At 41.7% G+C, this 274,009-nt stretch overlaps 3 protein-coding genes across 7 annotated transcripts; 2 read left to right on the forward strand and 1 right to left on the reverse strand.

Moving 5' to 3' along the window:
- Nucleotides 1-1,295: 1,295 nt before the first annotated feature.
- Nucleotides 1,296-175,284, forward strand: ADAMTS2 (ADAM metallopeptidase with thrombospondin type 1 motif 2). Its single transcript, XM_014886901.2, has 22 exons — nt 1,296-1,401; nt 2,364-2,725; nt 63,972-64,131; nt 115,718-115,920; nt 126,820-126,903; nt 137,406-137,562; nt 138,405-138,510; nt 140,141-140,284; nt 141,980-142,112; nt 143,576-143,689; nt 150,632-150,777; nt 152,174-152,349; nt 156,152-156,285; nt 157,087-157,210; nt 157,824-157,904; nt 159,381-159,544; nt 160,706-160,865; nt 162,036-162,168; nt 164,414-164,621; nt 164,977-165,106; nt 166,121-166,210; nt 170,515-175,284. Exons 1-22 carry the CDS (start codon nt 1,314-1,316, stop codon nt 170,973-170,975), a joined length of 3,558 nt encoding a protein of 1,185 aa, XP_014742387.2. The 5' UTR covers nt 1,296-1,313; the 3' UTR covers nt 170,976-175,284.
- Nucleotides 175,285-180,883: 5,599 nt separating this feature from the next.
- LOC106859602 (uncharacterized) lies at nt 180,884-185,686 on the forward strand. 2 transcript variants are annotated; one of them, XM_088173666.1, is made up of 2 exons: nt 180,884-181,301; nt 182,725-185,686. In XM_088173666.1, exon 2 carries the CDS (start codon nt 182,727-182,729, stop codon nt 183,711-183,713), a length of 987 nt encoding a protein of 328 aa, XP_088029792.1. In that variant the 5' UTR covers nt 180,884-181,301; nt 182,725-182,726; the 3' UTR covers nt 183,714-185,686. The 2 variants fall into 2 exon arrangements, with proteins under 2 accessions (XP_088029792.1, XP_014742486.2); XM_014887000.2 differs by having other exon boundaries at nt 180,907-181,055.
- Nucleotides 185,687-196,450: 10,764 nt separating this feature from the next.
- Nucleotides 196,451-229,232, reverse strand: CNOT6 (CCR4-NOT transcription complex subunit 6). 4 transcript variants are annotated; one of them, XM_014886916.2, is made up of 12 exons: nt 229,098-229,232; nt 214,616-214,729; nt 211,938-212,124; nt 208,461-208,546; nt 207,415-207,519; nt 207,255-207,323; nt 205,687-205,844; nt 205,026-205,180; nt 203,898-204,052; nt 202,684-202,914; nt 201,199-201,401; nt 196,451-200,543 (listed from the first exon to the last, which is right to left on the reverse strand). In XM_014886916.2, the coding sequence occupies exons 2-12, from the start codon at nt 214,725-214,727 to the stop codon at nt 200,331-200,333; spliced, it is 1,674 nt and encodes a 557-aa protein (XP_014742402.1). In that variant the 5' UTR covers nt 214,728-214,729; nt 229,098-229,232; the 3' UTR covers nt 196,451-200,330. The 4 variants fall into 4 exon arrangements, with proteins under 4 accessions (XP_014742402.1, XP_014742404.1, XP_088029793.1 ...); XM_014886918.2 differs by having other exon boundaries at nt 207,430-207,519; nt 229,098-229,124; XM_088173667.1 differs by lacking the exon at nt 229,098-229,232 and adding an exon at nt 226,857-227,241.
- Between the last annotated feature and the right edge of the window lie 44,777 nt (nt 229,233-274,009).

Consider the following 274,009-nt stretch of genomic DNA (forward strand, 5'->3'; position numbering starts at 1 on the left):
CTATACCTTTCATTTGTATCCATAATACAGGGGTGGAAGGTAATAGCTGGACCCTTAGTCATAAAGAAGCAAGAATAATCAAGGATACCCAGGAAAATTCCTTGGCAGAAGACCAGCTTCCTGCAGGAAGCCATTGCCTGCAGCTTTCCAGAGAGGTCTAACACATGCAGAAACAGTGAGAATCAGCCTGGGGTAGGTAGGGCTGTAGGCTGGCAGGGCCACTGGGAGCACAAGAAGGGCTAATAGGATTCTGCAAGGTTAAAGAGTAAAGTGGTGAAAACAGCAGATGATCCCAGTAATGTAAAAGCTGAGTAAATATATACATTATTTGAAGGGAATAAGCAGTATGGCATATATCCTGGCCATATGGAAACAAATATAACTTGTTTTCTACCATAAAGGCCACTCTTGATTATTTAATTATTTAAAAATCCTTCTTCAATATTGTATTTATAGTATTCCTAAAGACTTTCAGGGTCTATCTCTCCAACTGCAGACATTTAATATAAGATTGCAAGAAGTAATTTCAGTCTTATTAGCAAATAGTCCAAACAACTTTTCCTGTGAAATGGCTGCTTAGAGTAATTTATTGGATCAGATTAAGATCTCTGACCGTGATTTGCCTCTGCCGGTGGCAATTTTTCCATTTGGGTCCCTGCTGTCAACTGGAAACCAAGACTGCAACACAACTCATGCCGAGGTGCCTTAAGTTTGTCAGCCTCGTTTGTCTGTGCTCGTTTCCTTACGGATGCGCAGCCGGGACGGCGCGGCCCGCAGACCCCGCTATGAGGACGCTGCCACAGCTCCCGGGAGCTCCCGAGCCGGACGCGGGGCGTTTCTTTTCTCCTCCACACGCGTTCTGCCAACTCCCGTCCCCGCCAGCGGGCCCGTCCCGGAGCGGGGCGCGGCGCGGGGCGGGCGCTGCCGGCCGGGGCTGCCCGGAGCGCGGCGGGGGCGGCGCGGGGGCTCCCGGCGGGGCGGGCGGTCCCGTCCCCGCTGCCCGCGGCCCGTCCCCGCTCCCCGCGGCCCGGCTGCGCCGTGTGGCAGCGCCTCTGTCAATCAGCCTGACTTCACTCCGCACGCCCTGTGCTTCCAGTACTATACCCCCGCCGCCTCCTGGTGTCTCTGCTTCGCTGCGAGCCGGGAGCGCGGCCGCCACTGCCGCTGCGGCTGCGGCTGGGCGAATGCGCGGGCGGCGGGGCGCGGGGCAGCGCTGAGCGGCGCGGAGCAGCGCGGAGCGGGGCTGCCGCCTGGCCCGCCCCGGCTGCGGGCAGCCCGGGCGCCGGCCCCCGCGTCGGGCCGGGACCGCCGCGATGGACCCTCCCGCGGGCATCGCCTGCGTCCTGCTCTGCTGCGCGCTCACCCTGCCCGCCGGCGCCCTGCGGCGCCCCGGGGACAGAGGTAGGTCTCCGCCGGGACGCCTTCGGGGCTGCTCGCCCTGCCCCGCCGCCGCCGGCCGGTGTCCGCAGCCCGCCCGTCCCAAGTAGCGGCTCGTCGCCCCGCGGCTTTCGGCTCCCCTTGAACTTCTTCTACGGCTACTTTTGCCAGGTTTCCAGTTGTTTCCTGCAAGCGGCAGGCGGGGACGGGGACCGGGCTGCCGAGCGGCCGGCGGGGAAGGGACGCGGGAGCCCCCGGCAGTGACAGCGCTGCGCCGCTGCCCGCAGCCCCGCGCCGCCCGCTGCCTGCCCCGAGGAGCGGGCGAGCCCCGGCGGGCAGGGAGCGGTGCCTGGGATTCCCCGTGCGGGCTGAAACACATGGCAGCTCGTTTGCCTCCTCCTCCTCCTGCCCGGGCCATCGCCTCCGTCCAAAACTCCCGGGCTCCTCACTGAGACCGCTCCCGATCGCTGCCCGCGGCGTCCCCATCACCGCTCGACTCAAACCCGCCGCACCGGGGGTAGTTTGAGGGACGTGCCTTTGCCGTGCAGGCTTACCACCTGCAAACCCAACCTCTGCCCTGCCCCTGCGAGCAGTCCCGAAGTGAATCAACGCCCTCTCTTCAACGCTCGCCATGCGGGAAAGCCCCAGAGTCCCCGAGGGTGTGTGACCTGGTCACTGACTGGGTGTGCAGGGGTGCGGGGTCCGGGCTGGATGGGCAAAGGGGAGCGGGACCTCACTGCAGGAGTACGGGGTTCTGGCAGGAGGGTGGGCTCACGCTGCCGTCTGCTTTTTTGGGGAAGAAAAGGCAAGTTTGAGTGAACTCAGCACACTTCATGCAGGTGAACCAAGTGCCTGCAAAGAGTGCAGTGTCCATCTGACTTATGTAAGTGTCTGCTGTGCTAATGAATAATGGAATAAAAATCCCGCGGCATCAGGATATGTTTAGTTCTAGTATCTCTGTCCTCTCTTGCTTTCTCCCTGTAAAGATTCAATCCTGAGGAATATAGAGGAGTACAGCCTTGTCATCCCCACAAGCACCGATTCAGAGGGCAGGTTCCTATCCCACTTGGTGTCTGGACCGCCAAAAGCACGCTTCAGGAGAGCTGCGGAGGACTTGCAACATGAAGCAGCAAATGAGCAGATATTTTACAATGTCACTGTTTTTGGAAGAGAGTTTCACTTCAGGTTACGGCCAAACTCCAGGCTCGTGGCCCCTGGAGCAACAGTTGAGTGGCAGGAGGACTCTGAGGAGACTCATATTGAACCTCTCTATGGGAATTGCCTCTATGTTGGGGATATCACTGATCTGCCAAATGCTTCTGTTGCTATCAGCAATTGTGATGGACTGGTAAGTTACTTTTGTTACTATATCAAAGATAATGATATTAATTTCTTACAGTCTTCAAATATAAAATGTGTGGACTGTCAGAAACTCACACCTCATATGGTAACTGTGAATGCAAATTAACTAATGTTCCCTTGTGTGGGAATAGCTGTGCTGCACCAGGAGCTGCTTTACAGACAGTGGCACTAGAAGTTTGAGTACATGCTCTGAGGTAGCTACTCTGGAGCAAAACAGCTGAAACCAGTGTTTATGTTGATTTGTGGTGAAGTTACTTGAGGGATCTGATGCTCTAAACCAGAAAGTTAAATGGCAAGTTCTCAGCATTTTCTTCCACTTCTCACTTCCAGCCTCCAAGGGTAACTGTTAGAAAGAGTTAATCCCAAATAATGGGCTGGACTACCCTGGAAACAAATTTGATAGGTAAAAGATTTGGTTTGTCCTGGAAAATTTTAATTTATTCAGAGTCTGTTTTCTTGGATATTTCACTTGGTGAGTTTCATTGCCTAATCAAGTGATTGATGAAAAGTTGCAGAAGACTTTGAGTTTTATGAGCAAAACAGCCCCCTGTGATACATTTGTCAAAGCTGTGTGTTTTAAAACTGGTTGCAGCTTTCTGTTCTGGAGTGCATGTTCAGCACTCAGATTGTCACTGTTTGTCCCTGACATCCTAAACTGTCACACTGTCAGTTGAGCAGTAATTACTGCACAGGGATTTGTTTAGTGAGAAAAGGGCTATATTTTTTATCATAATGACCAATTTATCCAGCCTATATTTCTTTGCTATAGCCTTTAGAGTTTGCAGTCTGAGATTGCTTAATTATAATGCATTCTGGCTCTGCATAAAGAGCCAGTAGGAGTCAGTTGTATTTCTATTTATTTAATCATAGGAAGTTGTTCATTTGCTGTGCCAGGAAGATGACATGTATGGAGATAGTATGTTGGCTATCTGAGAATGGAAGGGAATCAAATTCTTTTCCCCTTAGTCTTTCCTTTCCTGTGGTTTCTTCTAGCCATGTGCATTCCTGTTTTGAGAAGCAGGTTTTAATGTTGCAGTTGTTTGATGTGGACAGCTGGCTGAGGGTAAGAGAAGCACCAGGACTGAGCAAGAAGAGCCATTCAGAGAGCAGAGTGTGAGCCTGCAGTTCTGCCTCGGGGGGGAAGCAAAAGTTCTGTGCTCTCCCTGTATCTAGCACAGATCATTTTGTGTAAGGCAAATTTACTTGCTCAAGATTTACTTGCTCTTTGCTTTTAGAACTGGGGCAGAGCCAAAGCTCTTCTTCTTTGTTCATCTGTGCTAAAAGGTGGAGGAAGATCCTGTTCATGGATACTCTTTGCCTTGTGCTCTTCTCCTCAGCACATGTGTTGAATGTAAGGGCAGGGGGGAGCTTGTTCCTGCTTCCTTCCAGTGTTTGGCTGAGTGTGGGCTCCTAATATTTAGAAAAAAGGGTTATGATAAAATAGGAGTTAAACCCAAACTTTGGAAGAGACTCTAAAGGTCAAAGGCCTCATGTTGCATGTAAACATGACAAAGAATGAGAATGGTTTATAAAATGAAGTGAAAATATAAATGAAAAGGCTTTATAAATTACCACTTTTTTCACATTTATAAATGCACTCATAAATGACTGGAATCCAGACAGCTACCAAAGGAATTGCAATTTTCAACTTGTATGCCCAACCCCTGTGCCTGCCTTTTCCAGTGTTCTTGTTTTCATTAGAAGAAGCTGGAGAGTTGGTCTGGGCTGGGAGGTGCCACATTCTAATCTGGGTGACTTTCATATGGAATTGCAATTTCTCTGGTTCTGCTAATACATTTGGAAATGGGTTACTGCTTCCTCCAGACTGTATCTACATGGTAGATGTTGCAGGGCAGAGATGTATTTTTTTTTGCCCAGGTCATTGAGGCCTTCCTGCAGGAAGCATTGCCTCAATACCTTTAGGCTGTAAAGATTTCCCTGAGACTGTGCAGTAAATCTGTTTTGGAAGAACAAATTGAACGCCAGTCCCTTGGGTACCATGTTCCATCTCTACCCTTTCCCTCCATCTCAGTTTCTTTCTTTCTTGTGGGGTGAATGTATGAAACAGATTATCAATAGAATTACACAAACTCAAAGGAATTATACCAATTTTTCTTCAAAAGCCATTGCTCTGTGGACAGAAATAATAAGCAAGTAGCCACAGAAGTTAATACTGCTTGTAATTGTCTCTCCTTTTACCTTTTATTTCTTGTTTTTTTGCAAGGAGTATTGAAGAGTCCTTGGAACAATGTGTTGCCAGCAAGACATACTTAGAGACCACTGGGCTATATGCTTTTCTTGGGTTTGTTGACTTTTGGATGTGAATAAAGACATGGACAAGGCTATTCTCAACTGCTTTTCTATGTCCGTTTTTTACTTCACACCTAGTTTTCTTCAGTGGACCCAAGTATTTCCACCTTTTCTTGGTTATTCTGGAGAAAGGAATGGTGGACCTCTCTTACAACTGAGTTTTTAACTGACAAGTGTTAGAATTTTACATTATAAACTTGATTAATTTAATTCCTGGTATTTATTTTTGAAGTGTTTGCTTTTGAAGGTGGTTTGACATCTGTCTATGCTTCTCGTGGTCTCCTGTCTTTTGCATCAGCCATCAGGGCTGAAACAATACTGGACTTGAAGTGTCCCACTTCGATTTTTACATTGCAAACTTTTGTTGATTGAATCTGGTTTAAGCCAGCAAATGCATCTGCCACCTTGCCAACTTCTGATGTTATTTCCTTTGAACATCCCTTTTAGTTTACACTTCACTGCCAACTATGTCTTATTTTCCAGTTATTGTCTTAGAAGAGTCTGGCTGGTGGATTTGGTATTGCCAAATGAAAAGTTGTTGGAAGGAACTTACATGAAAATAGTAGATCTGTGAAGGGATTTTTGGACTATACTATAAATGATGAAGATCTGCTGCCCTGACCAAGGAGATAAGCATTTGTTAGGCTACTCACAGTTTTCTGTATCAGAAGTCAAGAAAACATTTATTGACCTAAAAATCAAATCTGAGGCAGATGAAGAGAACTTCAGAAGTATGTAATCTAGGTGTGTTGTCACCTGATTGCAAGGAGAGGGTCATTAAAAATTGTGGGTGAAGAACCAAAGTTAAAGCTAATCAGTAGATTTTTAACAGCTGTCTGAATTATGAATGTAATTTTTACCATATTAAAAAAAAAAGTACCGTGAAAGCTTTCCCACTTAAGATAAAACCACTTTGGACAACTCATTATCATCTTGGTTGGCCTGATAGCATTGAAACTAATTCTCCATTGAGTGGGCAGAACAAGCATGGTCAGTTCTCCATGGCCTTCAGGCTGTGGTGGAAGGTGTTGTGCTTTGAGTATGTTCTTGGTCCTTGGCCAGATTCTTACTTGTGGTGCCGCTGGAGGATGAGAGAGCTGGCTGTCCTCTCCAAGGGTTGTCAAGGAGAAGTGGTTGGAGGCTGTAAAAAAATGCTATAAAACAACAAAAAGCTAGGATTATATGAATTCTTCCAGATTATTGCCAAACTATGGGAACTGTCCTTCTTCACCTCAGCAGATGAACCTGCCATTGTAGAAGAACTCTTTACACATCTAGATTTTTGATAAATACTTCTGCAGTGCTTGAGGCAGATGTGCCAAAAATGCCTTCTTGAGGTCGACAGGATGGCACTGTTTGGTTGTAGAAATTCAGAGGCATAGACTCCCTCCGAGTCTCCTCATGATATTTGTAATTTGTGAGCTAGAATGTGTACTCAGACAGGAAAAACACAATATGAACACCACATCTAAAGTGGATAATGAACAAATGATTAACTTAGGCTGCAGTGCAGAGTCAGATGTACTGACAGGACTGAGAAGACTGAGGATCACTACTCCATGATGAACAATCAATGTGATCTGATTGCACCCACTGAAGCAAAAGAAGGAGCTTCAGTTTCAGTAGCACACCACGATGTCCTAGTTAACCTCTTCCTTTTTTAAAGCTAGAAGATCATCTGTCCAAAAATTTCACAATATTGTCATTAAAATAGAAAGTTATTAGAAGAAGATGTATAGAAATTGAGCTTTTCAAGCCATCTCTTGGCTGCTTGTTTTCTAAATGAGCTGTGAGCATTATGAGAGTACCAAGACAGGCACCTTACAAGTGCAATGGACTTGTTTCTTCTTGTGATGAACCTGGCAGGGTTTGCTCTACAACATTTCAGTCTTTCCTGTGCTCTGTGCTAACCCTCCCAAACTGTTAGCGAGCAGCCTGCTGGCTGGGCTGGCTGCTTGCCCAGACTCTGTTTCTTCTAGAAATGCTTGGAACACCAGCAGTGCTTTTTCGACTCATGCCCAATGCGACATTATCTGTAGCCCTGGGTTCGCCTGGGTGGGTTTGTGGTGATCCATTTCCCTTTCCTAACCAGTCATGGATTCTCAGGAACTGGCTGGTGCTTTGGTTGCTGTCAATACAAGTGCACATCTGTCAGTTGTCCCAAGATGATGTTAGGTATTTATATTATGAGTATTTTCTTTCCTTGTTTTAAATGAGATAACAAAATTGGTTTTCCTCAATTTTTATTTTACAGGGTTGTATTAATGTAATCTAATTTCTGAAGTGTAAATGTAGAATCTCTTGTTCAGATCCAGTCAATGGTGTTTCCTAAGAGCAATTCCAGCTACCCATGTGAAATGCCCACCTTTCTCCCCTTCCTCTTGCTACCTTCCCTGCATTCCTAAAGGCATTTAGATTCCTTGTGAAGTCTAGCCTTGTTTAGTATAGTTCTTCTCCACTTTGAGCATGAGCGTGATCTCTTTGAAATCAGTGAATTTTAAGGTTATGTTGTTATATACTGCCCTGACAAAGGTGCTTTCTTGGAACTGCCCACAGAGTTGAAGGTGAATCTAACTCACCTTAGGTGGAACATGTAATTTACCTGAATAAGGGGGTGAAGGAGCTGCTCACAATGAATATACCAGAAGACAGACATGCTTATGTAACTGTGTTACTTTTCCTTTTAGACATCCATCTCCTGCTTTCATATGGATTTACAATTTAGTAGTGTTTCTTTTTGATCTGGTTTTTGGATTACACGGGTTTGTGATGTAGCAAAAAAGCAGAGCTCAAGGTAGCACAATATTATCTTCAAAGTCTGGTCAGGTCTAGTGCCTGACAGTTAAAACAGATGCCTGCTACAAATAATTCCAGTAATTCCTTTTCTGTATGCTAAATTCTTAGCATTTACATTATGGTGGGGTTGTTTCCATTTTAAGGGGATCAAAACTGGGCATATATGATCTTTTCATTTGGGAGCATTTTCTGATTAAATTAATCCAAAATCAAACCAAAATTGCCATCTGTGCTTCTTTTTTTCTTTCTCCATTTTTTAGTGTAATGGCAAAATTCACTGTGGGCTTTTTTGATAAGTAGAACTGTAATACAGTGGCAAAAGCGCAAATAATTTCTGTGACACAGTACAGAACAAAATGTAAAAGCCATTCTCATTAAGGAAACAGCAGCCCTTCCTCTGCAGATGATCAATGGGATCACCATTAACCCTTTATCAAGGAAGGGCATTTTGAATTCAGCTGGGGTTTCCACATAGGTAAGCCAAGCATGTATGTGAATTCTAGCACAATCAGAGCCTGACTGCACATCCCCATCTACACACAGCATTTAAAAGACCTGTGTTGCCTGGCAAAGCAATGGAGCTGTTTTGATGCCTAACACTCCAGCATGTCCATGTTTTCACAGGATAGAGACTTTGCTTTGTAGCCCATTCTCTGGGCTTCTGCTGTTCATTTCCCTGGCCAACACAAGCCTAGTTGGACAGTCCCTTCTGCTGTGTGAATTGCACAGGCTTTCCCTTTTAAAAGTTATGGTGTGAAAGACAGAGTGTAAACACTATGATTCAGCCTCCGACTGGAGTAAATTATCCTCTGCTATCCTTAAAAGAGACTTTGTCATCAGTAAATACTATTTTTTTTTTCTTTGCATCTTCTGTGCATGGTTTATCTCACCTACATTTTATCTGAGAGCAAAGCAAGTAATTTCCTACATCATACAGGTGGACACCATCTGGACAGAGTATCCTCAGGCAGTCAAAACTGGTATCTTTGTGGTATGTTATAGGCCTCTGGATAAAATAGAAGTATTTATTTGTGTCCTGTTTGACCTTGTGTTGCATTGTCTTCATTGTAGTAGTGTCTCTGCTGTACTGTACCCTTTGACCCTACAAAAACTAATTTTCCAACTAGAATATTAAACTCTGTACATCCAAGGAAAGGTGCCTAGTGTCTCTCGCTTCCCATCTTGAAAGACCCAAATATAGGAACTAATTTTGATAAGGTCGTAATTAATTTCTGGGGTAAGCAGAACATCTATTTTGGGAAGTCTGTCCCTCCTTATCTTCCGAAGGTGTGTCCCTCAAAAAGTGCTGTTAGCTCACTTACCTGCCAGCTCACTACTCCTTCCTGGTGTGGTGAGGCTGTTTCCTGAGAATTCAAGACTCCTGCAAATGGCAAGACATTACCACGTTTCAGGTTAGTTACATGTTTACTTTTTGCTACAGAAAGTTAAAAATTTTTTTTGGATCAACCAGAATTCCAGCTCTTGCATGGAGCAGGACCTTTTCTCCAGAGATCACACTAGTGTTTTATTCGACCTACTTCTGAGTACTTTTTATTTATGGTGACTGTTGCTTTGTAAGCAGGTCATACCATTACTTAATGGCACACTAGGACATTTCTGATACCGGCTCTGATTAAAACAGGTACAGGGAGCAGGTCTTGAGTGTCTTGCAGGGGGTTGCACAACCTTGCTCTGATGTGCACACCCTCCTTTTTGGATCACTTTATCCCTTTATTGCTTTCTTTCTTGCAAAGTTTCAGTAAGTTCTCTAACACATCACATCTGGTTCCTTTAGCCCCTTTATCTGAGTGTGTTTTAAATTCATCTTTGTTTGCAGAGTCTTGACACAGCGGGTTCCCAGTTTTAATAGTCTGCAAATGAAAGGCCCACATTTCACACGCTATTTTCAGCACTGCTCTATTAAACTGTAACATTGAAAAGAAGAGTGTCCTCTTCAAGTGCAGAAGAGCACATTGCTTCCTCATATCTAAATCCCAGCTTCACTTATAGATCTCAGTTATTCCCAGGTCTCAAAACGTCTGGTACTTTCTTCAGATCTGGAGTTCTTGGAGTCATAAGTGTGCATCTCAGCATTAATGTTTCTGCTTTTTCTTCTGAGTAACTGTTTTTTGTTTAAAGAAAGAGTTTTAAAGTAAGTGTTTCCCTCAAGGAAAAGACAGAGATGCCAGTTCTCCTTCTTGAAGTCTCAAAAATCACCAGGCCAGTGAAAATCATCCCAAGTATGTTGTTTTGAAGGTGTCATTTTACAGTACAGATGAGTTTCTCTTTACATCTTGTTTTGTCTTGTGTGTGCTGAAAGACTTTGTGCACTGGTGTGGGTTCCGTGGGCTGGCTGCCCCCCAAGTGGGGAAGGTTCATTTACTGAACATGGTGACTTCAGTATCATTTTGTCCTCTCTAATGCCACAGAGAGAACCTGCCCTCAAAGCTAATTCCTATACTTGTTTTTTCCCCTGTTTGTTTTCCAAATCTTTGCCTTGCTGAAATGGAAGTCTCATATGTACAATTTGCTGTTACTTTTTGGTCTTGGCATCTCAAGTGTGTTCAAGTTTTTCAGTGTTAACCATCAAGTTTATATTTTTTATTTTATTCCTTTTAAATTGGTTTATGTAAAATTTAGTATTTTGCCCCTTTATTGCTGCATTTGTGACCTTTATCTTCAAAACAGAGACAATATTAATTCTTCATTTATGCAGCTCTCTGTGGAGAATTCAGAGCTTGGAATTGCCCCGTGTCCCTGGCACTTTCTTACTCTTCCACCTGCAAAGTACAATTTTACCACTTTTCTTTTTGATGTGGTGAGCTATAAATACAGCTACTCTAACTTCTTTCCTCCTGTCATTCCCTTTAAATTTTCCTGTAGTTGCCACCTCTGTGTTTGAATATCATTATATGGTCAGACTGCTTTTTCCCAGCATTTAACCTCTAGCCTAGTGGACCTCAGGGGACAAATTACAATCTATTTTCCACTGAAATTAAGTGTGAAGCCTATTAATCCTGTAATGAGAAAGTCAGTGGACATCACTGGTATCTGTGGATAAGAAGAGCTTCTTCTACCTGTAACTAGATACAGCTGATTTATGCATTTAAGTTATTTCTCTTCACTAAATGTGTGGGGTATAGGTTGCTGTTATTGCCCTGTAAGGAGAGTGAATGATCTTTAGAGTTTTTTGAGGCAAGAAAACTGGAAAGGAATACCTGGCATATGGTGAACATTTAAGCTGTTATTTGAAAAACATGAAATCAAAATATCTACCTGAGGTTTAGGGTAGCACAGAGCCACACCTTGATGTAGGCCCTGAGTCTTTAAGCCTTTATTAATGTGTTTTCTGATTTTCTGTCACTGTGAGAATAATGAAGTGGATGTGTGGAGAAGAACCTGCCTGGCTAATGAGAAGGCTGGCTAATGAACAGGCTGGCCAGCAGCTCTTTTCTTTTACCCCATCACTTACCATCCTGACAAGAAGCAGCCCATGAAATGGCAGGGGGCATTGAATTTTGTGAATGATACAGCAAATTTCTACAGGTGCTCTGAGTGCAGCTCTCTCAGCCTGCTGCTGTGCCTGCTTCCCAAGGCTGTGGGCAGTCCCTCTTTCACCCCTCTGTGCCCTGGGTGCTGCTGGGCTGCTCCTGGGAGAGCCCTGGACATGCACCAGCCCACTCAGGCAAACCCATCCAAAGGCACCTTCACATCACACAGCCAGGATGGGCTCTGCAGACTCAGGGCTACTCTTGCACAATTTGGTCTGTGGGAGGGATTTCTCTTTCAAGTTTTGTTTCTGAACATGTGCTTTTTTGGCATGATTTAATGAATATTGTAGAGTATAGAATGGAGAAAGTCAAAATAATACATCGAGTCCAACAGGAAAGAAAGGCTTACTTTCTTGGGAGTAAAACTATTTCAAGAGCTAAGCATAGTAATGCACCACATACATTTTAATTCAAATACAGTAAAATAATAGAATTTAGAAAGGAACAGTGGAAAGCACAGATTTTACTCCAAGCACTTGCTGAATTTTTTGATTAGATGTTAGGAAAAACTTCTTCACCAAAAGGGCTGTCAAACCTTGGAACAGGCTGCTCAGGGAAGTACAGATGTGGCACCTGGGGCCATGGTTTAGCGTGGACTTGACAGTCCTGTGTTAATGGCTGTTTTTAAAGATCTTCCAAGTCTCTTCCAACCTAAATGATTCCATGGCTCTGTGATTCTAATTTCTCTGCTCTTTCTCCCATATGCAAAAGGCAGAACTAACATCCAGTATTTGCCCATAGCAGCTGCATCTTGCATTTCTCCCATGGTAAAGTGTGTGACTCCAAGGCTGGTACAAGGGCTGGTGCCCATGGCCATCACATCACCTGCAGGGCATTCCCACTCCCATGACAGAGCCCATGCTTTGGAAAAAGAGGTTACAGAAAACACAGAGATTAACCAAGGGTAGGTGGCAGCACAGGCTGTGGTTACTGTTTTAATAGTGGGTTTATTTGTTTTAAATCATGTTTTTTGGGTAAATCATGTTTATCCAACTCACATGCAGAAGAATATACTTCTTCCTTTTTCAGAGTGCTAAAATTGCAAGGCTTTTCTCTTTCTCCAAGCAGAGGAGCTGTGAAAGGAATGTGAGGGATGTTGTTCAGAAAGCATTCTGCAAACCAGAATGTATTTAAGAAACAGTCTTTGAGAAGTAAATCACTACCTGATGATGAAGACAGCTGAGCTGGGCCAAGAGTCTTTCACGTGCCAACGCTCTCATGTGACAGGAGTTATATTGGAAGATGACAGGCTTTGAAGCTTGCAAGGCTGAAAACGTCTAAAAATTTTTTTATACCTAAAGTAATAGCTGTATAAAATGGTGTCTTTCAGACTTCAAAACACTCTCTGTAGAGCACCATGAGTGTACCATACATAAGGTCACGATATTTCACCTATTGAGCAACAAAAAAATCCCCACCCTAAAACCCAGAAGCAAAAATTTTACGCCACTTCTGTTCAATACAACTTAGGACCTCATGGATAAAGAAGTTTTAGAAGTTAATTTGGATTGATTTCAGATTTATAACCAAGCTTGAAATCAGAGTTTTCTAATAGTTTTAGGTTTCATTGTAAAAATGGTAAATCCACCATTCATCAGTAAACAAAAATATTTAATTCCCAAATAAGTGCTAAGAGGTGTCTGTCAATATTAAATTTGTTTGCAAAGTTACAGCACATTAAGGCTGACATAAGCAGCAAGTGTAAAAATGGGATTAATCAAAGGATGATTTAGTACTCTGAAAGAAGAATATGAAACTCAGTCTGGATAAGTAATAGACAAGCAAAGAAAGACAAGACCATTTACAAGATGTTTTGAATTAATTTAAGCTTCTCAGTAGGAGAGTGTAATGAATTTCTGTGAAAATAAAGTGCTTAGTTCACTGCAGTCAAATTAAGCCCAACAATAATCATACACATCTTATTAAATAGAATAAAGATGCTGAACCTATGAAAATACAGTGTAATCTTGCATTTTTCTAAACAGAAAATCACACAGGAAAAAACTCAGATCTCTGTCAATGTTTGTGTCATGATCCAGCATCATTTTTACATAGGGGCCAGGGAGGTCTCATGGTAAGTATCTGATTTTTGGATCTGTTCCAAAGCTGCTGAAGTGAATGTGTTTAGTTTCACTGGCTCTGTTTGGCTTTGTGTGGACAGGTTGATTAGCAGAGTATTTGGGACAAAAAGCAGGTGATGGAGTATTCACATCATGACCTTGTCTTTCACCTTGTTCTCTGTCCCCTGATGCAGTGGTGGTGGGGAGGGAGGTGAGTATGAGAAGCTCAAGTGCAGCTTTTCCCATGGCTGTTTATATCCCGTGTGCTGGATGGAACAGGACAGAACTGTGTGCCTCTAAACCTGAAATAGCTCTGCTAAACCTTCTTCCCCTTCTGCCTCACACCACATCCCTACCACAGAAGAGGTGATGCATTAAGTGAGGGGGAGGGATTAGGAGAAACCCTCCAGTCCATGCCAGGAGGATGAGGCAATTCCAGCTGCCTTGAATTTGCAGGCTCATTCTCTTTTCAATCTCCATCTTCCTATGAAGATGAGGCCAGAAAGGAGAAAGATTTTCCTGCTGAGACTGCCTGTCTTTGCTTCTGCACTGCTGAAGGCGTGGTGGTGGGAAGAGCCTTCTCTGCCCGTCTAAGATGTTAGCTTTGACCTCAATAAAGCTAGCATCATTTGCAAAAAACCCCACCCAAACGCCAAATACAATCCTCCAACAGAAAAACCCCAAGTCACAAGAGAGAACAACATGAGAAAAACTCTAATTGCACATCTGTTCAACAGACTTTTGTGATAACTCAGCAACAGCTAATTGAAACTCCTGGATCATAAATATGCTTTCAGCCAAACTGGAGTTTACTTTCCCTGATGCTATCTCCTTTCAACTCCCCATTGCACTCTGAGGTTCTAGTGGTCAGGATTCCAACAATCTGTCACTAGATGGGAAAATTAGAAGTTGGGTCCATTCAATTATAATGAGCCAAACCTCTGCTAATCTGTATCATCGTGTCTCCCTGGATTTCTGGGAGCTGTGTCACTTTGCATTAGTTGAGGACCTGGCATTATGTAATGAGATGTTTTCACACTGGTGTGGAGATATGCCCTCCTCTGACAGTCTGGATTTCAGGCTCCCATGGTTTGAAAAGAGATACACTCCTTCTTGGGAGGCATCAGGACACACCAGATCTGTGTATATGTTTTCATGAGATTTCGCTAATTAACATATTTAGGGTTTGGTTTTTGGAAATGGCAAAGTGCACTGGAAAGGGAGACCAGGAGTCCCAGGATCTTGGAATGGGCCTTGGTCTCGAATGGGCGGATGGGTTAAAGACACAGCTCCAGGCGCTGCTTCTTGTCACACAAAGCTCACTGAGGGCCTTGTGGCTCCCTGCCTCTGGATTGCCATTCTGATGTGATTTTTGTGACATTTTCATGTTATTATGCAAGCCTGTAGAAATCATGACAAGACTAGGGAAATTGTTTAATAAATGCGATGCTAGTATAATGTGAAATTCATCCGTGATGGATATACTTAGGTCTTTGAAGGATTTAGCTGCTTCTGGCAGTTTTGTGTTCCTTTTGGGTGATTTGAAGAGGTGTTTGCTTTCACTGGTGGGTTTAAGAAATATTTGTGCTTAGGTAACACTTTTAGAGTGCACTTCCAGAATGAACTCCATGCAGTCTTTAACCCAAGGATATAATTTTTTGAGTAATGAATCACTGCTTGCAAGTTCTACAGTAGATTTTAGCTATTCCACTGTGGGAAAGCACTGTTTTTTTGCTCTTTTCATTTTATATTTGTTTATATTAAGACCACTTTTCACTGACGTCAGAGACCTATCAGGTCAAATCTAATCCTCTATATCTCACGGTGTGCTGGCTAGATTAGCCCTAATACTTGTGCTATCTAGTCTGTGTGGAGGCAGCTTTCACCTTGTAATGATGTCCTCCCTGGAGCTGGTTCTAGGGGATGATTGAGCCTGTAGATTCTCACTCCTTCACAGAGCCAGGGACCTTGTCAGCATCCCTCCTTTGCTGAGGAATGTGGAGCAAATGGCCATCTTTGAAATTGCCAAGACCTGGTGAATTTGCTCCACCACAGCGAATGGGTTTGGATTCCAAAGCTGCACAGATTGTGTGGAAGTCTACCTCCCTCCCCTCTGGCTGCTGCTGGGCTGCTGGGTAGTTCTGCTCTCCTTTTCATGAGCTGGGAAGACTTTGTTCACTGTGGAAAAATGCACTGTGGTTCCTGTGGAGAAGTGTAGTGCTCAGAGCAGTGAGATGACTGTCTCTGTGTGGGATTTGGGGGAGAGGAAGGGATGTGTCAGAAAGAAGGCCAAAAGCAAGAGCAGTTGGGGACATCTGATCAGTGTCAGCAGGGCAAGATGCTGAGCACTGGCACTGGAGTGCTGAGGTGTGAGAATAGCTTGTGAGTGGCCCATGCAGCAGGAAGGAGCAGAAAACACTATTTCCTGTCAATCCACAACAGAATCCTTGCTCAGTGAATATTCTCCTTTAATGACGAGCTCTAGAAGGGAGAATGAAGCAAGAAGTGATGTCCCCATTAATCCTCAGTGCGAGTTTGCAGGGCAGGGCTGGAATCTGACTCCATGGGAGAGCCGATGGAGGTTCCTGCACCTCCCAACCTGACAAGGTGAGTCACGGCTGCCCAGAGGCACTGGGCAGATGGGAGCAGGGAGCTGGAGACACGTGCCTACATCACCAACGTGTCCTGGTGTGCTGCAGGACTGTCCCCTCCAGAGCTGCTGTGATTGATTCCACGGGAAGGGTCACAGCTCTAGCCCAGAAGGGACTGAAGCACCTCTCATCCTTGCCCTGAATTTTCTTCTTTCTCTATTAACATTCTGCCAAAGCTGTTTTCAAGGAAATTTGTCCCCCAGCCTACAGTGCTGCCAAGTTGGAGTAGTGTGAAATGAAAAAAACACATTGAAACCAACAGCACATGTTTGGTTTTTTTGTTTCGGCTTTTGAGAATTTAAAAAATGGATCCCGTGGCTTTGCCGCTGAGTCAGCACTGGTTGGATGTGATTTCTGAACGTGATTTCTGTGGTCAAGCTTTACACAGATCTTTGATGTTTAATGTGCTAGTCAATTAAAGCATGCTGCTATGCTAGAAATGATGTGGTGGCTTGCTTGGTATTGCCAAAATGGGTCAAAAGTATCAGGAGAAGGTTTAATCTCCCTGTTTACATAGTGTCATTTTGCTTGCTCTGTGGTTCATTGCTTTCTGCAGTGACTGGGGTATAGTCTAAGAGCAGGAAGCCTCCTCTCTCCTCTCTGTGACAAAAATAACTGGTGCTCTCTCCTGCTGGTTTGATTAAAGTGGTCATGGATGTTCAGCTGTGCTGCACTAGAACTGCCTGCTCTGCTGAACAGAGCTCCCATCAGCTGGGCACTGGCTGTCCTGGTGCCACCTGGTCAGGTGTGGATGTCTCTGGCCAAGCAGCCTTAGTGGGTGAATCACACGGGTGAAGTTTTCAGAGCAGCCCAACAGACCCAGTGTTGTCACAACTGTGGTGGTGCCAGAGAAAGTACAAGTGTGTGGGGCAGGACCTATCAAACAGTTCTGTTGCCAGGTCTGTCCTCCCAGGGTGAACCCTCCTGTCCTTGCACAGCACAGGAGCCCCAGGAAAAGCTTCAGGAAGGCGTCACCTTCTGCTTTGGGAAGGTTTTTCACAGCGAAGCTGTGCACACATTTAGATGCCTTCTCAAACTTTAATCAGACTGGCAAAAAAAGAGCTGAAGAGCTGTCCAGCTGTTTTCGTGAGATGTTCAATAATGAGATTTACTTTAAAGCGGGTAAAAACCTTAGGAAGGTTTTAAGATTGTACTTTAAAGTGTAAGCTTGATATATCTGTTCTTTTCCTAGGGGTGTTTTATTTGATTCTGGTTCTAAACCAGGAGTTGGTCCAAAGCCCGTTAATATAAATGAAAAGAGTTTTATTGACTTTGATGGGATTTGGATCATGCTGCACTAATTAAATAGTAAAGTATCCATTAGTAGTGAAGAAAACAGAAGAGAGGAGAGCCAAATACTGTTGTGAAGTTGAGTGAACTGCAGCCAAAGTCTCAGCATCTTTACAGATGAGCTTTTCCATATTTCTCTGCCTCTGTCCCTCTGACACAGATACATGGTGGATTTTTAAGAGAACTGAATTTATGAAGATCCTTACATTTATCCTACCTATTTCCAAGTTTTCAGAGATGCATTTAGTCAATAAATATTACCTTATTCAAGAAAAAAATGGGAAGTGAGGTGTGACAAAAGAAAAGGTTATGCTTTAAACAACATTGAAATTGGGTACTAATAATTTGCACTTACTTTGCCTGAGTATTCTTGTAAGATTCTTAAGGAGCACAGATTTACTAGATTCCAAAGAAAAGAGAAACAAAAGAGAAACAAAAGAGAAACAAAGCTTTTCTCTGTTATTGATGCTGTAAGTAGAAGGTAAAGTAAAAGTTAATATCTTATGTGTCTGGAAGATCTGCATAAAAAGTGGGTTTTATTTAAAAAATAAAATTAAAGAAGGCTGTTCTGGAACTGGCTAAAACCCAACCATGTACAGACAGCTTAAAAATACAGTAATAAACGAATTTATATGGGATACTGGATGGATGTTAAAAAGATCTGGCATTTAAAACCCAGAAAGGCTGTTCCTCATTCCTCTTGCTGTGACCCACTTTGCCTGGATAGCAGCATGGCCTCTGAATTCAGTAGCCTACAGCCCTGCTGAGACAAGAGGTCTGCACTCCCAAAAAGCATTTATGGGAATTTCCCTATGACAGAGGGATGGTTGGAAAACACCCTCATTTGAAACAAGTTGGATGTGTTGGGATTCAACTGTAACCATGTGAGCTGAGGCTTTGAGGACATGAGGAGCCCATCTGTGTTTGGCTGTCAGTTCTCCTTAGGCATCTTTGACAACACAACCCTAAATGAGATGTTTCATAAAAACAACTTGCTGGTATTGTTTGCCTGCTGCTGCATTTACTGAAGGACAGTGCTCTCATGCCAGTTCACAAGGTTTTTTCCATTTCAGATATTGTCATCTATGTTTCCTAGCACCCTCTCTCTTAAACTTAGCAAAAAAGAGGTTTTCCCAACTTCACTGGTCAGATATTTATGAAGAAATGAAGTCTGCAATTTGGTTTAGATTTTTACCAAAGTTATCAGGCAAAAATGTTGATCATACCATGCCAATACCATGACCCCATCTTCTGTGTTTATTAGTGTATCTTGGCCTTCTACTTGCAAAAATCATGAGGTCTTGTCAGCAGCAGCTGCAGATTGGAGAGTAATTTAAGCTGAATTGTACATTAGTACATTTTTCAATTCTGTGATGCCCCAAACTCCCAAACAAATAAATGTTCTAGTAGACTGAAATTTTCTAGAATACTCAAAATAGGAAAAGATTAAAGGAAAGAGTCAGTCTGAGGCCCAGCAGCTCAAATGGTCTTTTGTGCTTCCAAAAATAAAATGTCAAAAGTAGAACCCTGTGTCCCCTTTTTATAAATCTTCGCTTTCAAATCCAGTGGATAACTAATAGAAAGTTTTCAGAAGAAGAAACAAGAGGCTTTATGCTTTATATAAGAAAGATTAAGTGGAGAGAGGTTTTTCCCCCTTGAGTACATGGGTGTGTAGGAATTGTGTTTTAGAATCAGGCCTTTCATGAGGCCTGCAGAGTAAAACTGTTATTTGGAGAATTCAAAATTGTTCTTGTGCTTGTTGGGAGGGCAGGGAATGAAGCAGAAGAGATTGGCATTGAAAGATGCCACTGCACAGTAATACCCCAGAAGGGCAGGTGTCACCTGCAATGGTGACAGGTTGCAAACAGGGTTATAAAACAGGGCTCAGGAAGCGACTGAGAACTGCCAGACTGCCCAAGAGTGTAATTCTGCTCTTTTCTGGTCAGTTCTGTATTTGTTCTGTTGGCTAATGTGGGTACACAGGCAAATACGGTTATATAAGAGTTAAAGGTTTAACCCTTCAAAAACATAACCATTCGTTAAAGTAATTTCATAAATTATAAAAAGAAAATTAGATAGCAACTCCAGCACATGGGAATATAGAAATAGATTGGCTTCAAAAGAAACTTTTTCAATATAAAATTACTTTTTGCTCTGAGACAAGGAAAATAATCCAAAATATAAGGGAAATGCTTTCGTTACATTTAGCTTTATTGTTTCTAAACAGAAATATTTCTATCTGAGAACAAATGACAAACTAATTTTTCCCCATCCTAAACCTAATTTGGCAACCAACTAATTTGTTGGTCCAAGGTTGGTTTTTAAAAAAATTCCTACTGTAAAATGTTGCCTTATGTTCCAGGCAATACTGCATGTGTTTCCATAGCAACCTCTTCTCATGTCTTGAACTTGTCAGCATCAACATACGACATTTTAAACTATAAAGTATTTGCATGTACTGCCACCTCTTTGGACATGAGTGAGATTTGCCAAAAACTGGGTTCTTGCAGACAGTTGAAGTTGGGGAAAGGTGATGGACTCAGATGTTCTTTGTACCTCCTGCTTGTTTACAAAAAATAAGGAAGTTCTTTGGGTTCTCACTGAACTCAGGCAATGGGACACAGATTCCTGCTCCCAGCTCCAAGGTCAACAACCAACTCCAAGTCTGGTTTTTCCCCCCAGGACTGTTTGTCAGTGGGTTCTGTGTCTGATTCTCTGCACTGTGTGTTTTTGGGCTGTCTGACTTTTCTCAGGTGCACCTGTTTCTCTGTTCTGTGTTCAGCAGTTGTTTTTGACCCTGGGCACGCACAGGCTTTGGACAGTGATATACACCAGATCTCCCTCTGTTGCTCTGATGCTTTTCATTTTAAACCCAGGGAATGGTGAACCATTTTCAGGTTAAGTGCAGCCTAATCCAAGTGACAGTGTATTTGTTAAACATTTGTGAAATAAAAGAACTGAAGAAGGGGAACAGAAAAGCCCTAGTCATCTTGGGGGAAATAGAAGAAATGCTGTTCCAGTGAGCAGTAAAGAGAAATTGGTTTGACTAGCCGGGCATAATTGTAAAACATTCTCTGGGAGGGAGCACTAATACAATTATATGATATGTGCTTTTACTGTCTTCCTTTTTCTGTCTGTAGCATGGGTTGGCTGTTGATTTGGTCTTCTAAAATATGTATTTGCAGATATGGACAAGCTGCCAAAAATGTGACTAATACAAAAAATGCCCATTGATCTCTTTTTAAAGCCTGTATTAACACTGCTCTCTGGAAGAGAACAATCACTTCTCAATCTTTTTAGTATTTATACAGACACCTTCCTAAAGGATAGCTCTACTTTTCCAAGCAGAGAGGAACATTTGTGTAAGTTTTGTGAGGCCAGGTTTTGATGTTTTGTATGTAGGGACTAGAGGGGTGGCTTCTGTGAGCAGCTGCTGAAATCTGCCCCCATGTCCTCCAGTACCACTGGCTCCAAAAGAGACTCACTGCAGGGCAAGGCTGAGCCCATCAGTGATGGTGGTGGTGCCTCTGGGATTACATATTTTAGAGGAAGGGAAAGTGGTCAGAGCAGTGAGAATATGTGAGAGCAGCACTCGCTGGCCCCAAGGTCAGTGCAGATGAAAAGGAGAAGGTGCTGCAGGTGCTGGAGCAGAGATTTCCCAGGGTGAGGCTGGGTGTCTCCATGCAGACCATGGAGGAACACAGAGGAGCAGAGATCCACCTGCAGCCCAAGGAGGGCCCCACCCTGGAGCTGGGCAAGAGTGTGAGGAGTCCTCCCCCCGAGGAGGAAGGAGCAGCACAGACAACGTGTGATGGACTGACCACAGCCTCCAGTCCCCATCCCACTGCACCATTGTGGGGAAGGAGGAGTGGATTCAGGAGTGAAATTGAACTTGGGAAGAACAAAGGGATAAGGTGAAAGGTGTTTTTAAGATTTGCTTTTATTTCTCCTTACTGTACTGTGATTTGATTGGTAATAAATTAAATTAATTTTCCCCAAGTCAAGTTTTTCAGGTGGCAGTAGTTGGTGAGTGATGCCTCCCTGTCCTTACCTCGAACTAGAGTATTTTGCTATATTTTATCTCCTCTGTCCATCTGAGAAGGGGAGTGATGGACTGGCTCTGGTGGGCATCTGGCATCCAGCCAGTGGTCCCCCACCACAATACCACTCTCCTGTTTTGGCTGTCAGTGTGTATTTGGATTTATCCTTCACACCATTACATAGGAGAGAGCTGATTTATGCAGCAGGACTTGTCATGGCTTTAAACCCTCACTGCAGTGGTGCATCTCCACATAAGAATACAAACAGGTCAATGGCTTGTTTTGCTTTGATTTATGACTTTATAGCTTGGAGCAGGAGACTCCTTTTATTGATGACTCTGTGCATTCAAAAGATGTGGGTGTAGATTCTTCTGTCTTCACTGAAAATAGATATCACAGTGATGTTTAACTCCTAGGAACTGTGCTGAAGCATCCCCCCATGCACTGCTCCTTACAGGGTGTCCCTGTGCCATTCACTGGCCCACAGGCACTCACAATTCCTGGGGGAGCTGTGGCTCTCTGGTATTCATCAGAAGGAATGTTTTTTCCAGGTATGGAATAAACCTCTGTGAGACCTGGCAAGAGAAGTGATGGTGGAATGAACTTTAGTGATTTGTCTAGGACTGGGCATGAACTCTGCTCCCAAAGCAGAGCAGATACTCTTTGTGCTGAAGTAATAACTGCAACAAAATCCAGTTATAAAACTATCTGGGCATGTATCTGTCAGTATAGGGCATGAAGAACCCATGTTTATATTCTGAGGTGATAACTTTATCAGGAGAGATGAGAAGTAGATGCTTGATTTTCTTGTGGACTTTCTTCATAACTAATCTGGTACAGTATGTTCTTGGGCCAGTGCTTTGATCTAGCTGGGATATAGCCAGAGGGAAAACAATTTCATAGTTTTCCTTTGCTAATCAGGAAATGAGATAATTCATAATAAAAAAATCTCTTTTTGGGAAAAAAAAATGAAGCCTTCTGGTCACTTTGGAGGCATTAATTTTCAGATAAAGAATTTCTGTTTTGCTTCTGAACCGACCAAATCTTTAATACAAATAACATAAAGCTCAGTGTTTTCTGTGTTCCTTAAATCCAGTTTCAGAGAAGAAAGTGACCTTTCCTTCCTTTCAAAAAACAGCTGCTCCTCTTGAAATTCTAACTGTGTAAATACTTGTTGCTCTCTTCTGTTAGTTTTCTGCATCTTTTGCTCACTGAAGTGTAAAACAATAAATGCCATCTTCAAATCCTCTTTGGAAGACTGGGAAAGTTCCATTCTGTTGCTGCTGAGGGAATTACTGAGTTTCAGTACTGCCTTTTTTGCCCCTGGTTTGTAAGGAATGCTACCATTTTCCAGAGTTCTTACATGAACAGTTCTAAAGAGTTTGTCCCTTCCTTGATACGTCCTCTGATTTCATTCTCTTCTGCATGTTGAGGCCCGAATTGAACACTGCTTCTGAGAGAAGGAAATCTGGGACTTCAGTGTCCCAGCATTTGTGTCTGTTGGCCTTCTCCCTTGCTGGAGCTGCTGATGAGCTGCAGCTCCCTGGGTTCCTTCTGCCTGGCAGCTCCTTGAAGGGTGCTGGTTCAGCCTCCCCACATAAGGAGAGGGTAAAGTTGGGGGTGGTTGGAGACACAATTTTTGGATCATAAAGAGAAAGTGGACCAAATGTGGCAGTGACACTGCCTCAGTGACAGTTTGATCTCCCTCTTTTAATCTTCCCCAGGACATAGACATGAGCCATGTTAGGAAGAGGTAGTAAAACATTCCTCTCTTTCCCATTTGTAGGAAATCAGTGGAAGTGGCAATGCTGTGGTGGCTTGAGAGAGCTCAGCTCAGCTGAGTCCAGCAAAAAGTGACTGTAGTATTACTTTACTTTCACACTGAACTGGTTGCACCAATTTTGAAATTGAGAATTATTCAATTATTTGGGCCAGTAAAATTAAAAGCCAACAGATGAAAGTTAACAATAATAATTTTCTTTTTATCAGGCATTGGAGTAATATTTTTATTTTAAAACAACCTTTATTTTAATCTTCTGCATAGACCTTACCAAGTACATATTGCTCTTTCCTTTAGAAAAAAAATCTTCTCAGTTTCTGGGTTAAGATTTATGGAAAATACTGGAAAAGAGAGGTTTCTTGGAGTAGTCTGTGTATATCATTATATTTCAGTGTGCTTGAAGCATTATATTGCACATTGGTCCCAGTACCACCTTTTGCAAAAGAGAATTGATTCTTTTTGTAGAACTCATAGAAAACGAACATAAAACACTGATGAAATGAAATTTGGGCTGAATAGTTTAGACTATTGTACATTCAAAATCCCTTAAATACTTATAAAATGGAATAAATTGGCAAATGATGCTACTGCACCTCTAGAACATATGGGAAAAATGGGTAAAAGAAGCAAATCTCTGTTACTTTCAGTACTTACAGGGAGCATAATGTCATTAAGAAAGGAAAATGCAAAACATGTGATAGCAGATGCCAGACAAACCACAGTGCTACAGCTCTCATAAGAAGCCCCCTTTTCAAGCTGTACATGGCCCTGGCCAAAGCATTCTTTTTGGACTGAGTTTTTCATTCCTGGTTTTAGGCCAAAGGTAAATTCTCCTCTGTGTGGAAACTTTGAATAAAACCAATTCAATCATTTTTCGGATTCTCCCTCTCATCAGGGTTCCTGCCTCTTTCCCATTGCTGTGCCAATGCTGCTGCAGCTGTGAGGGCTCTGCTTTAGCTTCTTTTGGAGTGTTTTTGCACATGTCCACAAAAATATTGTTATGATCCTTTGCCTTTTATTTCTAATATCACCAAGAATGTTTATGATGCTGGTGGTTGATCTCTGGACAACACAAACCACAAAATCACCTGAAGTTGTGCTGCAGTCAGCCTAAGAAAGAAGCTGAGACCCAAATCAACCATCTCAGAAAAGCAGGAAGTTGAAACTTCCACTGATACCAAAGGTTATGGTGGATTTTGAGTTTTTGTAGAGTTATATAGGGAACTAAAAACGATATGTGGTACCTAGTGACACTTCCACATTCACCTGAGCTATGGTCTTAATTTTCTTGAACTCAAGGAGTTTAAGTATCTAACTCACTGGGGCTGGGGCTTTGCAGATCCCACCTGCCTCTTTGCTGGGTGAATACCTTTGGCTATGTAACCCCACACAGCTGGGTTTCTGCCCTCTGCAATAGCAGTGGTAAACATTATTTTACTTAGTAAAGAAGGAAAAGTGGAATCGAGGACTTTCAAGTTGCTAGAGCTCTTGAATGAGGCAATGTGAACAGGTCAAGCAAGAGAAAGAGGAGCTAAAGCACATTTCTACTGTTACTTGAAGGTAATTTTCAGTTTCATTTGGTCTGGCTGGTGGAAAGACATCCACTCATGAGCTTGTTTGATTTTAGAGATTTCAGAGTTCTTTTCATTTGAGTGACTTCATACCTTGGTGTCGTCATTCTGTTATATGGCCCTTCCCCTGCTCACTGCTGGCTTTGTGCACTTGGATTTTTCTAATCAGGTAAGAATGGTGGATGCAGAATGGGTCAGTTTGGGATCCTTGATAGGCTTAAGTGTGTATGAAGTTGAATCTAAATAGCCAATTACTTGCTGTGGCTTATTTAATTTCACTCATTCTTTTCCTGATGGTTTATAAAGTACTCATACCACGTTTTCACTAATTGACTTAACTTAGCTCTTCCTTTTCCAAAAGGAAATATGCCAAACTAAAAGGTTTCAAATGAAGACTGTGGTCACATTGTCATTTTTTTGTCATCTTGACTACAATATTTAGTAGTGGAAAAAACTGCTGATAAAATTATATGGTAAAGTGCTATCAGACATTTAAGGAAGACAAAAGCCAAATGGAACTGTCAGGAGACAAATCTGGCCACTACAGCAGTTGTAGCTCATGCAAGTCTCAGCTGTCATCTGGGTTTCCATTCACTGAATAGCAGATAAGGAATAATCTCTTCTTAATGTAGTAATGTGGGCATTTGTATTTTTTTGAGAATTAAGACTCGTGTCAAATGCTTTATTTCAGTTTGGCTGGATATTTTGAAGCTTTTAATTAGGAAAAAAGGAGACCCTTTTAATCTAAAGAAATAAATGTTGAGTTTCTGCTTGAATGCAGAGAGAGAAATTTACTGTTGCTTTACTTTGTTTAGTTTAAGTTTGGTTGTTTTTTTTTTTTTTTTAGTGATTGTGCGTTGAAGGCTGTAATTGGCTCTGAAGAAGGCCTTTTACTTGTGTTTCCCAGTCATGGATGTCTGCACTTATCTCATTCTTGGCATCCTCCCATTTCAAAGTAAGACGTGGCAGTAAAGAATTCTGAGGCAGTGCCAAAGAGCAGATTGTTGTAGGGAAAAAAGTTGTTCCTTACATGTTATGCTGAACTCTTAAGCTTTTAAGGAATTGAACTTACTCGTTTTCCCTATAGCAGTACAGGAGAGGTTAGTTGCCACCCAGATAACAAGTTGCTCAGGGTGCTTTTGTGTACAGCTCATCTATTGGGGTGGGGAATGACTTTGGTCTGTGTCCCTTTACCTGTTCCTCTCCGGAGCGTGGCTCGGCTGAGCTGGATGCAGTCCTGCAGGAAGCAGGGAGGTGTCTGGCATCACCCACGTGTGGTCTGCTCTGCTCAGACTCCAAGGCAGCTGCTGGGCTGAGGAAGGTGGTCATGATGTAAGAAACCCCGTGCAAGTCAGACTTGCTTTGTTTTTATTAATCTGATATTTTTGGGTTTCTTGCAAGTGATTTTTATGAGGTGGAAGTGAAAATGAATGAGAGTTAATAAAGGAGGAAAAGCTGCTGATTTTAAACATGTGGTAAGTGTAGATCAGCCTTCCTTATAGCAGAGTTTTGCAGAAAATAAATCCTCTGCTAGTTTCCTGTGGGATGGATTAAGGCATTAATTAATGATTTTGGATATAACTCTATTCCAGTGTAGATCATGTACCTGAGAATATGGAGTGTGGTTACAGAAAGGGAGGAACTTCTCATGTTAAACCTCCCCTGTGTTGATTCATAAATCCATGTCTATTAATCTGTGGGAATCAACCTTGGAAATGGAAGGGATCACCCCATATTTTGGTGAAGTGGTGAATCGGGGTTGAGAAAGTGGTGGAAAATCTGTAGCTGGGAAGAGGTGATTGCTTTGCTTCAGTGTCATGTGGACCATCAGCAGTGCTGGGTGAAATGGTGCAAGAGGGCAAAGTGGGACTGTCTACAAAGAATTGAAACAGGAGATGAAGGAGAACAGTATTTTTAATTATGTTTCATTTGAGGCACATGTTCATTGTCTCAAGGCGGATTTTGAGATTTTGTCCATATTTGAACTGGAACAAGAGAACAGTTTTTCTCCAGTTTGGCAGCTGACTTGCATCCAAAGTAGATTTGGATGGGTGCCCCACCTGAATTGTTAAAGACTTGGAAGAAATCTTTTAGTCTTGGCCTATTTCTGGTTAAAATACATTCTTCTGCAATGGAACAAAAGTATTTTTTTAAATAAATGAAACAGACAGGAGGCGGATGTAATCTCAAGTGATGAGGTTAAGATTTCAAACATCTTTTAAACTGATCTATTTTTGATAGGCAGATTACTAAGATTTGACTGTTGGGCAGGTTTATTTAAACTCTCAGTAGTGTGTGGTATTGAGAAAACTGCACTATCAATGCAGGGAAATGTGAGTTTGGGCACAGCATTTACCTTATTTACTTGAAGAATCTCACAGTGCACCCGCTACACAAAACGGTTCTCCTGCTGATTATGTGTTTCCTGTTCTGTTAATTAGGATGTCACTGCTCTTCCATATCTCATTTCTTGCAGTAATTTCTTAATGAGTCAGTTGAAGTTTTTTGGGCATGGGAAATCTGGTGAACTGGCTAACGTTTTCCTCTGATATCTGTTTTGATATCAATTATGCTTCAGCTTCCAATTAAGCAGGTCAGGGTGCATTAGCAAGTCTCCAGTTCATGGCAAAATACTGCATGGAGAGATGGCATAAGACTAAATTCAAGATTATCCAAAGTAATTGGGACAGAAAATTACTTAGTTTGCCTTGCTGGAATTAGTGTGACTTATTGTTGAAATGCTGCCTGCCTTAGTTCAGTTCTTTCTGTAGTTCCAGGCAGAAGAAAGCCATTTGCAGCAGACTGTAATCTTTAATAAGGTTGTATTATGCAACTAAGTAAACCAGGGTGAGGAAAGACTGGAGCTGAACTCCCTGAGAAAGTATGGACTGAAAATGCAAAAGAGATGAACTTAAAATTAAAAGGCAAAAATTGCACATGATCTGTTGGACAGTAGGCTCTGATATTAAAGAATGGTGACTGAGAATATAATTTGGGAGAAGAAAAATAGACAAGTCCTATACCACTGAGTTATTCTTGTCCATGTTTTGTACCTTCTTTTCTAAATGTTTCTAATAGGATCATAGGCAACATTCATCCTTGCCATATTGACTTACAGGACAAATGAAAATGATAAGCTTTATTAGAATATTTTAATTTGGCCAGGCTGTGTAGGATGTGCTTGGAATGTAGCAATTTGTACACTAAGGAAAATGAGAATTTTTTCAAATTAAGTGATTAAAATTTGGCAGCATTTCTTAACACAAAATGTATGTTGAGTTGTATCTAGAATGAAAACATGACTTTTAATTTGAAAAAATTGCTTTGCACTTATCAGAGATTCTTCATACATCTGGTCATGATCAGAAGTGATCAAGGAAAATAGTCTGAAAAGCAGTATATACCTTATACTGCAAAGTTCCAGAGTCTCCACTGTTTGGTTTTTTTTACTTATTTTTTGTGATGAAATCTAGACTAGAATTCTGCAGGATCAATCAAGTGCATTAGTGTAACTCTTAATAATAGTATATATCTTTGGCTCAGATTCTTCCAAAGTGAGAGAGCTCTTTGCCCTCCTCCCATATGAGCAATGAGATTTAAATCTATGTATATGAAAGATTATTCTATGCAGAGTTCCTGTTCTTCTCTCACTATAGTGCAGCTCTTCAGACCTCGATCACTGATGTTGGGTGAGGCATTCCACAGTTGTCTCCAGGCTATGGACTGGATCCAAGAACAAGGCATTGCATTTTTAAATGGCTTATAAAGAAGTTTAATATGTATTGATATCTTTTCTTGTGCGTTTTTGAAACCTGCCTTTTAAAACCTTATTATGCCCTAGGAAATTACTGGATGCTGTTCTACCAGATGTGCATGCACAAATTTCTCCTCTTTAGGATTCTGCCTTCCTGCACATCTGACAAAAAAATCTCTGGATCACAGCTGTTATTTAGCACTTTGAAATCGAGCTGTCTTTCATTACGATTGGTATTTCTGACCTTCAAGACTGAAATTCTGAATGTGCCCCCTTGTTGGCATTGGGTTTTATGCTGTGCTCTAGGCAGTAATTTGCTGAACCACTCCTGTGCCTTCCAAAAGCCATTTTGTAATTAAAAAAGTCTTCAACAGAGATAGCTGCAAGGAAAGTAGAGTATACAGAAGACTCCTAAGGCTTCTAGCTTTTTTTCTGTATCAGGGAAAGGTTTTGGAAAAACTTTGATTCCTAAAGGCTTAAACAAGAGCAATAAAAAGTGAGATCAAATTTGATGAAAAACTGATATAACTCATAAGAGCCAGGTGTTAACTTCCATAAAGGGAGCACTTCCTATAGATACCACAACTTAATGCTGTATGTAAAGTCCTGGTTACATTATATAAGCTGTGTCACAAAGCTGCTTCATTTTCTTAAATGATGATGGGATAAACTCTTCCATATGTTCCTACTTAGTAGATACACCTGTGCATGGCATTCTGATAACTGGTTTTGCTTGGTGTATCCTTTCTGTGTGAGACTGGTTGGTGTTATTTTACTCGGGGATAAAATACCTAAGGTGTTCTTAATCCCTTCTTTAATTGTCTTTGAATTAGAAGTGCTGCTTCAGGTGTAATGTCAGGGCTGTAGTTTCCTTGGGTTGATGATACTGGCAGCTGCAGTCAACATTATGGCTAGTCCAGCTCCATAATTTAAATGGAATGGAAGGAAGTTGAGTGTTTAAAATTAGGCCATTTAAAAGTGTTTAATTAAGGATTTGAAGAGCCAAACTTACACACAGAGCTCAGTGTTCCAGTTTTAGTTTAACTGGTAGTGATGGTGTTTCTTTTCATTTGTTTTCCTCACAAGATGCAAGAGGATTTTAAACTACTGCTACTTTTGTGAAGAGAGGAAAAAGGGGTTCTCAGGACAGCAGCATGGGGGCAGAAAAGAGAGCAGGGATGCGTACAAGAGTAAAAGATATTGTTCTTTTCTTTAAGGATGAGCCCTTCTGAACTGAAAAAGCTTCTTTTCATAAGGCAGACCTTTGCTCAGATGGCAGTGTTAAATTTCTTCTGCTGATCTAAATCTTCTATGTGGCTTCTTTTCCCTGGACTTTTTATGGCCTATTAACTAAAAGGAGAAATTAAAAAGCATCTACTTGTTTACTCTGGTCCTGTCAGCTGAAATAAATGTCCCAATTTTTCCCAAGCCCTGCTTACACTAAGGAAGTTCAGTTAGCTTATAGTAAATAGACCTGGGTCATCGTTCATTAGTCTCTGTAGCTGGACAGAGTGTTCTGTGTTCTGCTCTACCTTTTCCCCTCCTCATACTTTTATATTTAAATGCTCTTGTTCAGGATGGGTGTTTTTACTCTGTCCCCTGAGGCCCCTTATGAAAATGAGATGATGCATTTTAGCTTATTCTGTTAAGAAAAACTGTCTGAATAAAATACAGATCCATGTCTTAGGACAATAGCTGACTGCCATGGTGGGGAGCACAGGTCCTTCAGGATTCACACTCCTTTACATTCTCCTTTGATCTTGTTGAAACAGATGAAAACTTCTTTTTATTTTTAATTACCCATCCCTTGCTCTGCTGTAGTTTGGAAGGAGATTTCAGAAAGGCTTTAAGTGATACTAAAAAGACCACCACGAGGCACTGCCAAATCTCTGTGTCCCTCCCCTTGCCAGGGGCCACGTGGAGCATCTTTGGCAGTAGCAGAAGGAGCTGGAGAGTCCCAGCTCGGAGACCTGCACGGAGGCTCCGGCAGCACAGCGTCACTGGAGATCGATGCTGGAATTTCTTCTCCTCTCTCCTCATGGCATATTTTGCTGTTTGGCTCCCAGAGGCAAGGTCTACCTCTTCTGTGATGATGATGCTTCCCATTATGTTAAGACTAATTTATGGCCAAGGCAGGGACCTGTGGTAGCAGGCTTAGGCAGTGGGCTTGCTGTCCCAGCTAATGCATTTATGCCTAGAGCTGTTTTGATATATTCTATTGCTTCCATTGTGATTACAAATGCCCCATCTCTTTTGTCACTGCTCCCAGCCTACAATTTAAGATGAATTCTGCCTGAACCTTCAGAGAAGATGATGAAAGAGGGAGGGATTCTTTTCTCTCCAGTTATCCATTTGTTTCTTGGCTTTGTGTGAGGTTTATCTTCTTTCTTTCTTTCCTGTTGTACTGAGATTTGCAGGCAGTTTCTCATCCTAGTCCTCCTCCTTTGATCCTCCTCCAAACTAAAAAAATAATAAGCCCTCTTCCCCTCAAAGACATGCTTTTTAAATGATTATTTGTAATCCAGTTGTAAGAACTTAATCTATTAGTAAGAGTCACAAACTGAGATTTCACAATCCATTTTATCTATTTTATTGTACCTACCAAGATTTTAATCTCAAGATATTTTCCTTTGCTCCTGAATTTTGAAATAACTGCTGTCATGACCAAATCACATATCCCAGTGCTGACATCCACTCTGTCAGATTACTTGCCCTGCACAGAATATACTCTCGTGTTTGGTGTCATCCTCCAGCGTGACGTTGCTCTGTGCAATGGAAATTTCCTTGTAAACTGCAACAGCTTCTGGAACTGGTTTGACCAAAGCTGAAGATGAGCCTGGCTTTTATAGGTGAGCAGCTGAAGGATAGTATTTACCACTTTCCTTAAATTGTAACTTCTTTGTGTAGCTCAGCTTACTGTGATGGAATTTCAGTGGAAGCTATTGATGTCAGGAAAGGCTTGTGAACAGGTTGGAAGTGATCTCTGGGCTAATGGTAAGCTGCAGATACAGATAGATCCATCTCGGATTTGGGGTTTGATTTGTTTTTAGAACTTAAGTTACAGTTTCTTTTGTATGCCTACACTTTTCCACTGCAATAGAATACAATGGAATACACTGCAAGCTTTTATTGGTCTGCTTTGAACTAGGTAAATCTGGATGAAGTTAAAATAGTAAGAATGTTTGTTGGTCAGATTATATCCCTAGTATTTCCAAAAATTATTTCATTCACTGTTATGCCCCATAGGGAATTTATGCAAGGTGCCCTATGAAAAGAGCCTCAATTATTTAAGGACCTGAAAGAACTTTATGTAAATTAAGGATTTTTAAGAGCATGGAGTGGAAGAAAGCTCCTGAGCTGCCATGTGCCTTCTGCCACTGGTGCGGGTGCCGCACACGTGCGAGGTTGTCCCTTTCTCATCTCCATTTCACAAACCAGCAATCTGTGGCAATTACACAGATGGGTCAGTGGCAGGGCTAGGACAAAGCCAGGGTTTTGTCTTGCAGTTACACTACGCTGCCCTCTAAACAGAATATTCACTAAGTGTAGAAGTCTCCATAGCAGTTCTGCCAGTTTCTATCATCGCTGTGTGTTATGTTTGTGAAGATTACAAATAGCATGGGACAAGGCCAATGATTATTTTTTGCTGTAGATTTCTGAAGCAAATGGAATAATTCAGCTAAAATTCATTCTGTGATACACATATTAAACAATTTTATTCTGAAAATGGTCTTTGGTGTTTTACGATGGAGATATTGGAAGGTACCACTCCCTGCCATGCACTGATGGGAGCAGGCACTAACTGTTGTGATCAGTGCAATTGTTACATGAACACAAGGAGCCTAAGGGCCCATTTAATGATCTGGTGTCTGTTTAGGAAGCTGGTTGAGCTAGAGGGTAGAGTTCTGTCTCACAGATGTGTAGCCACAAGTCATTATGAGCTTCCTGCTAATTCAGAAACTGCAGAAACTGAATTGCACTGCTCCCAGTGCTGTGTTGATTTTGCAGCCACTGTGTGTTGCAGGAATCTAAGAGAAAGAGAAGTTTCCCTACATGTAGCTCATTGTTAGGAAAATAGCAAAGAATAAATATCCAGAGGCAAAGGAATTGCTGACCAACATCATGGAAAGTTGGAGGTAATGAAAGTGAACATGCAATAATAGTTACTGACTGGTGGCCTTTCCAGACAAGAATGTACTTCTTAGTTAGGAGGCTGCTTCATGGGCTGAGAGTTATTAGTAAGTTCAAGTGCAAAAGAAGGAGGAGATGAGAATTTTTTGTTCGTTACTAGAGCTTTTGGAAAACAGCTGAAAATGGTAATACATTTTTGCAAAGCATTTAGTAAGTAATTTTTCTGATCAACTTTTTTTGCAGCTAGTTTACCAGAAAATGCTCTTTTAACACCAATTCAAACTATTGTTAGAGTTTCTGAAGGGCTCTCACCCTAATTTGTGGCTTCAAGTAGATTTCTAACCTCTCAGCACACCACTTGAGTAGCATGGATCAGGCCACAGAAATTTCCTTGGTCTCCAAAGGTATGAATGTTGACATTGGAACTGATTTTAGGAAGTGTGAAGCACTCCAAAATCCCAAAGATATTAATAGAAAAAATATGGAAAAAAATTCTCTTTCTGGTAGAGGTGTTTGGAGCTGATTGGCAATGGGACTGGGAAGCAGAGGGCAGGATTTTCAGTTCAGGTCTTAGAATATCTTTGAATAAGATGGAAGTGGTACTGAGGAATGAAAATATCTGGTGTAGTCAGTAGGTAGAAAGATATGAGGAGAATTCAACACTTTGCAGGTGTCTGCCCTTTTCTTTGTGGAAGGGTTACACAGCTAATTTTACAGAGTGGTTTGAAACTGTTTTGATTTAATTCATCTGTACTAGAGATGATGTGGGGAAAAGGAGTCAAATTTGTTGGCCCTTAAAAACAAAGGAAAAAATGTCTTCTCAATATAAAGATGTTTATTGATATAAAAGTGTTTGTGAAGTGCATGTGTCAGAATCTTGATGTCTAGTGTAACTGCTAATGCATATATATAAATACTACACAGAGCAAGTGGCATTATAAATTCTAGGGCACATAACAATGAATTATCCCAGTGACCTAAATAATTTTCTGTCAGAATGTTTTTTCCCTTTTACATTTTCAAATTGTCTGTAGTAAATCTTCCATGTGTTTCACTGAGATTTATTCTTAAATCCTCACACTATTTACCCCTTAAGGTTGAAAGCTTGAATTTAAGATAAGCAGCCATAGAAAACTGCATGTTTCCCTTCCAGACAAGCAAACTACTTCTAACACTCACCTGATTTTACAGGGAAGGATGATGGAGACATGAGGCTTTGCCATTTAGGCTCCATTACACATATACACTTAGTGCTAAAAACAGGATGTTTAATATCGTTCTCACTGCTTGCAGTTGTTGTGGCTTGTCAGGTGTATTTGATGGAGTCCTTGGAGCTGCAGCCTTGCCACCAAGCATGTGTGAAAAATAACTGATTGGAATTGCAATATAAATGGGGATTGTGAAATAAACTCGTGGTATGCTGGAATTACTGGCCTATAATTAAATATTCTATTAAAATATGCATTTTACATGGGGTAGCAAGGGTCACAGGCAGGACAAATTTCATGTGCACAAAATATTTCATTACTCAAGCAAAGCATAAAGGAATAAGAACTATTCTTAAACAGTCATTATTTGGTTGCAAAACAAAGAGGAATATTAAGATTTATCTGCTTTTCTGTCAAGCGTGAAATTCACTAATCCGTTTGAAGAACTCCAAACCCTGCCATAGCACTGCCTTGTGAGCACAGTTGATAGATATCATTACTGCTAGCAGTTATTTTGCAGGGAATTTGGGCAGAATCTGCTCTAGAAGAGGTCCTACATGTCAAAGTACAAATGCTTATGTGGTTTTATGATTTCTTCTGTAACCTTTGATCCAGACAGCTCCTGGGCTGAACACCAAGGCTTCTGCTCTAATTTTCTGGGTTTAAATCCTCCTGGGGATGTGTTGCAGTAAAGCCAATTTAAAGCATTCCAGCTCAATCTTGCTATTCTACCTCCAAGTACAGAATAACGCAAAAAAATAATAAAAAAATATTTTTTTTCAGTTATTCGCATTTTTTTGCCTCTTGATGCTGAGCATACCCTTTTGGTTGTACTAAGTTGTTGCTTACAAGTTGTGATTACTTTTTTATTTACTTTTTTTTAAAAAGCCCACTGTATGAATGTGAACATATAAGTTTAAAGAGAGGAACTGAAAATCGATCCTGTGGGGCTTTGGATAAAACCAGGAGAGTGCATTTAGAGTTGCTTACACTTAAAAAAGCAACAGATTTCAAAAACTTCAGTAATTGATTTTAGGTCTGTGAGTCTATTAGATTCCTTCTGTACCATATCCTGTTCCCTCTGGGAACTGGAGGAGCAAGCACTCTGGTTGGTTCCCAGTTCCTCAAAGTGCTGCTGTAATTTGAATAATCAGTAAGGGCTGTAGAAATCCTTCAGTGTGATCTCCAGGGTCTGCTCCCACCATGGCTCTGTGCTCCACCCTGCAGGCAGAGTCCTTCCCCTGGGAGTTTATCCCTGACACAGTGATCGGTCAAATGTCCCAGAGCTCTGATTTTTCAAGGGCCCATCAATGGACAGTGGCACTTCTCAGCCTGCCAGCAAATATTTAGGAAGTGTCAGGATTTTCCCCTGAGTTCTCGTTTGTTTGCTGTGGATGGACAAGGCACACAACATCCCACCATAATATGTGGTTTAAATATTTAATGAGGTAGAGAAAACCATCTGCTTTTGAGTAAGTGTTTCAGTTCCCATTGTGAGCTTGAGGTGAGAATCCAGTCTGACAGGATTTTGGTTGCTTTCAGGATCTAGAATTTGGGGATTTGTGATTCTGATCTGTCCTGTTTTAAGCCTAAGATTTCCCTGTAAAATTTTGAGAAGCAGTGGTCTGTTGATCAGCAAAACCTGGCTTAAGAGTGGGAGAATGGAATGGCTTCATGCTTGGATATATCCCATAAAAGACCACTAAGTTAGGCTCTGTGTCTAGGATTGTGTGGTTTTGTGAATGCACTGGAAGTGTCTTTTTCTCTCTGCAGTCCATCATCCATTGGGATCTGCAATATATTTTGAAGAAGGTCACAATAGCACTAAACCCACCAAACCTATAAGTAGAAAAATAATTTCTGCCTCATCTAGTGCCCTGTTTCCCTGGAAATTGTTAGATGTATGCATTGGAAAATATATTGATAATGATGGCAAAACAAAAATTAATAACCACCTCAGCTTTCACCAAATAATAAAATAAGTATTCTGTGCTTTCCACAGTCTTTGCTCATTGGAATTGATTTTCTGCTGGAGTGTGCCTGCTGTGCAGCACTGGAATGAATTCCTGTAGTTTTACAAATTGGCTAGATTAGAAGGTCCAGCTTTACATGTCAGGAGTGGTTGTCAGATTCTCCAGATAAATGGGGTACTGCTTGTCTCAGGATTTTGGCTGGCTCTTAAGGCCTAAGTGTATGGGGTTTTGGGACTTTTTTCTACCTTTCTTTTACTTTTAGACTTTCATGGAAATGACTAGAAACTGTCAGGGGTCACAAGTGGTAGCTGAACACTCAGAGGCCTGGACTGCTTTGGCTGCAGCTTGTGCAGCTACCAAGAGCTTCCAGGTGATGAGATGCTGAGACTTAAAGCAAAGCAGGAACTCGTAGGAGTGTCAATTCTGGCTTTTGTGGAAGATGGATGGGAGAACTCTTCCTCTTGTACCATCAGAACTACACACCACAAGGTCTTCATGAAACAGCATTCCCATCCTTATCCTCTTCTACCCAGTAACCCCATGAATATGACATCTGCCTTCAGAAGGACCAGACAAGCTTAAAAGTGGTAAAATTGTAGAGTAGACTTCCCTTTCCAAATACCAATTTCCCCTTGCCATCCCATGGAAACACTCCCATGTGAACTCTGGGTTTTGGGAATGAATGGAGATGGTTTGTAGCCTTTGGTTCCGTCATGGATTTCTGGAGCCTGAGCTGCCTGGCCTTAAAGAGGGCACTGATGTGCCTTTAAACACAATGTTTAAAGTGAGGGGGGGAAAAAAGCACCTTTTTTTTTTAGAGGAATATATGGAATATAAAATCCTGGTGTGAGAATAGGAACTGGGCAGAGTTGTCTTCTGCCAGTTCAGTGTAAGCTACAAAAGGGAGACAACAAAAATAAGCAATGTGGCAGCAACTTAATGTGGTCTGCATTAAAAAAATTGAAAGAGGAAAACAGAAAAGAAATAATTTGCCATCTCACAGCTGGAATAGTTCCTCAGAGAGCTACCTGGAAACTTGTTAGGGGATTTCCCAGTAGTGTCTGGGGCTGTGTTCAGACATGGTTGGAAATGAGAGGCTTGAATGTAGGGCTGAAGGAAGCACATTAGTGCTCTTGGAAGTATTGACAGGCTCAGAGTTGACCAAGGCCACAAACAAATCAAACAGGATGGGTAAGATCAGTTCCCAGAGCTGGGCACAAAATGTAGCTAGTAAGCCTCTACTGATCGTGCCTAGAACAATTGTAGAACAGTTTATGATGTTCAGTGTTTGAAGCTTTCTATCTTCAAACTCCCCATTTTTCTCATTTGCTGTAAATAAGTTTTGTACATGCCAAGATTGTCAAATAAATGCTTGCTTGTTTCAGCCAAACATGTATTTAGCTGACTTCTAAGCCATTTTGTTCAAATGAGGACACATTCATGGAATGAATCATAGAATGGTTTGGGTTGGAAGGGACCTTAGAGATCATCTAGTTCCAACCCCCTGCCATGGCAAGGACAATTGCCATTTATATTTATACTTATAAACATTGCCATTTATATTCTCAAATTGAGAAGATGAATGTGAAATCTGATTCCAGTTTAACTTAGTTCATGATTATGTTTTCAGGACAGAGAATGTTCTTTATATTATGTATAAAATGTATGTTTTCAATGTTGTATATAAGCTGCTAATAATAATTCAGAGAAAAGAAGTTCTGAATCGAGTGTAAACAAACTGTAAGTGAATACCAATTTCCTGGAGCAGCTTTTACCATTTTTAGGTTCCTATCTTATGCAAAGACTTAAAATATGCAATGATTTCATATAAACAGACATAAATACATGGAAGTTGGATACAAACTGCAACATGAATTTTGAGTATGTGAGTATTATTTTGTAACTTAGTGTGTTGTGCAGAATGAAAAAGATTGTACTCTGAAGTGTGGAAAGCAGCAGAGTGAAGCTCTGAGCGGTTAAATCCAACCTGGAGTCCTTCTGAACTCAATTTAGGTCTGTGGCCCTTGGGTCAAAGGTGTGATTGCAGCTTGTGTAGACCACATGCAGCTGCTGAGACACCAAGGGCTTGAAGGAGAGGCTACAACCCCTCCAAAACAACCTGTAACTGCAGCCTCCCTCATGCCAAAAAGACTGATGAGCCTGAGCTGAACTTCATGGTGAAATGAATACCCAAGGAACCTGTTTTAAACTTGCATGAGCTGCAGGCATGGCATTAGGAAACAGATGGATAATCCGTAGAGTGTAGAGGGAGGTTCATGCACTAAATCCAATTGCTCAGAAAATGAGATTTGGTGAAAAATCCTCAGATTTGTTGTTTAATTTCTCATCATGTTTGGGTTTATATCTGCCACCTCCCCTGAGCTTTTAAGATTGTGTTAAAGTTCAGACGTTTCCTTGCAACCACAAACAGCCCAAGCTGTTTTGTTTTAAATGCAGGGAGGTATGCTCCTGCCAGAGCAGGCTTTAAAAGAAACCCCTGCTGCTATCATAACAACAGTGATAAAATTGTGAAATGAGTTCTTTCCTCTAAGCATGGATTGCTTGAACTTTACAGTGGTAGAAAACAGACTTCACTGGGATAGCAGAAGCTGTGGGTGTGTAAGGATAAACCACTAAATTTGCTGCCTATCACTTTTCATCAACAATAGTGTTCTGTCACCTTGAATTATAACTTGCAAATCTTATATTCAGATTGCAGCTTAACCTTGAATTGAGACTAAACCTTTAGATGGGACCTCCGTGACCAGTTTGCAGGAGCTTTGATGTATAATACCAAAATAATATGAAACAAAGTATAGACTATGGTAGTATTATAGAACTGAGGATGTAGAGAAGAACAGCCAGTGAATTGCAGTGGTAATATGTAGCATTTCCACAAAACTCTTCCTCATCTGTCTGGAAAACCAGACTGTTTGTATGGCAGTGTGGAAACCAAACAGAAACTGTTCTTGGGCCCTGAGAGTGGAAAGGGGACTGTGATGGACCAGTCTCCAAGAGCAGTTTAAAGAGTGTTGCAAAGGACAGAACAGTTCCAGGGAAGGGGAGATGGAAAGTGATACTGAGATCGAGATCTGTAAAATCATGAGTGATCAGGAGAAGGTCCCATGTCTCTTCCTATGCAACAACTAAGAGACATCAAGCAACAGTTAGAGAAAGCAGTTTCAGACAAGCACAAGGAAGCTAGCTCAGCACAATAAAACCATGGAACCATTTGCTGAGTGATACTGTGGATGGTGAAGTGCTGCAAGAGTTCAAAAAATCATCAGAGATTCACAGAAGGAAACTTGATTAAGGTCTGAGAAGTATCCATTCACCAGCACTACTGCCGGAAATCCCAGTCTAGCATTATGCTGGAAGTAGGAGGTATATTCTGGAGAAAATCACTGCTTGCTTGCAAGTTTGCAGGAGGTATGATGTTTAGATGTTTAATACCACTTAGTCTTACATAGTTTCTTAGGAAGGAGTTACAGGACACCTTTGGAAACAGGATATTGAACTTTTATTTGGGAGTCTCAAAGTACTGAGAATATTTGTTCTTATTGCAACGGGGGAGCCTTGGGGCTTCACAAGCTATCAGTAGGCTCACAAACACTGCTGTCATATCTTTCTCTATCATCCTCTATTTAGACAGAAAAACTCTGTGTCTGTCTTGGCCCAGTGAAGACAGCCATTTGCTCTTATGTATCATATATTATGAAAAACTCCCATATTTCTCCACAATCCCATCAACACGTTTCATTATTGCAGTTAGGAGTGACTTGAAGCTTTGCTGTTAATGCAGTTCTCATAGCTTTCCTATATTATATTGTCCAAATATCCCATCACTCTCCATGTAATAAAATCTCCACTTCTTATTATGATACTTCTCCTATCATCTATTAGTTGGCATCAAAGCTTTTCAGACACTGGAGAAAATGTTTTATTTTTCTAACTCACCATTTACTTTAGCAGTATGGTGTTTGTGTTCGTTGTGATATTTTTAAGATATTTTCTTGGCATAATGACTGATTTGCAAGAAGTTGAGAAGATTCAAAAAAGCCTAAGATAGGAAATTAAATTTGATTTAATTTCTTGGCAATGTGAAAATTCATTTCCCCAGCCTTTCCACTTAATAGGGCAAAATTTCAGCTTATTCCCAAGCTATCAACATTCTTGGGTCTTTCAGTGGCTGCAAATCTATTTCTCACGATCTATGTTATTGGGACAGGGCGAGAAGTGACCACGTAGGCTGCTCCATCCCATGCTTTTATTGCTGCTCTGACTAATGGGCGTTCAGAGACCCCTTGCTAATGGGATGCTTTGCTTATTCATAAAATCTCATCAATGCCAATTTCTGAAGGAATGTCTTGCTTTATGTGCAGCGTTGAACCCAGAGGCAAGAATTTGGCAGGCCTCATAATAAGTCTGAGTGTTGAGAATTGTTATGTCTTCCTCACCAATATGTCTAAATAATGGTTCATAATTAACTCTGGCAATCTCTCTTGTCCAAGCAAAATTCATCATTTTGTAATTCTCTGGGGCTCTTGCCAGCTTTCCCGCGAGGAGTGTTTGGGCTGTGTGTGAAGAGGTTGCAAGGCCAGCTGAAACAGGCAGCAGATGATTCTTCCAATTAGTGTGGAGCGAGTGTGATGCCCATCCTTGCTGGGAGCGTGCCTTTCCCACCCTGGCAGTGGGGTAATCATCATTCCTCTTTGTACCAGATAGCACTTGGTCTCAGTGGAAAACGAAGCCAGCAGGCTTTTCAGTTTACTTGTTTATTGTGGCACTCATGGGGCTCGAAAACGCAGTGGAGGTGGATTTGAATATTTCCCTTGATGAAGACAGATGCAATTTGAATTTGCTTTCCATCTTTCTTGCCATCTTGTGGTCACTCTGTAGACTATTTGAGATTTGTAGAGGACTTTCATTCTAACCCTTATGCTGGGAATGAAGTGGGTAAGATCATTCACCATTCTTCAGGAGAAATACCAGGATAACATTGGCCTCAGACTGAGAAGATAGCGTGTGTTCCTTTGGACCGCTCACAATAGCCATGTATGTCCATCTGGTCTGCATTTTTACCAGGCTTGCTCTGGAAAAACAACATTACCACTTGTCTTTAGAAGGATGGACTGAGAAAAAGATTTTAGAGTTTCTATCTCCATTTCCAGATATCACCATTACAGGAAAATGCTGGACTCAAGTGCTGACTCGGGATGGAAAATCCTATTTGCACTTGGGCCATATGCAAAGGATTTGTGAGTCACATGGAATTTACATGTCACTTGCTGAACTCAAAGCTTGGAAAAGACTAATCTTCTATTAATTTATGTAAACAGGAAGCTGTGTTTGGCCATTTAGATGTTCTTAAGCTGCACGCTTTCCCCTTTTGAAATGTTAGATTTCCCAACAGAATTGCAATGTCCTGTCAGCATGCCAGTCCTGCTTTGTATTTCATACCTGTACATTGACTCTGCCTGCATGCCTAATTCCTCTGCCTAGGTTTGCATTATTTCATATTTCAATTGGAAAACTATGTACATCTGTAAAAACAGAGTATAATATATGGCAGTGGTCTGCTATTGTATTCATTTGAATTAATGTCTCTTAAAGTGCAAAGGCTGCAGAATTCATGCATTGCGGGAGGGCAGTGCTCTGTGCATTTAAAGGCAACAAATCCTGTTTTTATAAAGGCGAATTTATAACTTGTTCCAGGTTCATTTAACTTTGGTGGTGCAAAGAGGAAAAGTGGTGGCAAAAACTTAGATTATTAGTCTGAATTCACAGACTGTACAATCTTCTTTTTGTTGCCTCTCTACCAACAGGAATTCTCCATGTTCGCATTCTTGATTCTTTTCTTCTTCCTTGAGGAAACACAGCTGTGGAGCAGGACCCATGATTGCATTGCACTTCTGAGGAGGGCAGGGGGAATTGGGTTGCACTAGATGTACATGTGACTCCATTGTTTCTGCTTGTCAGGAATAAATGTTTTATCATATCAATTACCATCTGTTTTCCCATTAATCAGGTTTTTCTGCCATGAAAATGGTCAAAGACAAAGGTCCCAGCCACAGGTACATGAAGATTAACAGCAGGTGTAAAGTCATCCCACTCTGAAGCTGTGAGTGGTTGCTTTTTTCCCTGAAATATGATGACTTATTTATTTGGTCTAATAGCCTTAGGAGTTCTTTAACAATGCTTGAGGATGGTTTATTTGAAGAACACAAGAATTTGGTCAAAACTCCCTAAAATTGTGAAATTACTGGAACTTAGCTAGAGCATCTCAAGCCTCTGCCAGAATGGTCTTGTCTGGCAGTGAAGTGAGTGTAGTTGCTGAATGTTCATCTGGGTAGGATTATGTTATGACAAACAAATTCCTCTTTGAGATGAGCATAATCCCCAGCACTTAGTGAGCTTTAATTTATGTGCATCAACTTTGTGGAATTAGTTGATTCATTTGCTTCTGCTTTTTCTGCTCATCTTTCTGGCTTTGGAGTGTGATGCCTCTTTATCTAGTAGGAAGCCTGCAAAGCTAGGATTTCTTTCCAAACTGCTTCAAGCACCTTAAACATGTCTCAAATGCAGATCTCATCATCCACATTTTCCCCTTTCATATATTTTGAGATCTGCTTTCCTGGTTGGTGCCTACAATCCTGTATTTAAATCAGTTGCAGCAACATCTACATGGTGGAGTGTCCTCTTTCTAAATAATCTGGTCTACAAAATGTGCTGCCATAGATGTGGTTGATGGCTGAGAATGGGGTCCCCTCTGCCCCTCACCTCTCTCCTCCTTGATCACAAGTGAGAGGCTCCTCTGGGTTCAAAGCCTTCCCCACCTGCTCCTTCAGGTAGTGCAAAACTCATTGCCAGAGAGGACATCAGAACTTTGATCTGTGAAGCTCCCCACAGAAACTCATTTTCTAATAATGATGTAAGTTGACTGTTAGTTAGAGATGGTCTTTCCCTTTATCTCTACACAAACAATAATAAGCCACAAAGTGTGTTAATGCTCAGAGTAGGTGTGTTTTAGAGAGAGAACAGTGACAATGGAGAGTATTGACCTGAAACTGTGAGTTGCAGGGCTGAGACACACCATGAGCAGAAGTATGGGATACAATATGGGACCCAGTATGTGGTTTCCATTTACATGGTAATTTTCTTCTTTTCAGCTCTATGTTTTTCTCCCCTCCCTTGCTTTCTCTCACTAACTTTTAAAGTTCTTGGAAGAAAGGACAAACCATTTTCTTTGGAGCCAACAGCAACACCATGGGGTTTTTCTTTTGGTTTTGGCAGTCTGCTAACACTTTGGATTTTGATTTCCTTTACCTACTAGATATGTTTAAATATGTAGATATTAAAATAGCACAAAATGTATTTTGTCTGTTTCTGTTCATCTTTAAAACAATGTGCAGCTGTTGAACTGCACATGACTGTTCCCTTAATGTGGGTCATTCTTGATGGATATATTGTATTGCTGTGCCAGGCAGTGATCCCTGAGAACAGTGAGATTGGCTTGGTTCTCTTTCCTTTAAAAGATATAAGATTAATAAGAAATAATTTCAGGTATGTATATAGTGAGAAAGAAACTTTGAATTATGCTCTTGGCATAATCAGTTTTCATCACCTTATATTTCTTGTGATATAAATTTCTCATTTCTAAAAATTCTCTGGTGGCAGCTGTGTAAAAAAACACTTGTGACATTTCAGTTGAAACCCTGTTCTCCTCCTCGCCACTCCATCCTTTTCTGTTGGACCTTTATGCCATTTACTGCAGGTTCTGCTTTCTCTCCCATTCTGCCTTTGTCATATCTTACTCCTTTCTTTCCTTTGGAGTTTTAAGTTGTGGGTCATCCCATTCCATCTTCCTTCCTGCTCTCAGCAAGTAGAGGATTTATCTTAAGTGTTTTTCATCCAGAGGTCATCTGACACTCCAAGGAAAATGCTTTCTGGGGTTTTAGGCCGGTACAGAGTAGATATGAGAGGTCACTGTCCAGCATTTTGAGTTATCAGACTACTCCTCCAGTATGTTAGTCATGTTTCTTGGATGCAAAGAGGAGGCTGTGGCTGCATAGGATCAGGGTGGTGATGTAGCAGAGGGAACACAGCTGTAGATCCATTAGGGTTAGTTGGAAATTTTTAGTCTGTTTTCCCTCTGAAAAGAACATTTACCCTCACCCTCCCAAGCCCTAAATTTGCTCAGAAATATCTATGTAAGATTTAGATTTTCCTTCAAAACTGAGAAGCAGCAACTTCATTGGGACTTGTAGAGAACTCAAACACTGCAAATGAGAACAGAGTTAATTTAATGCTGACTTATTTCTCAGGGAATGGGGACGTCCTTTATAGCTTTTCAAAGGGCCACCCTGCCTCTGCTGTCCTCTGTTTCTCCATCCCCTGTGCTTAGCAGCACCAAGCACAGCAATGCCACAAAACCCTCCTCGGTGAGCACAGGCTTCCCCCTCTGTCACAGTAACCTGGAGGGACAGAAGTTGCTCTGAGATGCATCACTACCTGTCCTGCCTGCTCTTGTGAATTGTGTTTCTTTTCCTGCTTTTGCATACTTCCATACTTACTTGAGCTGCGAACAAACCATTGACAATCCGGCTAAGATTCTGGGAGAGAATGTAAATATTAGATTTGCATTGTGACTTTCCTTGTTTCAGTGCTGCCTGGCATTGGGGATCCCTGTGTGCTCAGAGCAGCCTGTGCTCAGCTTCCCAGCAGAGCAGGGGCCCCTCTGCTGACACGTGGTCTTGTCCTCTGGTGTGGTGCTGCATTTTGCTCTCAGGGCTGGGACTACAGCAGTGCTCTGTAATGTGCTGGTTTGCAATTCCCTGACATATGCTGGTTACAATGATACATCAGGTTTCGGGAAAACAGCCCTCCTAATGTACATGAGAGATAACACAGCAGATGACTGTTATGAGAGAGATCTGAGACGTCTTATTTAACGTAATAACAAACCAAATGGAGAAACCTTGCAGCAATAACTGCCAGATTATCCTCTGTGGACCACAGCCTGGCTATTTGGCTGATGATAAAACTGCATATTTTTGTATTTACTAATACGGGAGAAGTGAACTCTCCATGGTGAGTAATGCAGACAGCAGCAGTTCCAGTTCTCTTCATTCATCACTGCACTGTGTTCCCCAACAAAGGTCAATGAGTGTGTTTCATTTGCGTGCCTCTGTTGTAGGATTTAAGGTCATGAGTCACTAGAGGGTCTGTGGTTGCATCCTGGCAGTGTGGACCAAGGGATCTGCTGTTTCAGGAGCCTGTACCCCTCTCCTGCTCTTGGACAGACCCAAGTGATGATTTAGTGCGAGGGGAAGCTTAGGATGTGGAAAGTTTACTCTTAGCCCGTGACTCACCTGACCTTAAGCATGTTCTTTCACATGGCAAGGGAACAGTCTGTGACTGGGGCTTCATCCTGAGTTTGATGACATCCAACCACTATCAGAGAGGCAACATCTTCTAAGTCTGCCCGTGATTGTCTAAGAAGTAGGTCAGTAGGTCATGCCCAAATATCTTTAGTTTCTTTTTAAGGATAGCGCCTGTATTCCAGGTGTTGATGTGTCTTTTAAACTGCAGGTAAGAGAAGACATTCTGTATTTGTGTAAAACAGGAATTTCAGATGCAGAACAGTTGGTTGTAATGACCAATCTGTGTGTGCTTTCCTTCAGGGTTCAGTTAAGTTTATTTTAATGAATATGGTATTGAGCTTTTCACAGTAGGGTTTAGTGAACAGATTGGAAAGTCTGAAAAAGATATTAGAACTGGGTGAATAATTCATAAAGAGTAATTTATTTTATGAATGTCACCTCTTTCTATTTTGAATTGCCTGGGAATAAAGCATGGCTTTCCTGAATTTAGTTGTTAATTAAAATTATACACCAAATAATTTCTGTCAGTAATCCTTACTTTGTAACTCATTTACAAGAGTTTTGTTGTGAGCAGTTGATGTTTAGAAGCTGATGTGTTGCACTGGACACAGAAATTCCAGGATTTATTTTTCTATTTTTTAAATTAGGTTATCAGAACTTGTTATGTTTTGCTTTGTTGAAAGAACTGACTAAAATTCCAGAGTATTCTGATTCATAAGTTTATGGGAATATTGTAGTATTTGCCAGAATTTCATGTTTCAGCTAGCTATTCTGCCAAAAATTATTTAATTATAGGACAGATGAAGCAATTGCATTATTAAAAATGGACTGTCACATTTGTTTCTGTCTTCTACTTACTTTGAAATTGAACTTCTGACTTTGGGAGTAACCAATGCAAAGGCTGTCTCCATCATGGCAATATTATCAGATTCTAGTGTTGACTTTTTCAGGGCTAAGCTTGAAGAATAAAGAAGAATGCTGACTTTTTGTGTGTTATTCTGCTCCTAAAAATGAGTTGGAACAAGTCAGGCTCAGAGAGTATGAGAGTATAAAATTGTCTGTAAGTAAATTGGTTTGTGGTTTTTCTTTTGTTTGGGTTTGTTTTTGCCTTTTTTTTATTTGTATTCTTATTTTTTATTTTTATTTGTTTTAAAAACATGGAGTTAGTTGCACAGTAGCAAGAATTAGTTCCCTTCAACTATCTTCCTCATAATTTTTACAAATCTTGTCAGCTAATGAAAACTATGTATCTTTACACTTTTTCTAAATCGTAACCTAATGTAATGCTGATACGCAGAAATTGCTCCATACTTTCTTGTGCCCATTATGACAGCCTTTATTAATGCACCAGATTCCAATATACAGAATTAAAGGCATTAGACATGTACACTGCTGCTTATTTGACAAGGTGCTGTGTATTCCCTGTGCCAGGTTTGCTGGCTGCCCTTTATTGCACTGGGCTGGGAAGTGAAGCTGACCTTCTCAAACACCCTGTTTTTCTGCCTCTCTTTCTAGTCTGTCTTGGTGATTGAGTTATCACTATAAATGCAACTTAAAATCCTGTAAGAACTTGAAGAAATGTGTGTAATTTTTCCCAACTGTCTGTTGTTGGAGGAGTCCTGAAAGTTCAACTTCAGGAAAGCACAGGCTGGCTGCCCACGCTCCTGGAGTCAGCTGCTCCCCTGGTAGTGCCAGGTAGACACTTCTTGAAATGGGATTGCCCACAGGGATCCTTTGTCGCATTTGAATTGATAACTCTGGCAATCTGTTGTAACCTGTGTTGCTTTTTCATCATTTCTTGCATGGTTTTATGCCCTCAGCCTGACATGTGCCTCCCATATGGAGTCAGCCCCTGGGGCTGTGTGCTTTGGATACTGTGTTTTATGGCTGGACTCGATGATCTTAAAGGTATTTTCCAACCTAGATGGTTCTGTGATTTCATGTGCCAACAGCAGCGCTGCACTTGGCTTGGGCACACCCAAGCTCTCCAGCTGCTGTGTATTGGCAGATCGTAATTCTTTCTGATTACCTTGTGTTTACCCCACTCTTGGTTTGTTTTTTGTATCTAATCCTTGTGTGCAGGGCTGTAGTTTGATCATCAGCAATTTGTGTGTTGTATATTTACACAATGCCTCTTTACTCCTGAGCGACTTCAGCTGAAATAAATGGTAATACTGCATGTTCAATATTTGTTCTCCCTTTTCCACAGAGTCAGGGCAATATTATAGGATCTATTTAGCTTTTGTTCATTTGCTTTGCAGAATTCTTCTTTCTTTTCCTCTGATTCTGTAGGTGTCTACTATTTCTCTTAGCTGTAGATTGTACTGTGTAGGTTTTCACAGAGTAAACATATACTGAAATCTGTACAGAAGATTCTTGGATAATAATAGATGAGATGAACATAACCTGTTTAGATTTGACATTACACATCCCTAAAAGGGATGTAGGGGAGGCACAATGTGCTGTTTGAAATGCACACAAAGACAATCCTCCCAAAAGTTCATTTTTTTTCAGTGTGCAGCTCGTTACACTTGGGCCAAAGGAAAGAGGAAAATGAAATCCCAGTAAACCTATGTGTATTATTAATGAGCATTAACTCACTCAATAGGACGTAGTGCTTAACTAAAAAGATGCAGAACAGACCAGTGGAGAACAAACAAACAAAAAAATCAGCCCATTAACTCACCCATTGCCCTCTATAGAACAGTAGATCCCCATAGGTATGCACTGCATGGAGGGATGTGCTGTTTTAAGCACAGCGTCTAAGGTCTTTGCTACAGCCATGAACACTGATATCAAGAGTGGCAACTATTCCAGGTTAGGCATTTCCAGTTAGTATTTAGAGTATGGTTAGTAGTATGGTTAGTCCCTTCCTTGCTGAGAAGAGTTGCAGGCCTAGCCTGACTATTCAGTGAGACAGAACTTATGGGAGGGAAAGGTGACAGATGGAGGAGCTTCTTTCAAGGCTTCTCTAGCCACGTGTTTTCCATATGAATCCAATGCTTTTGAAAAACGTTGTAGTCACATTAGATAATGCAATCACACAGCCTGTGCTGTACTTACATCCTAATATAATGATCTTTTTCCCTGTAAAATTCCCAGAGGCCTCCCAGTATCAGGTCCTGGCTATTGTTTTAGACATACATGCCAGGTACCTGGCTGGTCTTTGCCTGTGTGCTACACTGAAGAAAGATTAGGTTCAGGTTTGAAAAGCAAGTTACTTTTTTATGCATACAAATATCCGATTGTATTTCAGCTCTTTTTAAAGTAGTATTAGTAAGTAGTTAAGAATACCTTCATGTTAATTTTAGCCCTCTATAAAATTTGTACAAGTACTGATCTATAAAGAAATCTATAAATGCCCAAGTTTGCCTTTGCAGAGAGCAAAAAGGAAGTTGAAAGTCAGTGGGTCTTTCAGCAATTTCTCCCCTCTGAATTACCTGTAAAATAGGAAACCCCTCTGCCCACATCTTTCACATGTGCCAAGTGTCTTGGTTGCTGCAGAGTCCTGGAGAAGAACAGAGTTCCAAAGCCCAGTTTCTGCTACCTGAATTTTGTAGTTTTTGAGGATTTGCTTTTATAGCCCCAGGAGTTGAGCATAGAGAGCTCTGGCCATAGTGAGTGGCATTGCTTTTTGAAAGGAAATGTTATGGAGTATTTTCAAGGTGTGATTTAGTTTACCCTATGAGATAGAAGCAATTAAAAAAAGGTGCAGAAGTTCTATTAATGTTTGATTTTTAGTTTATTCCTTTCCAAGGAAGTTTAAAAGTACAGGAATTTGAATAGCTGCTGAAAGGAGAGCTCAGTTATCTACTTCTGTAACTCGAACTTTCCAAGGTTTGGCCAGTATTTATACATCTCTCTGCTGAGCTGTATTTTTGGCACGAAAATCTTGGTTGTGGTTTGCATAATCATGTGTTACACTAGCTGCCTGCAAGAAAGATGAAGTTACTCTTATTTTAAAAATGCAATTAATTTTAAAGCACTATGCTAATTTAAAAAAAATCTCTACAAGATGTGGAAAAAAGCAAACTTTTGTTCAGTCTTCAGGGATACATAAAGAGGTTTGAAAAGAGTCAAATAAAAAATAAGTAGTTTTCAGTTCCTCTGAGACAGAATGAAAATTACTTTCTTTTCTTTCAATAAACTATAAAAAAAATCAGCATAAACTCTATAAGAGAAACCTTAAAATTTTATAGAAAAATGTTGGCCTTTAGTACTCTGCTCTCATTTCTGCCTCCTCTTTGCCCCAAGTAGGAAGTAGATCCCAAAGACTGTTTCTGTCAGAGCTATTGTGAAGTGTCACTACCTGTCGTGACCAGTTACAAATACAACACACCTTTTGAATGAATACAGGAGTTAGTGAGTGGATGAAAAAGTTGGTTCATGCTAAAATCATTTGGTTCCCATGAACACAGTGATGTGTTTATAACCAAGGATGTATTAATTAATTTAAGGTTTTGTCTGTATTAATATTGGCTGATAAAGCAAAGACATCCCCAATGTATTGCTTTGAGGATCACAAGTCCAATGTAAATCCAGGAGGAGTCTGAGCTCTGGGAGCACATCGGTGTTTTATTAATCTCTTTCTTCTACACAGGTGTTTTTCCCAGAGCAGGACCTCAGAGCTCATTACTTCCTTATGCTTCCTCTCTTCCTCCTCTAAGATTATCTCCATGGGTTGAAAAATGACATCTCCCTCTCCATGGTAATTTATCATGTTTCTAATGGGTATTATCCCAAATGGAAACCAAAAATGTGTATCTGAAAATTCCTTACTGAATTGAAGTGGCCTGAAATATTTCCCTGTTGTTGCTCTCAAATGGGATGGTGAGTTTGTGGAAGAGGAGGAAAGGCTCCTTCAAACACACCTCTGGTTGCTGATGTCATCAGCTGGAAGTGTGAACTCATCATCTTCGAGGCAGTTGTGCCCAGAAGAAATCTGGACCACTAACCTGGGGTTGCTACTGTGGGCCCTTTGTGCACATGAGAGCCCACCTGAGGAAGGACTTACAGCAGGACATGACCTGGCCACAGCAGGGTATTTAAAGACTGTTTCGTGCATCACCAGGCACAACTTTCATGGCTTCCTCCATGTGTCTGCACAGCAAAATGCTTGGCAGGCCAAGGGTTAATTGTCACTGCTTGGCTCTGTTCAGAAGCTGTGTGATCCCAGTCTGCTGTCACGAGGCTACATGGCCTCTGGCTTTCCAAGATGGAACAAGTTCCTTCTACAAACTGTAATTCTGACTGATGGGAGGCTGCTTAAGAAGTTGAAATATGGTTAAAAATGACAGTACTTATCCTCAGGCTCTTCTGGGAGAGTCAGCATATCTTGTTCTTTTGTTCTTCTAGTACTCGCTGTCTCCCCTTGCACTTTAATGCTTTCCCAAGGTTCTTTATTCTTGAGGACCTGGGAGGAAGGTGCCTGTTGGTGTTTGATCCTTGTGCTGCCAGCTGGGAGATGTGCTTATCCATGCTGCCCACGGGACAGTTTGGGTCCAGGGGATCTGGAGAGTGCCTGGTCCTGCCCACTGCCAGCTGATGGCCACAGCATCCCTGTCCTTGGCTTGCAGAGGTTCAGCTCACCAAGCAGCTGTGAGTAGAGCAGAACAAAGTGATTGCATTTGTGCAGTTACTAAAGCAAATCTGAGTGTTGTGCCATCTGTTCTGCAGAGACAAAACCCAGTGAGCTCTTTGGAAAAGGCTGACAATATTTCAGGATCTGTGGAAAAGATGGATGTGAAAATAAGATGCTGAGAATTGGTAGGAGTCTGGATAACACCAAAACAGACCAAATACAACAAAACAAACACTTGCAGGAGCAAACACAAGAAAGAAAACTGCCTTCAAGGGCAAGAAAACACAACATTGATTGGATTTTTCATCTTGTATCTCCCCTGCTGCCTTTCATGCATGTGGTAATTTTTTCCCAGTTATTCTATTCAGAAGAGCAGATGCAGAGGGTATTTCACAGCTCAGAAATGCTGTGAGTGCAGGAGCCCAAAACACTTCACCCTGCCCTGCCAGTGAGGGGGACTGGTCCCTCCTGGCTGAGGAGAAGCCCCAGATAGCTCAGGGTGACACTGGCTACCCCAGCCTAGCATTGGGCCTCCTCTGCCTGCTGCCAGAAGTCACAGCTGTGATCCAAAGCACAGCTGTGGGTCATTTTTCAAAAGCCAGGAAGGAGAATTGCAGACTGTGTGAAAAATGATAAAATCTGCAAACTTTTTAAAACAACCGTAATAGTTTTGTGAAATTCCTGTTTCCCCAGAGTTCAGATGAATCCCATGGAAGTCTATTTATGTGAAGCTCCTTGTTACAGTGCCATGGCCAGACAGGGCTGGGTAACTATGGCAGAGAGGGTCATCCCTTGACCAACTCCTTGCAGCAGAGTAGAACAGGAACAGCAGGTCATGAGATATCCCACACCTCTCCTGCTTTTTAAACTGAGAGCCACGGTCGGGTTGGAAGTAGCTCTGATGCTGAGAGCCACCTGGAGTGAGAGGTTTTGCTGGTAGGAGTGAAAAGGGCACCTTGTGGATCATGCTCTGGACTTGCTCTTCAAGACATTTGGTTCCCCATCTCTGCCATAGAGTTCCTACATGTCCTTGGGCAAGTCATCCAGATTACCCTCCTCTCATTTCCCCAGTGAGGAACGGGGGATGGCTTTCCTCCAGCACGGTGCTGTGAGGCTCCGTGGAGTTGACAGTTACCATAGAGATGAGGGACCTAAATAGAATTTGAAACCTGTTGAAGGAGAGCTGGAAAGCTGGCAGTGTCACCAAAAGAGCAGCTTGGCTTTGACCATGTTGTGTGGGGCAGCTACAACAGGTTGTAAAACTGTCACAGTAGGTGTAAGTCTTGTGAAACCTGGGTCATCTGGAACACTGACTTGTAAAAACAAAAAGCTACTAGCACAAACTCAGCCCGTAAATATGAAGCAATATCACTAGTTAAACAAATAAATTAAAAGAGATTTTCTCTTTAGGATCCTCTGGACATTTTCATTTAATAAAGTCTCTTGGTCTGGCAGGAGTCCAAAACCAAGAAGTCCAGACCTGCTTTGGTTCTTTCTGGGGCACCCGGGAGCTTCTGAGGCTCCTCACTGTTTGTATTAAAGGTCTTTAATTTGCTATAAAATGTCAGCTGGAGAATAAAAATTGTAGAGTTACTCTGTGATTTGTTTTAGGCAGAAGGAGGCCGGGGAAAGAATATTTAAACTAATTGATACTCTCTTTATCGTGAAATGAAGAGATTACTTTCAGGTGGTTCTTATCACACCATTAATTGTGTTTCTCTGTCCTGCTCATTCATGTTAAAACAAATATTTAGTGTTTTTAGTCTCCCTGCTGAAATGAGGATGGGTTTGAGATCCTGGTCATTCCCATTCAACTTCTTTGGAAACATTTCAGTTTGGTTGTATTTGCATGCATCCTGCATCCAGTGTTTTCAGTGCAGCTATAGGACTGACTTGTGTAACAACAAAACAATGCCATCTGTCTTGTCTTTTTTTATCCTGTATTTAAACACTTTTTGTTCTGTTTTGGTACTGATTGAGTTTGTAGACTGAAGTGAAAGGAAATATTTATTGAACTTGTTGCAATAGTTGTCCATCCTTCACCCGAGTTGGAAGTAGCTAATTTAGAACTTGGTGAGATGCATAGGTTGGTTAAATGTTTCTAACAAAGCACTTTAGTTTTTTGTCAGTGTTATCTTCCATTTGACAGGTTCCTGTGTATTCATTCCTTGATCTTCCTGAGTTCTGTCTCTTGGGCTCCTGATACTGCTGTCTCTAATCTAAATTGTGCAGCTGGCAGCAAATTCAAAGTGGAAGTGCAAGGATTATGTTGACTTCCTTTTTTTCAAAAACTTGGAAATTTGTTGTGAAGCTCAGTGGCTCACTGGTCATGTGGCCACAACTCACCACTGGTGTGTAAGTTCACCTGGCTGGTCTGGCATAGGCACGAGTTGGTTGGAACCTCTGTTTTCTGGATGAGGGATGTTTCTGTCAGGCCCTGGATGTCCCCATGTCACTGCTGGGTACCCTCAGAAGCATCCTTAGTGCCTTCAGCTGTTTTGTCCTGTGCTGGATATTTGGTCCTCCTCTAGACAGGGCTTAGAGACACAACTGAAATAATTGACTTTAGAGTGAGTGGAGGGGTAGATGCAGATTATCTGATAATTTCTTTCGAAAACTAATTTTTGCATTTATAGAAGTAGATAACTGGCTCCCCTACTAGAATATTCCCTCTGACCTATATTCCCTGCTTGCAGTTCTTATAACTGTACTTGGACAACTGTCTTTGAGTTTTTAAGCATTGTTGTTGGCTCAAGAACTACAAATGTTTATTTTGTTTCTCTCTGCCTAGTAATCTAAATTAAAAATGACTGTTTTGTTATAAAACAATCCCATGAGATTTTAAAGGCAACTTTAAGTAAGAAAGCCCTGTCATTTTATAGTAGACATGTAAATTATGGAAACCACCCCACCTCTTGAAGAACTTGCTTAATATCTTCTATAATAATAGTATTGTCCAAATAAACACACACCAGTTGTAAACTTACCAGAATGTGTGGTGGTGCTAACCCAGCTTTACTGGTGTTAATACCTTAGCCCACTGACATATGGTGTGTAATTTGATTTCTAGTAGTTCTGAAAGATTTACGGGCTGACTTATGTTTCTTGCTTTGCCTTTATTTTCCATACTCTCTTATGTTCCTTTACAAGCTCCATTTGACTCAGTGTGTTGTGTCCAACTTCCAACTACCTGAGTGCTGCTGGATATTAATTTCTATTAATTTTGGGAAAACAGTTTTTTTCTTTTAACTTTTGCCCAAGAATATAGGTGCTTTTCCAAAATAAAACATTACTACCAGTCTACCTTCTACTGCAACACTTGCTATTTTTTCAGCTTTCTACAGTTATTATCTAACTGTGGTTTTGTCCTTTAGAGTTTTGTGTGTGATATTTAAATCCTTTTGTGCTTCCTGGAGTATGGGGAAAAGTTTATGGTTGCTGGAGCCATAGTCAAAGCAACAGAGGGAACATTCTTATTCTTCAATTTGCACAATATTGAATTGTTTTATTAGTAGCTGCCACCTTGGAGAAAAATATCTGGAAAAACACAAACAGAGAAAACCATAAAAAATGGTGGTCAAAAAGAGGAAAAGAAAATGGCATGAGCCACACTGTGTTTGACCAGGTGTCCATGTGAGGCTTACCTTGTCTTCAAAACCAGCCAGTAGCAGGTGCTTGTCTTTGGTGGCTGAACCTAGCTCTTGTTTGATTTTGCTTTTTGGACATAGATCACTGGCTACTGCCGAGCTCCCTGAGCCTGTTTTGGACTCAGCTGATGTTCTTTATTTTTTCCTCTGCAGAAATCTGCTAAAATGTCTTTGTTATTGTGCAATGCCTAAATCTTTGTCCTTGAACTGTAGGTACTAGCGCAGTGTAAACCATAAGGTTTTTAAAGATTTTTAAGGATAAGTTTTGAGCTGGTTTTGCATAAGACAGCCTATAATATTGCAGGCTAAAATTTCTTGTCAGAGTTCATTTTTTTTGTTTGTTTCCTGGTATGTCCAAGCTTTTCTCATCAGCAATTCTTATTCTTTCTATGCTTTCAGATCTTGGAGAGTTATCATATGCCTCCCTTCGTCTTTGTCATACAGACAAATAGTGCACATTAATTCTTTGATTTAATCCTTCTTAATAAGCCTGTTCCTCCAGGGATTAATTATTTTAGTTTTTGTACTGTATCTTGCACTTTGTTGACATCTTGTACTGGGAGCCTACAGCTGAGTGCAGTATAAAACTGAAAGCTCATCTCTCATTAGGTTTTCATGCTCTCATTTGAAAAACTGCTTTCCAGGTTCATTTCTCCAATACAGGGTAAGAGAAAGAAGGTTAAAGTAAGCCTGGCTATAGGACATGAAAAGAAAAACAAGCCCCAGCTGCAGCAACCTTTTGTTACTTTTGTTTTCCTGCACCCTTGTGGGCATCCTGTTAGAGTAAAGGTGACATTTAGCAGAGAAGGACCCTGCCTGCTTTCCAAGCCATGAATCCAGACCTGTGGCTGGCTTTAGGTTATGAGCTGTTGCATGGAACAGTATGAAGTGTGTGTAAGATGCTCTCTCCCAGGTGGGAATTCTTACCTGTTTTCCCTGTGGTAGCAAATGTCAGAGGCTGCAGACTGGGGGCACCAGGTTCTGCCAAGGGGCACAGCTTCCTAGGATGGGGATTTTGGGGTGAGCTCCCTGAACCTGCCCATGGGGTGGCTGTGTGGGCACTGGGGCTGCTGTGCCACAGCAGGTGGGGTGGCACTGGGAAGAGCAGGAGATGGGAATGGTCAGGGCTAGCTCCTGCTGCTTGTGATCTGCAGTTCACACACTCCTCTGGAATGAAAGGCTGCTGCAGAACATCTTTCTAAGGGAAGATACAGGAGTTTTATGAGATACTTTGAAATTATTTTAAATAATGCTGAGTTTCCACTCAGTTGAATTTAATATAGTAAACTTTTTTGTATAGTAAACCATTTTCTGCAGTTTTCTGTGGTCTGGATCTTTTTATCTTATTTACCATAGCAAAGACCTGGACTCTGTTTCCTACCCATTAATGGATCTGTTCCAGCCTTGCTGCAGACAGCTTTTGGGAGGCTGCAGTGGTGCTTTGGTAAAAAGTCTTTGGCCTGTCTTATATAGGATATCAGGCTAAACTGCTTTAGTATTTATGAATCCATTTATAAATTCTGGCCTTGAGACTTATGAATGTGACACCCGTTGACTTAAGTGGTTGGTGATTTGTGCCTTAAGCAAATATATTTTTGAAAAGAAACTTGTGTAGCAACTGTCCCATTTTATGAGAGTTTGAGCTGAAGAGCTTTCCAGTTGGACTTGTTTTGTTTTCATGCAGAATGTCAATTAAGTTTTATTGCTGAGGGTAGGACTCAACTATGTGTTTTGTCAAAGTGTCCTCAGAAATGCTTTATTTCAAATGGTTCTGTGTGTCAAAATTGGGAAAGTTAATCTTTTTGGATCTTGCTGTTAGCAAATTCATGGACTTGATATTCATGCTTTTCCTCTCTGAAAGATTAAAGTTGAGAAACTCTGTTTCAGGGCACTGCAATTACTATTCCCTGCTTGCAACAACAGCAATCAAGTTTACAATCCCCTGAGTCTGCAAGATCTGCCACATTTATCATTTTCATTCTTAACAGCTATTTAATAACTCACCTCTTTCTCACTTGGAATTCTACATACCTGTGGGCATCAAGCCTAGAGAATTTCCAAAATGTTCTTGCTTATGCATTATTTTAGCTAAAGGAGCTGCTTGTCTCTGAAAAGCGACACAATTGTAGCACTTTCGCAGCTGAGCTCATTGGCGATGAGGTTCCTACTGCTGGTGGTGGAGGTACCTGAAAGGTGGAAGCCAACCTGGCAAAGGTGCCAGGCTATTCCCTGTACAGCAGCTGCAGGGAGATCTGCTCTGAATTTGCTGCTTCAGAGCCTCTTTGTACTTTTGCAGGCTGTGCTCTGCAAGAGGAGTATCTGTGGCAAATACAGAAAGTTCTGGGTTTGTATATTATCTAAATTGTTGAAAATGAGATTTGTCTCTCGGCATATATGAGGGTTCATAGGTGCATGGCTGCTAGGACAGGGCAGGCTGTGGGGGACAGAGGCAGGAGATTTACTGGAGGGAGTTCTTGGGGTTGTGCCCTGGTCTGCTGCTGCTGCTGGCCCTGGGCAGGCGCTGAGTGACAGAGGTGAGAATTTGGTAATTTTCTTGTAAAGGCAGAGAAGTTGAAAGCAATGTTTTTAGCATTGCTCACTGGTGAAAGCCAGGCCCTTTGGCCAGCACCCTGTTCTTGAAAGCTGCTGGCATTGCTCTGTGAAATCACTTTGTGTCTGTTTTCTCGATGGTTCTCTGAGAATGAGACACAGTCTGTCTCACTATTGTGTCTCTTAAAAACCACAGAAAACCCTTTTGAGTTTCTAAAATGAATTATACCATAAAACTGCAAGATTTGGGTCCAGATTCCCATCTGCTATAAACTAATGCAGCTCTCTTAACTTCAGGTTATATTGGCTCAGATTTGTCCCCCTGCTGTTATCAATCACACCTGCAATTGTGTAGTGACTAAGCTGGGCTCTGGGGACAAAATTTTATTTTTGGTAGCAGTGGATGTCTGTAGATGCATGAATGGATGGATACCCATCCTCCCTTGAGCAACAAGGACTGTAGAAAGCAGCCTGTCATGAAAGAGCTCTTAGTAGCAATAATTCCTGTATGGTGCTATTCATTAGTAGATCTCAAAGTGCAGTAAAAATGTGACCTTACCCCCATGCAGAGGATAAATAGGAGCCCTAAGGGACACACAGCTTCCATAGGGTGACCCAGAAGGCTCTGCCTCTCTGTCAGTCTGGCTGTGTAATTCTTATGTGTATCCATAATTATTCGCCCACTTAATTTTTTTGAGGATATGTGAAAATAACATGACTTAACTGCAAACTTGAAAAAAAAGCTGAAAAATGCTAACAGTAACAAAAATATGTATGATCAGTTGGAAATTTCCTTCCCCATGCAGTCTGGGCCTGAATAGATCAGTGTGGATAAGGGCAGCAGCAGCATGAAGCACAGTAAGTGCCAGTATGTTCCAAATATTTGCCACAATTTCTTCAGTACCTCACTTACCTTCCTATAAAGGAAGATGAATTTGCAGCACTGCACAATTCTTCCTCTGCAATGCTTCAGTAGTTGGAGGCAAATTCTCAAAGAATCAAATGCAAATATGACATAAGAAGGTTTTGGTGGTTTTTTTTCCCACATTATCTACATGAATTAAGCAGAATGGAAGTAAAATTTCAAACTCATGTGTTCCTGAATCAATGTACTGTGTGATTGGGAATGAACACATTACACAGGGGAGAATACTGAGAGATCCCACATGGGCAGGGATGAGTTTGGAAGGTTTGTGCCAAATCCATAGCTCTGCCACAGACTTCCTGGGTGAACTTGCACCAGTAACTGGAGCTCCTGGTGCATCAGGATCATTCCATTGTAATTGAGCAAAGAGTATTTCTGTACTTGTCTTTTGTATTGGGAGGACACATCTGTTGTTGTCTGGAAAAAGGATGTTCCTGTGGCTCTAAGACCTAGAGAAGGATCATGAAAGTTATGTTTGGGATTTGCTTGCAAATTCTCTTCTCTGCTAGTGCCACGTTGGTCAAATGTAGAGCAGTTGCGTATTTAGGTAAAAGCACGTTGATATAAACATGCAATAAGACTTTGTCCAATATTTCATTCTGAAAATAGAAATATTTTCCCTTTCAAGTAATCTACTCAGTATTTTTGGCAACTCTATGTTTAAATGCAAGTCTTTCTCAGATTCTCTGTGGATTGATTGTTGGGAGAATCCCACATTGCCAGTTCCCATCTGGAGTGTTCACTGGCATTGCAGGGAGTGCAAGCTTGTAACCCAGGCACTGAGGTGAATATCAGATAGCTTCTACATTGCTTTTGTGTCAAGAAAATAGTCTGTGTTTCAAGACTGGATCTAGGATTTCTTCATGCACAGGTATGTAATTTTGCTAGTTACCTCTTTCAGAATCAAATACTCAAAAAATTAGATCTTTCTCTATTTAGAGAAATGCTATTTCTAAGAGTTTCTGAAACACTGTTTTTCTAGGTTACTGATTTAGTTAATTAACCAGTTACACGGAGTTTTAAAAAATACTAATTTCAAGTTTGTTCACATTTAATTTTATCTTCCTATCTGTATTGTGCTCAGAGATTGTAAATCTGCCGTTATATGGCAATGAGAAACTTGGAAAATCTCTACTAATGAGGAAGAAAATGAACATTAATTAAACTTGCGGCTGCAGGATGGGCTGAGGCTCTGGAGTCCTGCAGCAGCCCCTGGATGGGTTACTTCATTACAGCCCAGAACAAGGAGCTGTGATGTGAATGCAATGAGGAGACAATTAAGTCGCTCACCAAGTGCTGAGCCAGAGAGACATTTAATTATCCAGAGGAGCCAATGCTCCAATACCTGGAGTTTTCTGTAGATATAAATATGCCAGGCAGTTTTTCTGTCAAATTAGGCTTCTGAAAAATGTCTTTGGAAATGCAGGAGGGGCTGGGGATGTTGAGACAGAAGAAACCTGCTGTTCAGCTGAGCTCTGTGCTGTGGTAGCAAAACTCTGGCAGGTCTCCTGGGCTGGAGAGGAGATCTCCACCATGTGGGATGGTGTGATAGGGATTAGTGTCATTAGCCTGGGCAGAAAGCCCACGTGGCTGTGGCCATTGCCAGTATATGTAGATCTTGTGGTCCTTGGGAGGAGTTCTCCAGGAATGCACAGGATCTGTTATCCTCAAAAGAGATTAGTGGAACTCTAGACCCCAACTCATGTGATCCACAAATGGACTGAATTGTGGCTTATCAGTGTAATTCATGTCATAATTAGACAGAACAGTCACTCTCAGTCTTCCCTGTGAATTTTTTTCTGTGTGGCTTTCGCTTCTAAATAACTGCCTTGCTAACCTTAGCAGAGATTTTGATTCTCTGAACTGCCGCTTCCTTTTGATTAAGTGTTTTCTGCTCTAGTCTTTAATGCATATTAATGAGTGCCAAGCAGTGCTTGACTTGAGTAATTTGCAGCTGGGATCTAAAAGCCCTTGGAAGGAAGGCCTGGGGATGTCCTGCTTTGGGAAGTAGTGGGTTATTGTAGGCTCTTTGCTACAATTTAGTGCATCTCAAAGGCAATCACTTTTTCTATTAATTTATATTTTCATTAGTCACAGGACACAATCGCAGCTGCCATCATCAATATTCCCATATTCAGCTTAGTTTCAGGTTAAAAGTCCCAGAAGAGAAGAGGAAGAGGTAAGAGCTAGGCATTTTTTCCAGAATGAGACTTCCTTTCCATGGAGATGCACGATCCCATGCCTGGTTATGGATTGCACAGTGTGTATGTGGCTGCAGGGTGATCACTGCTAATCCATAATGCCTGGAAGTACAACATTCTTGGGATGGGTGGTGAGCAGTATAGGATAGAAAACCCTATGGATAGCAGATACTTTTAAGCTCTTAGTTTGTGAAAGCACCTGCTGTGATTCTGTTCAGAACTTTTGGGAGAATGGGTAATTGAAAGGCTGAAATCTGTTTTCACATCTTGTGGAGTGAATGTCCAGTGATGATGGTCCAAGGGTTCTCTGAAGCCCTTCCAGTTGAAGGGAAAGCTGTGCTCAAACAATACAGCATTTCTGTTTTAGTCATCCAGAGGCATTCTCCAGGAAATTGCAGGAACTTTAATGCTCTCTGTTGTCATCACAAACTTGGTGGTTGTCTGACAGTGGTCTTGGCATGGCAGGCTGGCACAGGGGTGATGGCAGCTGTGGATAAGAACAGGACTGATGGAAGGTGAAGGATGTGGGCAAACCCCTGCTGCCTTGTTTGCTGCCCCATTGGTTTGCTTGGCTGTGCACAAAACCAGTGTTGAGTTGATGACTAAAAGCAATCTCCTTTTCATGGTGGCTATTTGAGGGTGTTCTGAGTAGTATCAGGACAAAATGCATTAGGTTATTCATCTTGAGCTTTTCATGTTCAAAGCATTTGACCAAAAAAAAACCCCAAATCAGGCCTTGTAATTATCCTGCAAGATTGTTGTTATGCTGGTTCAGAGGTGGAGAAATGGAAGTAAAGAGGTTAAATGTCTTGCTCAAAGCAGTAAGGAAATCTGTGGTGGAGACTTTCAGGAGCCCCACATATTTCTTAATGAATCATTTATAGCTGTGGTTTTATTATTAGGTAGATGACTTGAACTGTGGATTGCTGTAGGAACTCTGCCTTGCCATCGAAATGAATTTTCTTCTTAAAGTCTGAAACAGCCATTCTTTCTTATTTCATTTGATTTCATGGCAGTATGTTGGCTAAATCAAAGACTGTGTAGGACATGCAATATATAAAGATATAAAATTCTTTTACAGTTCAAACACACATTCTTTCCTAATAATTCTGATCAAAAATAATTGATGTGTTTCTCAGCACTAAAAGAAAAGAGAAATTCCAGTGTAGCCCAAGATTGAAATGAGAAAAAGAATATTCAGCTGTACAGGGCCAGGAGTTGGGCTTTGATGATCCTTGGAGGCCCTTCCAACTCAGGAGATTCTATGATTCTGTGTATGAAGGTAAAATTCCTTCCTTTCTACACCCCTACAGAAGTAGGGGGATGCTGCCATGGGGATGTACAGAGTGGTGTCATGTCCATCCAAGAAGCAGAGCGTGGAATCAGAGCACCTGATGTTGTCCTGCTCTCTGGCAGCTTCCAATGACACATGAATCACCCTGCACAAAAAAGGGCCAATAGCAGGCACAGTGATCTGCAGGAAATATCAGGGTTTAAGCACTGTTTTATGTCTTGGGATCCAGCATTCAAATATCTCTTTCTGTTTAGTCTTACAGCCTGTCCCAGGGTGTCACTGTCATCTTCTCAGAGAGGAGAATTCACTCTGACTGTTTTCACTTCCAAAAGGCCACCATACCCTGAAAGCTGAAGTTCACCTATAAGAGTTGTCCAATCAGTTCAACCACTGATTGCAGAAGTTGCTTCTCTGTTAATTTTCTTAGAAGATCTAAATTCCTCCAAACTCCCATCAGTACTTCCTGCTGCACACAGTGTACAGCAGCATTTCCCCCTGTATCCTGAATTATGGTCTGCATTCCAAACTAAGATCTGGCATTAGCTGCTTAGTTAATATTATTAGGCTTAATGTATCCAAAAATACATAGGAACATGTGCACAACCATGACACTTTTTTCACTTGCAAAAACTAAAATAATGTATTTTTCACATGACAGTGAAGCTCTCAGTGTCTTTCTCCTGGGTGTACGTATGGCGTGTTCATTGTACCCTGTGCTGTTGAACTTGAAAATGCTTGTTCCTTCTTGATGTCTAGTTATGCATTTATTATAAAAAGATTTCCAAATTTCTCGATATAATATTTAATATCCAGAAGAAATGTGTGTGTAATGCAATTAGAATAACATTAAAAGGAGAGTAACATCAAGTCTGAATTTTTCAAGTATTCCACTTTACAGTAAAAGATCAGTTGCTGTCTCTTTGGGTTCAGCACTAATTTTCTTGGTTGTCTTGACTTCCTTGAGCTGCTGGGCTGGTCTCACCTTTTCTGTGTCTGATGTAGAATTTAAATTAGTTAAGAAGAAACAGGACATGATTTCAAATTCAGTTTCCTCTATACAGGCAGGATGGCATCAGCTTAAATTGCTTTGATATAATTTTGCTTCTTTAATTCTTCCTCTCCAATCTGTTTTTGTATACATTATCTATATGAATTCTGGGACTGGAAATCTTGCCTAATGTAAGTTAAGACATGACAAATGAACCTGACATTTTTCCAAGGAGAGAACCAGTGAACATACTGTATTTATAGCAGTAGGAATGTAGTTTGCTGCTTGTAGAAGAAAAATATGTGCTGTGTGAGAACTTTAGTGCTGGAATATGGTAAGTGTGTTTAGATGTACTTGTTTCAAGTGAGGATACTGGGTTCAAGGGAGCCAAACTGGTTCCCTTGGAAGCTTGAGGTAAGGCTTCACTGAGCAGGTGATTTAGGCTCCCAGAAGCTCAGATAGCAAGATGGAGAGTGTCACAGTGCAAGTTTGAAACTGCAGTGTCTCCAGGATCATCTGTGGGCAGAGTGGGAAAGAATGTGATGAAGGAGCTTCTGAAGGTTGAATCTGCAACAATTTAATTCGTATTAATAGTAAGACTTTCTCTGCAGGCTGAGAGTTCACTAGCTGAAGTTCTCAAACACAGATGTGCAAACATGCAGAAAAAATTGATTAAGGCCAACCATCTCTGCAAGCAGCTCTTGGCTGCTGTGACCTCCTGTAGTTGGGCAGGACTGCAAGAGGAGACAAGCCCAGGTGATCCACGTGCCCAAGTTGTTTCACCTGCATAAAGATGATGAAAAGTCCTTTTCTTCTTTAAAGTTTTCAATCTTTGTGAGGGTTTCCCCTGAACATAATGAGAATTGCTTGGATGATGTTCCTTTGAGGTACTTTGTAGAAGTGCAAATTTCTATTTTCATACCAGGGTATCTGGTGAAGTCTGAATAAGTTGGTTTTTTTTTTTTCAACAATGCACTGCTGACACTCAAACTAGTTGTGGCTAATTCTTGAAAGATTATTTTGTTGGCTGAGCTCTTTGTGTCATGGGGGAAATAATCACAAAGCTTAGCTGCCTGAATGTAAGATGCAGTATTTTTCTATCTTGCTTCTGAACAGAAAGCTGACTCTACAAATTTTGACTGCTGAACTGCACATCAGCTTATGGCACTGATCCTTTATTTAGCAGTAATAGTAAACACTGGAGAAGTCTGGGCCTGATGGATAGCTAAGGTCATAGTAACTTTCATTGTAGCTGTTTTTTTAATGGAGGGGGTGATTTCCTAGACAGTTTCTTAGACCTATACTTGGCTTGTGTGGGTCAAGGAGAAGTCCTTTTGGTTCAGAGTTGTACCTTTTGCCTTTTCTTGTCAAGTTGGGAAAATGATGCTTTGTTTTGCTCTAATAAAGAATTCACCTGGTTTCCTCTCTGCATCCTAATTGCTCTCTAGAGAGCACTAAAGTGTGCTTAAGCATATTGTAACTGTTTACTTGCAGCTCCTGCTCTATGTGCAGTAATGCAAAGTGTTCAATCTCTGCCCTGTGCTGCAGGCTGGCATGATCCGCACAGACAAGGACGAGTTCTTCATCGAACCCCTGGAGAAGGGAGCCCAGGAGGAGGAAGAGGGAGGAGGCAGAACACACGTGGTGTATCGCAGGGCAGCTGCCAGGAGGAAGCTTCCTATTGAGAACGTGGATGCTGTGTACACAGGTAAGGCAGGCTGTGGGTTAAAGTGTAGCTGGAGACAGGTAGCCCATGGGATCTGCTACCTCCAGCTTTTCTGTCCTTCAAAGTGGAAATGTGTTCTCCCTCCAAGGAGGGAAAAGCAGGAACGAGTTGAACACTTTGTATGGGCTAAGCAAACATTGCAGCCACCAAAACCATCTCCAGGATGGTGGCACTGTCTTTGCCTTGAAGAGTTTCCCTGGTTCCAGAGGTGTCTAAGATAAAGTCGTGTGTCTCTCCTGAGCCCTGGGTCAGAGCAGAGGAGGTGGGTGGTGGGTGACAGTGGTGGGTGACACAGCAGTGCTGAGGTGGGCTGTGGGGACAGGTGGCAGTGCTGGCTTGGCAAAGGCTGTGTTGGAAGGCTGCAACCAGAACACTGAGGCTGACATGGTACGTGGGCTTCACTGGGCTGCATTAGTCCCAAAATGAAAACAAGGGTATCTCCAGTATAAACACAAACTCTCTTGATTTATTTATGTGTTGCCAAGTGTGGAATATAATGTACGAAGTATGTGATAGACAGTGATGGAATAACACGAATTAAACATAAACACCCATTCTGTGTTGTGTTTTCTGTTTCTCTGATAACTGCTTGGTTATCGCACCTTTTTTTCTGAATAAATAAGGGATGCAAATCTGCTAAGTGGATGTTTTGACAGCTGATGTTAACACTGAAATTAACTGGGTCATTTGAGTGGAAACAACAAAATAGCTACATTTTTGTTCCCAAATGTGTGTACCAAACTGCAGAGTTATTTGTCTAGTATTATCTTATTTCGGTATAATCGGGTTGCAAGTATAGGAAGGAAGGAATAGAGAACCACAGGGTGAGGCACTGAAATTAGGGCCACGTGAACAATATCAATTTCTCACTGTTCCGGTTGGAACAAGGATTAAAAAGAAAGCAAGCAATAGCATTCAACCAACTTTTTTTCTCCACTTTGGAAATGACCTGTGAACTTTGTGACTGACCCAGTGCATTGCTGAGTTCTTCTTGTTGCCTTTGTACTCACTGTGGAGCAGATCTGGGTAATGCAGGAATCTTGAGTGCCACAATCCCAGAAGGATTGGATGCTAGGTATGGTGGAAGTTGCTCTATTAGTGAATGTTTATAAAATTATTGCATGTTGGAAAACACCAGGTGCTGACTGTGTTTCCTCTTAAACAAAAGAGACTTGATGTTGTTCACACCTTATGGCAGTATTTTTGGTTTTGGATGGTAAATATTCCTCAGGAGTAGGAGTCTGGTACACAGAAAAGCACAAACTGTAATCAGCTCCAGTTACTGGCACCTGGTACCTGCTCAAGGAGGCTCTGACAGCAGTGGCTGAGATGCAGCCTGTACCTGGCAGCAAAGCCACACGCCGTGTCTGATGCCACCAGACTTGGTGTCTGTCACCTCACCTGTGCCAGGGCTGGAGTTTGTAAACTGTGGTAAAAAGGCACAAAGTAATCACAGCCACCAGCCAGCACTGTGGGATTGAAAAGCAAAAGGGAGGCTGAACTCGTGCAGGCTGGGCTGAGAAGTAGCAGTGACCTTGTCTGGTACAGCAGGGGTTGGGGACAAATAGGAATAGTTGTGATATTTCGAATTTTTAAACTAAGGAAAAAATGCTAAGGGTAGTAATCTTCTTCTCTTCCACCCTATCACCTTTTGATTTGTGAACTTGATTAAAAATTGGTTTTTACTTTGGAAAAAAAACCCAACAGTGTTACCAAAAATCAGTAAAATTAAAAACTGTACTGCAAAGGGGATTTTCTCCATGAAATTGTCTTTGCCTTTAACAAAAAAAGTGAACAACCATTCAAAAATGGTTTGTTCTCTACTTTTTATTAAACCTGGCTTCCCACCTCTGATTGCTCTAGGCAAAAGGCATGGACAGGATGTGCTTTCAGAAATTGTAGATTTATTTTCCGCTTGGTATTTTTCCAGAATGCATTGAGTTTTGGTTAACAAACTCAGAAGTATTTAGTGATTGGGCATTGATAAGCACACTTTGCTGTGTGTTTTCATAGTGTTCTAAACTGACTGATGGGCTGAGTTAGGAAACACTTAGTAGGGCACTTTCAGCATGCTGTATCTATTAAAAAAAAAAAAAAGGTTAACAAAGAGCACTCCATCTCTTTCCAACATCCCTGGAGACAACTGCATTGTTGCCAAATCCCATAAATTTACATGTGATGAATTGTTACAGTTGGACTATTTTTAAAGGTCCAGCCTCCAGGAATCTTATGAATATGTGATGATTTTTTTTCCCTAGGTGAGCTTCTGGTTCTTTCAGCTGTTGATAAAAATTTGTAGTTTCTGGCTGTGTAAATATTTTAAGGTGATGCGTGACAAACAAAGTTTATGTATTCCATAATTTTTAAAACAGCATCTTTTAAAATCCCATGATATGTTAATTTAATCCCATGATTTGGGAGGGGATTGTGAGTCATGATTTTTGAATGTTTTGGTTTGGATAGATAGATAAAAATTCCTTATAAATATTCCTATCTTTGGCACTCTTTTCACGAGAAATAGGACAAGCTGTTCTCTCCTCAGCGGAACAGGAGGTGAAGGAATTGAGAACTCCATGAACTTGGAGTTGAGAGGGTCAGTCACCATTTCAAGATCTTGGGTCTGCAGAGGGCAGTGGCCACGCTGGACCTCACAAGGCACAAGGTTTTGGGATTTACTACTAAATGCAGTCTTTTTGAAGGGTGGTTTTTTGAAGAACTCAATGCCCCAGGTCAATGTGCAACCCCCACAGGGAGAGAGCTCCAACATGGGGCTGCAAGGCAGTGGAACAAAGGTCCCTGGGGCTGGGGGCAGCTGAACTCCCCAACAGACAGCCAGGACTAATGGAAGATCCTTTGACTGCTTGGGAGTGCAGATTAAAAGGAAAACTAAAATAAAAATAAATTGCATTTTCCACACCATGGAAATAAATTCTAAATTATGTCAACAGATGTGGTGAGATGGACGGGACAGCAGGGTTCTTCTAGCATTTTCCATGTACCTTTATCTATCTTTCATATTATAATAAGAAAAAATTGAGATTCCATCTGTCTAAAAATTGTAAACAAACAAGCCCCACAACTCCTAAGCCCTGCAGAGATCAAGGTGTGCATGTTGTGTTATGAAGGCTCTGCTGACGTGCTGGGCTTTGAAAAGTGGAATGTGCTGGGAGAGATCTGCCCTGCCCTGATTCCAGACTGTGCCAGATTTGCTTCTGCGTTTACGTAAAGCGTTATCAGAAGATTGGGAAATGTAACTTCTTGTTTTGGCAACCTGAATCATTTGTTTTGACTGGTGTGGGATTATCTGGGGTTTGGGAGAATTGCAGACTATGGGGTGTAATATTTCTGCCTGGTCTTTCCCCCTCAAACAATGCTATTTGTTAGCATTGATAGCACTGGAAAAAACTTAAGCATTATATTTTAGGTAAGTAATAATCTTCAGCAGAGTAGTACTGTGAAAGTTTGTGTGAGCTCACAACAAATTAAGCCAATTGTTTCAGAAAGAGAAATATTTTCATGTAGTGGCTGAAATATTGCAGGTGTGATGAGAATAAATCCTAACTGCTTTTAGTGCTTGCATACATATAATAATTTATCTTCCTCTAGATAAAAATAAGCAGCATGTTGAACGTATTTTAATATTTAATATTAATATTTTAATATTTTCAGTTGAATTCCTTCTTTCAAACATGAGAAATGCTCCTTGATAGCACTAAAACTACCTACATAATTGAACTGGAATTAAATAGATAAGGTAGAGTGGATTTTTCTTGAAACTACTGGGTTTTTGCTTAAATGTTCTTTGGAAGTTAACTGAAGTGATGGTAAGTATTTAATTAATGGTTATGATGAGGCCTGGAAAGCTAGCTTGAATTTTGCCTCTAAAGGCAATCTGATTATCAGGCTTGTATGCTTTACTATCACATTTCCCCAGCTAAATTACTGTGTCTGTTATGTTGATCAGCTGAGAGGAAATGATTATACTAAAACTTCCTTAAGGTTTGCCTTTTCTCTAAAAATTGTTGTTTAAGTACTGTGCTCTGAGTTTTATTGTATTACTTGATTGATGAGAAACAGAAACTCAGCTTTAGTGACAGTTTTATTTACTGTGTAGATGAAAGATGACCTTAGCCAAGAACAGTTTATTACTGATGAAGACAGTAAGGTAACTCCCCAAATGTGCTTAAACCAGAAAGTTGTTGTTTCTGTAAGTACCAGTTAAATCCCTTGGAATGGCCAAATGCAGTCTGACACAAGTTCCATCATGAATAGCTCTGGGCTGGCAGGGTAGACAAACCCACAGCCTCTGCTGGAGCCTGTGACCCCTTCCCATGGCAATACTTGGGATTGCTGGAGGTTAGACCTGCAGAGGGGTCGTGCCTTGGTGCTGAATGATGTGAACTACTTCCTGGGGTAAAAGCCCATAAATTTTTTTGTAAAAGTTTCAAATTTTCAACTGTTTCCTTTTTTTTTTTTTTTTTTTTTTTTTTACATCGAGGAGTTCCAACATACCCCCGGCCATATAAGTACATACCAGTCAGATAAAAAGACACAAATAATTTGCTGCTTTACTCAACAGTGGTAGCCAGCTTCTTTCTGACAGACCCAAACCTCATCAGAGCAGAGCTGGTCCTCAGTCCTCTCACTGGCATCTCCTGGCCCTCCACAATGCAAAAGGACAACACTCTGTGACATTCAGGAACCCTAAAAAGTTAGGGGCCAGTTCAGCAGGAGAGAAATCCACGTAAATTTAAGGGGGGTTTAAACAGACTCACTTTAGAAGTTTTTTGAAAGATGAAACTTAAAAATATTATCAGTTGTAACAGCTCAGTTGCCAGAGCTTTGCAGGTTTTGGAGATGATATTTCAGAGGAAGACTCCTCCATCATAGTCCATCAAACTGTCAATGCCATTGATTTACTAATGTATTTAAATTACTCTTTAGAAACCAACGTGCATCTGGTGTATGTGTTTCTGGATTGCCTGAAATGGCTCACATTGGCTGCTGGCTGGCCAGTTGCCATTTTAATTTACACAAACTTTCTTGGTTACCTTTGCAGGGGAACATTTTCTTCAGGAAACTGAAGTTTCCCCAAATCCAATCAATATTTCCTCTCAGCCTGCACTCTTGCTGATTAATTACTGCTCCCTTATTTTGCAGTCAGTAAGACTCTGATGACAATATTTTTTGTCTCCTTCCTACATCATCTGTGCATGATAAATACATCTGTCTTTCTCCCCTGTCTTGGGTTTTCTCTGAATTCCATATTGCAGATTCATGGGGATTTCTGAGAAGAGAAAGATTGAGAATTCAGTTGCAAATCAGCTTTTGATTCAGAAGCAAGGTTATACACTCATGGGAAAAACAAGTCTCCAGAGAAAGTTGTCTTAGGCCATGGGATGTCACCCTTCCCATCCATCTGCATTACAGCTGATGAGGCAGTTCTTTGCTAGCAAAGGCAAATGAGATCCTTGCAATAATTTTGGGGAAAAATCTAAAGGTTTGTACTTTTACAATAGTGCAGTAAATCACGTGAATGATCAGGTGAAGGCTAATGAACAATGCTCTTTAATGTACTTGATGGGAAATGCAAGGAATAGCCTCTTTTTCTCCAGAGCTGATGGAATTTTCTGCCATCGACTTCCTCAGTGGGTGGCCGTAGCTGGGCCACAGAATGGTGTCAGGTAGAAAGCCAACCCTCCTAGTGCTTCTGGGGTCATCAGTTTCATTTTGCTTGGAAATAAAATTATTATGAAATGAATTTAATTAATTTTTTCTAATACCAGTAATTTTGCTCAGTTTTTTGATGGGGATGTGCTCATGTAACTAATGATGCGTGGTGAGGCATATGCATATCAGGACCACAGCAAAGCTGTGTGGGCTACCTTTGCAGTGTGCTTTTTTGAATTTTTGTGTGCTTTGGGAAGTACATTGCATCTTCAAAGGATTTTTCTTTTAATTAAACATCTCCTTTTTCCAGGTGCTCTAAATTGCTTCCAGAATTATTGAACACTCCTTAAATAGTTTCTCATTATTATTTCTTCATGATGTCAAATCTGTAGTTGCTGCAGCATCACTTTGTTTCACCAGGAAGACAAATCCTCTTGTACAGAGGCAAAAATTGGTGGGAGCTGCCTGGAGCTGGAGCAGAGCTGCCACTTGGGCCAGATCCACTACAGGTTCCTGGCACTGAGCTGTCATCTCCCTCTCCCACACACCCCACCAAACTGCAATAAACTGTTGCCAAACTATTATTATCTTCCTGGAATACAGGAACATAATAATAGTATGTGAAGAAGCTCCGTTTCTGTATTTGTCCCTACCTTTCTCATTAGGCAGCTTGGGATCTGTGTAGACTTTGAGGAAACACTTCAGTGCAGGCTCAGCTTTGAGCAGGTACTTAAATCAAATTGATTTCTGTGGGATTCAGGTACATACCACCTTAGGCTAAATGGTTTTTTTATTCTCAATGGGTTTCTGTTGTGGTTATGAGGCAAGTTACTGGAACAAGTTACTTCCATTCAGATATATATCGATTAAAGGTGAAGAACTTAATTATTTGTACTTGTTTAAATATCACTGAATTGCCTGTATTGACAGCTATTATAAAAATTAATTTAATTCTCCACTGATGAGTTCATTTTAGCTTCTGTGCTAAATTCAAGCTCTATAAGGCTCTCCAAAATGATTGCTGTGAACAGCTTACAGCTGGAGTTGAATATTACCAAATGTTGCTAAATATATCAAAATTATAATAAAGCTGATATTGGTCTATAAAACAAGTTTCCAGTTCTCATATGAATACTCCTGGAAAATTTTTGTGATCAGCTCTGATGAAAGTATTGAGAAAGCACTCATTTTATTTTTCACATCCTTCTATCAATTCATTCAACTTTGGGGGTGAGTGAAACTGAGGTTGATTAATCACATCTTTGTGTTTACATTTAGTGTACACTTGCTTATAAAGACAAAACATTTTCAGCAGATTTCATTAAAGTGCATTTTTTTTCTTCCTTCTAATATCCATTGATCTCACAACCCTTAATGGATTTAGCCTCTCAGCCTCCTGGGACCAAAGAGAGAACAAAATATTTGCTTTTAGGACAAGGGTAACACAAACCTTGTTTTCACTGCAAGCTGACCCTGTGTCTTGCTGTAAGAGCCCTGTGGAAGGGCACAGGTCACTGGAGCAGCAGCTGGGAAATCAGACTTTGCCTCCAGAGCCCCAGCCAGAGCTCTCACGTGTGAGGGTGTGCAGCCGCCCACAGGCGTGTGGGGAGGTTTGCCTTATGAAAATGTATGTGCACACCCACAAGATTTTTGCAGTTTCACATTTACTGGTGTGTTTTTCTGTGAAGTGTCATCCTGTTGGGGTTTGTTTATTTACAAGCTGTGTTCGTGCTGTCCAACCTGCTGAGAAAAACAGAGGATGGCGAGGATCCAGCGGGTCCTGCCAGGCTCAAAGAGGGAGAAACTTGTTCACAGGAAGACCTTAATATTCTGTCCTGACAAACTGAAATTGTTCTGCAACCTGTATCTGTGTTTAAGAAATGGATTCTGAAAGTGAGAATTCAAAAATATGGGTAGCATGTAGTGTTTGCTGTTTGGTACCATGGGATTCAAACTCTGTGTTTAATAACAATACACAAAATAGCATCTGGTAGGCACCACTAAAATAAGCTCTAGTTGAAAAAGCCAGTAAGTATTTTCAGTTTATAATGTTTTCTGACAAAAAGTGACATACATTTTGTCTGCTGTCCATAACGATGATGCAGCAGTGGTTTGATGAGGCTGAAAGACATCATCAAGTGAAAGCAATGGATAAGCCCAGAGCTGCATGAGAGATGCATATCCATCAAACATCTACATTTCTATAATTTCTTGCAACAGGAGAGCCACATGTGAAGTGGTCTGAGGATTAAAAATGTATTCCATCTGGTTCTGACTGTTCTCACCTGTGTGAGATGCTCCTCGTGGGCTGGCCAGAGCAGCAGTGCTGTGTGATGCTGTTATCTTGCAGCTTGCAGAAGGGGCACTGGAAGGGTCTCTGCATTTATGGTGGTGTGAGCCCAGCTGGAGAATGAGAAACAAATGGCTTGGTCCTTCTCTGCACTGGTTTTCGTGGTTGCCACCAAACACTTCCCTACACCCGTGTTGCTCATGAGCTCAGTGCTGATCTAAAGGAGAACCTTTCAGTGCCCCAGAGCTGGTGCTGCTGCCACTCATCACTGGGCACCCTCAAAGCAAAAGCCACTGCCTGAGCTAAAGGGCTGTTTCTTTAGCTGACTCTGTACGTGGTGAGTTCTATATTGTATCATGTATCTAATCACTGCATTATGCTCTGTTCCCTTTAAAAGCTCCTCTTCCTCCTGCCCTAAAGCCAGAGCCAGGACTCCTGCTTGTCCTGCCTCCCCCTTGCAGCCACAGGTGCTGTGTGGTCAGTGAGACACCAGCAGTGCTGGGGGAGCTGGCAGGGCAGAGGACACAGACACAGAGCACTTTTCCTGCCTTTTGCAGACAGGGTGAGAGGAGGATGCAGCTTTCTGGAGCAGGTTCTGCCCCTGGTGTGTGCCAGTGCAGGGATGAGCAGGGAAGCTCGTGCTTCTTGGATGTTTATGCTTTAGCCAAGCATGTGTTACAGTCTGCAGGAGGTGGGCAGTGCACCTGTGGTAAGCTGGTGGTTGGTATGAATGAGGTGCCTGGTCTGCCCAGCCTTGGTTTATAGCTAAATCTGTGCTGGGTAATAACTTTCTATAACCATTTTGTGACTTTTTTTTTTTTAAGGTAAAAATAATTTTATTTGAAGAACAAACAACAGCAGTGTTAGCTTTCCTTTCAGCTAGTGCAAGACTCTTTTCCCCTGTGCTTTCCTGAAATTCTAAAATGCAGGAATGTCTTAGCCCAGGAGGAAACAGCAAAGTTTTTTGTTATAGTTGCTCTGAATCTGCAGTTTGGTAACAGTAGTGAATGAATTTCTTCTTGAAAATTTGTGGTTTTCCATGGAGCAGAAACACTGTTTTGAAACAGTGGGTAAGTGGGGTAAAGCAGTAACAGAAACTGTTACTGCAAACTATGAATGCAAACTCTGCTTTTTCTAAATGATCATGCTACAAATGATTTATAATTATTTTTCTAAATATTTTGTCCCAAACTGTGTGGATCATAAAGTCCCACATACATGCTTGCTGCTAATAGTTTGAATTTAAAAGTCATTTTTCAGTTGAATGTAAAGATCGGGAGTTGTTTTACAGTTGTAAACAGTTGTAAATAGATGTTTTCATTTGCATATCAGATTACAAGTGGTCTGTCAGCAGGACTGGTTTGGACCATAATGTGTTTTCAAGCCAAACAATGGCTATTTGTTAATGTAGAGGTGTTTTCTTGATCCATGCAACACTGCCTGCACACACTTGCATCCTGATACTCCATTATTAAAACTTTACTATTGTAATAAGAGCAAAGGCATGGTCTGGTAATCGGTTTAAAAGCAGTGTAACACCATGTTAATGAGAGATCAGTCCCCTCTCTTAGTGGCCACAGTCTCTTGCCAGCTGTTGCTATCTGAGCCTCATTGCTGGAAGGGATGCAGCCACCAGCTGGAAGCTGTTGGATGTTCCAACAGAGCCAAGGCAGGCAATTGAGTCAGTGCATTGCTTTCCTCAATGCCCTGGGAGACCCTGTGCTCCATTGGCTGCATTTCTTGAAAGAGACCCTCAGAGTGGCAGCTGGTTCTGGTGTCCACTTGTGCCATCCCCATGCAAAAGGTGAAGTCTCTTTCAGACCAACAGGTTCTTAATTTTTCAATATGGTATTGTTGCTCAGCTCATGGAACCGCAGTGCTTGTAAATGGGTTAAATACCATGTATGTCATTTGTCAGCAGGTTCTTTGATTAAAAGCCTGAGATGCATCTTTGCTCTTCCTTTTATCTCTGAGTTTTTGTGCAGTCGCATCCTTGTTCCAGCTCTCTGTGTGTGCTTGGACCATCTGGCACAGCTCGGCTGCCCGTCAACGTGTGCTGCTTTCAAGGGGAAGAATTATTAATCACAATCTGGATGGTGAGGGGGTTAGGGATGGGTTTTATTTCCACTTCTGAGCTGACAGTTCCACAGGTAGGCAGCTCTTTAGGGAAGGTTTCTCAGCAGCCTTCTGCAGCGTTGCCTGATGGGTGTGTGGGGAAGGGAGGCCAGAATCCCTCAGGACCAGGTGCAGGGCAGGAGCTGGGAGCAGCGGTCCTTGGCGGCTCAGCCCTGCACTCCCTCGCTGCTGTCCTGCTGCAGGAGCCTCCTGGTGCTGAGGATCACCTTCTTTAGCACTGCTGGCCTTCAGACAGTTGTCCTTGGATCAAAATTCATTTCCCTGGGCTCTGCTCCACTTTGCAGGGTTTGGTCATTACAGTCTGTCAATTTTAAGAGACATGAGTTGTTTTTTTTTCCTGGTAACACTAATATTTTTGCATTGCTTCAACAATCACAGCTTTGTAAACATTGGAGTGATTATTTACAGAGCATTTGAGGAAGGATTCTTTTACCCAAAGAGTGAGTTGCACATAAGACGTGCTCAGTCTAAAAGTAAGCTGAAAAGACAAGCCTAATGGTGGTTTCTATGAACTGCCACCTGTGGGAATTTTTAAAACTTGTAATCTCATCAGGTATCTGCACTTTGTGACCATGTCTGTTTGCCTGTCAAGGAGATCTTTTTTCCTGTGGTACATGTGGAGGCATATTGCAGTTGTTGAAGGTGTTTGCAGATTTTGAATGGTGAGAGACGCTAAAAAATGTTTTGTGCCTGAAGCAGCTGCCTCCAAAACACTCATCCCTGCACCTCCTGCAAAAACCACCTTGCATGCCTAGCAGGGAAAATTTACCTTGCTGCTGCAGGGATTTTTTTTTTTTTTTTAACTTTTAAGTAAATATGAACCCTATTTTTTCTTTTCTCTCTCTTTCTCTCCCTCTCTTTGTGAAGTATTTTAGGAATAAATGAATGGTGTGCTTTTAAGCGATGCAGGTTTTGGAACGGGTCTATGGATGTGGGGAGTCATGACATTTTGGAAACGTCATTCTTTCACAGACGAGCAAACCCAGGTCACTTAATGGGAAAGCATCTGGTGTGACTGGTAGCAACAGTATCTAAATAGTGAAGTGAGAAGCTGCCCTTGCCTGACGATTAAAATGCATGAAATTAGCAAGCACTGACAATTACCTCTTGTGAGCTGTGTTTTGTTGTTGCTGAGTGGGCAGCAATCCTGTTTGTCTAATTGAGCTTCACTAGATCATAGTGTTCAGAGTTCATTCATCATACTAGGTTTCTTTCTAGGGTTTTCCATTTTTAGAGAGACCCTGTTATATATAGTAATGAACACATTGCAGTCATGCATGCCTTTTTCCCTGTGGAGCAGGGCAGAAGTTTGGATCTCATTTTACAGAGCTCTCGTTTACATTTTATTCACAATGAAACTGGGAATGCCAAACCCTAGATATTTGGGGATTGTATCTATTTGTTATGTGGCTTTTAAAGCAGATTTTTTTTCTTCAATACATCAAAAAAATTATTTCTTGAGGTTGGGAAATCAGACCTTTCAGGGGCCTGAGCTTAAAATGATATATTTTCTAAAGCCATAGATTAAATCTCTGCATGAGTCCTTGTTCACAGACTTGCTGGCTGTTCTTTTTGCCAGTTCAATGTAGCCTTTTCCCAGTCCCTTCTAAAAAAGTGTTGACTAAAGAGCAGGCTGAAAATCATACATGTTAACTTTATATTATACTTGCAAGCTGAGGTATTTTTTGCTTTGTTTTTCTTTAAGCAGAGCCTATCGAGACTTGTTAAATTATGAAATGGTTACAAAAAAGCAGCCCAAAGGCTCCAGCTAAGGGTATTAAATGTCTTGGGAAGCCCAAAAAAGCTGCTCCAACTTCAATAGAGTAAAATATAAGACAAGGGGAAAATCTGATTTTGAGTCACTGTAAGATGCATATAATTACTAAATTTCCAGGTATTTTTCTAGGATATCCCAATTAAATGTGTGCAGAGAAATGAATGGTATTGACATTTCCATGGCAACCCATTGTAGCATTTCAGATATTAACCTGCAGGTCATATATTACTGAAGCAGAGTATTTTTGGAAGACTGGCAAAATCTATCAGTCTACTGCAAAATGTGCAGGCAACAGCATAGCAACAAAATGCAGATGAGAAAACACAGGCTTTGGAATAAAATCTTGGCTTGAAAGTTAAGTGGAAGTTTTCAAGACTCCACTAGTGGTGAGTAACATCACATTCCAGCCCCCAGGGGTTAATTGCTGCCATTTTTTGGCTGTGGGTCTGTATTTGTGGCTGGGTGTGAAACAGAGGCAGGGTGATTGCAAAAATGTTGTAGCAGCTCATATTATCCTTTAATTCCAGGTGCTAACAGACTTTGGGGAGCCTGAGCTGGCCCTCTGTGCTTCTGCTCCATGGGTCATTGGTGATGGTGCTGGGATATGGGTGGGAAGGGCACATGGCCAGAACTGGTTAAGCCTTAGATCTCTGTGGAGGTGTTTACTGGTCCATAATGATGGATTGCCCTCTGTTGCACATGGGAGCTTCTTACCAGACGTCCTGAAGAGAATTAGATGTTCTTTTGTGCTGCTGAAGCCCTGGAGGAAAGTGCTGGCAAAGGGCAGAACATTCCTTGCAAGGAAACTGGTGTGTCTGCTCTCTGGAGATTTGCAGCAGGTCAGATTGATTGCACTGGTCGGATTTACAGACCTAGTGGGTCTCAGGTCAGACAGCTGGCAAGCCTGGTTGCCTCTGAGGTGATGGCAGAGGCATTTCCCAGAATCTTTGCAAGAAAGAATCCCCTTTGCTAGGAGGCCACATTTCTTCCTTAAGATTATTTCAGATTTTTTAAGTTTTTAAAAGGAGAACTCAGAGTCTTTGCAACATGAGATGGAACTGTGCTCCCACCAAATAAATTACTGTGTCTCTTTCAAAGTCCCCGTAGGCAAGGCATGCTATGTGATAGCTAATTCTCACAGACCTTATATGAATGCCTTTTCTGGGAACTGCCTTTGTAATAATAAATTACTGGTTGGCAAGTGTATAGGGTTCAACCAAGCCATGCACTTGATCCTGTTCACACTGATTTTAATGGAAAAATTCCCAGTGAGTTTAGTGGGGGCAGACCCAGTACAAGGCTGTGGGAAACTGGATGTCTGAATTTTCCTGAACTGCAAAGTGTCTTTGCTTCTGTTTAGATTAGTTTTGTACCTTCTGGTTTCATGATTTACTTTGAGATTTTGTAACTTGAAGTTACGTTAAGAACTGAGCAATGAAAACATGACTCATGTATTGCTAATGATTGAGTGTATGTATGGACATTATGGAATGGACCCAGGCATTCCTAATGAAGCTACACTGCACAGGTGCTTGCTCTCTAACATTCCTTTTATGTCTGTTGAGAGACAGCAGAATCTTTCATTGTTCATGAAAAATTATCAGAGCCCCTTTGAAAATATATTTATTTTTCCCTGGTTTCCCACTGTACCGCTTGCAGAAGCTGTGTGCTTTGTGCCGCTTTCCAGTTGCAGTGCTTTCACAATTTAGGACACAGACAAAGACTTGTGACAATGTCATACACATTCATCTCATTTGCTCAGTATTCAGGCAGAGTCTTTTCCTGCCTTTAACATCTCAGCCACCAGGAGATGGGTTTTTTCCTCCCCCCTTATGCTTTGTTGATACCTTCCCTTATATCAAGAAACACATCATTAGTTTCAACCAGTTCAGCCAATTTGTCATTAATGAACTAGATAGGAAGCTCCCAGATCATAAGTGACCAGGTTATTTGTCATGGGATTTCAGTGCTGCTCCTTTTTGTTTTAATGAGCACTGTCTTCCCTCACCTGGTCAGGTGCACCTTCCTGTAGTCTTTGTTAGATGCATTCAGAGGTGGGGTCTAATTTTGTTAAACTCTGTCTGTAACAATTGCACCTCCATTCCTCCTTGTGCTTCCCAATTAAATAATTTTCTGAATTTCTTTGTACAGCTCTCTCCTTAGATATGTACTTCACTCTGCTCAATCTCATTATTCCTTTCATATTCTGTTTTTAATCCAATTTTCAGGAAATACATCGTGCCTTCTTTTCCTATAGTACTTTCCAAAAATCACTGCTTTTTGTGCATGTGGAAGTATCTTTTCATCCTTCTGCTGCAATTTTCTGAAAACTTCTCAACTGATTTCAATAATTGATTGAATTCACATTGGGCTGTGCTTCTGTATGTTTCTTCAATTCATCAAAAATATTTCAGCTCTACAGTGTAGCTGCAAGTAGTCTAAAATTTTGACTCATCAACTCTGTTGTTACTGGTTGTCCTTCTACTTCCTTTCTGTCTTGTCCAGGTGAGCCACTTTTTTTTAAATTTATTTTTTTAATAACAATTGGTCTAATTTAGGGTTCCAGGTGATGTCTAGGTGATTTCCCTGTTTCCCAGATACCTTACTATCTTTCAGGCTTCTCATTCACATTTTCCAAGGTATCCATCATGCCAATACAAAAAAGTATTTTGACCACTTTATGCCAAGATGTCATGTTGCATGAGGCCTTTTAGTGCACGCATTTTTTGTTGTCCCCATTTATAATGAAATTGTTGGAAGAATTTGATATTGTATTAGCATTAGAAGAATTTCTCATTCGTGGGCAAATTTGGCTTGAAACACAAAACCTTGCTCCCCAAATCCCAAAATATCGATTAAATCCAAGCAAAGCCCCTCTTAATTCTGATGTAGCTAAAAAGGATAGAAACACATTTCCTGGGCACCAACACCAAAAACATCCTGCAGTATTGGTTTCTCCACATTCTTCCAGAAGTCACTGTCATGTGCAAATACCTTTCTCACTTCCTTCATAATAAAGGTAAATAGTTCAAGTTTTTAAAAACAAACTTCGAGTTCTTCAGATACCCAGGAGAAATCACTTCAGCCTTTATAGAAAGGAACTCAAGAAGATAATTTTATTGTTTTCAGGATCTGAAGGGAGAATCAATAAGGCATCTACAGATTTTGAAGTTCCTGGTTTGACCTCTGTATTCCCGTTAGCTGCTCTCCTCTTGTTTCTCCGTCTCACAGTCACCTTAATGACAGTGTAAACCCTTGGACTTCATTTCATTTCACGTTTTGCTCTTAAAAAACACGCACAAAGTGCTTAACAGGATGTTTCAGAAACACGGCCAAGAGCCCAGGGTGAACTTCCTTTCCTTGGAAGTGCTGACCTCAGGCTGGAAGAGGAGGCTGCTGTAGAAATCCAGCTGGGATCTGCTCTCCCTTTGCAGAGGGGTCTAAAGACACTCCACAGCTGCAGGTGCTTCCTTTGCTCCAGGCTCTTGCCCTTTGCAGTGGGGAAACTCTTGTGCTTAGAGCGTGGCCATCTGGTGCCCTGTCCCTGCCAGCCCAGTTGGCTCCTGGACAGGCTGGATAAACAGCCCAGCTCCCCTGATCCCTGGGGAAGAGCAGCTCTGGTGCATGCCCTGTGCAGTGCTTCCCTGCCAGCAAGGTGGAATGGCACGGAGAGGAGTGAGGAAGCAAGGCAGGAGTGCCATTTAGTGTCTGGTTATACAGAGAAATGTATGCTTGCAATATGTTTTACCTTCTGCTGGCAGTTCTGGTGTGAAAAGCAGCATAGCTTAATTAGGCAGTGTCAGATACTCAAATCTTCCAATCTGCCTTCCAATCTGAAGTGTTGTTCTTTGCTGATTTAGCTGTATCTTGCAAGAAGTCTATATACTTAAGGCTAAATGATTGAGTTGCATGAAAAATTTCAGTGTCACCTGATTTTTGATGGATTTTTTAATAGGACTTGGACAAATCTGTCAGGCTCTGTGGATCATCATTCTGTCAGGATTTTCCAAAAAGGGATCTGTGTGTGCTTTGACCAGAGTGAATCTGCAGTATCCAAGTTATGTGGGATTTAATGGGACTCGGTGTGCTGCATGTTTTGCAGCAGAGGCCCACCTGTATTAAAATCCCAGTACATGCCAGTGATATCCTGCTTGCTGTATGTGCTCAGGAGATTTCAGAGCATGCTCTTAACATGTGAGACAATGCTGAAAGATGTCCCAAATTTACTGGGTACGTGTGTGTCTCACTTGTTTCAGTACCTTGCAGCTGTACCAGATTTATTTGGCTTCTAGAGCTGGTTTCCTTGTGGCCAGTGCTTTTCCTTGGAGGAGTGGTGCAAAACATCAGTAGCTTAGTCAGGCACCTGGACATTTAGAAATGTGTGGCAGCCAGTGTTCTTTAGTTCCACCTGGGCGAAATTTCTGGGAATATAAAGAGCAGAAGAAGGAGAAAACCCAGATGAACAAAATAATGCCAAAACCTTGGTCTCAAGGATGTACTGCTCACACGGGCTTTGTTAGCATTGTGCTCGATAAGAATCAAGTTTCAGTGGGTTTTGGATTGTATTGTTGAATGAGATGAAGCTTTCTTTGCTAAACTTAGAATGAAGAAGACAAAAGGAAGTTGTTATTGGGTAAAGAATTTTTTTCTTACTAGAACCATCTTCCCCTGAAATATGAAAGATCCTTTCCAAATGCAAAAGTTATGCAAACATGTCTGAATATAGAAGTGAAACTGGAAAGCAGTGGGTTTCTTCTGCCAGCTTTGCAGGAGGCCACCCACAAAGGTATATCTTATTTTTTTTCTCTTTCTAGTTTTGTTATTTTCCCTTCTGGAAAAATACAGAAAAATTTTGGCCAAAATCAGAGCCTATTTTGATTTTTCTTATCAAAGCAGGATTGAAATGTAGCTTGAATTTTCCAAGTAGTGTATAATTAGTTGAAGGAAAAAAAAATTAAAAAATAAAATTATAGATTTGGTGCAAATGGTTTATCATCAAGGCTCTAAGTTCTTGCTTAGACAAATTCATACATATTAGCCTTTGAAATGGAGAAAGCATTTAGTCAGACAGTTTGATGTAAGCTATTTGCCTTGCTATTAGTTGGTGCTGACTGTATTTTTGTCCTTGCTTTGAGTGTTTGATAATGGTTTGCTGTATTAAAATCAAAGTCCTGTTTTGATTTGGTATTTCCAATCTATTTCTTGACTGCAGTATTCTCAAATTTTATTCGTCTTTAAGAGGTTGTTACTTTTTATTCTGCATATCCACTCCCTCTGGCCAAACGGGCAGGAAATGTACTTAATTTCTATGTAAGCCACAGAAATGCAGGATTCCCTGTGGAGGGACACTGCAGTGCTTACAGCCCACCCCGCTCTCCTCACATCTGTCTCTCCCCGTGCTGCTCTGCCTTCCATTGATGGATGATTTCCCAGCACAAGCAAAACCATAGAAATGCAGTTAGTTAGAATGTGAGTTGTTTATTGTTCATTAGATCCAGAAGCCGGATACTCCAGATCTCTGCAGTCACTTGTACATCAGTGTCAGTGTCCTCTGTCTGCTACGGAAATGATCTCCTTGGTCCTTTGGTGCACCCTGAGCCCCTGTCCCACCACTCCCTCCTGTGCATTGTTCAAACTCATTTAGCAGAATTCCAGAAGAAGAAATTCAACAATTTTCACTTGGAGTCTACATTGTAGTCTAAATGATCTCACTGCTTAAAAATGTTTCCTTGGGTCTAAGTTTAATAATTTTTCACAATCTATCCTTTGTAGCTAACCCTCCCCCACTTTCTTCTTTAAAAAATTCCTTCCCTTCCATGTGCCAGTGTTTTGTAGACATATAATCTGTTATCAGGTTGTCTCAGCCATCTTTCAATCAAGATGTACTTTTTAGTTCCTGTAGATCATTATTTTTTTTCTTCATCTTTATGTAAATACAGAAATTGTACTAATGTAACCTCCTGTAGTTAAAATGATGCAACCTTGCTGGTGTTGTTGTGTAACGTGGTTCAGTGGGAAGACAAACTTTGTTTGGGATAAGCCACCTTTATCCCAGTACCCACACTGTTGCTTGTACTGATAATTATCACTCAGAAGGTAAGTGATCTAGGACAATAAACCAGAAGGATGCCTTTAAATGAAAAAAGATTTCCACACCCTTAAAACAAGAAAAATATAGCAATGGGTAGGCAGCTTGGCAGCAGAGTCCTCAGCTGAGTAAAAGTGTGTCCTTGAGCAGAGTTCATGTTCTGCTGTGGTTTGGTGGTGTTGGATGGAGGAATGACTCTTATTCATACGTTTGTATTCCCAAATAAGTCCCAGTGATTAAAACATCCTGACTGAGCAGAGTTGTTTTTTATGGATTCAAAACTGGGATAAAGTAATGTTCAAATGTGGAGGCCGCTGTTAATCCTGCAGTGTTGTTTTGACACTGGGTGTAGTTATTTTCTGTAAGGGATGCTTTTCCAGAAGTGTTGTGGCTGTGTGTTGTTGGAATGGCATCACATCCTGACTTTGAATTAGAAAAAGGTTTCAGAGTTAATCAAATGCAATGACGACCAAAACCCCTAATAATGTGAGTGTTGGATTCCTAGGTCTGTGTCATATGGAGGCTTTTTAAGAGTTGGAGTCATTAACTTCTTTCAATTACACAGGTGATGGTCCAGAACTCTTCAAGGACATTGAGTTTATTGAGATTGCACTAAATATCTACCAGCACTGCGAGCTGACTCTAGTCCCACCATTTTCTTTTCCATGTGCTAGATTAGCTCAAAAAATGGAGACAATGTGGTTCTCTGCAAAGGGAAAAGTAGCTCATTGAATGTCTGTGCTGTGGTGTATACTAACTAAAACAGGAACTGGAGTCAGGAAATTCTTAGCTGATATAGCCAACCTATTTCTTGAAATGGTTTACTCATCAGTTCACCACAGTCTTTGATTTTTAAAATAATGATTTATTAAATAATACATGTCAATAAACTTTAAATGATAGGTATTATCTAAAAAATGTTTAATCCAAAATAATAAATCCTTTTTTGTTTCTAGAAATGGCACAGTAAAAGTCTGTGTTCAGTGCTACTCATGCATTAAGTTTCAGGTGTTTAGATACCAGATTCTTCTGCTTATCTGTGATTACCCTGTAAGTGGCTCTGTTGCAGTGACACTGAGAACCAGACATTTCTGCATAGAGTATGGCCTCAATCCCTCTGAGGGTATTCCCTGTATGAATATGTTTTGGTTTTATCAATAATAAAAAAGATGCACATGCAGTAGTTCTGTTAGTGCTACATCTGCATTGCCTCCTCTTTAAACATTTGCACCAAGAAGTTTTTGCCCAAGGGCAGGGCAGGCTGGCCAGGACAGGCCCAGTGGCACTGACTTGGGCAGCTGCCATCCGTGTAATCCTGGAGAAGTCTACCTAGATCCTCCAAATCAGAATTTCATGCTCCCTGTATGAAGCTGGGTGTGAAATTTTAATTTGCACTTGTCAGTCTGAAGTAAGGGGAAAAGGGAAAGCAAAAAATAAAAGGCATATGATAAATTTCACACTTTCCCCCGAACAAAGCAGCGCGGCTCTTCCTGCGGGCGCCTCAATGAATGTCGGTGTGGGCAGCTGGGAGCTGGCGGTTTATCTGCAGAGATGGCAGAGTTGTAAGCAGAGTGGGTAGTGTCAGCTAGCGCTGAGTTTACATGATGCTTCCTATGATTGAACCCGGATTTAATTTTGCTAAAAATTTGCCAAACCTTCCCGGTTTGGGCTGAAGGTTTTTGTGTCAGGTGTCTGCCAGGGCTGAGTTGCAGCACTGGCTTTTGGCAGTGCTGTTCAGGCCGTGCTTGATGAACGGACTAAAAAAGGCTCCCCAGGGAGAAGCTACTTTGGGTTTTGTTTTCTGTTTACTCTCCAGATTTTCCCTTTATCCGTTCTCTGATGACTGAACTTTCTCCAGGGTTTTTCTCTGATGCTCTAAGTGGATGTTTCACAGCCAATAATGCATCTGTTTTTACAGCCCTCCACAAGAAGAGAGTGTTTTTTCCACATCTTACAGAGGAGAGAACCAAGTAACCAGTGGTTGGAGCTGGAACTTCCCTTGTGTCCTGACTGGCCCATTTGAGGCACCTTTTCTGAGTGCTTTAAACAGTCAGGACACACTGAGCAACTGTAATGCCCAGCTGCAGATTGTGGAACTTGAGGCTTTTGAAAATCCGAGGCTGATGTTTCAAGCCAGATGGCCACGGTACCTGCACAGGAAAATCTTTGTGGTGCGTGTGATAGAGCAGAGTTTGCTTCCCCAACACATCACTTTGTATCCCTTCCTCAGACACTTTTCAACATGCTTCCATCTTTTGCAACATGTGATAAAAGATATTCCATGAAAAATTATTCACTGTCCTCTCCTGAACCATGTCTATGCATGTTTATTGTTTGCAAGGTCAAGGGTTCAATGGAAAAAAAAATTATGTGAAGATCTAGAAATCTGCATCATAATACATAAGGGCTGGGGTTCAGGGTTAGGGTAACACAAGCATTATTAAAGCATTTTCAGTAAGCAACCTTTGTAGCTGAAAAAACCTTTGACCCTGTAGCTTTAAAAATACTATTTAAACATGGGATTTATATTTTTTGGTATTAGAAAGCTGAAAGGATCATCTGTAATTTTTGTTTCCCATTGCTATGATTCAAAGTGTTTTCTGATGGATTGCTGGGCAGTGATTGATTCTTGAAGTGCTTCCAGTGAGAGTTCATCCACAGCTCAGTGAAATCATTGGTCTTCTCTAGCACCAGACTGCTGGAGAAGGCCTGAATAATCTATAGTTATGCTATGGATAAGTGGTATTGCAAATGTCATATTATAAACGTCTGGGCTTCTTTGACTGATTTTCCTAATTTCAAAAAATGTTGCTCTTCAAAATGCAATATCAAAGGATGTGCATTAAAATATTTAGTCACAGAGTTTTTCCTTTGCCCTCATAATTTTCTAGAAATCTGGGTGACAACCACTGCTTTCTTCTGGAAAAGGACTCGGAGCATTTTGTTGGTGTCTTTTTCTGAATCACTGTCAGGAGATGCCTTTTTATCTTTGTTGACTGTTTAGAGGATCTCAGGTGAGCAGATTCCTGAACAGCCAGCTGCATCAGATGCTGCAGCTGGGCACGATGAGTCCCCCCATGGACAGTGACCTAGTTTGAGCCGTCTGCAGGGGAAGGTGTGTGAGACATTCAGGGGTGTTGTAAGGATAACAACAGCCATGGAGCTGGGTGTGTCAGGGAAATTCCACTACATCTGTGTAGTGTTTTTATAGGACAGACCTCTGGTACAGCAGATTCCAGGATGGAAAGGAGTTCGTGAGAAACTAAGCTTTCCTGAACTGTACACAACTGACTCGACCTTCCTACTGCAGGTACTGAGTGGATGGTTCTTAAGGATGTGCAACAAAGACACAAACATGGAAATACATAAAAGGTTTCTCACCGGGGTGGGTGCATGAAGTTTGTGCAGGATTTCAACTCAAAGACCAGTTTCCTGGAGCTACTGAGCAAAGGCTGTGGATGTAGCAGAAAGACAGAGAAGTCTAGAAGAAATTATTACTCTCCTGAAAGGAATAAGGGCAAACCACCCCATCTCATTTGCTGAGTTAAAAAGTTTCAGCTTTTTTCTTAATTCACAGAGCTAATATTGAGGAATTCTTAGAGCTTATGTGGGCAAGAAGGTACCTTTCCAAATGTTTCTTGTATTTACCTGTAAAGATGCCAGTGATAGAAGGATGTTTGGCAGGATGGGAGAGTAGTACAGCTATGCTTCATGTGGATATGGGAAAACAAAATTTAATAAATAACTTTTTTTTTGTTCATTGCAAGAAATTCTATTTTATTTTAAAATCTTATCTATATTCCATCATATAAATTTACCAACCTGCTCTCATGGTCGTTTTTCTAAAGTTAATCTAGATTTTTCAGTTAAAAAATATTTTCAAGTAAAGCAACATATGTCTAAGAAATGAAAAGACAGTTAAATTGCCTCTATATTCCACAGTTTAATTAGTGAAAATAGTGTGTGTTTTATGCAGAGCAAAGAGATATGTTGGCTTTTGTGACTCTTTGTGGGATGCAAGATTTGACAGTTTGAATGTAGGTTACAGAGATACAGTTCATTAGTGATACTAAGAAAGCAATTACAGTTTCTGGGAGACAGGTAAAGTCTACAGTGACAGATTTTTAGGTTGTTGGCATTTGTTGCTCTGGATATATGAAAGACTCCTGTTTATCTATCTATCTATCTATCTATCTATCTATCTATCTATCTATCTATCTATCTATCTATCTATCTATCTTCAGGGAGAGCTAAATGCAAAACTGATGACCAAGAGTAGTAGTAAATAACTGCTATGGTTTCTTCATTATGTTCACTTTTGAGTGCTAATTCTTAGTGTGACAGTTGCTATTCAAGGACTAAATCTGAATCCTAGTTTTTCTCCACCTCCCCCACTACAGAGTACAACTAAGATTCTTTTTTCCTGTTCTACATTACTTTAAAATGTGTTTGATGAGAATCAAAACTTTCTTATGCCTCGATAGAAAAAGAGATTTCCTAGCTGGCCTTTTAGGCCCTGATAGAGGCAGGACTTATTTTTCACAAACGTGTTTTCCCTCTTTTTCTCCCTTCAGCCCCTGAAATCATGTTGAAGCTCTTTCACAGCACTTCCCATGAAGGGCCCTGCCCTGCGTGTATTTGTGGTTGAGTCCCCTTAGGTATTCTTAGGACATCATCTTTCCACATAAAAACAACATCAAAACTGAGCATCTCTTACACAGACAGTTGACTTTGGCAATCTATAGAAGGGAAATCAAATTTCATGGCCAGTTTGGGTAGTTTGAAGAGAATGAGCATCCTGATTATTTTTCCACTTACAGGTGGAAACAAGCGACCTACATTTTTGAAGGTACCTGCTAAGTTACAATTTTAATACTTTTGCAAAGGCCTTGTTTTCAAAAATTGCTGATTCACACTTGCTTGAAAAGTCAGGCTTACTGAAGACATTTTAGGCACCAGAAAGCATTTGTAGCCTGAGAACATCCCAATTACTGAGATTGTGTTTGGATTTTGATGGATAAAACTACTTCACCAGACAGTGTAAAGCACCAACAATGCCTTAAAACTATAATTGGTTTAAGACTAAATTCTAACATAATGATGAAGTAAATTATACTTTACTGCAAGAAAATGAATTTTCATTTCTGTTGCTAATCATACCGAAATCAATCTTGGGTCACTGGAAGGTCATTAGGTTTCCATTTAGATGTTTTCTTAACGAGTTTCAAAGTACTGCAACTTTATACTATTCTTAACTCTCTGAATTAAAAGAAGACATAAATCAAGTCTGAATGGGCCCTAAATACACGCTAAAAATAGTCTGGGATGCATCTGACCTTTTCACAGTGGGTGGAAATCTGCCTGCTGCCAGCTGTTTATTTAAGCCAGTGATACTGGTTTTCTAGCAAAAGCTACCAGTGGTGGTAAGAAGGGAGAGCTGGCAGGAGTTCAGCCCTAAAGTATTAAACTGTCATGTGACAGGACACAGAAAAATAAATAGCAGCACCTTTCAATGATGAAAATTCTGATCCCTGAAGAAAATGACAGTGTTTTCACTTGCTTTCAATTCAGATGCGTGTACCAACTCCAGGTTGTGGTCCAAAAGCCCTTCCCCTTGCACTGAGCTGAGTTATCCAGAGCCAAATGGGAGAAACCTCCTGTCTCTCCACCCCCTATTAGTAGGAGAGCTGGGATGTGATGACTTTAGGCCTTCCAGTGGTGTAACCTCTTCTGCATTTGCAGGAAACCTTATTGTTTTGGCCTATATTTGAAGGCCTGACCCATTTCCCAGTGGAATCAATGGAATTCTGCTGGCTTTAGTAAGAGCCAGATTGATTTTTAAAATGTAATAAATAAATATGCTGCTTTACTAACTGAGTGTTCAATTTCAAAAATAGAGGTGATATTTTTTCTCCCTGTTTAGCAAACAATAATAGTAAATTATGTTGAAGAAATGATGAGGGTAAAAACTTATATGAAAATGAGATGAACTGCCTTTGACATTTTCCATAGTGCCTTGCAGTTCTGAAATTTTATTTGCTCATGAATAATGACATCCGAGCCTCTGACCCTATAAACTTTTAAATATAAAAGCATCATAGCAAGTTTTCTGGAACTCCATATGTGCCTGCAGATAAGGATGTTAGTGAGCACTGTGTAGTTTGAAACCATAATATGGGAAGAAATCCATTTTAGGATTAAATTTCTTCTGTGGAGCAAATTCTGTGCTCCACAGAGCTTCACTTCAGCCTTTTTGAGGTCTTTGATATGGCTCAGAGTGGGTAGCTCCCATCACAAATATATATTGCACATATTGTATGTTGGATATTGTATCCATGTGCATTAGAGAAAACATCATGCAGACACACATGATATCAGCCCTGTTGTACCCAGGAGAATCTGTACAACTATCCATGATGGAAAAGCTTTGCAACTTTAAAAATGTGCTAATTTAATGTGATGAGCATTAGTATGATATGGTTTATCACCACTCAGGTTTATATTAGCAAACTGAAATTGCTGAAATGAAGAATCAAGAATAAAGCTGACTTCAGTTTGCTGGAAATAGGGCTGATCCATGGCTGTGTTTGCTGAAGTTGGGTAAATACTTTGTGTCTTAGAATTGACTTCAGAGTAAACAAAATGTTTGTTCCTTCTGGAAAACTTTGTTGGCCTAAGGTATGTTTCACCTTATTTCAACTCCAGCTCAAAATAATCTTGCGTGCCTGTTGTTGTTCTTGGAAGCTAATAGGGAGGAACATATGCTAAGCATTGGTAATGTCAGTTAAGCCCTTAATTAGTGATGAACGAACCTCAGTTTTTCCCTGTGGTTCAATTCGGATGCTGCTCAAAAGTTGAGCAGTTCTCCAGGTTTTAGCCAAGTTTTTTAAGCATCTCAAGTTGTGCAAAGCTGGTTTTGTTATTCTGGTAAAGTTAAGACTTCTCTGTCATTTTTAGATTGGGAACAAGCTGTAATATCCTCAGTCCTTCCCTAGCAGTGTTTTGGCACTTTGGGATGAGGATGAGGAAGGTATAAACAGGTGTTCAAAAGGAAAAAAACATGTTTAGATCAGGGATGGCATTATATTTGCTCCACACTCTTCTCAATTCAGGAAAATCTGAATTTTAGAGAGTGCTCCAGCAAAGCCCTGGGGGCAAGTAGATGAGGGTTTAGCTGAGCTTGTGTGTCCTCCAAGAAGGGGATTTGGGCTGTAGGGCCTGCACTGGGAGCACCTGGGCAGGTTGTACCTGCTCTGGAGCAAGGCAGTAAAACCCCATGAGGTTCCCAATGAGAAGACATCTGCTCATTACTCGTCTTCTCAGTAAGACCAGAGGAGTCATTCAGGGCAGGGTACAGTGGATATCCAAATGTCTCCAGAAGGGGAATAGAGTTCTTGGAGCAAAGGCCCATTTGTCATTTTTAGCTCTGTCACCTAATTAAACATGGTGCCACAAATGGCACTTACAGACAGTGGAATTGCCTCATCTCTATGTGTGGAAGAGGAGGAGTGAAAATGCAACTTTGCAGAGCTGGGATGTTTAAAGAGTTACAAAACTGCAGTTATAGCTTTGGTTTACTAAATACCCCCAAAGTATTTTAGTTTTGTTTCAGAGCTTCTCTGTGCTGTGTTTTTAGCAGGATGCTTTTAAAGTGGGACAAAAGCCATAGGTTTGGACCCAGATGAGCAGAGCTCCCAGTGCATGACTAGGCCCCTTTCCATGTTACCTTGGCTGGCCTTTGCTGCAATGTTTTCTTGACATCCTCTTATAGGCACAGAATTAAAGGTTATTTCCATTCCTACTTCTTATCACTTTGATCTTTTGCCAGCTCTTAACATCTCCAGCAGATTTGCTCTGGATCTGTAATTCCCATACCTACCCTCTGCCTGCGACATTCTCTGACATTTCCATTTCTGCACCACCCCTTAGTTTCTTTCTCTCCCCATTTATTCTTCAAGACTTTTTTTTATTTTTCTCCTCAGTGGAATTGCTATATGAAATTACTGATATTTGCATCTTAAGTGTCACCCTATGAATCCCAAAGCCATCAGACTACTCAAAATATTTTTTGCAATTCCTGGATGCTTAGCCAAAAAAAAAAAAAAAAAAATTTGCTTTTTAATTCTTTCTGCAGTACATCTTCCAGGTGGCTTTCCACAGCAGTTTAATTGTTTGTTAGCTCCAGGATCTTTCCTGAAATTAGAGAGAGAGTCAGACCAAGGACTGGCAAAGATTTAGGCACAGTTATGACGGTATGACTTCTTTTTGTCTCTATCTGGGGGAAATAAAATCCAAAAACAACAAAAAAGGATGTTTGGGATGGGAGAGGAGGAAGAATAAGCAAAGAAATGAATGAAAGAGAGAAATGATTTTAAAAAAGGCAGAAAAAAGGAAGTTTCTCTGTTACTTTTTAATTACTGCATATCTGTTCCTCAGCTAAATCTATTTTCCATGGATTAAACAGAAGAATGGAGTGTGTCTGAACCTATTGTAGCATAAAACAATATCTTTGTTTAATGATCTGCAGCCATGACCAGGAGGTAGGAGTCCCCCACTATTCATTATCCTGCTGCTCCATCCTGTGTGTTCTCAGGCCAGTCATTAATGGCATTTATCACTCTTCCTCCCCTGCATAATATTCCTTACAGTGAGCTGGGTCTGATAAATTATATTTGAAGAAGACAGCACCCAAAATGAATCAATTTACATCTTTTACCCTCTGGTGTACAAAATACAACCCAATGTTGTAGCTGAGTCTTTGAAGGAGATCCAGACAGACAGTGGAATCAGAAATTAGTGAAAGGAGTTTTATATTCTTTTTTGTGGGGAGAAACAGACATTAAAGTTCTGATGATGTTGAGTTTTCTTGAGCCTGTGGTCAGAGTATACCTGAAAAGAATAAGAGTTGGAAGATTTGCTGTTATTAAAGGTGCAGAATAGCTGGTGGGCACCTCCAGACAGCAAAGGGGTGCAGGTAGGATGTTGTGGTGGCACTGGACTAGGATGTCTGCTCTCCATCAGTCACCTCCGTTCCCAGAGCTGCATTTTCCCTTTCTGTACCACGATGTAACAATAAAAGTCTCTTTTGTAAGTGTTTTGAGAGCTGTAGATTAAAAATTCGGCGGCTGCTCCTGCTTCTTGTGCTGCTGCTACAGATGTGGTTGTAAAATCCACCTGGAAGCCCAGTCAGAACATTTCTGACTCCTTAAAAACCCACCCTGATCTGGTGCTGTTCACACAGAGCACCTCTGTGCAGGGTGGGATGGGCTATCCCCTGCTCTCAGGGCAGCCTCCCAGGCCCTCAGAGCTTTCTGGTTTTGGGGACTGCTCCTCACCAAGACTTTTCTCTGAGCCAGCATGACAACATGGCAGGGACGGCTGAGCTGCAGCTCAGTTGATTTAGGAGTGAGATTCAAGACTCGCTGTCTAGACGTTCTCTGCAGTGGATTTTCAGCTTCAGACTTAATGTGTTCCTTTTTTCCAAAGTCATTCAAATCAACTGACCTTTGGGGTCTGCTGAAAGAAAAGTAATCTATCATTTCGAGATGTTGTAGTGGTATTTCTTTTGTGTATTTGTAATAAGTGGCTTTAGCCTTTTCTTCTGTCTTGTTTGTTCTTATCTCAATTTATTCTCTTAAATTTATGCTATCTCCTACTATAAAGGCAGTGTTAAAGATGTTTTTGAATATTATTATGAATATAAAATCCAGTTGCTTTTGGAATGCTCTAACTGCTACATGACTATTCAGGTTTTAGAAGAATTTATCCCCTGCTTGTATAGCAAAGTAAAGTTTGTGGGCACATAGGTTTGGATTCAGGTAGCTGGCTTGGGAAATGGTGCAGAACATGAATTGCTGTTGGTTTTTGGGTAAAGGCAAGTTTTGTTGAAATGCTCATTAAACAGAGACTGAGGTCTTCCATGGCTCTGCTTGCTGACGGGTCGGTCTCACTGCCTGGGTTTGGCAGAACAAACCTGTGGCTTTATGAAACATGTTTTAATGGAAATGTCCCATAGCAGAGATTAACAAACTTTCTTGCAGACAGTTTTGCTTTATGGTGCAGGCTCTGTGTGTGCCTCTCCCAGGACTCGTTACCCTCCCTGCAGAATACAATCTCTGTTACTGCACTTAACTGGGGGCCGTTCCTACACTAAATAAAACAAAATGCTTGTTATTACTGGGCCAATTTTAGTTAATATATGGGTTTGGGATAGCAGAGGATATATTCCTTGTTTTAAATAGTGTCTCATTAGCCATGCAGGCAGCATCTTTCTGCATTATAAGTTTGATAAGTTTAACCTTTGTTTTCCTTAGTACCAATTTATCTGCCTTCAGTTACTTCTAACCTTGATAGAAAAGAATCAGAGTAATTTTTGATTGGTAATAGCATTTTGCCAAAAATGACTATGTATATTGAAATTACAATTGGGAGTAATCTAAAAAGATGATACATTTTAGATGATGAAATTATCCCTAAATTAGGAGTCACAAAAATGAGGTATATCCAACATTGAGATTACAGCCAGAGAAATCCTACCAAATAAAGACACAAAAATATAAAGGAAGAATTACTTTTTTTAAACATAGAATTTTAAGTTAAAAAATAGATTTGCATCTATGTTCTCAGGGCAGGATGCTATTCTTAGTGATTAAGTTGTGTAATTTCAGGCAGGACATACTGTATTGTTGAGTTTGGGATTCTTGTTGAGATGAAGCAGGTAAAGAAACAGAAATGGCCTTTGCGAGGTTTCACAGAGATGTTTATTTCAGCCACGCCTGTGCACAGTGCCAGGGTTCAGAGGCAAAGGCAAAAGCTGAGAGTCCAGGTTGAGTACATGGGGGTTTTGGGGTAGGGGAAAGAATATCAGACACCAATTACTAGGGGACATGGGGGTGTTACAAGGAAACAGGGTGTGAGTGACCAAAAGGCTGATGGCCAGGGAGAGGGTATGGGCTTACCTAAGGGACAGAACAGGATAGTGTCTTTCAAGGTCTCCACACTGTATCTTTCACAAGAAGATGGCTGGAGCCATCTGAAACATCCTCCAGACTGTGCAGGTACTCACTCAACCCACACAGCAAACCCCGATACAACTAACTTCATTCTCCCTTTGACAAGCCTGGGAAAGTTTCTTACCATTTGGTTGTGCTGGGTATAAAGCATCCATATTGTCTGTGTTTCAGAATTTTGCTGAAAATTCCTTGGAATGGGTTAAAGAAGAAAGCAACTTCACTTGTTCAGTTTACTGACTTGCATTCCAGGATTCTGAATGTTCCTCCAGCTTCCAGCGATTAAAGAGCCGTGCTGATGTCTGGACAGGCCCAAGGGACCTGGCTGTGCTTTTATGGGCACAGACTTCTCTCCTACAATGTGCTCTGATAAATAGCCATTGTGCTGCCTGCTCTTTTCCCATTACCAGGAGTTCCACAAGAGCATCACTCTGTGGTGAGCTGGGATCAAGCTTTGAAATAAGCTGCTCAGAGAGATTTGAAATGGTATCTAAAAAATGGTGGGACAATGATTGTGAGCTCTCAGCTTCTTCCTAGCAAGTCAGAAGCAAAAATTGTGGTTGGGGTTTTGGGCTGGCTTCTCTTTTGATTTTGAAACCAATGAAGCTGCATGTTGGTTGAGCTAATGATATCTCCAAGTATACTAACAAAACACTGCTCTGGTGGTCTTGGAAAGCAAAAATACAGGATAAATACCTCACAGTCCTCTCAGCGACACGATTATCTCTGGCACTGATGATGTCTGCTTAGTAATGCTTATGCTCTTAGTTGCATTTTGGTTATCTTGCAAAGATAGGATGAAACTGTGGTGCTCTTAGTTAGTGGGAAAATCTCTCATTACTGCCTGGAGTTGAAAATATGCTTTCACATTTTGGAGTGGAGGTTTGAACAGGCACTAAATTGTCTGCTGCAAGATGGGACCTTGACAAGGGGAAGGAAGAGAAATATGAAATACCTTATAGGAAAGGCTGAGCAGTCCAATAGCATCTGTAGTGTTGCTCCTAAATGCTTTTCTACTGCAGAAAATGTATTTAATATATGGCAGCACAAACATAATCTGTTGCACCTTTCTTTTTCTCTGCTGTGTCATTTTATCCTGCACATTAAGTATCACACCAGAATCTCAGTCTGTTTAATGCCCAGGATACTAGATGACTTAGACCTCTACTTAAAGGATACCCAGCTGTTCCTGTCTGCAAACATTTTGAGTTGTATCTTTATTAGCTAGTAAAATAAAGCCTGGGTAGCAGAATTGTGGAGATTTTCCACCAATGCACAGTTCAGTGTGCCTGCAGCTCACACTGCATGATGTTTGAAACAGTTTTGGCATGTTTTTCTGTCTCTCTTGCTCAGCTGAGCACATACCCGCTTCTCAGAACTATTGACAAGGTTACTTCAATTCACCCACATATTTGGATTAGGTTTTCACTGGTCTCCATGGTAAATAACAGAACTAAGGGCCTTGGCTGAATGGAAGCTGGAAGAGCAATGCAAGAACATCTGTGCGCTTGCACACGTTATTTGAAAATCTCTTCTGTCTACGTATCAAAAATTTGTGACAGCTGTGAAGGTCCTACAATTCCTTCAGTGCAACTAAAAGATGAAAAACCTAAAAAAGTCTGGAATTGTATTTAAAGCAGTCATATCCAAGAGACTTTCTAAAGGCAGCTGCTGGGGAATGAATTTAAAAGCTTTTTATGGTATCTGATGGAACAGAAGTAGAAAAAAATTAGGCTGGGGTTTTGAGAAATTAAATTCTGCTCTTGCTTTTCGTGAGTTGTCATCCCAACATTGGCCTGTCCCTGGAAAGATGTGCTGGGAAGAGGAGCCAGCAAGACAGAGGAGGGCTGAAATCCACGAGGGTGTGTGGAAGTCAATGTGGGATATTGCTGTCCCCTGGGCAGTTTGGGAATCGCATCTGTATCCTGAACAGTCAGAAATACCATGGAGAACAGCTGCTGAACCTTGTGCCAATTGCCAGCTGGACAGGTCCCCTGTCATGGGGTGAGGCAGGGCAGGCTCTGCTGGGGATGTGTGATCCCTACAGGGAGGCACAAAGATCTGTTTGCTCTGTGCTGTCTTTACTGTGGAAGAGCCTCAGGAAAGTCACTGGACTGGATTTAGGAGGTGCAAGGTCCAATGGACACACAACCTTGCTAAAGCTGATCACCTGAATCATGCCTTGTGCACTTTCCTTGTTTCTTGGGTGGAAACTAAGTGAGAAAAATACTTGTGGAATGTGACTGCTTTGGTGTGCCACTGCACCTTACCTGTTGCAATGATGTGTGAATGTGCTGTAGACAAAAATATGCAATAAAACCTGCATGGATTCTTTGGGATTCTTTGTTCAGTGATTTTTTGTTTGTTTTTGTTGGTGGTGGTTTTTTTTTTAATATGGGTAATAAAACTCACTGGAAAATGTGGTTTAGATTACCAGTAATACCCCCTAATGGAGGGAGCAGGATGAGAAGGATAATCCTCAAGCTTGTCTGAAGGTTGAATGAGGCAGTGGTGGTTCCTGGGATGTGCTTGGAAGGGTGCTCAGTGTCCTGCTTAATTTATTGCTGCCTTAAATCTTAGCAAGGACAAGGCTGAGGACACATCCACAGGGCCCGTGGGAGGTCTGGAAAAGCTGTTTTTTCTCTTTTGGGTGCCCCATGTTGCTCTCTCAAAGTAGAAGACCCAGCCTTGGAGGCACAAAAGCTCTTGGGTGGGATCATCTCCTCCTGCTGCCATCTCCCTGTTCTGCTGAAAGGCCAGCTGATTATCGTGAAATTTGCTGTTATTTGATATACAGCATTTTCTAACAAAATCCAAAGAAAGATGTGATGAAAGGTTTATATGTAAGTAATTATAATGCTGCAGTATTCAGTGAAGGCAGAAATTAATATATGAGGTGAAAATGTCAAAATAAAAGGTCAGGAAAGTGAATTACAGAGAAAGTTGAGCATTAGCTAAGAGGCACTGTTTGTTGGCAGAAGCTCCCTCCAGTATAAAAAAGGTTAGGAAGGAGGCTTATGAAGACTGAATATTTCACACACAATTAAAATTCTATATCGGTTATCTTGAAGAGTCATGTAGCATAGTTAAACTAGGACAATTAATATAATGAAAAATTCATGTTTATGGCTTCTGGCTTTTGCCTGGGGATACTTCATAAAGCAAAAGTGACCCTTTCCCTTAGAGGTGATTCCAAGAGCTTGACATGACATAGGTGGGGCAAGGGAAATATAGCCAACGAAACAGATTTCTTAAAATAATAGCCACCAATTATAAACACTGAGAAATATTTAATAACAATTTTTTTCATAATAAACTGAGCAATCACTTTATATAAGTAGGGCAGCCATGCAGCATTAAACTATGATTTACTAGGGCTGCGAGTGGTGGAATCACCGTTTCTATTTTAGCAATAAGCAATAATAATAAATTTTTTAGGAGGATGCTACAAAAAAAAGTGTTGGAGGAAATGCACGATGATCGATTTCTCAGAATTAAACTGCACAGACATATTGAATCAATGAGCTCTTTGTTCTTAAAGTTTCACCTACTCTGGCTGCTGAAATTGGAGATTTATGTTGTCAAAAAAATTGTAGTAACTATAAATTGATATGCTGGTGTCTGTTAAAGTTAATCCACTTGCTTCCAATATGAAACTGATGGTTTTTTGGTCTTCCTAAATTGCTTGTAGATGTAGTCATCTGAATAGCTGGTTTTCCTTCCAGCAGAGATTTGCTATTAAAGTTGTTGTCCTACTGAATGTAGATTTCAAGGATTATTCATTCATTTACTTAATGTATTGTTCCGAATTGCTTATGCAAAGTAATGCAATTTAATGGTGGAGTTATCGATTAATTTTGCTTTTTAAATGTACTTTAAGAGGACAGATTAAGTGAATCTTAACAAAATCTCAAGTTTAGTACTAAAAGGATCTCTACTTTGTCAAGTTTCTGTAGGCAGGGTGCTCTAGACCTTGCATAACCTGGCACAGATCGATGGCATCTGGTGATGTGCTGACTCTTGGGGATGCTGCTCTAGCAAAGTACCCGTGTGTGGTGTCCTGCCTGTGAGCCTGAATGTGACTCTTCTCCTCAGCTGCACAGAGACCTCCTGCACATAGTATTCACTTTTGTCCATCTTTATTGATAGGTGTACCCAAGTCTTCATTAATTTTTAACACAGATGCACTGTACACAATGCAAGAAAATGATGTCTCCCAGCCAGACGATCCCAGCAGGTCTGCTGGCTGCAGTGAGTCTGCATCCTGCCCCTGTACTGGGAGCACAGCCCACAAACCACGGGTGTCAATAGCAAGTCTTGCCTGTGGTTTCACACCAGTTGCACATACAAGGTCCAAATCTGAAATGGATGTACCTGTGTATTTCCTGTGGTATAAGTCATTTATCTCACACAGAGTTTCCTGTTCTCTAGAGCACTGTGAATGACTGTAACTGTCCTCTTCTTAGATCCTTTGCTCCATATCCCCTGGTTTCTTAATCTGTTTTAAGGAGACAAAGTTTGCTGATGTGTGTAACTCTCCTGCTCCCATTTTTCCATCATTTGCTTCATCTCCTTTCCCAACATCCTAACCTTCTACCTCATATCAATGTCCTCAGCCAATTAATTGACCATCAGCAGCAGGTGTAGGATCAGGTAGTTTCTTGAGTTACTAAAACATTAGTTTTAATTAAAAACTTGTTGGTTTTGGTTTTTTTTAGTTTGTGGGGGTTTTTTTAGTATTCAGCTCCTACTGTAAAATCCCAGCTGTGTTTTTATGTGCCCGACATAACCCGGTCTAGGTTGCAGTGGAGGAATTTTTGATGGCATGGTGCAGCTGTGGGTGTACTTCTCTCCTGAAAGATGACTTTGCAGAGATGACATTGTGGACTTCCATATGCATTGCTGTGAAATGCTGCCAGATTTCATTGTACTGTTGGAAATAGAGCATTTCTATGAGCGCTGACCTATGTGAAGTCAAGCTTGGGTCACAACATCAAGGTGATTTCTCTCCTCCACCCATCAGCAACAACAGCCTTGTATGCAGAATTTATGTAACCTTGTTACATCAGTCCAGATGCAGCCCAGGTCATTTTTCCCTATCTATCTTGATCCTGGAGTAAAATAAAACCCCAATTAATTATGAAGAGAAATGGGTCAGCTACAAAATACATCCAGAAACAAATGCATGATACCTTAAAATATCTTTTTAAATCAGGCATGGGATAAGTGTAAATCCTAAATCTCCTTAAACTGATTTTTTTTTCTCAACAGGATTAGTAAACCTGTGCCTTACATTACCTTACTCACCTTCTCTGGATGTCAACGCTCTGTCACAGGCTCCTGGGGCCCAGGATGCTGCTCCTGTTGTGTTACAGCCCCACTGATGTGACTCAGCTGGAAGTTTGGAGAGTGCAGTTCATTCTCTGTCCTTTGGCTGTTCCCAGTGTTAGGAAATCTCCATTTCCAGAGCAGGTGGAAGAGAAGGTGTTTGGTTGGAGTGCCAAGGCTGGCTGTGCTGAGCCCTGCCTGCCCTCTGCTCTATTGCAGAGCTCTGCAGTCGGTGGCCTCAGGATGCTCCTGCAGATCTAACACTGATTTAAGAGGAGGGACCAGGTTTGGGAGAGCAGTGGGCTCACTGAGGGTTGGGGTTTTTAAAGCTTTTAATGGAATCTGTAACATCTGCATCTAGCACTGCAGCATAAAAAATTAATTATCAAATGATAATGCCTTTGATATGAATCTCTTGGTTAAGAAAGCTCAAGATGATTCCATGTATATTCTTCCCTATTTTAATTATAAGAAAAATTAGTATTTCTTGTCCTTCTTTTCTTTTAGCAACTTAGATTATCCTTCTTATGGTAAGACCTGATCTGAACCTGTACATGGGTTTTACTCCATGTTCATCACCATGAGGTTTGAAAACTTTATTCTTCAGTAGCTGTAGGGAAGTGTTCAGCATCTCAGGATCTGTGTTTGGGAGAGGAATGGTGACCTGTCTAATAACTGATTTCTAGTTAGTTATTTCTTGTGCATTGTCTTTCTGCAGATACAAAACTATTCTTGTCTTTTTCATTTTGCTTATCATTATTGCTGTTTAATGATAGATGATTCAAGGGAATACACAAAATGAGGAAATGTTGGAATCCTCCCTTAGGGTGTTGAGGAGAGTGTATATGGGAATGCACAGTTTAATTAAGACTACCTGGCAGACATTCAGGCAAGGGAAGTCATGTTTAAGTAATTTGCTGGAGTTGTTTGAGGATATAACTGCCACAAGAGATAAGAGGAAGTCAGTGCTTGTGGTATATTTAAATTTTGAAGGTGGTTTCTGCATCCAGGAGTGTCCATGCTGTGGCCTGGCAGGAGAGGTTCGTGGTTGGTTGGACATTGAATGCAGGACCAGGTCCATTAGGAAGAGGTTTAGGAATAACAGTGTTCCTGCTAATCTGCTGTGCTAAATGCCACCTGTGTTGCTGTATGCATTGGAGAAGATGTGTTGGAAGTGATCCATCATGGAGCAGGACAGCTGAGGATGTGGAGAGTGTCCATGGATATCTGTGAGAGAAGAGGGTGCCGGTGGAAGCCACGTTCAGTGGAGTTTGGGGAAAAGGGGACCAAGGGACTGTGGAACTCTGCCTGCTCCACTCCTGGTGTCTGCTGCCTGTCCCTGCCAGGAGCTGGGTGTTTGTGTCTCCTTCTGGCCCTGCCTGTGGCTGCCAGAGTGCCCTGGGGAAGGGACCTGACAATCCCACCCCACCTGGGATGTGTGTCCTGAGATAACAGAGCCTTTCTTAGCCTTTGCCTGCTGCCGAATGCAGAAGGATGGATGTGTGTGGGAATTATCTCTGCTGTAGGTGGAGATCCTGGCGATGCATTGATGGTCTGCTCTGACCTGCAGTGTATAGGTGACTGTACAGGAGCACCCCTGGGTTCCTGAAGTGAGGCCAGTGGTAATTCCCAGTGACCAATTTCCATTTGTGAAATGCAGCAAGCCAGGAAAATCCCCTGTCTCCTGCAAAACAAGGAATGATGCAAATGAACAGTGCAGACACACTGAGGTATATATAAACTTTTATCCAGGTGTTTGTGTTATAAATATATGGAGTAGGTTTAATCACACATAGCTGGGAATTGTGTAAGAACTGTACAGGAAGATTAACCTTGATTTAAAGGGAACAATTTTTTTTATTGCTTTCAAACAAATTGACAGGTAAGCGCTGGCTCCTTAGACATGACAACCCTCATGTTCAGTCTGAATGACAGAAGATTTGAGAGGTTTCAGCATTAAAACATCCAGAGAGGCTTTTCACAGCCCTGCTAAGAAGCCCCCACCTTCCCAAATCTCAGAAGGGCTGCAAAGTTAAGCACGGTGTTCCTCTGCTTAGAGTTTAAACTTTTAAATCCCAATCTGCCAGGCAGTCAGAACAGGCCTCTTGTGCAACTGAATTACATTTAGCATATGGTTTTATTAGATGAAACTTTTCTCAGCCATGTCAGGTATGAAAGACTGAGTATAAATAATGTGTTTAAAAGCTGTATAGAACTGCTGCCTGTAAAACAATGTGAAATTGCCAATTAGGTCTCCTGTTTGTTTTGTTGTGGTAGAAAGACGTGCTCTGACAGTTCATACTTTTTTCTTTTCTTCAGATTAGGAAATAGAAAGTCCTGATCTTTTCTCACATTTCCAATTGACATTCTAAAGAGGCGTATTCAGTACAGAGATGTGCATGAGTTACTGAATTTTATTGGGTTTTAGTTATGGCTAATAAAACCCATTTTCTGCACAGTTATTTAATTTGCATCTATAATTGCAGCAGTTGTACATAAATTAGACATGCAATTGGAAGCCTAATTCAGCTTGTCTACTCCTTCTGCTACATCCATAATTATGGAGCTGTGGTAGCTTCATGTTAAGAGATTTACAGAAGTTTTGGAAAACATTTGGCTCCAGGGAGAAAATGGCCTGTTGCTACCAGCTGCTTTACATGATGGTTACACAGAATGCCCAGCCTGGGCTGGAAATACCAGCACTGATGAGGGGCACTCCCTGCCCTGCAGGATTTCTAGTGAGAGCAGATCTGGCAGGAGCTGTAGCAGCAGCCACGTGCTGTGGTGCCAGTGCAGCAGTTCAGAGCCTGGTGCAAGCACTGTTACCTGCCCTGGTACAAGTTCCATCCCTGGATGTGTCCTCCCAGCCTTCTTCCTTTTCCTCACAAGGTGCCAAGGGGAAGAACTGGGAAGCTCCTGAGGTGTCTACTCTTGTCTTGGCCTCTTGCATGGCTTTCCCATGCATCTGTAAATAATCTGGGGAAACTTCAAAAGCTGAGAGCTGGTATTACTTACATGGGCATTATTCCAAGCTAATGAGTGTCAGGAAGGCAGGGGTAGGAAGAAGGCTGTGCTGCTGCCAGCTGAGCTGTGGAGGTCCCACCTACATGAAATGGCTCAGTTTGGCCATTCCAACCTTGCTTCTTGCAGTTCTTCACCAGTGTTTCCATCAGTGGTCCAGCACTTGAAAGCACATTAAAAAGCCTCTTCCCAAAACCCTCTGGCTCCATGGCCATACTCTACAAGTATCTGCCAAACAAAGCAATCTTCTCTCCAAGCCTAAACAGCCCTTCTTCCCTCTCACACATGCTTTTTGGCATGAACCTTTCCTTGCTCAGATAGTTATCTACAGAACTTGTTGGGGTTTTGCTATGACTTGTCTTTGGGGAAGTGGGTTGGTTTTCTGGAGGTTATTCTGAGTTGCAAAGAGAGAGAAGGTGGAGACTTGTCCCTGTTGAAATTAAAGCACTGACACCAGTGGGGCAGGGTGTTGCTCACAGGCCTCTGGGCATGTTTTGTCTTTGATAGCTCTGAGTGATGTCCGGGTTGAGCTAGATCCAGCCATGGAAGGCTGGGAAACAGAGACAGGAGCTACTTTTGCAGCTGGAAGAGAAAGGATTTTTTTTTTACCATCTGCTTTCCCTGACTAATGGCAACTGAGGGGTTCTGCAAGAGGAATTCGTTTCCCTGGGTGAATTCGGGACATATAGGCAAGACCACATGCTGTACTCTATAGGTTTTGGGTTTTTAAAAACCTTTGCACAAGGAAGTTCAATCGGTTGCTTTAGTTTCTCTGTTGTGAGACTTCAAATGGATCTGAAATTTGTGACGTTAAGATATAATCCTGGCAGGTTAATGCTTCAGACAATTTGTTCTTTGCTGACTTTCCTTGTACTTTAGGTGATCCAAATACTGGTGTTCTCTTTTGTCTCCCATGGCATTGCTTGGCTTTCCAGATGAATTTTTAAACCATAATTTTAGTGGAATTGTCTGAGAATATTTATCTCCTCCAAACATAAAAAACTCACTGCAGTGCCGACCTTTGGACAGAAGAGACAGCTAAAACCCATGCAATGGGCAGTGGTTGCTGCACTAATTTCATACCACAATTTGACACTCTAACTTTGTGAGGGAAAAAAACCCCAACCTTTAAAAGGTATTTCCCTTCACAAGCTGCTTTGTTTCCCCTCTTTTCATGTTGTAATTTTTTTCATTGCAGTTGGGTTTGTTTGGTGTGGGTTCCCCCTCTCTCCCCTTCCTCCACAAGCTGGTTGCCCAGAATTGGTATTTTCTGATTTTTAGCCAGGCTAAGATCCATTGCTAAAGTCGGAGAACTATCTCCCATTCAAATGATCAAGAAGTCAAAGGCAAGGCTAAAAGCTCAAAGTGAGGCAGTCTCTGCAAAAAAAAATTAAGCTCTCACTGGGAGGGTTGAGGATCTCCCTCATATTCCTGGTTGAATTCTCAAAGGCTCCAGTCCTTTGGCAAGGTGCAGCCCTTTGCCTCTTTCTGTCAACCAGCTTCTTTAATTCACATTATACCTTCAAGACCTAAGGCATGGACTAACTTTGCATGCTTGGAGCCTCACAGGGCAGAGCTGGCTCCTGTCATTGTAAGATGAACACCCCTGTGCTGGCAAGGGTGTGTCCCAGAGAAGTGGTAGATGCCCCATCCAGGGAAACAATTCAAGGTCAGTCTGGAGGAGGTTTTGGGCAACTTGATCCTAATTGATGATGTCTCTGCCCGTCACAGGGGGGTTGGACTAGATGACATTTACAAGTTCCTTGCATCCAAAACTATTCTGTGATTCTGTGTCCTCCTCTCTGCTGTATCCTGAGCTGGTTTGGCGCTTTCACATTGTGGAATATATGTTCACCAAAATGAAGTGTGAGTGTTTACTCTTTTTTTTTTTTTTTTTTTTTTTTTAATCTCTAAAACCTCCTGTGGTTGGATTTGAAACTAATTTCAAAACAATCACAACTTTGTTTTTGGTGAACCGTTATTGAGCAAACTGTAAGAGTTGCCCAGCTGCACTGCAGTATTTGAAATCAAGGCACCTTGGACTAAAACTAGAATGTAAGAAACCTTTCCGAATGCTTCAGAAATTTTAGAGAAGATTAGCAACAAATAGATTCAAAAGAGCAAAAATGTAATACATTAAAATTCTCTGATCTTAAGAGAAATATGGGAAAGGTCGAATGGAAAGCTTTGCACTGAAAGGCAGCCTGGAGCTCACTGGAAGAGAGGCTGGAGAACCAGGCAATGGGAGCAGCTGGATGCCATCAACCCTCGGCTTTCTTCTGACGCTCGCTGGGGCACTAGCAGCTGTTGATATCATTTTTCTAATAAAGTTGAAACCAGTGAGAAAGTGATGGGTATTGATTAGTGTCAGCTTCAATAAATACATGTCTAGCTCCCACACAGCACAGGATCATTCAGAATCCTGCAAGTCCAAAGTAATTGTTGAGGACTCATGGGGGCTTCCAGGGCACCACAGCAAAGAGGAGTCTTTATTGACTGTGGTACTTTCATGTCTTATTTCATAACTGAGTAGCACTGTTGTTGGAAAAGTAAATGCTGTTTTGTATGACTTTCAAAAACATTCTTTTTCAGCACTGATTTATGGTCTCAGATCTGGTTGAACAGGTACAATAGGTGAACTGAAGGAGGCTGTATTTGTAGGACTTGTGTTGCTGAGGAGACAGGTAGGAAGTTGCACTTGGGGAACAATAATGTGTTGAAGAGACAGACCCTGACACCCAACATGTGTCTTCTTCAGCTGACAAAAAATATTACTTTTCCCTCCAGCCTTGCTTCCCCTTTGCTACAAATGTCACTTTATTCCTTTAAAGTAAGTTCAGTTAGTGTTAACTTTGCTGTTTATCTTTGTAGATTTTTCTTTTTGGAGTAATGGGCAAACATAAAGAGTTTCTATGTTGAAACACTGAAGAAATAATATTCTCTTGCTCAGCAAGAATGGAAAGTGGATGGAACCTATTCTGACTTCAAATGAGGGAACCACGTTTTTACTTCTGTTAGCACAATATACATTAATAATTAATATTATCAGAGTTTATATGATCTGTTACCTAAACATTTAGGTTTCTGGAAGAATAAAGATGAATGTACTCATGGGCATATTTTTACCTCTTGATTCCCAAAATGGAACATTAACTATGGTGTTGCAGCTGATGATTTGTGGAAGGTTTTTGTATTTCTGGCTTTTTCCTGTGGCTGATCACAGGTATCTTTATAATCAGGTAAACTAGGAGTTGCTTGGTTAGCCAGTTTTTAACTAGGTGGAAACAGGTAATAGAGTTCAACTAATCCTGTCCAGGATATGGATAAAACCCATAATTCATTGCAGGAACTCAGATCTGGAGTGACTCTGTTTTTACCAGTTTTAGAGAGAAAGTGTTAATTACTGGAAGCCTTGCTCTCAGTTAACTTCTTGGTTACTTTAGCAACTACTTTTTAAGGCAACTTGAAAGGGTTTTTTTTTGGTGGTGGCTTTAACATTTCCGTTTGTTACTATGCAAAAGTAATAGGCTGGAGGCTAAATGGTCTTTAAATACTGTCCCAGAGGCAGAAACTACTCGGAGCTTTGGAACAGCTGCCTACTTTTACCCTTAACAGCATCCGCTGTTTCTCTAACATCCATTGACTTGTAGTCCCCTTAGCTTCTAATTGGGTTAAAATAATTTAAAGATAATTTTATTGAGTTTTAAAAAACCTTAATATCTCATTTTTTGTTGTTTCTGATAGTTTTCTAATGTTTGATTTAATTTAAAATTAGTTTCTAATAGAAATGTTAGCCAGCAAGAGAGTTGTTCATCCATCAACCCTCCAGCCACCTTTGTACCTTGTTAAAATATAGAGTTCTTTTATGTTAGCATTATTACATGTAAGTCTATCTATGTGTATATATGTGTATGTGTGTGTATATATATATATATATAAAAGAGGCTTCCCAGCCCTTCTTACTGAGCATTGTGCATTTACTTTTCAAAGTCTGATTTCATTCTCTGTAGTAAGAGCAGAGCAGTCATTACTATTAAAGCAATTTTATAGCACTCTGCAAAGGGAATACAAATGCAGTTTCTGACCACTTTAAGCCTTATTTGCACAAAGATCATATCTTTAATTCAGGAGATAAATTCCTTGTTACCTAATTGTTGAAAGGCTTTTATTTTGAGGTGGGTCTGATTTGTCCCTATAGGAGAGTTGTCTGCTGCCTGCCAAGAAGCTCTACATCCTACCAACTGCAGCTCATTTGGTAGAAAAATGACCTGAGTTTGATTAGGCTACAAGCCAATTTGAAGGACAAGCCAGTCAGTGCTGAGTACAGCTTGTTTATCAACAATATGTGAATAACTCAACAAAAATACAGAGGTCCTGAAATGATGATCATTCCTTTGGAGGAAGGGGGGTAGATGCTGGAAAGAGGAAATGGAAACTCTATTTTAGTTTTGGCACTTACAGTTGAATTGGGTTAAATTTTTTATTGTTGGTAAAAATCCTGAATTTTTCACTGAACTTCACATCCATAAAGAAGGAAAAATCCTGAAAATGTAGAGGGGTTTCATGGCAGTGTGTTCTAAACAAACCGTCCCCCTTCTTTCCTTTGAGATATCTTATAATTTTAAATGATTCTCTGGATTGAGACTTGAAGTGCTTGATTTCATATCAAATGAGTCAAACTTGATTTCAGACAAACGGAAATGTTTTGTTTGTTTGTTCACTTTAAAAAAAGTTCAGTATTCAAATCCATTTGACCTGAAAGGAATTAAAAATATTTTGGACCTGCCAGAAAACGAAATAAATGCATGCTGACCTGTTCTAATCCCTCTAAAGCTCCCAGATATTAATGCTAAATTTATCTTGAGAAAGAAACATTAAAGCCCTGCATTCAGGTGCTGGGGAGATGGTTTGCCTGGCAAACCTTGGTGCTCGTCCCTGTGTTCCCTGAAGCTCAGGGGCTGTTCCCAGGACACAGGGATGGGGAGTGGGATGTGGGAGGAAGCCCTGGCTTTGCTTTCCTAGGGCCAGTGGGGAACTGCAGCAGGAAAACCAACTGTGATTTCTTTTCACTTTCCTATTTTGCATTTATGTCCTCGCAATTTCTGCCTCTAAATTTGCCTTTTCCCCAGGGTTTTTTTTTATCCTCACACCCATTCATCCTCCTTCCTTCCTTCCTTCCTTCCTCCCTACCTTCCTTTCCTCTCTCTCCAGCTCCAGTCCATGCTCATGAAGAGGACTGTCCTTTAAAGCATCTCTTTGCTGTCATTGCCAGGACCCATCTCACACCCACCCACCACAATAGAAGGGCAGCATTTCACAGTTTGCCTTTTGTAGGGCCTGACAGATTCAGAGCTCTTGTACAAATAACAAAAGGAGCCTTTGCCCTTGATTTTGAAATGCCTTGGGACTAAACCTCATGTGCTTTCACTGGAGCAGAGACTGATTCTCTCTTTCAGAGATTTTTACTGTCATTTTGAAGTTTAAGAAACTCCTTCATCCTCCAAGTGAGTTTTGTGTTTCCTGCAGTCTCTAATCAATTGCAGCTGCGTTTGTTAGTGCAGAAGGTCCAAGCAGATTTAGCAACAAGGATATTTTCAAAACATAGGTAAAATTATAACTCCTTCTCACTCAGTTTTAAATCCTGCCAGCATAAGTAGCCAAGGCATCCTGCGTTTGCTCAGCCTGTCTAGATGAGGTTTTCTTCTTGTAATACTCAATTTAACCTCTTTTTTTTTGTCTGACTGCTAATTTATGGCAAAATTTTTACGATGTACAAGAAGTCTGTTGAACTCACTGATCTAGCAAAATGCAGACATTTTTTACCTTAGCATTTGGGAAGATTTCTTTCTATGCTTTTCTTTACAAGGTGAAATGAGCAGACTGTTTACTTTGTCTAATTAAAAGATCATTATGATTATGTAGGAAACAGGAGCTGTTTGCATTGTCATTTTTGCTGTACGTTGTTTACATTGATGAGTTTTATATTCTACTTGACTTTGAGAACGTTCAATTGTATAATTTACAACTTTGTGAGACTTTATAACTGAGAAAAGTGCTGCCCTTTTAAAAGGATGGAATTCTACTTCAAAATGTTACCAAAAGACAAGACTTGAGGTTATGGCTAAAAAGCATAGGAAATATACATATTTGCTTCAGTCATTATTTTTCAGTAATATTTCCAATGATGTATGGTTACTTTAGATATTTCTTTGCCTTTTTTCCCTCATCCCCCCTTCCTGCCCTGGCTAGGAATTTGAGTTTTGTTACCTGTATGTTTTTTTAATGTTATTTTATTGAACTGTAATTAAACTTCATTTCCCTTTCTTGCAGAGTACTTGGCTTATGGAAAGACAACTGCCATCCCATGTAATCTGTTGTTATTCAGGTCCTGTACCATGGCTTGGCATTTCATTCTGTTAAAAATGCAAGTGGGATTGTTAGACATGTCACCTACAAAGCCAAGGGGTCAGCTTGGCAGCTTATTTAATGTGCTAATTTGCTGTAATTTAATCATGCTTGGAATATGGATTGGACATCTGAGTATCTTGGTGGCAGACTTGGACTCAGCCCATAAACACTTCGTTAAAGCCTGGCTGGGAAAAGTGAGTTGTGGTCAGGCCCCGGTCCTTTGCCTTTGGGACTTCAGGTGGGGTCTCTGGGGCTCGTAGAGCTCTGTGGAGCTGTGGCTCTGTGCCCAGTGCCTGTGTGGAGATGTGGCTGAACTCTGCAGTTTCATTAATTATGCATTAGCTGCAAATGAGACTGAGCACATGGGGCTCCCTTTGTGGCTCTCCGTGAGCGATGCAGAGCAGAGCCTGCTCTGCCCAGGCACAGTGAGCTCTGCAGGGCTTGGGAGGGATGGAGCCCTTGTCCCAGGCCAGATGTGGGCTCTCCTTGTGGGTAGGGTGTGATAAATCAGGCACCTTGTTTTGCAAGTCACAGGCTCTGCAATACAGGCCAGCTCACAATGACTTGCCAAAATATTTGCCAGATAGCACTTCTCAGATGCAATCAATTAAGTCAGTGAAACTTAGAAGTTGGCCTCTAAATTAATTTTCTAGAGTAGCTTTCTTTGCCCCTTTTTGAGCTTTCTTTTAAGCACTGACTTTGGACATCCTGCTCATGCATTATGTGGTGCTAAATTGTGAAACCTGTGTTTGCATTAGAAAGGCTGATAGCTGAAAATTTTCCAAAGGATAAGTTTCACTGTTGGAAAAATTTTGTGTTCAGCTCTCAGAGAGCTCCATTTCAACCAGGTCACACAGATTGGTTTCCTGGCTGGTTTGCCATCTCTTTCATTTCCCATTTTTGACCATTATGTTGTAAAACGAAAGTTAAAATTTTAACACACTATGTTTCACCATTAAAAAAAAAAGTTTTAGCCTGGGGTATTCTATTACCTTGCTCTCACTTAATCTTCCAACAGTGCAATTATCTCTCATCTTTATGTTACTCTTTGTGTGACTCTGGCCCTGATAAGATCAATTTAGTTTTCAACTTCTCTTTTTAGTATTGTGATATCTTTTCACTTTGTTGTGATATGGCAGAAAAGATCTCCCTGGCAACACCTAGCTGTGGTTATTCTTAGTGCCTCTGGCCTGGCCACTTGCTACTGTGTCCACCTGGCCATTTTCACTGCACTAATTGGTTTATCCTTTGGAAAGACTTTTCCTATTTTTTTTTTTTTAAGGTTCTCTATTTTTCAACTTTGGTAGGTTCATCCTTGCTTTTCTTTATAACTCTGATTCTCTGATCTAGGTTTAAATTGCATATTAAGAGAAAAATCTTCCCTATGAGTGTGGGGCCCTAGCACACGTTGCCCAGAGGAGCTGTGGCTGCCCCATCCCTGGAAGTGTCCAATGCCATGCTGGACAGGGCTTGGAATGCCCTGAGATAGTGGGAGGTGTCTCTTCTCATAGCAGGGGAGTGGGACGAGATGAGCTTTAAGGTCCCTTCCAGCCCAAACCATTTTGTGATTTTATGATTCAGGCAGGCACTTGGGCATGTCCCAAGTTTCAAAGTCACTGTGCTGTTGCAAAGGTGACAAGAAAATAAAGGAACGTTTCTTGTGCCTGTGTGTTTGCAAGAGCGTGCATTCACTCTGCAAATGAGGGACAATAGTTCTGCCCCAAGCAGTTTATAACAATTGCTCTCTATATGAAATACTGTGGAATACTTTGAACTCCTGATTTTAAATGCCAGGACCAGATCATTCCAGCAGGAATTCAGCTGCTCTGTCTGCAGGCCTTCATGCAGCTGGAGCCTGAAACCTGTTTTTGGAGAGCCCAGCCCAACTTACCCCAACAGCCATAGCAAACTGCCCCTGGCCAGATGAAAGGTGGAGCAGGCTCTGTGTTAAAATGTGATTTGACCAGAAACAGCATTACCATAACTCAGAGGCAGGGAGCTTGTAATGAGATCACATGGTCAGCAGGGCACACAGCCTTAAAGCTTCCTTTTAAATTGCTGCTTCTTTGCACATCAGGGCAGGACAACGATTTGTAGTTGGAGAGGATGCCTGGTGCATACCCAGTCTTTAGTTTACCAGTGTGGTCTTACTTTTGGTTTATGTAAAAATGTGTGAGATGAGGAATTTGATCCCACTCCTCAAGAGAATTCTGCTGCAGTGATTGCTCTTGGTTAAGGATTTACCAAGTAGCAGCCATTGTTAACCTGTGATTCAAGAAATCACAAGAATCCCATGAAAACTGAGTTCCAAGTTAAAATTGTGTTGAGGCAGTGTCCTCCTGGACATGCCTTTTAAACAGGGCTGACTTGGTATCATGTACCCCATGCACTCTGTGAATTTCCTCTTGTTTAGTCTGTTTTCAATTTGCTTTCACCTCACAGAAGCTCTCTCCCATTTTAATTCCCTGCTGGCTTTACCCAGTTTTCTTATGAGTGATCTATAGCAGAAGGGTCCAAATTCAGGCTGTAGTATGGGAAAGGGATTTATAAATTATGAAACACCAATGTAGCTGAGCAGGATGGTTAAGGGGGAGAAGAAAGACAAGTAGAGGACATTTGGAAAATAAAGCAGAGAGCAGAGGAAGGTGAGCATGGCTGTAAAACCAGCAGAAATAAGTTTTTAAAGAAATTAAACATCAGAGAAACTATTGACTAATAAATGAACATAACACAACATAGTTGTGTGCAACTTTAATGAAAAACAAAACCCCAATGGAGGAACTTAAAAGTGGGAGAATGAATCACTAGGGGATAAAATCCAAGGTTTGATGACTGACTGAACCTCCATGGGTTGGGCTTCGATTTACCATGGAAGACAAATGAGGGTTTTGGTAAAATGCATGAACAGGCTAATTGGAGGCTAATTAAGGAGTCAGTTGATCACAGAGGACTAACACAAGAGAAGCCCACAGGATCCAAGTGGAAGGGAGTACTGCAGAAAGTTGGCTCATGATTTAAGGTGCAATTCCCAAAAGAGCAGTTCTCTGTCAAGCTGTCAGCGGGGTTTGGTGCTTTTCCAGAGGTGCAGATGTACTTGAGCAGTGGGAAGCAAGTCCACCCTACCTGCCTCTGCTTCCCTACCACACAGCCTGTTCCTCCTGCACTTGCAGCACTCAGGGGTGGATGGATGGGCTTGTGCCTGGGCTGGGATTGTATTCCCAGGCTTGGAGTGGCACTGCAACCAGCTGTGGTGCAGCTGAGCAGGGCTGGGTGTCCCGGGCTCCTGTCACAGATGGATTTGCCACCAGAGAAGAGCGGGCTCCAGCTGTGCTTCACAGGTGCTCAGTCTGAGTCACTGGGGTGAAAAACATAAAAACAAGACAAAAGCTGGTGGTTTGTAGCAAGGAGTGGGAAGCTGGGAGTTCCTTCAGCAATGTGTCCCAGGAATGGAGATGAGTGGCAAAGCAGCAGGTCAGAAGTGCTGATCCTCGTGTGGCTGCAGAGAAGGTGCTCAGCAGTCGGCTCAGGTGTTCGTCTGCTCCCACACTGACAGATGAAGTGTCCACAAAAGCAAACCAGCTGCATTTCAATGGTGGCTGGCTGGTCTGAATGCTGCACACTCGGGTTTGAAATGAAATTCCAGCTCGTTGCTGTGCTGACAAGCCACAGAGGATGGCTGTGAGCATGACACACAGTTCAGTCTCCCAGCTGCTCATCCTGGCCTCTGCTCTGGGCTTGCCAGAAAGTTCCCTTCTCCCTATCAGAAAGAGGAGATACAATAATAGAAACTGCTTTATTAGGACAATATTGCTGCCGTGAGATTGGGGAACCCTAAGGCTTGTACTGTTAAAGTCCAGTTGTTTCATAAGGACTGTAGGTGCAGCCATGTTTTCCTGAGCCTTTTTGGAAGGGGATGATGAAAAACACAAAACAAGATCATGAGCCAGCAGCTGTGGATTTGGTGGATGTCCTAAAGGGAGTGACAGAAAACACAGGGAGAGGAGGTTTTTGTGGCAGGCAGTGTGTTCATGCTTCAGTAACTCAGAGCATCTGTTTGAGCTTTGCCTGCCATGATGGGTGAGGCAGAATAAGGAGATGTCATGTAATTGGATTTCCATAAGGAACATGATATCAAACATTCAAGAGAAAGGCAAAAATTCCCAGAAAATAAGGTGGTGTCATCCCAAACTTTTGCAGATGGAGAATTCTTCTGAAAGATGGTCTGCAGTGGTAGGAGAAAATTACTGAAATATCACTGAGTTTTTAGCTGGCTTTAGAAAAAAGGAGGGAGTTTCAGGGATTTTTGGTTGAACCATTAGAGTGCTGCTGTCATTTGATTTCTTATGAACGTACAGCAAAAGAGAAATATAAGTTTGTCTGTGAGTGGTTAATTTTCACAAATGTGGATTTTTCCTAGCAGGGGCAAGAGGGTTTCAACACAGGCTGTTGTGAGGCTCTGCAAATGCCAAGTGTCTGCTCTTGGGAGATGGAGAACAAAGTTGGCACCAATAATTAGTGGCTGATTTGGCAAAAATTGCTGAAAATTGACATCTGAGAGAGAAGTCTTGGGATGGTTCAGTAAAACTGTGCAGTTTGAGATTACTTTTGTGATGTTACTGTGCAAAGTGCAGGGGTGATAGGAATGTAATGTGGAAAATGTGAAGGAGGAATTTGGTGCCTTATTTAGTTCTTTGTGCTTTCTCTTGAGCTTTTCTAGCATATTGTTAGCAGTACAATGATACAGCAAAGTTATTGACATTAACTAAGGAAATTTGAGATGCCAAAACATCACAAATTTCTCATTTGCTACATATGGAACTTTGTTTCTCTTCCTCTTTTCTAAGATATGAGTATTAATTTCACTTGGATGTAACTGTCATTTAGGAGCAAATCCAACATGGGAATAACATTGCATGGTCCAGCAAATCCAGCAATTCATCGTCCTAGAGCCTGAGAGGCAGAGCAGCACTGGAGGAGGACTCTGTGGGGTTTGTGGTCAGGCGTGTGTGGAGGCATCCCTGCTTGTCCAGGGACAGCCTCTGGGAAAGACAACAGGGTGGGAAGTTGGGATATGAACCAGAAATCTTGCAGCTACTGTTGTAAATGTTTTGAGCTGTGTTTCTGGTCTTGAGATGGTTCCAGCACCAGCTGGAGCCAATGTGGCTTTCCCTCTGCTGGGAAGCACATGGGGTTGGTGCCTCAGAGGTACCAGTGCCCAGCACTGGGCGTGTTGCCCTGAGGGGAATAGTTGAGGGGTGAAAGTAATTGTGTATGTGTGCAGTTTTTATGCTCCCAAGAAAATGTAAAGTGGCTGGTTGGTACCTACTGGCAGTGAGATGACTTCCAGGGAACCTCCTGTGTTAACTTTTCTCAGGAGTTGTCAGGACTGTAGGGACTAGAGAGTGACAGTGATGAAGTGAGCAGCAAAGAGGGACGACAGGCAGTTTTCACTGCAGGATGGTAGGATCACATTTTGCCTCTGGCTGATTTACTCACAGCAGGAATAAAGGTACTGTGCCAGGAGTTAGTTTGACACATAAGGGAGAGAAATGAAAGCACAAAAGCTCAAGATACCTTGACAGCCAATCACCCACCCAAATAACAGCCCCCCAGCCAGCAGGGCTTCCTGTCCACAACCTCAGTGGTTGTGCACTGCTCAGGCTCTCCCCCTGCTCAGCACTGCTGTTCTGCAGTAGCAGCTCTGATAGCTTTGCCTTGCTGTTGATTACTTTAAGTTTTTATGCACAGCAGAGAGAAAACATGACCTGCAGCCCCTGCAGCCTAGGGTTTCTTTTCTACAGAGTTTTAAGATTTATGGTCATATTTTACAGTAACTGTGATTTGTCTTTTTGATCATGAATATATGATTGTCCCACGTTCCCATAGTGAGTCTCCACTGTGATGGCTGGGTCATTACTTCTGAGCACTAGCAAGGAACTTTTAACACTGATGTTTTCCTGGTGGAGTAAACCATGGGGCAGGGCTGGAGTCAGATAAAGAGCTGCCTCCAGTGCTGCCAGGCCAGGCACCATGGTACACCTGGGAGTGACAGCTGGGCTCTGCGTGAAGAATGAATTCTCATGCTGAATCATGGATTCTGACCAGACTAATTTTAAAAGCTCGTGGCCCCAGGAGCAGAAGCTGCTGGGAGCCCTGAGGCTGGCAGTGAGAACGTGGTGGTTGTGCTTGTTAGCTCCATTAAATGCTGCTGTTTGGGGAGAAGGACACTGGGCTTCCTGGGGGTGCTGGACCACCACGTGGGACCTTCTGTCTGTCCATTGAGCAAGGGGAGCCCTGCCAGGGCAGGGCAGAGGAGATCCCTGCAGCTGTGGATCTCAGGACAAGCATGTCCTGGAAGCTTGCTGGAAACTGGCAGGAAGGTGTGTCTTTCAGGGGCTGTCTTCTGCCTGGAGGTCTCTTCAAGAACAAAAACCAGCTTCTCACCACACAAGGCAAAGCCTTGTCCCAGGGCAGTAAGGACTGGTCCATGGGGATTGGGGATGCCTGGTGGTGTCCCTCTTGGCAGCCAGAGGCTGTGCAGGTCAGTGTGTTGTTGTCACCTCAGTGGGGAGCTGAGGGCACTCTGCTCAGGCTGCACATCACCCAGGACCTGCTGACACAGCAGCCTGAGGCAGCGAGTTCAGGCCAGAGCACAGATGTTCTTGTTATGAGCCCAGTGATCTGGTGACTCATTCCCTTCTCAAGCAGCCACTTTTGATGTGAAAACTTCAATAAATGGAAATGGAGAATCCACTTTTGTAACATTCCAAGAGCTGTTTCTCATTTCTGGTTTGAAGGTGATGGCTTGGGCTTCATCCCTTTGCTTCCCATTATATTTCTGTGAATGAATCATTGGGACCTTTATTCAACCCACAGCCCTCTCTGTACTTTTGCTGACCTCTCTAAGTGAGTCTTTCCTGACATTTGCTAAAATCAAGAGGTTCTCAGTGGTGATTCCAGTCTCTTATAATGCAAATAGTAATAATGATATGAATGCTAATCGTTGCTGTTCTGTAGGATGAAATGTCAAGATTCTATATTTTCATGTTAAGTTTTAGTAGGTAAGTGCCACATTAAGATGTCCATCCTGTCAGGGAACATGCTTTTCATATCACAGGAACTGTTAGAAATCATTAGTAATGAAGGAGACAACTGTTGTGCCTGGTGGGTTGATCTTTGACATGCAGTAATGCAAAGTGACATGGAAAATTTGGAATGAAGGATGAAAAGCTGTTAAAAAAATTGTGGACGTAGCTATAAATTAATTAATCTCGTATCTAAAATGTGGTGCTGAGCTGTAATGAAAATAGGATCCATGTCACTACTGTTGGATTGCATGTGTGTAACTAGGAAAGGAACTGAAGGGTTGAGGCCGGGGTGACTGGTTTGGTGATAGAACAAAAGGCTGTACTGGCAGTTGCACTTACCTTGGAATAGGAGTCTGTGGACAGTAAGATCAGATTTTGAAGTACATGTCTATTTTTAACTATTCTAAATAGATCCTGTTCTACCCTGGGTGGCACAGGATCCTTGGACAGTGTATTTCTGTTAGAAGTACTTTTAAGCAACAAGTATTTTACTGCAAACAGCTCCATTCTTCTCATCAGAACATTGGTATGACTTGCTGTTCTTTTGGGCTGGTATTTATTATGCAGTATTGCTTTGTAGTTTCTCTCTCATTTAGGTAGTTTTTAATTGACATTTTGTGAAACTGATGCTGTTATATAACACTCAGAATGTACCCAATGCTGCTACTTGATATTTATCTGAGCTGAAACCTGAAGCTCTCCTGGCTGGTAACTCTGTTTGATTGTTTGATCTGTTTGTCTGTTTGATTTCAGGCTCCAACCTCACAGGTTTGGACAATCTTGGCAGCGCACTGGGCGTCGTTGGGGAGCAGGTGCAGCGATCGCGGCAGCGCCGCCGAAGGCACGCGACAGAGGACGATTACAACATCGAAGTGCTCCTGGGGGTCGATGACTCAGTTGTTCAGTTCCACGGGAAAGAACATGTTCAGAAGTACCTGCTGACCTTGATGAATATTGTGAGTACAGCCCTGCTAGCTGCCCTGTGGGAAGGCTCTGAAAGGGCTGGGAATGTAGGTTGGGTAAGCCATTTGAATAAGACGTAACAGATTCTTCTTGTAGCGGGAGATAAAATAACTCTAGGAGGGAAATCCAGGCCACTTTCAGAGAATCCAGTAGGGGAGAAGCAAAAAAAGAAAAAAAAAAAAAAAAGAAAAAGGAGCCAAGACAGAAGCTGAGTGTGGAACTCTTAAAATGCTCAAAGTCCTGCTTATGTGCTTTGGTGTGTGGGGACACAAGGTCAGGGGCTCAGGTTTTTGGAAGTCATTATGTTTCAGCTGTATATTCTCTTAACCTAAGCTTCCTGCTGAGGGACATGGTTTGGAGAACTGTCTTCAAATAAGGTTCTAACAGAAATTACAATTGGCTTTTACATTTTTAAAGCTACTCTGCTAAATTCTTTGATTTCTCAACAGCCACTTTAGGTCCCGCGCCACCTCCCTGCTCCTTGTTCACTCTGCAGTAAAATGTTATGCAGTGTAACACTGAGCTTTCTTAAATTGATTTAGTATTTACTCCATGACTGACATCTTTAGGTTTCCTTAGTTAAATATTTAATCTTCAGAACTGTAGTCTGTGTAACAGACTCCTACACTATATAGTGATGAAAGGAGACACTAGGGAATATTGTTTGAAAGAATCACTTTTTATTTCTAAATATCAGTGCAACAGCCCTCTAGTACCCCAGACAGTAAGCAAGGACACTATTTTTTGGAAAAAAATGAAGACTTGAAAAATCATCCCTAGTACAGATCAAAATCAAAATATATTTTATTCTTTTGCCAAAGAAATAGAAATAAGTGGTAGCCCCCCTCATAGGCAGCTCGTTTGGCGATGACTTTCTTCCTTCTCCTTCTCGTCTGGAACAGGAGTCTTTTCTCAGTAAAATACTCTTCGGAAAAAACTTTGGCCTCAGTGAATGTGTATTCTTAGTAAAATAGTGTTGAGTAAAAAATTGTAGGTCTGCTCTGTTTTTGACAAATGGAGTCTGACTGCTGAAGTTTACAGTCGTGTCAAGAGGATGAGCCTGTAGATGACTCCTTTCACTTTGCAAACCACAGAGGCAGAAATCCAGGCTATTAGGTAGATTTGTCTGGGATATAGTTTTTCCAAGATATATTTTTTTAATTATGAAGCTTGGTTTTTTTTCTTTCTTTATTATGTTATTTTAGCAATGTGCAGAATATCACTGTTTTTCATTTTAAATGAGAGGTGGAATACAATTTAAGAAAATCCCTTGTGTGATATAAATTCAGTTATGACTTTTTATAACAGCATTGTAAATAGTTAAAAACCTGCCCTGACATTAGAGTTATGGGATACTTGGTGTCTGCTCTGATGACTGTAAATGCATATATTCTAACAGAAATGACATAGTGAATTTCATTTATTTGTGTGGTTTGTTTCCTCTGAGGCTTAAAACAAAGTCTACAGTGAAACAGATGGTTTTATGCATCTCTAAATTAACAAGTCAAACAGGCCAAACCAGGAATGTGGCAAACAGGCCAAAATAGATTAAACAGGACTCTTTACTTATCATGTCACTTACATCTATTTTTAAGAATTAAAATATACAGTAATGGTAAAGAAGCCATAAATGTTCCAGCTCTGGAATATACTTTTTCCTAATTATAGTAAACCATCCAAGACACAAATTGCAAGAAATAACAACTCTTCAGCAGCCTGTCTCTGCAAGTGGTTTAGAAAGTGCAGCCTGTGTAACCATCCCCACAGGGCATGGCAGCTCTTGGCATAGGCAGCAATTGTTCTGTTGAGAGCTCTGAGGTAGAAACATGTCTTTTGGGGACTGAGCATGTGTCCCATGCCTTGTGCCCAAATTCGAGGAGCTGTTTGAAATCCCCAAGGCCTCTTGAAAGGCTCTGGATAGTTGCTGGCAGTCATCAGTGTTGTCCTGTTCTTTCCTTCAAAACCCAGCTGGTTTCTAGAGCCTGAGTTTTAGCAGAGGGGTGGGTGATGGTGACCAGTCCTGTGCCCAGCTCCAGCACAGAGAGGCAGGAGGGTTTGTTACTACAGATGGTGGTGCTGGGGACCTGTATTGTGCCAAGGACAACACAATGCAGAACCTCTCCTTCTCCTCAGCAGGGCAACTCCAGCTCTGGCCCTCATTGCTAGATGAGTGCAACTTGTAATTCTGTGCAGAACGTGGCTTTGGTCCCCTTTCCTGAGATTCAAAGTGACTTCCCCATTGCCCTCTCTTCTACCTCTTTGAATAGTTGGGGGTTTTTGTTTAGAAAATGAACCCACTATAAAAAGGTCCCTGGCTGTTAGGGGTCACATGTATGCAATGTGTTTTGATGAGATGTGTAGGTCCAAGGTTACTGAAAAAGAAGAGACAACTACAAATGATTCTAGCTGTATTTTTAAATCTAATCAGAGATCCTCTCATAACCATCAGATTGTGTGTACCCTGCTGGGTTTAGGATGTAATCAATTAGCTTCCTGTTGCAACAAGGCATAGAATCAATTAGTTTTGTATGGTAACGAGGTAGTAAGCATAAAATCAAGAATGCATGGTAACAAAATAAAATAATCGTGAAGGTATTTACTGGCAGTAAGACAGGTGATCAAATAGTTGAATTTCTGAGGTTCCAAAAATGAAATAAATCTTGGGTGAATTGTTCCTCCTGGGACAGACATTAATTTCCCAGAAGCAATCCCAGCATGGCTGCTTCTCCTGCTGTGCTTGATCTCCTTCTGTGTGATGGTGTGAGCAGTGTCCTTAACTAACATTTCCCAGAGATCTTGGGTGGAACCCTACCACCAACCCAATCAAAACAATATTTTTTTTTCAAGTCCAGTGCAATGACTATAAATTCAGTAAAATCTGTTTTGTGCAGCTTAAGTGACGTGTTACAGTCCACACCTAAAAGCCATGAAGTGAGAAAAAACAGGGGCTGGGTGTCCTGGCTATCTTGAATAGCTGTGCTAATATTTATCCCAAAGTTTGGAAATGAAGTCACTCCCAAACAAATGGTGATAGATGCCAGAGGATTTTTAACACGTTGGGCTGCAGCCACGTATCGTCTGACTGTGCGCCAGCCGTTCCACTGCAGTGAGCTCGGCCTCATGCCTCCCCTTTTTCATCCTCCAGTCATTTCTTCTGACAAAACTCTTGGTTTCTCTTGACCTGTTCTCTTTTCTCTGCTCAGCACCATGGGGACATTTAATCACCTTTGGAAAATATGCCATTATTTTCGCTTTAGAGACCCTCAGCTGCCTCTCGCTTGCACCGTTTTCATTTGAACATCATGCTGTGCTTTTTCCTGGGAAGGATATTGGCCTGCACAGTCCTCTGCATTTCCAAGCATGAGCCCACACATTGCACAAATTAACTTTGTATTTATAGCATGCAGGAGCATTTCCACAGAGGAGAGATATATGGGTGGAATCTTGTAGTTCTGTGGTTACTCAAGAACATAGAAGGTAATTCAATTTCAACAAGAAAGCACCTCAAACCCCCAGTAATTGTATCTGCCTGTACAGTTGTTTGGGAAATACTAGAAAAGTGCAAGACTCGAAGTGGCATTGGAGAATTACCTTGTTGCTTGGAAAAGAAAAGATTTCCACTGCAGGATGCTCTGTGAGGAGGAGAAGGATGCTGAATGGATGTTATTGAGCTGAATGGCCTGGATGTGTGCACTGACCACAGGATCAAAAACTGGTTGGGTGGTCAAGTCCAAGGGGTGGTGGTGAATGGAACCAAATCCAGTTGGTGGTGAGTCCAAAGTGTTATTCCCTAGGTCCAGCAGTGTTCAATATCAGTGATCTGGATTAGGGAATTGAGTGAATCCTCAATTCATGTGCAGGTGACACCAAGGTAGATGGGAGTGTTTGTCTGCTGGCGGGGTGGAAGGCTCTCCAGTGGGATCTGGACATGGCCTCAAGTTGTTTCAGGAGATGTTTGGATTGAATATTTGGAAAAATCTCTTCGTGGTTGTCAAGCATTGGATCTGGCTGTCCAGGGAAGTGATGGAGTCACCATCCCTGGAGATGTTTAGAAGATGTTTGGATGTGGACTTGGGGATGTGGTTTAGTGGTGTCCTTGGCAGTGCTGGGGTTGATGGTTGGACTTAATGACTTTAAAGAGCTTTTCCAGCCTAAAGGATTCATTGATTCTGAAATGGGTGTTGTTGGTACCCAGTCCTGGTGCTGAAATTCTCTGTTTCCTAACACTCTTGAAAGTAGTTTCCAGGATTAAGCAATTTTCAGAGGTAAAAATCTTTAATTTCTTTTCCATTCCTTACTGTAAAAGGGCTGATATTAAAATATTTATATATATTAATGTAATGGATATATGACCAAAATATTTGTGATACTAAAGTCCATCTCCTCAAAGTAGCTAAGTGCCTAATTGCTGTTATTTCAAAGGGAGATAGACCCTAAATAAGAATTATGCCTCACTCTGGGCTAGATTTATCTGAGTATTTAGTCATTTACTGCCTTTGAAATCAGTGAGAATCAGTATTAAAAATTAGCTCATGGGATTATGTATCCCCCCAGCCTTCAAGTGAAACTTCACCTCCAGAATAAATACATTAAACAACTTTTCATTTGAATAACTGAAATCAATGAGAGTTATGCAGCTGGGGGTTTTGGAAAGTCCCTGGAGTCTTTCACCTGCATCTTTCAGCACTACACATGTCTTTGAAATTGTGGCCCTGAGGCGCTGCAGAATGTGTTATCTGTCCTCTTTAATAGGATGTACATGATACTACTATTATAGATGAGATTTCTGCTCTCGTATCTCTGGCTGATGAGGGATGAAGATTTGCAGGTACAGAACAGCAAGTCCCTAATGAGAGGAAAGGGCAGAAATGCCATTGGTTTCTAACTGACAGTTGGATAAAAACCTGAAAGCATGTCTAATTCAAGCTGCTAAAAAGAAAGTGATGATTGAATACATTGAAATAATGGTGCTCCCTGTCTTCAGGATCACGCTTTTTAAACTAAAAAGCATTTCTTTTAGACAGCAAGGATAGTTCAATAATGTAGAATTTGAGTGGATTTTTGAAAATTAAATAATTCATAAGCTCCAATGCTCATTATTTAAAATCAGTTTATTTTAATATGGTCACTTTAAATTTGAACTAACTCTAAGAACTTCCACAAATAACAAATGTAAGTCCAACTCTATTCATCTGAGGGACTTCAGCTGTCCGTAGCTGAATTACAGCTTGTTTGAAAGTTTAAATATATGTATGTGAGTTAACTCCACATTTTGACTGTTCATTATAAACCAGTAGCTGTGACTGGTGTGAACAGTGTCTGAAGAGGCCTCCATGAGGTTATTTTTGTTCATTATCTTGATTGCCACCCTACAATGGAAGCTGTAGTTGTGCTTGGGAATTCAGGGGCTCCTGCAGGAAAGACCCTCTCAGAACTCTTGCAGGTTGTGCTCATTTTCACAGGGATATTATTCCCAGTGTCAATGAGGTGAGCATTGCTCATTATTGGTACCTGGAATGTGCCTTGCTGCCCTATCACACAGGTTTTGGTACTGTCCTCAAGGTAGAGGGTAGGTACGGTTAAAAGATAGAATTTTTTCCTTTACTCCGAATACCAACATGAGCTTTAGCCACAAAGGTTTCAGCCAGGGACTTCTGAGTTGTGACAGTGTGGTTTGTGTGATGGAGTGTGAATAATTAGGGTAAGCTTTCAAATTCTGGATGCTTTTCTTAAGCAAACCACTTAGATTTGAAGAGGTCACCATATTTATTACTTTGACACCGCACCCCTATCCCTTTTAGTAAAGTGATAAATCAGTCTGCTTAATTATTTTATGAAGCTATAGTTGATTTTATTAACATGATCTTGAGACAGTAATTCAGAAAAATACTGGGTCTGTTGGTGCAAAGGTAATTTACAGTGTTTAGAGAAACTTCTCACAGCAGTAGTTTATCAGCAGGAATGAGAAGTTCCAAGAGCCTGCGGGAGGAACTAAGAAAAATAAATTAGTCATGAAGTCAGAAAACAAAGTCTATGACCTTTCTAAAGCCAACGTTACAGGCGAAGATGAGATAGAGACCTGTAACATGAAGCTACCTAGTGCCTTGCCAACACATCTGCTGGGGAATGTTTTTCATTTTGATCAGAAGCAGCTAACTTGGACTTGGTAACACCTACTGACTCTGACACCAGGGAAGGTAAATCAGGCCTTGGACTCATATTTGCATAGAAAATACGAGATTCTTATCTCTGTTTTGCAATGTACATTGCCAAGCTCTTCTAAAACTGCTTGGTGTATGTGGTTTTGAGCAGAATGATAGTTGTTTTCCAAATGTGAGATCACAATTTGACCTTTAAGTTTCATGTGTATTTTGTGTGCTTTCATTCTTTTTTCCTTGTGATGCTCAAGAAAGATTTCAGGACAAAAAGAGTTCCTCTATGAGGAAATGCCTTGTAAGGACTATGAAGGGAGACTAGGAGCCCTTGATTTTGTCTAATGACTTTCTGTGTAACCATAGTACATCCATCAGAGGAGCTGATGTAAATGTTATTCCTGTGGGATTAAGATAAAGCTTGGGAATGTCAGAAACGCTCATTTGGGATCTTCAAAAGCATAAAGAAGGTGATGAAAATCGAAGAGCACCGTAGTGTTTGAAGTGGGACCACAGAAGAATAAAGTGAGAGGGGAACGCTTTTGGGAGGGTCAGATTACAGAAGTTTGTGCTCAGTATCCACCATGACATTTCTGGTTCCTATCCTGTAATTCAAACCAGATGTTTCTTACAGAAACAGACAATCACTGGATGCCCACCAGGCACTGAGGCTTTGCTGTAGATAATTATGATCTGATGAATGAGCTGCATCTCGGGCTGGGCTCTAACAATGGCTTGCCAGGAGCTCTGCCATCCCACAGAGAAGGAGCTGATGCTCTCCAGCCTCTGCAGTATTGCTCTGGCAGAGATCCACACATGGTCTCAGCTCTGCCTGGGAGCACGTAGCCATCAGTAGTTTCTGCAGCAGTACTTGTGTGAGGATGCTGGGTGATCAAAGAGCAGGCTAATCAGCTTGGATGGATCAGCAATGTGTGGTGGCTGCAAACCAGATGACTCTTGGTTTGTGCCCTCTCCAAATGACCAGATGTGCCCTCTGATGGCCTCTGGTGCTGGTTTGGGGCTGTTTGACACTGATGTTGCCCGAGGTTGAGGCTATGAAATGTCCAACAGGCATTGGACAGGGCTCACCCAGGCGTGAGGAGCAATCCATGGAGCTGCCTCAGGATGAAGCCGATGGTTTATGGTTCAGGAGCCACGTTGTGATGAAATGATCTGCCCTTACATAGCAGATACCAACAAAGTCTGCAAGGCTGGGAACTCCTTCAAACTGCATGAATGAGTTTGCTGATGATTTGCCAAAATATGCAGATTATTCTCCTATGTTGCATTAGTTTAATTAGGGATTCAGGGACCCACCTGACTTTTCCTAAAAATCCTGCCAGCTCTATCAGCAGGTAACCTGCTCTGCACCAAGACTAGCAGAACTGCAGGCTGTTCATTACTATTTGTGCTACAGGAGCTTTCAAAATTCCCTTTTAGGATCAGGCAGTGCTTTGCTCAGTAATCAAAACTTTTCAGTGCTTCTTTTACGAAGCATGAGGCACCTCACAGGTGCTTGGCTTACCTTTAGCTTTTTGATGTATTCTATGTGCTTTACTTCTATGTGCTGACTTGAAACTTGCTCAAGGCAGAAGAATTATAAAATTAGGAGAGAGGGACAGATGAAAAAAGTAAATAAACTCTTTGTTTTTCTTATGTAGCACCAATCTGTGCCAGCCTGATTTCTACACAGAAACTTTAAATAGAAATGCATATTTGCCTTTGAAATATCCCAGAAAAAGAAACCAAAGATATCCCAAAATAGTTAGCGAACTACAATAGTGTGATGAAAGTCCCTTTACAGTGTTTCACTGTGCTTTGAATTCTTTGAGATTTACCCAGCCTTCTTCATCACCCTCTACAAATGCTGAATCACTGTAGGACATCTATCAAGATTTAATTCATTCACTGCCTTCAGTTCAGGAGCTGTGATTATGGGATGGTCTCTGTGTACTTTTTTCTTCTATGCAGCAACTTAATTTTAGACTTACTGATCTAAGAACAACAGGAGACTGACTCTGGCTTTTCTTCTGTTGATATGAACCAGGATGTCCTGGTGAAGTACATGGATATGCAGTGCTGGAAAAGTACCTGCAGTCTTTTCCACAGCTGTGTGTATTTATTGCACAGACATCTGAACGTATATCTCCATTGTCTGGCTATCTCTGCTTTCAAACAGGATGTCTCAAAGTTGTGAGTTGCTCTCGGTCCTGGAGCTTTCTGATTGCACAGGCTGGTTGGTCGTTTTCTGCCCTACACTTTGAGCTGCATTAGCTTGACTCTACTTTCCTGTTGAAATAAGAGGTGGAAATGTGGAGAATCTGAGCTCGGGATTGTAGTGACCCTTTCAGTGTATGCATTTTCATAAACCTCTGAGAGCACAAACATTGGCTTGGACCTTGTATCTCTAACAGGTTCCTGAAACAAATAGGTGTGATTTAGACTGTGTGGAAAAAAAAAGAAAAGCATCTATTTCAGCATATTATTCACGTGCAGTGAGACAATCCTAGCAAACCACAGTTTAGCTCAGAGAAAGATGCTGTGTGAAGAGGGCTTGGACTCATCCTTATTAATGAAAATAAGACCCAGAGCTTTGAACTGGCCTGCTGTCTTCCAGAAAATCCAACATCCCAAGAGAACCAAGCAGCTTTTTACAGTGCAAGTGCCTTTCTGTTCATTCACAGTTTGTTTGTTAGATGTCATTTGCATGAATAGTCAAACAGTGTTTTAATTCTATTCCATCAATGCTTTCAAGCCAAGTTTCCCTTTGGCACACAACAGCGATACAGTTGTTCAGTTACTCAATGATTGTTAAAAGAGGCTTAGGTTAAATTCTGGAAGTTAATGAGAGAGTGGTGTGCACCAATTTGGATTATGCTTTATGAACTAATTAAATACTTATTTACATGCTGTGTTTACTGCCGTCTATACACAGCAGTTTTTGTTTAATACTCATTTCATGTACAGGTAATTTACAGCTTATTTCAACCTCATATCCTTGATGTAAGTGCTCTCTTCCCACCACAAAAAGAGGGAGACAAATTAATGTCCCTGTCTCCCTTGACAGCATTCAAGGGTCTTTTTCCTGGGTGAAAGAATTTTTGTAAAGCAAAATATGTTTATGTCTTACCTCTTTATAATCTGTGCTGAGCAATGGTCTTCAAAGTAAAAATAAGAGAGTTTTTAAAATTTCAGAATATAAAGTAGTCTTCTAAAGTCTTATTTAAACATGCAAAGGGATGATCTGATTTCTAGAGGAGCTGTTCACAAAGCAGATTTGAACATAATCAACTCCTTCTACTCCACAATGAAAACAGAAACCCCTGAAGCCACTCACAGCCACGGGCTCCTCATCCACCATCTCATTCTGAGGATCTGCTTGCTCATCAACCAGCAACGAGCCTGGATCCCAGGCATCCCCCAGAATGTCCCCCAGGTGCCCTGCAGGGTGGGAGCCTCCTCCTGGAGCTGCGGTTCAGCAGGACACTCAGGACTGCTGAAAAGTTGGATGCCTACCAGGCATAAAATAAGGCTCTTCTGTCAAAAAATACTGATGAAATTAATTAAAATTCACTTTAAAATGTCAGTGGGGATTGCTTAGCAAAACCTACACTGATGTATTTAATTTTAATGGTTTTTGAAGAGATAAAATATGGGCCATTAAAACTGGGGCTGATTGAAGTAGCAGGACATTATTTACCATGTTTCAAATGAAAGGTTCCTTGAAAGTTATTTATTAGCTTGAAGTAATGAATCTAGTTTGCAGGAATAAATGAAATCTAGGTCCAGCCAGCAAAACAGTTCAGTTTGGTGCAACCTTTACCAAGGGAAGGAGGTTTTAGGGAAGGAACTTGCCTTACAGGGATCTCATCTGCCTCTTCTAATTTGTAAAGCTAAACCCCTGCCATTTGGCCAAGTCTCATGCAGTCTTCATCACTGAATACTTAAATCAGCTTTGTTAACAGTTAATATTTGCCCAGCTTGCTTGTAGCAATGTTTCCTAAGTAATAATAATTCATCCACATTTCATTCTCCACTCTTTATTTACAGTTCTCTTTTCAGTGTTCCTGGGGTGATTTCCTCGTGTGCGTGTTCTGTTATGTAGCTCTGGTTTAAAAAAAAGAAGATAAATTTTTAGCTTTTGTTCTACATGTAAAGTTTAACACTGATGAGTTTCGACACACAATAAAGCCAGCCCATGTGCCTGACCAGCTTTTTGGGGGAGGCACATCCTCTTGGCAGAGTGTGATGTGATGGGTCCCAGATGGAAGAGTTGCAGGGTGCAGCTGAGCTGATCAGGTGAATGGCTCTCAGGAGAGAGGTCCTGTCTCTGCTCGCTCATCCCTTTCCCTATGCATGGTCCTGCTCAGCAGAGAGGTATTTGGGATTTTGCCTGGATTGACCGTGCTCCAGACTCCAGTGGGCACACATGGGTCAGCTCAGCTGCATTGTGTGGGTGCACCATGAGACCTCCAAGTGCAATTAGGCTGGCACTTATATACCTGTTATTCTGAAGTCTCTGAGTATTATATTTATTTTAAATGATTCCCTAAATTATGGCCTGTTGGGAGACTACAGCAGAGTTTGGAAAAGAAAACATTCCCTCTCTCATTAGTGGAATTTTTCATGTTTTAAATATGATCACAAAGTGGTGTCTGGCCTAATGACAGAGCGTAAAAGGTACCAACTGTATCACTGCCTTCATAGTTACTATTGTTAAAGCACTGAACTCTTTTGCAGGTTAATGAAATTTATCATGATGAGTCCCTGGGTGCTCACATTAACGTTGTGTTGGTGAGGATAATCCTGCTGAGCTACGGCAAGGTAAGGAAAGGTTAATTTAAATGGAGGATATCAATATCTATAGACTTCATTCTTTCATGAACAGTGCAGTTACTGGGGACATGTATTTGTTTTCTATTTTAGTCTATGTATATTAACCTTACTAGTCTGTGAATCTAAAGAACTTCCATGTTTATATATATCTGTTTATCATTTAAACTTCACATTTTAAATAATTTCAATTTCTTCTGGGTTTTCCCTGTGTCATTTGAAGTTACTGCTTAGCTCTGGCAGTCTGTCTTTTCTAATTCGTTTGGAATAGTCCATGTAACATAGAGAGCATTTTATTTCCTAAAGAAAATACAACGTGTTCTGGTTCAACTGTATGTAAGTAACAGTAAACACAAGGTCAGTTCTGCAAGATGCTGTGGGCTACAGTGTCTTTCTAAGAACTCATTTTTACTTGTGCTTATTATCAGTGGAATTACACATGTGCTTAAAGTTAAATGGGTGTTCTGTGGAATAGGGGCCAGAAGGAAAGAGCTCTGCAGATCAAATCTGTAACTAAAAATAACTAAAAATTTCTCTCAGTTTTTGTGGAAGAGGTTGCTCCACAGACAAAAATGGGTAAAGAGGAAAAAATGTTAAATGGGTTTCAAAAGTATTGATCTGCTCAGTACCTGTGTCCTGTTAGTGCCAAGTCAACATCAGATTCCATGGAAACAGGAACAGGGCATTTCAAGTATGTTGTTAACTGCTTTGGTTAAGGACATATGATTTTAGTGCTCTCCAATGCAGCATCAGGCCCAGCTGCTCAGAGCAGAGTGTTAACATCTAATGCACCTTCCTGTGACTGGAGTTGCTGGGATTTCCATGTTCATGTAGTAAACCTGGATTCTGTGTGACTCCATGTCTATTCATGGGAGTTGCTGGAATGCTGTCAGCAAAGAGCCAGTGCAGATGGTGAAGCTCCACTGGCATTTACCAGCTTACCCTGCTCAAAACCAGCTGAGAATTTTCCTTCCTAGTGAAAATGAGGGAGCTCTCAGGTTTAGTCTGGATTGTGCAGGAGACTGATTACCTGGATATAGTTAAATTTTTCTGTTGGAGCTTCCTCATCTGAGAACTAAACACACCAATCCATCTCTACTTTTCCTGCAGTGATGATGATGATGTAGTTACATGCTTTGGATAAGCTTAATCAGATGTATGTCCTAAAGTAAAAGGTAAAAAAGGTCATATTTGCCATTTTGTGATTGAAAGTTCATGGAGTGTGTAGCTAACATTGAATTACAAAATGGTTGAAATATGATTGCTGTAATGGCATAAATTTGATTGCAAATTGACTTACGAATCTCACACAAATCTGATGTTGCAATAGTGGTGGAAGCCAGCAGAATTAGTACCTGGACTAATCACTTCTTTGCAGTCCTTAGTTCATGGGTATTTCATAATTGTTTTGTGTTTATTATTATCATTAATCTTTAGTCCTATTGATCTACCTGTGTGAGCTCTAGTAATTTCTGCCTGTTTCCAGATGGCAGACAGTGGCTAAAGCAGTCATCATTCCATATTAAGGATCTTTGTTTTCTTGTGAAGAGCAAAGTCTTGTGATTTGTAATTTGAAAGTTATCAATTTCATATTCTTTAGAGAGGAAAGCTGTGGTGGAGGACAGAAGCCATCATTTCTTGGTGGGTATTTGGCCACATCACAGAAGTAGCATTTGCAGGTCTGTGTAATCTGCTTGTGGATATTCTGCCTCTGGATTCTGCATCCACAATCTGCAGTGGACAATGCTTTAGCTTCGAGTTGTCCTGCTAGTTTCAGTGGAGTAATTCTGCTTGCCCCAAAGATTGTTTTTCTTGCATTTCCATATCTGATTCCTGTTTACATAAAAGACAATCTATAGCTTTCTAAAAATAGTAAAAAGTATATCTAAAAGATGTAGTTCCAGAGCTCCTCTACTTTATGATGTGGGAACCTGCATGCCATGGCTGTATAAGAATACATCCTTTTCTGTTCATGTTCTTAAAGATCCTGATCAGAGGACTAGTACCAGGGAGTAGAAGGTGAGGAGATTTTTCTTTAAAGTTTGGGATAATTTAGTATTGGAAAAGCAAAGAGAAAAAGTGTATAGTTCTTATTTTCTGAACCTGTTCTGAGGAATTAGAACAAAGCCTTGAATATTTTACTATCCCACACACCAGCACTAACAATTTTTAGGAAAATATATATTCAAAATACATAGTATTAATAGGGTGCGTGTAAAAGTTAAGGCAGTGCATGAATGAAGCAGCATGATTGGCTTCACAACATGAAAATATTATCCCAGTCTTGTTTGAGTAAACATTTCTTTTCAAAGCATGGAGCTAATATCTTTAGATTCATTTGCTTCACTGCAGGCAATTTATATATATTATCAAGGGTGCCATTTAAATAATCATAATAATTACATTATGGTTCTGTAATTTATGAAGTATGTACCATCAACGTCAGGTTTATGACAGCACTCTCAGCTATTGCCAATTCTCCACCCCTGAGCAGCTTTCTACTGTATTGTGGTTTTTTGGAGATGATTATATTATTTTATACAATATGTCATCTGTTGATAAGAATAATATGGACAATACTTGAGTTGCATAGCAACCAACCTTTCACTGGTTCTTGCTTGAAGGTACTCCACTCTTTCAAATGTACTTATTTTTTAATATTCTCAAACACAAACAACTGTACATGCAGAAGTTTTAGTAATTTCAGGAATAGCATTAATTACCCTGGTAAGATGAAAAAATGAAAGATATTCCTTAGTGATCGCCTGCTGAAATTACTTCAGGGAGGAATTAAAAAGATCTGACATGGTTTTACTGAATTAGCACTTTGTGTGAGTGGACTTTGAGGAGGTGGCAGGTTGGGCCCTGCCAAGAGCACCAGGCTTGGGCTCTGGCTGGGTGTGTTTGGGGAGCAGGCAGAGTGGGGCTGGGCTGGGGGAGCTTTGCAGGAGCTGCCAGCCCTTCCCTGACTCCCCACTTTTCTCTTTGTGCTTCCAACAAATGATGTACCACAGGCTGATGTGAAGGCTTCAGCTGTGCCTTGCCGCTACATTTATCAATTCCATCATTAGGATAGAAAAATGTGTTCTGCAAAGGCTGCTCCATATCTGTGTTGGCTTCAGAAGCCACAGTGCATTTCTCTGCATTTTCATGACATCAATTCCAAAGTCACTGGCTTTTTTGATGTGACGGGATACTGCAAATAAGTAAACAGGGTTCATGCAGTGCATTTTTCTTTAAATGGGAAAAAGATGAGCTGGCTCACTTCTACCTTTTTGACTTCAGTAATAGGAAAATTGGTTCCAAATTTTGGCAACTGCAGATAGATTTGAGATTAATGTAATTCAATGTTTGTGCAAATTATTCCACTTAGACCTTTTTTGGTTGTAACAGCTCTGTAATCCAGCTAGCTCTAGAATACTCAGGAAAATAATCAAAACAACTATGAGCACCAAGTGCAGAGGAGGTTGCAAGAGATGAGCTGAACATGCATTTAAAAACTCTGATTGGTTATTCTAAAATTTGTTTGGAAACATTTAAATACTGCGCACTGCATAAAATCCTCTCATCGCCTCTTTGAGGTGGATGAATAAAGATTATTATTCCCATTTTACAGCTAAAAAAACAAAGATGTTAAGTGTTATTTTCCAAGGCCACACGGAAGGCCACTGGCAGGCTGGGGATAAGACCTCATAAATTCCTGGCTCCAGCTCCATGCTCTGTCCATTGACAATGGTGACTCTGTGTGCAGATGAGCTGCCCTTGCACAGCGCAGAGGAAAGCACATGTTACCTGGGATGGATGTAATTAATACAGTGGTTAATGAAAAAACTTGGAAAGAATTTTGCAGGGACTGCAGGGGTTTCAATAAATGCAGCCACTTGAGGATTTCTGAGGGTTATTTCTTGGAAAAGGCGAATGTGGCAGTGCAGGACAGCCCTGAGCTCTCCTTTGGCACCGTGCACAGCCCGAGTTGCCTGTATTCAGTGTGGAGCAGGGTGGGATGGGCTGAGGGATGCTGGCTCTGCTCCGTGGCATCTGGAAATGCAACCAGTAGGGAGAGAAAACCTACATAAGCTGTGAACCAGTGTTGGCACCTTAACAAGTGGTTGGACTCTGACCATGTGTTAACCTGGTCAGAGTGAAAGAGGAACCTGACTACCACTGCAGAGAGCCTCTCAGATAGCTTAGAGGGAAGAAAACCTAAATGACTTTGAGATGGCAGTTCAGGAAGAAGGTACTATGGGGTAATGCCTGCAACCTCGTAGGACAGGACTGTTCAACTGAGAAGGACGTTTCAATTTTATATGTCGGAGATATTAGCAGAGCCCCTGCTGCCTTTATGTGGGACAGGACTTTACCTTTGATCTTTTCATAAAATGATGCTCTCTTTGTGCCATCTGACCTTTTCATGTCTAAGCTTGGTGCAAGCAGAGGAGATGTTCTTGGTTCAGCCAGGATGGAAGTGCTGGTTCAGTCTGAATTAGGTTCATCTTTCTCTCTGTTTCCCAGAGGGCAGCCTTGGAAGCACAAATCAGGTTTATTCCTTAAATCTGGTGTTTGTTCTTACTATTTTGCTGTTGGCCCTGCTGTTTCCCTGGAGGGAAAGGGATGAGCACCTCCGCTTACCTCTGCCTCTTCCAAGAAGGTGCAAAGACTCTGGCTGGAGCACCTGTGCCTGGCAATGCAAGGAGGTTGTTAGCTGCACATTAGGGTCATGGAACAGCTGTGCTTGGAATGGACCTCTGGATATCATCTAGTCCAACTGCCCTGCTCTGAGGAAGGTCATCTGGAGCAGGTTGTTCAGGACTTTGTCCAGCTTGGTTTTTAATATTTCCAGAGACTCAATAACCTCTCTGGACAACCCTTCCCAATGTTTGGCCACTCTTATGGTAAAACTACAGTAACACTCCTAAAGGCTTTTTTTCTTGCACATTGCCTCTTCTCCTCTCTCTAGATACCTCTGGGAAGGCTGTCTCAATCATCTTTATTCCCTGCCCAATAGGTATTTATATATATTGAGATCTTCCTGAGCCTCCTCCAGTGTCTCCTTATTCTAGGTCACAAATGTGAGTTGGGTATCCTATTTTTCCACTGACACTGGTAGATGCAGAACACCTGAAAGAATCAGCAGGAATCAAGCCCTGACCTTACAAATGTTTCTGAAGATGGAGTTGTTGACTCCAGCATTTGGCCATATCCAGTAACCAGTTCTGCAGAGGCTGAGTTGCAAGGCCAGGACCTACATATGATGTAGCATTTTGGCAGCTGTTCATATTTTTGCACTGTTTCCATATGTTTCATATGGGAATAAAGAGAAGAGCTATTGCCCCTCCTGTTTTTTATCTGGGTGAATTGTTGAATTCCCTTATTTATATATATTTATATATATATTAGACTTAGAGCTTATAATTTCCCAGTGTGTTTTGTTGGGACCTTGAAGAATGTGGAGCTGGCTGATAGCATAAACAGTGCTTTGTATTCCTGATCTGCTTGCATTTATACGGAATTAGAGACTGAAAAATGTTTACAAACTGGTGCCATAAGAAAGCTTTACAAATCCTTTGAATGCAAAATGACAGTTTGCTGAATGAGCTATTTTTGTTAGTTTGGTTACCATGGACATTCAGTAATTGTATTTATTTATCTTTTGCTTGTCTTGTTCAGGATGAGAGAATATAGACGTTCTAATCCAATATCCAATGAACAATAGAAGTGCCAAGTAGAAGCAATGTAAACAGTGTGTTTTGCAGAGACTTTACACATTCAGGAAGGGAAAGTCATATGTTAAATTGTTTTCTGAATGTGTGCACTGCTGTGATCCAACTTTTCGTACTATAGTTTGAAGCCTGTCATGTTAAGAATATTTCTGCTCCTCCTGGAGCTACTGAAGAGATGCAAAGCCTTCTCCGTTGGTTCTCTTGGAGCACCACCTAATGGATGAGTTAGGAAAGGTCCAAAGCTTCTGACCACTCTAAATTTCTGAAGTTCTTATCATGATTACCTGCTCCACATCAGTTTTGCAAAGTTGTACCCAGGGATGCCAAATATCGGATAAATAAAACAGTTGTTTAAGGGGAGCTGCCATTCCATGTGTCTTTCACATGGGCCAGCAGCTTGAACATTCTTGAAAGGTTTGGGTAGAATATAGACTAAATTTGTAGTTTTCCTCTAAGATAACTTTGATATTGTTAAAGAAAAAAACAATTACATATTTCTTCCTTGCCCCACAACAAAAGTATTTGAAGGACTTTCCAGTGAGCTTCATGAATGACTTGTTCTTCAGTGTGTTCATATGAGAGAACTATAACTTCCCAAAGGATAAGACCTCTCTGGCTTTTAACCATTTCTAACTGCCCTGCTTTGCCTCTTTGTATGAATGGTAGTTGCAACTCAGTTGTCTTCTATTGTTTGTTTGTTTGCTTCTTTGTTTGTTTTGTTTTGTTTTTGTTTTCCTGCTTCCATCTAAGAAGGAAGGGAGTGGAGAAGAAATGAAGGCGGAATCAAGAAAAGGAAGGAAAATGTGCAGCACTGGTAGATGTTGAGTTTCGCAGAGAAAAGGCCTTGGCCAGTTCTGTAGGGCAGACTGTCCTCGTCACCCTCTGTGGTGTCTCCTCGCCTGGGGGATGTTTTCCCAGCTGAGCCCTTTCCACTTCTTGGCCAACATCTCCATCTGTTTCCATCAGCAGTTCACAGATTTTTTGCTTTTCTTGCTGTGAGAAGGAAAGTTTCTCTTTCCACTGGCAGTTTTCCTACTGATCAGCTGAGTAATGCTCTCCACAGGCTTGCTGTCCTGCTTGGAAAGAGGTCCTTCCCAGACAGGTCGGAGCTCCCAGCCAGCTGCAGGACCTGTGAGTTCCTGGCAGTGTGGGCCCTTTGCTGGCCAAGAGTAACACCTACACCTCTTCTCCATGTGCAGCCTGCTGGCCCCCAAACTTTCCCTGTTTGCAGTGTGACAAAGAGGGATTTTCCCTTTCAGCCCTTATTGCTGCACACAGCTCATCTCTTTTCCTCTTTCTCGTTTGTTTTGTCCATTTAATAAAGGATTGGGCTCTGATGAAACCCACATTGACTTCCAAAAGAAAATAATATTAAGTGTTATCTGATATCTTTACAAGAATAATTTTTGGACAACATCCTTCTAAAACATATGACATCTGCCCTGTCTACTAACAAGCTCTGCCTGGTCCCATGATCTCCTAAGCTACTTTCTTCAGGACAGCTGCATTTATCTGTAAAGGCAAGGCAGCTGGAAAAGTGGATAAAATCCTATATAAAGGCATGCCTGGCTTAGGAAGTCTTTGATCCAAAGACCACTGGAGCCTTGGAGGTTCTCTGGAGGGAAACACTACCTCTAATTCCTCTCCCTGGCCATACCATTGCCTACTGTGAGGAGAGGACCATGGTGTTCATGATTCTTTGGTCTCAGCCAGTGCAGTTGCACAGCACAGTGAGCTTGACTCACTGTTGGACTGATGGTTCCCTGGCCATGCAATATTTCCTGTTAGCACTGTTGAAGCCTTTCTGATCTGCAAGTCTTTGGCAAATTGTGGAAAGTGGGCGTTCAGGTGAAAATTTGCTAGGAGTCAAGTGGGTTTCTCTTTTCAGGCTGCTGCATTATGGTGAGGAAAGACAAGGGATTAGTGACCAGGTGATTTGAGTGCTCAGTGGACTTGGCAGACTGAGTTTTTCCTCTCACTCTTTGAAGTCCTCCTCACTTACAGGCCCTCGACTTGCCACTTACATTTGTAGCACATGGGCACTCAAAATAATTGACTTCCTACTGGATGTCTTGTTTCCCAAATTAAAAGCAGTAAGGCTCAGTTTTATCATGTTAAAATTGTGTCATTGGCAAAAAAGTTGGGTCAGCTGAACATCTGAAACATAGTTTGTAGCAATTGCATGTTCTCAGTTTTGCCTTTTATGTGAAAGGGTTTTTTTTCTTTCTCCCTATCATGGTGGATGCAAAAACCCCACAATGCTCCACATTAACCAGCTGGTCCAACTTCATTTGCTTGAAGACAAACTCTAAAATCAGTGTTTTGATAAGTAAGCATTTACTCAGTAAGGACTGAGCCTGTGGTTTTGCTCTTGGAATGGACTTCAGTATACAGTGAGAGGGTTGTTGACTCACAGCAGATGCCAGTGCAGTGCCTGAACCACGGGAGCTGCTGGTTTGCTGTGCCAGACTGCTCTGGCCTCTGGCAGACTCGATGTTAATCAGAGGAGTGCTGTAACCTGCTCTCTTTGTTCATTCAGAGACAAATATTTTGCTTTTGTGATGGACTCCACTGACAAGTTGGTTTAGCAGGCGGGGAAGAGATGATAGAGGAAAGCTATAAAGCAGTGGTTATTAGGAAATAATTGACATTTTAATTTCTATGCTTTTTTGCTGATCATGCAAATTCAAGACTTCTTTGCAAATAATTGGATACCCTTAAACAAAGCATATATTGATAGGATGTGTGTTTTCATTGTTTTCTGAACAATGTGTCTTAAATGAAGTGATTTTTCATTTGGTAGGATGTACACAAGGAGGTCGTTATGAAATAAGGAAGTATTAGCAAACATCAGAAAATATTAGAAAACTAGAGATTTCTCAACTTCAATTTACAGCATTCTTTGCTTTTGAGATTTGCAGTCAGATCTTCTTATTGAACTCTTTGAAGAAATTGATCTTTTTTGTACAGTTCTGGAGAAATAAGAGTGGAAGTGATATAGATAAGTTTTGTGTTTGTTTGCTTGTTTGTTTCTGTTTTACCACTGATGGATGTTAATAAAGACCTCAGCAACAGTCAAATCCTGTTTAACTGACTAGGATTTTTGCTTGAAGAGCCAGGATTTTGCCCTGTATTAGTGACTCAAAGTTTGTTTAAGTACGTTTTTATAAATATACAAAGATTCAATTAAGGCACCACAACTGTCCCACCATTTAAAATACAGTTATTAGTTCAATTTCCAAGGGAATTATGGCTGGAAGCAGTATGATCCAGCACAGGATTATATTACAACTTTTTCATTCCACAGTGGTATCAGAATCCAAACTGTGCCTCTATTTGGTTTATAAATTTGTTTTTCTGAACATTTGCAGAATTGTAATATCTTAGTTTTGCCAAAATCAGACCTCAGTTTGGCAGACACTTCTTTTATCAATTCCAGTTGTTCTTCCACAACCCTTTGAGGATTTTTTTTCATGTAGTCAATATTCTATGTACTCCATCATACATTCAATTAGAGGGCACGTCAAATACATCTGTATTTAAACATGAATTGTATTACTTCTCTCTTATTTTTGGCCTAGGCTAAGTTTTGCTCTACATTAAATATTTTGGAATGCCAAATGCTTTCAGTACAGTATAGCATCTAAACTGTAGTGGTTTTTGTTATGATTACAGTGTTGTCATGGTAATGTAATTTCTGCAGATGAAAAGCCAGGTTCACATCTGTAGTTCTTACAAATCCTGGAAGGCTTGGGACAGGTCAGTTAGTCATACATTTTAGAGTATCCCACATACAATAAGATTTCTAAAGTCTTAGCAGTGAACAGTATCAAGCAGAATTAGCTGGGAACTCTTAAGAAAGTACTACTGCAAGAAAAAAATAAAAAAGAGGCAAATGTAATAAATGTATTTTAAAATACCTTTCTCTTCCTTGCTCAAGAGAACTGTCCTTTGCACCTCACCTAACACATCAGCTCACCACCCATGTAACATGGCTTACATGGAGAATGGCATCCCACAGGGGGAAGTTGTGTTCTACCTTCTGAATGATCTTCAGATGAGTAATGGGATAAATAAAATGCAATTTAAAAGACAGTCACTGAGAAAGTCCAATTCTGGAAGTAATGATTCAAGTACAGCTGAAAAAGTACACTTAGTTTTACACTGAAAGAGCATCCAGGAATGTGCCAAGGTCTGACAGAACAGCCTAACCAGCTCTGTTTCATGACAGAAGCAGCTGATGAACAGGACAGGGTGCTGGCTCTCTGCAGTTGATGTGATAGGCTTCACTTATTCATCAGGCTTTGATCTTCCCTACATTGGGTCAGTCTCTCCTGGTCAAGATCTGCTGTGGTCCCAAAAGGGACATGGGCTCCATCAGGAGCTGTATATCCAGACTGGAAGTGACAGTAAAGAGATGACAAAATGATGAGAACTGATGCCAGGGTGGCATAGAAATAATAAAAGTGCACAACCCGGTATCAGTTTTGTCATTAAAATACACATCTTTCTATTTCTTGTCTATTTTTTACTTTTGTTATATCTTAAATCTCATTAAATGCAGAAATCACAATCTAACCATAAACTTTAGCTATTTTCTTGTTTTCTTGGTCCAGTAGAACTTGTTTCTGAAATGTAAGTACCTCTTAATTAAGAACAAACTTGTAATGGAAATGGCATGTTTAGTCAAATGCCTGAAAAAGTTGGGGAAAAAATTGCCCACACTTTTAATAAATAACTCCTGGTGTCTTTTTTTCCCCTGTGTGACTGCAGTCCATGAGTCTGATAGAGATTGGGAACCCCTCACAGAGTCTGGAGAACGTGTGTCGCTGGGCTTACCTGCAGCAGAAACCCGACACGGGGCACGCGGAGTACCACGACCATGCCATCTTCCTCACCAGGCAGGACTTTGGTCCATCAGGCATGCAAGGTGTGTGTCTGGGTTTGCTTTGCATTGGCATTTATCACCAAGCCAGGACAGTGGTGTGAAGTTTAGTTGTCTATATCTTGCTGAGCTGTGCTCAGTGTTTTCTTTCCCCAAGAGCTCTGCGTTGGGCCATGTTCAGTTGTAACTGCTTCACTTATTGTTTTATCCTTTCTTACTGATTACCTATTGGATCATTTCTGTGTTCTTACTGAAGCCAAGAAAATGGGATCCATATGTAAACAGTCCTGAAAATGCCCAAAGATTAAAGAATAGATTTTGTATTTAAAAAATTCCAAAGCTGTTGCTGTGTTACAGCTGAATTGCAAGAAATGTTCTTACGGAGAGGTCTGGAGCAGCAGGGGCAAGTGCTGCCCACCTTTTCCTTTTTTCAGACCTCTGCCTCCTGTGAGATCAGATTTTTCACTAGAGGGGAGAAATCTCAGAGCTTTCCCATCCATTTTGAGTTGGCCAGAACTGCTGTCAACACAGAGCTGGCTGGGGCTTTGCTCCCTAACGCTGGTACTGGGCTCCTCCACACAGCAGCATGTGGTGTCCTTTGCCCCTGCTGTCTTATGCTCTTAGAAAAGGCAACTGTAGGGCAGTCCAAGAGGTGACAAGAATTTCCTTGGTGAGCCAGGAAGTTTAAATTTGTTCAACAGGCTGGTTTCATCTGTTTCATAGGTGAAGGAGCACATTGTTAAATGTCTGGGGGCAGAGGTCTTGAGAGGACCACTTCAACTATACTTGTGTCACAACAAAGGACACAGATTCTCGCCCTAGAGCTTCCCACCACGTCGATTTTTCTGTTTTTGTTTGTTTTCTGCAACACTTGGTGTTTCTCACAGGCTACGCTCCAGTCACTGGGATGTGCCATCCTGTCCGAAGCTGCACTCTCAACCATGAAGATGGCTTTTCATCTGCATTTGTGGTGGCTCATGAAACTGGTCATGTGTGAGTACAACTGGACATCTGTGTTGTACCTTAAATGGTTTTTGGTACAGAGAAATGCTGATGACATTGGACAGATGCAACTGATGTTAAGAAACAATATTCAGGGTTAGCTTTGGTTTAAGGTCTCAGGTCTCACAAAGCTTTCTTTATGATCTTAAGTAAGCTTTGTATTTCAGGATTTCCAAATGGGAAAAAAGAACTAATACCAAAATATCTTCCAAGGCTGCTGTAGGACTAGATTGAATGATGTATTGTAGTCTCCTGGTGGAAAGTACCCATAATAAGGAAATATGATTTCACTGAGTCAGTGGAACACAGTATCCTTGCAAGCAATCCATACTAAATAAGCACATAATCTGTATATGTTACTGCTGATAGAGGAAACAATACTTTATAGAAGCAAGGTGCCAAGCACTGCAGTTACAACTGTTCTATATATCTCATATCAAAAAAATGCAATCATTTTACTTCTTGACGAGATTTGAACCAATGCCTGGGCAGCACTTGTCAGAGCTTTGGTTTCTCCCAGATCTTTTTAGTTTCCTTGTTTTCCCTTCAGAGAACTCCCACTGATTTCCCATTTTCTCTTTGGTAGAATAACAGTTACCAGAAGGCTTTTTCTGAACAGTTTCCATCTATTCTGTTTTCCCTAAGAAAGCCTTCAGGCCCTTTCTCTTTTTTTAAGCAATAAAGTGCCAAAATTTATTGGCATCACGATAAACATATCTTAGACAGGGACACCTATTTGAGACTCAGATAGTATTTGACTCTAGAATTTTTGAATTAGGAATAAAAAGAATGCAGTATGGGCTTTAAGAGAGACACCACTGCAGAAAGTTTGTAATCCCTCAAGTCATATTCAGCCCCAATCTGTTAATTTGGTTTAACTATGGACAGATATTGCCCACATTAGTTCAATAGTGCTAATTAAAGATGCAATAAAAGATCAAACAAAGGAAAGAAACAGATATCTTCATAATATAGTCAAAAAGAATATTTAAAATATCTGTAATTTGGGGTAATTTTCTAGAAAGCATTCACCACTTTCTGGGCTGTTTCACATTTAAACAATGTGGGATTGCTCCTGGGCAACAGCAGCAGCTTGTCTGAACTAGCTTTCTGTGTGGTGCCTTTCTTTTTTTCCATGCAAAGGACTTGTCTGCAGTTGCAAAATACTTTGAATTAAGCTAAGGTGTGATTTTTTTAGAAATAATATAAAGTCCTGAATAGCTCCAGATTAGAGCGTGGATACATTTCTGTTAGTATTCCTGGAGGGTGGGCAGGCTCAGTAATTCAGAAATGGATTCACATTTAGCTGTAGTAATTCACGAATGTGCATGTGCACAGATGTCCAAAAAAGGCATTTTTAGTTTTTTTCCAAAAGTGGATTGGGCTAATGACATGAAAGTACCGTCAAGGGTCAATCCTTCCATGTGGGAGTCGCTGCAGGCCAGCTCTTCGGCTTCAGTCCCACCCTGTCTTGCTCCTCATGACTCTGCTCGTGTGGACAAGGGCCATGGGACGTGGGAGCCTTGCTGGCACCGGCCCCTGGTGCCGCCGGGGAGGGGCAGCCCTGGGGACCCAGACCCACCTGGACGTCACCGCTGTGTCTCTGTCGTGCGCGGGGCAGTTTAGGGATGGAGCACGACGGCCAAGGGAACCGCTGTGGGGACGAGGTCCGGCTGGGCAGCATCATGGCCCCCCTGGTGCAGGCTGCCTTCCACCGCTTCCACTGGTCCCGCTGCAGCCAGCAGGAGCTGAACCGCTACCTCCAGTGAGTACTGCTCAGCACGCGTGGCAGCAATGCTGCACCTCGCTTCCGCGTCAGCCCATTCTAAGTTATCCTCATTTCATCTACGTCTGTTCGTTTTCTGGACACTGAGGGTGTATTTGCTGTCCTCTCAGGGATGATGGAAGGCACTGTTATGAATCTCACTGCTGGCTTTCCTCCCTCCCTTTAACCCCTAGCTGAGGGCTGCCTTGGCTACCCAGGAGCATCATCTCTGTCTTGCCACCTGTCAGTGACAAGATGGTGCTGCCTAGAGAGGAAAATCTGCCCTTTAAGTATCAGGGCTTTTCTTGACTTTAGTAGATATCTAAAGAGAATGCATGGTTCTAGAGTTAATTCTTCAGTTGTTAATTTTTCTTTCAGTACCTTAAATGCAAAAGCTGTTTAAGCAGCTTCATCCATGCCCCTTGCCTTCCTTTTTGGACCTGACACTTCAGGCTTTAAACCTGTGCGGGAGTTCCCTGACAAATTCTGTTGTTTATGACTTTTTTTTGCTCCTTACAGGAAAAAAGCTCCCCTTGTCATGTGAAAGTTGTATAAAAATATGGGGAAGCTACTACCATAACTAGCAAAAGCTGAAAATGAGGAGGAAAAAGGTGCAGCAAAATACATGAAGTAAACATGAGCCAGTCTTTTTGTCAGTATTTTTATTATCAGGGATATCTTAGGTGTGGCAATAAGGAATAAAAACATTGTGGGGGAAGTGTGATTGTTTCAATTAGCAAGATCCTCCAGAGCTTTAGCCATTAAATAAAAATCATCTGGCCTAGAGGGCTGCTTTACGTTCTTTTAAATACAACTATTTTTAAAATGCCTTATAACAAAGCAGAACAATGGTTTACTTTGAAGTAAATCTAACCTCAAAATTCTGCTTTCAGCTATTGGTAACTTCAAGGCAATCTTAATGATTGCCAGGGTAGGCTCGTGTATGGTGTCCTCATGTCTGTTAAATAACTGGGAGACATTTCAGGGATCCTGTGGACTGTGCTGGTGTTGTGAATCAACCAGTACTTACACTGTGTTAACCATTTGGTGGCACTAGCTTCAGTCCTTTCTGCTGGCATGACTTGGTCAGATGTAATTCTGCCGGCTGTCCTCACTCCTTAGGAGCAGAGGAGAAATTTCCACGTTTTGAAAGAAATGAAACTTAGTTTAAACTATGGATGGAGTTGGGAACGATCAGGAGAAGCAGAGAGAGAACAAACACGGGTGAAGTCTGTAAATGCTTTTCAGGGAGGACAAAGGGAAACTGTAAGTTCAGTGGTATTCTGGGCTGGTTACCCTGGCCTCTGCTTTTGAAACCTCACTTGAAAGACAGCTGCAGGCAGCAAGAAATTCCACAAATGGAAAATTAATTAAACTTTCTTTTCTTCTTGGTCTCATGTGGATTCTTCCTTTGATTCCTTTCACATAAGGAGCCTGGAGACTGATAGGAATTTACCTGCAAGCTAAATGGAAATTACAATGGAAGGGCTTCAAAAAAAGATGTGTAGAATCCATTGAAGGTGGATACAACATGCTAAAGTGAATGTGAGAGTAAATGCAATATTAGCTGCTCTTCAGGACGAGCATCTGAGAAATTGTAGGCTCTATTTTGTTTGGAACAAAAAGGCAATGAAACCACAAACACTGTGCAAGCCTCAGAGCCCCATCTGTTCCTGTAATTTTTGCCTGTTGCAGTTCCTACGATTGTCTGCGGGATGATCCCTTCGAACATGACTGGCCTTCCCTTCCACAGCTGCCAGGCATTCACTACTCCATGAATGAGCAGTGCCGATTTGACTTTGGTCTGGGATACATGATGTGCACAGCTGTGAGTACTCAACTTTAGCTTCTGCTGTTTCTCATCCAGGAGTGGTCTAAGTGCCTCTGAAATGTCCTTTATAGGGACAGCGTAGTGAAGCCCACAGGGAAAGATGTTGTGCCCTCTTAGCTGTAAGCAAGGATTAACAACTGAATGTCGATATATATGTTATTCTAAATATCTCTTGGTTTGCTTTTGTTTGTTTGTTTTTTTAACTGGAGTTACTGAAATAATTCTTGTGTAGTTTCATAAAGACCTGTAGTTGTCAAGCAAACAAACTTACTGTGTTATTGAGCCTCCTCTTGCTGGCAGCTGGTTATTTTGCTACAAAACTCCCACCTGGATGTGGAGGAAATGGATTTGCTGCCACATCTCATGGTGTTAGCACAGGGCAGCATGCTTTTATGATCCAATTTTATGGAAAGTGGGATGCATTTTGATACTTTGCAAGAGAAAATATGTGTGACAGCGAGTAAAGCAACTTGTAAGGACTCTTGATGGCATGGTTGGCTCTCGTATATGAGGAAAACAATAGGCGAAGTCTAAATTTAAAGCAAGGGAAGATTAGTGCAATTCTCAGTGGACTGGCCTCAGAAAATAGAGTCTTCTGCAGTAGGGCTGTGCCTCCCACCCCCAGCTCTTCAAGTAGAACAAAATATTAAATGGAAAGAGATGTTTTCAGCTGCTGGCAGCTGCTGACACGTAACATTTCTGCTTTCATTCCCATCTGCAGGAATATATGTGCTGAGCAGTGTCCCTAGATAATGGATGAGAACCTTTAGAGCATGAGCTGTAGTACTGTGTCATGACACAATTCCCTCTGATGCTGCCTTGGAAGAATGTCCCAGCCAAAGAGAATCTTTTCTTACAGCCATACTCCAGAGCCTAAGAGAGGGAGGCTTTCTGGTCTCCTTTGTTCAGAATAGCCAAAAGCATGTCCAGACATCATGATTTAGTATGTTTTGTGGTGGGTGGTTCCCATCCTCTCCTATAGAAGCCTTTGCATCGTAGGTAAAATGCTGATTTATTCATTGGATTGGTGACCTGATCTCAAATTTCCATCCCCCTGAGAAAGGGATTACAACAGCTGAGCTAAAGTCTGAGCAGCTAATTTCCAGCTCTCATGGGTGCACAAGGATTTTTTGCTTTGTTTGCCAAATGAAGCAGCCCCATTTGGAGAAGCTGTAAGAAAAGGCAGTGTGTGTCTCACTGCCTGAGGAAACTGGTTGGTCACTTGTGTAGAACTATTTTTGCCCGACTTTATTCCATCACATGCAGATGGGATCTCAGAGTCACGATTCTGTATGCTCAAATATTCAATCCACAGACGTCACAGTGTTCCTCAGCGATCAGCACTAACAGCTGGCATTTTATACCTAGGAGAAGAACCCCCCACCTGCAGCTTCTGATGCAGTTTTCAGTGGGAGCTCTCTCAAAACATCATCCACACTGATTTTTTTCCTGTGTTCCAGTTCCGTACATTTGATCCCTGCAAGCAGCTGTGGTGTAGCCACCCCGAGAACCCCTATTTCTGCAAAACAAAGAAAGGGCCTCCGCTGGACGGGACCATGTGTGCACCAGGGAAGGTGAGAGCTGCTGCCCTGGGTACCCACATGCCCATGAGTGTTCACATGCTTTTGTGTCTAGCTGGGGATGTTCCCCTCAAAATCAAGAGGAACAAGAGAAGAACCTGTCTGGAGGGCCTGAGGTTTGCTAAGATGTGGGGCAAACTCCTGAGTGCAAGTGAGCTGAGCTCAGCTGGTTAGAGCATGGTGCTAATAGCACATGGGTTTGATCCTTGTAGGAGCCATTCACTCGAGAGTTGGACTTGATGATTCTTGTGGGTCCCATCCAACTCAGGATATTCTGTGATTCTGAGCAGTGTGAGGGGAGGATCTGAGGACCATTAAACATTGTCACCTCAGGCAGATCGTGGCAGTATCTGCCCCATGAAAATCTCTGCGGCAAAGCCAAAAATGGGGAAATTTCTGCTCTCCTATGACTCTTTTGAAGTCAGGGTGTTGTGCTTGGATCAGCAATGCTGCTGTGGTGCTGCCTGGCCTCCCCCATGCGGGGGTGCAGAGAGCAGTGAGGGCTGGAGACACGGCCAAGCCACGGCCCTGGAGCATCCCAGAGGGAAAGGATGGATGTGGGAGTTGAGTGCCAGCTGGAGAGAACCCACAGGACAGCACAGAGGGGCTGAGCAGAGAAGGGCAGGTGTGTGGAGGTGGATTTGCTGGTTTGATGAGAGCCCAGGGAGGCAGAGGAGCGGTGGAGGGATGGGGTGAGGTGGCAAAGGCTCACAGAGCTCCGGCTGCTCCACCACCGCGCTGGAGCTGCTCCCAGCCCCAGGAATCCTCCCTGGAGATCACACTCTGCTCACAGTGGGGCTGAACTCCAAGCCCTTTGAAGTCTGATGAAAAAAATCTGGCTTCCCTGGGCTTTGGATGCAGTGACTGAGGGGGAGAGGAAGATGTCGCTACTTGGAAAGGTTTTTTTACAACCGAGTGTATGACATCATTTATGCGATAAATGAACCATATTAGCAGCTGCTGTTATGGTTTGAAAAGTCTTTTTTATGAAAACATTATGTTAAATTAATTTCCCAGCAAGTCATGCTCTATGCAGACCACTCCCTTCTGGTTTTCTCTTCTTTAAATTATTCCTGTTATAAAAGCTTTGTTTCTTATTAAAAAAATAAATAAAAAAAGAATTAAGTTACAATCCAAAATTATAGACAATTTATTTGGATACCTTTTATTTATCTTGATTTTTATATTAAAAATATTCATTACCCCCAACTGAAAAATACAGTTACATTCCATTTTGTTGCATCACTCTCTTCCCTGAGCTATTCATTCATATTAGTATTTGAACAGAAATGAGGAGAAAAAAGGAATTTGTAACCCTACAGTTAAGGATCTGTCAGTGCTTCCATTATAAACAGTTTGTCAGGATATTATGCAACTCAGCTGTAAAAATTTTCTTTGGACTGGGACTTGGGATCCAAGGCTTCAGCAAGCTGTGCAGACAGCCAGGCTTTTGAGCTCGGCAGAGATGCAAGAGAGTATGTGCACATTCTGAAGTTTCAGTAGATGATAGGACTCTGACTGTTTTATTCTCAAGGGAGCTGTCCCAGTTTTTTGATAAATAAACTTGCTGCCACCTTCCAGAAGAACCTGAGAAAATATTGTAAAATGAAAACCTTTTTATTAGATAAGGCTCAGCAGTCTGAACAAAATGTTTTGGGTTTTTTAAAATAGTGTGAGTTCTGAAGGTTATATAGCTGACTTTATATATCTGAGCTCAGTATTTGACCAGTGTATTTATTAGATGTTGGTGTTTTTAATAGAGGTACATCAGATCAATGCTTTTACATCTGTTCCTTTTCTTTCCATCCCTGCCTTTGATTTTGCCTTCCCCTGTTCACTCTCTTCACCAACTGGGACAATACCAGAGGATCTTGCCTGAATGCACAGGGCTGTAAAATGCATTTATTGCCCAAAGCTGGGACTCAGTTGCTGTGGGGCAGCTTCCTTTCAGGTACATCTCCCAGGATACCTCATCAGCACTTGAGAAGAAGGAAAATAATTTCAAACACGATTTCCTGTTTTCTTTGGAATCTTGCCAGAAAATAAAAGTATAGAAACATAACCAATTAAAGATGTTGATTGAGAAAGATTCATTTGTTTCCCACTTAGAGACTTGCAGTTTTCATGATTTCATGCCACTAATTCCCAGGGCCTATTTTAAGCTCAAACCAATCACAACACTGCTGATGTGTCACAGAAACATCCTGGCTTTGCTGCAGCTGAGGGGACCGGATGCCAGAAATGAAAGTGGTGCTGGGGAGGCGAACACGGCGCGCGGTGCTTGGATGTTCTCACCTAGGGCTGGTCTTCAAATAACTGAGGACTAATCCCAAATTTAGCAAGATGCCATTGAGGAGAATCCAGTCCAGCTGCCTCCTTCCTAGCTGATGGTCAAGGGGCAAGAACAGCCATGTGGGAGACATGAAATCTATAACATATTTTTGGCAAGCAGGATAGTTAAGGGGCATGTGACACCCAGGCTGTGTCCTGGACCCAGGCACTGACCCTTTGAAAGGAAAGATGAGGCTTTCTAGTGCTGTCTATATGTGTGTATATATGTGTACAGATAAGTGTATATTTATGTAAATGTTTGTAAGCTCTTCTGTACCTGTGGTTATTTGAACTAAGCTGCCAAAAGAGTGAGGTTCTGCCATTTTGAAAACTTCTTAATAAGTCTTCTTGTGCAAATGGAGATACTGAGCACCCATTATGTTAATTGGCAGCTAACTAATAATTTGCTGGGTTTAAAGATAAAAAAAGAACATACTCTCCTGGATCTTCCCAGTCAGAAAAGAAAACTACTATTTTGATAGAATCCTAAAGCAAGTAGAATAATTTATATTGCTCCCAGCTTGATTTTTTAAAAAACAGATTGAGTTTTCAATTGAGCAAGAGAGAAGCTTTGTGAAGCTTTGATCATGCAGCCACTTGCAATGGTCACATTTCTTTTCATGAAATAACTCTAGTGTGTAAAGTTAAACACATGGAGGTTCAGAGTCTTACTGTGGAGTCAAAGACACTCCATAAATTACTATAGTAAACCATGCAGACAAGACATAACTGTGCAAACCTTAACTCTGCCTGGCATTCTGTAGATTGAAAGAAAACATATGCTGTCAGCTGATAATTTATTTACTTGTATACAAGTCTGTCAGCTCTACCTCTTAGCCTCAGGCTTCTGAATCCAGGCAAACTTCAGAAATCTATCATCACTTTTTGTTATTCCATTTTTTAAAAATCAAACTCTTCTGGGGAGACATTTATGTCGGCTGAAGTAGCTAACTGCTCTCCACAGGGTAGAAATAAAACCCAGAGTCAGTCACGCAGGGAGATCACATGCTTGAGTCCATCTGCTTCCTGCAGTGACTAACATCAAGGTTTGCACCACCTGAGCCTCCTTTTTTTTATTCTTGGAGAGAGGTAAGAGCCTGGTGGCTGCCCCTGCCAACCAAGCTGATGTTGCTCTTGGATTTGGCTTCTGTGCCAAGGATCCAGAACAAACCTAGCAGGTCTTCTCTTTACTTGCACTGTGCTAATGAGATGATCTGAGTAAAACTTGGAATGATTTTTTACTCTGTCAGGAAAGGAAGGGAATGATTAAATATTGAAATAAATAGATATTTTTTGAGAAGAAAAATGGACCAAGAAGAAAGGTTTCTGAAAACACTAATGTGTACTCAAAGCAATCCAGTAAATTTCCCACTGAGAAAGCTGACCTCAGCTTCTCTCAGAGACAGGAGACAGATGGGTGAGAGTGTGCTGTGTTAGTCACCACAGAAACAGGGAGGACACTTGATTCTCCACTGAAGAAACTTTTACTGCCTCAGAATAGTCCTCAGTGTTGGAACTTTCGGTTCATGCCTTGCAACTAATTATTCTCAAACAGATGGAGCAGAGCGGGCCAGCCTGCATGTGATGGGGAATACAAATAAATAACTCCTGATGGGACCTCAGGAGAGTGAGGAGAACTGAGCACCCCCAGCCATGGTGCAGTATGAGGGGTCACTTGCTATAGTGGAGCATCAAGTGAGGACACTGGAGAGGTGCCCATTTCTGCCCCATATAAAATAGGTACGGACACCCAGAGAAGATCTTCAAATCTTTTCTTGGAAAATTGACTTGGAGATGTGTTAAGCCCACAGGAACACACTGGCTCTTTTTTTGGCATCCACAGCAGTTGTTTCAAAGAACTGCTGAAAACAGCAGTGGAATGTTTTACTGCAAGAAATTTAAGCTCCCTGTTCTGGAAATTGCACTTGTTTTGGACTGCCCTGTTTGCCAGAAAAATAGGCGAGACTGCAAGAAGTCATCTTGTCTTCAACTAAGAAAGCAATTTGCATTTACCCTTTTTTTTCTCATTTAAAAAAAATGCTCTAATATGCTTCATTCTTTAAGTGAAACCCCCTCTTTATGAAGGGAATAGTGTTTGAAATTGGCTCTTTTCCACCTCATTATGTAGTTAATGTAGTAGGAATGGAAAGGGTTGGCTTTAACTTCTTTTATTACACTGGAGATTGCTCTGTCTCTGGTTTTACCTTCTCATGAATTTTCTTGCATGGATCAGCCCAGAGTAAGATTCATTAGTGATTAATTTTGTTTTCTGTAGGCTCCTTTCTTTCAATCCACAAAAAAAAGGCAGAGCTGGGGGTGACTCATTTTACACAAATGTTTCTCTCCTAATAGCTCTGCCTCAGCTTCCCAACAATCACCATCTGACCGGCTTCTCCACTAAAAATCAGTGCTGCTCTTCCCTTTACACAGCAAAGTCAATAACACTTTTCTGTGTTTGCATTACAGTTCAGGGACCAGTCTCAATGTCAGAGAGGGGCTTTATTAGAGGTTGTTGCAAACCTACATCCTGCTATTCCTGACTAAAACAGGGAAAAGAGGCTGGGCAGCACAGTGTCATCACATCTCTCCCTCTCCTCCATGAGTCCAAGCGCTGGATTCTGGATCGTCACATAATGAACAGAGGCTAAACAGCTCCTGAAATGGATTTGGTGACTGCTGTGGAACTCACATCTGAGAGATGCAGCAGCCTGATAAAAGGATGTGTGAGCAAGAACAGATCAGGAGCTGTCACTTCACATCTGCTTCCAAGCCCAGCCGAAATGTCTATTGACAAGCTGAACCATTCTATTGACAAGCTGAACCATGGCCAGCTTCCCCCGCATGGCTGAATGGTCCCCTGGCTGTGCAGGGCCCCACGACTCCAACTGTTTGTTCAAACAAACCTCTCTAAAGCCATAAGTAAACAGTCCCTGACGGGTACAGCCCTGAGTTTCTAAACCAAAAAAAGCAAAGGACATATTAGGATTTTGCATTTCTTTCACGCTTTGCTGAATTATCTCTTTTTCTGTCAAACATCTAAGAAAAATCTGCCCATTACAGCTCTGGAGCAGGATTGGTATAATTGGCTTTATGGTAACTCATCTATTTCATAGGTTTGACTATGAATATCTGAAGTCATGGGAAAGAAAAAAATAGTTGAAACCTAATTTCTACTCTCTCTTCTACTCCTTGTCCAACCAAATCAGCTCCAAAATAAATTGCATGAATAAGGAGCCAGTCACTGAGCAGATTAGTGAATCAGTAAGCTGTGCTTTGTCACCATTCTACTAATGATTCTCTCTTTAAATTCAGCATTATTAATGATTATCCTTCACTTTTAGATTTGCCTTCCAGATCACTAATCACTCTCTGCTCAAGAACGCTCTCCTGTTATATATCTTCTGATTTTGTTTTTGCTGGCAGCATGCATTTAGCCATATGCTTGTCTTGTGCAGCCTGCCAAATTCCTGCGTTCCAGGGCTTGTTAAGCTGTGTAAAATGTTGTTGTTGACTTGAATGTTAAGGAAAGTAAGTGACTGATTTCACTTGTTGTTGCAGCCATCTGTGCTCCTGAGCCAGAGCTCTCATCCCAGCAGTAACCGTTAACGCAGACAAACTGTGACAGTCTCATGCAAAGTCGTTTGTTTGCTGGAATATATTTTCCAGCACCCACACTTCATCAGTAGACTTTTATGAAAGCAGAAATAGTACTGAAAGGGGCCAGAATCTTGTGATCCTTGAGAAGAATTCTTTGTGACTTCAGCTGAGAAAAAATTCGTTGATTAGGGACTGGAGAAATTGGTGGAAAGGCATTGACAGGTTTCTTTAACAGGAGATGCCAGTAGAGACGATCAGTACTGGAGCTATGAAGGCTCTTAAAGAAATAAAATAAATACCTTGATGGTTTAGGGAATGTAGCAAATTCTGTGTTTCAACTGCTGTAGAATGACTGTATTAAAAACCAGGTAAAAGAAAGGAGAAAGTGTGGTAGGGCGTGATGAGCTGTGCAGCTGTAGGACTGTCCCTAAGGAATGCCTCCTGGTTTGTTGGTCAGGTTTACCTTGAGATCTCCAGGGAGACACTGCAAGACTTTTTATTTAATAGCATTAATGTCTACAATGTGAGTTTGCTTTAATTCCATGACACTTTGCTGATGGCATTTATTATAGGAATATGTGTGTGGATTTGGGAGTGGCTGGGCAGGATGGTGCTGTGGCCAGAGCTCCTGACAGTGCTGCCTGCAGAGGCTGCAGGCAATAGTGGAGGCAGGATGTTACTGTTAGTCTGCAAGATTTGGGATTCTGCCATTTCCCTTAAACAATATCCCTGCTGCAGACAGGTGATGAAGAAATGTAACACAGAGCAGTTTAACAAACTTGGTAGGCTTGAAACCTGCATGCACATGTGTGTGTGCTGAACACGTACCTTTATAAAATCTGAGTTTGGGATCATGGGCACAATCTGACAGCAAGTCTCTCTGCTTTCTACTGGAGAAGTGAAAAAAATCCAGAACCTGTGCAGAAAACTATAATGTGTTGTGCAACAGATTCTCATCAGATGTAAGTTAATAATCTAATCATCCTGACATATGATTCTCTCTTTCAGCATTGCTTTAAAGGTCACTGCATCTGGCTCACACCAGACATCCTGAAGCAGGATGGACACTGGGGGGCATGGAGCAAGTTTGGCTCTTGTTCCCGCACATGTGGCACTGGGGTGAAGTACAGGACCCGGCAGTGTGACAACCCACAGTAAGTGACACCCCACAGTAAGTGACACCCCATGGCTCCACTGATGTGCAGAGGCTCACGGGGAGGATCCTCAGTGCATGACCAGTGCAGCAGTGCAGTAAAGGATGCTGAGTGGTGCTTGTTAAATCTGACCTATAGCATAAGTTGTCAGAAATTCTACTTTTGGCCCTTAGCAAGTCATGAATCATCCTTATTTCTCAGTTTATCCATCCATTAAACGGGTTATGCAGTTACAAGGATCTTGAAAGTGCTAATACAGTGCTGTGTAAAGCATAAGAAAAGTTTACGGTCCGATATATCTCACTTTAAAATGTGAGTATGAAATGATAGCAGTGATTTACTGGATTTTTCTTAAACCTTTAAAAAGTTTTCTTTAATCCACCTTTTAGGATGTTTGAACAAGAAGATCTTAAAATATTTTCAAACTGTTTTCATTCCAAGTTGTAATACAGCTCCTGAGATCAGAACCTTCCTCAAAGTTAATTTTAGGAATTTTGAATTGTCTTGCTTTAATAACTTACATATGGGTCATCTAGATAATGTAGAATTATTCCATTTCAGTAACAATAGAAATATAGTTAATACAAATGATATGAAACGTGTAATTATTGCTATCTTAGTGTGGTATCATAAAATGTCAAGATCCTAACAGCAAGAACTAAAGCAATCGTCAGAATTAAATTATTTTAACCGAGAGAATACTTTTAACATTGAATTTATTGGTTTGTTAATAAAGCAATTGAACTTGACTAGTATTGAAAATCATCTTATCATTGATTTGGGGTTTTTTTTTAGTTTTACAAAGCAGCATTTTCCAATGGAAATTGTTCTGTTAAGAAAAAGTTTGCCAGTTCTCTTTTCAGCCTTTATTACTTTGGCAACAGAGAAGTGACCTTTATAATTGTGGGCACAGTTTTAGTTGTAAAATCTCTGTGCATGTCAGAAAGCCTAGTGTGCTATTGAAAACATTTTCTGTGTTTCCTGGAAGAGGGTGCAAACTCAGCTTCAGGTCCTGAGCTCTGTGTTGCCAGATGTGCCAGGGATCTGGTGCCCATCACAGCACTGATGTGGGTTCTTCTGCCTTTGCTGCTGCATTAGGGGTGAATGTGAATGAGTTCTGCTCTGCTTTCCTTTCCTGCCTACACCAAGAAAATGGCTTTTCTTTCCTTTATCAAATAGTTTGAACCTCTACTTGCAGAAGTTGCTTTTTAACAGATAAATAGTGACAGCAGGTTTTGAAAGCAAGTATGTCTTGTACATATCAGAAATACAGCCCTGGCTTCATCAAGTGCCTACTGACATGACTAGGAAACAAACTTCTTCTCAAAAGATTTGATAGACACTTGATTAATGAAATAATGGCAAAACTAACCATGGGTTTCTCTCCCTGTCACAGTCCTGCCAATGGAGGCCGCACGTGTGTGGGGCCGAGCTATGAATTCCAGCTGTGCAACACCCAGGACTGCCCCAAGGACTTGGAGGACTTCAGAGAGGAGCAGTGCCGGCAGTGGGACCCTTACTTTGAGTACCAGAACACCAAACATCACTGGCTCCCCTATGAACATGTTGATGGTGAGCAGCCCCTCTCCTGTGAAAACTAAAATCAGTTGCAAATATGAATAAAAAATTATATAGAGAGGGGTAAAGCGTCTTCCCAGGAAATCATGCCTCCTGAATCTGTTAGGAGTTGTTTGGAGGGATCAGTGAGTATCAGTGTATGAGTGATTCAATTTATACAGTGTACTTGGATTTTCAAAAAACTTTGGACACTGTTCCCCAATGACAGCTGTTAAATGGATTTACCATGAGATAAAAGGGAATGGTTTGCATGGGAGGATGGCCCACTCTGAGAGCTGCAGAAGGACCTTGTGACACTGAGTGACAGGAGAAGGCAAAGGAAGTTTGGTGTTAATGAATGCCAGTAATGGATATGGGAGTAAAAGCTTGTGTGTGTCTGTATGGATCTGTACAATGGTGGGCTCTGAAGAGAAAGGCTGGAAATAGTTTTAGGAAAAGATCAGTTCAGTGACTGCAAAGGGAGAGAGGGAGAACACTGGCCTGTCCCCGTGTACCTACACATTGTGTCTGCACTTTAAATACCCAGCCAATGCAGCTCAGGTTGTGCCCATCTCATTGCTGCCCACACTGCTAAAAAACCCACAGCTGAACTCAGGCCAGAATAAAGCAAACATAAATAATGACTTCTGGATGAGGAGAGTTTGGAAAAACTAGGACTTTTCACCCTGGAAAAGCAAGAATGTAGATTAAAAAGATAGAGTTACAGAGTTGTGAGTGGCCCAAAGAGACTGAACGTGGAATAATTATTGAGTTTCTCATAACACGAGCCTGGGAACATCAAATAAAATTATCGAGTGGCAGATTTAAAACAAATAAGAGGAAAGACTTAGTACAAAGCATCTAATTATCTTGAAATTCACTGCCACAGAAAGTTGCAGATGCCAGAAAGTTCTAGAAATTATTTTGAAAAATTCTTGACAGTTCTACAGTCTGTTAAGAGCTATTAAACACCAAGTTCCAGCCATGATTTTGGAAGTCCCCAGCTGCAGTGTAGGCAGAGCTGGGAGAATATTCTGAGGAAAGTTTCCATTTTGTTCCTGTGTCTTCATGCAGATGCTGCTGGCACTGTTGGGTTGGATGGGTGCTGGCTCTCACCCAGCAAGGGCAAGCTGATGTTGTGGCCTCTTGACAGAGATCACCTGCTAGAATAGAAATGTTCCTGTTCCTGTTAATGCCTCAGCTTAACTGCCAGTGCAGGTGCAGCTGCTTGATTTGGGCCATGTCAGCTCTTGCCAGAAAACACACTGTGATGTTTTACCTAACAGAAAGGCACAAGGCAATGAGTCTCAACTTGTTGAATGAGCAGTGTGAGCTGCTTGCTGGTTTTGAGGCCTGTCACTTCACTTGACAAATTCTTGAGGGCAGGGTTGGCCTAGCAAGGGGCAGCTTGTGGGCACCCACCCCACCCTCAGCCCAGCTCCCATCACTGGGAGGGGAAGGGTCACTTTGGATGAATCATTTTGCATTCCAGTGAGGGGATACTCTGCCAGAAATTAATAGCAAATTCCTTATAATTAATTTCCCTGACTTTCTTCCCAAACAGTTCACAGAGTTCCTTCATTCTTTTCATGCCATCTTGGTCAGTCTGGGATTCTCAAAGGCACAGACACAGCCTCACAGCTTAATTTCATGAAATAGCTTTGCTGGCACAGGGTGAAGGGATGTAGGCTGTGGCCTGCAGGACCTTTGCTTATACTTTAGCCTTTGGAGCAGTCTGCTACAAAGACCAGTGAAACAAAAAAATCGGATTTTTTTTAATTAAATTCAATGGCTTCTGGGTCAGAAACCAGCCCATTGATGTCTGAGCACTGATCCCTGGGCACTGCTGGTTTCCAATATAACTATGGTATAACTGCAGACACCTTGAGAGTTAGGTTTACCTGTGCAGGGCTATTAGAGGGAACAGCTTTTGTGTGGAAACAAGGCCAGAGACAAGCTTATGCTTGAACTCAAATCTATTCAAAACTCCCTTTTGTAAGGATAAGGCATATCAGTGACATACTTGTGAGGATAATGCAGTTGTGGCTCAGAAGTGACATAAATCCATACACTTCACAGGCAGCTCAGCTGGACATGTCTGACACATTGTGCAGAGCATAAGAACAGAGAGGAGTGCCTCATGCTGTGGGCAGAGAAAAGCCACTGGGCTGGGTACACCCCAGTGTGTCCTTGAGCATCCCATGCCCCGTTGTGCCATGGCCTGTCTCGTGTTCCAGGAGCCCCCCACCTCCTCACCCCTGCCATGCTCACAAACTCCTGCATTGTCCATCTGCCAGGGCAGCAGGGAGTGACCCTGGCTATGAGCTCCCAGCCTCAGTTAAATGAGAAGGACTCAGAGAGCAGGGAGTGGACAGGCACACTGTCACATTCATGCTCCAGCACCAGTGAATAGGAAGAAAATAATTCTTTGCCATTTAACAGCACTTGCACATTTACTGTTCCCATGGAGCAGTGGAAGCAGAACCATCTCTAAAATAAAGCCCTTGTACAGAGTTGTTGGCACCCAGTCAGACCTGCTGATATTTTCATTTAATGACATGCAGTGAATGTGTGGTATGTGTGGGGTGGGGGGGGTGCATACCCAGGGGTGGTGTGTACACATCTATCTTGAGCACAGCTTAATGTTTCTAATATATACAGTAGGTGTCTTGTTATTATGATCGTTATTATGACTATTAAGAATTTGCACCAAAAATGTACCTGTTTTAATAGACCAGACCCTGGATTTTCAGCATGATTTCTTTGCATGGTTTGAGAACAGTAACAAAATTCTCTGATGTACCAATACCCAGTGGCCTTGAGGACATCAACAGCAATAACAAGGACTTTATAAAAGGAGGGCAGAGGCCATGGAACTGTACAGGGGAAGAATGCAAAGGGCCTGTGAAGATTTATTTCAGTTGAGCTGCTATAATGGAAAGGTTGTTATTGTTTTAAATGGTGGGAAAAGCATTCCAACTTTTAATCATGTTAAAATAGAAGAATCTCTATTTGTTTCATCTAGCAGAAAGGCCATCTGCTCTTCAGTGCCAAGGAAAGCATAGTGAATCCTATTATGGGACTGAGGACAGCAAAAGACATGGATAAAATGAAATACACTAGCAGAATACAACTTTATTCAGTAACTGACTAGGCATTTTCAGCTTTATTTTTTGTTCTTAGCTCTTTGGAACGGATTAGAGAAAATACCACTTGTCTGGCTGTTTGTGCATGTGTTAGCAGCAAAAAAAAGCTTTTTTGTCTGAATCTTTTTGACATCTCATCTTGTTTAATGGTTTAAATTATCATAAATACAAGTACAACCATGAGGGAAAATTAACTTTGTGGTTAGGATGAAATGCTATAGCCCAGCTGTCTCTGAAGAAATTTTGGATGCCAGGTTCACTCAGTGTCAAACAGCTGCTTTTAATGGGAAAATTACTTTGGCTTTTTTTCATTTAAGTGCAGTGCAGGAGAAACCAGCATCTCTCACAGGTAGTCATGCAGCTGAGGAGAGCTCTGCCAGATTGCACCATCTGCAAAGGATTAAATAGATCCTCCCTCAAAGTGAATGATCTGTTATTTTTGTGCCTGTTTCCTGATGGTGACACATGGATGCTTTATGATTCAGCATTTTCCAAGAGATCACAGAACTTTTCAAAGGGGATAAGCATCAATGATTTTTGGGTACCATGCCGGGCTCTGTGATGTGTGCAAGGAAGAAGGGAGAGCCAACACTCTCTGAAAGTGCTGCTCACAACGTCAGCAACTCAACTGAGAGCTGAACACACAAAATTTGGGTTGTTTTATCTTTCAGCTAAGGAGAGGTGCCACCTGTACTGTGAATCCAAGGAGACAGGGGATGTGGTGTACATGAAAAGGATGGTACACGACGGGACCCGCTGCTCCTACAAGGATGCTTACAGCATCTGCGTCAGGGGGGACTGCCTCGTAAGTGTCTGGGGCTTCTTCAGAGCTCAGTGTTGTGAAAACAATTCAAATTGTTCCTTGAGTACCTCTCCGAGAATGACTAAGTATAATAACACTTCGGGCAATAAGGAGATTTCATTAGGATTACTGTCACAATATTGTGTGTGATAGTCACAGTTGCCATGCATGTGACTCAATTCCAAAAGCACCTACCTACACAAGTAATATTTCATGCAGTATTTGAAGATGAACTATTACAATTAGCTTTCAAGGAAAGCTCTCCCTGCTGAGGTTTAGTGGGGGTGGAATGTACAATGAAATAGGAACACACAGCAGCTTTCAAGGAAAGTGGTGTTAGGAAATGGCTGATGTGCAAATCTCGGAATTTGATCATCCTATTTTAAAAAATCAATGACAGTTCCTCTAAGCTGGGATCTGCTGCAGGTCATCTTTCGAAGGAATTAGTCTCTGACTAGCAAAACATTGGTGGAGGTGCTCATCCCCATATAGATGGCTAGATTCTCCTGGAATTTAAGTATCTGTCTTAAGACAAGCTGAGGCTTAAGAGCTTTTCCTTGACCATCCTGCTTTCCTTCAGTAAGAGAATCACTGTGAAGCATAATATAAAAATATAATCACCCAGTTGACAGCTATTATAGGAACTGGAAGCATTAAAATCTCTTTAGGTGTTGATCATCCAGAGAATACTTCGAGGTGTGGTGCTCTGCTGAAGCAGAATCTGGGGGTTGATATGTAAAGTGAAAGCTCATTTGAATTGAAGAATGGATAAATAAAATTACTGTTTCTCTCTTTTGTGCACAGAAAGTTGGGTGTGACAGGGTCATAGGTTCCACGAAGCAGGAAGATAAGTGTGGTGTTTGTGGAGGAGATAATTCCCACTGCAAAGTGGTGAAAAGAACATTTTCAAAAGTACCAAAAAAGCAAGGTCAGTACATCCAGTGTGTTTTGTCCTGGGGAATTCAGGGTATTTTTTCTTGATGTCTTATATTTCATGGGAAGTACCAGGACAATAACAAAACATTTGCAGTATCATTAATTCCAATAAACAATCTGGACTTACTTCCAGATGTGTTTATAATTTGAAAACAAGACTTCTGTCCAGTGATCAGTGAAAGCTCCTGGTACCAAGGCCTGTGCATGCATATGGGAGGGGTTCCCTGCTCCTCACTGGAGAGCTGTGGACTTGTGCTGCTGATGCCACCCAGCCAGAGCAGTGCTGCAATAAGGTGTCATCATCAGGTGTCAGGCAGGAGGTTGTGTGGTCTCTGTGGGTGCATACAGCACTCAAAGCACATTGTAGTCTGAAGCAAAGTCTGCTGATGATACTTCAGGCATCTTTCTTCTGACCCAAAGCCCTTTGTCCTGGTTATGTTCCATCACCTGGCACAGAAATGGGAATGGGAATAATGCTGGATTTGGTTCATCTTGTTTAATACACCCTGCTTTCAGAAAATATGATTTATTTAAAAACCTAAAAAAACCCTTCCCTTCTTGTGGCATATTAATCCATAACTATATTTTCAAATACCTCAATATAGGGTACATTAAGATGCTTGAAATTCCTGCTGGTGCAAGACATTTACTTATACAGGAAACAGATGCCACCGCTCATCATCTTGGTAAGTAACAAGTAGGAAAATTTTCAGTCAGAACAATTTTTTCTGGTGTTTATTTTTGTCTCTGGAGGCTGACAAAGTGTTTATACATTTGTTTACCCATTACCCACCCACACCATGTACTTTATCTAAGTATGTTAAATTAGGAAACTTGTTTGGCAATTTGATTTCTCTGTGCTGTATTCCAGGGTGTCCCAGCCAGATCTCTGTGTTGGTATGTGCATGTGTGAAAGCTGCTGGAAGAGGCACTGAGTTACTTTATGGGATGCATTGCATTATCTTTGGGGGTTGGAAGTAGATGATCTTCAAAGTCCCTTTCAACCCAAACCATTCTATGGTCTTTGTGTGCATCTTTTGTGCTTCCCACACTCAGTAATTTCCCATCCAGATCTGTTCCAGGTTCTGCCCCACTGCTAACAGTATTAACACGGGGCTGCCAAATCAATCCAGCAGTTTAGGAGGTCATGGAAATCCACTCCTCCCCAGGCCCTGTAATCAATGGGAAGCAGTGCCTAGTAAGCTGCTATTAACTGGAAGTAGATTCACAGTCTCTAATTCTGGTGTGAGTCATCCCAGCGTCTCCCCAGTGAATGCTTGCCTTGCTGCTCAGGGCAGCCTGGCCCTGTGGATCAGGGAGCAATCCTCGTTCAGATGAAGTTCTGTCAGGGTGGGGTGAGTGCTGTGCACATGGACAGCTGGCTCGCTGTCGAGGCCACTGCTGAGGGAGCAGGATGTTCAGGTAGCTGCCAAAGAGAGAAAGGAGTAAACATCTGATGTTGCATAAAAAATAGTCCCTGCTTCTTCTAATGAGGAGGGCAAATTTTCCATCTCAGGTGAAAACCTGTCCTCACACAAAGGTGGCTGAAGTCTCTCCAGGTGAAGGATGGAGCACTGGTGAGAGCTGAAGAGAGGAACCAGGTTCTGTGAGCAATGGCAGGTGCCTGCAGAGCAGCAGGAGCTTAACAGGGCTGTGTTGGTGTCAGGACTGGATCTGAGCTGGAGAATTAATGCTGTTTCTAGTGTCTCTCTCTCACTGTGGGACCTGCTGGGGATTAGCTCAGTAGCCTTTCTCTGATGGAGCAGTAACAGCCCCCTGAGCTGCCTTACAACATATGAAAGAACTGAATAGCTCTGGGACCCCCACTGGCTCTCAAATTGGCTCGGATTTGGCCAGTGGATTCAGAAGTTGTTATATGGGAGCAGGCAGCTGGACCCCTGTGGTGCAGCTGCATTGGCCTCATTTCTCTGGCAAGGCAGGCTAAGAAAAAGGGAAAGAAAAGGGCAATTGATGTTCCTGGAGCTGAGCAGAAAAGTACTGATGGTTCAGTGAAACACCTGAAAAAGTCTTTCCAAACCTGTGAGGGAACAGAGGGAAAATGCACACTGGCCTTTTCAGCTTCATCCACTGGGACATAATCAGAACAAAACCAGAGATGAGAAATGAACCTCTTATATTCAGTTTTCTTGTGCTGTTCCCAGCTATTAAAAATCGTGAAACTGGGAAATTCATTCTAAGTGAAGACAACTATGTGCCAGACTCCAAAGTATTTATTGACATGGGTGTGGAGTGGGAATATCGGAATGACGACGACAGAGAAACGGTGCAGACCATGGGGCCGCTCCGTCATGGGATAGTTATTCTGGTAAGTCAAATGAAAACCACCTTCCTCAGAGCCATTATGGGCTAGCATATCATTCAGATTCCTCTTGTGAGCTACAAGAAGACATCTGCTTCAATTATAAGACAATAGAAGATGTATTTTAATTCCTTTCTCCCAGTTCATTGCTCTGTATGAGAGGTGTTATAATTCAGGGTAATGTGTTGAGCAACCAGCTGTCGTGGTTATTTCCTGTGGATGGTATAGCAATCAGCCACTGGGTAAAGACTGCAGCTTACTTATCCTATCTGACATGTGAGCACCAATCACAAAAAGGTCAGAATGGTTCATATCAGCTAGATCTAATAGTTCCTTCTCCCATCCATGTTTTGAAAATGTATCCTGCAAAGGCAGATGCAGGATTCCTGTGCTTCCTGGTTCTCTTTTTCAGGGCAAAACCAGTTCCACAGTTCCCAAAACCACCCAAATATATTCTTTTTTTCACCACAAACTAGCAAACAATAGACTTCAATTAGCAGGGGTAAGTTGATTTAAAATCCTCTGAAAACAACTGTAATGTGTTGATCTACACCAGCTGAACTTCAAAGGAAGAATAAATACTATGCTTCCAAAGGACCAGTATTTTGCATTTAGTTCACATTGAGTTCTGCTTTCTTGTATTTGTCTTAATGCAGTGTGATAACAAAACCTCTTTCAAACAGTTTATATTTCTGTCAAGATTAAGTAAAAAGAATTTGCAGAATTCCAAGATTATCATAAGAATATTTTGTTTTATCAGAAATATAAGCAATTTTCTTTGCCACTTTTGCTTATTTCTGCAGTTGAATTTGCTTTGTCTTTTAGTGGAACTATCTGTTATCATTTCAGTACAAAATTTCCTTCCTTTGTGATGGGATATGGAAAAAATTTAGTATCATGATGTCAGTCCAATGCTGGCAAGGAAAATAAGTCTAAATCAACAACAGTCTTTCTTAATATTCAGTTTAGAAACTCTGTGTCATAAGGATGGAGATACTTTTTCATCAGGGAAAAAATGTGTTGAGTGCAGCTAAAAGGTTGAAATCCCTCCGGGGATGTTTTTATATGTGAGCCATGATCACTATTTCACATCATCTCACAGATGACTGATATCTCCTCATACCAGTCTTCCATATCTTTTTTCTTTACATCTGCTTTGCTTATTAGGTGATTCCTCATGGTGGTGCCAAGATAACTTTGACTTACAAGTACATGATCCATGAAGATTCCTTGAATGTAGACAACAATAATGTTTTAGAAGAGGACTCAGAGTCATATGAGTGGGCTTTGAAGAAATGGTCCCAGTGTTCAAAACCTTGTGGAGGAGGTAAAAGCAAAACTGCAGATCATTCAAAATTCATTCATTGCCATGAGACATTAAGGAGATCAGAGAATGGAAGGAGTTTTATTTAAGTAATAGATAGTGAATGGGGTTAAAATCTGGCTTAAATGGTTTGGGGGCAGATCTGGGCTGATTAATTTCTGATTTATGATTATGAAAGTGAAAAATTGTACAAATGTGATGAGGGTCTCCAAGCTGTGAAGGTGCTGAACCACGAAGTGGCGTAAGGCATCCCTTTGTAGATCCACATCCAGTGATGTCGCCTTTGAGCTGTCAGACTCATTTTTGGGGCCAGATGTGGATGCTGTTGCTGATCCCCAGGGTGATGGTCAGGTTACAGCATTGGATTGTGGCTGGGCAGGTTTGCAGAATGTTTTTGAGATGCTGGATCTGGCCGTTATTTTCATTAAGTATTATTTAAATGTTATTTTCATTTTCATGGTGAGGCCTCACCTTGAGTGCTGTGTCCAGTTCTGTCCCTTCAGTTCAGGGAGGACATTGAGATGCTTGAGCACGTTCAGAGGAAACCAGTCTGGTGAGGGGTTTGGAACACAAGCTCTATGAGGAACGACTGAGGGAGCTGGGGTTGTTCAGCCTGGGGAGAAGGAGGCTTAGGGGTGACCTTGTCACTCTGTACAACTCCCTGAAAGGTGGTTGCAGTCACGGGGGGTTGGTCTCCTTCTCCAGGCAGCACTGACAGAATGAGAGGACACAGTCTTAAGCTGTACCAAGGGAAATATAGGTTAGATATTAGGAAAAATTTTTTACAGAAAGAGTGATCAAGTACTGGCATGGTCTGCCCGGGAAGGTGATGGAGTCACCATCCCTGGATGTGTTTAAAAAAAGATTGGATGTGGTACTTGGTGCCATGGTTTAGTTGAGGTGTTAGGGCATGGGTTGGACTCAATAGTCTTAAAAGTCTCTTCAAACCTTGTGATTCTGTGATTAAAGGAGTGAAAAATACAGGGAGTGAGCAATTATGTGGGTTAAATTTGTGTTGCAAGTGTTTATTCAGCACAGCTTACTCCTCCTTTGGTAGCATGTTCATCTGCAGTTCCTACTGCAACCCTTGACAGAATTCGTGCAGTTCATCTGGAACTCGAGCCCTGTGTGAGATCTGCCAGTTCTGAGAGTAAGAGCAGTGTCTTTCCCCAGGCTACCAGTTCACCAAGTACGGCTGCCGCAGGAAGACTGACCACAAGATGGTTCATCGGAGCTACTGCGAGCTGATCCAGAAGCCCAAACCCATCCGCAGGGTGTGCAACCTCCAGGAGTGCTCCCAGCCCATGTAAGCATCCCTGCCCCCAGCACTGCTCCCTGCAGGTGCAGGGGGCATCACACCCAGCCAGCACTGTCACCTCAAGGGAGGTGGCTTTAGCTTCACCTTCATGGCCATCAGACACCCAGGACTATGTGGGTCTCATGATCTGCTCTGCTCATTCAGAAAGAAATATTCTTTCTGTGATTGCTGGCTCCTTCGATTTATGAAATAAGTTGGATTAGAAAAGAAGTGCTGTCCTGATCCAGACTTCTGTGCTGAGGCCAACTTGAGGTGATACAAAATAGACATAAATTCATTTTATACCAGCAGATTTTACTCAGTGTGAATTAACCATGTCAGAACAAATGGACAGAGTGCTACAAAAGACAGCTGTCATCCAGTCTCTCAAATCCAAATCTTCATAAAGTTCACAGCATATTTTTGGACATTTAAACACAGGAAAAATATTTGACCTGTTAGATTTCTCTGGCTGCCCTTGTACAGCACGAATGCCTGTTGTACCTTCATTTCTGCTCTACATAGTCAAGTGATATAAATATTTTAATTCACATTTTACAGGTGATTTTTTTGACTGGCAGCAGGTTATTCCTGCCACATGTAGGACTAATATTCTTTGTGCTACCACTGCAACAAGAAAGGCGTATGTTGATCCCAGCTTTTATCTCTGGGGGCCAAGTGTACGTTCCAGGAATCACAGCAAATAAATAGAACATACCACACAATACTTCCTAACTTCCTTTAAAAAAAAATTTGAAAGAGAGAAAAGATAAGAAACTGTGTCCCATAAACTCTGCATGGGTCAGAGTTGAACGTTTATTTATTGGAAAACTAAAGTAATGACCTAACTGTATCTCAGGCTCTCTGAAAAGGACTGTATCCTCCTTTCAGCTGCAAATATAATGGGCCCAGGTAACACAAAGACTCAATAGGATCCTAAATTGTACTTGGATCCCTGAAGTTTCAGTTAGCTCTGTCTCCATAGAGTGTCATCCAAGCATTTTGCTCTTATGCATAGGAGAGGCAATTATTAAGTGGTTTTACAAAGCTCTGGGACACCCACTACACTAATATGCTGCTTCTTCACTTCTGGGAAAAACTCATCCTTGTCTCAGAAGTCACCTCAGGATTCATGGCTCCACAGTTCTTGCCTTTCTTCACAGCTGTGTAATTTCTGTAGGTTACAAAGAGAAAGCTGGGAGAAATTGTTACTTTCTGTTTAACTGGAATGTGTAGTGCAGTGTCTTGTATTATTTTTTGACCATTTCCAAACCCGGGATTTTATGAATACTTTAGGACAATTCTTTCAAGCTCAGGGTGTTTCTCCAGACTATGTATATTTTTTGGTTAAGTTTATTCCATGAATACTGTTTACATGGAACAATATTTCTACCTTGCAGATCTCTGTAAATATTAATAGACTGCTGTAGATCTTCTCTTAATTATAACCAAACTTTCAGTAGCCTAGGTAAATTTCCTTTGTGCTGTCAGTCCCTGTTGTTCTTCTCGAAGTTCTTTACAATTTGTAGCTATAATTCGTGAGTCGGTTTGGGTGGTCAGTGAGGGTTTCAACTACACCACATTACAAACTGTAGATTTCATTTCTCAGTGGCCAACTGGTTTAGAAATTATTAACTCAAACTTTATGGTTTTCAGCAGTGTTGCCTTCCCGCAAACCAAACATTTATGATGATGAGGACCCTGATCTGCCCAAGTTCAGCACTCACAGCACTGGGTTTGCCAGTGCTTCAGCAGATTGAGTCTAACATGGCTGGGGATATGGTCCATGGAGTGCCCAGATGTGGGCCAGGCAGGAGCTGCATTGCTAGCCCAGATGTTTTGGCTTCACTCATATGGGAACCAGCAGTTTCATGCTGCTTTATGAGACGCTCAGATGCTTTATGGGAAGCTCAGCAGCACCCTTGGGTGGCTGCTTCTGACATAAAAGTGACCATATTTTTATGTGCAGTCTTGGAAAGGGCAGTTTAAAATCAAAGCAAATACAGCAAAGTAAGAATAATGCTTATCTTGGAGATAATGAGAAAGAGTAATATTGAAGATTTGGATCTTATTAATGATATTTCAGGGGCAGTCAAATAACCCTCACCATAACTGCTTACGTGTTTTTCATATATTCTCATTTTTTCCATATTAGAACTAGTATTAATATTAATTAATCATGTTAAACCTGTGTTCAAGAGTTACAGATGAACAGTTGAACTTTACTCTGCTCACTCTCTTTTCACCAACCCAGCTGGGTTACAGGAGAATGGGAGCCTTGCAGCAAATCTTGTGGGAAGACAGGGTATCAGGTGCGGTCTGTGCGCTGCATCCAGCCCCTGCACGACAACACAAATCGCTCTGTCCACACCAAGTACTGCAACAACGACCGCCCAGAGGGCAGGAGGCCCTGCAACAGGGAGCTGTGCCCAGCACAGTGGAGAATAGGACCCTGGTCACAGGTCAGTCTCTTTCTGGAGGTCTCAAACAACTGATTTCTGACTGGGTGGAATGAGCATGACAAGTAATGCCACCCCTGTATTTGTGGATAGATGGCTCTGTGAATAGATGGCTCGCATGTACAGCTGTTTGTTTATTGCTCAGACCATAGCTTATTCTTGGAGTATTTCACAATTGCTGGTGTACCACGAGAAGCAGTGAGTGGCTCCCCGTCTTGCTTCGTTACTGTAGTCCTGCAGTGGCTCAAATAATGTACCACGTCAGCTCAAATCAAGGGCAGCTTAAAATTGAAAAGCTAATTTCCAATCTGTTGTTTCCAGAGGGTAGCTGGGGTGTAACTGTTGCCTGTCCTTTCAGTGCTCTGTCAGCTGTGGCAATGGCACCCAGGATCGCCCGGTCCTGTGCCGGACCAGGGACAACGCCATCGGGCTGTGCAAGGAGAAAAAGCCAGAGACCGTCAGGGTTTGCAGACTACCTCCGTGTCCCAGTAAGGGCTGGTCTTCTATAGCTTCTATTACTTGTTGAAAAAAACCATTACTTCTTTATTTGCAATGCCTTCATTGGATTGATACTTGTGTGCTATGTCTGCCAGGGGGGCACTTCTCCATAGTCCCTGTTTTGAGCAGAATTCCGAGTGTGGAGCTGCTGTGTGGCCGATGGGCTTCTTGGGCATTCTTCTCCTGCTGGGGAGCACTGCTTGGCCTGGGACAGCCTGAGAGTCTGGGGCAAACCTCAGCACAGTGCTGATGGCTGGATGTGGCCAGCAGCCAAGAGCTGCCCTGGGAGAGGAGCAGTGCCTGAGTGCAGCCCTGCACCCTTGAGACCTGTGGGGCTTGGCAAGGGGCTGCTGGGCTGTGGCTAAGCAAGGATGCCTCTTTGCTTTCCCCACCTCCATCAACAGTTCCAGACTTCTTTTTAATTCTGTCAAACACAAGTTATCTGCAGGGGTTGTCTAACTCAGTTTTTAGAAGCTGTAATTAATTTGTTCCTGTTTAATCCGGGGCAATAAGGCCTTTATCCTTGTTAGCTTTTCAGCTGTTTGCAAATTATACTTGTGAGATCATTTCACATATTCCTATTATTAAGTCATTCATATTTTTCTTTTTTTTCTGATGTATTTCTCAGGGTAGCTTTTGATTTCTAATTAATTAGAAGCAAGCTGTCAATTATAGTCTCCAATACAAAGATTTTAATGAGGCACTGTAACTAAACTAGACTGCATGTCTCTGGGGATGTGTGACACTGCCATGAAAAGTGCTGCTGGAGAACTGGCCCTTGGGCTGTCTTCAGTGTTGGCTGTGAAGTGCTGGGCACAATTTGTAGCAACCTCCCCAAACGGCACCTTTTGCCCAAAACCACATGTCTTGGTTGTAATCCCTGCCTTGGCTCCTTCACAGCCAGAGCCCACACGCTCTCTGAGCTTGTCCCCTTCTGACAGGGCAACAATTTAATGCTGCCTAACATATGTTGTGTTGCATCTTTTTTTTCCCCTCTATTCAAGGAAACGTTTCTGATCCTTCAAAGAAAACCTACATGATACAATGGCTGTCAAGACCTGATCCAGACTACCCCATCCAGAAAATATCTTCAAGTAAAAGACCCATTTATAACTCTGCCTTTGCCCTTAAATGCATGCCACATCGAATGTGGACTTTGCCTTTTGCTCTCTTCTTCTCTCTATGCGGAAAGTTCCCTTGACTTTGCCAAGTTTAAATCTTGGGCTGAATCTGTTTTTTCACACCAGGCACTCGGTGCTCGGTGTCTTTCTTCTCTGGAGCTTGCATAGCACTGGTGGTGGAGGTCTTGAAGTGTTGGATGTGTGAAGTTGGATCTCCACAGTATGTTGCAGCCCTCTGAAAGGGAGCTGGGATCGGTTTGCTTGTTGCTTGGTGGTGGTGAAAAAAGGCTCTTAATGGCTCCTGATGTTCAGTTTGATAGCAAAACTGAGAACTTATTGTGAATGTGATCACATCACAATAATGACACCTTGTAGTGCTAAAGTTCTCCTTTATCTAAAAGCCCGAAATCTCGTAACTCTCTGGTTTCAGTTCGCTGACAGGGTAGTCTGATGAGTGGAAGAATTTTTTCATTCCATTTTCCTTTGTGGTGCTGTTGCTTTCCTCATCCTTGCTGCTCATTTTTTTATTCCTGACCCTCACCTTTACGTTTGTGACTCGGGGAGGGCTCACTGGGAAGCAGAAGCTGAGTTTCTGTGGGTACTTTCCATGCTGCTCTGATCCAGTTGCTCTCGCCAGACTCCCAGTGGTCGTTTGCTGGGTTTTTTCTCGAGAAAAGCCGTGTTCATTTTTGCCATCGCACAATTTTTGCCAGTTTTGCGCATTTTCACTTTAGAAACAAACCCAAAGCAGAACAGGCATGGTCCATGGTGAAGGTGGCGTGGTGGTGTTTTTCTTAACGTGGCGGAGGCAATACGATGTTTTCATTGACTATGATGTCTCCAGCTGCTCAGCATGGAGTTGTTTATACTCATTGCATCTCTGGTCTTTTTTCACCATGTGCATGTCTGACTTGACTGGTACGGTTGTGTGTGTGTGTGTGCGTGTGTGTGTGCTCTTAGATGTGTCAACTGGCAAACATAACAGTGTGAACTACTACAGAATTACCTCAATTTTTATTGCTTTTTTTGCTTAGGAGATGAATTTTAGAAAAATGCCTTAATGTTGAAATGTAAATGGCATTAATTTACCAGATCCAGCTTTAAATATGAACAGTACACTGGTACCTTGAGTTAATCTTCACATGGAATGTTTTTACTTGAATGATAACTATTGGAAGGCAGTAAATTAAATTGGAGGTTGATTTGCACAGTGCATATCCATATCTTCATCGAGACAGGATTGTGGCCTGACTTAATGAAATTTAACTGGCATTCGTGCTTCACCTTCCGTGTTTGTTTGGAAGATTTGGAATTCACAAGTCATAAACTTTGTGACAGTCAGTACCAATAGTAGAAATGTAAAATTGCAGTCTTGGAGCAAATTACTACCTTATTGCTTTGATCATATTTTTTGGAAAAGTGGCATTTTTGAATCTTTGGGTCGTCAACAGTGTAGCACTTCAAACTTGTCATTATCATGTGATCACATATTTAAATTTTGCTGTTAATATTTCCTGAAACATGTTAACAATTTACATGACAAAGTGAAAAAGCAAAGACACGTATCTGGCACTGAATACTGTTATGTAAAATAATCGGTGTTTAACTGTATAAATATATTCATGACTGTTACCTTTAAATAGACAATGTTTAGTGATGTTTCAAGAGATGGGTGGCTATAGAGAATGGTGCAATAAGGTATCTGGGCATTGTGCACTATGTCTATATGCACTTTGGTTTATCAGGGATATTTTATTAGTGTTTTGTATGTATTTAACATAATATTAAAGATGTGCCAATTCAGTTTGCTTTTCAATATTTTTTTATGAGACTAATGTGTACCAAAGTGACTGTGAAACTGATTTATTTTTTTCTTACTGATGTTTTGAATATATACTTCCAGTCTGTCATGCATACTGCAAGTAAAAATAAATAAAAGTTCAGCAAATCTGGATATTTTGGTTTGGATAGAGGATCAGAATTTCATTCTGGCACTGAGAAGTTGGAGAGTTTATTTGTATAATTTATCAGATGTCACTAAACTTATTACATAATGCAGTTTTATTTCCATGTATTGTCAAGCTTGACATTGCATATTTTTGTTAGGAAAAAAGGCATTTTTATAAAGGTGCTGTTACTGATTATTACAAAGCCAAGAACAGACCTGCCTTCTTAAAATCATATTTAAATATTGTATCTGTTGGCTTTTATTATGGAAGCCTTTTGGAGGAACGTGCATAAGGGTCATACATCACAAGGCAAAATGTTGAAAAGGTATTCTTATAGGGTATGTAAAAATACATATAAATTGTATAGTCACATGCAGGCCTTTGTATGGAGCTGTGCATGCAGGTATGAACAGTTCCAGCTCTTAAAGGCTGGTTTGAAAAGCTCTCCAAAACCAAGGTACTATTCTTAGGTTCCTAAGGAAGGAGTCATTCCTAATCTCCAGAAGTGTTTCAGTTTAGCATTTGAAAAATATGAAAATTACCTGACACATTCTAAAGTAGGAACTAAAATTTTGCTTTTCTGCAACAAAAGCAACGATTAGGACATAAATACAATGTACAGGAAGTGTTTACACCTGCCTCAGCCAGCACTAGCATTTTAAAGCAGCAGCACCAGCTATTAGTTTATTTTAGACTGATATGTTTGCCAATGAAACACCCACGATGCCCTGTTTTGTTAACTGAGGATGAGTGAAGAGGTGGCACCTACTCTTTCCAAGTCCCCTTGGTATCGCTGAACCTGCTCTGAACCTTTGCTGTGAGGGTGCTGACACAAGCCAGTGCTCGTAGCAGGAGGGTGAAATGTGAGCTCCAGATGAGGCTGAGAGCACTGTCTGCCATTGGTACACTCTGAATAAAGGCGAGTAATTGGAGTTACTCACCCTTTACTGTAAGAGTAGGTGGAAATGTAGTAAGGGCAGGGGGAGAGACACAGGTGATTTCATCTCTGGCTCAGCACTCTGGTCACAGAGAAGATGTTTTGTTATTGATGATGCCAGGTGTTGGTCAGTCTGCTTTTCTCCTCAGCCCTCTCTGCTCTCCTACAAACCCTCTGACTCCTCTCTCAGCATGGGCTGCATGTTGGGATTTTTCCTTTACTGCAGTGCCTTGCTCCATTACTTCATCCTGGAGGCACAGGAGTTGAGGGGTGTCTGTGTAGGACAGAGGACAGGCACATTTCTCTCCAAGGAGCCTGCTAGACCCTCACCACCCATTTGCCACAGATTCATAAAGTCCTCTGCCTCCCCTGAGCAGAAATTACATGGGCTTGGGGAATCTCTGAGTAGGCTTCTGTTTATGTTTCTCAGGCAGGAATACTTTGACCACTTCACATTTAATGCCTCAGCCTACAATTTGCCACCTGCATTTCAGCAAGATCAGGATCTGCCATTAACAGCTTTATTATAGTGCAGATTGTTGTAACAGCTGTTGACAGCTTAAAGCTTATCGATTATCACTCTTGCTCTTTTATTACAGTCATTGACACAAAAATCAGAACTTTTACTGAGTCTCCCAGTCATTAATGGACTGGCTTGACTCCATTGCACTGGAGTTTGTTGTTCCGAAAATACTAGCTCCCTTCTCAGAGGAGTAGAAAAGCCTCATGGTAAATGTACCACTTTTCTCTCAAACAAGAGACATACTGAGAAAACACTGCTGTTTTCAGAGTAAGGGTACCTGGCGACAATATCACTCCAATTAGTGGAGATGGATTAATTCTGAAAGTTACATGGTGCACATCAAAATAGGACTTGACTTTCCTGAGACAGTACAGATAAATATATGTTACTCTGACCATGGTTAGTCAGTGTTTGGTTGCAGACAAGCATTAAAAGGAGCAAAGAGGGAAAAAATAGATTTCTTAATATAAAACTGGATGACTTTGTGGGAGTTCAATGTAGTTTTAGCAACAACACGGCACAATCAGTGTGTTTTGAAGTTTAAACCAAGACAGTAACACAATTCATTGTGGCTTCACAGTCTTCAGGGTAGTGTTTCCAGGATGGGAAGGCAAAAATTCAAGTGTGATGGTCTAGAGCTTGGATGGGACTGGTACAAACAGTTCAGATCAGCTTTTGCAGCTCTTTAAGTGAGTTGACTTTTAGGTTGAATATAAGCCTGCTTCTGCTTATAGAAGGCTCATTTGCCAGTTCCTCATCCCACTTTAAATATCAAACCTTCTGCCCACTGCCAAAGCTTCAGCTGTGTTTCTTTTTCTGATTAATGTGAAGATGCTCTTTATTTATCTGTTCCCTTTTTCTCTTTCAGAAGATCATTGTCAAGGAGACAAGTCAATGTTTTGTCGCATGGAAGTTCTCTCCCGTTACTGCTCCATTCCTGGGTACAATAAGCTGTGTTGCAAGTCCTGCAACATGTACAGCAACGTAACAGAGGACAGCAATGTAACCAGTGCCAATGTAAATAAGAATAATGTCATTGAGGAGGAGCTCCTGACAACCCTCAGCCCTCCTGTGAGAGTGTCCACCACACAGTCTGCCACCAGCCCTCCTCTGCTTTCCAAAACACCTGCACCCCCTTCCAATGCAACTGAGGAGCACCCAGAAATCAATGCCGTGGATGTTCCCTATAAAGTTGATGGGTTGGATAACGAAGTACCACAGCACAACATCATTACACGGAGGAGGCCTTATGAAAGGACAAGGAATCAAAGAATCCAGGAGCTGATCGCTGAGAAAATGAAAAGAGAGACTCTTAAGAAAATAAACTAAAATGGAAATATGGCACAAACAACATTTTTCTCTTACAGAGATGTTACCAACATCATAGTATTGGCCATCGTAGAGACTAAAAATGGGGGGGAATCGAAGTGGTGCTACGGCAGAGATACCAAATTCTCAAGCCTACTATAAATGGAAATGACAGATTGTTTCATAAGTGCTAATCTGAACACTTTGATGGCTAGGTTAGGTGTACAGGGTACAGCAGAGTATTAGTGCAATATCCCTACAGTGTCTCACTGAATCCAAACGAAACATATTACTTAGGTCAGGTTAGCAGGTTTCTCAGTCACAGGCTCTTCAAAGTCTTCTATGCCTGCATAAAACTGCTTGGGAATAGTAATGGGAGTCACACTTACTATGGAAGAAAGCAGTCCCAAGACATAATAAATCCCTTTAACTCTGACAAGCAGGGGTCAGCACTCCTGTGATGCTTCTGTGCCTTGCACAATCCCTGGCACTAGCACAGCCTGCTTCGGGAAGGTTCTTAGGACATGCCAGGCTCGGTTTGGCTGACCTTGGCAGAGCTGCCTCTGTGGTCACAGCTCAGCCTGTGCTCACGTAGCTTCCTGAACCAGGACTGTGTAAGAAAATACAGAGAAAATTCTGTAGCCATATATTTATGTGTAAATTAAAAACTGACAAACAGTGGTTTACATACTTCCATAAACAATTTCAAAGAATTCTCCTAAACTTTTGGATATATGCAAGACATTTAGTAGGGCAGATCTGGCCAACTTGGACTGACAACATCCTAGTTTTTCTGTTTACAATTATCCATATTTTTTATAGTCTTTAAGTTCCTGTAATGCAAGAGCCTCAGTGATCCTTATTGGTTGGTGCTTTTTTTTATTGGTCTGGGTTTTATTCTACCCACGTTCTGTTTAACTTAAAGATAACTGGTCTCTTGTTGTCTTTTCTTTGGTGCTTTGTTAAGACAAACTTTTTTTTCACCCCCCACATAGGATGCAGTTATTTTTGAGGAATTAATTTTGTATTATCTTCCTTTCCTTAGGACAGCTTTATTGGTGCAGAAATGAACAACTGTTTGCTGTGCCCTTACATGAAAACACACACACATACACACACACACACACACACACATACACGTGTATTCATAGCACCAGGTCTGCTAGAAAACTTTAAGATGTGTAACCTGACAACCCTTTTTTCCCTTCAGGGTCATCATGGTTTTCATAGGTAATTTTGAATTCCTGGTTGGAGAACAGAAGATGAACTCAGCTTGGCTCTAACACTGCTGAGACAGGGAGCATGAGCTGGTTCCTGCTGTGGGTGGCATCTGCGCAGTTTTTTTCCTGGCTTGGATTATTCCATTTGTTTCTTTGCTGGTAAATCTCCTGCAGAGCCTGGGACTTCCCTGAAATCCTCTCTTTACTACTAGGTAGGTCTAGTGGCTCCAAGTTCAGATTTTCCAGTCTGAGAGGAGGATCTCACTCTCATGCCTGAGCTGGTCAGGTTTTGAAGCAGCACCAGCAATAAGCCCATATATAGAGTCACAGAATAATTGAGAATATGCTGCATTCCCAGCAATGTGTGAGCTCTTCTCTGGCCCAGCTGCTGGCAAAGAGCTTCACAGCATTGCAGGGTGAAGCACATGTGACTCCCTGTGACCCTGTCTTCTAGCCTTGACCACCACGACTGAATGAACTGCAGTGTCCTCTTCCAAATCAGCCATTCCTGCTGGAAAGCAGGCAAGAGCCTGCAGGAACCTCAAGCTTCACAGCACCTACATGTGGGACTGTTTTGGCCTGAACTGTGGCCAGAAGTTTTTGAAACACAAGACCTGGTCTAAGAAAAATTCTTCATGGAGGTACTAGCCCAAGCAGAAAAGGAATGTTTTTGGCTGGTGTCGTGGCATCAAGTGCCCCTTCTTACATAGGATTAAGGTGATACACTTGGAGCAGCTCAGATAGCACAGGGATGAGAGAGATACTGAAGACCATGAAAACTGGGAAGCCCAACAGGCCTGCTAAGAATCCAGGGCATTAGAAAACATCTCCTGGGCCAAGCAGGTGTGGCTGCAGATGTAGAAGCAGCAGCCAGCACAAAGCAGAAATCTGTTCTGGTTTGGAGAAGTAAAACTCAGGCTCTGCAGTTTGGCAGCACAGCAGGAAGAGTTCCACTGCAGGCTTTCACTCCTGGGACATGGAGTGTTCTCCTGCAGTCAGAGGGTGCTTGTCCTTAGTTCCCTGTGTCCTTAGTGCCCTGTCCCAGCCCTGCTCCATGGCCTGCTGGCTGTCACACGGCCACAGTGCAGGGACAGGCCCCGGGAGCCTCGTGCCAAGGGATTTGTGGTTGCCTACAGATGAGACAAGTTTTAATAACAGTGTAGGGTCAGGTCACGTCTGTGCACAACAGCAATTTAGCAATGAGCACTGAATGGAATGAAGGAAAACAACCCCACCATTCTATTTATAAGCAAGGAAGATGTGTCTAAATCAACATCATTCCAGCTGCTGTGCCATGGGAGACACAAGCTGTAGCTGGGCTTCCAGCCTGTAGTCATAGTATTTCTTGCCTTCCACATTTCCTTTACACAGATGTGGTTAGTCTAAAACTCATCTTTTCCCCTTCAAGTTAATATCCTTTTAGCTCTGTGGACAATAAAAATAAACCACAAGCCCCAGCTTTTTCATAGACTACAAGCTCATCCAAGCATATGAAATTTACGAAAAACCCTTAAAAGCCCAAAGATAGAAAGGGTTGGAGTTGGATTTACGCAGATGAGGAGGTAAAAGTTTGCTGCCTGGAGGGTACCAGTCTTACCCTCTGGGACTTTTTGAGACCCATTGCTCCGATCTCCTGAGATAACTCATCTAATAAATTCTGTTCTGCCCTAGCTTCTGGAATAGGCTTAGTCAACGAGGCAATGTGAAGAAATATCACAGGAAGCAGTGCCCTCAGCTCAAAAAAGCATTTTTCCAGATAAAGTGGAAAGTTCTGCTGCCTCAGGGAGAAGGAACTGCCTCCTGGAAGGGTGGTCTGGTGCTATGTTACATCCAGTGTTCAGTTGGAACCCCATACAATGCCTGGTGGCATCTGCATTTTGGAAGGGCTTGTTCCCTTCTCAGTCTCACCTTTTGGGGGGATTTAATTTAACTTGTTTCTCAATGGTTTAAATTCTACTGAATATTTCTCTAGCTGTTTTTTGAGGGGAAGACTAAACTACTTGAAGCAGCAGCTTCAGTGTACATTGCTCAAGACATCGAGAGGCTGATGCACCATCTCTTTTAGGAGCAGGAGCCACCAACTCCTTCTGCCTTCTGTTCACACTCTTCCTGTATGAGAAGGGGGGAATTAAATCTCTTCAGACCAGGAAAGATGCCTTCTTTTCCAGCTGCCATGGGTTCTCCAGAGGGTGGGTTTTTTCAGCAGTTCCCCAAGAACATGTACATCAATTCTACTGGAAAACACAACACGGGGCTCTATCAGTAAAGAAAAAGCAGCTCCAGACAAAGGGTTTGCTCTCCTGAGCTGATCTCATTTCTATGTCATCAGTGGAAAATTTGGTCATTTTTTTGTTTGGTTGAACTTTGACAACTGTTTCATTTTGTCTACAATGCTGTAATTGGGCAAGAGCACCATCAGTCAATCTTCTGTAACCAGTTTGCTGTTGCCCAGGTGCTGCATTTTCAGACATAACAAGCCAAAAGTTATATTTTAATGTAACCTAATCCCCAGAAACTAAAGCAGGTTTATAAACAAATCTATTCCTGCAGAGACCGTCTCAGACAGCTGAGAGATAAAGTAATGTGCTCTACGAAGCAATGTATTTATGATCTAACCATGCAAGTATACAGTTTTCTCAATTATCATTTTTCTGGCTGTCTAAACTTAAAATCCAAGTGACAGCTTTTCATGAAAAAATAAATCCCAAACAAATTCTTTGTTTCTTTGGCTTCAGTCATCTGCCATTTTTTTCCACCATGATTTCTTTAAAAATTTCTGTTATCTATTATCAATGCATCACTTTTTTATTCATATATCCATTCAATATTTAGAATCTCACAACACCTCCATAGAATGTTTTCAGATATTTTGAGAATTCTAGAAATGGTGCTTTACCAGTACTCAAAGGGTTTTATGTTTTATTTTATTACATAATGCATTTAATGTCTTATTTACTCACCTACAATGCACAGTATTAGCTATGTTCATCTGAATATCTATATGCAACTTCCATTCACTTACATATGCCTTAACAGAAATTGCAATAAATAGCCATTTCTTGTATATTAAAAATGTATATACAAATTAGAATCTTTAATTTTATAATTTATTAAATTCAAATGTCTGTGTTCTTTTGCAAAAAAAGTGTTTGGCTTTTCCCTCTGCTTTTTTTTCACTGAGTTGATCTTATGCGGAGATGCTGGAGGACAAAGAACCAGCATCTTCAGATTCAAAACCAATTCAATTTCTACAATTTAATGAAGTGGGATGGGGATACACTTGCTGCCAAAGTCCTACATCCTTGTTACAACATCCATTATCTAAGGCTAAATATCACAAAGTCACTGGACCAAAACCTCAGCTGATAACTGCACAGAAATTAATCAAACTCACTTAAACCTGCTTGAGGCCCAAATCCGTCCTGGTCTATGTATCATCTCTTTAAAAGGCTCAGTTATTTGGGCTTCTGTTCAGGACTGATGAATTCTGCTTTGCATGTCCTATTGATAAAGTAATTGCCTTTCCATGAAATTCTTTTGCACACATTCTCCTGCTGTATCCTCTGCACTCGTAGCCAGGTTCCCTTTAAAGCATAATTGAATCTTTCCCATCTGATTGAAGTTTGTTGCTTGAGAGTTTGAAAAATCCCTGCTTACTGTGATTATTCAATGAGCACCATGCAGTGCATTCAAGTCCAGCATTCTTTAATCAGGTAACAAGCCACCTCAACATTTTCCACCTGGAAAAGTAATTCACATACTTCAATGCTCCGATAAAACAGCCCAAACTTGGGGTTCATTTACTGTGATAATTCGTGCAGCATTTAGAGCTGTGACAAGGGTAATATTTAATTGCCTTTTGCTTTCACAGATTTTGAGATTTTTAGAGTGGCCATGGCAAAGGATCTCACATGCACACCTCAGACATGAGGGACACTCAAGGTGGGGTCAGTTATGTCCAACACCTCTCCCTCCCCCTGGTCTTGCTCTCTCTCGCTCAAATGCCAAAAGATGACACCCACAGGAGGCCTTCCTTTCCTGCCCTACATCAGATTTTTAGCTCTTTTCACCATCATCTGTCTCTGAGAAAAAAATATTTTTCTGAAAAGGCAGCTTCAAGGATGTGCAATTTCAGGCCAGGAAAGCAGTTTTCCAGTTATTCATAATTACACCAGGCAGAAGGCAGCTCCTCCAAAGTGCTGTGCAAATTTGACTCCCCTTTCCCATGGCGAGGGGGGCACAAGTTGATTTCCAGCCTCCCACAGGGTGTTCTGGATCAACACTTGGCTTTGCTCACACGGGTCAAAAAATGCTGATGAGCCTTCCTGGGAGATAAATGCCTGGAAACCCCCCTAGGGCTGTGCGTGTGCGTGTGGATGTCTGTGTGTGTGTGTGTGTGTGTGTGTGTGTGTGTGTGTGCATTGCTCACCTTTGCTCTCCTCCTGCCCCCTCTCCACCACCTTTGCCTCCTTTAGCAAAGAACCGCATCAAGCACAAGCGGCGCTCCTAAAATCTCAATACAGGAAGGAGCAGAGCAGGATGACACATGCGGGAGAAGCCTTATCCTCGTTGACCTGCTGTGTTTTATGCTCCATCGGCAGAGCAGCATCCCCGCGGAGAGGAAGCGGAGCCGCGCAGCCCCCGCAGCCCCGGGGCTGCTCCGGCTCGGCGCAGTCACCGCTAGATGGTGGCACGGCACAAGGAGAGCGATTATGGAACGGCCGCTGCTGGACTGGGACCCCAGCCTGGGAAAATCCCCTGATCTGTGCCCAGGAAGGGCCAGGTGGAATAAAACCCGCTCGGCTCAGTCCCCGTCACACTGTGGGTGTAATCGAAGGTGCTGCTGGGCTGCTGTCTGCGCCCTGACTGTGCTGGAGGCTGCAGCAGGAATCCTGCAGGAGAGAAACACAGCACCTGCAGTGGAGAAATAGAGCCATGATCAATCCCACCACCCAAAACACTGAAAATAACTCAGGAATAAGTTTTCTAGGGTTGTTATTTCTTAGGGCATCTAAACATATCCCAGTTCCTCCAGAAGAAAGTTTAGAGGCGAGTAATATTGCAGGAGGTTCCACTGATGATTGTAATTTATTTTTAAAAAATATTTTATTAAAGAAACACAACAGCTATGGAAAGCTAAACCTGTTTTAGGTGACCCAGGCTGCTGGCAGGACAGTGGGTTTCGTGTGACCCCAGGCAGGAGAAGGTTTTCAAGTGATGGCAATGCTGCCCTCACTGAGACCTGCAACAATTCACAGTTCTCAGCGCTCCAGCCTCTTTGTGTGGTGTGTGCAAGAGGGACCAATCCACACCAGTGTTCAGGCACTTTGGGACATGTGTAATCTAAAATGATGATGAAAAATGCATCCATGCAAAGATACAATTTAATCAGAGGCAGATCTGTAATAACAGAAGTAAAAATGTATGTATGATTTTAAATGAATACGCTGGGCTGGATTCCCAGGGGAGGTTGCCAGCGAGTTGTCACCACGGTTTGGACTTCTGAGACTTCAAAGTATTTTAAGAAAAGTCTGCACTGGCACAGAACTCCGTCTCTCTGCTGGCGGTGAGCAACCACTGCTAATGAAGCCTTGACCATGTCATGCCCTAGGAACTCCCAGCGAAGGCTCCCAAGAGTCATTTTCCATCTAAATTAACTACCAATGAAACAAAGTACCTAAATCCCTCTGAGCTTTTGCAAAGGGTCCCGACCGGACTCCACCCGTGCTCCCAGATGGATGGAGAGCTCAGATCCTGCAAACAAGCCTTGTGCCCTGTGGCAATGTGCTACAGCTACTCAGCCCTCACAGCAACTGGTTCCTCACCTGCAACAGGCAAGAAGTAGCCAGGAACTCCCAGAAAATCTGTGTGCATCAGTGACAGTGTTGCACATGTAGCCACCACCGCTTGCTGTGTGAGCTGCAGTCAAGGCAACAGCTGTGGGGGTAACGATTCCAACCCAACTCTGTCTAGTTAATACAAAACCAGCTCATTAATATTTCATGGCAATATCTTCACTGGTACCGTAGTGACTGCTTGCTGTAATGCACAGGAGATTAATGGGCTGGGGGATGTAATTAGAGAACACAAATCATCTGGAATCTGGCACAGATCAGGTCAAAACATTTTAATTTCCTAAACTTTTAATGACAAACATGGAAACAAAGAATGACAGAATGGTTTGGAATGGAAGGGCCCTTAGAGATCATCTTGTTCCACCCCTCTGCCATGGGCAGGGACACCTCCCACTAAACCAGGTTGCTCCAAGCCCCGTCCAACCTGCCCTTGAACATTTCCAGGAACCCACAACCTCTTGCCTCTTATTGAGGCACAACCTGTGCCTCAACACACTCACAATAAAGAATTTCTTCATAATCTAAATCTCTCCTCTTAATTTAAAACTGTCCCCCCCCGTCCCATTCAATATCTGCCCTGTAAAAAGTCACTCTCCCACATGCAAGAGAGGAGCAGCTTTTCCAAGTTGTTGATGCACCTTCAAGAAGGACCTGCACTGAGGTGTGGAGATGCTCAGTGTCATGTTAACTCCATCTCCCAGCCCTGGCAAGAGCCAACAAGCACCAAAAATGCCCAGAGGAGAGTCACCTGTTACACTTACCCAACACTGCTAAACTGCATGGATTTTTCCCAAACAGGAAGAATTAAAAAAAACCGTCAAAACTAACAAACATAAAACCAAACCAAAAAAAATAACTGTCAGCATTTATATCGCAGACACTCAACCAAGCCCTGTAGAACTAACAACTGGTGTTTTTCTCTGCAGCTCAGGCACTGCTGCTGTTGCTGTTGCTGTTTTCTTTTGCCATTAATCCCATTTGGTGACAGTTTTCATGCACCCAGGAATGCTGATTCACTGCACTTTTGGAGAGTATAAATACAGGAGACTGGGATGACTTATCCAGAACCATCCTCACAAGTTCTCAGGAGAAACCTATGGCATTCTTGCAAGAAGCATTCAAACTTTTACCTTTTTTTTTTAATTAAGATTTTTCAAGAACACAGCTGATGAAAGTAGAACCCAAACAGCCGTAGTTGAGGTTAAAAAAAAAAAGAATAGGTATATTATATTTGTCCCTGCCTCCCAGAATATCTGCCATGTTCTATTCACTCCATTAGACCTCTGAGAAGGAGGCAACTCCGGCAGGGAGGAGGGACTTACCAGGGACCATCTTGAAGACTTTTTAAAAAGAGAATGTATCCATGCACTTCTGCACGTGTGGACTTTGTTTCCAGATCAGTGATCTTCTTCACAAAATGTTTTTCCCAAGTTCCATACTGCAGCTGCTTAGCATAGCTGATGTGTGAGGGGTTTTTCCCTTTTGATGGTAATCATGTTTCCTGCAAGCTAGAAGGAAAAATTGAAGCTCTGAGTTACTACAGCATGATCCCGGCTGTTAGTGAATTTAATGAATGAAGGGTGTTGGTCGTTTCAGCTAAATTCAACTGTTTGGCACCAGAAGTCCAGAAAAACAGCTTAAGCTTACATACCTGTTATATTGAAATGCTAAGCAATGGCTATTTCCAGAAAAAAATAATCTGCTTGGAACTGTATCCTGAAGGGATGCACAAGCCTGTTGAGCTACTTATTTTTTTTACTGGAGACAAAGAAAAACCTGGATAATGAATGTAGGCTTGGGTGACTAAATCAGCTGTTAGAGCCAATTCGAACCTGGATGCTGGTAATATTTGCATTAAAACTAAAGCAGTGATTTTTAATCTAGCATTTCTGCTTTTCTCTTCATCCCTCCAGCAGGTCAGGACAGGTGTTGTGGGGAGCAGCAAGGCTCAGAAATGCAGTCGTACTCCCTGGCCTGGGCACACAGGGATATTGTGTGGGATGGCTGTTCCCCAGGAAAGAGCAGCAGCTGTTGGGGCTGCCTCTGAGGACAGCGTTGGGAAAGAAGTACGGAAGGAAGATTCTGCTGCAACATAACAATTCATCTCCCCATGCAACATGATGCTGCAAGAGAGGCTATGAGAGGGACACCAGGGTTACTCCAGAATTGCAATCAGTTTACAGCATGTTAATAAGCCAGGAAACAAAGGCATATTGCTGCTGCCCAGGGAACCACAAGGTCAGATGCTGTCAGTCCTCCTGGCGAAGCAATTTGCTGTAATGCACTTGTGTGGTCTCAGAGAAACATGAACAGGAATGATGCTGGGAGCAGTGGGACAGGGGGTTTGGAGGAGCAGAGCCCTGGGAGTGCTGTGGCAGGGCCGGCTGCTGCTGTATCTCCACAGCAAAATGGATATACAGCTCAATCCAGGGATGCACAGCTCAGCCCAGGGATGTACAGCTCTGCCCAGCAATGCTCGGCTCAGAGCAGAATAGGAGCAGGGACATAGGAGAGCAGAGAGCAGCACTAATGAAGCTGCAAACATCCACTGCCCCTTGGGCAAACCAGCACAAATTTGTTCATAAAATAACGCAGAGAACGAAGAAAAACAGCCCCAAACCCTAAGCATTCCTCTTTCAGCAATAAAGCATGGAGGACCTACGGCTCCTCTTTACCCACCCCAGCTTGGAGCACAGGCAGCCCTTCCCCTCCCGCACTACGGCCCCGCAGTCCCTGAGTCCCTTGCACACCGGGAATTGTCGCCAGGCAGGGACCGCAGGGACGTGCGGTGCCGGTCCTGGCGGCCCGCGGGCTCCCCGGCGGCTGCGGCTCGGGCAGGGCAGGCAGCCAGCCGGATATATTTAGCAACAGCAACAAAACAGGCAGCGGGATCAGCTGACTGAGGCAGGGAGCTGGCGCTGGGTTAGTGTTAGACAGCACATCTCCCGTGCTGGGAAAGGGAGGAGGGAGCGGGGCAGAGCCTGCAGCCAGGGGAGACGACAGCCGCCAGTGCCCGCAGCCCGCAGGTAAGGGGAGGGGGTCTGGCCAAGGGCTGTGTCCTGGGGGTCGCTAGGAATATCCGGGATGCTGGAGCCAGTGATGCTCAAGGCATGGTGGAAGGGAAGCTGCGGGGCAGCGGGTCCTGCTCTCCGGGAGCCGCAGGTGACAGGGAGGTGACCTCGGCCGTGCCAGCGCGGTGCCCAGGGAGAAGGGGATCGCACCCGGGCGGGACCTGGTCCATCCCATCATCGGAAGAGTTTTACTGCAAATAGGTAATTTAATTTCCTTCCGGAGGAAGGGCGTGTTGGCAGGATTACTGATTAGCGCTATCGTGATTTAACACCTCATGCCCTTGCCCCTTACCAGGAGCATCCGGCCGCTCTCCTTGCCGGGCCCAGACTCTGACACTGCCGAGCTCAGGCAAGGGCTGGGAGGGAAGGAAGGAAGGAAGAAGCCTTTTTTTTAACATGAGAGAAACAGAGCAGGCAGGAACAAGGATGGTAAAAAGGCCTTAAGGTTTAAAACAAGCATCTCCTACTCTCAGGTCAGCAAATCCCAGCTTGGCTAGCTTTACCAATAGCACCTGAGAAAAACCAGTGAGGGCCAGCAGCAGCCTGAGCAGGGATGGGCACCCAGCGAGCTCTACCCTGGGCTCGGCACGAGCTGCTCATTTGTGCTCCGTGTGTGATCTGCAGCTTTGCAGGGAGGTTCAACAAAGCAGATTTATTTCCAGCAATGGCAAGCAAGGCATTAAAATAGCTAGTAAAGCACTTTTGCGTTTAATCACACAACAAAGCTATATTGTGTCTGCAGATTAGTCACATACAAATTTCATTGGAGGAAGCAGTTAAAAAAAAAATCCAGGCTGTGTAGTCATTTCTGCCAGAAGGGGAGATAAGCAAATCACAAGGGGGAGTGTATGGAAAAAAAAATAAAGTCAGTACAGTTAGAAAACACTGCAGCACAAAATATACTGAAATCTTTGTAATTCAATATATTTAACTGATTAGTGGGAGCAGTTTGATAGAAATCCGTCCTAAGTTGAGGATGACTATTGGAATATAAAGGACATGAATTAAATCCCTTTGATTCTATGTAAGCACTCAGGGGAGGACCTACCTCTCCATAACTACATTTATGAACTACGGACAAAAGTGACTCTGTACATTTTCACCTGCAGCTTCTAGAAGAGACCACTGAAATGCTGCTTTACTTAGGTGGTGCTCCCCACAGGGGCAGGGCAGCTTCTCTCCTGTTGGGTTCAGCTCCTGCCTGCTTGGACTAAGGGTGAGGTCAGAGCCCTGTCACAGTGAACAGACATGGAGCATTAAATAAGGAGAGTAGTTTGTGCCTTGCTATTCCAACAAGGGCAGTGAGACAAGATCATGCCCCTGCCCACACCTCTCCAGCTGTGCTCCCTTGCATTGCTTCAGGAAGGAGCACCATTGCTGATCTCTTTAATGAACCTTCTAATCACTGCCACATTTAATGACTTGGTTTCTTTGGTGCATTTATGAAGCTCTTTATGAAGCCATGGATATAAAAATACTGCCAGCAAACTTTTAAAATGCAGTTTTTGTTAACAGCCATGTTTACCACAAGAAAACATCAGGTGGATCAGGTAGAAACAAGCCCAGGATTTCTTTACCACAGCAGGTTTTCACATGCTGATCACGTCTGCTCTGTTCTTTGCAGCCATGGCACCCCGGATCAGACTGAGCCTTTCAAAGCCTCTCCCAACCATACGGGAAACCCACGAGGAAGCAATGGAGGATCCAAGCAGCAACCCAAAGCGTGCTGGAAGTGCTGCAGCCAGCCCAGACTCGTACTCCAGTGATGACTACATCCAATCCATCTGCCACCTTGCCAGACCCACCTTCCCAGCCCTTCTCGAAAGCAGACGTAAGGGTAAGGACAGAAAGACCCTGAAGACCCTTGAAGATGTGTCAGGTTCTCCACTGCTTGTGGGGACACAGCAGGAAAGGTCAAAATGTAAATTGACCAATTTCATCTCCAATGTGGTGCCACTGGGAAAAGTCCCACCTGGAGAAACAGACTTTTGGTCCAGAGAGGACCCCCTGGAACAAATTTACACCAATGCAGGAAATCTTTGCTCTCCCAAGGCTTCTTCCTATGGTGAAAGTGCCAGCACTGGTTACTCTCAGTGCAATTCTTCTGTCCCAAATGGTGACCTTCATCCCACAAATCTGGAAGAAAAAACCACAGTGAAAAACAGTTTTCCACGAGTGTTCAGTTTTCCAAGGCTTCCCTCCCCAAGACCAGTTCAGAAAGAAGCAGTATGCTCAGAGCTGAGGTGTCTCAGAAGGGATGAGGGAACAGTTTTAGGAAATAACCACAGTCAGAAAGAAAATGGCCTCATGTCCATTCGCAGTGAAGAGCCATTGGCACCCTCAGTCAGAGGGAAGGTGGTAGGAAACCCAGCTCTGCCCTGCTCTGGCAGGCAGAATTTATTCAATACAGCAGGCATAGATGAAAAAGAAGGAAGAGAAACTTCTCACTGTGACAAAAATGTCACGGGTGGTGTTCCCACTAAGCAGAGATACTTTGAGTCTTTCCAGGTACCTAAAAAAGCCACTATCCATAACTGGATTTCAGAGCACAGATGCATCTGGAAAGAAGCAAAGATAAAAGCTTGTTTGCTCCCAGCCATTGCTGAAGTGTGAAGAAGTAGCTGCTTAGAATAATTTTATTCACAAGATAAAATCACCCTGTGCTCTAGTGGCTCTCCCTAGAGTCCTCACACAGAAAACAAGGCTTGAACATGCATGTGAGTCAGGCAGACTCTTGTGATCCATCATATCCTTCATCTGTGGGCAAAGGGACAATTCAGAGTCTCATCTGCTAAGGAAACAGCAATCAGTTTTCATTTTGGAAAGGCAACAGTTCATAAAGCATCTCCTCCCACCTACTGCCTAGAACTTCCCTGAGCACGAAGAAAAGATGGAGAGAGCTGGAGAGAACACAAATCCCATCTGTGCTGGAGAAGAAGTGGGAACATTGAAATACCAGTGCTTTCCAGCCAATGCCAAGCAGCCAGATGTTGCTGTACAACACTCGGGTACAGTTATTCAGAAAGGAACCCTTTGCCCAAGGCTTGGACAGTACGAAATGCACTCCTCTGACACACACATTTACTGGGAGAGCCATCATAGATCCCTGCCTCAGCACCAGGACCCACTGGAGAGGTCATCCATTAGAGCAATAGCATAAAGAATTATTTCTTTAAAATCATAAAAAGTCTGTTATGAGGATTTGCTGCAGGGCAACATGGAGAATATTACAGCTCGTTGGGCGGGGATTTTCCTGGTGCTTGCCCTGGCACAACCCTGCTCCCTTTTCTCCTGGACTTATCCCTGGCAGGAGGGGAGCTGGGAGCTCTGGTGGGCATTGCTGTGCCAGTGCTGTGGCTGTTGTGGAGCCTGCTGTAAAGAAACAGGCATCATGTTGGACTCTGCACTGTCACAGCCAGGCTGCACCCCATGGGCACCCATGGGATTTGCTGCTCAGTTGTGGGAGCCCCATGAGCCCACACAGAGCTCTGCAGGCTCAGAAGAGCAGCCTTGGCTGAGGGGCAGCCTAGGGATGCTGGGCTGAATGTAAAATAATAACTTGTGTTTCCCTTCATAGCTGTGCTTCTGTATTCTCACCTACCTGACCATGCTGATGATGTTGACTGAGCTTTTCTTTGCGCTGTGAGACTGAAACATGGAAAAAACAAATGTGCATGTTCCAACCATCCAGCAGACAGCATATACAAACAATTAATGTTGATGGTAATGCTACATGGGATGTCTGTAGGACAAGAAACATTTCCAAAAGGCTGGGAAGTCCTGGCATGGGGTAGTGGGCACATGCCCAGGCCATCTCTCACTGCCACACAGAGATTTCTCCATCAGAGAAGCTGCCTTTGACACTTTCTCCTGCAGTCAGAGAAACCTCACCCACCTGTGTCTGCTGCCTGTTCTGGCTGTCTCTGTAGCCAGTCAGGAGATGTAGCTGAGAAAACTGCAAAGCAATACAAGCCTAATTATTACTAACACCAGGAATAAATGTTTTGGCACAGTGGAGAGCAGAGGGACCAGGCTGTTTGCTCAACAGCAGCTAAGATGAGAAACAGCATTGGAAAGCTGCAATTATAAAAATGCTCACAAGTGATTTCCAAACCACCCTCAAGCAGATTAAATGAAAAAGCAACTTCTACTCAGTACCAACATGAGAGTAAATATGCTCAAAGATCAAAAGGTGAGAGTGTTTGAGCTTCTCATCCTCACATCTCTTACCTCAAATATTTTTTTTCTCCTGTTGAAACTCATTAGTGCTACGGAGCTGAGCTGGGTCTCAGCTCTGTTTTTGAGCTAACCACACAGCAAGAACAGAAATGAAGGTGGCTCCAGCATTCATTAAAGCTGATGGAGAAAGTTGAACCCAGGAGGTCCCAGCCTGCTCTGCCTCCACCACACCTGTCCCTCCCTTCTCAGGTAAATGCAGGGTTTAAGAGATGCTTGTCCTCATTGCTCTGCTGTCATTTAAATTTCTCTCCATGTGAATATTTATGACTCTAATGCCTAACAAGTCTTGTGCCAACTGCATGTATCACTGCTTTCGACAGAGGAAACAAATAAAATCCTTCCATCCAGTTGTTGTTTCCATTCTGCATTCCACAGGGAATTGTTTTTAGTGCTGGGCTGATCCACAGCACATGGGCTCTGACTTGCCATGCAAACATCTTTTCACTCTACCGGGTCACCAAAGGCCTTCACACCTCACCCCTTTAGCAGCTGCTCCCCAGGACTCTGACTCCTTCTCAGCTGCCACTGAGAATCCTGTAAGTCTCTACACTTACAGGATTTTGAGCTGTAATCCTGCAAGTCTCAACACCCATGAACCCATCACCTTTTCAGAGCAGAGAGGCACAGCAGCAGATGAGACCTCAACCCAGGACACACTGGGAAAAGCCTCCAACTCCTCTGATGTAGGACTGGGAGTAGGTTGTGGGGGCTGGGCTCAGAGCTGGGGACATTTAAAACTACAGTGTTAGTTCCAGGTTTACTCAGCAGCAGCTATTCTGTGCCTATGGAGCACCACGAGTTTGGAATTAGGTGCAGCCAGATTTGGAGAAATGAAGCTTTGGACTGAACAGGCTCTTTCTGGAGAATGCTTTTTCTTTAGTCAAAACTAAGATTCTACTCAAGAAACTAGGTTTTGCAAGAAGAGCCAATGCTGCTGGGATGCAGCAAAGATGGGGGCAAAGAGACATGAGCAAATTAGAGTCATGGAAGTGGCAAGGCAGGAAAGAGAGGAGGGAAACGTGGGGCTGGTGGTGCCAGTGGGTGAGCAGGGCAGCTCCCAGCAGGAGGGGGATGCTGGGTGGCAGGGCCAGGAGCCCCAGGATGAGGAATTCCAGCTGTGTAGTAGAAGCTGTGACAGGTAAGAAAAGAAAAGCTGGTTTAACACAGGACAGAGACAGCAGATAGGGAGGGTAGTTTCTATTCAGGTTAACTTAAATCCTGTTTTGAAAAGTCCTCACCTTCTTCACCATCAGCTCTGTTGGAAATGACCACGTTGGTCCTTGTGAAATCACTGCACCATTAAATATGCACCAGTTCCCTGGATAAGGCAGTTCTGCAACTCTACAACACCACCCACCTGCTGCAGGTGTACTTTGGGCTGGTTCAAGGAGGGGATGGGGATTGGGGCAGCCTTGTCACTCCCCTGTCACAGCCTCTCTGCCTCCCAGCTGTTGATGGAGCCTGCAGTCCTACCAAAGGAAAAGAAATTGGATGCTGTTGGATGGGATAATGTGGCCTGTAGTTATACAGCAGTTTTCTCCCTGTGCATCCCATGGATGCACACTGGGGCCATCAGAAAATGCTCCCTCTCAGTCCCTGTCTGCAGAACAGCCCCTGAGGAATCACTGGTCAGGATAAGCCTGCAGAAGTTTCTGCCTGTTCAGAAATGCTTCCAGACAAGAAAGAAAACCTTATCTAGGAATTTAGGTCACAGAGAGAGATAAAAGCCGTGCTGCTTCCATGGCCCATCTCATGGCAGGCTCTGCATTTGAAGTCACCGGCAGAAAAATCTCATTTATTGAAATCACCAGAACTGCCAAAGGGATTTGGATTAATTTGAGTGGGGAATTGGTATCCAAATCCCACTGGCAGCTTTCAGTCTCAGACCTCACATCCAGTTCACAGGCAGACTGTGAGCTAACATGGCAATTTTGCTTGCATGATCATGCAGCCTCTTCCTGCTGCAAACAGTAAATGCATTTGGACACAGAAAATCACGACCAGAATTTACAAACCAGAGATGGCAAGGCAGAAAGAAAACTGTTCCACTCTTTCCTCAGATTCTTGTCTTTTAAACGACAAAGATTTCACCAGCTGAAAAAGCAAAGGCGAGGAAGCAACAGCCCCACGAGCCTCTCTGGTGATCCGACCTGTGCAGTGCAGGAGATGCTCAGGACCTCCTGCAGCACAGAGAGCCCCCCCAGCCAGGACGGACCTTTCTGTGCCCACACAGACAGCCAGCAAGAGAGATGCTGATAAAAAAAACTGAAACACGAGCCAGTGCAGCATGATTACAGATAGGGACACGCCATGGATGGGACCAGCAGGAGCAGATCCGGGGGCTGCACACAAACAGGGGGATGCTGGAGGGGTATGAGAAAGGTTAGCAAAATCAGTTTCTAAAAAGGTCTTTAACTCTGAAATTAGGATTAAAGCAGCTATCTTTGATTTCAGAAAAAAATCCAACTCTTGAAGCTCTAAGGAGAACTTAAAGCTTCCACCTTTTAAGGAGATCAGACCTGAGCCCGAGGCAAAATCCAGGATGGCTCAGCTGAAAGCTGGGGCTTTGTGGGTGCTGCTTCAGGCTTTCCCCCTGCCCTAAAGTGCCTGCATTTGGCCCTAATTGCTCATTGAAGACATTTCTTAATTAACTTTGAGCCTTCCTAAGTGGCGACTCACTTCATTTATCATAGTGCAAAATGAAGTTAAACTGCATTTAGTGACTAAGCAGGAATCCCTTAGCTTTGAATGAAACCTTGACTGAACCATCAGCAACGTGATTAATGGCAAAGCGTTTTTGTATTTTCCATTTGCATCTGTAACCGTGGGCAGAAGAGAGCTCTGAAATGACGGCTGAAAGCTTTACTGCTTGTGTTTGAAGAGCCAGGACTTTCAGGCACAGCTCTCTGCCTTGCTCACCAGGACCCACATGTGTTTTGTGGCTGGCATCACTTATTGTGGGTCACAGTTGACAGCAAGGATGACCCCTGAAGTGCCACATCATGGGCTTGTGGCCTTTCCCAATGCTCAGGGATTCTCAAGTATAATCTAATTTGCTTGACAGGAGCTAGAGCTGATGCAAAATACATGTTGTGTAAATAGAGAGATATTGTTCCTGGTAATTGCAGCCTTCCTGGAATTAATGGTCCTGGAGGCAATGCTTCCTAGGACTGTTGCAAAGAGCTGTAGAAAGACTGGGCATTTTTAGAATACCAGCTTGTTGCTACATAAAGTTTGACCAAATGCCATTTAAATCAAAGGGAGCCTTTAAGTGCTTTGGAATGGGCTTGTAATGGGAATAATTTTCTTTTGCGTTTAAAGCATAGATTTCTAATAGTGGCTGATGAGGAAAATAAAATTATTAGTTTATTTATTTGCGTATATTAGCATTGTATCAACTGTTTCTTGTCTTTGCTTCTAAATTAACCTAGCTGAAAGCCCAACAGCCTAAGCCCAACAGCCTGCTGTGAGCTTAGCAAAAGCTGTGTAAACCACAAGGCTTTATCTGCCCATGCCTCACACACCTGCAGTGGCTTTGTCCCTCAGGATCAGCAAATCCCTGCTCTGCAGAGCGGGTGGTCACACACGGGGAGAGCAGAGGAGCCAGCAGGGACACTGCCACATCTCATCTGGCAGCACAATGTGACATTTGCAAGTCAGCTGTGCTTAGCTGAATGTTTTGTTATTTTTTCCTGGATGGTGAGTATGTGGGAGAGAAAATGAGGTGCTGGGTTGCTCTCTGAAATTCTCTGCAAGGAGGCTGTAGCCAGGTGGGTGTTGGTCTCTCCTCCCAGGTAACAAGTGGCAGGACCAGCGGAATTTGCCTCAAGTTGTGCCAGGAGAGGTTTAGATTAGGTATTGGGAAAAATGTCTGGATGGTTTGTCAAGCCCTGGAGCAGGCTACCAAAGAAAATGGTGGAATCTCTGTCCCTGGAAATGTTCAAAAAACATGTAGGTGTGGCACTTGGGAACACGGTTTAGCAGTGGGTTTGGCAGTGTTGCGCTGAAGTAAGTGATCTTAGAGGGCTTTTCCAACCCTAATTATTTTATTTTATGCTCTTATATCTTTCCAACTCACTCAGTGAGCACTGGCTGAGCTCTACCAGCTCAGCTTCAGAACAGGGAGATGGCACATCTCAAGCATCCAGGCTCCAAAGCAATTACACAAGAAATACCAAATTTGCTCCAGATGTTCTTCACATTCCCCCTCAGGTCGTGCTACAGAAGCATCAAAAACTACACAGAATAAATCATGACTTTGGCTCACAAATGCCCTTCATGATTGTTTAGCAGTGCCAGCCCCCCACCAGGCCCTGTTGAGCTGGGGGCTATGTAAATTCAGAGTGGCCATCCCTGACTTGCTGAGCCTACAAGCCATTCCAGCCTCATTAGTGGGATGAGTTGGGAGCTTCAGATTGAGGTTGATTTGCACAAAGAGCAAAGGAAGCTGCACATGGTCCTTGCTCACAGAGCCAGCTGTGGAAAACAGTAAAAATATAACTGATTTTTAGGGGAAGCAAATACAAACACAGGCCTGATCATGCCCAGGTTAGAATACAGAAACATCCAGGTCCTGCTTCAGATCCCAATTTAGGACAGACGGGTGTCTAACAACTGGCACTGTCTGCAGGTAAGAAGAGTTTGGTGGTACAAATATTGCAGGTGAGTTCCTGCTCCTGCCCAGAAGAGCTGACAGGGATGGGCCACAGTGGCTGCACCTGGGACTCTGCTGCTGCTCCCAGACTCTTTCAGTCCCAGCTCTCTCCAAAGCATCACTACAGCTGTTCCTTCGGGCCCTACAAGGTGACATAAAGAACAGCTAGGCTGTGGTGACATTTGAGCTGCTTAGTCAGTGTTTAGCTTTCCTTCAGGTGTGCTGGGGTGTGAGGCATCCCCAGCCCTCGGGGGATGGTGATGTCCCTGCCTCAGATGCTGAATTCTGTGCTGCCCCTCCATGCTGCCTCTGCTCGAGCCCGGTTTGCTGGAACAAGGGCACTCAGACAGAAAACAACACAGCCTCCTTCTGTGCAGGGTCAGCTCCTGGAATTGATTGCTGCAGGATGTCAACAAGATAAAATTCAGCAGGATTCAAGGGAGGATTAGACAGTCCTGTGATCAGGAACATTTATGCAATGCTAACTGGGTCAAAGAAATACAAGAGAAATTCAATGTTGTGCTTCCCTGAAGGGCTGAGCTGGTACCAGCTGGGTTTAGAACAGATTCCTCCCCACCTCCCTTTTCCAGTCTTTTTATAGCAACAAGCAAATAGCAAGATCTATTGCAAAGTGTCTTCTCTTCCCATGGAATAATAAAGCATTGCCTGCTCTAGGAAGTCCTTGAAACCAAAGTGACAACTGATCCATGCTACAGAGCTCAGCAAAACCCTCCCCTTGTCATTTTAAATACAGAAAATGGAAGTTTCCTTTCTCTGCTGCCTCTAAGCTTCAGATCAACAATTTCTCAAGAAGGGAATGAATCACACAATAAACTCTCTGCAGATGAGCTGCTTGTGTCTCCACCCTGGAACTCTTTTCTAAGTGTAATTAACCAAATTAATTATGTAACTGTACAGTATTGTCAACCAGAAAAACATGTGGGGTAAATAGCTGGATCCAGAAGCTAACAGTGGTATTACAGGGAAATGTTGGGGGGATAATGGGAGTGATGGTTTCCACCACCAAAGAGAGCAGAAGAGATTGGGTCTTGCAACAAGGAAAAAGAGGAGCAAAATCCTCAGGATTTTGGAATAGAGTTCACTCTCCAGGTTGGCAGATACTGTACCAGGTGCTCCAAGGTGGGACTTGCCATGGAGGTAGAAGGTGGAGGCTGGGGCAGCCAGTATAACCTTTTCCTAGATTTTATTTTTCAGTAGAAATATGCTGACAAACATCCATAATCTCTGCACATTTTTCTGACATGTAAAAGTGCTCCTGGCACAATTGGCCAGCAGGCACAAGGCACAGCATGTGACAGCAAGGGCAGTGCAGCTGCTCTGAGCACATCAGTCCACTTCATTAAATTTCACTGTCTTCAACAACAGGATTCTGAGAGAAAAGTCTCACTGAGAGTAATGCTGGCAACAGAAAATCACCTGGTGATCTCAGACAGGCAGCAGAAATCTTTAGATTCTGTGCCCAAAGACGAAGCCTCCTTCCTGCAGTCCATTGCAAAGGATACAGGCTAGAAAGGAAAACATGTCAGCATTTAAACATCATCTCATTATGCCTGGCAAAATTTGTGATGCTCATTGTATTCTAAATTTTCATAGTATAAACATCTTTTCCAACTCCTGCCATGGGCAGGGACACCTTCCACTAGATCAGGTTTCTCCAAGTCCCATCCAACCTGACCTTGAATATTTCGAGGGATAGAGCAGCCACAGCTTCTCTGGGAATATTTGCCAGGGCCTCACAGGGAAGAACTTCTTCCTAATACCCGATATAACCCTGCCCTTTGTCATTTTGAAGCCACTCATTTTCATACATGCTGCCAAAACTGATGAAGAAACAAACCCTCCCCAAACTGCCCCAACACATTTTCTTGCATTTAATACTAATTCTAGAAATTTAATTTCAAAAGGAAATTCAAAATGTTTTGTTTCCCTTTTCCCTGTTCTTCCAGAAATAGCAATGGCTAATATGGCTTCTCCCACTTTGTCAGACTCCAAGACCTGTAGGGGCTGTGAGGTCCCAGCTATCAACCCAAACATTATTAAGCCTTTATTAGACTTCTTAATTAGCCTTTATTAGACTTCTTTCCTTTCTCATCAACAGTATGAAGCACCATATTTACATGGTAGTTTGTCACACATTTGTTTTTGTTTTAGAGAAGTGTTTTTTGATTGGACCACAATAAAACAGCTAAGACTCATAGATTTTACTGCTCCTGGTAGAAGTACTCACATCCTGACCCACACGAGCTGCCAAGGTCTCTCAGCTCCATTGTACTTCAACAGACATCACAGATTTATGTATCTGTATGGATCAGAACTTTTGCAGATGTATTTAAGAAGTCACTGTTCTCAGAACCTTGTACAGTGTTCCAGGCCATCAGTACAGTACTTTTAACATCACTATGAAAACAAAGCACTGCACAACATGCACTCCTTTTCCTGGGGACAGGAGGGAACCAACCCACCTGACAGACTGAAGGCACATGGTTCATTCTGCTGTGGAGAGGAGCTCCAGGCAGGACAAGGCCATGTACCCTCTGTACCCTCCTCAGACCATCTGATCTGCCTGAACACAGAGCAGTTTTACCCTTGCTAAAGTGCCTCAGCTCATGGGATCAGATTCTCACCTGCAGGGCAAGAGGGAGTAGAACCAATCCCAGAATCCAAGCTGGGGACTGCAGGTATGACCTGCTTCACCACCCAGACACACAGGACCTTCAGCTAGCTGCTGGCTTTTGGAATTATTTCTGCTTTCTCTAGAATGGGAATCATTCCTACTTAGAGGAAGAAGATTCATAGGATTAGCCAAACACATAAGAAAAAAATAATTATATAGAAACAGATTTTTCAGAACAGCAAAGAATCGCAGAGGTAAAAGAGGAACTTGTGTTGCAGTGCCAGGTGGTTTTTTATTCATTTCACCAGTTCCTACAGGACATGAGTAATACACAATACTTACAATAAAATGTAAGAGAAAGGCTGGCTGACTCCTGAGAATGATGTAACAAGTTGAAACTGCAGTTTTCACACCATCAAATTGAAAGCTTAATTAAATTGTACAGCCACGCCAGAGACTTGGCATTGGACTCAGCAAAAATGCAAACTCAGTTCAGTGGAATGTGAATCCTTGTTGGGTACCACAGGTCAGACACTGCCCTCACGCCTGCAAGGCTCTGGGGGGTCTCAGGGAAGACAGGCTGTTCTACATGCACATGTGGTAACCTCATTTTCTGTACTCCTGATTATGTTTTCCCAGTGAAAGCCCAGTGGAGTCAATGGAAAATTTCCTGTTGGCTGTTTTGGGCCAAGACCCAAACTTCTACCTTTTGTTCATCTCCCTTCTCCCTCACTGGTCTGTGGATAAATTATTCCACCTGAGGGAGAAAATTTTACACAGAGTAATCCCAATCCTTCCTGTAGTCTATTACCTCAATTTACCCCAGAAATACTCCTAGGTTACTACCTGCAAGCATTAGCAGGCATATCCCCCACTTACAAAGGGGTACAGCCTCAGACAGGAGCTAAGGCTCTAAGAACCTTCAGCTGCCTCACACATCAACTTAAAACACTGCAAAGGACATGAAAATACATAAATTTGTGAAATCAGAAACTGAAAATCAAATAGCAGTTGAAGGAAAAGCATGTTTGATTTGATCTTGTCTCAGTGGGTAATACATGTAGAGTTTTTCTGGGTGTAGTTGTTATTATTCACTGGAAAACGGGCCAGCCATTAATCCAGCACTGCCAAGCCCACCATGTCCCCAGGTGCCACAGCTAAACATCTTTTAAATCCCTCCAGGGATGGAAACTCCACCACTTACTTCTCTGGGAAGCCTGTTCCAATGCTTAACAACCCTTTCCATGAAGAAATCTTCTAGGGAAATCTAATATCCAAACTAAACTTTTCCTGACAGATCATTTTCTCTTGTGCTGTGGCTGGTTACCTGGGAGAAGAGACCAACCCCCACCAGACTACAGCTATAGAGTGGGGTGAGGTTTCCCCTGAAGCTGTTTTCAGAGGTGTTAACCAAGGCAAATATTCACTATCTCCCTTGGTTTCCTTTGCACAGTAACCTGTAATTCATCTTTCTGAGCCTGCAGCAGCTGCTCCATGGCTGGCAGCACATGTACCCCGGGATGTACATGAGTGCACAAGAGTGGCAAGGACTTGGTTCCCAGCACCACGCTGGCCATGAAGCACTCTCACAAACCACTGGAGCCTGGCATGTTCCCAGTGACCAGAAAACTGCAGAGAAAATCTAAACTAGGGGAAAAAAAAAAGTGTAGCTTAACCAAGTGACCGATGTGTTACTCCAATCTCTGAGGTCACTAAAACCCAGACGGGTATGAATGTTTTTATTTTCTGTAGTATGTGCTCTTTTATGATAAATATATAGCATTTTAAAATAAATCAGTACTGTCCACTGATACACTAGGAAGATTTGACCAAAACGTACTGCCTTACCTTTTAAAAACTGATAATCTATGAGAACACTAGGCTTATTTGGAATAAGAAAATATTCAAGTGTGCCAAAGATCCCTATTAATAGCTTAATTAGATTTACTGCCTTCCACACAGAATAAGGGAACATTTAGAGAGTAAACCATTACTGCCTTTAGGTTAGGAAGGATGAAAAGCAAGAGAAGTGCTACCTTTAGTGAAGTATGGCTTTTCCCAAGAGGTTACTTCGTGTACCTGGCATAGTCTTGTCCTTTCCACTTACCTTTTTCTCTTTGGGCTCAATTCCACAGGTTTAAGGTTCCTCTACTTCGCCCAGTGCCAGTAGAAAAGACAAGTCACACTGTCAACTGCTTTGATTTGGGAGATTCTCACCCTAGAAGGCCCAAATCCAACTTTTTTTCCATCACTGAAGAGCCAGTGGACATAGGGTATGAAGGACCAGTACCCAGAGTCTGTCCAGAGAGACTGTGCAGTCAAATCTATTAAAATAGCTCCAGTTATTTTACTGCAAGTTAAGCAAAGACAAGATTTCTTTGACCTGGCTGAGGATGGCAGGACATAGGCTCAGTTCAGTCCTTTGCCACTGAGGGAGAGATGTGGTTTTCTCTCCACATTCTCTGACAAGAACACTGGCCTCAATTTTGGCAGTTTCCCTCCAAACAGCTCTTCCCTTACTTATTGTCAGGTTTGCAGATACTATTTAGGAGCTTGTAAACTTCAATCTGGAACCATGTAACAACTGTACTCATCTGAAAACATAACATTAAATAGATTAATGCAACAAGGGAAGGGCCTACTGAATGATTTTGTCAACAAGGACCAAGTAGGACCTTTTCACCCCCATCGTGACAGTTGGATTTATAAAACTGGTATTAATTGGCATGGATGTTACCAAACCAACTGCTGCCACTAAAAAAGGTTCATCACTGGGCCTGAATTCCTACAAATATTCTTCAGAATAATTCTACAGACTACCCTTTGTGCAAGGCACTGTTATAGGTTCAAGCTGTCTGCAGCTGAAGTCTGTGTTTCCCGCACCATCTAGTGGCAATCCTGCAAATGTGATGGGAATTAACATCTCACCCAAGAGACAAAACAAAAAAGAAATCATAGCTAGGCCTGCAACGGACCCATCACACTGCTGGGAATTTACAGCTGCTTCAGGAGAGCACATTTTAAACCTAGAAACAAGCTGAACATGCTGGGGCCTGTGGTATTTGTGGGAACACTGAACTAGATTAATTGACTTCATAGCAAAGCAGCACCAACATACTGAACGTGGGCTCTGAGGAGGGCAGTGGTGCCAGGAGAGGCATTGGGTGCTTCAGTGCCCCACACACACAAGTGTGCTCAGGTGTCTGATGGTTCTTGCTGCCAGTGCTGGGAACATCACACCAAACATGGTGAGGTTGCACCATTACAGACACTGAGACAGCAGCAGCCAGAGAAAGAACGGGGTATGAAAACAGACCAATGCCAAGAGTTTGCTGAATCTCATTCCTGAAAAAGAAGTTGAAAAACTCTTCACTTTGTTTCCCTCCCACAGTAAACTGAGTATTCAAATCCCTTCCTGCTGTCAGACCCCAAGTCTACTTTGTACTTCTGGAACAGTAAGAGAAGGAAGGAGTGGGGTCTACAGGACTGAGACAAAACCTCCAGTGCACAACTGACCTGGAAGGTCAGAGGATGGCCAGCTATGAAGACAAGGGGTTGAGCTTTGAGTAGGTTTGGACAGGGTTCTCCACAAGCTCTGGAGGCATTTCTGATCATGCCTTCACTTTGCAATCCAAACCCAAGTGACTGGATCAGATTTCTAGTGTGCAGCTCCCAAAAGCAGCAGGAACCAAAGCAAGGTCTTTCTGAGATTGTCACATTCCTTATGCTTCCATTATGCCCTTCACACACTTCACTCACTTTGACTGTGACTCTTGAGGAGGAGCTTTATGAATCAAGTTAAAATATGAATTAGACTTCAAGAAGGTTTGAAACAGATACTGGATTTATTGGTCAGCTATGAGTAGGAAAATACATTGGTAAAGAAAAAGAAGACCCTGTATATAAATATAATACTAACTAGTTAAAATTTGACCAAGAAGAAAGTTCCACTGAAGAGAACAGTAAAAGCCCTTGTTTACCATCAGACCATATTCAGTTTCCCATTTATCTTATTGAAGAGCTGCCTATAGACAAATGCAACATTCTTTGAGCTTAGTGCAGATAATGTGCTGGTTTTTGTTACATGAATGGTAAACAAGAGTTAGTCCAGTGCATTACACATTATACAGAAGTACTGTGAATAAAGACTAAGATATTCTATTTTAGACACTACTTAAACATACCAAGACACTTACGTGTTACAAATTTATGCAACCAAAAGAAAAGAATAGCAGTTAACATACTAAAAAATACTGTGTCTGGCTGGATGAGAAAGGCTTTGCTACTGAAGCGGTTAACTGAGCTTTTCAAAGTTTTACAGTGTAATTAGTTTTCTTTTTCCCCCTCCCCCACAATGGTGTTGCAATTATTTTGTCTTTCATACAGGTTTTGCGTGGTTGAAAAAGCAAAGCATAAGCTATTTTCTAAGCCTGCTATTAAAAAAACCAACAACCTTGAGAGATTTGCTGAAGTTACATCAAAGATGCATACAACGTCCTTAAAATCAGTTCAGTCAAATACTAGCCAGATTTACCTTTAATTTAAAGCTGCAAAAAGGACAAAATAATTACAGCACACACCAATTTATATGCTCTTTCCCCCCCTACTTGTGTTATGTTAAAAGCAGTAACTTGTGGTATTAGTCTTGCACTCTAAACAATCGTTTTAGTTAAGGGTGTAGTTCAATTTACACTTTGACACCCAGAACTCTTGGTAAATGTAAATAAAACTAGACAAGATATGGCAGAGTGTACTTTAAGTGGAAAAAAGCCTTGTCTTACCTAAATAAATCCTTTCAACCCCAAGGATGTTCTTTGACTTTTGCTGTATGTGCTTTTACAACAAGAACACTGAAGGTACATTATGGCAACACCCAAAACCACCTTGAATTAAAAATATTGCAAATAACCATTTCATGTTAAAAACTATGAAGCAAACATTTTGATTTTTTGAAGACACGGTTTATTGCCTTATTCTATCTTATAGCTGGAAATTGAGTCTTTTGAGTTAGATTTGTTTGACACAAGAATGTATTTTCTTTGAAAGATTGTTTGACAAAGTTTATCTCAGCTCTGTTTTGGTGTCATCTGGTCTTTCCCTATTTTCAAAATATTTCTCCTTCCTTCCTTCCTTCAGCCCCTGAGTCACAGCTGCAGTCCAGTTAAAACCCAGTGAAGTCAAAGGAGTGTCTTCAATGGATTCAGAGGGTTTTCAATCAGGACCTGAATGGACTACTATAAAAGCTGGAGGAAATGGTTATTCAAATGGACCCTTAGACCATAAGGTGACTAAGCAGGAACAGTTGTGTCTCCAAAAGCACAAGGGGCCATATTTTCACATGCTGTCATAAATTCAAATATCTTTTAAGACTAAGCAATAGAGGAGAACACATACTGGATAAAGCTCAAACCTTTAGAATCTAACAAGTGCACTCAAGCTCCAGCATCTATTAAAGTAAATTATCCCCCTCTAAAAAAATACAAAATGAGTAAGTGCTTCCCTTCCCCTTCTGTAAAGCTTTCTGGACTCCTTACACAATCCAGATATCAGAAAAGAAAAATAGTTTGCTTAGTCTGACAAGCTAAATTGGCTCATCATTACTGGAAATTGTCATGATGTACATTACCAAGACATCATTAAGGAAACATGAGTAAAACACCTTTTATTCACACTTTACAAAAAAACCCCAAAAAACAAACAGAAAAAAAATAACACTACGCATTAAATCTACTACAGCAATACTACCAGCATTTCAATGTACTGATTATAAACTGGACATGTTTGGTGTTTTTACAACTAAAACCAAAACAAGACAACCCCAAGAGATCAGGTCCCAGACAAGGATTCAAGATCAAAATTTCTCATATTGAAATTTTAAAATCTACATTTTACACATCCGAACTGTTTGTAATTTTTACTTTGAGCTTAAAACAGAACGGTTTGAGCACACTTGTGTGCTACTTTTCAATAAAATTTTGAATCGTTATTACCAATTCATTCTCTTATATATAAAAAATTCATAATATTTAGAAAGTTTTCTCTTAATGCTCAGTGTCCTTTTGCTTCCCTGCCCGCAGCTGAAACAAAAGCTGTTTAAGACCAAGCTCTATCTCCATTATTAATTTTTACTTTTTTTTTTACATTTATTATTCAAGTTTATTTATTAGTTTAAGGAGATGATGAATTCTCCCTTTTAGGATACAAATAGACAAGGTAAATTTGTAAGCTGTTATATACTTGGCTTCATGACACAAATGGCACTGAGGGTACACTATAACTTCGGTCTTGCTTGACACTTTAAAATAAGACTTGGTCACTTTAAAATATGATCTGAAGAATTGTCTTTGGGACCTGTATTGAAGATGCATTTATTTTACACTGCTTCATTAATAGAAAATGTAGGGCTAGGTTTTTATCTTCAAGGAATTATACTTTCAGAAACTGAGGAACACACAAACGAAAGAGAATCCACATGATAGTAACTCTTAGTGGGAAAAACGGCACTGTGCAATGACACTGAAAGAAGCAGTGCATGGGCATTAGAAGCTAGAAACTGTGTACCCATAACCTGAACATGTTCCAAAGTGTGATATTCAATGCTTCATAAAGGAAAAAAAGATGCCACAGCTTATACAAAAGTATCTTCATAAAATTTTCACAAGTGTTAACATTATTTAAAAAAATAAAAGAGGATGCACAGGATCTCTCTGCATGCACAGGCAGTGCTAGTTGAGAACAAATTTAAGCAGGCACAGTGGAGATAGGACAAATATTTAAAACAGAAATGAAGAAGCTGTACACAAGTATCCCTAGATTTTACTTCAAAAGTTAGAGATGAGAAAAATGTCTGTGTGTACACATCAGCAATAATTTTCAATCCATACAGGTCTACTTATATTCACTGCTCAGCTTATCTGTTCTGCGAGAACTCTATGCCTCTTTTTTTTTTATCAGAAATATAATGTATTTTGTTATCTCTGTAAGATATTAAGATTTTATAGGTTTGGATTTTGAAAGCAACGTTCTCAATGGAACATAAAAAGTAGTATAAAAGGGCTAACGAAACCCTAACAGTGCAAATCATTAGCAGAGAAAACCTGTGACAACCTCTTTTATACGCTGGCCTTTATAACACATGAAAACAGATAAAAATTTAGCCTTAGTTTACAATACAATCATTTTCCAAATCTGATTTTTCTTTTTTTTTTAAGTACAAAATCTCATAAATCAGGTTTTCTGTTGTTCATATACAATCAATAAAGGCTAAATTCAAATTCTATATTTTACAAACAAGTCTGAAAAAGGAGGGAGTGAAGTACGGAGAATGTTCTGTGGATGTTCCTACTGGCCTCAAAAAAGTAGTGCTACAGATAACTGTGCAAAGAGAATACACTGTATAACAATTCCCTATTTCAAGGCATGAAAATGTCACGTTGGAGAAAAGAAACAGGAAGGTTAATTGTAATGTATTAAAGAAAGGTGCAAATGCACCAATCGCTGTGGAACAGTATACAAAGTATATTGGGCTCAGAATTGTGTCTGTTGATAGCACCTGGCTTTTACTATGTCTTTAGCAAATAATTAAGATTTAAGATTAAGATTATTAAGAAAAAAAATCCCTGTTGGCCATACCTCACTCCTCTATATTCAGATTTTACAATTGTACAAGTTAGATTGAGGTTGCCCTCTAAAATGTATTTGACTACCTCCTGCCAGGGAGATGGATTCCATTTACAGGAGGCAGGAAAGGCAGCAAAAGCTCCAGTTGTGCAAAAAGTGAGAAGTGGTCAGAAGGGATAAGTGGATGTGGACAACCACTTATATTGTTCTCTATTAACCAATGATGATCCAAAGGTCCAAGAATGCCAAGTATGTTTAGCTGAGGTTTAGAGTAGAAGATGTAATCAATAATACCCTAAAACAAGAGTGGAAAAAAAAAAAGCACTGTTAGTATTTATTCTTGTCTCAAGTTATTATTCCAAACAAGAGGTGAGCTCAGTGTTACAAGTAATGAAATATCCCATTCCTTCTCTATAGTATATCACAATTTAGGAAGATTTCTTCCTATATCCAGTGGGATGCTCAATATAGATTAGGAAAACAGAAGAAAAGGCCACCCTTTATCACTTCTGCTGTGCTTTTGTGGGTTTCAATTTCTAACCTCCCACAGAGCTTCAAATCACATTTTGCAGATTTTGAAGAGGAAAAAAAATAATCTTTGTTTTCCTTGGGCAACAGAGAACTGAGACTCTTCCAGAAGCCACATGGATTGTTTCACTATTATTGACAGCTTAAGTGCCCCTGTCATTTAGCTTGGAGTATCAAAACAAACTTACTGTTTACAGGTAAGGTTAAGAGCATCCCAACTCTTGTAAAGCTATTGCAAGTTATTAAAAAGAATAAGATGGTTTCTAGGAGACTGAAGTGTTGGGCATAGTTTTGCTATGTTTTAAGTATAAACTTGGTGAACTTAGCTACACGGATTAACTTATGTAACAACTTCATAGAGCAAATCACACTAGTTACACTTGAAAATGGGAATCTTTTCCAAAATAAAAGCACGTCCTTACCTTGAAGTCAAATGTGTAATTTGTATAAGGCATTAGACCATTCTCATAGGCACTCTTCAACTTGAAACCATGTGTAATTCTTCCATTTGTTGTCCCATTTTTTCCATTACAGCTGAAGTTAGTAAGACTTTCATTGTATCTCAGTTCCTTAAAATCTTTGTGGTTTGTTTCCACTCCACCAGTGCTCAAGTACTCAACAACACCTGAGGAGACACATCACAAACAAGAAGGTATTAACATTCAGCAAATAAGTGTGTGGAAGTACTTGAAAGGAGACATACAACTTTAGGCTTTATATAACCAAAACCTTAACAATACACAGTACAATCAACAGTAGTTCTTTTAAGATATTGCAGGGCAGTGTGTATCAAGAGCAAATGTCACCTAGAACAAAGAGACATACTTTGATTAGAAAAAATGAGAAGGTTAATAAGGCATAGATTGGGAAGGGGAAGATGTAAAAAAATCAGAAGTAAAATTCTATCAATGCTAGTTACTGGCTGCCTCTTCTTGCTTTTATGCTCAGGTCCTGCCATTCAATGTTATTCAGCAAAAGTGTTGCAAAAAAGCCAACTTCTGGAACACTACTTCAAAAGAAGTTAACTTTAAAGAGGCTGCAAAGCCAAATCGATTAGATTTGTGTCATAGAAACTATGATTGTGCCTCAATTTCAGAATAGCTGTGTTAAAGTTCTGGAAGGTAAAAGAAGCAGTTAAGTTGTTCTGAAGACACAACCAGACATGTGAACTGGTCATTGCAATCAGCACTAGTGATACTGGCCTTCCTGGGATCAAAAAGAATCCCATTTCCATTACTGCTGAGCAATAACTGCTCCTTAAAACCCTAACAGATGTTAAGAATTGCCAAGACGAAGCCAGAAGGAAGGAGACCAGGGATGGAGATGATTGTATTAAACAACCTGCAGCAAGAAGGAAGGATAGCTCTTGAGTACAGCACTTCAGCTGGGTGGGTATCTGAGCAAGTAAGGTGGCAGTCATTGAATGTGTTCTTTTCTTGCATTTATAAAGTTGCTACCAAGTCAAGAAACAAAGTCCCATGTTAGTAAATAGTTCTGGAAAGTCCCCTTCTGATGGGGATGTATTGAATTTTAGAAGTTCTAAAACATGACAGAAAACGATTGTATGGTAGCAAGTTTAAAGGTAAAAAATTATTTTTTCACACTTAAAATTAAGAAAACTGAATTATCAGCAACACACTCATGTTTCCAGTTATTTTTGGAAGATATTTTAAAATACAGAAACAAAGAGGGAACAAAATCACAGTGGAAATGCTTCTGAAAGACCAGACACAGTTTTGCTACAGCAAAGTCAATAAAGTCACTCACAAAGGAAACAGCTCTCTCCTCCTTCTCTTCCCTTAGCACCTGTGGAGCTTCTATTATCAAACAATGCATTCTCGAAATTGAAAAACTTAAAGTTGTTACACACGTAAAACAGTCTAAAGAATAAGAAACAGAACTCTTACCTGAGTCTGGTAGAGAATTGAGATCTGCACACAGTACAAGTGGAATGGTTCCAAGTTCTCCCGAAACACCAGGTTTGAGACTACGAGAAGCTTTATCAATAATGTTCTTTACCTCGGACAGGAACATCATAGTCTGAACCAGCTTCACATCAGAATAATCTGGGTCCCAATGCATATGTGCATTAGCTACAAGAACTAGCTGCTTTTCCATCCCGAGATGTGGCTTTCCAGCTAAAATTTAAAATCAGTTATTTATTTAAAATCAGTCAGCAACAGAAAACACTGTTACAGAAATTTAAACAAAATGTTTAAGGGGACAAAAAAAAAAATACCAGTATGACTTCAAGATGGTTAATACCATTTGAATGAAGAGGGTCAGATAACTCCTCTTACATTTAACAAGGGTTTTAGTTGATATAAAGCATTAGGAATGATATTTCACATTCAAGACCACTAACAGACTATCTTGTTACATGTAATGCTTTTGTATTCACTGAAAATTAACATAAGTAATGGATAATCCTAATTACAGGCAAATAATGTTTTTCTAAAATATTACAGCAGCTTTCCTCAGGCTATGACAGCAAACAGGCTCTGTTCATATCTTATTAGGCAGCAAGCTCTGAATTCTAAGTTATCCATATTTTAAGTTACTTCTCTTGCAAGAAGTGTTTCTTAAAAGGCTTGTTTGCTACAATCTGAATTAATAAAATATAATTTGGATAAATATAACACAGGTTGAGTAGGTTCCCACTGTGATACTTATAAAGCAAATTTCCATTTCCTAAATTAAGAATGACAGGGCAGAACAGGTCTATAAGCATGACAGTAAAGAAAATAAGTTAGAATGATGCAGATACATGATCCAGACACACACAACTAACACTAACTGATTCTTTGATACTTCTACATAATTTTAAGAAAAAAAAACCCCAAACCAAATAACATAAATGTTTTAAGAATGATCACTCAAACTCAAGTTTTTACATCTTTTTTTTTCCTTAAAAATACAAGTGGGGAAAAAAAACCCCTCATCATTTAAGCAATACGACTTTTCCCCAAAATACTCTCTGGAAATAAATTTTTCTGAACATACAATCTGCAAAGCCAAGTTTACCTGCAGAACCTAGTTTCTCTTGTCTATTAAAACGAGTAGGTTTTTTTTTCATTTACAAAACACCATCTATTTCAAAAATAAGTGGAATGGGACTTACATGACATTTCTATCAATTCCTTTCGCAGTTCTAACAGAACAGCTACTCCAATGTTATCTTTTGTCATAACTCTGTTCAGCATAGCCTCTGAACCTTCTGAGTTTGCCATTGCTAGTTGATTGAACTCAACAGTATGCTTTTGAACCAAAGTAAATCTGAAAGAAAAACATCATATGTAATTTTTTTCAGCAGCCAGATACAGTTGGAAATGTTATCAGTAATTCTCCTTTTAATTAAAGCTCAAACACATTCATGATGTGAAAATCTCAGCCAGTTACACAATTTCATAAAATCCTAAATTGAAATCAAGTGGTATAATTTTCCTAGAAATTTTCATGTGGTTTATGGTACCTTAGTTACAATTAAAAGATTTTGTTGAGAGAGAGGTATTTTAGAAAAGTCATGCTTGTTTCTACCTTGGCATCTGTTCCTAATTCAAATATGCAGATTTAACAGAGAGGGACTAAATAATTTTCCAAGCCACTAAGTAGCAAACCTGGCACCTACATTTACTTGTGGATATGCAGGAATGGAGGCAAGAAGGGACATTATGACCATCACATCCAAAGTTGTACAAGTGCAATATGACACAACTAGTAAGTGCTGCAGCTCTTAAATGATTAAGGGTTTTTTTACAGAAGTGTGCAGTGATACCTTGTCATTTGCTTTACCAAAGGCTAATATATCAAAAAGTGAGTATGATATGAAGCCTTATTTCAGCAAATTGGGGGATTATAAATTCCTTTACTCAAAGAAACAAAAGGCAAGAAAATCTACTTAATTTTTCATTATTTCCTTCATTTTCTAATATCACCACCAAATGGTTGGGACACTCACACTCAGTAAGTGAAGGGTAATTTAGTGAACTCCCAACAGCACTGCTCAAGCAGAATGAAATCTCATTCAACTCCATATTTCAAGGTTACATTTTTTTATTGCTAGTTCCACACAGAATGATCTCTCATATAAACCAGTCTTTCCAGGGGTAGGAATGCTCTGTATGAAATCCTGCCTGGCTACAAAAGGACAATTTAAAGCCCAACAACTGTTTGAACTACAGGCCAACCTGAGAAATTACGTAAAAGACAACAGGAGACAACAGAAAGCTTAGCAAACCACATCACTTACTTTTCTGTTTTGAAAAATATTGCACAACCATCAACATGTTTTCTTTCCTGTTCTGACATTGTCCTAGCTCTAGATTTCGGACTGAAGAATCCATTATAGCCACGTTCTTTCAATTCTACCAGGAAAAAACTGTAGTACTGCTCTGTTTCAACCTCCTGTAAAGTTAAGGCAGCACAGCATGAACATACTATTAGCAAAGTATAGAAGACATATTATTTAGACTCTTCAGAAGTGTAAATCACTTTCAAATGAGATTTAAGGGGAAAAAAATCTAAGAATTAAGTACATCAGAAAATGCAAATTCAAGAGCAATATCCCTATTTTAAGAAAATATAAATGAATTTCTGTAATCCCTGGAGTTATGATTATCTCAAGCCTCTTATTTGAAAATGTGTCAATTAAAGCCCCACATACACACACAGGCACAAAGACACCCCCACGAACATTGCTTTGATCAGGGACTGCTGGTTCCCATTCCAACTGCGGGGGCTGAGAGCCTTCTTTTGAAGTCAAGCAACAAATAATGTTCTAAACATCACTTCTTTTTCTTTTGTTAGCAGAAGGTTTTGAAAACAGACCATTTACTATAAATACACTTAATGTGAAGAAACCAGCACATGGGAATAGAAAAGGAAAAGAAATAATGGTGTGTTTTTTTTACCTGCAGACTTATGATGTCAGCATTGCAGCTCAGTATTTCCTGCATAATGGCTTTTTTTCTGTATTCCCAGTTCAAGGCCCAGGATGGACAATAGCCATACAGCTGCCGGGTGGCATATTTGTCACAGAGGACGTTGTAACACATGACAGAAAACAAGGCTGCAGAACAATAATTTTACTTACACACTGATAGATTTAAAAAAAAAATACAATTATGATCTTGACTTTTGTCTTCTGGGAATTTATTAATTCACGCTTCATTTGTTTCAACCAAAACACAGCATGTGTATCTGTGCTAAAAAAAATTGTTAGTTTTTCTAGGGAGACAAATTATGTGTTTGGACTTATGGCAGCTGTCATCTAGCATTTAATTAGGAAACAAACACCCCCTTTTATATGGTTAACATAGTGAAGAGCAGAAAAATGTGTTTTATGCTAAGTGGCGCTGTACTGTGAAAAACCCGAAAAAAGGTAAGTCTATTTAAACACTTGTATTTGCCAGCTACACAAAGGTCTGCAAGTCTACAATTAGAGTCTTTAAAATCTACCTTAATTATTGCTAACACAAACTGTAACAGATCCACAGGCATGGTGAGGATCCTTTCAGACAAAGTGTAGGCAAATTAACCCCTCAAATATTTCCACCTCAAGAAGCCATTCAGGCATAGGACAAGAAATATCTCCTCTCTGTATTAATTTGAAACAAGAGTAATAATGAGACAGGGCAACTTGACAGGTACTTCAGCAGCATGGATTTGGGGGGGGTTGTTTTATTGGGTTTTTAGGTTTGTTTGTTTGTTTTTAAAAAGCACTTAAAGAATTTGTCGTACAACAATGAGATACTTGGAAGCTCTTCTCAAATGTAGAAAAAAGAAACAAGACCATTGTTTGAAGATACAGAGAATTGAGGAAAAGAATCTTGGGCTGACCGGCATTGAAGTCTAGCATTTTGAAAACAAATAAATAAGTGACAGGAAAACAGAAGCTTCATTAACATTATGATCTTTGAAGCAATAACCTTAATAATGGGAGAACGAATTATCAGTTCTGAAAGAGAAGGCACTACAATAATTGAGAAATACTCAAAGATTTCTGGCGTACAGGTAAATAGAAAAGACTGTATTTTAAACAATTAATGCAGGGAAAAAAATAATTAAAGAATTAAACATGACCTGAATCCCAGCAGCAAGAAAAATGCTGAATCAAGGATGATACCCTGGTTATTTAAAACAATTCTGTACTTCTTGGAAATCATGCTCTAATGCTTCCATTTTTTATTCTTCAACAAATGTTAAATTAGGCCTATTATAATTCTGCCATTTAACTAATTATGGACAACAGTTTCAAATCCTGTGAGGGGGACATTAATTAAAAATAAATTACTTAAGTGTAAAAGATGGGTAAATCTGGAACAGGTGTTCCAATTGGGATAGAATGACTTCAGCTGGCTGGTCAGCACTGCAGAGATGATTGGTTAATTTAAGCACTACCTTCTTTTCCAGTAAAGATCAACAGCTTTTATTAAAAGGAAAACAGAAGAAATGAGAAGTCCTTGAAGTGTTACAGTACCTGTTGGTCTTGTACGGTCTGGTTCTTGCAACATAATCCAGGATCTTGGAGGTGGCTGTTCTGTTGAAACTATGGGAACATTTTAAAATAGAAATACAAGAAATGATAATCACATTTATTTAACACAGCAGAAATAAATGTTTTAAGAATGATCACTTACTTCTTTTTGCAGTACCTGCCAAATTATCAAGCAAATAGTTCAGTAGCCTTCGTGTCCCATCTGGTTCCTGATACAGGTTCAGAATATCCTGTGTAAGTGGGTTTCCTACAAACCAATTCACAGGAATATTGAATAAAATATACAGAACTATTGTAGACTTGAATATCAGTGTTGAAAGCTGACATCTTGGAGACAAGATCTACTATGAACTACTTTGGGGTTTCAGATCTCAGGTCTTTAATCCCACAAAACTCTGGACGTGTGGACAGCCCTAGTGAACATTCCCCGCTGATTCTGTATGGGACTGAGCATCTCAAAGATGGTCCTTGGACTAAGAGCAGTGAAGAACTTGTGTGGTACAACAGGCAGAGCTGATGAGCACAAACACAAGAGGCACCTCTGCTCAGTGTGAAACATCCACCAGCAGCTGATCTGACAGATCTCAGCAGAGACTCTGCCATCTGCCAAACATAAGCAGATTGCAGAAGTTGTCATGGACAACACACACTGCAAGTGCCTAGTTTTAAGGGAGAGATAAACAGACTTTTGAGACTTAACAGTATTTAGAGGTATTATATCTCTCAGTGCTTCTGATTTTGTGACTCAAAATTCCTAAAGGTCAGCAATTTTATAGCTAGAATCCATAAAGCTCAGAGGGAAAAAAGTGGGAAAAGACTTAAATTGCTGCTTGCATAAGAACCGTGCAGCTGTACAAAGGATGTTCCCTTTCTGGCTGGAGATGTACCACAGTTAACCACAGACTATTTCTTAGTTAAAGCAGAACTGCATTCAACCCCATGCAAGCAACAGAAAGCTTCTGCACATTCTGCAAAAAGAAAAGCAAACCTCTTTCTATGGGCACGGCTCTCCCAAACCTGTTATTTTTCTAAATAACCCCTAAGTAACAGTATTTATAAATGTGGAGTGAGCAGCTACATCTGGGATTGCTAATCAGTAACATTTTATGAACCAGCAGACTACAGCCATTACAGCTCAGCAGCAGTATCACTAAAAAAGCACAGAGACCAAGAAAAAAACAGCAATACCTTTCAGACCCAAAGTCTGTAACTGGAACAGTTTTCCCAGCTCAAAAGGTAAAACTCGTAACAGGTTGTTATTTAAATGTAGTTCCCTGTAGATAGAGCAAGAATCATATAGGTCTGAAAACAGAGCAACATTTATCTGCAGCAGTACAAAAACGAAACTAAAAAAGAATCAATATAGTAGCAAACCACAATATTGAAAAATTCAGAGACTAAACAACAATGGTTAGGGAAATCCTGCTGTACTCAGACACACACACACACAGACAAAACACATTATGCTGAAGTACAGAGGAAAGGAGCTGTTTGGAGAGTTTATCTTAAACAGTCAGACATTTTGTGAACATTAGCTATAATTAAACACTTTAGTATCTACAAGTGATGATGCAGTAACAGCTCAGACAAACCAGACCATGAAACAGGTCAGCTGTGATTAAGAAATAAAGGGAAATTATATCCCTGAAACCAAATTTAAAAATCCAGGGTCATGGCAATATGATTACAGCTGTGGCATTACCATGCAGTAGTCATTTACAGCAGTAATTTTCTATTGGTTTGGGTGGTTTTCTTTTCATAATTTCAGTGGTAAGACAAAATACGTGCTTTGTAACTCACAAAACCAATATACAGACAGAACAGAATTCATGTCTTGAATTCTGATATCCCAACAAACTGGGCAGAGAAAACAGACTTTTCACTTTCCTAAATGAATTCCCACTAAGCAGTGAAGACTTTCATAGAATCAGTATAAAGTTGCTGCTCCAAAGTGTTTAGAACTTGGTGCCTAGAGACTTGGTAAGTATTTCTGGGCAACAAAAACAAAAAAAGAAAAAGAAAGGAAACCTGGAGGGCAAGAGTTAATTTAACTCTTGCTGATTTCTAGAGAAGAGCATTTGAGGGTTTCAATTTCTTTCTTGTCATAATCAGCCCAGAACTGACCCCAGGATTTGAGGTGTGGCATCAGCAACACCCAGCACAGGGGGACTGTCACTGCACTGGTCCTGCTGCCACACTATTGCTGATCCAGGCCACGTGCCATCAGCTTTCTCAGCCATCTGGGCACACCCGGCTCATGTTCAGCTGCTGCTGACCACCCCCACCACATCCTTTTCCACTAGGCAGCTGTTTCCCCAAACTGGAGCACTGCTGGGTTATGATCCAAGTGCAGGATCCAGCATTTCACCTGACCGAACCTCACACCACTGGCCCCAGCCTATGGATCCAGCCAGTCCAGATCCCTCTGCATAGCCTTCCTGCCCTCCAGCAGATCAACCCTTCCACAAAGCTCTGTGTCATCTGCAAAAGTCCTGGGGGTGCACTCATTTTTTTTCAAGCATATCAAGATAATCTGTTTTACAGCTGAGCTTTCCAACATGTTACACTGTTTATTTTTTTTCTCCTTTTTCTGCAAAGATCAGAACTCTACTGCTCTGACATGTCTTTTTTCAACTACTTGCAGTAAAAAGGGAGATGAAAGGAGTCCTGGGTGAGCTCTACAGTACAGACTGAACCCAGAGCTCCAGATGTGGGAGCTGGGAGAGCTGTTATCAGTTCTCAGTGCTGAGAGCACAAATGATTCCTGTGGCTCGGGATATCAGCAATGCCCAGGGTTGAATTACCGTTAGTTTGAATAACTTCCCAGAATCCAGGGGAAGTGTCTGCAGCAAGAGCCAGCCTGGAACACAAAACCCTGGCCCAGCTGGGACCTGCAATGTGTTGTCACATAGGATGTGCTTATGGGCTTTTCTTCAGTTTCACTACAGTGAAAAAAAAAAATGGAGCAGTTGCAATTACTGAGGAGCACAGTGGGTTCATGCACAGCTTTTCACATCTAGAGATCTGGGCTCAAGTGCTGTGTTTTGGCCATAAATACAAAGCTTATGGGATCCTAGACCTTCATTACAGATTTCACATTTACAAGATTTACTCTTCTCTCAGAAGAAACTTAGGACTGTAAGAGCTGAAGATTCACAGAATTAGGCAAAATAAATCAGAAGTGTTGGGAAGAAGGCATAATGACTTGACATTACTGATGACTCTGCACTGCTAAGCTATCTCCATGTCACAAGTTTTACATTTACAAAAATGTTTAAATAGATTGAAAGGAGGCTAATGAAGTACAAAGATGAATTTGAGACTATTCCAGTAATTTTAGGGTTGCTAACTCACAATATCCAAGGAGTTGGATAAAGAAGGGAAGAAACCTGTTACTAATAACTGCTTTTAATTGAAATAGTAATGCTAAGAACTAGAGCTTAGAACACGCTTCTCTCCAGTTGAAAGCATCTATACAACATGCTACAAAACAGAGCTGCCAATTATGCTTCAAAAAGCAAGATCCCTTTGCTCAGCCTCCAAGGTTGAGACTTGAACTGCTCTGGAATTTGAGCTTTTAGAATCAATTTAATCAGCTAGTTTAATCCTCTCCAATAGAGCAGACTTTTCTAAAGGGGAGGAAAATGCAATGACAGGTATTTCTATGTGCAAACTTGCTTTGCTTCCAGCTTCATGAAAGCTGTGCTGGCAATCCACTTCTCTATCATTGTCTTTACTTCTAAAGACATTCTCGTTACTTTCAGACTCTATCTTCTGGATTTAGGAAAGCTGTTCAGAAATATCTTCTCAATGAATAGCAATGAAGGCAATTACAGGCAACTATCTAATAAACCTAAGATAAGGCTCTTCCTTTGGGTCAAGGGCAAAAGACTGTTGCCTGTAAATATTTACTCTTATATAAATAATTTATATATTTATGTAACAGTGTTTTTACAAAGTAAAATTCTGCAGCCTTAAGTACAATCTAAATTGGCATCATTATTCATATTTCACTTCCAAAAGGAGTTTTCATTCCATGCTAACTTTGTACATCTTCGCATTACAAAACTGAGGAAAAAAAAACCCCTCAAAATCTGCAATCAGAACATTTTTTTTCTCCTCCCCAGTTTGCACAGGAATGCAGTTACATCACAGCAAAGGTGGGGAGGAGATGATCCTAGACATGTTGCAATTGTTATACAATAAACAGAACAAGAACTATTGTTAAGTATAATTACTAAATATAAATAAAGAGGAAAACATTGTAGTTAACATGATTATAAATGTTTCATCTGACCTTTTTCCTACCTTACTATGAGATAAAAGCAATTTTTTTTGGTGCTTCACTTACTCTTTGAGACAAACACCACATAAAAGATTTGTAAAAGAATCTGGAAAGAGATGCCTGAGAGGAAACCTGACTTGGAAAAATATAAAATGGGTGATTGCCATCAAACCAAGCACTTCTGAGGCTCATTCTGTGCTGTCATACATCAGAACAGGAGATCACAGAAAAGCCAGTACTGCTATAGCTGCACAGCCCACAGCAATACTCAGGGAAGCAGATAAGAAGGGAGGAAAGGGGAATTTACTTATGTTGAAATTTGAACTGCTGCTACAAAGATAATAAAAGAACTATTTTAACTCCCGTTAGGATTTACATACCTGAGTGACACCATGTTTCCGAGCTCTGCTGGTAAACTGCGAATTTTATTAGAGGACAAGTCCAGATATACCAGATTGTGAAGCTTGGCAATGTCTGAAGGAATACGGGATAAGGAATTGTCACTGAGATGCAAAGCTGTCAAATGGGTCAGTGTCCACAACGATGAACTTAAGCTTCTCACTTTCCCTGTGGAAGAAAGGTACAAGAGAAAACAGAACATTTAAAATACATATATTTGGCAATAATCACACATTTTTCAAGTATGTACAGGGCAGGGAAATTTGAGGCAGAGTTTTGCTTGTGGGGTTTTTTATTACTATTATTTTATTCAATGTAAATTCCATTAATCACTGATTCTATACATGAAAAATTTGTCATTGTGTGAGAAAATGCAAGATATTGCCAAGGATGCTTGAAGTAGTTTTTCCCAATCAATACTTAAGGCTAAACATCTGTCTTTATCTAGTTCCATACAAGACAAAACATATTAAGCAGCTGACCATGAATTTATCATTAACAGAGGTGTAAGAAACAGATTTTTTCAATTATAGTTTATGCCTGAGATGAAAGACGGTGCTTTGGTTCATCCCTTATTTCCACACATCTTTCAAGCCAAAAATCTTTACTCTATGGCATTAATCCAGCCAAAAACAGATAGAAACACTGTATTTAGGGTGACTAAGATGCTTAGTTGAGAACATGGATTTCCATCTGGCATTCAACTAAAAGCTGTATCAACTATCGCCAGGTATTTTTAAAAGGTATGATTTTTTGTATAAACTGAAGGGTGGAAACATGGAATTGTGTGACAGAATCAAGATTTTTACATTGCCACATGCAAGGAATGTGAGATTTCATCAGAAGGTCTCAAAATATTTCTTCTCTCCAAGATTTTTTTCCTCCAGGAGTAAATCCTTTTTCATTTACATAAATCATCTCACTGTACCAAAAACATTAGGAGTACCAACACCAGTTTCTCCAAGACAAAAAGTTAGCTGGAACAACTTTAAAATCCCCACTGTGACTCAAGGTTAACAACAGTCTGGTTAATATTATACCAACACACACGCTTTGTAATTCCTCTCCTTAAATGATTTTCTCCAAAATAAGAATTCATATTTAGTGCCCAGGGAAAGTTACACTGAGACATATGCATCTGGGACTCAGTTCCTGGCAGCAAAATGTTTAATATTGGTATAATTTCCAGTAAGCTGTAACAAAACAAGGAGCACAAAAAAGCCTGTAGTGAAAAAAAAAAAAAAAGATTTAAATGAGATCGGTTAAAACATTTGTGGCTTTCTGCATTATGTGACCAAGTATTTTGCAAGGAAAGGACAGCGTGATCATTAATGGAACAAAAACAGTGCATATTTTATTTTGCAAGGCAAATGCATACAGTTATTAAGGGACTGATGCTCCTCAAACGCTTGTTAAGAAATCTTTTGAAAGGTTTTAAACGCAAATCGATAGTTCTTTGCATTTTAAAACTGAATTAGCACCTCTTCCCCAGTGCCAATGCAAACAGGTGACTGTGATCATAGAAAGCCTTGTAGCTGAAAGGATTTCCAATCAACATCCCTGATCCAGGCTCTCCACTCCAGCACGTCCCTTGGCAGGAATCAGTCTACAGTGAGATTACCAGGCATGAAAGGAAAGAGCCATCACTTAATGCACTTCCTATGCAGAGCAGCAGATGTCCAAGAGGATTCCAAGCCTAATGCTAAAATATAATGCTGATTCCTGAAACAGCATTTAACTGTGTTTTTGCATCTGTAACCTCCAGTAAAGAATGCTGTTCACATGGTGAGGCATGTGGTACTGGAAGCAAGGCATAGATTCAGTGAACTGGATGGAAAGATTCTTCACAATTTGAAGGATTGTTTGCTTAGTCCTTCTTCCATAAATTTCTCTACTGAAAAGTCATTTATAAATCCCACATGGCAATTTTCGCAGTTGCTTTAAGAACCTCCATATCTACACAAAATTACAGCCTAAGTTTGAAATGTCACAAAATAGTTTTTTAATTCTTAAAATATTTGCTTGAATTTGCTTGCAAACACACTTTTTGTAGCAAACTCAGGATTTACTCTACAAATCAAGAGACAGGTTGACCAGTTGAAATATATGCTTATGAAATTTGAGCATTATCTTACTTTTCAAAAAGATTCAAGAGTCCAACAGTATCTCAAAGCTTGCACAGATTGTGCAGGTTTTGGTGTTTGTATTTAATCTTAAGAACAAAGCAAAATTTACAACTGCTTTTAAACAGAAAACTTCTCCTTCATGGACTAATACCTCACTGTTATATTACCTACAGTAAGAACATACCACTATAAATGAACTTCAACTTCACCCTCTTCTCTTTGACAAATTAGATCTTAAATTCATGCTCTCCCTCACTTCATCTTCTTAAAACACAAAGAGCTCACATCCGTATCCTCACCTTGACAATTTGCCTATAAATGGGGACTTCCCACTTGCCCCACCCTGCCTGTCCTACAGCTCCCTGTGCTATCCCAGCCCAAGCTCTCCCCTCCACGCTCCCCCAGCTTGGCAGCTGCTATCCCAGTGCTCTGCTGGCTCCCTTCAAGGTAGGCAGTAACTCCACCCCAGGCTTGTCCAAGCCCACACTACTTGCAGTGAGCTCATAACTCAGGGCCATGCCTCAGTTTCTTACCACTTATTTCCAACTCTGCCCAGTGTGATTTCTTTCCATTGGCTGCTTCCTCTGAGGACATAATTGTGTACATCCTCCGTGGATCAGGTGGATCGTACTTTTCCTTGGGCATTCCTGTTGAAACCAAAAGGCAAGTGATTAACTGAGATATTATATGCTGAGAATTCTGTAGAAGGTAATTTCCATTTCAGTTAAATTTCATATTAGGCTTTTGTTACAAATAATTTTCAAATCTACAGGTAACGTGCCCATTTAGAAATGTTGCTGAATGGGAAACACTGACATAAAATAGAAAAACAGAGATTCCTAATGCTCCTTGAATGGCAAACAACCCAGCCTCCTCCAGTAATTTACCAGAATCTGCAAAGAAGCTTAAAAATTGTGTCCCACCACCTTCCATGGCTATGTTTTGTGTCCCTCAGAACGGACACATCCCACTGCAGGCTCTTGTCTCTTCAACAACGAAACTTCAAAAAGGGACGATCACCACTACTGGGATCTCTCTCATATTCCTAGAGAGCATATTTGCTAGTAATTCTGATTACCTATCAGTTCCAGGTTTACTGCAATTCTCAACTTTTCACACAAATCAGCATCAAGAAAAGAATTAAGGTTTCAAAAAGATCCTCAATTCTTTAAATCTGTAAAGTGATAGGTTTTAATTCAACCTTCACCTTACTCTCTGCAATCTGAAAATACTGCACCCAAGGCAGATATTTCTATCAATTTCTTCAGCCAGGTATTTAATACTGAAATTTAACTTCATTTTTCTCATTCTTTTTCACATCATTCCTGGTAACTTTATAAGAATAATTTTTCTAGTTCTTTTTACCATACTCAATCATGCACCATGACAGAGAAGCTTTCCTCTCCAACAAACAACAAGCTATAAATCTATTTATACGAAATAGAGAAATTAAACAATGCTGGCTCAAATCACCCTTAAAAGCACATTACAAGCCATATTATGCAATTATTCATCAAAATATATTACAGCAATATTATAATACTATCCAAACCCACTCAGTAAGCAAGCAGCTATACTGGTCAAATTATTACCTATCAATCTTCCCACCAATTATTTTAAGGTTTTCTCATTTTTTCATTTCCTGGGATGAACTGAAAAATATTGTCATTATACAAAATAATCAAAGAATAATTCCTAGTAATTATTAAGACTAATAATAAGGCTATCAACCAGACTTATAATCTGTTTATTGATTTTACTGAAAAATGTTTACTCTGCATGTTAAACAAAACAACAGAAATCCACTAAAAACTTTCTGATAACTATGCATCTTAATTAAAATAAATATTTTAGGTATCACATGCTTACTTTACTATAATAGCTCTTTTACTCAGTCACACTCCTCTTTCCCTTTCCCACTCCCACTACTGGTCAAAACCAGATTTCTGCAGTGAAAAGAAATTCCCCTTTAAGAAGTGAATTGTGGGTAAAAGGATCAGATTATAAATAGCAGCTGGGTGAGGCTCCTTCCAGAGTGAAGGCATTTGAGTACCCAGGGTGTGGGAATCACCAAGTGTAATACTTTTTACATCAAACTTCACTAATTAAACGAGAGGAGAGTGGACTATAATCCCCAGAAAGGTAAAAGCCTAACTTCTCCCTGCAGTAACTATTCAAGTGGTGCAAAAATATATATCAGAGTGATGCACAGAGCATGTCTTCTGAAATTTGTATGTATAATTATATATAATTCACAAAGACCACATAGGAATGCTCCAGCTTGTCAGGAAACATTTACCTTCCTCAGACACTTACTGCTCTCTCTTCCTGCCGCTCTCTGAATTAATAAATATGTTCCAATTTTTCAAGAAGCAGGTATAGCAAAGACAGAAATCTCATTCAGTACAGAAACACGAACACTCCCCAGAGCACACTCAATCACATGCACTAATTAACAGCTTTGCTGGTACCAGCAGTGTATCACTGCTCACTGCTAGGAAAGGATGACACACTTTTCCAGTGGGTTTTGTTAACGTACACTAAAACAATTAGAGATTTAAGAATTTAGGGGTTTAACACTGGACCCTGGTGATCCTGGACTCCCAGTGGCTCCATGGCACCACCCTTCCTCTCAATAAAGTTCCTGCTCTCCATGTTTTTCCCTCTCTCACTGCTGCATTTCTCAGAGGACAAATCCCTGCTGTTTAGGATTACCAGGTACCAAAAAAGCAGCAAATGCTTTAGAGCCTCCTGGCTGAAGAAACTGTTGCTGCCCAAGAGCATCACTGCCACGAGCCATATCTAGGATACACCAGGCATTAGCACACCTTCATCTATCACCCAGAACTCAAAATTCCTCAGGAACTGACAGGAAGGCTAAATTTGGGTTGTATCTCATAGTACAGCATAAAATACAAGCATAACACCTTGAATTGCATTTCAAAACTTCACAGCATGGAGTAGTTCAAGAAAATCAGTCTCTTTTACTGTCTCCTTTCTCCACCTCCCCAAATCCAAATTTAGCATCCGCTGAGCTGCTACAGTAAAACAAAAGCTAAGGTAAACATCAGATTAAGTGATAAAGTTTTATCAGGCTAAAGCAATTTATAGTAAGACCCATAAAATAATTTTGGAATATCCTTAGAATCATTGATAACTGCAGCTTTTAACAATCATCACGGTAATTTTCAAAAGAGTTTATACCACCTGCAATTTTCACTTGCACCAACACAGACGGTGAAGCACCATTAGTGTTAGGTTCTTATTGCATACAGTAAATCAGTTTGTAAAGGAGAAAATCTTTATAATAAAGAAATGACATGGATTCCTGGAACACGCTCCAGACTACTTAAATTTAATGAAAAGGACATTTAAGTATGTTTGAATGCAAATGAAATTGTATACTATCTTGTACCTGGTTATTAAAATTGTCATTTTAATAGCTGTAAAAACAGAAGAGCTTGAGAGCTGTAATGAGTATGGCTGCACACTTCCACCGCGAGTCACTCAGTCCCCACACAGAATTAACACCTCTTACCCCAAAGAAAGTGAGCCAAGCAAGGCCAGTGAGGTTAACAGTGCACAGGGTGTGACACAGGGAATTAAATCCCAAGTCTCCAGTGCAGACACTGCTTTAAGCCCTTGTTTGTACAGAGGGTGCTGAGAGGAAGGCATTGGGACAAGGTGACAGGCAGCAGAGACCCACAGCCCCTTCAGGAAGGGTGACAGGGATCAGAAAAAGAAGGAAAAATCTGAAGGTTGTTGTGTCAAGGGAGGGCAACCTGCTGGAAGAGAGCTGACAAAGCTGGCCACTGCAGCAGGAGGGTGATGGAGCTCTGGCTTTGGCTGCCCTCAGAACAGACCACTGGAGACAAAGCCAAAAGTTCCCAGGCTGAGCTGCACCTGCCCTGACTGCTGCCTGTGTCTCCAGGTGACAGCCATGACTACAGCCAGGCTGGGCATGGCTCTGGGGTTGTCCTGCACAGTGACAATGACACTGTCACCACCAGCACCTGGGGTGCACTCCCAGCCACAGCACCACGGAGGGCATCACGTCACGAGGGGCTGCTGGCCTAGAAAAGGATTTCCTGGAGGCCAAGCTGGTTTAGACACACTGCTCCCTGTAGAAGAACAAAGGGAGTTCTTGCATCACAAGACATTTGGAATGATAAGTGTCCTTGGCTATGGACATGTGCAAAGTGGAAGCTATAAGGTAGTTACTGCTTCAGGTGACTATGGAAACTACCAATAAATAATGTCTTCAAAATGGAGGAATGAGTCTGCTCTGAGTGACAGGGCACGAAAGATGACAACCTTTTTCCTGTTCTACCCTTCTGCCATTTTTATAAAATTAGAAGATGGCGAGGAGGAAGATTTAAATGAGATCAGTAGGTGAGCAGATACTTCGAGATTTAATGTTTTTGGGTTTTTAAGCATCCCAATACTATAGCAATTCTTCACGAAATGCTTCCTACAGCACCATGATTAATTAACTCAATTTCAAAATGAAACACAGTGGACAACTCCTGTAGGCCAAGTACAATCTTTCATATTATTACTATGGATGTGGATATCAAGTTTGCCCCTAAAACATAATTTTTAAATTAGGAAAAGAAAATTTGAATTCTAAAACAGTGTTGAAAATGATGAACAAGTAAGAGCCACACAGTGCTCAGACATAATTTCAAATGATCCAGTCAACTACTCCAAAGTAACTGTTTCCGTACTTACTATGAACTAACTATAAAATAGATATTTACAAATTTACAAATCTGGGAGTACCTTTAGAAATACTTCAACATCACAATGCTGAAGCATCACAGCTCTGCTTCTGAAACTTCCTAACACATGCTGGTGACTTCTTTAGAATTCCCTTCCTTCCCCTTTACTTGCTTTTACTTGTCACTAACACACTAATGCAGATGAGGAGATATCCAGGAGGGGAAAGTAAACAAAGTAACACCACACCTGATCAAGTGCAGAATTACTCAAAGTTTTTGCTAGTTTAATTAAAAACAGTGAATAAATGATGCAAATCTAGATCTAATAAAGCAAGAAGTAAAAAGACAATTGGAGAATATTTTCCATTTGTTGACGCAGTGCAGTATTACTTGCCAAATAAATTACTTCTCAACTGCTGAAAAGTAGCAGGATAGAAAGCAATCTATTAAGTTGCACAAAATTTCATAAGAAAACAATAGCACATATGAGAGATGTTATTTTCCCTTTCTCTCTCCAAACCCTCAAGAGGAAGCTCACCCCAGACCATTCTTTTGTAACCTTGTGCCTTTAACCCTGATGCTCTTTTCCATGCAATCCGAAGTTTCACTTAAAAATGGGTTGCAATGACCTCCCCCACAATTATAAATTGACTGGTCTGTTTTGAATTCAAAGTTAATTTAGGATCCTCCACACCCTCTACCACTTGCACTTGGTTTTACAATGCATGAAGCAGAACTAAGCTGGTCCTGCTGCAGTTCCTCCTCCCCAGGACCCTGTATTTCCACTTTACTCTTGCATCAGCACCGACTTTTGTCTGATAACAAAGGAACTGGTGAAGAGAAACTGGCTAAGGGGGGGGAAGAGGAAAAAAATATATATTTGAGGGAGACTAGCTTCCTGTGTTATTATTACTATATAGCAGGAATGTATGTGGATTTGCAGCTGCTGAAATCAGGACACCACCATAATGGCACTTCTGGCCACACTGACACAAAATCTGTTCTCTCATAGCAGGAAGCAAATTCTTCCTTCCAGCTACCCTCACCCAGTTAAACAGTAACACTGAACAAAGTCTGAAATCCTAACTGAAGGCAAAGTACATTGTTTTTTAGATAACTTAAGGCTGTAGCAGGTCTAGCAATGCATAGGCTAATCAGATGTGCTAGCCCATATTAAAAGGGTTAATTTCTACTGTTGAGCTTTATTAGAATTAACAGGAATTTCTGCTTTCCAAACAGTGACCCTCTTCAAAGGGAACAGAAGTACCTCTAAAAGAAAACTACTGTACTTTGGAAAAAAAATCTTTGAGATAATTTCCTAGTGCTCTATTTCAGTTTTACTACAAAACCGCAGATTTGCCCTTTCCTACTCAAAGACTCATTACCCCCTCTTTAAAAACTGCTTTTCCAACATGAATCAAGCTTGCTGCTTTCCCTGTCCTGTCACTGGTAGCGCTTTACTCAGCAAGTCATGAATTTCTATGGGAACTTAATTACATACATGCTTGAAGTGCAGGCAAATAAGCAACAACACTGTTCCTGGCCAGGATGACAACGTGCAACATCTGGCACCTCCTCACAGAAAAGCCACCATGGCTTGAACAGGGTTTATGATAAAGGTCAGTCCCTGCAGAATTTACACACTTGACTTGATGAGCTGAGTCAATGACTGAATTTATCCTCAGCCTGTTCCATGCCTGGGCAACAAGAGTTGTGACATCGAGAGTGATGTCAATACTGAAAACTGATGGAAAAATATTCATGGGCAAGATACCACGACGAGGAAAGGAAACAAATAGCCAAAGCATCCCAGCTAAACCTCAAGTGCCCTGTGAACTACATTAATGTATTTCAGCTAAATTCTTATTTAAAGTGATTTGGCACCACCCCACCCACCTAAGACATAAAACTAGAGAATCAGATACTTTTCCTGTATTCTGATGCTGTTCCTACAAAGCTTTCTAAATTTCATGTTATCCTATTTCTATAAATGTCTTATTCAAAACATACTAAATTGAAACTTGGAGGGTTTTTTTAAAAAATTAATCTTAATATATGCCTGTAATTTTGTGTTTCCCAACTACTAGCAGATATACACCATAATATGGAAGAACACTTGCATTCCGCTCTGAAACATAACTTGCTACATAATGCCTATTTTGTTGCAGTATAATATACAATATATATTTATGTTACACATATTTTATACATGTATTTTATACAAAATACATTTTGCTACAATACACAAGCAGATAAACCAAAGTTCAGGAAAGCAGGTGTCAGCCATCACCCAAAAGAAAGAAATCTAAAAGAATTAAATCTGCCTCAGAATTGAAAAATCCATACTACAGTACATTAAAACTAAGATCACAAATATTCTGAGGCTGAATAAACAGAAATTTAAGGATTTGCTTATCTATTGAAATACAACCTTACATTTAACTTTGTGTGCATGAACCAGATCCCTTTATTGAAATATATACAAAGAAAACACCAGAGTTGCAAGAAAACACATATTTATTTTTTCCCTACTAGTATGCTACTTCAAGGCAAGTATCAAGTCTGTTCTGTAAACACCTATTATTTGTGGACTAGTACAAACATTTCATTTGAAAAAGGCCCTTCAAGTAATTTTTTTTTTACATTAAGTATTTGGTATTGGGAAAAAAAAGGCTAGGAAAAATCCGATTGGGAAATCAGCCAAAGGCCAACACCTGAATTTTCCAGAACACACACTGTAAATTAAAAATTTCCTTTTGCCTAGTGTGGGGAGAGATGGCATGTACCAGCTACTGGCCCAGGCAGAACTGCAGCAGCACAAGATCAACTCCTGAAACACTCCCCCCTCCCAAGAGACTCAACTATAACATGTGGGAAAGTGTCAAGATCCCTTTAACCCAATTTATAGCTTAATGTTGGAATAATCTTAATTAAATTATAAAAAAAAAGCTGTTGCATCAACACAAAGTCAATTGATTCGTTCCAAGTACTTTTTCACTTGCTAAGATCACGTTTTGGTGGCTGTTAGCTTCATGTTAAGGATGTAATGCTCCTCCATCCTATTCTGAGGACTTCTAAAACTGTAATTTTACATGACTGCCAATACAAACCCACAAGTTACTCTTCCTCTTTTTCAGACTTAAAATAATGCTGTGGGATGGGAACATGCATGTGAACATGTTTAATATAATAAATACACAATACTGACTAAGTCAACATCCATTAATTCATGTAAGTGTATCTGGAATATTACTAATCAGATGAGTTATCTGAATTTGCATCTATAAATTCTGCTAGAGAAAACTCAGAAGCTGACAAATGCTTTAATATTCTTTTAAAAATCTATAAATCTGTTAAAGTTTAGCAAACCCCTTAATTTTGCCAAAGCTGACTAAAATGAAACATAACCCTCCTGAAACTCAAGCAAAGAATCCTGGTTCAGATAAACCGGGCCATAAATGTCAAAGGATTTACTTGCTGTCTACAAATCAGGAAGGCACCATTAGAGCAGAGAGCACTGACCAGAACAGGCTTTAAATTTTGTTAAGTTCAAAACTCAGTCATTTCAAATTTTTAAGAAGAGCATATTAAATTTTGACCTGTAGGTATTTCAAATGTAATTAAGGTGTCTTTGTCCTTCATAACTACTTGTTTATGGAAACACAAACTGTCTGGCTCCAGCTGGCAGTGGCATGCATAGGGGGGATGTAATTTTCCCAACTTCTACTTTTTCTACCCAACCCCCACCTATTACAATTTCCCACAGATAAGCAACGTGCAGGCCCGTATTTTAATGGTGTATGTGTAATCTTCTAAACCTTGCACAGTGTGAAAAACTTGTTTACCATCATTTCACTAATGCAAAGAAGCAACTGCCACTTCCATGTTCAGTTGCTATAAAAACTAGTTTAGATCCAGAAGAAAACTCTAAAATGGCCAGAGTACAAAAGGCACAAGTGAGGACAGAGGTCCCTGACTGCTCCATCTTCCAGACAGATCTCCAAACCAGACCTGTTTTATCAGACTCATGATTAAAAAAAACCCTTGAATTCCCACCCCTTACCCTGCACAACATATAATCATTAGAAATAAGATGTCCAAATGTTCTCAGTGTTGCAAACATGGTCCAGATGATTAGAATAGTTCTTAATTATCAGAAATTGCATCTAATTATGACTATAGTAAAAGGCTGCTGTATACAAAACAAACACTAACACAAAACCAAATTGCAAAGCAAAGACTGACCTTAACTGGTACCCCTGGAACCACATTGGCTAGTTAATGAGTACTACACAGCATTCAGCTTTTTGCACATTCTGTTAGTATATTCTGAAATGCCAATATATTAAAGAGATGTCAGGTTTACTAATTACTTTAAGATTTAAATAAATTACATTGCTTTACAGAATTGTATACTTTTCAAGACAGATGGAACTTAAAAGACCAGCTTTAAAAAACAGGAGTTGTGTTGTAAAACATTTAGCTTCAGGTTTTATCAATGTAGGCAGAAAGACCAAGGCTTAAAAGCTTTACCTACAAATGTCTCTAGAAAGCTGAGAATAGTCTTACACTCCAAAACATTAATATAATACCAACTCCCACTCCACTGGTTGTATCCAATCATATTTGACAATTTAGTCATGATTCTTCGCAATACATGGAACACTGGTTCTTGTTTAGGGGATCTAGTGCAAAATTTCTTACCTTAGTCCAACTCAGTAGGCTACTCTATACACTGGCACATGCACCAACACGTTCCTTACCACATTTTCCTTTGTGTGTCTGCAGAACGTTTACCACATTTCACATTTACCATGTTGTTTCATAGGGGAAAACCAAGTCACCACACAAAACACGATTTCTTAGTCTTGCAACAGAACTAAGGACTAAGAGAGAACTTGGCTACTTTAAATGAAGTTTGGACATGAGCTCATTTTCAGCATTCCTGCTACAGAACTGAACTAGTTTGACAAGAGATGTCAGAATCTAAATCTGAAAATCTCTGCTTTCCTAGAACACAATTTCTAGATACCTAAACACTTGTTAGTATTGCTGTTGCTAAACTAACTGAAGGTCAGGATGTCACAGAACTCATCACACAGCTGATGCTCTACCCATTTAGCCACATCCTGACAGCAAGCAAATTATTCACAGATTGGTTTTACTTCAAATTTAATCAACAAGCCTGAAAATGTTTTTCTGCAACCATGCTCTTGTGCAGCAAAGCCAACTCAAGACTTCTTTCCTGTCCCCATGTTCCACTGCATCACCTCTCTCAGCTGTGCTGATGCAGCTGCTTGTGAGACAATTCTGAAAACCAGCAATGATGCTCAGCTAAGAAAGTGGGGTTTAGAGGCTGTGGGGGTTGGATTTTTTAATAATGAAGTATCACCACTCAGCCATGTCACTGGCTGGTTTTGAGCATTACTCTGACAACAGTAGTATTAACATAGATGATGTGGATTTAATGAACAACCAAAGTAGCAGCTTTCCAAATTCTGCCACCAGAGAGAAATCCTGACCAACTAAATCAGAAGAAGCCACGAGGTGATCTAGTCCACTGCTCCCTATAAGGAAAGCACCTGTGCCATGACTGGCCATTGCAAATCTCCAGAGGTGGATCTTTCATCATGTTCCTCATCAAAACAGGATTCCTTACTAGTTTTAATTATTCTTCACATTTATTACTTGCCCCTAAAAGCTCTCATTCCTGAAAATACTTTGCAGATGAATTGTGATTAATGCTGCACTGAAATTCCTCTTAATCCACAGGACCTTTGCTTTGTCAGAAAAAGCTCCTCTGTTGGGTGGAAACTGTTAAACTTCTTTAAAACAATATTTTAAAAGTATTAATGGTCAGAGTGTGGCATAAAATTTATCAATACTTTTTATATTCAGCCATTATGTTGCCATTTCCTTGCTCTGACAGGTGATACACATCAGATGGTACACGGCCAACCCTGGTGGTGTTTTAGTTCAGTTTCAAGCCTTCCGTCTTTGTAGGTGTTGACTAAACATGGCCTTTCTTGCAAAAATCACATGAAAGATCTGTCTCTGAAGCAAGTTCTTTTCTGATCCCTAACTTTGCAAACAGATCTATGCAGAGAGATACTTTTGTGGAGCAGCATTTAAGTCAGATCAATGTGCAGGATCCACATCTCACCCATCAATACACTCCAAAATAGCTCAAGCAATAATGCTGCATATTATTTGTAACATGCAGGATATGACATTATTGTATATGCCTGGTCTCCTAACCATGGCAAGATGCTGCACTCTCATGACAGGATCCATCACTCAAAATTGCTTCAGCATGTTCTGGAAAACCCCAGTCTCCCAATTGAAACTGCTGCCTTGCTACGGAAAGGGGGAAGCTCAAAGGATGCTTTGGAGATAGTGGTACTATAAAACGGAACAAAAACTTCAGGAAGATCTTCAGGTAGGGAGCCCCTTCACTTGCAGAATAAAGGCTGCATACCAGGAACATGAACTCAGACACACAAGAGAGCCATCCAAATATCCAGACTCTGATCACAATGTTGAGTTGGCAGCCTCCATAGAACAACTAACAGCATTCCCAGTCTAAAAAAATCTAAAGTCAAATCAATCTCTTCCTGCAGATCTCCATTGTAGCATAAATTGGAACACTAACAGCAAGTATTTTAGTTCTAAAATAAACAACTGTATATATTTACTGCTTCTAGTCCCTCCTTGATTCATATGCTAGAAAAAAGAGCTCCAAGGCATTAACGAAAGGCTTCATGTTGCAGTCTTACAAAAGGAAAAACTGAATTGTTGCCAATCTTTTTTTTTTAAGCAAGCACCATCTTGGAAGTGCAATTAGCAGCTAAAAGAACATGCTAAGCATTTAAACAGCTTTTTCTTTGGGACCTGCCTAAGCATTTGTAAACTCTTCAAGATGTCAGCTGCAGAAATTGCTCCATGTAGAAACTGTGAGTGCAGGTCCCCAAGCTTATGCCAGGACTCCCTTGTTAAGTGGACTTGTACAACCCAATTTCAATGTAAGAACATAAATTATGTCATTTAGTACAATGCTAATAATCTTGCAGGGTATTGTACAATAATCACACTTCCAAGTGTGAAGCACCAACACTTTAGAAGGAACAAAACAGATGAAACCCTGCAGTGACTCAGTTTGAGCAATTTATGCATAAAGCTTTCAAAATTACACCATGGAGAAGGCTAAATTTAGATGGAATCAGTAATGTCAGTATTTTGACATGGGAAGTAGTGTAAGACCTCAATATATGGATTGAAAACCCCAGATACTTTGTATGCAATTGGGCATTCAACTGTCTCATGCAACTAGAACTAAAATCTGGTGGTTGGGTCTGTTGAGAATATTCTTGTGGTGTTTTAAGGTCAGTGGTAGCTTTCTTAAGCCCACCATACACAACTGTAATCTTTCAATACTACATATATTTCCTGAAAAATAAGACCCCTATAGAAATAAGTGTCAATTCTTAAGACTGAAAGGCATCCTCATTCCTAAAGATTCTGTGTAGAATGTGGTCCTGTTTGAGACTGGGATATAATGGTCAGACTGTACATACACAAGTGCACAGCCAAAAGGACATGACAAAAACAGATAATAATAATTTAAAACTCAACAGTCTGTTAGCAAACAGAACCAGGGCCTCTGCAACAGGGACTGCACAAGTGGATGGAAGAATTCTGGTTCACCACATGGACTCCTGGCACGGTGGTGACCCAAACAGCATGGCACAGTGCACCACAAATGCTAATATGTAAGTTTTTTGGTAACAGATTAACAGAACCATTTTTGTTTATACAGCCATATTTTCAACTATAGATTCTTTTGTTCATATGTTGGGAAAGAATTTTTAGTTTGCTCAGACTTGGAACCATTTCAAAGACAGTTGAGGTTTCCACCACAAACATTGCACTTGGTTAAAAGAACATCTTCCTAATATCTAGTACAGCCCTGTCTCGAATGACCATGCTCATTCAATTTGTGACCCTTCATAATATGTTTTCAAGTCTTCATGTATAAAATGTCAAATGTATTTACCTGCCCATGCAGTATTACAGTTTCATCTATCTTTATATTTCAGTTCTTCCTCTAAAATTCAAGCACAGTAAACAGCCTGAACACAAGACTGTATATAGAGTTCAACTTCAGAATGCAAACAGAAAAGAGATGCATGGTAGGATCCTTTTTAAACATGGGCTGATCCAAGCGATTCAGGTGAAAAGTGAACAAAGAGTTAATCCAAATGCGAAGGGCTCCATTTCAGTAATAGCATGAATAAACCCCCACAGAAGGCTCCATTGCTAGCAGCAAACTCCACAGAGTCCAGATGAACCAGCAGGAAGAACAGAGGGCGGATAATCCTGTAAAATTACCCCAGTGGAAATGTTGATAAATTCCCAATTACGAGACCTGCTCTAGAATGAAAAAAAATGCAAGATACAATACAATTACCAGTCAACACTTGCACATCTTTGTATTTAAGCCAGACAAATACCACAGGTATTTTTTTAATCCCTTGGATTTTGAATTAGTTACCCACTGTGGCGAAATCTAGATTATGAAAATAAGCCCCAGAAATCAAATGAAAAAACAAGCAATCTGCAACTCTAGTTACAAAGCAAATGCCCATCTATGAAGTTTTATTTTCAGTGATACAATTTTCTATGCGTTTGTGGAAATACAGATGGCTGTATTAAAAAACAAACAAACAAAAAAAAAATCAAAACAAAAACAAAACAAAAAAATCGAAACAAAAAACCCCAACAAAACCTTTAGCTTACTGCATTTGTTTTGAATACACTTCTTAAATTACACAAAGCAAAGCAGCAGAGAATCACGATGGAGAAGACCTCTAAGATCATAGAGTCGAACTCAGGACTACAACCTAGTAGGTTTCATATGAATTTTAATGTTTGTGGTAAAATTGCTGATAAAATACGTGTTCACCACAGATACCAAGACAGGGACAGGTGCAATAGATAGCTCCTTTTCTAAAGCCTTGTCTGATCCCAGGCTTATCGCTCTCCATAAAATTCTGGAGGAGGAAAGGCTGTCCTGTGAGCACCAAGACGGACCGGGGGGTGCGGGAGCAGCCCACCGCCCGCTCCACCGCGGGCACGATGCGGTTCCGTAAACCGCCCAGGCGCTCATTCCCCGTGCCCCAGCCGAGGCAGTGACGCCGCTCGGGCCCCGCCCGGTTACAGAACGGCGGGGAGGCCGCTGCGATCCCGGACCCGCCGCCCCCCGCCCCAATTCCCTCTGTTTATCCCTGCATGCGCCTGTCCCGCGGCCTCGCGCGCCCGCCCCCCGCGTCTCCCCATTGGTCGGCGCCGCTGCCACTCACGGTCCTCGCGGCCTTGCATTGGCCGCCGGCGCTGCCACTCAGGGCCCGCGCCCGCCCCGCCGCTCCCTCCGCCGGAACGAGCGAGCGGCGCTCCGGCCCCGGCGCCAGCGCGGCCGCGGCTCCCGCTGCCGGCGGGGCGGGGAGGGACGGCGGGGCGGGGAGGCAGCTGCCGCGGCTCCTTCCGGAGCAGGCGAAGCGCTCCGCTGACAGGCAGCGCTGCCGCCCCTCGGTGCGCGCCCAGCCAGGCGGATCGGCCTCCGGAGAGGCAGCGGCGCGGGGCGCCGTGCGTGGAGGGTGGACGGGCAGTTCCCCCGATTGATGTCATTTCCCTCGGCCTTTTGTTTAATTATTTTAAACTCAATTGCACGGTGAGGAAAATATGACCAAACCAACAAAAACAACAAAACCTACCAACGCCAATAATAACAACAACAACAAAAAAACAACTTCAGGCTTCCAGAGGCCATTATACTAATTTCTCTTAATTGCCCCACCGATGCAAACCGAGCCGGGCTCCTGCGCGGCGCCGCCCGGCCCAGCTCCCTCCCAGCCTCCTTCCCTGCCTCCCGCTTGCCGGTGGGCGCTCGCGGGGCTCGGCCCGAGGGTGCGGAGCCCCCTCCCCGCCGCCCCCGCTTCGAAAGCCGCCGTTCCCCGCCGCCTCCCCGGGCGCGGAGCCTCCCTCGGCCATCCCCGCCGCAGCGCCTGCCCAGGCCCAGCACACCCCCCCGGAACCCCCCCACGCCCAGAGGGGCCTCGGCCCCCCCTGACACCCCCAAACGACGCGGCGCGGGGGCTTCTCCCCGCCGAGCCCGGGGGTCCCCCTCTCCTCGCCGTACTACCGCCGGTCTCCCCCCTCAGCGCACTCCCCCCGCAGCGCTGCCCCCCCCCCCGGCCAGAGCCCCTCTCTCCGGGCCGGGCGCCGGGGCCGCCCCTACCTGTGGCTGCAGCATCCCCGTCCCCCCGCCGCCCTCGCTCCGCCGCCTGCCTGGCTCTTTGTTTCCTGCCGCGGGCCGGACGGGAGAGCGGCTCCCCCCCGCCTCCTCCTCACACTCATTGAAAGCAAACAAGCATCATGGCGGCGCTGGCGGCGGCGGCGGCTGCGGGCAGGCCGGCCCCCCTCCTCCGCCTCCTCCTCCTCCTCCTCCTTCCTCTCCTCCTCCTCCCAGCTCCGCTCCTCTCCGCTCCGCTCTCCGCCCCACCTGCCCAGGCCGCCCGCACTGCGCGCACGCTCCGCGGCCGTGGAGGGAGGCCGGGGAGGGGGCGGCAGGGCCGGGGGGGCCGTGGGGGGATGCGGAGGGAGGAGTTGGGAGCGTGTTTGGGGGTACGGCCGCAGGGGGGGAAAAGTGCGTGAAAGTAATGAGTGGGCTGCGGTGTAAAGCTCGAAACCCGTGCAAATGGTGTATGGCAGGGAAAGGGATCGTAGCAGGAGCCTAAGGAAGGCGAATGGGAATAGTCACTTGTTTGTAAAAGAACTTTTAAATTCTCCTGCAAAAGTCCAAGTGGGGAACTCGGCCTTGAAGTGGATGAGCTCAGATATGGTGCGGGTGATAGGCCGGATGCCTTTTTGGAAAGACAATGTTTCTTCTATGTTTGTGTCTTTCATGGTAAACCAGTGCCTAGGATCCTTCACTGTGACATATTCAGGAGCAGTGTTTACTGTGAAATGTCCCCCAGAATCGCCAGCAGCACCCTTCTGAAATTCAGGTTGCGGCTCATGTCATTTTCTTCATGAACTGATTATAGGATGCAAACCAAGATATTTAGAAAAAATTAAGTACCTCCTCATTGAGTGTTATTATTACTGTCCCTGCAGAAGAAGAGTTTATGATGAGAGATGCCAAGTGAAATGATGGTGGGGAAGTGCCATCCATGGTGTAATTTTAGCAAAACTCCTAAATAATGACTTCCAAATTAAGAATTTTGTCAGTTTTTCAGAAGGTTAAAATGCTGAAACATTGATGACGCTGCAGCAAATGAGCACTTGGTGCACACCATTTCGTCCAAAGGAATAGTGAAGACAAAGATACTGTCCCAGATACAGAACCCTATTTCTGATCTGGGAAAGCTGAATAGGAACTGAGGCCTCCATTTAGGTATAACTGGATATGTGGCTGGAAATAAATGGAACTCACACTGTTGTGCAGAGAGGCATTCTCTTTTAACATAATGTGAAAGAGGATGGTGTCAGGTCCAGTTTCTGAAGAACACCACCCCCATCCATGGAGGCCAGTGCTTTGGAAAACATGACCTTGGCATGCTGCAGACCAAACCTGCTCACAGAACGTCCTCCATGGAAAGGTTGACACTTGGTAGAAAATAATCCTGCTATACTTCAGATTTCTGTTCGGCCTTATCATATCATATATCTGAAATGCTCTTGGATGATAAACTATCTCCTCTCCACATGGTGCAGTCCTGTGCTAAGATATCCGAGCCTGCTCCATTACGGATGCGCACGGGCTCCGGCAGGATGCCATATCTGCTTCCCCTTGTTGGCTGGCTCTGGAGAGCTGACAGTCATTCAGAACTAACTTGAGTCACTCTACATGTCATTCTCCTGCACTGCATGTCTTTTCTTTCCGATAAGCAGCTGTCCTGCACATTCTTCAGTTAATACTTTCTGGGTCAGATATGGCCTCAATAGACTATATAATTTTGCCCAGAGCTAATTCTCCAAAAGCAGTAGGAAAGTCTTTGAATATGTTGCAGGATTTTCCAGGAATTGCTGCTCAGCAAAGAAAATTCAGTTTATCATAAGTCTCTCGAAAAATGCTTGCAGGGAACCTTCATTCCTCAGGGATGGATGCTGGGGTAATATTACATTAAACATGGAAAGGTCTGCTGGCAAAGACCTTCAATGCTTCAAGTGGAGAACAAGTGGCAGAAAATATTGTAATCTCAAATAACTGAGATAAGCAAATGAGAACATTAGAGAAAATAATTTAAAAGCAATTAAAAATAATTTTGCATTATTGCCCATTATATAGATTAACAGGAGATGACAGCAGTTTGGCAGATTTCAAGTTAGCGAACTTTATTATGACTTTACAGGTTATTTATAAAAAACCAGCAAATTTGAAGAGCCTAAAATTACAGCCTTTTATGTCAACAATTTTTTAACTGCTAGCTTGTGTGGTTTGAAAGAGCAGAATGAAGTAAAAACAGGTATGTGGGGATTTTTTTTTAGAAACTGTTATGTTCCACTGAATTTCCTGTGCAGAAGTGCTGTTGCTCATCTGTACGTCTGATTAACTTTTGCTCCCTGCAAGTGTTATCAGACCTGTAACCAGGCAAACAGCAGAGCAGATGGCCAGTGCCAGTATCGGTGTTTCTGGTCTGGGTGCTTAATGAGAACTGAGAGTGTAACATGAGCCTCTTTCATTTTGTCTGTCTCACATGGCAGATATACTTGGTGCAAGTGCTCTGGTTGCTCAAGGTCACAGATTCATCAATCAAAAGAGAGCCCTTCCCATTAATCTTTTACCTGCCCATGACAGTTCCATACTTCTCAGGAGCTGCCATGTCACACTGAGTGCTGAGTTTGTCCTGAGTTTGGGACAGTAGTGCTGTCAGAGACAACCAGGTTAAGCAGAAATTAGCCACTGTTTAAAACACAACATTAGAAGTACTGTACTCTGAGTGTAAATTTTAATTCATTAACTCTAAACCAAAAATGCCTTTTTGTGCTGCGGAATAAGCCTTCCGCTGGGCCAAATCTCCTGTCCCACACAATCATATGTTCCACACTGTTAAGCAACATTTCTCACCTTACACTTGGAGATAAAAGTATTTGCTGTAAGAGGTTTAAAAAATCCCAGTACCCCTCACCATCTCCTCTCTGAATGCGCACATCCGAGGCTGGAGCTGGGAGTGTGCCTGGGAGGCCTTAGGGAGGCCACTGGGTCCATTTGACCCACACTTACAGCTGGTTTGAGGTCCTGGTGCCTCTGTGTGCACTGACAGAGGGATGTGAAACTTGTGGTAGAGAGTTGTCTTTGTGGCTGAGAAATGGTACTTTTTTGCTTTATTTAAATTGCTAAATTTGGTGAAGATATATTCTTGGACTATCTATATACCATTGCACAGTAGAGGCTTGTTTGACTTCTAAGTTCTTTGTAGTAAAGGACGTCCTTCATCCTGCATGGGTCGTACATCACCTTATCCTGAGGGGGAGCAGGCACAAGGGGTTGTGGCTTGTGAGATCTCTTGTATCTGGGGTTACAGAAGAGGTGACCAAGGAAAGGTTCAGTCCTACCCACTCCCTCACTTTCTGTGCCCAGGAAATGTGACAAAAGCAGTGTAACTTGGAGGCAGGAAAGGAAGTGGGGAGGAAAGCACAGTTATGGTAAAGCAGGGGAAATAATGGAGAGGAAAGGAGTAACTGGGAGATGGAGAGGGATCCCAAATAGGAGGGCAGAGCCTAATTATGGTCTGCATTTTCAGTCTGTGTGAGTATAGATACAGGGATCTGAACTGCAGGATGGCTTCCATGGCTGTTGAGATCAGTGGGATAGCTGCTCTGAACATGGCATATGCCTAAAATGATAGGTAGTCTGAAAAATGAGGACTTGGAGCACTCACATTGTGCTTCTGAAATCATTGCATTTTTAATGATTTCAGCCTTAAGTTTTATGGCCTGTTCTCCATCTACCCAGTGAATGCAAGAGCATCTTCTTTCACAGCTGGATAGTAAAGATAAATCTTTGATGTTTATTGAGCATTAAAACTACAGTGAAAGCTCCATACAAAAAGCATTGAGGCAATTAATATTCCTGCTTTCCTCTGCATGGAATGGAGTTCAGTGGTTTCCAGAAGACCTTTATGTAAAAAGGTAATTGAAATCTCCCCTTATGCATATCCACAACAGTGATGAATTCAGGAATTTTAATCCTGGGATGGCACAATTTGTAGGTAAGGGCTTTGCAGCCTTAGAATTACTTTAATATGCATTGTTAGAGAAAAGTGGAATGACTTCTTTAAAAGAAACTGAATATTATCAAAAGCTTTCTTTCTAGGAATATCTGCATTTAGTAGGAAGACTTCCACAGTGAGAGAAGAATTTCTAACTCCTTTTTGCCTTTTGGATACTACTATATAACTCTGCCACCACCTGAGATGTTTGTGTACTATGTTTAGGTGACTCTTACAATTATTTAGGTATTTGATAAACTGTCAGGATTGCAGCCGTTTAAAACATGCATTGAATCTTGTTCTCTGTCTCAAGCATGCAGGTCTGTGGAACATTGAGTCATTAATACTTCCTAGTGTGTACATTTGTGCTATACTGTAGCAGTGAAGTAACAGATCTAAAATGCCATAATTCTTACTTGTCCTAATCAAATATTAAAATCTGAAGGCTGTTAAGAAGCTGGATTTATGAACCATGATGTTTTTTACCTCACTGTCATTTTTTAGACACAAGCTGATTCTTGCATGTTTTTGTTCCTAGAATCACCTCTCCAACTCTTGGTTACCTTTCTCCATGAAGATATCCATCTTTTTGTATTAAAACTAAGTTAATAATATGAAAGGAAATGTTAATGGTATGACCTGCCTGCATTCATTACATGGGCAGAGCTCCTGGTTGCATTCAGAACTCTGCAAAAAGAGCACAAGGCTTTGCCTTTCACAGCAAAAGCTTTTATGTATGGGAGTGAATAGAGCAAATTGCTATGATATACCTGAATGCCCAGTTATGGAGTCACAACTGAGAGGTTAAATGCCAAATAATGGCATTACTGATGTAAGATGGAAGGATTCTCTTTAGTGGAAAGCCAGTGTTCAATCTACCCATCTGGATCTTTGGTGTTTTCTTCCATATCCTCTTTGCTTTGTATCCATTTTCATGGTTTTTCCCCTTCCTCTGTTGGCATCTTATTTTTCATCTTTATTCATTGTCACTTTCTATGCTTTTCTCTAGCAACAGAAACATATTTACTTGCAAGCTGATCCCATCTGTGCTCCCGCATTGTAAAGCTTCCCCCTGCCGTGGCACTGCATGTCTGATGGCGTTTCATGCGACGGGTGGGAAGCTCCAGCCTTCCAGAGTGCCAGGATTTCACACTATGGATCAGGCAGGCAGGGCACTGTCCGCTGGGCATGGGGTTTTTTAACAAAAAGAGGGTGGGCAGTTTTTCTTGTGTAAGAAAATGCAATAATATTGTAATCATTTGTTGCCTGACCATTCCCAGAAATGGAAAAGTGCTGAACTTTTAATTTAATTGGGTCTCTTGTGCTTGCACTGCTTCCTGCTCATGAACCAGAATATATGAGGACCATAACTCAAATATACACTAAGCTGTCCCTGCTGCAGTCTCATTCCTTGCAAATTAAGTAGGATCAGGACTCAAAAGAGATAACTAAGGAGACCTATGTCCTGGAGGAAATTACCGTGAATTACAAAATGATGGTTTCTCTCTTAATAAAAAATGAACTAATGCTCCAGTGTGACACTATGGAACTCTTCAGTTTATAAAGGTAGTGTCTTTCAGGAAATATATATGTTAATCCAGCTGTCATGCATAAATTCTCATTTGGGGCCTGATCTAATTCCCATTGAAGTAGAGATGGACTCAATCTACTTAAATTTCTCCATGCAGTTTCACGGCTTTCCACTATCTTCATCTGTTGTATCACATTACTGTGTGTGGGTAGAGTTGCCACATTCCACCCATGACACAACTGTTTCAGTGGCAAGTGAAGTGATACGTGCATATGGTACACACAGGCTTTACACAAACCGTATGCTTTCAGACAGCTATCTGTGTAATTGGGGGACGTTGGAAAGGCTTCCTGAAGAAAACGTCCCTTTGCTGCATTATTAGAAAATGTAGCTACTGTGTTTATGGTCCCCTTACCTTACTTCCAAATTTTGAGAGACAGAATAAGTGATTCATTGTTTACCTTTTGTAAATTAGCAAATTAGATTAATTACTTCGAATAACAATAAAATGGTTGCACGAGGATTTTGGAATCAATCTCTTATTATTATTTACTATGTAAAATCTTAGGCCCAATTTAACAGCAAGCACCTTCATAAAATTTCTAATTACAGTTTTACATAGTCTTCTTTATGCAATGTGTTTCGCATTTCCAAGATGCTGAATGTCCTCATTGCTGAATGTTTTGTATAGGAGATTATTATTATTTATCTGAAGAATTTTGGCTAAGTGCATTCTCTGGTGGGGAAAAAGTCTCTCCAGAGAATTTATAAAGTACACTTTAATCTTGAGGCTATTACAGGCCTACTATTCTTGGGGTTTTTTCATTGGTGGTTGCAAAAAAATTTACAAAATGACTGAATAAATTTAGCTGGTAGTTAAGTGTGGCTATTTCTATATTATCTGAATTGACAAAGTAATTTCCTTAGGACATGAGGTAGGCAGAGAAAGGGGACAACATAGTATTGGGTGGAACACCAGCACAGCCAAAATAATTATGTATGAGCATATTCAGCCTCTCATGGAGCTACACAGTAGGTTGCTCTCCACCTGGAGGGCCAGATCCATTGCTTTGGGACACTCCATTGCTGGAGTAGGATCACCCAAAGTAGTGTGGGCACATCCGTGTGTGTGAACTGCTCACTGCAGCATGCACCTGCACTCAGAGGAGGCTGCAGTACCTTGGGCTCTAGTTTCTTTTTGAAGACAGGCATTGGGGCTGAGGTGATGAAACTGGAAGAGTTTTGTTTCCAAGCTCTGGAGACCTCACTGAGCTGAAGGAATGCAGAGTATTCACTTCTGTAAAGGGTGGGGGATGATTCAGTGTCTGCAGCCATGCTGGCTAAAAGGCTGCATCACAGAACAACTTCTGCTCAGAAAAAGGGTGGAAATCATTGCCTGCTTCCCAGATGATCATTGCAGGTGACAGGAAGAAAATTTGTCCTACGTTCACAGCTGGTTATTGGTGTGGTACATTAATGGCTTTTGTTTTTCACTCCTTCCAAAATATTAGGTACTTTGAATAAATGTCCCCAGGAGGGACAAAATGCCAAGTTGAACAAGCCGCTGATCTGACCTGCTGTTGTTTCCTCTGTATCAGAATTGTTGGTCTGCAAGATTGAAAAAAGGACAAAAATTTGTCATATAAAAAAAATCAAAATGTTTGAGCCTAATGCAGCAGGCTCAGGCTAAATCACATTTCCCAAAGTGTGGCTTTCAATATCAAGCCTTCTCCTGAGGAACTGGCAAATGCTCAGCGAACACAACACGGAGACAACTGGCAGCCTGAGTCATTTTTGCATGTGATTGTTGAATGTGACAGATTGAGAATAGCAAGGAGTACGAGTTCATGCTATGAGAGTGAAGTAACCCAGCATCCGCTCACTGGCTCGAGCCTACAGAGAGATGTGGAGTGCTGTGGCAGAGAAATGCCATCGAGGCTTTGGAAAAATGGGTGTAACACACATGTTGTTTTCTTCCTTTGCTCATTTTTATTTCACCATAGAATGTTTCTTTCTTGTCTTCATGGCAGATGGAAAGTAAGAGAAAAATCCTTGACATGTTTGTAAAGCCTGGATTGACATTAACTTATTCGTCTTTTTGCTTTTTCTCTGATTACCTTTTGCCTTTCTACTTTTACTCATGCTGTATTAGCCTTTTTATTCCATGGCTCCAGCATGTTGGCTGTACAGAAATGGTTTCAGATAAAACTGGGATAGACTTGCTTATGGATATGATCCCTTCCAAACTGACCTGGTGGGATTTCTGTTCAGAGCAAATCGCAAGAGGCTGGGGAAGTCCAGGGGAGTTACCCATGAAATGTCTGCTGCAATCCAACCTTCTGTTGCAGTTGATCAGAGTATTATATCTGAGTCATTTATTAATTAAATTTAGCCACACTTTGTTTTGACGCATGTTCTTGGAAAAGGCAACTTCTTCCCAATTTCTTACTCAGAATTATTTGACGTGTGGTCTCCGCCAGCACAGCTGAGCGCTTTGGCTGTTCAGGCCTGTAATGTGTTCTGCACTGAGCTGCTGTTTGAAGTCTGCTGCTCAGATGTGTAACATTGTATGTAAGGGATTAGTTCGTTTAATCTGTATAAAACTATGTGCTTGATTAACTAGTTGTAGAGGTGTTTTGAGGGTTTTGGATGGGAGACACCATGGACCAATGATGTGTTGCAAAAAGACTTTGAGATGGGTAATGCTGATGGGCCTAGGGCCCTTGCAAAGAGAGAAACTTATGCACAGCTTGAGAAGGATAAAGGAAGAATTTTTATGTGTCCAGAATTTTTTTCTTTTTTTTTTTTTCCCTGTTTTCCCTTTTTCCCCCCTTCCCTTATGTGTAGCCATGGGTTCAGGACATATATGGTTCTTTTTACAGCAATTAGAACCAAACCCTTTTACTCCCTTAATTCATTCTTCATCAAGACTTTGGGAAGATGATGATTCCTGGGAGCCCTTTGGCTGCAGTAAATGGTGAGTACCTGGACTGACTCCACTGGTCTCTGTTTTGTTCTACAAATAATTATAGGTAATACATTAACGCAGAGAGCAGCCTAATGCACCGGGCACACTCTGTTTGCTCACCACAGCAACAGAAAAGGATTAAATGCATTCTTTGTGTTCGTGAGTGCTGGGCCGTTATTCTTGCCAGCCCGAGGTGATTTATTGCTTCAGATCTGAGTTGCCAGTCCCTGGTGGGGACGTGTGGAAGTGAAGTGACCTGTACAGAAATTGGTCTATTTAAACCCATATTTTATTCGGTGAATTGTTTGCCTTAATGGCTGTTTGTGACAGCAGCTCCCTGTCAGGGATGTGCCAGTGGGTGGTGAGGGGCCCCAGGGGAGCACCCAGGACATGGATGTCTGGAGCTGCCAATGCTGTTTTCTCCATCTTGGTACCTCGATGTCTGTCCATGGATCTGACACCACAAGAAACTACACCAGGCTGGGCACTTTTCTGATATTCCCTTTAACCTCATTTCCTAATTCTCTCCTTTCTTTTGCTCATGAGAATTCAACAAAATGCCTTCTATCCTGGGTGACTGGTGCCCCTGAGCTCCCCAAGGGTGGCCCTGCATGGACTGAAGCTGCTCTCAATGTCCTGGGGCCAGAGTGGGACTTGGGCTGCGGAGAGACTGTTGGGTGCCAAGCCCTGCTGGGGACCCTGCTCTTCCAAATTATGGACAGCAGGTGGTAGCACTTGTTCATTTCATCACTTTTGGGTTTTTTTAAGAGTTAGGCTTTGCAAAACTTCATCTGATTTTCTAGAAAGGGAAAGGGTGGGAAGGCTGCTTCCAAAGACGATGAGCACCTGGCTTGCTTCCAAGTTTTTCAGCTTTTCTATGAAAGCTCAAGTCCCTGACATTTCTACAGACACTTTCTTTCCATGAGTTCCTTCGCTGTGTGACTGAGAGAGCTTGTCTTGGCTTGACTGAATCCTTCCTGGATCATTTCCCTGCGGAAGTGCACAGGTAATGCTGAGCCAGCAGAGCACCCGGGTTGGGAACAGCAGCGAGCTCAGGCAGACTGTGGACCTGAACTAAAGCTGAATTAAACTGGTTGCATCAGCTACCGGGGCTGCTGAAGAGAAACACGCTCTTCCAGCCCAAAATTCTCCCGAGAGGTGAGAAGGTGGCCAGGGCAGCGTGTCAGACAAACAGAGCTGAGCCCACCCTCCAGCTGGCGGACAAAATATACAGATCCCTCTCCCTGCGAGCTGAGTGGCAACAGGAGCAATAGAAGCATTTTTAGACAAATATTCCTGCAGGGTTTGTGATAAGACAATACTTTTTGTTGACCTGGTGAGAGCATCTGCATGGGCAAAGGCGCAGGCATGGTTTTGAAATATCCAGCCCAATTAATCCATGTGTCAACAATACATTAATCCTGAGATTTATTTAATACAGAAACTTTGTTTATTGCTGGCTTTGGAAATATTTCAGCTCTAATAAAAGTGAAAACTTGTTTGTTTTTTTAATAACTGGACTTATATAATTAACTGACATGTTATGACAGTCTACTATGGCCTGAAAAGCGAAGCTTCAATCACATGTCTTAAATGAAATTAAGACGATCTAACCTAGGGTTTCTTGTTTGACTGGGTTTATAATTGCTTTCAGACTCCCCATAAAAATGCCCACATGTGGACAACATCACCTGCAGTTTGGCCACTGTGGTAACCAGTGAGTTGTTTCCTTGTCAGACCTGGGCCAGAGCCCAGCTGATGTGTTCCAGGAGGCTGAACCCTCCTTCGTGGCCAGTGTTTCCAGGTAGCTGGTTGTGTAAAAATATTATATGTCTAATCTCTTATATCTGTATTATATCTTATTTATAGCAGGGAGAGCAGAAATGTCAGCATTTTATGCTCTAGGAAATGGATACTGTCACAGGAATATGTGGTTCAACTTGGCTCCCCTTGTTTTGAACTGTTTAGGTTTTCTCAGGATTAAAGTATAAGCCTATTGTAATTTGTCTTTGAGATTTTATGTCCTAATTTTGACAAACCAAACTTTTCTTCTGAAGCAGCAGGCTAGGATTCTGTTCTCAACTTCATTTTAGAAAAAGGAACTGGCCAGAATTCGAAATCTTCCAGAACTTCTGAGTAGTTTAAATCGGTTCTCAATACACTCTCGTTACTGTGTCATCTGTTTTTCCGTGCCAACTGAAGCACTTGTTTTTCAGTGCCAATCAGCACCTGTCTCAGGCAGGTGCTTATTACCTTATGTGGCAATATAACCTTTTGTTTCATTAAACTTTTACCAGTAAAACCTCATTCATTTTCATCTGGATAATCTAGAAGATTAATTACCTCTGCAGTCCTCCTGCTTTCCAGAGTTGTAGTTGAGCCAAACCTCAGCTTTTCCAGAAAAGCAAATATTAATTTTGTGTCCCAGTAGCTGGTAACACATGGTAACTGTTAATAGCAAAAATGGCTCCTCAATGACATTGCATTTTTTGTAAAGTTATTTTTTGTAAAGCTTACATGAAAAAAAATACTCTCTAGTAACCATCCTATGAAAGACACATTTGAAGTAGAGAATAAGGGGGTTCGTTAGCAGTGACTTTTTTGTTCTTAAGTAAATGTAGAAGTAGTAACTGATATGAACTTGCTGGTCAAACTTAGCCAAATTCTGATGTGTAATTGCAACATGCTTCTTCAGAAGGGTGGTGCTTGCAGAAATATCAGAGTGTGTAAGTAAAATTCCCTTCAGGATGGGATGATAGGAAAGCTCTGGGAACAAGCCCTGAAGTAGACTGGGTGTCCTGCCAGTAACCTTCACCGAGGTGACGTGAGAGGAACCACCCATGGTAGGAGTGCAGATGGCTCACGTTATTAGAGATGTCCCCAGCAGGCAGGTCAGTTCTTTATTATTTAATTTCGGTAGAGTAGGGAACATGCTATTAATTGGAGAAAAGATGTGGATGTACAGGATCCTGCCTGGCTCTGTAAACAGAACTTAAAACCTCAATCTCCCTTCCATCTTCTCATATGTGGGGCTGATGGTATCAGGGGCTGGAGCAGGGTCCAGGACAAAGTCCTTCCTTTGTGTGGTGTCTTTTGTGCCTCCCAGCAAAAGAACCCAAGTTGTGAATAAACACTAGCATGGAGGTGGAACTGGGACAATCTGGTTTTACTTAGTGGTTTGAATGATTTTAACTTTGTTTCTCAGTCCTGGCTTAAAAAAAATAAATAGAATTTCTCAGAGACAAGTCACAGACCTTCATTCAGGAACAGAAGCACTTCAGTCTGAAAGGCCAACCGATACAGGTTTTTCTCTGATTTGGGAAGCCCTACCATTCCACCCTCTTGGTGGTGGTTCACACAGTGTAATACTTAAGTGTGTCCCTTGACTGCTGTTTGGTGCTGTTTTCTAGCCCAAGTGACAACATGTATGCCTGGAGAATAAAGTGGTGCTTCACTTAGTTTTGACACAGAACAGTTGTTCTGTCATTACTCATGGGTGAGCAGGTTAAAGGCTGTGTCCTTCTCTAGTTTAGCAGAGCTGTACATCAGCTCTGGCTCCCTGGTGGGATGTCAGAACTGAACCTCTCTGGCTCCTGGCCAGGACAGGCAGGAGCTCCCTCAGTGTCCTGCTATTAGATATAGATAGGGCTAAGGAGAGCATTAGTAATCAGAGCAATTCCACTCTATTTTCTGGAGATACAGCACCCTGGGAGATTCCTGTGGAAAACTCTGGTAAAGCCGATAAGAATCCACAACTGAGCTTTGATGTCTGCAGCTTTCAGATGCAAAATGTTTAACTTAAGGAAATGGTGAATCTGAGGTCTTCCCAAGTGGGTCTGAACAAGGGCAAGCTGAAAATGTATTTAGAGTTTTTTCTGTAGATGTGTGGGTTTAGTAGGGTCCAGCCAGAGGGAAAAGGTTTTGCTTTCTATGAGAGGATGCTGTGGCCAATTTCCCTACAGAGCCCAGATCCCGTGAGTCTTGTTTGATAGAAAAAAAGAGCTTCTCAGCTGGAGCTTTGCCTGAAGAGATTCAGAACATACCTGTGTTTTTCTCATTTTACACAGTTTTAATTTAAGTATTTGTGGTGCTGAGGTGATGCTTGCAGAGGTCAGGGTTGTTCAGGGTGTTTTATTATGTACATTTTTCTAGTGTACATCCCTGTGGGCTTGTACAGCCCTAAGGAACACACTGTCCCTGTCACAAACTCCAGCACAGAACTGAATGAAGAAAATCATAATACTGTGCAGCAGGTGAAGTAACCTTCTGGCTCATCACCATGGGAGAGCTGGAAGAGCAGGAGCAGCCCGAGCTGCAGACGTCAGAGGGGAGAGGAGGTGATCAGGGTGCAGGAATGCAGAGGGGACATCTGCTCCAGATCCCAGCAGTGACAAAGTCGAGCTGCAGAAATACCCTTTGTTTCTTGGATGGGAGAATTCAGGAATTCTGTCAATTATCACTGAAAAGCAGACTGCAGCCTCGATCCTGCTATCTCCAAGAGTGAGATGTGTAGGTTCAGATCAAAATACCTGGTTTGTACTTACTGTGTATGGGCTCATCATGGCCCTACAAAGCATTTCAGTGCTTATGCAATGGATGTGGATAATTTCATTGGTCTTACTGAAACTGGTGGTGTATATAAATTTGATGTTGGAGTGCTTTGCATGGTTATAAAGTCTAAAGGAGAGAAAAAAATTATTTAATGGATACATTAAAGCTTCTGAAAAAGAAAATTTTCCTTTGTGCTGACTGACTGAATTCAAATGAGGCTTCTCAGACCACCTCTTCAGGTCAGATAAAAAAACCAACCCAGATAATTCAGGGTGAAAAAATACTTTTAAAGAAAACCACCTCTGTTAGCATCGCTTCCAGTAACTTTGTTAGTGATGCAGTTACTTGGTGTGTCACAGGGTGTGTTGGGTGTATTACACTGTGTTATATGGTGTAAAATCCTTCTCATTTGGCAGGAGAACTGTTCAGCAGTATTTTGAAGGGCCTGTAGCTTGTCCATAAGAGACCTTTGTTTTTGGACTGCTGCACTGTTATGCACAGGAAAAGTGATGTTCCATATAACCAAGTTGTAAAAAAACCCGGATATTTCTGGGTTTAGCCCTAACTGGTTACCACTGTGGGCAGTTGTAAAAGACTTGCTTTTTGTTTGTTAGTTGTTTGTCATATTTTTAAATGTACTAAAAGATAAAAAATATTGCATAAATATGTCCTAATCATCAGATTTTTAATATAAGTTCTGCTTGCTCTGCAGTGTCTAATCTACACTGTTGCTCACAGAAGTGACTGAATTGATGCAGATGTTTTCCTTCCTATATCACAAGTAACAGCTGAACACACAAATTCCAGCTCTTCTCGGTCAGAGCTGATCATTGCCTCATACATAGCTTAGTAATATATAAAAAGTAGATTTCAAAATGTTTCAGGGGACTGAGAAATTGTCATTTTTGCCTGCTTTTTAACCCAAACCACAGACTTCTCAGGAGTTTTCTGTGTCCACTCAGATGTTCTGTTCCAGCTATCAGCTGTGAGATAAAGATATTTGAGCTTCAGTAGGTGTAACTGGCCCCAGAAAACAGGAGGAGAGTTGTCTGCTTTCTGGAGTGGGAGAGGTCTGGTTTGAAGAAGACCAGCACTGAATGCCAGCTTGAAGTCATCACTGTTCTTCCTTTGCTCATTTAGATCTGTTTCTTCCCTCTAATCAATAGCTGGCCTTACAGCATCTGACTGTGTTACAGATGATCCTTGTGCACTTAACAGTATTAGAAAGGGGGCTGTGATGTGCTGCTTCTCTTTGGTGCCCTTCCCAGAGGGAGTAATCACAGCTCCAAGGGATGACTACTCACTTCCAGGCATTTAAATGGAAGAATCCTGGATACTTATCTCTGGTAAACAGCAGAGAAGCTGAACTGGAGAACAGGCAGTTTAAAAAGAAATATTTGCAGTTTGCTTTCTACAAACCAGATGCCTTTGCCTTTGGTGAAGTGTCCCAGGATAGTTGCCCAGTGGGGTATTTTAGGAGGGTTCTGGGGGTACTGGGATCCCAATTCCAAAACCAGCAGCAGCAGGAGCAAGGCTGGTGAGCCCTGTGGTTTGGCTGTGTCTGTAGTGAGGCACTGCAGAGCTTCCTCACACAGAACACTACTCTCCATAAAAAGTCCAGCTCAGCTGGGCCAGCCATGAAGCAGAGCTTACATGAATCACTGGATTTTCCATAATCGTTCAGTTGCTTATAAGAAGTGTGAAGGAAAATCAGCTCTGTTATCACAGCTGCCTTTGCAGGGAGAGGGCTGGATTTTAGGACCCAGTTACAAGCATATTATTACTTAATAGTAATTCCTAAGTTCTCAATTTTAAGGTAAGATGATTTGGGGATAAATACCTATTTTCAACCAACAGCCATTCCTTTAGTTCTTAGTTAACCTTTAGAAGTGTTTTGATTAATGCACATGTGAACCCATCTGCCAGGGTTTTTGTAAACCAGCACCTCTCTCTTGTGTCACCATCCCCTTGTAACTTACCTGTTCCTGCCCTGCTTTTCCAAAAGTGATATAGTTCTTGCTCCTTGATGTGGCAGCTCCTTCCTCTGTCTCTCTCCTGGCTTTAGTGTCTTGATCTTATGCCCTATTTCACTCAAAGACCAGGACTCCTCACCTTCAGATCTCCCTCTGATTTTTATTTTTGCTGCTGTGTCACCTAACTGACTAGCTATGGCCATCTAGCAAAAAAGTAAAAAGAAGGAGAGTTAGTGTTAATTCAGGAGAAAAATACTCCATTAATATTACATGCTTTAAAAACATTAATACGTTTTATGCTCTCCGTCCTGGCTCTCATCATTTATAAATTTGCAGCTCTCCAGAAGAACACACTCCTCAGCACAGGGGGATCCTGATTTGATCCTAATTGTGACTGCTGGGCCTGAATAGGCTGTTAGTCAGCAAACTGCCCTGTGCACGCAGCAAGTGTTGGGGAGCCTGGGATGTGTGACCAGATGATGTGCCAGCTGTCACCTCCCTGCCCTGCCAGACCCTGACTTACCTGCCAAGAGAGGGCAGGGGCACACAGACACCAAACACATGTGGGTACAAAACTTTGAGAGCTGATAAGACCAAGTTTTGATGAGCTAAACTCAGGACTAAGCTCATTTAACTTAGTGACCACCTAAATTTTTTCTAGTGTAAATATAGCCCATTATACAATTTTTTTCATTTGTAAAAGACTGCAAAAGAGTACACAAACATTTACAATTCTGTATTCCAGACCACTTAACAGCCTGTATAACCTTAAACATTTGTGAGCCTTTGACTGAACTCCACAAGAAAATACTACGTTGCAGGTTGGAAGCACTCTGAAACCTTACTGCTCTCTCTCCCAGGAGAGCAGAGCAGTTATCTCACAGACTTACACAATTCTTGTTTTGCATCGCTGCTGAGGGCCCTAATGAGCTCAGCTGGCTGTGCCCCTGGCCGGAGCTTCCAGAGCTAAAGCTGTGCAAACCTGCGCTTCCCCCAGTGGAAATTGCAGCCAGATAAGTCATCTTCATTTTGCATCATCTGGAATTCCTGCAATGTGCAGTTTTATTCTGATAATATTAGCCAGTCTTTTCAGATTTTGATGGTTGCTTTCCCGATGGTGTGAAGGTGTAAGAGAGCAGAATTCCCTCTCTCTCACCAATGTGTACAATCCTGCAGAAAAATAACCTGAAACAGATATGAAGTTGTTTATTAAAATATTTTTAAATGGATAATCTTACATGCTTGTAATCTTCTTGCTTTAAACAAATTGCTCATCTATGGAATGATTACTTTCCTGTCCCATGGTGCCACAGAACTCAGCAGTGCTGGTGCTTATGGAAGTTGCACTGAATGGTGAACAAACAGAAAACTCAATCTCACCTCCTACAAAGCCACCATCATCAGCCTCTGCTCTCTATCAAGCTGGTTAGATTTAAACAAGTGACAAAGTATGGGATTTTTGTCTAGCCTTTGAGCAATCTTCCTTTTTTTAATGCTTATATTTGTATCTGCAGGTGGTGTCTGATCCCTAAAACAAGTTAATTGAAAGCCTACTTTAATCATTAAAAAAATGTGGGAAATAGCTGGAGGGCAAAATATCAGGCTGGGATTATGAGACTAAAGCTGTATTTTACAAAGAAAAACCTTGTGCCTGGCAATTGTCCTTGTAATGTTGCAAGAGCTGGAGGCGCTGAATTAATTCCCAATAGAGTTGAGTTCTAATTATCCAAATAGATCAGGGGACCCAGGAGCAACACATCCCCCACAGTGCTCACAGAGCCACTCCAAAGCAGTGTGCTGGTGCTCCTGAGATGTTGGGGGGTGTGCAGCCACCACGGGTGGTACCTCACTCAACATCAGCTCTTGCCTCAGTGACATACTGAGGCATGCTGGGGTTTGTTGCTTTTAAATAAAGATGGGACATCCCCTTATTTAGGTAATGCAAATAGGACATAACTCACTCTGAGCTAATGGAAAGTGAGGTTTGAAAGGGAACCAGAAAAATGAGGTTTTCTGTTGGGGAGCTTACACTCTCTAGACAATTTTCCTTGTATATTCCCAGAAGGACAAATCAGTAGTTCATGATCACATTGAGCTGAAGGTTATCACACTCATTTATTTTAAATTGACAGAATAGGGTGTGGTATTTTGGGTCATGGGTGGAACGTGGATTTTTGGGTGTTTTCCTGATTTATGATTGGAAATACTTAAAAAGCAATTTCTGTTTTGCAGAAGAATAGCTATGTCATCTTCCTGTGAATAACACAGGGTGTTCACATCTCCATGGTAATTGGATGTGATAAAATAAACAGATTTTCCGAGGTTCTATGAGAAAAGTCCTGTGTCTGAGTTTCAGTGCTCCTAATGCACATATATCCCTTTGCCTTCACATTTCTCATAAATAACAAGGTCCACTGTGGGGCATGCTACAAATAATGGGAGAAGAAAATACAAATCTGAAAAGAATTATGGCTGGAAAAATTTTCATTAACTTTGTTTAAAAAATATTGGAGAAGGTTTTATGAACAGGGGACTTGACTAGACATGCCTACCCTTTAGTTCCCTCTGCCCTAATCCTGTCTTCAGCTTTCATTTCATATCCTAATTCCTTTCCTCTTTCAGAAATAATAGAGGTATCTCCTAAATTCCTCAGGCTCAATCTCCTGCTCTCCAAAGGCTGCAGCAGCACAGCAGCCACTCAAGGAAGAATACTCTGATGAGCACACTCGTGCCCAACAAAAGCCTGTTACCTTTCACCATGGTGTTTTAATGGGCACACACACACTACACATACCCAGCACACAATTTCAGGAAGCCCTAAGAGACCACAGCAGTCAAATGAATTTGAGCCTTTATTTGAACAAACGTCAGAAGTTGTTGACCTTCCTGGCACAGCTGCAGAGCCCTTTGTCCAGAGCCAGCTCCTGGGGTGTCGGGGCAGCTTGGGGGGACTTTTGGATCTGGGGAGGTGCTGCTGAGGTTTTTGGGTTGTGTTTGCCATGCATGAGTGGAAATGTGAGGAGGGGAGTGCTGCTGTCTGAGTCAATATATTCTTATTGATATTTCACTGATGCCTAAGAGCCCAATGTGAGAGTGAAGCTGCTCCACTCTCCGTGCTGCCTTTGGCCTCACACACATGCTGCTTTCCCAAAAGGTTTCATGCCCTAAATGGATGAAGCAAAGAGTGGGAGGGGAGCATGGGGTGGTGGGGAGAGCTCACCCACCCTGTCTGGCAGATCTCTGGCTGTGCTGGAGCAGCACCAAATCCTCCTGACTCCCAGCCCAGCATCTCATCCACAGCTTTTCTTATCAAATTTTTGCATTCTTAAATGCATTTGATGGACTGTCGTTGCTGGAGAACCACAGATCTGCTGAGAGGCTCTTTGAAGTGCTGGAAGATACAAGTGTAAATAGAATATTTTTGGGGAGCTAGCCATATTCCACTGATAAGCCTGAGGGAAGAACAGCTCAGAACAACCCAGCCAAAGTCACTGCTGGCACAGGGGGCATCCAGTAGTTTTGGGAGTTGTCAGATTTTCTCTCACTTCATATAAATTGTAGAGAAGACAGAATTTTGTCCTTGAAGGATGATACAAAGAGGTATTGAAAGTATATTCACCACACTTTCTATCTTTAAGGCACCCTTTAATTTCAAATACATTGTTCCAAGTTGGTTTTTCTGGAATAATTATAACGTGTTGCAGTTTATCATCCTCTTGGATGACAGCCATACCTGGAAAAAAGCACTGAATAAAAACCACGTTAGCAGTTAGCCCTGGGCTGGTTCCTACTGAGAGCCAAGCCCTCTCTCTGGAGCTCAGCTGTTTGCAGTTGGCAGTCCATTTATTTAAAAGCTGTTAAAATACTAAATATTATTTTCCTAGGAGTTCAATGAAATTGAGTGCAATTAATTTCTGCATTTCTAGCAAGCAGTTAAATTATTTTTGTTCCCCATTAGCTAATAAAGCTCTTGAGATGGAAAGCTACTTTCCTGCCACAATGAAGCAATATTAATATTTTGCTCTTAAAAAGTCAGTGTTCGTCAGGGGGTCACAAAACATTTTGCAAAGGTGGATGACTGTATGGATTGGTATGTACACACATTTATGTATTTATTTATTTATTTATTTATTTACATGCCATCTCTCATGGGCTTTTCTGTCTCACTCTGTTGTCTTTAACTGAAGCTGCAGCTGGTTCCAGCTGGGGTGAAAGCTGACCCTCACCAACCAAGGAAATGTGGTAACTTCTAGACCTCCAAATTCTTTAGGGGTGCTTTACGAAGTTTGAAAACATCCATTCAGTCCCTTTCCCTGCCTACTTCCATAGTAGAAAAAAAGACTGGGAAATTTTGATATGCTTTTTACTTTAAAAAAAAAAACCAAGCAAGCAAACGCCGCCCCTCAGGTCAAGCTGACTGAAAAATTTATGAGGGTGAATTGAGGGAAGCCAATTTTCTTGGAAAGTTTCAATTTCATTTCTAAGAAATAAGAAAATAAATATTGAACCTCAACTTCCTTTTTTTTTTTTTTTAATTATTATTAAATATAATGCTGTTTTCTAGCCAACCCTAAGTCTGAAAAGCCCAAACAATAACTAACATGATCCTGTCTTGGGTGCCAAGGTAAATCCTTTCTGGCTTGGGTAAGAGACCAGTGAGCTCTGTACAGTGCAGGAGCATGGAGAAAGGTCAGGGAAGGATTTCTGGAGAGATTTTCTCCTCTCCAGGAAATCTGGATGGGAAGCCCATCAGCCCTGGATCTCTTCCCTTTATCCAACCAACAACTCAGGCTCTCAGTCCCAGCCAAGTGTCTGTCCCTTTGACAAATCCTTTGGCCCCAGCCTCATTGCCAAGGGACTGGTTCCCCTGTGCTTGATAACAGCTAAGCCTCTTCACGCCACCTTGGGAATTTTATCCTCTCCTGCATTTATCCTCACTGGCCTCTCCCTTTCCTCTCCTCCCTCCTCTCCCACTCCCTGTCCCCGACACTTTCCAAGCCTGGCTTGGTGTCTCCGTTGTCAAAGCTCTGAGATGTTCCTTCTGCTCCAGTGCAGGAGAAACGTGACCACACACACTGAAAACCAGTTTGCCATGGCTCCTTCCCGTGCAGGCAGATTGGCCAGGGGGGCAGGCAATGAACAGCCTCAGTCTGGAGCCAGGAAGTGTCAGACTCGTTGGCTGCATGACTTTTTGAGGGGAATGTCGCATGATTCTGCCCCATGTCAAATGACAAATCATGGCACTCTAATGTAAAATTGTTTCCAGTTGCTTTCCAGCAAGAGAAATTAATCCAACCCAAAACCACCCATGCAGAAGCAGATGAAGTTGCACAATGGAGAGTTTAATGCCTGGTGATTTTTAAAGTGAGAAGATAAGGGGATATATTGCATTTAATTGGGAAAGCAACAGAGTCAGTTCAAAGATTTAGACTTATGAGCAGCAGAGAGTTTGGAAATTAAACAGATCTCTTTCAAAATATACTGTAAGATCCCTTGCCAAACATCTATGCTTATTCACCTTTCAGTGAACACTGGCCTTTTTAATTAAAAAGGGAGCAAATTCCATTATTATGAACTGTTGACTGTCAGTAGGAGAAGAAACATCTGTCCTGTGTTAACTAAATTTTCAGGAGTTTTTTCCCTAAAATACCTCCCATTTATAGCTTTTAGCATTATTAATACTATAAATGCAATAAATTGTATCAATTTAAGCATCTGCCAAAATGAGCAGTATGCCTGATTTTTAATAACCATGGGTGTAAGCCATGGAAGAGAATCGTTATGAAATGCAGTGAAATTTTTATGAAAATAAGTGCATTCACTAGAAGCTTTCCATTAACTTTGCTGGAGTCAGTTTTCCCCTTCTGTTGACTTTCAATTTTCATTTCTTTCTCCAGGCATGGGGATAATACCTGTTCCTTGCTGTCACCTGGACCTAGGCCAGGCTGGCCAGGCCATCCCTTCCTTTCCATCCACAGGTTTATCAACTTCACCAAACCTGCACCACCACCCTCTTTCCTCCCTGTTGCTTTGCTGAAGGCAAGTGGACTCAGGGCTGTCCCCAGGCCACCTGCCTGGGATGCAGCCCAGTTAAATGCAGGTGGGTCTCAGGTCAGAGCCACACCTGCACCTGCAGAGATCAGCATCAGCACTTTGGTGTCCAAGCACCATAAATCAGGAATTTGGCAGTAACACAGCCACTGATTTCCTGAGGTGAGCAGGAGGATTTCAAGCTGTACCACAGAATCACCTGGTGCAGGATGATGCACCCCCCATCCTTTGGCAAATTCATGGTCCCCACCTCTCCCTCCCTCCTTCCCTTGCTCCATCCTTCCCATCCTTTTCCCCTGCAGACAACTGGTTCCAATACAAGAGCTGACTCACCCTGAGATGCTTGAATGCTGCCTAGTAAAACCTTGATGGATATTAACTATCCTTCTTGAATTTATGCATAGCTTCCAGCAATGCTGGCTTTATCAAACCACTAAAATGAATATAAATGTAAATTTTTTTTTTAAAATTAGCTCATTTCCCTCTTCAAGACACAACAATCAATATCTTCCAGGATATGTCCTAAAATTAAGAAAAAGACAAGTTTCATAACTAAGAAAACAGAGGTTATAAATATTGATCAGATTGGAAAATGAGTGGTTCTTGGTGTTTGATACCCATTCTTCAGTGCTGAGTACAGCAAGAGAAAAGGGCCCAAAAGACTCTTACCTCAGTAAAGAGCCTCGTTGTCTAAAATTTAGGAGAGCCTTCAGGCTTTCTGGATAACAGCACATGTTGCTACATGTGCACAAAATGCCTGGCTTGGATATTTTATTTAGCTTGATTTGTTTTCCAGTTTCCATTCAGGCCTTGGAACTGGCCTGGTTTTCATACCTGAGCTCACAGAAGGTCTGTAGATCAGTGCTAGACACAAGGAAAGGAGCAGGAGATGGCTGGCAGGGGAAGTGATGCCTCCTGAGTCCAAAGGGTAATTATTTATGTAACCAGAGCATCACTTGCTGGAGCAGTGGCTGGAACAACAGGCCAGAGCACTGAGAGCTGTCTCATGCTGAGGGAATGGTGCTCCCCCAACACGTGTTGCACTGATGGGTGGAATTTCTAAAGCAAATGGAGCCACTGCTCTGCCTCTTGTCCCAGGGCCCTGACCCAGAGACCACTGCAGCCAAAAGGACTTTTTCCATCAACTGGAACACACTTGGAATGGAATCTGAGCTTCAGACACACTAGATCTTGTCCACAGAAAAATAATTAGAAAAATTCAGTTGGCTGCAGTTGTTACCAACTCACATGTTTGTGGATTTCTCTGGCCGGACACATGGTAAGGAGAAGGAATTAAGGCTGCACACAGATTCCTCTAGAGAATTAACTTCCCTTATTCCTATCTGACCAGACCACTGAAGCCAACAAACATCTTGACACCAGATTCTTTACTAAGATGTTTGTGAATCTCCAATGGAAATGAGACTCGAAGGGCCAGATTCCATTGCTGAACTGGTGAGGGAGGACTGGGCCAAGCAGCAGGGGAAAAAATATGTTTGAAGAACTCTAGGTAAATTTATCTTGTCCACAAAAATCTTTTAGCTGGAGATATGCTCAGCCAGCTGGGGCTTGGGAAGCTGGGATCCTCATTCCAGCTTGGCCATGAGCCCACTGGGTGATCTGGGCAAGTACCTTTGTCTGTGGGGCTCATTGGAGACACTTGAATTATTCCACAATTAGATATTCCTGGCAGTCCAGATGCTTCACAGCTATTGGATTTTTTTCCCTTCACACTTCTGGGCACTCCACAAAGAAATCTTACATAACAGAGGTTCTGGAGACACAAGTCAGAAGTAAATCCTGGTGTTGGGGTGTCTCCAGACCTTTCCTACAAACCTGATACTTCTGCTGACAGATCTTTTGCTCATGCCCAGTTTTACATTCACTTAACCTGTTTTTGTCCATTTACTGGGAGAAAGAGTTTCTTGCCGAAGAAAAAAAGAGGATTTACGTGTGATGATGAAATAATGAGGGTTCTGGGGAAGCAGCCCTGAGTCAGAGGGCTGTGGGGGTGTGTTACTCACTGTGAGCACAGCCTGACTTCTGTCCGTGCTCTTCCTTGTCTAGCATTGAGCTGGACATGAGCTAGCACATCTGCACTGCAATTAATGGAGGCTCACCTACTCGTGCTAGACTTGGGTTTGCCCCAGTGTTTACATGGCTGGTAAAGATCCAGTTGCCTTTTTGCCTTCCCTTGAGCTTTGACAAATCACAGTCAAGAGAAATATTAATCTGAAATATGTGTACTGAACCTTTGATCGCCTTGAGCCAATGAGAAGCTGTGATTAATTTTAATCCTTTAAATGCTCAAATGCAAATCCAGAAATCTGAATTAATATATTTTGCTGGCATCAGTAGAGGATTGTGAAACAGGAAATTAAGAGCACAATAATTTAAACAAAAGCTTATGAAGAAATAATAGCAGTAGTAAGGGTAATGAGTCAGAGTGAAGGCTGGGTTGTTCAGAGAAACCTCTAAGAGCAGAGTACAGGTTCGGTGGGATTTGGGGACCTATTGCCCCTTAAGTTTCTGTTAAATTCCAGCCTAAAGCTGTTGCCAACATGTTATTGCAAGTTTATATCTTCATAGCAGAAATTCCTAATAAAATTAGCTTTCCTCTGACCTTGTGCTGAGTCCCACCAAGGGCCTTTGCCTGTAGGTATTCCTGGTGTCTCTAGTCTTCAGCAAGGACTGATTTGTGTTGCACGGGACATATTGAGATGGTCCCCATCATCACACCAAGAGATGCTGCAGTTTAGTTGCTTCTTGTTACTGGGCAACAGCCTCACAAAATGCAAGAAGTAAAATATATCTCATGGTTTTGATTCTGTAAAGTTGGGTTATCCATTTATCTCCAATTAATCACTTGTGTCATTCATCATATTAAAAAGTGACATAAGTATTATTTATACATGATGGTTACCCTACTAAATTACTTACAAAGATTTAATAGGTGATAGATATTTCCATGAGGAACAGGTGTCACAAGTGAGTACAGTCATATGAGCAATAAATAACGAGTCATAAAAGACTAACTCAGTAACAACAGATTAATCATCATTAGCCTTCTCCAGAATATTTATAATTGGAATCAGTCCATTAATTTTCTGCCTACAAGCACCAACAGGTTAACCAGTCATTTGTATTACTGAGCTACAGCCCTGGAGGACTGATCCTGATGCTGTTTGCAATCCCATGGGATTGGAAATGACGTTGCTCCAAACTCTGTGACCTGGTGTTCCTGATGCTCTGTGCTGGGCTCCTCCGTGGCTGCCACAGGCAGGGGACGTCATCCCACCAACACCTTCCTAAAAATACCCAAAATATTGACTAGCCTGTGTGCTAGTCAGGTCCAGGGGGAATGAGTTTGGGAGTCTGTAATGTCTCTGTTTCTCATACTGCCAGTCTCCGCTGTCTGTAGGAGTCTGGGATTATGTCTGAGCCTCTGGAGCTGAGAAATTCTGTGTGTGTGTGTGTGTGTGTGCGTGTGGGTGTGGGTGTGGGTGTGAGCCACTGCCGGAAATTCAGCATCTGGAATCCATTGTGCCACAGTCACCCTGAGCTAAGCTGCAAGCCATAAGAATTTCAGACTGCATGGACGCATTTTTTTCCTCCGTGCTTGTGGGATTTCTAAAGTGAGGAGAAAAACTCAAAATAAATCTGAATCCCAGCATCTCTAATCCTCAGAAGTTGACTTCACATTCTTTGGTTTTAAGGGTCAAATTGTGACCCTTGCACAGGAGCCAGAGAAATCTCCTTCCTCCCGCCCTCCCAAACAGCACCCGCTGTTCCCAGGCCCACGGTGCCCAGAAAAGCCAGTCTTGGATAGCACTGGCCACAGCTCCTCACTGCCTGGGAAGGATGTGCAACTTCATTTCACCTATTTACACCACTCACATGGACGTGAACAGACCACAGAGGAGGTGGAAAACGACCTCTCCAGAATCCCATGTCTACCTCTGTGCTAGGCATCATCCTGTGCTGTCTGTCTCCTCGTTCCCTTAGGGGACTGCACACCAGGAGGAAGGATGGAGAGCAGAGGGACGAAGGTGGTGGAAAGGGTGAGTGTGGGCTGCATTGTGCCCATCTTCGTGAAAGGCTCAGGGACCCTCAGTTTATCCCAGAGACTGTACCAGCCCTCCTGTGCTCCCAGAATGCCAGAAGCACATGAGGGTTTTTACCCCTTTGGCATTGCTGAGCTCAGTCTTGCTTTATTTTAGAGAGAAGTTTCTCTCTGCGGTTTTCAGAGGCTGAAACTTGACACCTCTGTGCTGCAGGAGGCAGGAGCCAGAGCCTGGATTCAGCGGCAATGCCCCGAGGCCAGAGTGTACAGTAGGAACCGCAGGGAGAGGAGCTGGAGCATCACCCGCTATGGCTGTGTCTGTGATACCTGTAGGGCTAAAGAACAGCTATCACCTCTGTGCTACATCCTGCAGGGCTTTGCAGTGGCTTAAATCTGGGAATAAATAATTCCCCCTTTGGCACAGGCCCCTCCTGGGGAATGCCACAATCTGTGCTGCAGATAGTCGGATTCTTTGCCTGTTGGAGGCTGTTCCAGAACTCTATTGCTCAGATGATGCTTGATTCCGAGCCTGGACTGGTCTGTGGTCACTTAACCTCATCTGTTCCCCTGCCAAAATTGCTCTTAAATAGCTCTTCTCTCTCACAGGCATTATCTTTCCAAGTATTTGCAGAAAGCAATCAGTGTCCATTCTCATTTGGGTAGACTGAGGATGTCACTTCTCAAAAGCTGTCTTTGAGGAACTCCCTAAGTGACGTGATCAGTCAATAGTTCCTTTTCCGCTGCTGACTTGTATTTCCCTTTTTCATGCAAAATCAATGTTTTCTCTTTAGCTGGGAAAATTATTTTATCAACAATTCCTGATTAATGCCTCTTTTTTATTTTCCTGGTGATATCTAACCAAAGTCTTTACTGAAATCTTGATGAGATCTACCACATTCCTGTTCTTTAGGAAATGAGATATCAAGTAAAGATTCTGAGAGTATTACCTTTGATAACTTGATATCTTGATACCTTCAAAGGTATTACCTTTGATAACTTGCAATAGACGTTCATCCTTTATTCCTAAATCTGAATGTGAAATGAGACTTCAGGCACATTCAGGTGCTGTAATGGTTATTCCATGTATGGAATTCAGTGATTAAAGGTAGAGATTTGAAGGAGATAGATGTGGGCATCTTTCAGAAGATAGGTAAAGCATCAGGAAATGAGGTTTAAAGCAAAATGAAAATGTTTTGGTTGTTAAATTTAAGAAAATTCTCCATTCTGTTAGGTTGTAAGCAAAAAAAAATTATGTGATTCTTCTTTTGGGTTTTCTTCTGATGTATGATGCATTTCAAGACATGTGAGTCTTGACAGGATGCATGAAAATGCAGATCAGATAAAGGAGACTCTCCCCTAAAATCCATTATTTCTGCCTTTTTCATGCTCTCCAGTCATGTTTCCTTCCCCTCTCTAGTGAACTGCCAAGCTGGGGGGTTTGGTGCCAGCTGGTGGAGAGCAAGGAGGACTGCTGCAATGGAAAACATGAAAACATGAATGCTCTCACTTCAGAACAGCAAAATAAGCAGCAGGAGCCTCTGCCCATGTCTGATGAGCCTCTTGGGACTGGAAGAGATGTGATCTGCCCATCACTGGTCAGAGCTGCCTTGTGCCAAAGAGACAGGAGAGATTCAGATTGAAAGCCCCAGGAACCAGGTTGGGTTCAATGTGAGACTTGGAGAGCTCAGCCCATTTTGCCAGCCTGGTGTAAGTGACATGGGAATGTCTTTTGTGTCTCTTGCATTCTGCTCTCTGTGCTGGCCACCTTGGATATCCTCTGAAGCAAATCACTGGTGTGAAGCATGACAGCCCCACACAGCCCAAACAGCTCTTTCTCTGCAGCTACAAACCAAGGTTTGCTCCTCTGTCCTCTTGTGAACATTTTAAGTGTCATTAAAAAACAAATAATGTCCTATTACAATCCTGTACTTTATTGCCTTAAAACCCCACAGCTGTAGGAATAAAAGTCCCCTCCCTGCCCTCTCAATACCCCAAACTGACTTGGTGATTGAAAGATTCCTGAGCTATCAGGTCCCTTGATCCTGCCACAGAATTTATGCCAAACTCCAGCCAGCAAGTGATCACTGAGGGAGGCTTGAACTGAGAAAACAAATAAACCCTGGTGCATTCTGAAGCAATTCAGATTTTCACTGCATATGAGCCTTGACAACATACATTATGTCTGCATTCAGCAACAAATCTGTTATCTCCTGGCCTCAAAAATATGCCACAGATGCAAGCTACAGAAAAACAGCTGCTACAAAAAGAGGATGTGTAAGTAGTTACCATCAAAAAAATCCACAAACCTAAACAAATGTGAATTACTATGATGTCTCACTGCTTACCACAACAGAGAAAGCAAGTCTGGTTTAGAGGGGAAATGATGCAAAGCTCCACTCTCCAAATCAGAAACAGCCCAGCAAGACCTCCCATAGCAACAAAGGATTAAAAATAACAGGGAGAAAACAGGAGAGGGTAGCCAGCATTACCTGGGCTGCTCACTTCAAGATGAAAACGTTCACTGTTATGCTGGAAGAATTTACTGCTTCACCTCCAGCCAGGCACTGTCAGGAGTGGCACTGCAGCCGTGGTGCCTCCAGCATCCCTGCTGTGCTTATCGTGGGCTGATTACTTCACCCTAGAAGATGTCTCCTAGACAGGGTCTTCAGTGCACAACCCCAATTACTAGAAACCCCAAATTCTAATCAACCATATAGTTATGGTTTAGGAGGAAGAGCTAGATCTCAAACTAGAAAAGCTGTGGATTTTAATTTGGCCCCTAGGAATATTGCCTGCTGCAGGTCAGGCAGGAGTTATTGGGTTCCATGAACTGCCATGAGAATGTGGGGCTAGAAATGAAGTGGGCCCTTAAGCACACAGAAATTAGCCATTCTCAGTTATAGCTCACTCTTTGAGCAGCTTCAATGGACATGGTCAACTCTTGGCCATGAACTGTTGATGAAAAACAACTGCAGTGAATGAGCTTTTTCCTCTACCTGGTAAATGATAAATCTTCAAAGAGGGATAAGAACTGGACTGTACAGAAATTCACTAAGAATCAACATACAACAGATGGTGTACTCTGAGTCTTGGGTCTTAAAATCTTAAAATGCTACTTGTAATCTTGGCTTTTATATTTTCTTTAATTACTTCAAACTGTGTCTCTACAGACATTTCTGTTACAGGCTACTACAGGGGCTTCCCAACTCCATTTCTGGTGTGGCAATAGGGTCTCAGACTATATTTGGATATTGGAATTTCAGGGTGGCAACTATTCACTAATTATTATTTTGGCCTCCGTAGTAGCGAATCAGGCTCCAACATCTTGGTTTCTTCCACTTCAGAAATCAGAGTGTCTGCCTCCCAGCCATGTAATCGTTATGTGCTGAGGAGCTTTCTGCCCAAGACTTTGTGGGCCCATGAAGTTTAGAAAATGTAAAGAATGAAATTCCATTTAGCATTTTTTCCTGCCTGTCTACAGTGACTCAAAGAGCTTATGAAAATTCAGAGGAAATGCTCCCCAATTCCCTAAAGAACCAAAAATGGGAACAACATATTCAGAAAGTTCATCCTCAGCAGCTAAACTCTGATCCAACACAGATGTAGTTGAATATTGTAGATGGAGAAGATTATCATTTTATATATTGTTTCTCTTGCTTTATTGTTCTCTACATTTTTATGGGCTGGCCACATCTTGCTTCATGTACGGATATAAACACATGGATGAACACTGTGAATGTGAATGAACATTGTTGTGCAAAGTCTTTTTCTGATACCAACAATGGGAAGTTTTCATTGCGGGGTATTACACTGTTTCCTGATAATAAAATGTGCAACCCCTGTTTATTGCTCTCCATTTAACAAAGGAAATCAATGTTTATTTTGTATGTCTATAAAGTACAAACTCAATTGAAGGAATGACCGATGAAATATTGACTCAGGAGCTCGTACACACATTTAATCACATGTGTGGGAGAAACCCCCCCAGAAGGCTGATTGTGCTGCCCATCAAGAATGATGTCAAAATCCATTACCTTCAACAGGAGCAAGAACTGGCCAAATCTCCAAGTTCCTCCCCAGGCTTATAGTTGGCAAGAAAATTCCAGTATCTCCTGCAGGACCCTGACTTCTGCTGTGCACACAGAAACGCTCTGCCTAGAAGAGCCCAGATCTACAAGGACCCCCTGCTGCAAAGGGCAGCTGGCTGGATCCGGGTACCCAGCAGAGCATAGCTTGGATCCCACAAAGAATTCATCCATCCCTGTGGTATTAATTTTACTGTCCTTGAGCAATGTACAAGCATGGGCAAAGGTCACAGCTGGAAATGGCCAGTCCTGCCTTGTAACACTGAAGGGGGATGGAAATTTGGTTGTGCATTTTCCATGCATAAACATGGCAAGTTACAAAACTCCTTAATGTCAGTTATTTAAAATATTACTGACAAATTTTAACCAGGCCTCACTCTAGCAGCCTTATGCCTGGTTTTTAACATATGACAAATAGAAGGTTTTTTTCTGGGACAGTCTGCATCTTCAATATTATCACTGGTAGAGCTGAAGTGGCTGATGAAAGTTTTCAGTTGTGTCATTTTCAGTGTGATTTAGGCACAGCTACTTTCAGATGAAAAAGACATTAGGAAGGGGAAGAAAGCCACACTGGGCGTTGTAACCATGAGAGTGACCTGTTCACTTTCCTACTACAGATGACTTGTGTAATTTGATGGTCAAGCCTATCGAAACTACAAAATGTACTCTGTTTTTCAATTTCATGGGCAGTGATGTAACTCCAAAACAAGCAATGATTAATGAAATATTATTCATCCCACCCAAAGCAAGAAATGTCACACTGCTCCAAGCTTTGCTATTACGCTGAAAATGTTTAATAAAATGTCTCTAGAAGAGCTTCAGCAGTGTTGTTTCTGTCCCAGGCATAGCAGTTGGTCTTCTCTGCTACAGAAAATTCCATGTGATATAGTAGGGATGTTCTAGAATACATCTGGAGAATGGATCAAGTGGTTACAATTGGGTAAATGGTTCCTTGCTCAATATCCTCAGTCATTATATCTACTAGTTTTTGTGTTTGCTTTAGAAACCAACGGAATTGGGTTATCTCATGCAAGGCCACAGTTGAAAAGGAAGTGTCAGAAGAGAAAATATATGAATTTGGAAATGTGTCATTTTGTGGAAAGGTGACTGTGTCACGTCTCATGCATCAAAGGCTTCCTCATGCCCATCTGCTGTGGGAGGGGTGCATGAACCCCGCACCAGGAATTCACATGGAAACCTCAGAATTTCAGATAGACTTGTTCACTGCTCAGCTTCATCATCTCTCATCCTCATTAAAGTAAAAATATCATATAAACCAGGAAATCACTCAGTAAAAACTTCCTCCATGTTAACACACACTGGTGGAGTGAGAGATGAAAAAGAAAAAGAGAAGGCTAAAGAAAGGCACACCAAATGCAGAAGCAAAGTTGCCTTGTGAAATGTGTCTGCCTCCAGGGTCATGCAAATCAACAGCAGATGTTTGAGATAACCTCTTGTGGCTGGAACTTGACATGTCAAAGAGCAGTTCTGCCCTACAGACCTCCATTTCTTCCCCCCTTAGGAGGGTAACAGGAGATCTTTCTGTCATCCAGTGGAATTTCTCTTCTACCACCATGCTAACTTTGGTAATTCAATACATATCAGCCTCTGAAACTGATATATATCAAGGGGCTGCAGAGGTAGGAATCCCTCCAAGCTCCGATACTATTTTGGGGATTTATTAGGACACTTCCATGGGACAAAAAAAATGTGCTGAAATGTTCACAGCAACCCACATTCCCTGGGGTCTGCAGCAAGTGGTCTCCTGTGGGTGGGCTGCTGTTGTGCAGGAATTGGGAATTGGGGTGAATGGGGTTCACGTGCTCAAGATTGATCTCTCTGTTGGTGTCCTGGCTCTTATTGCAGGTAACATAACTACAAAAGTGTTTTTTGAGCAGGTAGTTGGGCTCTAATCCCTCACAGCAGAGCAAATGTGACACGAATGAAGCTGGCAAAAAAGCTTCGCAAAAGCTCAGTCACTCAGCAAGTTACTGGGATGAATACTTTTGTCACCAAAAAGTGACAATTAATTCTTCACCCAGGGAATCTTTGTCCTCTCCTCCTCCAGGCACAAAAGTTTATGCTCTTGTATTTCTGCAGAGCACAATTTAGGGACATGACAAAAACAAGAGAGGCACCTTGGACTTGATTAACCCTCATATAATGAAGGCATGGAAAAAATAAAGCCCAAATAAAGGTGAAACTGAAGAGGAATTTCATCAACATTTTCATGTTTCTAGAAACAGTTTATCACTTTCACACAGCTGCAAGGGGCAGCCCCGGGGTGGGGAATGTTCCCTTGGTGAGATCCCCACTGAAAGAAACCCAATCAAATCAATGCACCTGAACTGCAGCAAGCTTGGGCACACCAAAGATCCAGACTGAGTCTTGAGTCTGTTCTAAACTAATCCTTGTTTTATCATATTGCTGACTATAGACACAGGGTAAGGCTTCCATCCCCCTCCACCATTGCATCTTTAACACCACTGCATACATATGAGTCTAAAAGATCTTTATTGCCCACCCCCCTCCAGTAATTTTTATCATTTTTTTTCCTTCAGAGGTTGAGTTTCCTAGTTATTCTCCTCCCTGCATAATGAAAAATACTGTAGTAAGGAAGAAAATGCTCCTGCTTATAATGAAAACCACATTATGGCAGAGCCCTGGGGACTGGCTGAGGGGGGTGGAGGCAAGGGGGCTCCCTGGCTCTGCTCAAAGTATGATCCAATAAGTCATTTCCAGGGTAAACACATAAATCTGTCTATGTTGAACAGAATCCAAACAATCAGGATTATTCCCCTCGCCTTATTCAAAACATCTCTGCTGCTACTGAGGAAATAAAAGGAGTGGAAAAAACAAACACCCTTTGGTGGAAGTTGAAAAAGAAAACATTCCGTGTAAATGTTCAGATGGCCGCTGAGTAACTTTGCTCAGAGGTGAAGTTCTGGCTGCTGCTGATGTTCCTTGCCTCACTGGTGGTGTCATACATGCCCTGATGTTGTTCAGAGTGCTAGGATGAGATGTTAGGATGGATGCCCCAGAGAAAAGAAAAAGTGGGATTGGAAAGGAAAAAGAATGGACAGTTCTTCCCCTGCAGCAAATATGGTTTAGCTAATGTGCAAGTCTGGATTTGCACAGAAAGCAGAACCTCCAATAGCAGCCTATTTTCATCAGTCTGCCCTGCTGGGGAAGCGTAAGACTGGCTCAACTGAATGGCAAAGATGGAGAAAATTCTTTTTATGAGGGTTAAAACTGCTTGTAATCTGCAGTGTCAAATTAACAACCCAAATCTGATAGGCTTTGCAGTGAAAATGAAAGCTACTGAGCTGTCATAACTCAAGCTCTCTCACCCCCAAAATCTAGCTCTGTGTGCAATGTCACTGCACATCTGCAGTGTCATTAGCGTCAGGTTTGGCTCGCCCTGTTGTAAACCAGAATCTCTCTGAGGAACTTTTCAGACCTAATGCTATTGTCTGCTATCTTGTTTAAAGCATTGTCTTCACTGTTATCTTGAACACCTTTTTCTGCAAAGGCAGTGATGTTCTCAGAGGGCTGGAGTCACAAGGAAACACCAGGTGTTACAGAGGCGTTGTCATCTGCATAGTGACTCCAACTGAGCATTTAAAAATGGTGATACTTGAAATACCTCTCTAGCTATCTTCTAGGATTCATTTCTGCTGCAGAATCCTACAACTACCCAGTTTCCTACTGAGGTGATACAAATAATTCTAAGTTTTCTACTTTAGGTCTTGGTTAGGAACACTGGGAACAAAACACAATGCTCAGCTTTAGCTCTTTCCCAAATTGTGCTATTCAGTTATTTTCCTTGGAGGCCCTGTCTTTAACCTCTACTATTAGTTTAACCCAGCTACACTTCGAGTTTGTTTAGACAGGTTTATAACCCAGTAAAAGGTGAGCCAGGTTCCCTGAATTATGGCTGTAGATAGCACAAAGGCAATCAAGTCATGGCCAGTAGTAGTCAGGAAGATGCCACCAGCCAGTTCATCCTTTCTGTGTAACTGGCTGGATTCTGCCCTGAGGATTTACAAGGAGCTCAGCAACACAACTACAGGTGATTTTTCCAGGAAACACACACAGGAGACAGAATATCTCTGTGGTTCTTTTACAACTCTTTGGTAGCTGCATGCTTGTATCTGGTCTACTTTCTACTCATTCTGCAATTCTACTCATCAGTCCAAATCTGTCAATTTTCATTTTAATTTGTTAACTCGACGATGATTTGGACTTTCTCTAGGTTATATTTTCCCTGCCTCCTGCTCAGTTGACGCCACTCTTAAGCTTCTGTTTCTTGCAGAAGGTTATGAAATGTGGATCCCAGAAGTGCAAGGTCTGACGCTGTGGCGTGAGCAGGTCATTTCTGTCCCGGTACAGCCCCTTCCTGCATTAGCTCAGCTGGATGTGTCACTGACACACACGATCCCCTCACTCGACTGTTTCTACACACAGGGCAGACAGCAGAGTGAGTAGTGAGGAAGGAATTAAATTTTTTATGTCACTCCCTTCACTGGAGAGAATGTTTGGAGACATTATTGGCATAGTCATGTGGAGTGTTTTCCAGACCAGATTTCACCAAAAGACTTCAAAGCAGTTTAAGGACGTAACTTTGATATTCAGACAATTTTGCAAGGAACAGATTAATTCAGCCTTGCATTAGAGCTGAAGAAGCTCCTAGTAAGAGTAGAATAAAGCCCATTTTGTGCAGATGGATCCTCATTATCTGAACTAATATGGCTCCTGCAGAAAGTGTCAGGGAAATGGTCACTGGTGGGGACCAGAAAGCTGAATCTGTTCTCCTATATCAAGAAGGAAAGAGACAGAGCACCCAAGGAAGAGCTGGAGAGCAGCTGGGGACTTGAGGAGGGCATGGGATGGGTTTGGCTGGTAGGGGATGGATATGTTATGTACACACATCTGGGAGAGGGTTCACAGCTGTTCTGGCAGAGGGAACTCTTCTTTGTCTCAGATACACATATCAGGAGAGAGAGATATTTTGTTCATCTGCTTTATCATCTGATTATCTTTCATATTAGGTCATTCATGGGTAGATTTGACGTTTCAATGGGGTTTATTTCTCAAAGGACAACTTTTCCTCCTGAACTGTGCACTTCCCTTGTGTAACTTTAAATGTGGCTACCAAGGAATGAAAGAGCTGCTGAGGTGCTTTTAGAGGCTCAGGACTTAAATTCCCAGGTTGCCTAAACACAAGGCATTATAAAACCAAGGAAACTGGTACTCGAATATTTTTAATGGACTTTAGTGACTTCCTACATTTATAAAAAAATCAGTGATGGAGCATGAGATTTAAATAGGATCTGCTGAAGCCCATTTAACCTTTGAACCATCTTCCCCAGGTCTAACTGGGGCTTTAGAGCTAAAGGAAAATGCCACAATCTTAGTGCTAGGGCTCACCTTGAAGACATCCCTAAGCAGAAAGCAGATTCAATAGGTATTTCAAGTCCCTGAAGGGGTACATTGTGCTTTCACAGCTCTTTGTGAAGGTCAGGAAATCAGCTGCTCTGAGCCTGTTCTGAACAGTTTGCAGACTGGGAACTCCAGCATCTGGGCTAGGGGGATTGTGCTTCAAATGAAAGTCGTGAGGGGTGGGGGGTCTCTTGTAAAATTGTGCTCCTACTCTGCAGCCATTGATACTTCTTGTCTCAGTGGAAATTACAGTTGTATTTCCACGAAATGACTGCTGAAACTCTGCATGCAGCTGCTAACAGTGGGATGCTGGGGGATATAATGCATGTGCTAAGCAATTTTCTTGGAAGCTTTTTAAATATCTAAATTCAGTCTGGAGAAGGAAATAATTTCCTCTGAAGATACCTCCCTTTTGAAACCTCTCCCAACAGTGTTCTCTGATGCCTCACTTTGTGGAAGGAAGCAGAAAGGCTGGTTGCAAACAGTGAGGATATTGCTTTACCACAAAAGACCTGGCAAAATGTTCAAATGTTTTTTTAGTTTCATTTTGAGCAGGATTAAAACCCAGCTTCTTTCTTTTCCTTAATCAAAATATGAAAAGCAGAGGAACCACAAATACTGGAAATAAATATTTTCATAAAATCAGAGTCTGAAATTTGCCTTTTAGTGTTTTTACTCTAACAATTTTGCCCAAATAAAACACAATATACTGGCAAACAGTACATCAATCTAAAAGAGAAAATGTAACTAATATTAGTTGATAGTTTATTTTGTATCTGACTGTTCTACCAGAACTATTAAATCCTGGTTATGTTAGGATGGTTAATTTGTTTTTTAATGAAATCTCTATCTGTGTAATATGTTTTGTTAAATCGAAGCCAAATTTAATAGAAAGAAATTGTATTTTTGCAAACAAGAAAAGGATACATTTCCTGCTAATTTTGCAGACATGGCTTTTAATTTTCTGCCCAGAAAAGAGTGCTCAGATCCATTAAAAGATGGACCAGTGTCAGTTATTACTGAAACCTCCTCTATGTTATCAGTAAATGCTATTTGTAAGAGTCGGCCCTTTAATAAAAAGGGAACATGGATGGATGTAGCTTACCAGGGATACTTCTTAGTTCTTTCTGTTGTCAAGAGGCCAAAGCTTTTACTGCATTTTGGCACTGTTTCACTAGCAATGCACATTACAGTTCAGTAGGAACAGGTAAAGAAGAGATGGGTACTGGAATTGCTCATTTTGTTGGCTGTGAAAAAAACATTCAGTCTCCTCTTGGATGTGTTTTCTCTAGTGTAAAATAGCACACCAGCAAGAATTGCAAGGTAAGAAGAGTCTTCAGAAGCAAAATTTGTAAAGGGCAAGTCCTACCTGACTGGATCATCTGACAGAATTCTTGTATGGAAAAATGAAATATTTCATTACGTTTGGTTTTCAAGTGTGACCTAAGAGGTGAGAGAAGGACCCTTGTTATTGGGACAGAGACACCACAGATGGTCCATCCTCAGCATCACACACTGCCTCTGGCTTTCTTTGGGACTTTTGATAAGTCCCTTAACCCATGAGAAAGAATATCTATTTATCTCCTCAGAAGATGTTTTGCCCTTTTAAAACCAAATGCAAATGTTGACTTGTAGGTGCTGTGAATAATCTCTTTTGCATACAGCTCTGCTCATTAAATGCCACAGGCACAGATCTGAGATTGCAGCTGTAACAGTCAGCCCTTGCTCCGACCCCAGAGTGCATTTACTGCCCCCAGCATTATCCTTCTGTGCTTGGGAACTTCTAGCAATAAAGACTTGCTTTCTTAGGAATTCTCCTAGCAGCTCATTCCTTATCTAAGGAAAAGTGACAGATGCAAGCAGACATATAAGCAGACACACAGGTACTGGCTGCAAATTATCAGTGGGAAAAGATTCCCTGAGGCCAACAGTTGGGCTTGGATGTAGTCAGTGACCACTGGCCCAGAGCTGATAAGAAGCAGTTAAACCAAAGAATCCACCTGTCTGAATAAGAAAGGAAGAAATAGGCTTCTTCTATTTATCCTCACTTATTTTAATTCAAGGGATAATCCAGAGGGTAACCCTGGGGCCAGGCTCAGGACCTGCACAGCCACATCCAGGTGGTGCAGCAGGTCCAGCCCCTGTGCCACTGCTGCTCTTGAACACTCTCCCAAGAGCTGGTCCATGCTGAGCCACTTTACAGAAAGGCCTGATGGATGCAACATTCACAAATATAGTTCATGCTTCCAAAACCTCAGATCTCATCCTAACTCCTCAAACCATCTCAGTGGAGAATAGAACTAAGGTTCCTGAAGCAGGTGTGTGTTTGGGATCTTTCCTTGAAAAGCTGCCAGTCTCCACCTGTGAATCAATTCAGCTGCTATAGATCAGGTAAATCACTCTGTTGTGTGGCTGGACTTCTCTTATTCATGGGAGACCCTTAGCTATATTTTATTTATTGTTGTAGTCATCATCAATTTTACCTGACTGATTATGCCTATGAAGGAAAAGTATTTATTTTGTTGTTTGGTTTTGTGGGATTTCTTTGTATATTTTAAATCCATCAATTTAAAGGATAAGAAAGAAGCTTGAGTTGGTTAAGAATTAGCAGGCACCATGTTCAAGGCAGTGAATAAGCTGTGGTTTACACCATCAACAGAGTACAGAGAGGAAGATTTAGTGTTGGAGATTTTATTTTGCTAGTCAGAAAAATAACCAAAATAATATTTATTTCTGTGCATGAAAATTGATAGGAGTTCTTTCCCTAAGAGGAAGGATGTGCTCTATTCAGAGTTGTGCTTTTTCCCAACCTATCTGGAAAAAATATCTTCATGTAGGCTGTAGCAATTGAAGCACAAGCTATTTATGCATTGATGGATATTTCTGACTTGAAATATTTGACAGGCTCTGTATTAAATATCTGGTTTCAGTTTCTAAATGTCTGTCTCAAAGCCTCTCTTTCCCCTGTGCCTTATTAAAAAAAAAGAGGCTGTAAGAAAGGAAGCAAGGAAACTTGAAAGTTAAAAACATTCTAGCAGCATGTAGGAAGCCTTCCACTGTATCAACTCTCCTCAACCTCTAATTAATGACATGATTTTGCTATATGAATTCTGTTGATCAATTAGTTTGTTTCAAAATTGTAAACGCATCTAGGACTTTTTAGGAAGAAGTTGGTATTAAGGATGGAGCTCTCGAAGATACCAGAATCAGACTTGACTAAAACTTTATTTACTTCACAGTATTTGCCTCTGCAGTTGATGAGGATGTGTTTAATGGGCTGAAGCTAAGAAGCAATTGCTTCAGCTGTGTCTATCTAAAGAAAATATTGTTAGAGACCACTTTCCAAAGGCAAAAGATAAACCCCTGACCTATTCAAGAGGAGCACCAGGCTGCCTGGTGTGGTTTGTAGAGGGAAACTCTCTTCCAGGAAAGGGCTGGCTCAGGTTGGTGCCTTTGCTGTCGAGTGTCAGTGATAATGCCCAATGAGCAGGAGCCCTGTGCTTCTGGAGCTGGAGCTTCTGTTGTCTGCAGGAAGGCACAGAAAGGTGGGCCTGAACCTCTCAGAGTCACTGAAGATCCCACAGTGTTTTCCCAGAGAAGCTAGTGCTAAAACATTAGTGCTAATGTTTTGATCGGGTTCTCCCCATCAAATGCTGCGATGGGGGCCCAGGCTGATGGCTGCTGTTTTGGCAGAGGATGCTCCAGGTGCCAGCAGCACATTCAGGGAGCACTCCAAGCTATTGCCACACAGCCAGGAGCAGGCTTGGACGGCCCTGATGGCAGCAGAGCTGGACAAAACCATTTGTCTTGTTTGCAGTGTTAATACAATGATTTGGTTTGAGAGACACCATGAGCTCAATGGACCTTCTAATTCACACATTTACTATCTCCTTGGAGCTGTTGGGCTGCCTGGACAACAGGAGAAATGGAGCTATTTAACATCAGTCATGTGCAGCATCCCAATTCTTGTCTCCCAGGCTAGATGGTGAAAGCCCTGGTAGTGCTTTGCCATCCACTGGTTCTTTACTGTAGAATTTTCTAAAACAATTAAAATGGTTTACCTGTGTAACCTGTCTGTTCAATGTGATCAGGGCAATGCTGCTGATTTTTGCAAATTTAAAGGTAAAGATAAAGCCTTGCTTTGGACCTGGTGGGTTTCTCTGCTGTTCCTCAATAACCCTGCAAATCTGGGGGTGTAGAAACACAAGTAATTGCAATATTTTGTTACCCTTCATACAGCTGTGCTTAGTTGTTGACAACATGACTTGGGAGAAAGCAGATGGTTTTGCAGTCCAGAAGTCTGGAATTCATTAGTGGAAATTTTCAGACGTGGTTATTTTTCTGGGTTTTTTCTTAATTATTTTTTGGCTGAGCTGCAAAAAGTCAAAACAAACAGAGCTGAAAATTCATCATGAGGAGTTAAAGAGTTTCTTTGCTCTCTTTCACCTAAGTAGTGAGTGGACAGGAAAATCACTTGAAAATTTTTCCTGGTTTGCTTTATTTGTGACGGCAAACCCTTTCTTGAGAAGAGGAGCTGTTAAGAGCTGCTCTGGAATTCAGGTTTATTTGTAGAACACCAACTAAAGCCTGAAGTTGCACTAACCTCAGAAAGGAAAGGGGAGGAGACAGAGAAGTGATGTTAATTTATTCAGTGAAGAGTTTAAACTGCACAGTTTTTCCCCTCCAAGGAACTTTTTCTCCTGCTCAAGAATAGAAACTGCACAGCAAATGTTAACCTGTGACATCCTGACTTGAGACAGGAGCAGATTGGTTTGAATTTGTTTGCTAGGCACTTAGTGAGAGCAGACTGCAGCATTTCAATACTGCAACTGCCTTGAAGAAGATGGAGGTGGAATTTGTTTGGCAAAAGTGAAAAATTCTTTGCTTGAGTAAAAGCACAGGAGTGCTGAGCCCTCCCGAGGCAGGCACCAGCCCAGCTGCTGATCTGGCAGTGCTCTTGGCCAGGTTCTGCCTTGAGCTCTCCCTTCTCAGTCTCGTACCTGTTTCTTCCACTTTGTGGGTTTTTCCTCTGTTCTCACCATCTAGATTTGTTGCTTTCGGTTCCCCCTCTTTAGGGGGACAATGGCATTGTCTCAGCTCCAGGCTGACTCTTTCTGGAGTGTTTTCCAAGAGATCTTGTGCTCCAAGCCTGCCCCAGCATCCACCCTTCTCTGCTATTCTTCTTCCCATTATCCTTTAGACATCAAATATTTCCTATCTTGTTACACTCTTCTGATGCTGAGCCCTGGGAGAGCCTGGGCTCTGCTCCAGGGCCAGCAGCATTCTGACAAGCACAAGTGACACCGTAACAAATAATGTGTCTTTGGAGAGCTGCCTTTCCGTAAGGAAAGGGGAGGTGGGGAGAGAAAACAAGCATGTGGAACCTCTCCTGCTAAAATCTTTCAGCACACACTGTGGATCTGCTGCAAAGGATGTTTCAACACAAGCTTCTGGAAGCTGTGCTGATTGTGAATCACGAGGTGGTTTACACACACCTTAATCTGGGAAAGCCTTTTATCCTTAGGTAAATACAGGTTAACAAAACTGAGTTGCCTGGGACTTCAGAAGTGTTAGGTAAATTTCTCTAGAACTGGGGGAGTTGGTTGTTTAAACAAAAAAGAATAATTAAAATGTCCCTGTTTCTGCTTCTCATTTTCAGGCCTCTTGGGTTTCCAAGCTGAGTTAGGTGTTACCCTCCCATGCAGACAGGGAAGCAGATTTGGTGCGTCACAGCAGTCTGGAAGTAGAAGTGGTGTCATAAGGAAGTTTTGCCCCAATCCAGACAGGATGATGACTCTCTCCAGTTAGACTAAGGACTAGACAAAGCCCTGGCAGTCCTCTTCTCAAATCTAATACGTAGAGAAGGCACTGCAGCTGGTTATTTAACATCTGTGCTCCTTGTACTCAGCCATTAAACAATGTGACTAAGACACAACAAAATTGGAATTTTTTTTTCTGTAATGTGTAATTATGGCAGATGATAATCCCCCATTTCTTGGAAAAGAGAAAGATTCCTATCTTGGATTTGCTTAGCATGACACAGTTCAGGAAGCAAATGACCTTTCACAGAATTCACTGCGAAGCTAAAGTAGCAAATTTCTGGTCCTTGGTGCCAAGGATGCCGGTTCTTGTGAACTGACATGTTTCCTGCTGGTTTCCAATGTGGAAATTCTTGTTGTAACTTCAGTGGCAGATGCAGGACAGACTGTGAAGCTGTTTTTTCTGCCTTCTTTTACTGCTGGTTCTTGTAAATGAACTGAACTCAGAAGATATGTTATATAAAATACAATGGTTCCTTATTTGAAAATTTTTCATGAACTTATGATATTTTTAGCACATCCATCCAAGTTAAAACTGCATTCATTTACGTTGCTTAGAAGTAATTTCAAATTTTCATGATTGGTGGATTCATGAATGTGCAGACTTGTGTTAAATGTTGGCCTTTTTATTCAACACCTATCTGTGTTTGAGTTAATTTAAAACGTAATCAAGCTGTATGATAACAACATATCCAAGCTTTGAGCCTGGACTGACTGTATTGCATTCAGACCTCTCTCGGGCTGCAGCAATGCTGTGCCTGCAGCTCTACAAGCACCAGTTTAAACATTGCTAAGGTTAGAAGGCTTTAGCAGTACTTCCCTAATAACATGGGCAGAACTGTTGTAGGCTGTAAGGACAGAAGAGGCTTGTGATCATTCCATGTCGTGCTGCAGCACCCCGAGGTTCCTGCCTTGATGCAGAGTTGGTGTCCTGCAACTCGATCATCTGAGGGGGGTGGAGGAGAGCCCAGTGCCTGCAGCTGTACAAATAAGGGATTTAGTTGCTTGGGTTTCAAGTTTGCCAGCCAGTTTTGGTCAACTGAGTTGAAAACTGACTGTCTTTGCTGTCAAAATGTACAGCACAAAAAAAAGACCAGACTTGAATTGAAATTAGATGTTTTGACTAGGGGGATAATATTTTTAAGAGTAAATCCCTTCATTTTAAGATGTAACTAAAATATAGAAAACAGAAACATCTATTCCTCTTTAGTTTTTTAGAAACTTTCTCTTACTTACTCCTCCAACTCTTCCTTAAATTTTGTCCAAGTTACCATGAGTTAGTATTGTTCTCTTTAAATTGCAGAAATAGTAGGAACCATTTAAGAAGTACATGCTCAGTTCCAGCACACAGCTCAAAGAAGCACAGTTATAAGTGGAGAATCAAAACCATCATCTTGTCTCCCATTTGCCTAAATAAAATAATGAGGTAAACTGTAGATTTACTAAAAGCAGAAATCTCAGTTTTGAAGCAAAACATCATCCTCAACTTACCCCATCTGGTATGTTCACACCAAAGTACCCAGAGCCCAATGACGATACCACAGGAACTTCAGTTGCCAAAGGCAACTTTGCAGTGCAAGAGCATAAACACTCCCACAGAGATGCCATCCTTTCATGCATCTCATGGGATACTCTAAACATGAGGTTCTAAATCCATTTAGTAACTGAAGCTGTTAGGACCAGATAGAGCCCATCTGAGTAAGGGAAACCCAAAGGGGATTTCTAATTTTACCGTAATACAAAAGTCCTCTGCTTAATAGAGGAAAACTATATTGACAACCAAAAAGAGGAAAAAAAAAAAAAAAAGAGAAATACATGGAATTTTTACTGTCAGTAAAACAGTGCAATTCCTAGCTTGGTCGTGCGAGCTGTTTCACTGTGTAGTTGGCAGAAGCTGTCAGGGACAGATTTACTCTGCAGCCCCAGGGGCAGCAGCAGCAGAGGAGGTGCTGTGGGATGTGCATTCGAGGTGACACTATGGGGGAGCTGCCATTTCACTGCACAGCTTTTCCTCCAGTCCAGTCTAACTTAAGGATAACATCCTGCACACTTTCACAGGTTGTAGAGCACTATTTCTGGTAATTATCAACTTGTGACTTCTACTCAGTGGTCTCTATCACCCTGTTGTGTAGCAATGCTGTGAGTGTAGTAAACAAACAGATACTTTGCATTTTTTTAGGTGTTTCCTAATCTCTAGTACAGAGAAACTGCACAAAAACTGGGCTGGTTTTGCACATGGCTGGTAATAGAAAAGTTATCTTGGAATCCTCTGCGTGCAATATCTTCATTTCTACCAATGTAGATATGGCCAAACCTGATTTTGACAACTGGTAGGTTATGGCAGATCTAATAACCCCAAACCCCTGGAAACAGAGATGTAGATGCGTCATTAATTGTCAGTGAAAGAAAATTACTGCTTCTATTTAAGCAGAGTTAATGCCATTTTTCTTTGAATAAGCTGCCAAAAGAACAAGATTGTAAGCTGTTAGAAAAACAACTTGAAGAAGCTGTAGCTGTGATTTGTGTCAAGCTCAGGAGGAATACAGAATCTGTAGGCAAGAGCAGACATCATCAGAATAGCTGTGACTCTGGGAGAGAAAATAACTCACCTGTGAGAAGAGTTTTGTTCAATACTCTATCAGTTGCTAAACTACAGCATCACATATCTATCACAACTGGTTTTTATTTATTAAAGCTGGGGAATTTCTGGTTACCTGTGCTTGGACTTAAGGTATTTTACTTTCATCCTCCTCTAAAATAAATAGTAGCACTGAAGCTGCAGTGTTAAATACAGCAGTCCTAAAAATTATTGTTGTAGCTTAATCTGGCTTGCCCCCATTTATTTATTTTAATCACAAATGGGAGAAAATGGGGAAGAGATGGTGTTTAAATTCCCAGTATGTAGTCCTTTGTTGCCTATCTCAACTAGAAGGAAGTGACAGGGACAGATTAGGATTTGGGGATAGGGATAGATAAAACAAATAGATTAGAATGTGTGAGGTAAAGCCAGATGCTTTTTGTTATATGGGCTGCTTTTAGAAACTCTGATTTGTTTTCTTTCAGCCTAGAGCTGCTGATAACTGGAGCTATTTGGAACTAACTCCCATTCCCAGCATCTTGCCTCCCTCCAGCTCATTCCAGCTGCTCTAGCAGCTTCTTGCTGGGCAGTGGTGACAGAAACAATGTTAGGGGTGAGACAGTGGAGAAAATTGGACTGTTATTCAGCTTGGCTTTGTGGAGAGTATAGGTATGTGTTCTGCAAAACAACAGATTTTTATTTGCAAAATCAGAAGCCTCTTGCCAGAGAACTCTTTAAAGGGCAAACCAGAGGGCAGCCCACAGCAAAACCATTTTCTTCAGCTTCAGAGGTGCTGTTCTCAAGGGCCAGCATAAATCTTTGGAGTATTAAAGCTGTGAAAACAAATTGAGAGAAGAATGGAATAAAATTGTTCTTACCAAAATAGCAAGCCAGGTTCATAGGCTTAGAAATAAAATTACCCAGAAGAGTTCAGAAGTTCCACTTCACCCTGCTCTGCTCTGTGTGATGAGTGAGGCAGTGCAGCTGGGGCAGAGCACAATTATTGCAAACAGAGTTTGGCTGCTGCCAGGTGGGCTCTGCAGGAACTGGGCAAGGAGAGTGAGGCTTTCCTTAGTGCAGGAGAAAGAGGAGATGCTGTGGCCTCTGTGGGGTGTGATGGAGCTGTATGAACCATATGGAGGAGCTGCAGCAGCTTTTTGGTTCTCTGACCAGTTCCTTGCTCAAACACTTTAGCCACACCATGTTTTGGTGCATTACTGGAGAGAATTATCTTCTTATAATGCTTTTTTCATCTTTGGATTTTAAGCTTCTTGACTTCTCACATGGGTATGCTTTCTGCAACCACTGCAAGTAGCTAGCTTTGCTCCCTCCAACCCCATGTAAGCCGAGAGAATCCCGAATTTATGAAAAATACTGAATTTATGAAAAATACTGAGTAGAGGGACTCAATCCCCAGAAATGGGGCAGGGGAGGGAAAGTATGCAGATATCTGTGTTAGTCTATCAGCATTTCTCACTTCTGACCTGAAGGACCACACAATATGCTGAGAAAACTAATTCAGCACTGAAAGCTGGCTTGCTGGAAAATTCTACAGACTTTTCCAATAATTTATTTTCCTCTCTGACTCTTGCCATCAATATATTTGCAACTCCTGTTATGAGGAATTTACATCAAAACCTCAGGAAACCACTTAATGCTTTTTAAAACACAATGCTTTAGATTAATTATCACTAAATGTGCCTTCGTGTTTTTTAAAGTAAGATCTAGTTAATTAGCTGGGTTGGTTTTACATTACACATGCTCCTCACGACACTCAGCTGAAAAGCCACCTCTGAATTAAATCATGGTTACTTAATCCTCAGTCATAGGTATGATGATGATTCACATTCATATGTAACTCCTCCTACCACACAT

Source organism: Sturnus vulgaris, chromosome 15 (assembly GCF_052056855.1).
Source record: "Sturnus vulgaris isolate bStuVul1 chromosome 15, bStuVul1.hap1, whole genome shotgun sequence".
Taxonomy (NCBI): Eukaryota; Metazoa; Chordata; class Aves; order Passeriformes; family Sturnidae; genus Sturnus; species Sturnus vulgaris.

Bases quoted from the DNA above. Each gene is read 5' to 3' on its own strand.
- CNOT6 (XM_014886916.2), bottom strand. From the start codon at position 214,727: ATGCCCAAGGAAAAGTACGATCCACCTGATCCACGGAGGATGTACACA. The intron at 204,053-205,025 runs GTAAGTGATGTG...TTTTTCTTTCAG, and splicing joins ATATTTTTCAAAACAGAAAA to ATTTACTTTGGTTCAAAAGC. The intron at 200,544-201,198 runs GTAAGGACGTGC...CTCTTGTTTTAG, and splicing joins ATTACACATTTGACTTCAAG to GGTATTATTGATTACATCTT.
- ADAMTS2 (XM_014886901.2), top strand. From the start codon at position 1,314: ATGGACCCTCCCGCGGGCATCGCCTGCGTCCTGCTCTGCTGCGCGCTC. The intron at 64,132-115,717 runs GTAAGGCAGGCT...GTTTGATTTCAG, and splicing joins CGTGGATGCTGTGTACACAG to GCTCCAACCTCACAGGTTTG. The intron at 137,563-138,404 runs GTGTGTGTCTGG...TGTTTCTCACAG, and splicing joins TGGTCCATCAGGCATGCAAG to GCTACGCTCCAGTCACTGGG.
- LOC106859602 (XM_088173666.1), top strand. From the start codon at position 182,727: ATGGCACCCCGGATCAGACTGAGCCTTTCAAAGCCTCTCCCAACCATA.